The sequence below is a fragment of the Bos javanicus genome, chromosome 27 (genome assembly GCF_032452875.1).
Source record: "Bos javanicus breed banteng chromosome 27, ARS-OSU_banteng_1.0, whole genome shotgun sequence".
Classification (NCBI taxonomy): Eukaryota; Metazoa; Chordata; class Mammalia; order Artiodactyla; family Bovidae; genus Bos; species Bos javanicus.
Window position 1 is genome coordinate 36,888,526 of NC_083894.1, and position 243,793 is coordinate 37,132,318.

A 243,793-nucleotide genomic window follows, 5' to 3' on the forward strand; every position below is an offset into this window, starting at 1 on the left:
AGTCACTCAGGGGCCCAAGCTCAGAAGGGTATTGCACTTAGCATTTAATGTTCTGCATTAGCTGTTTTGAATTTCTTAATAACTTTATATCTTCAAATTTGTGTTCTGTAGGTGAAGTCCTACAAGACAACGGAGCTCGTGGATTGGTGCTCACTCCCCATCCTGTGTCACACCACCTCCCTGCATTCCCGGGACAGTTCTCAACCTCCCACTCCTGGCCGCTCACACCGAGGGCCTCTGCTCTCCATCTCCTGTGACTCTGCACCCCTGTACCCAGTGGGGAGATCCTGGGCACGAGTGCAGCGGGGATGGGCATGCTCACCATGTGTATCAGGGCAAAGCAGTGGCCATCCCAGCACCAGGCTGGCAGCACCTGGACACATTCAGAGAGCAACTTGGCAGCTGTGTGAGCCTCTTGCCCTTCCCTGTCCAGGTACTTAGTGCGTCATGGCACAAAAGTAACCATATTCTAGTTATGCAGGCGGTTGACCTGTGGCTGGGCTGGGTCTGAGGCCTCAAGGGAAGGGGACCTGCCTGGCTTGAGATCCAGGGGTGCTGGCCACTGGTTGGCAGGAGTATAACCTGGCTGCTCTTTGCCTTGTCATCTGTATGGTCTGACTCCCTCTGTGTGTATCCCTGTGCCCAAGAGACTGTGACAGTAAGCAGGAAATAAAGACCACAAGTTAAGAGAGACACCGTGGAAGAAAGGAAAGAGTTCTCCCTGCATGTTGAACTGGGGACCTGCCTTTTCATTTTTCAGTGAGCCCTGTAAATTATGTGCCAAGCCTGCCTGCTCTGACTTTATCCTTATGTCAGGCAGTGATTCCAGCACTCTGATCATCCAAGCCAGAATTCTGGGAATCATCACTGACTTTTCCCCTTTTCCTGTCCCCCTAGGTATTTCTAGTGTCTTCATTTCCAAATGCCACTGACTTAATTCAGATAAGTAAAAGAAATTTGGAATGATCCTGGTTTTGATTAAGCCACCTGTGATACTTATCGCCCATCAGATAGGGAAGAAGGAAGGACTTCCCTGCCTGTCCAGTGGTTAAAACTCCAAACTTTCAATGCAAGGGGCAAGGGTTCGATTCCTGGTCAGAGAACTAAGATCTCATACGCCAGTGGCACAGCCAAAGGGGGAAGAAATAGATAAAGGATAGGGAAGAAAGAGGAAAAGAAACAAGAGCTCATCCTTCATCCTTTCTGTTGTCTGTGTTTGTGGGAATGACATCAGTTGGGAAATAGTAAAAGGCAATATCTGGGCTTCCCTGGTGGCTCAGTGTTAAAGAATTCGCCTGCCAGTGGAGGAGACGTGGGTTCAATCCCTGGTCCGGGAAAATCCCACATTCTGTGAAGCAACTAAGCCCATGTGCCACAACTACTGAGCCTGTGCTCTGGAGCCCAGGAACAGCAACTACTGAAGTCCATGAGGCCTGGAGCCCCTGTGCCATAGCAAGAGAAGCCCCTAACATGAGAAGCCCGAACACCACAGCTAAACAGTAGCCCCCGCAGCTAAAGAGTAGCCTTCACTGCAATTAGAGAAAGCCCTCGTGTAGCAACGAAGACCCAGCACAGCCAAAACAAATAAATAAAGTTATTTTAAAACATTTTTTAAAGAGGTATGGTCTAAAAACACTTGCCTGCCTTACACTTTTATGCCCACACCAGCCCATCGTGAACCCTTGATTCCTTTTTTGTTTCTATTTTAACATGGCCTGCTGGTTACTTCTACCCTGATAAATCAGGAAAGGCCCCTGCCACCCTCTTCTTAATTTCTGCACATCTTCACTTTATTGTATCTTACAGTCCTTGGGGCGAGCACGTGACACGTATTCTGCAGACAGATCCACCGGCGTCTCTGTGGGTAAAAGAAAAGGAGAGAAACAAACAAGGAGGTGAGGGCTTAGCTCCCCTCATGGTTTGTTAGCACAAGATTACCTTCGATGCAGTTTTTCAGCGGAGGAATCACCCAGGGATCAGTTCGGGCAGTGACTTGTATATCAGAGTTCAATGGCAAATTAAAAACTGCCGTGGGTACCTTATGCAGAAAAGGAATTTGACCAAGGAATTAGGTGCTTACAAAATTGTGTGAGGGGTGAGGAAGGCAGGCTTTAAGTAAGACCTTTAGGACTGATTCTCAGGATGACTGTAGAAGTGATCCTGCATACTTTTTGTTGTTCACCTATCAGCTATGTTTGTTTATTTCTTTTTTCTTAAGAGGCTTTATTGGAAGTGAACCTGTATTCTTCCCAAAGCGGGCCCTGTGCATATAACCTAGAAACTCACAAAATGGTGCAATCCAAGAGGTTCAAATCTCCATGTTCACTTCAAGGACACCTGTAAATCTCCCCAGGCCGTCAAGGGCATGTGTATCCCAACGGCCCCGCTCAGGACAGACACTGTTGGCCTGTGGGACAGGTTGATTTCTTTTTTGCAGGACCTTCTTGTGCTTTGCGGGAGGGTTCACAGCATCCCTGACTTCTTCTGCCCACTGGATGTGTGAGAGCACATCCTCAGTCCTGACCATCAAAAAGATCTCCAGGGGATTTCCCCAGTGGTCCAGTGGCTAAGAGTCTACCTTGAGGTGCTGGGGACACCAGCTCAATCCCTGGTCGGGGAAGTAGGATCCCACATGCTGCGGGACAATTAAACCTGTGTGCGGCAACTCCTGAGCCTGTGCACCATGTGGAGAGAATCCCTGCACCGCAACGAAAGACCGAGAATGATGTAATGAAGATCCGGTCTGCTGCGACTAAGACCCCACGAAGCCAAATAAATAAATAAAATACAATACTTTTTAAAAGTCTCCAGATTGCTAAATGCCCCCTGGGTACAGAACGGCCCCTTAGTCAACAGCCACCGCTCTAGCTCATGACAGTCTAACCTCAGTCCAGGGTTCAGGAGCCTGTTGCTGTGCTGTGCTTAATCGCTCAGTTGTATGTGACTCTTTGCAACCCCATGGACTGTAGCCCGCCTGGTTCCTCCATGGAATTCTCCAGGCAAGAACACTGGAGTGTGTGGCCATGCCTCTTCTCCAGGAGATCTTCCCAACCCAGGGACCAAACCCAGGTCGCCCGCATTGCAGGCAGATTCTTTACCATCTGAGCCACCAAGGCAGCCCAAGAATACTGGAATGAATAGGCTATCCCTTCTCCAGGGGATCTTCCCAACTCAGGAATCAAATCAGGGTCTCCTGCCTGACAGGCGGATTCTTTACCAGCTGAGCTACCAGGGAAGCCCCCCAGAAGCTTTTGCCATGTTGTTACTTCCTGGACAAGCTGCCTGGGCCGTGATATGTGGATCAGCAGGATCGCTGCCATCCAGACCAGCCAACGCCCTGGCCCCTCTTCCCACTTACTCAGCTTCACATACTTTTCTCACGTGAAGCCATCTCATGGGTGAAACCCAAAGAATTTCGAGACCCTAAGCTGCCAGGGAGCCTGGGGACAGGCATGCTCAGCCTTCCTGTTTTTGCAGTAGGAGTAGGCACCCTACTTGAAGAAGCTGAAATAAGCCTGGAGAGACTTTATCCACCATCTTCGCCACGACATGCAAACTTTTCGTTCTTGCCAAGCAAGCCAGTAGAGACGCGAATGTTAATCTGTTGAAGTGTTTTATGGTTATGTCCATTATCGGGAAGATGAATTCTGGCACGAGATGTTTTATCACTTATTGTCATCGTCATCAGTCATGTAAACATTAACAGTACTAGCCTGCAATTTCACTGTATGTGTGTGAATTTACCTCTTGTCTCTCCAAGAAGCTGCAAGTTCTTTTTTTTTTTTTGGCAGGATCTTCGTTCCCCGATCAGGGATCAAACCTACCCTCCCTGCAATGGAAGGGAGTCTTGGCCACTGGATGGCCAGGGAAGTCTCTACAAGTCCTTTCAGAGTAGGACTGGGTGCTTCCCAAATGCGAGACCATAGTTATGGGCACACTGTGGATGTTCCGTGAGAATTAGGACAGATTTTTTTTAAAGTAAGTTACCAGAAATCGATTCAGGAGTGCTTCTAACCACTACTGTTCAACCAGAATCTAAGAGGCCCTTTGCTATCTCTCAGGATCATTTCATAATCTAATGTTGAGACAGTAAGGAACCTTTAGCACACCTATTGTTGGCATTGAATCTGAATTGAGAAACCTTAAGAGTGTAAGAGTTTTCTTAAATTTTTCATCTTAAATACATGCTGCTATTACTCCACTTCTACCCACGATGGAGTAACAGGAACCAGAGCTAGCCTTCTGCCTGAAACAACAGCAACACACACACAGAATGTATGACGCTCTGCTTTTCAGGCCACTGGACATCGGGCCGTGGACAGTGATCCCTGAGAGAGGAGAGCTGGACACTCGGTTGCCTTGGGCACTGAGTGAATCCCAGGCCGGCACTGGGAGGAGGAACGTGGGGGAGAGAGAGCCCACGAGAGTCCCTGGTCAGGGAGATGCAGAAGCCCTGCCCCCGGCGGGGGTACAGCCCTCAGGACGGAGACCCCCAGAGGAGAGCGCTACACACAGAGAGCCCGGCGGGCCTTCGTGAGTCTCAGCTGAGTCCCAAGCAGCTGTATTTGGGAGGAAATGATATGCAGCCAGGAAAGCACCATCCAAGAGTGCAAGAGGCGACTGGCCGAGCTCACCCAGGCCCCGCCCAGGGCTGTGGGCACCAACCAGGGCAGGAGCCTGCTGAGTCATGGGCACGGGCTGGAGCCATCAGAAGGGCCTCTGGTGGGAAGGGCGATTAGCCCTCAACGGAGCAGTGCTCGGGACTCTCCTAACAAAGCCTGAAAGGGGAAGTGAAAGTCCCTCAGTCTTGTCCCACTCTTTGCGACCCCATGGACTGTATAGTCCATGGGATTCCCCAGGCCAGAATACTGGAATGGGTAGCCTCTCCCTTCTCCAGGGGATCTTCCCAACCCAGGGATCAAACCCAGGTCTCCCTCATTGCGGGCGGATTCTTTACCAGCTGAGCCACCAGGGAAGTCCAAGAATAATGGAGTGAGTAGCCTATCCCTTCTCCAGCGAATCTTCCCAACCCAGGAATTGAACCAGGGTCTCCTGCATTGCAGGCAGATTCTTTACCAACTGAGCTACCAGGGAAGCCCCAGCAAAGCCTAAAAGCAACGCCCAAAAGGATCGCACTGTTTACAACAAACTTAACTGCCTCCCGGAGCAGAGTCCAAGATATTACAGGATAGCAGAGTACCCAAGGAGGCAAAGTTCGCAGTGTCTGACATTCAGTAAAAAACAAACACCGGTCACGAAAGGATGGAAAATATGACCCATATTAAGGAGATCTACCAATAAATCCAAACAGATGCAGAGCTGACGTGGATGCCCGAATCAGCAGTAATTATATTAATAACTGCATTCCAGACATTCCAAAGTTAAGTAGAGACGTTTGTTGGCCTTCTTTCCTTCTTTGCCTCTTGGATAATTCGGTCCCAAAATCATTAGTGGGGCCAAGAAAGGTAATGTCTGTGTAAGGAGCTGGGGCTGATGCATGTCTGGGGTCAGAGCCCTGGCAGGTAACAAGGACATTCACAGGGTGGAGTCAGTAACTGGAGATTGATTACATGGGGAGGCGGGGATTTATTCAGAAAGTAAATGAATGGAGGAAAATGGAAATCAGCTTCCTCATTGTCAGAAAAGGGAGTTACAAGATGGGAAGGGAGAAAATTGGATGAATTGGAGGTATTGATGAGAACTCAAGTTGGATAATAAAATGAATGTAGATATGGATATACATCTATGTATACGGTCGGACACACACGTGTGTACATATATATAGGAATGTATAATAGGCTTCCCTGGTGGTTCAGACGGTGAAGAATCTGCCTGCAATGTGGGAGAACCAGGTTCGATCCCTGTGTGGGGAAGATCCCCTGGAGAAGGGAATGGTAACCCACTCCAGTATTCTTGCCTGGAGAATTCCATGGACAGAGGAGCCTGGCCGGCTACAGTCCATGGAGTTGCAAAGAGTCAGACAAGACTGAGCAACCAACTCAACGCTTTCATACATAGGGAATACATATATGTATGAACCTATGTATCTGTGCCTACTATGTCACTTCAGTCATGTCTGAATCTTTTGAGACCCCACACACTGTAGCCCACCAGGCTCCTCTGTCCATGGGATTTTGCAGGCAAGAATACTAGAATGGGGTGCCTTGCCCTCCTCCAGGGGGTCTTCCTGACCCAGGGATTGACCCCACATCTCCTAATGCCTCCTGCATTGGCAGGCAGATTATTTACCACTAGCACCACCTGGATATCCACAGACACCCTGACCCAGGGATTGACCCCGCATCTCCTAATGCCTCCTGCATTGGCAGGCAGATTATTTACCACTAGCACCACCTGGATATCCACAGACACATGTATGTGTGCATCCACTGAGAGGGTCTGGGAGCAGCCCCACCCCAGTGTCATGAGATTCTTCTGACTAAAGCTCAAAAAAGTCACACATCCACAGAGGCCAAACCTCAGATCCAGATAGCGCTTGGTAATTTGAGCAAATTTTCTTTGAGGAAAGGCTTCAATCTTTACAAGTCATAAAGACCAAAAAAGCATGCCAATAAACACTACATTTCTATACATGAAAAATGTATTTTATGGACATTAATTTATTTTGTCACATTTAAAAATAATAGAAAAATAAAGTATGTTTTGGGTTAGTCCTGGGGTCCAATTTCAGCTCTAACATTTGCTAAGTCTGTGACCCCAAGGAATCATTAGAACTGAGTCTCAGTTTCCTCAAATGTAAGGTACACACACTTAGCAGTTAGGGTTTTGTGTTTAAGACTGTGTATATTCCCACAGTGTCTGGCATGAGATAAATGCTCAGCACATAAGAGCTGGGAGCACATTGCTTGGAGAAGGCGATGGCACCCCACTCCAGCACTCTTGCCTGGAAAATCCCATGGATGGAGGAGCCTGGTGGGCTGCAGTCCATGGGGTCACTAGGAGTCAGACACGACTGAGCGACATCACTTTCACTTTTCCCTTTCATGCATTGGAGAAGGAAATGGCGACCCACTCCAGTATTCTTCCCTGGAGAATCCCAGGGACGGGGGAGCCTGGTGGGCTGCCATCTATGGGGTCACACAGAATCGGACACGACTGAAGCGACTTAGCAGCAGCAGCAGCAGCACATCATTGGTGAGGCACATAACCTGGGCAGGTTTTTACTATTTCGGTTGAACAGGGAAAGAAAGATGAAGAGGGGCAAAGACACTGGAGCAAAAAGTATCAATTAATTCGGACAACAAATGACTTTTAAGAAGGAACTAGACATGCCCAGAAAGAGGAAGATGTTGCAGACAGTATGGAGGGTAGGAACACAGCTCCAAGGTGGGCAAGAACAGGAGACAACAGGCACGCCATCCCTGGATCTGGTTGACCCAAAGATGCAAGAAGGATGTCAGAGTGATTCAATGCTGAGAACTTCAGTAGAAGCTAGCTTATGCCCAAGAATGTTGGTCATTTCCCTGCAGCAGAGAATCTTGTATCTGTGACTTGTAGCCCAACCAACCATACCACATCCAGATATCCAATCATCGAGGGTACCCTCTGATTTAGAGGAGTCGCCATTGGATCACTCTGTGTTCAAGCCAGCTTCCACTACACGTGGTTTCCCACGTGAGCACAGCTTTTTGTTGCTTGATGAGGAGTATTTAAGAGTGAGGAGCTCTTGCTGACAGGAATGAAAGTTTGGTACACGTAAATTCCCTGGAGCATTTCCCCAGCATCCAATAGACATCCGACATCCCCACAGGCTAAAGTGGGCTCAGGAAACACACTGGGAAAATGGATGATTCCAAAGAAGTTAGTCAAAGTTGCTCAGTCGTGTCTGACTCTTTGAGACCGCATGGACTGCAGCCTGCCAGGCTCCTCTGTCCAGGGAATTCTCCAGGCCAGAATACTGGAGTGGGTAGCCATTCCCTTCTCCCTTCATTCCTTGGGTTGATCTTCCCAATTCAGGGATGGAACCCAGGTCTCCCGCATTACAGGCAGATTCTTTACCATCTGAGTCACCAGGGAAGCCCCCAAAGAGGTGAAAGGAATGGTAATTATTTAATGAGAAATTATTTAATGAGAAAATGCTTAAGTCAATAACCTCCCTCCCACTCAAAAAACTAGGCAAAGAAAGGATAATTGTAAAGAAAATGGATCTCTAAACCACAATCTCAGAGACTGGATTTTTCTCTTCCAGTTTTATTGGGATCGAGTACACACAGCGCTGTAGAAGTTTAAAGACCACAGATCATAATTTGACTCACATACATCATCAAGTGATTATCACAGTAAGTTGGGTGAACATTCATCATCTCAAAGCTGGAATCAAGATTGCCGGGAGAAATATCAATAACCTCAGATATGCAGATGACACCACCCTTAGGGCAGAAAGTGAAGAGGAACTAAAAAGCCTCTTGATGAAGGTGAAAGAGGAGAGTGAAAAAATTGGCTTAAAGCTCAGCATTCAGAAAACGAAGATCATGGCATCTGGTCCCATCACTTCATGGGAAAGAGATGGGGAAACAGTGGAAACAGTGTCAGACTTTATTTTTTGGGCTCCAAAGTCACTGCAGATGGTGACTTCAGCCATGAAATTAAAAGATGCTTACTCCTTGGAAGGAAAGTTATGACCAACCTAGATAGCATATTCAAAAGCAGAGACATTATTTTGCCAACAAAGGTTCGTCTAGTCAAGGCTACGGTTTTTCCAGTGGTCATGTATGGATGTAAGAGTTGTACTGTGAAGAAAGCTGAGCGCTGAAGAATTGATGCTTTTGAACTGTGGTGTTGGAGAAGACTTGAGAGTCCCTTGGACTGCAAGGAGATCCAACCAGTCCATTCTAAAGGAGATCAGTCCTGGGTGTTCTTTGGAGGCAGTGATGCTGAAGCTGAAACTCCAGTACTTTGGCCACCTCATGCGAAGAGTTGACTCATTGGAAAAGACTCTGATGCTGGGAGGGTTTGGGGGCAGGAGGAGAAGGGGCCGACAGAGGATGAGATGGCTGGATGGCATCACCGACTCGATGGTCATGAGTTTGAGTGAACTCCGGGAGTTGGTGATGGGCAGGGAGGCCGGGTGTGCTGCGATTCATGGGGTCACAAAGAGTTGGACACGACTGAGTTACTGAACTGAACTGAACTGATAGATACATAATTAAAGAAATGGAAAACAATTTTTTCTTGTGATGAGAATTTCAGAGATTGGATTTTGACATAACTTTTCTTTGACTTGAATCAGAAGTATTTCCATGCTGTCTCTTACATGGTAGGACTTAATTAAAAGATACTGCAGATCTGGAGGTTTCACCCCTCAAAACAGTGAAGATTGAAAGTTAGCTTTAATGTTTCCTGTAAAAAGGTAGAACTTGTTTCTCCTCCCAGAAGGGTGGGGTGGAGCTGGGAGCTGTTTCTCAACCAGCGTGTCTTGGCACTTGCATTTCCAAGACTGTTTATGACATCCTGTCATCTTGGGTATAGTCCATAATCCATTTTTGCACAGTTCTGCACAGGAGAAGCAGAGCTTGTGGTAACTGTTGTGGAGAGGAAAAAAGAGAACACACAGATTAACTAGGAAAGAAGGTTCTAAGTGGGAGGTGTGGGAACTGGAATTGACCACTAAGAAAAGCAATGGAATCACCTTTCCTAGAAAATGATGAAAATACAGCAAATATTAATCTGTAAAAGGTAATGAGTTTACTAAGATGAGTTCATTAATGCTATGGCAGGCCCCAAGGAAGTGGTAAATAAAGCCGAGTGTTATTTCCCACTGAACTCTGAGACTGTGGGTTGGTCCTTGAGCAGCCTTAAGGCTGGCAGTGGGGAGGAGGGGGCACAGAGCTTCTGGAGAAGTCAAGGAAGGCCTGAGACTCCACAGCGCCGGTCTGGGACTGGGAAGACCACCCAGCCCACCAATAACACAGATATCAAGGGCAAGGAGAGTAGCCACGTGTGAAGGCAGAGAGACCTGGGGGCGTGTGAGAGCTCCGGAGGGCGGCAGGGCCCTGTGGTTCAGAGGACCTGCCCCTCAGGGTGGGTGGTGGGGAGCAGGGACAGAACACTCTGTGCGGCATTGAGGCATCTCAGCCTTGGGGGCAGCGTTGAGAAGTTTGGGCTTATGGATGTGAACCTATGCATTGAGAAGGAGAGTCACCTGTAATATGGTACCCAAGTAAATGTCCCCCTGGATCGCCATCTTCAGAACTAGTACACGTGAACCCTGAGATCGTGGACGCTTAAGCCAGTCTATCTGGGCTCCAGTCCCAGCTCTGAGACTTACCAGCTGTGAACACTCGGGTCCTAAACCCTTATAAGCTCTCAATGTGTTCATTTTCTCACCTGTAAAATGAAGGTACAAAAGTACCGATTTTACAGGATTGTTGGAGATTAAAGGAACTAATCTATGGGAAGTGCTTAGAACCAAGCCTGGCACGCAGAAAGCACACGAGGCAGGTGCTATCGCATACTGGGGAGATTTTGTGGGATTTTGGTTCCTGAAAGAGGAAGATGTTTTGTAGTATTACTGAGGTTTCCTTTCCTTTTGGTGTGTGCTCTGGATGCCTGGGTGCCTGGGAAGAGCTTAGAGAATGAAAGAAAGAAGGGAAACAACCAGGGACCCAGTCGCCCCACTGTGCCAGCTCACAGAGCCACTGTGTCCAGTGGGAGGATCGGGAATCAGGGATCCCCTGGTCCACCAACTCCCCTCTCATCCAGTCTCCCACGTGTCACTGAGCAGAGTTCCCTGTGCTATACAGCAGGACCTTGTTGCCCAGTTTTTATAATGTGCATATAGTAAGAAAATTTTTATTACATTTTGTTCTCGGTTCAAAGCAAAAGTTAGGAGCTTGCGGTGGAGAGTCAAGGTGGTTTTGTTGAAGGATTCCAGGCAGTGAGTGAATTGACCAAGCCTGAGGGGACTTGGGTGGGAGCAAGCTAGAAGGGGTAAGGATGAGACAGAAGAGTCCAGCAAGGCGGTGTTTCCAACAGAGGAGAAAATGACCAATGCTTTGGTGTCGGGAGTAGAGAGGGAAGGACACATACAAGGAACCTTTAGGAATCAGACTGCCTGGATCACACAATAAGGGAGAGAAGACCAAGGAAAAGGCATAAAATTCTCTCTGGCCTCCTGGCAACCCTTTACGCCCACCCCAGTGTGCTTTCTGAGAGCAGACACACTTGATCCTCCCTGACAGGGCCCTGGATTCCATTGCTCGTCTCCAGATGCAGCTCCATCCTGCTGAACAGCACTCCACCTGTGAGCAAGGTCACAGAGGAGTATGCTGCTTCCTGCTCCTGGCAGGGGATTCTGCTGTGTGAGTGGAAAAATAAGCCACGCGGGGACCTGACAAATGGTCTCCCCGTCTTAACCAGGTCCCCGCTTTGCTTCTTATTTCCACTGTAATGGCTGCAGAGTCCAGGAAATTAGGGATTTCTCATCCAACTAGTAACCCTCATGAAGGAAAAACTCCTTCAGAGGCAACTCAAGTCGTGCTTCTGAGAGACGACAGTGGCACGAGGCAGGAAGGTGGGTGGGCCTGTGGGCACGCGCAAGGCCAGGTGCTCTGTTGGCTTCATAGATGTTCTGAAGGGAGCCACCGCAAGCCTCATGGGACTCCACAAAAGCACCTCGACCAGTGCAACCAGGTTCCAACAGGTGTGGCCCCTCCTTACACCTAGAGAACGCTGACATTCCCAGGTAAGGACACATTTGAAACGCCCATGCATGGTGCCTGGTGACTGTGGCCACATACCTTTCAGTCCATCAACTGCCACCTCCGTGGGTTCCCTTCAGCCTTGTTGGGCGACCATCTGCAAGTCCCTTTGAGGACCCTGAACTGCCCCTGAGTGCACTCATTTCAGTACTCAACTGGCACTTCAAAGCACACAATCTTTCCTAACATGGGATCATGGGACCAAATGGCCGCAGATATATTTAGTTAGTGGAAAATAATTTATGACACATACACTGGATGGTAAATGACTGGACTTGGACAGAGGTAGTCTCAGTTTGAAAAAATTTCATTGATTCTATTTCTTTTTCTGGATGGATATGTGGAACCTTGAACTGCCATCACTTCTACGTTCAAACCTCCAGGCACTTGGAAGATCCACTCGGCTCATTGCTTTTGGAAGCTGCTGGAAATTTTTTTTTTTTTTTATTCCACTTAAAGTCCTCTCTCCTCTGACAGGCCCTCCTTCTAGCTGGGTTCGGTAGTGAGGGTGTTCAGCTCATACCTTTAGGGAACACATCTGGGCTACCTCACGATAACTTTAATTTGCTCCTCCTGAGCTCTGTCACCCCCTGACTCCTGGGGCACAATTTCTTTATCAGCCAAGGGCACAAGCTTTACAAGTGCCCCCTAAGGAAAGAGTCTACAGCACGGGTTTATGGAAGACAGTTTTTCCGTGGGCTGGCAGTGGGGAGGATTTCAGGATGATTCAAGAAAATTACATTTATTGTGCACTTTATTTCCATTTTTATTACATCAGCTCCACCTCAGATGATCAGGCATTAGATCCCGGAGGTTGGGGGACCCTGTTCTAGAGCAGCTGATTCAGCCCCACCCCCCACCAATAATTTATCAGCAAAGCTTGGAACACATGAGTTTCAATAGTTTGGGCTCTGCTGGGGACATGCTGATGGGTCTTGAGATTCAGGATGCTAAGCAAGCTTAGCGGTGGGAGTCAAGGACCTCCCCCATGCTCCCCAGAGCTCTCTGGGTGTTTGGGGGTCGTGTACATGATTGTCAAGTACTCCTCAGCACCAAGGCCTCTTCTTCAGCCCAGACCAGGAACCTGTGTATTCCTTTGTGGTCACGGACCTGAAAACTCTGTCTTCTTTCCCATTTTTCAGCAGCTGCCACCTCCACTCTAAACCCAGGGTGTTTTTTCTCCATCCTCGCCTCTCCCTAAGCCTGCTGACCAAGGAGCACAAGATGGCCCGCTTAACTTCAGAACTGCTCCCCGCAAAGGAGCACACAGGACTTTGGGGATCGATTCCTATTTGTGGTGGAGAAAACATGGCGATGTTTCCAAAAAGTTGGAATTTTGTTAATTAGCGTCTCCTGATGCTGGGAGGGATTGGGGGCAGGAGGAGAAGGGGACGACAGAGGATGAGATGGCTGGATGGCATCACTGACTCAATGGACGTGAGTCTGAGTGAACTTCGGGAGTTGGTGATGGACAAGGAGGCCTGGCGTGCTGCGATTCATGGGGTCGCAAAGAGTCAGACATGACTGAGCGACTGAACTGAACTGAACTGATCTGATGCACCTAAGAGCCTTTGGAGCTGGCTAAGGCTTCACCCCACTACGTGGACTCCCTCTTTTTTAAAACATTTATTTTATTACAGTATAGTTGATTGACAATGCTGTTTTCATTTCTGCTGAACAGCAAAGGGATTCAGTTATACATACATACATTCCTTTTTAATACTTTCTTAAAAATTGTTTATTTTGGTTGTGTTGGGTCTTCATCGCTCCACGTGGGCTTTCTCTAGCTGCGGCAAGCAGGGGCTACTCCTCATTGGGGTGCTCGGGCCTCTCTCTGAAACAGCTTCTCTTGTTGCGGACCACAGGCTCTAGGAAAACGGGCTTCAGTAATTTCGGTTTGTGGGCTTTAGAGCGCGACTCACCAGCTGTGGTGTGCGGGCTTAGTGGCTTCGAGGCATGTGGAATCTTCCCAAACAAGGAATGGAACCACTGTCCGCTGCTTTGGCAGGTATATTCTTCTGCCTTGTACCACCAGGGAAGTCCTCCATTTTAAATATTCTTTTCTCTTCTGGTTTATTACAGGTTATTGATAAACTATTGAATATAGTTCCCTGTGCTATACAGTAGAAGCTTGTTTATTTATTCTCTACACAATAGTTTGCATCTGCTAAACTCAAACTCCCCCTTGGTTCTTCCCCACCCCCTTCCCCTGGGCAACCACAAGTTCCTTCTCTGCATCTGTGAGTTTCCGTTTCACAGATAAATTCATTTGTGTCATATTTCAGATTCCACAGATAAGCTACATCATATGGTATTTGTCTTTCTCTGCCTGACCCGTTGCACTTGGTATGATAATCTCTAGATCCATCCAGGTTGCTGCAAATGGCATTATTTCATTCTTTTTCTTATGGCTGAGTACTACTCCACTTTATATGTATCACATCTTCTCTATCCATTCATCTGGACATTTGGGTTTTTTCTATTTTGGCTATTGTAATTAGTGCTACTGTGAGCATGGAGGGGCATATATCTTTTTGAATTAACGTTTTTTTTTCTTTGCATATATACCCAAGAGTGGAAATGTTGGGTCATATGGTTGTTCTACTTTTCATTTTTTGAGGACCCTCCATACTGTTTTCCATAGTGGCTGCACCAATTTACATTCCCATCAACAACATGGGCGGGGGGGGGGGGGTGGTCCCAAAAGTGATTCTTGCTACCCTCTTACTTTCCTCCAACTGTTAGCCCCCATGAGTGCCTCTTAGAAACCCTCTTTCCAACCTCCAAATGTAAGCTGAACATATTGCCTTGCTTCATATGGGAAATTTCCATCTCTAGAATCGTCTCTGCTGGGTGTTTAGTGCTTTGTGGGATATCCTCCCTTCTAAGGACTCACCTCAGACTCTCAGAGGGGAGGATGGTCATTTCTATCACTTCCACTGTTCTCACCTGTGGGAGGCAGAGACCTACTCCCAGCAAAGATGTCCACATCTGTGATGGCTGGTCTGTGTGTCTGCTTAGTTGGACTATATACCCAGTTATTTAATCAAATACTAATCTAGGTTTTGCTTTGAGGGCACTTCATAGATGTAGTTGTCATCTACAATCAGTTGACTTTAAATAAAGGATATGATCCTCAATAATATGGAGGAACTTCAATTGCAAGCCTTAAGAGCAAAAACTGAGGTTTGTGAGAGAAGAACAAATTCTGCAAAAAGAACTACTCAAATCACAAAGTCCAAAGGGCGGCCAAGTCAAATCTGATACAGAAGACTCAAGCCCTAATGTCTAAGGAATCTGAGACAGCATATAGCCATCCTCATGTGAATCACATATTTTTATAAAATTTGTTCTTTTATATTCATTTTAATCAAATATATCATTCATTTATAAAGCATGCATTAGTATTAAATGTTATGATGTTCCAGGGCTGGAACAAGGCCCTGGACAGTAGCTTAGTTGAAGACAGTCCAGAATATGCAGGAATCAAATAGAACTTGGGGGAGAGCAGTGCCCAGTCTCGGGAACTAGAGACTGGCAAGAGCTGTCAGCTGGGCTGAGGCTCAAGGCTGGGCTCCACCTCCAGGAGGCTACCTGGACTGACATGTGCTACAGATGGACTGCCTGTGGACAGATGCAGAGAAACTCGTAATCTCGAGTCCTGCCCTAACCTGCCCCCAGCCCACTCCGACTTCAGGATTAGACACCCAGCTCTCATCCCCTGAAAGGAAAAACTTGCTTTTGAAAGTTTGAGACCTGTTCCAGAAACCTATTGCTGTATAATAAACCACCCCAAATGTACGATGTAAAATAATAACCATTTTATCATGCTTATCGACTGTGTGGCCAGGTATTCAGACAACACAGTACTCCTCCATGTCTGGGACCACAGTGGAGAATTGAAAGGTTGATAGTGACTTGTATGGCTGGAGGCTGGAATCATTTATTCACTTACATGTCTGGCACCTGGGCTGGGAAAATTCAAAGGATGGGTTTAGCATTTAGACTGTCACCTGGGCCCCCTCCACATCACTTGGGTTTATCATAGCGTGAAGGCTGGGTTCCCAGAATGAGTATCCTGAGAGGGCAAGTATGGAGAACAAGGATTCTACAGAGACAGAAGATGCTTGGCCTTGCTAACCTCACCACCGAGGTCAGGAAGCTTCTCTTTCACCTTATTCTGCAGGCCACAGGTGAGTCAAGGAACTCAGTCCACATTCAAGGGGAGACAAACTAGACTCTACGTCTCCTAATGACAATCAGGCTCCCGTGATGGCTCAGACACTAAGGAATCCACCTGCAAGGTAGGAGATCCAGGTTCAATCCCTGGGTCGGGAAGATCCCCTGGAGAAGGGAATGATTACCCACTCCAGTATCCTCGCCTGGAGAATTCCATGGACAGAGGAGCCTGGGGGGGTACCGTCCATGGGATGGCAAAGAGTCAGACACAACTGAGTGACTAACATTTTCTCCTAATGAGACAGTGACACGTCACATTGCAGAAAAGCATATGGGCCCTCAGGTTAATAAAGGATATCCACCAAAACCCCACAACTCACTTTATACTTCAGGGTGAAAGAATGAATATTTCCTCTTTAAGAGCAGGAAGAAGACAGAGATAATCCCTCTCACCGCTTCTATTCAACATTGTAGGAGAAGTGGACAATTAGGCAACAAAAGGAAATAAAAGGTATCCAGTTAGAAAAAACACTGTGAATGTGAATTACACGTGAATTACATCTTAATAAAACTTAATAAAACTGTTGTTCAACAAAGGGGTGTGGTATGAGAATCATCATCGCAGCCTCTTTGGAAGATAGAATCAACACAGAGTCTGAGCAAAGCCGAGCTGCTAGACATGGGTAACCACATGTGCAGGGCATGGAAGGCTTGGGGAAGGTCTGGTTGGCTACAGCACCTGGGCTCTCCAAAATCTGACCTTTGGGTCATTCCAAAGTGCGCCGAGACGGTCATAATTGGCCCGGGAGTGTTTCATGGCCATGGCCAACAACCAAATGCATTCACACCAGAGGCCATTTCAGTGGAGGACTGGGAATGATCGCTGTCCTGCCTAGGGCATGAATTCTCATATCTGTTCTCAGAAATGGACTTGGTCAGCCCCATTTGCTTGCCTGCTATTCCTCTTTCTTTTCTCTTTCTCTCTCTCTCCCTCCCTGCCTCCCCTCTCCCTTCCTTTCTCTCTCTTTCTTTCTTCTTTTTCTGGAGGGCGTGAGGAGGTGTCAAGTGAGTCCTGCAGAATTTGACTGGTCTACACGCAGTGTTCCTAGTCACTGAAGACCTGTTTGAGGTTTAGTTCTCTCCCTGGGGACCCCGCTCTCCAACAGTTCTTCACTCCTCCTAATCTCTACCCTGAATACTTTTATGGTCTTTGAATGTCTGGAAAGAGCCTGCTGCTCTAACATCTGGTTTTTGGTCCTGGGACCTCCTGAAGGCCTCCGGAAAACCAAACACTGAGGTCAGAATCAGGCATCCATGCCCCACCGTGTCTTGTCTTAGGCCAGTGTCTCCTCCAGGAACTACAAATTCCTCCACCTGTCAATTACCAGTTCCTCCTCTCTAACCTCCTGGCTTCCTGTGGGCTTCCGGGGACCCTCTAACTTCAGGACCTCACCTTAACCAACTCTCTGGAGCTTAAATGTACCTGCTACTCACCTACCTCCTCTCAAACCCTCCCTGCAACTGCTTCTTCACTCTTCTGATGGAGGCCAATAGACGCCACACATCTGACCCCTTTCGACTTTGCAACTTAGCCCCAAAGACCATCGACAGGGTCCTGGAACTCCTGTTTCTAGTCTAAGCTGGTCTGGCAGGATCATCACTCTAAGGACCTACAGGCACTTCTGGGTCTGGTGGTGCCTTTCCCTTTAAGACCTACTTCCTACCTGATGGTCAGGACATGACAGCCAAATATGAAAAAGACCTTGCTTTTCCAAAAGCCTGGAGTCCATAGTACCAATTGCCTGATCTTAGTCCATGTGTGCACTTCATCACATCTTTGCCTCCTCTGTGACTGAGCCCAGGTGGCCCCAACCATTTCTGGATATCCATGTCCACAGCCTCCAGTCTCACCCTAGTCCTTGGTTTACTGCTTATAATCTTCTGGCTCAGCCAGTCTGATGAACAGGAGAGATGACCTTCTGCTTGGTCCAGGCCATTTTCCTGTTGATGATCTCCATGTATCAGCCACATGCGCCTTGGCCTCTGAATGCCACTCTGGTGGCTGGAGGTTCAGATAGTCCATGAACTCCTGGCACTCAGACCCTGGCAGCCCTTCAACATCACAGCTACCCTGGGAGGGGAAACTGAAAATCTGATGAAGCAAGTGGGAGACAATGGGAGAACCATACCCTTCAGAGCTCTGCAGGGATTCCTATTTAGCAGGATAGCCTGAGAACATACAGAGCAGGGAACTCCCTTAAGAGCCAAGGAGACCCCTCTCCTCTTCACAAGGTGGCTATAAGAGCCAGAAGTTCCGACCTGTCCTAGCAGAGCCAGCCCGGGGGCAGGCAGCCCACTCTCCATGGTGGAGCCAGCGTGGTGGGTGTCAGCATAGTTCTGTTAGGATTGCATAACTGGGCAGGGTTTCTTACCTGAACTGGCACATCAAAAATTACACTGGTGAGATGTAGGTCTAAGCCAAGTCCTTGAAGGAGAGCCAAAAATCAAGGCACAGGGTTCTAGAAAGGCCTAAGGGTGCCCCGTGTGATAAAACTGCTTAGGGCCCAAAGAAGGAAGGAAGCCTGGTGGAGACTGGCAGTGGCCAAGTGCCCACACACCTGCCCGCTGGCTCCCACACTCCTGGGCTGTTGCTCTGGGCTGAAGCTGCTCCTGGCACGGCTCTCAGGACCCCTGCACCATCCATGGCATTTCTTACAAGCTGTCCAAACAGACATGGAGGCTCCAAGTCATTCCCTATCCAGGGGACGTGGTCAGATTTCAAAGCACACGACCCCCACTGCCCACACCTCCAGCTCAGTGTGACCACCTACCCGGCTAATGGTCATGTGCAGAAAGGGTGCCTTGATACCACTTAGCCTCACAGCAAACAGGCTCAGCCATGTCTCTTAGGCAGAATTCTCTACGGCCGCCATTCCTGGCTCCGCTCTGAATTCACCTGTACCACGGTCCCCTTAACTTCTCCCCAGACCACGTGCCTCCCCCACGGCTGGTTACAGAGTTCTGACTTCTTATAGGGAAGTCGTACTGTGAGTTTCAGGAGGGGGTCAGGCCTCCATCTGCCACTGAAGACCTGGGTAGATGAAGCAGGTCTGGAGAATTCTGTCGCACCATCCCCTGGTCTTCATGGTTGATACAGGAAAAAGCATTGACCCAAACCAGGCCAACCAGTCAAAGACTTGGGACTTTTCCCAGTGCTGTGAAAGAAAAGGTGTTTTCTTTTCTCTGAGATCACAAGCTGAAGGATGAGAAAAACACAGCCTCGCTTTTAGCGGTCTTTGCTTCCAAAAGGAAAGAGCGTGGCTGTGACAGAAATCAACACTGAGGACAGCAAATGAAGGAGATGGAACAGGAGGTGGAGTCCTGAGGACAAGTTTAAGTCTTGGATGAGTTATGCCTGAAGAGAGGTGGCTTCGTCCTTTTTTTTTTTTCTCTTTTGTATTCTTTTTTAAAACAAAACTTTTTAAAAACTGGAGTATAAAGTTGTTTCCCGATGTTCTGTTAATTGCTGCTGGACAGCAAAGTGATTCCATTATACATATATATATATATACATTCTTTTTCTCATTCTTTTCCATTATGGTAATCTCAGGATATTGAATACAGTTCCCTTTGCCATACAGTAGGACCTTGTTGTTCATCCATTAAAGTCATTCTTGATTTCTCTTTCTCTCACACTTATAGCCAATCTTTTGGCAAATATTTCTGGCCTCATCTTCAGTGATATAGAGAATCCAATGCCTTCCACTCTCTACCCAGGCTGCCCTGGTTATTTCTCACCTTAATTACCAAAGTAGGTTTTCACCTGGAATCCCTGCTCCAGCCTGGCCTCCTTCCAACCTCCCTGCCACTCCCAACCAATAAAAGAGGTGGAAACCAAGCAACCAGTTCTTGGAGGCAGGAGGGACCAAGGGAAAGACCCCAACCCTGTGTTAGAGATAACAGAATGTTTCACAAGCAAACCCCAAACATAAAGCACCCCAAGAACACTGAAGATAAAAAGAAATGCAAGTGGCCCAGGGACAGTGAGGTGGGTGGAGGCGTACGGAAGACATAACAGCACCCTCCTTTCATTGGCATTCTTTTTATAGCTTTATTGAGTGTAGCTCATTTAAAGTACACGATTCAACGGTCATCAGTATATTCCCAGAGTTGCGCCAGCATCTAATTTCAGAGTGTTTTCACCTCCCCCCAGAGGAACTCCGTACACATCCCTTCTCATTTCCACTCTCCCTCACCCCAACTCCAGTCTTCCCTCTGTCCCTATGATTTACCTATTCTGGATATTTTGCACAAATGGAATCACCTGATATGTGATCTTTTTTCACGGGCTTCTCTCACTGAGCACGGTGCTCCCGAGGTTCCTTGTGTTCTAGCATGTCAGCACCTGTCCTCTCCTGCCGTGGTGTGGGCGCCGACTTTGTTTATCTCAACAGTTGATGGATATTCGGGTTGTTTCCACTTCTTTGGCTTTTATGAATAATGAATATTCATTTACCAGTTTTGTGTGAACATATGTTTTCACTTCTCTTGACTATATACCTGGGGATGCAATTGCTGGGTCACATGGTTTATTCTATGTTTAACTTAAATAAGGCACAACCGAACTGATTTCCACAGCAGATGGACCATTTCACATTCCCACCAGCCATAGGGAAAGAGCCTCATTTCTCCGCATCCTCACCAACACTTGCTTTGCTTTGTTTTGTATCATCTTCCTAGTGGGTATGAAGTGGTATCTCATTGTGGTTTTGTTTGGCATTTTCCTGTTGACTAATGACACCACTCTTATGGCAGAAAGTGAAGAGGAACTAAAGAGCCTCTCGATGAAAGTGAAAGAGGAGAGTGAAAAAGTTGGCCTAAAGCTCAACACTCAGAAAACTGAATCGTGACATCCGGTCCCATCACTTCATGGGAAATAGATGGGGAAACGGTGGAAACAGACTTTATTTTTGGGGGCTCCAAAATCACTGCAGATGGTGATTGCAGCCATGAAATTAAAAGACTCTTACTCCTTGGAAGGAAAGTTATGACCAACCTAGATAGCATATTCAAAAGCAGAGACATTACTTTGCCAACAAAGGTCCATCTAGTAAAGGCTATGATTTTTCCAGTGGTCATGTATGGATGTGAGAGTTGAACTGTGAACAAAGCTGAGCGCCGAAGAATTGATGCTTTTGAACTGGGTGTTGGAGAAGACTCTTGAGAGTCCCTTGGACTGCAAGGAGATCCAACCAGTCCATTCTAAAGGAAATCAATCCTGGGTGTTCATTGGAAGGACTGATGCTAAAGTTGAAACTCCAATTCTTTGGCCACCTCATGTGAAGAGTTGACTCATTGGAAAAGACCCTGATGCTGGGAGGGATTGGGGGCAGGAGGAGAAGGGGATGACAGAGGATGAGATGGCTGGATGGCATCACCGACTCGATGCACATGAGTTTGAGTGAACTCAGAGAGCTGGTGATGGACAGGGAGGCTTGGCATGGTGTGATTCATGGGGTCGCAGAGTCAGACACGACTGAGCAACTGAACTGAACTGAACGACCTTAAGCATCTTCTCATGTGCTTCTTGGCTGTGCTAAATCGCTTCAGTCATGTCTGACTCTCTGTGACCCTAAGGACCATAACCTTCCAGGTTCCTCTGTCCATGGGATTCTCCAGGCAAGAATACTGGAGTGGGTTGTCATGCCCTCCTCCAGGGGATCTTCCTAGCTTCTTGGCTGTTTGTATGTTTTCTTTGGAGAAGTGTCTATAACAATCCTTAAAACATTTTAAAGATAGGTGTTTGTATTTTTCTTGTTGAATTTAAGTTCATAAATTTGTTGAAGTGTCGGTTCATAAATAGATAAATTTGTTGAATTTTAAGGTCATAAATAAATTTGTTGAATTGTAAGTTCATAAATAAAGGGTCTAGTATCTAAATTCTTTATCTTCTAGATACCAGACCCTTATCTGCCACATGGTTTGCAAATATCTTCTCCCATTTTGTCCACCGCCTTTTACCTTTCTTGATCACATCTTTTTCGTTTGGATGAAGTCCAACATATCTAATTTTACTTTGATTGTTTTTACTTTTGGTGTCACGCCTAAGAAACTATTGCTAATTTCTGGTCATGCAGATTTATACCTTTGTTTCCTTCTAAAAGTGATAGTTTAAGCTCCTACATTAAGACCTTTAATCTTCTTGAAGTAAAATTTTTAACGGTAGTGAAATACACATAAAATTTACCCTTTACCATTTTAAAATGTGCAGTTCAGTGCTGTCAAGTATATTCCGATTGTTTTGCAACCAACCTCCAGAACTCTGTCCCTGGGCAAGACTGAAACTGTATGCCCATTGTGTTAAGTCTCTTCAGTCCTGTCTGACTCTGTGTGACCCCCACAGACTGTGGCCCACCAGGCTCCTCTGTCCATGGGGGTTCTCCAGGCAAGAGCACTGGAGTGGGTTGCCATGGCCTCCTCCGGGGCATCTTCCCGACACAGGGATTAAACCTGTGTCTCTTATGACTCCTGCGTTGGCCGGTGGGTTCTTTACCACCAGCGCCACTTGGGATTCCCATTATGCCCATCAAATAACAACAACTCCACATTCCCTCCTTCCCCTGGCCTCTGAGCAACTGCCATTCTATTGTCCATCTCTGAATTTGACTCCCCTGGATACCTGGTATAAATGGAATCATATAGTAATTTGTCTTTTGTAGCTGGCTTATTTCACTTCCCTTATTACGGGCTTCCCTGGTGGCTCAGCTGGTAAAGAATCCGCCTGCAATGTGGGAGACCTGGGTTCGATCCCTGGGTTGGGAAGATCTCCTGGAGAAGAGAAAGGCTACCCACTCCAGTATTCTGGCCTGGAGAGCTCCATGGACTGTATACTCCGTGGGGTTGCAAAGAGTCGGACACGACTGAGTGCCTTTCACTTCACTATTTCCCTTAGCATAGTGTCCTGCAGGTTCATCCATGTGTTGCCTATGTGAGAATTTCCTTCCTCTTTAAGGCTGAATAGCAGGTCAGTATAAAAATGGACCATATTTTGTTCACCCATCCATCTGCTGATGGGCGTTGTTTCCACCTTTCGACTATGGTGTGAGAAGTGCTGCTATGAGCATGAATGTGCAGGCATCTCTTCAGGTCCTTGATTTCAATTCTTCTGAATATATTCCAATAAGTGGAATTACTGGATCATAAGGTATTTCTACATTTAATTTTTTTAGGAACCGCCATACTATTTTTCATAGTGGCCACACCATTTTATATTCTCACCAGTTGTGCAAAAAAAAAAAAGTTTCAATTTCTCCACAGCCTGCCTAACACATTTTATTTTACTTTATTTATGTAACTGTCTTAATGAGTGTGAGGTGTTAACTCATTGTGGTTGTGATACCCACTCACATGATGTTTAGTGACGCTGAGCTTCATTCATATGCTTGTTGACCATTTGTATGTCATCTTTGGGGAAATTTTCCATTCAGGTCTTTTGTCTATTTTTTAATTGGTGGTGGTGTTGAGTTGTAGAAGTTCTTTATATATTCTAGTTATTAACTCATCACTGATAAGCTACATAATATACTGGGTGACACTTTTTTTCTTGAATAACTTTGTTTCTTCTAAAGTCAATATTTACATTTTTCTTTGTTGGCTTGCTCAGGTTCTTATGTACCCAAATCATTTTTCTTTCACTGTCCGAAAGAATTATACTCCCCTCCTTATTATTTCCCCTTTCGTGATGCCTCTTCTTCCTCCTCCTTCTTCTTTCCTTACTTCCTCCCTCTGCGCCTCTCTTTTTGTCTCTTTCTTTTACTCTTTCTGCTTTCCTTCCCCTCCACCCCTTTTCTTTCTTTCTCTTCCTCTTTGTCTTTTTTCCTATGTAAATTCTAGGCATTTCCTTTTCTACCTGTGAGTTGGTTTCCATTCTTGGGAACTGGGTACCCCAGTGAGTTCTTTCTATTTAGATCCTCAAGCGCTTCAGTACTGGGAAATTTACTAGATTAAAAAAATTTCCTTCTTACCTTTTTCTCTCTTCTCTACAGTATTTCTGTTAGTGAGATGTTAGGCTTCCCACACTGGTCTATTAATTTTTAGAATATTTTCTCTGCTTTTTTTAGTAAGATAAACACTTAAGTCTTATGCACTTAATCAAGAGGTTTCTTATAGAGTGGGTGATTGAAATTAGGGTGTTTATTATAGTAACATGAAAAAATATTAGACAATAAACTGAGAAAACTCATTGTCTAATTGACTGAATGCAAATGTTCATTAGTTCTGTCATATTCTTTCTTATTTAATTGCATTTGTGCTGAAAGGACTAACAGATGGATTGAATAGAAATTAGTGGGTAGTTCAGCAGCGGTGGCAAGAAATGCCCATGGATACCTATTCTGGAGATGAGAGAAGAAGAAAGAGGAGACCTTATGTCTATATGAGGTTGAGGCCCTTTCAGAACTTCTGATGGATGAAAGCCCACCAGGAGGGCAATCTGGGAGTCAGAAACAAGCAGTGACAAGTTAAAACTGAATATGGAGGAAAAAAAGAATAGTCCATTCACGCACACACAACCAGTGTTATTACCATGCTCTGAGAATTTGAGGCTAATACTGGGAAACATTTTATTAGGAAATGCCCACATATTATCCCCAAAGTGTTTTGAATCTTAGGAAAAGACCATTGAAATTATTTTAGACTCTGAACCCTGTCCTGTGATTTTTAAATTTTTTGTTTCATTGAAGTACAGCCGATGCACGATGTTCTGTTAATTTCTGCTGTACAGCAAAGTGATTCAGTTTACATATGTATAGTGTGTTATGTAATATATACATGTAATACGTATATATATAATATATATGTTTTTATAATCTTTTCCATTATAATTTATCTCAGGATATTGACTCTAGTTCCCTGTGCTGTACAGTAGGACCCTGCTTATCCATTCTCTCCATAACAGTTTGCATCCGCGAATCCCAGCCTCCCAGTCCATCCCTCCCCTCCCGTCCCTCCTCCGTGGTAACCACACGTCTGCTCTCTCTGTCTGTAAGTCTGTTTCTGTTTCACAGACAGGTTCGTTTGTCATATTTTAGATCCCACATATAAGTGATAAGTATGGCATTCATCCTTTTCTGACTTATTCACTTAAAATGATAACCTCTAAGTCCATCCATGTCGCTGCAAATGGCATTATTTCATTCTTTTTTATGGCTGAGAAGTATTCTATTGTGTATATATATACCACACCCTCTTTATCTTTTCATTTGTCGATGCCCATCTGTGTTTTTATTATTCATAGTATCCTTATAATCTTAATGGAGGTGATCTTGTTTTGTTTTTTACAGAGGGGGATATGTTTTTGAATGAAATGTTCAAATATATTTTCTCAAATATCAGTCTTATTTTGTTCCTCAGAAACTCAGAGAAAATGGAACTTTCAGATAAGAATCTAATTTTCCCCCAACATCTGACCAGAAAAAAATTTCAAAACATACAGAAAATTGGAATTAAACAATGAACACCCTAATTCCCACAACCTAGGTTCTACAGTCAGAATTTAATTTTTATTGGCTTGAATTCATATTCGCCTAAGCCTCTGAGTGATGTTGCATGGAGCAACAGCTCTGCCATAATCACACGGGAAGTATTCTGTCCCTACTGGTAAGGCCAGTGCCTCATAAGAGCTCTGTACTGCGGCCAATTTCGCGAATGCCTTAAACAAGCCAATACAGGTCAGCTGTCAGCTGGGTGGAGGAGCTTCTGGAGAGTTCTTCCCAGCTTAAGGAAACAAAACTTCAGACTCAAAAAGTCATCTGACTTGCTGCCCAAGACACCTACAGATGTTGGCTGTTGTGAAAAGGTGTTGTCCATGGGCATAAGCTAGGAGCTTCTGGTTGGGTAACAAGGGAGAAAGAGCCACTGCCTTGGGCTAGAAGGTGACAGGATCAGAGGGAAGGTAATGGGGCGACAATCCCCCAACGTGGATTTTCCTAAACATTTTACTCTAAGATCAGAGGCAACTGTCCCTGCGGACGGCACAGGGCTCTCCCCCACGGGCTCTTTCCCACAAATTCACACAACCTTCTCCAGGGTTTCCAGAGCCACGGAAGCCTTTAAAGGGAAAAGGGAACACAATTGTCTGAAATCGAAGGAACACAGTGCCGACGGTCTCTCTGAGTGGGTTCCGACTGCTTTGTGTAATATCACAAGCTATATTTTTTCAGTCATCACAGTCGCTGCATTTTGGCAAAGCCTCACGTGCCCACTCCAGTATTCTTGCCTGGAGAATCCCAGGGACGGAGGAGCCTGGTGGGCTGCCGTCTATGGGGTCGTACAGAGTCGGACACGACTGAGGCGCCTTAGCAGCCGCAGAAGCACCATGTATCTTTGGCTTCTGTCTTCCTCCGGAAGTTCTTCAGTTAAGAACAAGCTCCAAAGCAGAAAGATGGGTGCTCATCAGCGAGCTGCTCCTCGCAGGAAAAACAAATAGCTCTGTGCCTAAGGAAAACCTGTGTCAATACTGCTACCAATCCTATCCTGTAAGAACTGAAGTACAGCCCTCATTGCTAAAGCCCTTGGGGACAGCCCTGAACGCACAGCTTTGAACAGAAGTGAAAGTCCTGGGTGAATATTAAAATAAGAGAGTGGCACTCGAAGTTTTAAATGATGCAAGTCCCTTCCTCTTTTGCCTTTCTTAACACAAGATCAAGGATCTGCAAATATTTTCTGTAGGGACCAAATAGCAAATGTTTGTTTAAAGTTTATCTTACTGAAGTATAGCTGACTTACAATGTTGTTAATTTCTACTGTATAGTGAAGTGATTCAGTTATACTTACACATACATTCTTTTTCATATTTTTTTCATTATGGTTTATAACAGGATATTGAAAATAGTTCCCTGTACTCTACTGTAGGACCTTGTTTATCTGTCCTATATGTAATAGTTTGCATCTGCGAATCTCAAACCCCCAATCCATCCACCTTCCAAACTCCCCCACCCCCTGGTAACTACGAGTCCTTTCTCTGTGTCTGTGAGCCTGTTTCTGTTTCATCAGTTGAGTTTAGTTCAGTTGCTCAGTCGTGTCCGACTCTTTGCGACCTCATGAATCGCAGCACGCCAGGCCTCCCATCACCAACTCCCAGAGTTCATCCAAACTCACGTCCATCGAGTCGGTGATGCCATCCAGCCATCTCATCCTCTGTCGTCCCCTTTTCCTCCTGCCTTCAATCTTTCCCAGCATCAGGGTTTTTTCCAATGAGTCAGTTGTTCGAATCAAATGGCGAAAGTACTGGAGTTTCAGCTTCATCATCAGTCCTTCGAATGAATATTCAGGACAGATTTGCTTTAGGATGGACTGGTTGGATCTCCTTGCAGTCCAAGGGACTCTCAAGAGTCTCTTCCAACACCACAGTTCAAAACCATCAATTCTTCAGCTCTCAGATTTCTTCACAGTCCAACTCTCACATCCACACATGACTACTAGAAAAACCATAGCTTTGACTAGATGGACCTTTGTTGGCAAAGTAATGTCTCTGCCTCTTTAATAAACTGTCTAGGTTGGCCATAACTTTGCTTCCAAGGAGTAAGCATCTTTTAATTTCCTGATAACAGTCATCATCCGCAGTGATTTTGGAACCCCAAAAAAACAAAGTCTGTCGCTGTTTCCACTGTTTCCCCATTTATTTGCCATGAAGTGATGAGACTGGATGCCATGATCTTCGTTTTCTGAATGTTGAGCTTTAAGCCAACTTTTTCACTCTCCACTTTCACTTTCATCAAGAGGCTTTTTAGTTCCTCTTCACTTTCTGCCATAAGGGTGGTGTCATCTGCATATCTGAGGTTATTGATCTTTCTCCTGGAAATCTTGATTCCAGTTTGTGCTTCATCCAGCCCAGCACTTCTCATTATGTACTCTGCATAGAAGTTAAATAAGCAGGGTGACAGTATACAGCATTGATGCACTCCTTTCCTGATCTGGAACCGGTCTGATATTCCATGTCCAGTTCTAACTGTTGCTTCTTGACCCGAATACAGATTTCTTAGGAGGCAGGTGAGGTGGTCTGGTATTCCCATCTCTTGAAGAATTTTCCACAGCTTTTTGTGATCCCCACAGCCAAAGATTTTGATGTAGTCAATAAAACAGAAGTAGATGTTTTTCTGGAACTCTCTTGCTTTTTCAATGATCCAATGGATGTTGGCAATTTGATCTCTGGTTCCTCTGCTTTTTCTAAACCCAGCTTGAATATCTGGAAGTTTATGCTTCACCTACTGTTGAAGCCTGGCTTGGAGAATTTTGAGCATTACTTTGCTAGTGTGTGAGATGGTGCAATTGTGTGGTAGTTTGAGCATTCTTTGGCATTGCCTTTCTTCAGGATTGAAATGAAAACTGACCTTTTCCAGTTCTGTGGCCACTGCTGACTTTTCCAAATTTGCTGGCATATTGAGTGCAGCACATTCACAGCATCATCTTTTAGGATTTTAAATAGCTCCACTGGAATTCTGTCACCTCCACTAGCTTTGTTCATAGTGATGCTTCCTAAGGCTCACTTGACTTCACATTCCAGGATGTCTGACTCTAGGTGAGTGATCACACCATCGTGATTATCTGGGTCATGAAGATCTTTTTTGATAGTTCTTCTGTGTATTCTTGCCACCTCTTCTTAAATATCTTCTGCTTCTGTTAGGTCCATACCATTTCTGTCATACCATAGGCACATACCATAAATTGTGCCCATCTTTGCATGAAAATTTCCCTTGGTATCTCTAATTTTCTTGAAGAGATCTCTAGTCTTTCCCATTCTGTTGTTTTCCTCTATTTCTTTGCACCAATCACTGAAAAATGCTTTCTTATCTCTCCTTGCTATTCTTTGGAACTCTGCATTCAGATGGGTGTATCTTTCCCTTTCTCCTTTGCCTTTCACTTCTCTTCTTTTCATAGCTGTTTGTAAGGCCTCCTCACACAACCATTTTGCCTTGTTGCATTTCTTTTCTTGGGGATGGTCTTGATCACTGCCTCGTGTACAATGTCATAAACCTCCATTCATAGTTCTTCAGGCACTCTATCAGATCTATTCCCTTGAATCTATCTGTATCTTCCACTGTATAGTAGTAAGGGATTTGATTTAAGTCATACCTGAATGGTCTAGTGGTTTTCCCTACTTTCTTCAATTTAAGTCTGAATTTGGCAATAAGGAGTTCATGATCTGAGCCACAGTCAGCTCCTGGTCTTGTTTTTGCTGACTGTACAGAGCTTCTCCATCTTTGGCTGCAAAGAATATAATCAGTCTGATTTCGGTGTTGACCATCTGGTGATGTCCATGTGTAGAGACTTCCCACATGTAGAGACTTCCCATGTGTCGAATCTCTTGTGTTGTTGGAAAAGGGTGTTTTCTATGACCAGTGCATTCTCTTAGCAAAACTGTTAGCCTTTGCCCTGCTTCATTCTGTACTCCAAGGCTAAATTTGCCCGTTACTCCAGGTATTTCTTGACTTCCTACTTTTGCATTCCAGTCCCCGATAATGAAAAGGACATCTTTTGGGGGTGTTAGTTCTAGAAGGTCTTGTAGGTCTTCATAGAACCATTCAGCTTCGGCTTCTTCAGCATTATTGATTGGGGCATAGACTTGGATACTGTGATATTGAATGGTTTGCCTTGGAAACGAACAGAGATCATTCTGTCTTTGAGATGGCATCCGATCTACTGCATTTTAGACTCTTTTGTTGACTATGGTGGCTACTGCCTTTCTTCTAAGGGATTCTTGCCCATATAGATATAATGGTCATCTGAGTTAAATTCACCCATTCCAGTCCATTTTAGTTGGCTGATTCCTAAAATGTCGATGTTCACTCTTGCCATCTCCTGTTTAACCACTTCCAATTTGCCTTGATTCATGGACCATTCCAGTTTCTTATGCAATATTGCTCTTTACAGCATCGGACTTTACTTCCATCACCAGTGACATCCACAACTGGGTGTTGTTTTTGCTTTGGCTCCGTCTCTTCATTCTTTCTGGAGTTATTTCTCCACTGATCTCCAGTAGCATATTGGGCACCTACCAACCTGGGAAGTCCATCCTTCAGTGTCCTGTCTTTATAACTTTTCATACTGTTCATGGGGTTCTCAAGGCAAGAATACTGACGTGGTTTGCCATTTCCTTCTCCAGCGGACCATGTATTCCCTTGTATATATGTACCACATCTTTTTTATCCATTCATCTGTCAATGGACTTTTAGCTTGTTTCCAAGTCTTGGCTCAGCCAGTGAATATTTTAGTCTTTGTGGGCCATACAGTTGATCTTACAAGTTCACAACTCTGCCACAGCAGTACAAAAGCAGCCAGACAATACATAGGGGAATGAGCATGTCTGCATTTCAATTCAACTTTATTTATGAACACCTAAATAAAGGCTATATTAGTTATTCACGAAACACGGGCCTCGCGTTTACTCTGCACAACGGAACTGGAGCATGAGGTAAGATTTCGCAGGCCCATGACACCGTTTACACCTCGCTGTGCTGTGCTCAGTGGCTTCTGTCATGTCCGACTCTTTTCGATGTATGGACCATAGCCTGCCAGGCTCCTCTGTCCATGGGGATTCTCCAGGCAAAATACTGGAGTGGGTTGCTGTGCCCTCCTGCAGGGGATCTTCCCGACCCAGGGATCAAGCCCATATCTCCAGCATCTCCTGCATTGCAGGTAGCTTCTTTACTCATTGAGCCACTTGGGAAGCTCATTTACAGCTTATGTTTCCTCAAATACAGTCTAATTCTTAATAGCTGCTGCTGCTGCTGCTAAGTCCCTTCAGTCGTGTCCGACTCTGTGCGACCCCATAGATGGCAGCCCACCAGGCTCCCCGTCCCTGGGATTCTCCAGGCAAGAATACTAGAGTGGGTTGCCATTTCCTTCTCCAATGCGTGAAAGTAAAAAGTGAAAGTGAAGCCACTCAGTCGTGTCCGACTCTTAGCGACCCCATGGACTGCAGCCTACCAGGCTCCTCCATCCATGGGATTTTCCAGGCAAGAGTACTGGAGTGGGGTGCCATTGCCTTCTCCGTCTTAATAGCTAGAAACCTTTTATTCAATTTGTGAAGTCCTATCCAACAAAGACCTACTGTATAGCATAAGGAACTATACTCAATATTCTGTAATAACCTATAAAGGAAAAGAACTTGAAAAAGAAATACATCTATATTTATAACTGAATATATATATATATGTATATATATATATAACTGAAAGTAACACAACATTGTGCATCAACTATATTTCAATTAAAAAAAAATCTGTGAAGCCACAGGATTAGAGTCACCTTGAGCCTATATTTCTACCATAATTGAGGTTAGGGACATAGGTTTTAGAGTCAGTTAGATGTGAATTCAAATCCAGGCTCTGCAGCTTTCTTAGCTGTGTGATATCAGGTAAATGAAAGAACATTTTCTCATGTTTCTTCACTTGTAAAACGGATAAATGGTTTGTTTGGAAGATTGAAAGAAATAATGCAAATCAAACTCTTAACATGGTGTTCAGTAAGTGCTCATAGATGTTAACTCATTATCATTAATAATGATTTTTATGTTTATCCACATGGAAAAAGCATCCATGTCATAGGGGTTCAATAGTTCATTTCACTGATTTTACACCATTCTGTAATTAGGAAAAATCACCCTAATGTAATTCAATATTTAACTGGGAAGCCTTGAGATTAATTTGATATAACAGATAGATTATACAGTGGGCTCCTGGAAGTGTGCGTTTCAATGTTTTATCACTCTGCCTTTCCGCATCTGTGAATTAATGGTATTTGTTGCCCATGTGTACTGTTTTTTAAATTAATACTTATTAAAACATTTTTTAAAGAAGAGCTCACGCACCTTATAGAGAGCTCCAAATCTCATTAGACAGTGTTCAAATGCAATTTTAAAGTTATTTTTTAAAGTTTATTTCTTTTTTGGGTATTACAAGGTACATAGGACAAAATCCAAAAGGTACAATAGATTATATAGTTTTTTAATTTGAAAAAAAATTATTTTTAATTTTGGCCACGCTGGGAAGCATATTGGAGAAGGCACTGGCGACCCACTCCAGTACTCTTGCCTGGCAACTTCCATGGACAGAGGAGCCTGGTAGGCTGCAGTCCATGGGATCGCTAAAAGTCAGACACGACTGAGTGACTTCACTTTCACTTTTCATTCGTGCATTGGAGAAGGAAATGGCAACCCACTCCAGTGTTCTTGCCTGGAGAATCCCAGGGACGGGGGAGCCTGGTGGGCTGCCATCTATGGGGTCGCACAGAGTTGGACACGACTGAAGCGACTTCACAGCAGCAGAGAAGCATATGGGATGTTAGTTACCTGACCAAGGATGGAACCCAAGTCCCCTGAACTGGAAGCATCAAGTCTTAACCACTAGAGCACCCAGGAGAGAGCCCCCAAAGACTATCCTGTGACAAGGAAGTTTTCATCATCTCCCCACTACATGCTTTTTATCTAGTTGCTCTCCTGAGGGAGATGCAAACACACGCATGTGCACAGCGATGTATGTGCACACGCAGGCACACAGGTCACTCGTGTGGCCGTGCACTTGCTTTATTTCTTAGAGCATATGGGACATTCCCACATCTCTGCAGATGGGGCCGCCCTGTGATTTTGAAGGACCGCCCAACACTTCATCAGAGGCATGTGCCCACATTACCTTTCCAGCCCCCAGGGGACAGAATTCTAGGCTGTCTCCAGTTGTTTGCTGTTTCAAGGGAACGTGCCAGGCTGCCTTGGAACTTTTCATCTGCTCTGCACCATGATTTTGTTGTCCTTTCTTTTCCAGCAGGACTGGGAAGTGATTCTGCAGGGCTTTCCCAGAGGACCCTGGCCTCAGACTTCAGCTCATACTGGTGGAGTTCTGGGCCTTGCCTATGAGTCTCCCGTGCACCTGCCAGCCCACGCCCGTGTGTGTGTGTGTGTGTGGGCGCGCGCGTGTGCCGGCTGTTACCGTGTGTGTGTGTGTGTGTGTGTGCCAGCTGTGTTACCGTGTGTGTGTGCGTGCACGTGTGCCGGCTGTTATTGTGTGTCTGTGTGTGTGTGTGCCGGCTGTTACCGTGTGTCTCCGTGTGTGTATGTGCTGGCTGTATTACCGTGTGTATGTGTGTGCGTGCGTGCGCGCGCGTGCCGGCTGTTACCGTGTGTCTGTGCGTCTGTGCATGTGTGTGCGCGCGCACACTCGCACGTGTCCCCAGCTGACAGCCGCACGCCCGCGTGGGAGGCTGCGGTGCGGGCCCGAGGGGCCGCGGGGTCCCTGCGCGGTTCGAGACCCCCGCGGAGGCTGCAGCCGCGGTCCCCAGCCCTCCCGAGGCCGGGAGGTGTTTCAAGGTGTCTCCCAGAAACAGGCGCAGCCCGGGCCGCCCGCCTCCGGAACAATGGGTCCTTTCAGCCGCCCCGCAGACGGATGGCCCGTCGCCATGACAACCAGCATTGTGGGCCGTCTGAGCGGCCGGGTCCCGGCGCCCCCCGCCCCTCCCCCGGGCCCCGCCGTATGGTGCGTGTGGCGCTGGCAGCTGCTGTCCAAAGAAGGCACCTCTTTGTCTCCAGGGGATGAAAGGCATTTGGTTTTCATCGCCCCCTTTCTCTCCCCCGACCCCGCGCCCCGCGCCCCGACCCCAGAAGGTGCCCCCTGGCCCCCGCCCGGAGCCGAGGTCTCAGTTTCCTCTCGCCTTCGCCCTTCCCGGAGCACTCTGCCTTTACCTCCAACTCTCGGAGTCCCCAGCAGCCCACCCTCGAGTGTGGTGTCCAAACTAGGAGCTCGCTTTGGGCATCCCGGGAGCCTTTCCCAGCTCTGCTCCCTGAGCCCCGGCCCGCGTCGATCGCCCCTCAGATCCAACAGCACCACCTTCCGTAGCCGAGAGCTCATTACCGGGCCGGGCCGGCTGCGCGGATGCTCCGGGAGCAGAGCTGGAAGTCGGCTCTGTCTGTTTGTGGCAACGAAGACTAGTGGGTTAACTGACTCAGGGCTGGCCTTGGAACAGCTGGACGCCTTCTGGTCAGAGAAAAGACCACACAGTAACAATATGACCTCTGTTGTGGTCAGGCTTCTATCTTAAAGGGATTATTAAGCTTTTTTTTTCTTTTTTTCTTAAGTTTTGTATGACTGTTCGTGAATACCTAAATAGGATTTTCTTTATTTTGACTGTGGAGGAACTTTGTGAAAATTAAATTCAAGAATGAGGGAAAAAAAAATTCTTTGGCTGATGGTGTGTTTGAGATTTGGAGTTGGAAGATTATTGTCCCCGGACTTATGATCCCTCCCCGCGACCTTAAAATTGGAACAGATGGTGTTTTCCAGACCTGTCTGCAAAGGAAAAAAAAAGAAAAAGGTTACAGTGATGAGAGAAAAAGCAGGATCGAGAAGGAGGCCAGATACTGGCCTGGAGAAAAATGCAGAAGCTGGGTGGTGATCGCCAGCGTGGAGCGAAAGACAGAGAGCAAAACTGGGGTGTGTGGACGGATTATGGAGATAAAGACACGCTCTAGTAAAGATTCAGTGTGGGTAGGAAAAATAATCAGAGTTTTCATAAAATTTTATCTAATACTCAAAGGGTAGACGCAGTGGAGGGAGACATGTGAGGATAACAGGTTTCAGGTCTCACTGTCCCTTCTGTGTTGTGGTTTTTTTTTTTTTTAATACATTAATGTTTTGGAAAGACGTTAAAAAAAAACCAAACTCTGGGAATGTTAAAAGTATGACAAGTGTAACGGAAAGGAAGTTCAGCAGGTGACTGACAAGAGGTACATTTTTCTTGTCTTTGCTTCCAGTTACCAGCAATTACTTGTGGTAAACAGGAAGCAGCCACGTCTGGCACACAGGAAACAAGTATTTGCAAAGCAAGGGTTTGTTTTTTTTCCTCTGAGAATCATTTTTATCTAAATAACTACCTAGAAAATAATAAGTGTGTTGCTCTGAAAACTTTTCTGTACCCTCCAAGCTCCTTCCCACCCCCTCAACATTGCTGAATAAATTCGATCAAATTTTTGGTGAGAATTGATGCCTATTTCCCCATGATTTCAAATGAGAGTCGTAATAAAGTGTCACAATTTGAAACTCTGGTTATTTAATTTCATGGGTTTTAGAAAGTGTTCAAGATTGTTATTAACAAATGAAAACAATTTTCCTATGGTTATATCTGCTGTCTGATTTATACCAATGAACATCATATTATGAAAATTACACATGGAACTGTGTAGAGATGTGCTCTTCGGAGCTCAGGGGCCACGGGGATTAAAACTGAGGCCAAGTAGAGAGAACTCCAGGGTTCCCCATCCCTATGCCATTCAGAGCAGCTCCGACTTATCAGTTTGCTATGTCAGCTTTCATTTGTCTGAAAGATTTCACTGCTTAAAAAAAAAAAAAAAAGAAAAAGTACCGCTGTCACAAAAGAAGTTTAGAGTTGGAAAGATCTTTGAGATAATTTAGTCCAGTCCTCCCATTTTACAGATCAGGACATTGAGAGCCAAGGAGTTATCTAGGTAACTTGCCCAAGGTCAGGCCCTCTGCTTGTGCCTATTTATGACCCTGTGACCACTTGCTGTTCCTGACCAGTCCTTTCAGACCAGAGCTGGACCACCTGGCCATCGCTTACCGAACCTTCTTGTTCCTATGGCCATGGTTTTTTGTCTTTCCTAATTTTACTCCATCTTGTCGAGATTAAGTCAAAGCTGTCTGTAGAGCTTTCCTGTTTTTTAGGCCTTCCCAAAGGCCTTTGATTCCACGCTTGATTTAAAATATCCACTCTTAGCCATTGACTGTAGCCGCTCTATTCATTCCCAGGGGCTGTGGACAGGCTGTTAGTTGCCTATCCACTATCCAGTCTCTTATCTTCCTTGTAAACAGAATCCCCTGTTGGGGATGAAGGTAGTAATGTGCCCAGAAGAAAACATTCCCAGGACTAGGGGGCCAAGGGGAAAGATACATTAGGAGTTTAGGATTAACAGATACACACTTGTTGTTCAGACACTCAGTCATGTCCAACTCCTTGTGATCCCATGGACTACAGCATGCCAGGCTTCCCCATCCTTCACTGTCTTCCAGAGTTTGCTCAAATTCATGTCCATTGAGTCAGTGATACTATTTAACCAGCTCAACCTCTGCCGCCTTCTCCTTTTGCCTTCAATCTTTCCCAGCATCAGCTCTTTTGCATCAGGTCACCAAAGTATTGGAGCTTCAGCATCAGCCCTTCCAATGAATATTCAAGGTTGATTTCCTTTGAGATTGACTGTTTGGATCTGCTTATAGTCCAAGGGACTCTCAAGAGTCTTCCCCAGCACCACAATTCAAAAGCATCTGTTCTTCAATGCTCAGTCTTCTTTACGGTCTCACATCTGTACATGACTACTGGAAAAACCATACCTATGTGGATCTTTGTTGGCAAAGTGATGTCTCTGCTTTCCAAAACACTGTCGAGGTTTGTCATAGCTTACCTTGCAGGGAGCAAGTGTTTATAATTTCATGGCTGCAGTCACCATCCACAGTGATTTTGGAGCCCAAGAAAATAAAATCTGTCACTGCTTCCACTTTTCCCCCTTCTATTTGCCATGAAGTGATAGGACTGGATGGCATGATCTTAGTTTTTTGAATGTTGAGTTTTAAGCCAGGTTTTTAAGCTTGTTTAAGCCAGATTTTTTTAAGCTTAAAAATTAAAATTTTTAAGCCAGATGGAAAAGGTCAGTTTTCATTCCAATCCCAAAGAAAGGCAATGCCAAAGAATGCTCAAACTACCGCACAACTGCACTCATCTCACACGCTAGTAAAGTAATGCTCAAAATTCTCCAAGCCAGGCTTCAGCAATACATGAACCATGAACTTCCAGATGTTCAAGCTGGTTTTAGAAAAGGCAGAGGAACCAGAGACCAAATTGCCAACATCTGCTGGATCATCGAAAAAGCAAGAGAGTTCCAGAAAAGCATCTATTTCTGCTTTATTGACTATGCCAAAGCCTTTGACTGTGTGGATCACAATAAACTGTGGAAAATTCTGAAAGAGATGGGAATACCAGACCACCTGATCTGCCTCTTGAGAAATCTGTATGCAGGTCAGGAAGCAACAGTTAGAACTGGACATGGAACAACAGACTGGTTCCAAATAGGAAAAGGAGTACGTCAAGGCTGTATATTGTCACCCTGCTTATTTAACTTATATGCAGAGTACATCATGAGAAACGCTGGGCTGGAAGAAACACAAGCTGGAATCAAGATTGCTGGGAGAAATATCAATAACCTCAGATATGCAGATGACACCACCCTTAGGGCAGAAAGTGAAGAGGAACTAAAAAGCCTCTTGATGAAAGTGAAAGTGGAGAGTGAAAAAGTTGGCTTAAAACTCAACACATGTATAGCTGTGGAGGATTCGTTTTGATATTTGGCAAAACTAATACAATTATGTAAAGTTTAAAAATAAAATAAAATTTAAAAAAATAAAAAATAAAGTAAATAACTGAAGATAATTTCAAAAAAAATAAAGCTATTGATACGTAAGTAAAAAAAAAAAAAACAACTCAACATTCAGAAAACAAAGATCATGCCATCTGGTCCCATCACTTCATGGGAAATAGATGGGGAAACAGTGCAAACAGTGTCAGACTTTATTTTTGGGGTTCCAAAATCACTACAGATGGTGACTGCAGCCATGAAATTAAAAGACACTTACTCCTTGGAAGATAAGTTATGACCAACCTAGATAGTATATTGAAAAGCAGAGACATTACTTTGCCAACAAAGGTCCGTCTAGTCAAGGCTATGGTTTTTCCAGTGGTCATGTATGGATGTGAGAGTTGGACTGTGAAGAAAGCTGAGCACTGAAGAATTGATGCTTTTGAACTGTGGTGCTGGAGAAGACTCTTGAGAGTCTCTTGACCTGCAAGGAGATCCAACCAGTCCATTCTGAAGGAAATCAGCCCTGGGATTTCTTTGGAAGGAATGATACTAAAGCTGAAACTCCAGTACTTTGGCCACCTCATGTGAAGAGTTGACTCATTGGAAAAGACTCTGATGCTGGGAGGGATTGGGGGCAGGAGGAGAAGGGGATGACAGAGGATGAGATGGCTGGATGGCATCACTGACTCGATGGACGTGAGTCTGAATGAACTCCCGGAGTTGGTGATGGACAGGGAGGCCTGGCGTGCTGCAATTGATGGGGTCGCAAAGAGTCGGACACGACTGAGCGACTGAACTGAACTGAACTGAACTGAAGCCAGATTCACACCGCTGCTGCTGCTGCTAAGTCACTTCAGTCGTGTCCAACTCTGTGTGACCCCACAGACGGCAGCCCACCAGGCTCCCCTTCCCTGGGATTCTCCAGGCAAGAACACTGGAGTGGGTTGCCATTTCCTTCTCCAGTGCATGAAAGGGAAAAGTGAAAGTGATGTCGCTCAGTCGTGTCGGACTCCTCCCGACCCCATGGACTGCAGCCTACCAGGCTCCTCCATCCACGGGATTTTCCAGGCAAGAGTACTGGAGTGGGGTGCCAAATAGGTAAAAAACAAGACCTACTATATAGCACAGGGAACTATATTTAATATCTTATAATAAACTATAATGAAAAAGAATCTGAAAAAGAATATATACATGTAAATATAATTGAATCATTTTACTCAGGAAACATTGTAAATCAACTATACTTCAATTTTTAAAAATCACAAAAAACTAAAACACAGACACAAACTAAAAAAAAAACAAGCAAAACAGAGCACTCCCAGGACTTTCTTTTTTAAAAAAAAAAAAATATGTATTTGGCTGTGCCAGGTCTTAGCTGCAGTGTGTGAAATCTAGTTCCCTGACTGGGGATTGAACCCTGCATTGGGAGCATGGAGTCTTAGCCACTGGACCATCAGGGAAGGCCCTCCCAGGACTTCTTTTAGCTTAATTCTGAGCAGTAGCCCACTTCAGGAAAAGCTCAATAAAGGAAATTAACTCCAGTGGCTCATGCCCATTTGTTCTTTGTCTTTCCTTCTTTCTACTTGGAATATAGTTTGATGGCTGGAGCCACAGCAACAAGGTTGTGAACATGAAGGTGAAAGCTCAGCCCTAGAAATACTGATAATGGAATACGGCAAGCTAAGAGAAGCCTGAGTCCTTGATGTGGCGTTGCCAATCTAGCCCTGGATCTCGAACCTCTTGTCTTCCCATAATAAGAGAAAAATAAACCCCTATCTTGTTTTGCTATTGCTAAGTCACTTCAGTTGTGTCCAACTCTGTGTGACCCCATAGACAGCAGCCCACCAGGCTCCCCTGTCCCTGGCATTCTCCAGACAAGAACACTGGAGTAGGTTGCCATTTCCTTCTCCAATGCATGAAAGTGAAAAGTGAAAGGGAAGTTGCTCAGTCGTGTCCGACTCTTCACGACCCCATGGACTGCAGCCCACCAGACTCCTCCGTCTGCGGAATTTTCCAGGCAAGAGTACTGGAGTGGGGTGCCATCGCCTTCTCTGCCTATCTTGTTTAAGTTAGTATTATTTGAGTTTTCTGTTATATGAAATTGAACATAATCTCACTGGCTCCCATTTAGAATGAGAACAAAGTAGAAATTCAGTTTTATTAAATGATCCTTTTTTGAAACACTTACTTTTTAAAAGTACTTACCTACACCATCACAGCATAATAATATTGATAATTCATTCACTTACTCATGTAATGAAACAATCTCTCCCCCAACACACACATATACTCTCTACCCACAGGTACTGTATGTGCATGTCTTTTGAACAGATGTTACATCCATGTGCTGTAAGACCTAAAATTTCAAGTGCTGCCTTGACATCTTGGAGCGTCTTCAGACCCAAAGGCCTCTCCAGATACGCTGCCACCAGCAGGAGAGACCGATTCATGAAGGCCACATGCTCACGACTTCTCACCTCCCTAAGGCCCCACATCCAAATGCCATTCCCCTGGGCATTAGGGTTTTACACAGGAGTTTTGAGGGTATGCAAATGTTTAGCCTGTAGCAAGGTGGTAAAGGCATTTGGATTGAAAGCCTCTGGGAGGCACTGAAGGGATCTGAGATGCAAGTAATTATTCACAGTTTGAAGATCTCACTTTTGCTTCTACATAAAAACATGGATTGAAGGGGTGAGTGTGGAACAGTCTGGAGGGGGTTTAGAGTCATTCAGTCCATGGTGGCCTGGATGAGGGAGGATAGAAAACGGATTCCTGATATACTTTAGAGATAGAATCTTTGTGACTTGCTTCTGGATCCAATGAGGATGAGGGTAATGGAAGAATTAAGGGTAATTCGTGTATATTGGTTTGAGTAGTTGAATGGACAGTGATGTCATTTACTAAGATGATGAAAACAGGAGGTGAAGTAGGGCTGGAGGAAGGAACAGATTTGGGAGGGAAACTCAAGAGTTCCTTTTTGCCCTAGTAAGATGTCTGTGAGGCAGGCCCCTAAGTGGAGAAGTCGAGTGGGCAATGGGATGGATACGTGTGTCTGAAAGTCTGTCTGTACCTACAGTCAAGCATACTTCATTCAGGACTTCCCTCGTGGTCCAGTGGTTAAGAATCCACCTTCCAATGCAGGGGACATGTGTTCGATCCCTGATCTTGGAAGATTCCACATGCTGAGGGGCAACTAAGCCCATGAGCCACAACTACTGACCTCAAACCCTAGAACCCACGCTCTTCAACAGGATAAGCCACCCCAGTGAGACGTCCGTATGTGTGCGTGCTGGGTCACTGCAGTTGTGTCCGACTCTTTGTGACCCTGTGGACTGTAGCCCGCTGGGCTCCTCTGTCCATGGGATTCTCCAGACAAGAACACTGGTGTGGGTGCCCAGGCACCGCAACTACTGAGTGGCACGCCCCCTCACCCCCCACTCCCCCACCCCTCACCACCACTGCTCCCACCTCCACCCCACTCACTGCAACTAGAGAAAGCCCATGTCCAGCAGCAAAGACCCAGGGCAGCCAAAAATTAAAAAGAAAAAAAGTTTTGAGAGTACATCATTCAGGGACTTCCCTGGTGGGCCAGGAGTTGAGATTTTGTCTTCCAGCTCAGGGGGTGCAGGTTCGGTCCCTGGTCAGGAAGATAAGATCCCACATGACACACGGCCAAAAAACCAAAACATAAAACAGGAACAATATTGCAATAAATTTCAATGAAGACTTAAAAAATGGTCCACATCAATAAAAGGGAAAAAAAAAGTTAAAAAAAGAAGAGTGCACCATTCAAAGCGGACTCACGCTTATGACATCCTCTAGACCGAGGGTAGGCAGAGAGCGGAGGAAGGGCTCTAACAAGCCGTAGAATGCCCAGGCCCCAGACATGTGAGTGTGGCCCCACGGTTGGGTGTTCCGGGGGTAGCTACGTAGGGAAGGCACTTTCTGGTGCCGCGATTCCTTGCCCCTGGGGAGGGGAATGAGTGGGCCTGCCTGGAGCTGCTGCGAGACGGATGCTGCTTGCCGTCTTCTTGTCACGCAGGGTTTGGGTTTCAGGAACTGGAGAGGGCTTTGCTGGGGCTTCTGAATACGAGGAGTGACAGAGAACCTCTGCCCCCTGGAAGAGGTGCACATCTCGAGACACCCTGATGACATCACAAGATGTGAGGTGGCCTGTTACCCTCTCTACTGCTGCTGCTAAGTCACTTCAGTCGTGTTCGACTCTGTGCGACCCCATAGACGGCGGCCCACCAGGCTTCGCCGTCCCTGGGATTCTCCAGGCAAGAACAGTGGAGTGGATTGCCATTTCCTTCTCCAATGCATGACAGTAAAAAGTGAAAGTGAAGTCGCTCAGTCGTGTCTGACTCTTAGCGACCCCATGGACTGCAACCTACCAGGCTCCTCTGTCCATGAGATTTTCCAGACAAGAGTACTGATGTGGGTTGCCATTGCCTCCTCTGACTCTCTCTGCTCATTTCCCCTTATTCTTCCCAAGTCTAAATTTTTACTTATTTAACTGCACCAGTCTTAGCTGTGGCATTGGGATCTTTTTATTTTAGTTGCAGCACGTGAGATCTTCAGTTGCAGCATGTGAACTCTTAGTTGAGGCACGTGGGATCTAGTTCCCTGCCCAGGGATCAAACCTGGGCCCCTTGCACTGGGAGCACAGAATCTAAGCCACTGGACCACCAGGGAAGTCCCTATTATCCCCAAGGCTTTAGATGAGCTTTGTCTGTGTCCACCTGGTCCCAGCACTGCTGTGGGAAATTAAACAAAAGCTAGTGTGTCTACCCTGAAGAGCTGGGGGCACGGAGCCTCCCAAGCATAGTATGATGGGGACAACAGCCAGCAGTGGGAGCTGCTTAAGGCAGAAATGGGTCTTTTGTTCCAGAGCAGGGGTGCCCGGCTCAAGCTCTCCTCTCCACAAGGACAGGCTCCTTCCACAGCCAGCCTTAAGGAAGCTGGTTTTGATTTTTTTTTTAAGGGAGCTGGTATTTTCTTTGGAGTATCTGCCCATACTTGATTGTAAGGTCCATGAAACCATGCTCTAATTGTCTTTGCCCCATTAGTGTCCAGGCGATAGTAGATCCTCCATAGCTTTTGGGTTCTCAGGTGAATGCATGTACATAAAGCATTGAGTTATATACCTTGTGCTTCTCAAAGAGTCTACAGTTCAGTGATGGGGAGCAGATTCCTACTCAATGCGTGGCTGAGTGTCAAGGTTACAGGACAGAGCTGTGAAACGCTATTTGATCACAGAGGTGGCACATGTGGATGGGAGGAGGAAGTGATGAGTGCCAGGGCATGTACAAACGTCTTTGTCTGTAAACAAGGCCTTTAAGATCTTAAAAATTAGCTGACTAGTCACTCCCAGAGACCCCTGACAGCTGGGACTGACTTTTTTAAACTTCACTGTATTTTTACTAAAAAATTTATTGGAGTATAATTGATTTACAATGTTCTGTGCATTTCAGGTATACAACAAAGTGAATCCATTCTTTCTTCCAAAAAATTATTTATCTATCTGGTTGCATCAGGTCTTAGTTGCAGCATGCAGGCTTAGTTCCCCAACCAGGGATCAAACCCATGTCCTCTGCATTGCAAGGCAGACTCCTAACTGCTGGACCACGAGGGAAGTCCCTGAATCCATTCTTTTTCAGAGTCTTTTCCCCATATAGGTCATTACAGAGTGCTGAGTAGAGTTCCCTGTGCTTTACAGCAGGTTCTTATCAGTCATCTGGGCTTCCCTGATAGCTCAGTTGGTACAGAACCCACCTGCAATGCAAGAGACCCTGGTTTGATTCCTGGGTCAGGAAGATCCCTTGGAGAAGGGAAAGGCTACCCACTCCAGTACTCTGGCCTGGAGAATTCCATGAACTGTATAGTCCATGGGGTCGCAGAACCGAACATGACTGAGCACCTTTCACTATCAGTTATCTATTATACACAGTAGTATGTGTATGTCAGGATATGGTTCACAAGATGGCAGAGTGGTACTCACCCTGACACTTATCTCTTCCTCCTACCACCCACCCATGCCACCACCAATATGCCAGCAAATTTGGAAAACTCATCAGTGGCCACAGGACTGGAAAAGGTCAGTTTTCATTCCAGTCCCAAAGAAAGGCAATACCAAAAGAATGTTCAAACTACTGCCAGATTGCACTCATCTCACACACTAGCAAAATAATCCTCAAAATTCTCCAAGTGAGGCTTCAACAGTATGTGAACCAATAAATCCCAGATGTTCAAGTTGGATTTAGAAAAGGCAGAGGAACAAGAGTTCAAATTGCCAACATCCATTGGATCATCGAAAAAGCAAGAGAGTGCTAGAAAAACATCTATTTCTGCTTTATTGACTACGTGAAAGCCTTTGACTGTGTGGATCACAACAAACTGTGGAAAATCCTTAAAGAGGTGGAAACACCAGACCACCTGACCTGCCTCCTGAGAAATCTGTATGCAGGTCTAGAAGCAATAGTTAGAATTGAACATGGAAAATTACAGACTGGTTCCAAATTGGGAAAGGAGAACGTCAAGGCTGTATACTGTCACTCTGCTTATCTAACTTTTATGCAGAGTACATCATGAGAAACACTGGGCTGGAGGAAGCACAAGCTGGAATCAAGATTGCCAGGAGAAATATCAATAACCTCAGATTGGCAGATGACACTACCTTTATGGCAGAAAGTGAAAGTCTCTCAATTGTGTCTGACTCTTTGCGACCCCATGGACTATACAGTCCATGTAATTCTCTAAGCAAGAATACTGGAGTGGGGAGCCTTTCCCTTCTTCAGGGGATCTTCCCAACCCAGGGATCGGACCCAGGTCTCCCGCACTGCAGGTGGATTCTTTACCAGCTGAGCCACAAGGGAAGCCCAAGAATACTGGAGTGGGATCTTCCTGACCCAGGAATTGAACTGGGGTCTCCTGCATTGCAGGCAGATCCTTTACCCCAACTGAGCTATCAAGGAAACCCTTATGGCATAAAGCAAAGAGGAAGAGCCTCTTTATGCAAGTGAAACAGGAGAGTGAAAAGGCTGGCTTAAAACTCAACATTCAAAAAACTAAGATCATGACATCCGGTCCCATCACTTCATGGCAAATAGATGGGGAAACAATGGAAACAGTGACAGACTTTATTTTCTTGGGCTCCAAAATCACTGCAGATGGTGACTGCAGCCATGAAATTCAAAGACTCTTGCTCCTTGGAAGAAAATCTATGTCCAACCTAGACATCATATTAAAAAGCAGGGACAATACTTTGCTGACAAAGGTCCACCTAGTCAAAGCTATGGTTTTTCCAGTAGTCATGTATGCATGTGAGAGTTGGACTATAAAGAAAGCTAAGCATTGAAGAGTTGATGCTTTTGAACTGTGGTGTTGGAGAAGACTCTCGAGAGTCCCTTGGACTGCAAGGAGATCCAACCAGTCCATCCTAAAGAAAATATGCTTTGGAAGGACTGATACTGAAGCTCCAAACTCCAATACTTTGGCCATCTGATGCAAAGAACTGACTCATTGGAAAAAACCCTGATGCTGGGAAAGACTGAAGGCAGGAGGAGAAGGGGACGCCAGAGGATGAAATAGTTGTATGGCATCACTGACTCGATGGACATGAATTTGAGCAAGCTACAGGAGCTGGTGATGGCCAGGGAAGCCTGGCATCCTGCAGTCCATGGGGTTGCAAAAACTTGGACATGACTGAGCGACTGAACCGAACTGATCTGTATGTCATTCCCAGTCACCTAATTTGTCACTTTCCCTCACATTCTCCCTTTGGAAATCATAAGTTTGATTTCAAGATCTGTGAGTCTATTTCTGTTTTCTAAGTAAATTCATTTGTATCTTTTAAAATTAGATTCCACATATTAGACTTACTCCATTTAGTACAATAATCTCTAGGTCCATTCCTGTTGCTGCAAATGGCATTATTTCATTCTTTTTAATGGCTGAGTAATATTCCATTGTATATATGTGCAACCTCTTTATCTATTCATCTGTTGATGGACATTTAGGTTGCTTCCATATCTTAGCCATTGTAAACAGTGCTTCAATGAACATTAGGGTATGTGTATCTTTTTGAATTATGGTTTTTGTCTGAGTATATGCCCAGGAGTGGGATTGTTGATCATATGGTAGTTCTATATTTAGTTTTTTTAAGCAACCTCCATACTGTTCTCCATAATGGCTGTATCAATTTACATTCTCACCAACAGTGTAGGAGGGTTGGCATTGGTTTTTATGGTATTAATAGAAAATTTCTCAGCAGTGAAAGGAGTTAAACACTAGAATGGTTAATCAGTGGCAGCTTTAGAAAAGCTTTTCCTGGAGATTTTTTTTTAAATCATGAAATAGATTCACTATTGTGGTCTCTCTTAAAACCATTGGAATGTATTATGCAAGCATCCAAAATCCGTGTTGTTTGATTTGACTCAACAAATATTCAGTGTTGGCTTATTTGTGACCCTGGGCATCATTACGACTGAATTCACACCATCTGTTCCTGCCCTCGGAGTGCCTTTCTTCTGAGGATCCCCATCTCAACTAATGACACTTTCATCAACGTGGTTGCCCAGATCAGAAACCTATGGATCATCTTTGATGTCTACTCTCCACACTACTCACTCCCAGTTAGTTTCAACCCGGATCTCTATCCTTTACCTGTCACTGGGATTTGTTCACTTCTCTCCAAATCCCCACCATGGCTGCAGTCACATATCTCTCATGTGGATTACTGCAGTACCTAAATTACCTCCCTGTCCCCAAGCTTGGCCTTGCTTAATTCATCTATATGCATGGTGTCTCTGAAATGAAAGTCTGAAGGCCTTTCACTCTCCCACTTAACGTCCCACAGTGGGCTCTCGGGGTCCCGAGAGGACAGGAGGTGGGCACCTTGAGGCACACGGCTTAGACCTCCCTGCACGCTTGAATCCCAGCTCTGCCACCCATCTCCTTACCTGACCTTATGCAAGTCACTTACACACTCCCTGCAGCTTTCTCAGTTGTAAAAAGGGGATCAGAGCCATGGTTCGTTTTAGGGTAGTTGGGAGGATCAGAGGAAGCTGGGTCTGCCTCTCTTCCATGAACCCTTAATTTGGAGTCCCCGACTCTGGGCCTCTCCTCTTTCTGTGCTCACTCCCTGAATCATCTCAATGGTCCCGTGACTGACTGTCCACATCCTGACAACTCTAAATTTATGTCTCTAGCTCAGACCTCTCTCCCAGACCTTAAACTCATAGATTCTTTCCAACATCTCCATTTGGATGGCTACTAAAGGTGCAAGGTTTTATAACTTAACATGCAAACCATTCTATACAGAATAGGTGGATAACAAGGTCCTACTATATGGAACAGGGAACTATACTCAGTATCCTATGATGAACCATAATGGAAAAGACTATGAAAATGAATGTCTATATATGTATGCTGCTGCTGCTGCTGCTGCTAAGTCGCTTCAGTCGTGTCGGACTCTGGGCGACCCCATAGATGGCAGCCTACCAGGCTCCCCGTCCCTGGGATTCTCCAGGCAAGAACACTGGAGTGGGTTGCCATTTCCTTCTCCAATGTATGCTGCTGAATTGCTTCAATTGCATCTGACTCTGTGTGACCCCATGGACTGCAGCAGCCAGGCTCCTCTGTCCATGTGATTGTCTAGGCAAGAATACTGGAGTGGGTTGCCATTTCCTTCTCCAGGCTACATATGTATAACTGAATCATTTTGCTGTACAGAGGGAATTTACACAACACTGTGAATCAACTGTACTTCAAGAAACTAAATAAAAGCAAACAATTATTACAAAACTCACAGCCACTTGGCTCTTACTTACCCACTAATCTCATTTAGGAAAAAAAAACCTGCACTCTTTATCCCATTCCAACTCAGCTAAAGCTAACTCTCTCGTCTCTAGAGCTTTCCACATGTACTCTTCTCTGCTCTTCCACCTTGATGGAATCCGTCAGTATTTATTTTTCAAGTGTTAGTTTAGATGGATTTCCCTGGCTCTAAGTCTATTCCCTCCACCAGCAATGCCTGCTCCCCACGTGCTCCTAGCTCATCACACCGTTTTTTTCATTTGTTTAAATCTTTCATTTGTTTTTCAATATTTACTTGGCTGTACTGGATCTTAGTTGCAGCACGTGAGATCTTCACAGCATCACACAGGCTCTTTAGTTGTGGCATACAGGCTCCAGAACATGTGTCGTCAGTTGCTTCTTGAGGGCTTTGTTGCTCTACGGCACGTGGGATCCTAGTTCTCAGGGATCGAACCCGCGTCCCCTGCATTGCATGGCAGATTCTTAACCACTGGACCAGCAGGGAAGCCCCACAGCCTTTTGTAATTGCTTCTCATTTGTTTTTCCAGCTAGGCTCTCTGACAAGAGACTGGGCCTGTAATGTTGCTCACTGCACCTTCCCAGGCATGGGGCTTGATACATGGGAGGCTCTTAGCAAACATTAGTTCAGTGAAAGAGTGAGAAACGCCTGCAGCAGTGACAGCAGCTCTGCACGTGAAACATACACGCTGCTTAACGACTGTGTGGAACTGTATCTTGTGCGGCTTCCTAACTAGTAACCATTGCTAACACTTTTCTAATTGAATCCCCACAACTTACTGAGGTAGGTACTATTACTGTCTTTTTTTGAGAAGTAAGCAAGTTGAAGTTTGGAGAAGTTAAGCTACCTTCTCAAGGACATAGCTGATAAATGTTGGAGCAGGATTCAAACCCAGGCACTCTGGCACCAGAGGCCATAACCTAATAGGACTCCTCATCACACAGCCATTTTGAGTTGGGATTTTCTCTCCTGTTTAGTTCAAAATTAGCCAAATATCTGCCCTTAGCAAGTATTGCAAAGAACAACCCACGTCACCTTCAATAAACATTTATCATGGGCCCACGCCAGAAGTTGCCACTCAAAGTGAAAACCAAAGCAGCGGCAGGGCAACTCCCTCCTCGTTCAGATCACAACCATCATCACCACAGTTGACCATCTTATTGAATATATCCAATGTTCAGGCGCCACGGCAAACCCTTTCCACATCCCATCCCGCATAACAAGTAAGTTTTCGTTTAACTGAACTTGAATCTTTTGACTTCCATTGCATGCTTTTCTGGGGAAGCCAAACTTAAATCATCAGAGATCCAATGCAATTTGGAGAAAGAACTGCCCAACCCTCACATTTTCAGATCTGGGAACTGGGACTCTGAAAGGTGAAGGGCCTTGCCCAAGGTCGGGCAGGTGGCGGTTCAGCTAGGGCTGGAAGAGGCCTTCTGGATTCAGCTCCAGAGCTCTGGACACGGCGTTGCACAGCCAATCACATCTCCTTTACTCAAGGTACGTAAGTGAAAAGGCATCACGTTTCTTTTTAAACGCACTTGTTTAAAGGAGACCAGTTATTGCTAGGTAGAGAGCAGTTATTGCTGCTCACGACTTATCATCTATGATATGCTGTTCCGTAAGTCGTGCCCTGGAAGTCACTTTCTCCGCATCCTCTTCCTGGCGTATCCCGCGGTTACGCAGGTGGCTTCGCAGCGCTCTGGGGCCTTTTGTGACTGGGTGACCAGGTGGAGCCGGGCGGGCCGCAGGCGGTTCGCGACAGCCAATCAGGGCTCAGAGCCCCGGAGCGGCACCAATCAGAGGTTAACGGAGCGTGAGCCAGGGCCAATCGGGGGCTCGAGCCCGAGAACAGGGCGAGCGGCGGCCCGCGGTCAATCAGAGCGGAGGACGAGGCCCAATCGGCAGCCTTCAGACGTGGGTCGCGGGCGGGCTGGGGGCGCCCGGGGGCGGGGCCTGTCCGCGCGGCCGCAAGGTGGGCTCCGCGAAGAGCTAGCGGGGTAAGGAGCGCGGACCGCCCAGGTCGGGGTGGGGCTGGGCGCGTGGCGGGGGCGCGGGGTCACGGGATGCGGCCGGAGCGACCCTCGGAGCTGCGTGGTGCTGCGGGGAGATGCGAGGGGCCGCGTCCCGGACTGGGGTGGTGGCCACTCCGGCCGGAGGGGTCGGGGGAGGAGGAGACCGTGTTGCCGTGGAGACGCAGGTGCGCGGATGGGCGACCCTTCTCAGCCTTGGATCGTGCAGCCCGTGGACACCCGGGCTCCAAGCGGCCTCTATCCTCCCCTCGACCCGAGCAAAAATAACCCGCTTTGGCCAGCAGCCTATGCGCCCCCACAGCCTGGCTCCCCGCCGCCCCCTCCCTCCCGCCGGCCTGTCGCGGGCAGAGGGATTAAGCTCGCCCTGCGGCTCTTGGTTAACAGCAGGCCTTTGCAGTTTGACCACCTGGACCAGTTCGCCGAGTTGCCACAGCTGGGGTCCAGCGTGGCCGCCTCGTTCCGGTGACTGGCATTAGAGATGCCGCCGCCTGAGGGACCTGGGGGATCCCCCAGAGGGATTTTTTTTTTAAAGGCATCTAATATAGAGCCTTGTGCTTAACAAGGACTTAAGAGAATGGGGTCTGACCGAGTAAATAAAGACCACAGGACAGCTCCATTCCGTGATCAGCGCTGTCCAGTAGAAATAGGCAGGGACCCATATACTATGTAATTTTACATGTTCTACTAACCACATTAGAATGTTATAGCTTATATTTATGCAGTATATCCAAAATATCAATATTAAATAAATTTATAAGTTAATATTAGTAATTGATTTAATTAATTGATATTAAATTATTGGTAAACTGAAATTTTAAAAAATTCTTTTGTATTGAGTATAGCTAATTAACAATGTTGTGACAGTTTCAGGTGAACAGGGAAGGGTCTCAGCCATACATATACATGTTTCCATTCTCCCCCAAACTCCCCTCCCAACCGGGCTGCCACATAACATTGAGCAGAGTTCTGTGTACTATATAGTAGGTCCTTGTTGGTTATCCATTTTAAATATAGCAGTGTGTACAGTCTCCACCCCAAACTCCCTGTCCTTCCCCCAACCTGTTCCCGCCAACAACCCTAAGTTTATTGTCTAAGTCGGTGAGTCAGTCTTTAAACACAATGCTTTTCCATATAAAGCCTTCAAAATCTGGTGTGTGTCTTCTATTCACATCTCAGTTTGGACTAGCCACGTTTCAGATGCTCAATGGCCCCGTTTGGCCAATGGCTACCAAATGAGATGATGCAAACATAACCATTTCTTATATGTGAGTTGTTGCCACATATAGGGAACACCTCCGTGTTCTTTGAAGCCTTCTTGTATGCAAGGAGATGGTGCTGTGCAAGGAGGCAGCAGAAACATGAGGCAAGGTCTCTTTTTCTCCAGGAGCTCCTAGTCCACTTGAGAAAGTAGACACTCAAAAATTAAGTCGAATTTTAAATGAATATGATTCAGGCAGTATTAAAGATAACTGTACAGTGTATAATTAACTGACAAATGAGATGGCTGTTAATTACCCTTGGGGATCCTAGGGAGGGACACTTCTGACTCCTGCAGTGGTGGAAGATTGAATCTAGTCTTAAAAGATGGGTAGGAAAGCTTGGGCTGCTGGACAGATGTGGAGGGGGCTTTGGTTGACTGCAGTTGACCATAGCTTCTCTTATTTTTTTAGGGCTGAGCATTTGCCGAGGCTTTCAGACTGAAAAAGACTCTCTTCGCTCACTGACAGTCTCCACCATGATTCACAGTCTTTTCTTGATCAACTCCTCTGGGGATATTTTCCTGGAGAAACACTGGAAGAGTGTGGTTAGCCGTTCCGTTTGTGATTACTTTTTCGAGGCACAAGAGCGAGCGACGGAGGCCGAGAACGTCCCTCCGGTTATCCCCACCCCGCACCACTATCTCTTAAGTGTTTACCGTCACAAGATCTTTTTTGTGGCTGTGATCCAGACGGAGGTGCCGCCTCTGTTTGTCATCGAGTTCCTCCACCGGGTGGTGGACACGTTTCAGGTGCGTGAATGTGAGGAGGTTCATCCGTGGACCTTATGAAGTGTCTTTGTAGCTTTGTTTCCATGGTTTTCAGCCTCAGTTAAGGAACTAAAAGGGCTTCCTTGATAGCTCAGTTGGTAAAGAATCTGCCTGCAACACAGGAGGCCCCGGTTCGATTCTTGGGTCGGGAAGATCCCCTGGAGAAGGGATAGGCTACCCACTCTGGTATTCTTGGGCTTCCCTTGTGGCTCAGCTGGTAAAGAATCTGCCTGCAATGCAGGAGACCTGGGTTCAATCCCTGGGTTGGGAAGATGCCCTGGAGAAGGGAGAGGCTCCCCACTCCAGTATTCTGGCCTGGAGAATTCCATGGACTGTTTGGTCCATGGGGTTGCAAAGAGTCGCACATAACTGAGCAGCATTCACTTTAAGGAACTAAAAAAGAAATCACAACTCTGACAGTGCTCACTTCCTCTCCCATCTGATAAGATTCTTGTTTCTGTTTATTGAATGGGTTGTATCTTGAATGACAGACTATACAGTTTTGAACCTGTGGCCTGAGAAAGCCACTCTACTTAGTATGACTGTATGAAGTCATTTCAGTTCTAGAGACTGGAATTGTCCTACGTTTTGTTCACAAAGCTAAGGAGTTTCAGTTTTTTTAAAGGCTTTTGTCAGGTCGGTTTATTTCTCTCCCTTGGTTCTTATCTCATCATAACAAAGATTTGGAATGGCAGGTTAATTATAGCTCAAGCAGGCAGGATTTCTCAGCTCTTGTCTTGTCATAGCAAGGATTTGAAACAACAGACTAGTTTCAGCTCAGTGACAGCTCAATAAGACAGAACTTTTATTAAACTGACAGCAGAGATAGTATACTCCCGAGATGTGGGAACAGACCAACCCCAAAGGAGAGGCTCGATTTTTTTATTTTTATGGCAGACTTGATGTTAACCATTGTTAACAGCATTGCTTTGAGTTGCATCAAAAACTGATGTGTGTGGAAAGATTTATTTTTTTAAACTAGAAGAACCTAAATAATGCTTGTTTCATTCTCCCTGGCAGGCTAATTTGGGAACCCACCCTTCAGCTTGAGTTTGTGCTCATCCACAGCATATGAGTACCAGAGACGGACCTTGTTGCAAGCTTAGGACTTCTGTAAAATTTAAGGGATACATTTTCCGAGATGTAGTTTTCACCTGGAGTTTTTCCTTCAGGAATAGATTTGGAGATCTTGGGGGCACGGGGGGCTGGTCGTACCAGGATGTCAGCACCTGCTACGGGACAGGGTTTCAGGTGGCCTAGACTCTGGATCCAGACAGTGGCATCCTCTCCCTAAAAGATTGCTCCACCTCTCATGGTTGTGGTTATCTGCATAACTCAATGATACATGAGAATCAAGGGTCCTCTGGTTTAACTTCTGTGTCATGTGAAGTCCGGAATTAGTCACATGAATACAGACATTGTGGGATTGGAGAGGAGAAGGAGGACCCAGACCTTCTGATACACATTAAAAAGCAAGTCAAAAAGAGTCCTTTCATTTGCTTTTATAAATACATGTCACATGTTTGGAACAGCTTTCATCTCCAAAGAATGAGCATATGTTTAAGTTTTCCCCCCACAGTCTTTCTGGTAGTACTCTTAGTGGCATATCAGCTCCTTCTCACGGTGAGAACCTGAGAATTATAAACCCCAGGATGTGGAAGAAGCAGAAGAACCCAGCAGTTATGATCTTCAGCTGCTCAAGCCTGGGCCTTGTTAGGATTTCCACACGGGATATTTCACCCCATTAACCGTCGCTCCGTATCTCCATAGTGATGTTATGTAACTTATTACAAGAGAGGAAGTGAAGAAAGTTGTTTAATCTACTTGGAACCACAGAGGAATCGGGGTAAACAGTGAAGTGGCTGCTTTAGAAGGCTGGGACTTCACAGCTTGCCAGTTTGGAAGAATTTGTTAGAAGTCTTTAAATGGACGCATCCTGATTTGAATGTCTTATGTGATGTGTGTTCTCTGGCTTCTGTTCTTTCTCTGGTGCTGGGCTGTGACGGAGGAGCCCCTGCTGTGGAAGTGCACACGCGTTGCTGTAGCACTGTCCCCTTCCAGCTGCTGATTAATAAAATCACATTCTCCCTGATTAGGAAAGCAAGGGAGGTGTTTTTAAAAATTTATTTTATTGATGTATAGTTGATTTGCAGTGTCATGTTAATTTCTGTTGTATAGCAAAGTGATTCAGTTTTATATATATATATGTATGTATATGCACATTTTCCATAGTTTTCCACTATGGTTTATCACAGAATATTGACTATATTATTAGTTCCCTGGGCTACAGTAGGGCCGTGTTGTTTATCCATTCTCCATATAGTAGTTTGTATCTGCTGATCCCAACCTCCCAATCCATCTCTCTCGCACCTCACCTCCCCCTTGGCAACCACAAGTCTGTTCTCTACGTCTGTGAATCTGTTTCTGCTTCGTAGATAAGTTCCTTTGTGCTGTATTTTAGATTCCACATATAAGTGATGGTTTAGTCACTAAGTTGTGTCCGACTCTTGCAACCTCATGGGCTGTAATCTGCCAGGCTCCTCTCTCCATGGGATTCTCCAGGCAAGAATACTGGAGCAGGTTGCGGTTTCCTTCTCCAATAGAAGTGATATACGATATTTGTCTTTCTCTGACTGACTTATTTCACTTAGTATGATAAGGTCTGGGTCTATCCATGTGGCTGCAAATGGCCTTATTCTATTCTTTTTTATGCCCCAGTGGTATTCCATTGTATAGATGCACCACATCTTTATCCGGTCATCTGCTGATGGACACTTAGGTTGCTTCCATGTATCGACCATTGTGGATAGTGCTGCTATAAACATAGGGGTGCGTGTATCTTTTTGAATTACAGTTCTGTTTGGGTATATGCCCAGGAATGGGATTGCTGGATCATATGGTAGTTCTATTTTTACTTTTTAAGGAACCTCCATACTGTTCTCTGTAGTGGCTATACCAATTTTGCATTCTCACTGACAATGTAGGAGGATTCCCTTTTCTCCAATGAGGAGTTTTATTTTTCAAAATGAAATCACTCACGAGAAGGAAATGTGTAGCTTTTTTTCCTCCTCCAATCTTCATTTTTTAAAGAAAAAATCTTTTTGTTTTAGAAACACGTTCCTGACTCCTAGGTGCTCTTGGGTATTGGAATGTGTCTGAGAGTTGACATTGTCCTGATGTAATTCACATTCCTGACTCCTAAGTGCTCTTGGATATTGGAATGTGTCTGAGGGTTGACATCATCCTGACGTAATTTAGGTCACCTCTGGAGTCTGTGTTCAGTTCTGGATGTCATCATTTGAGGAGACTATTAGAAAATTAGGAAAAATCCAAAGAAATGGCAAGAAAGTTAAACAATCTAGAGGCCTTACCGTAGCATGACCAGTAGCAGGACCAAACAGGGAGTTTGGCCCTGAGAAGAACAATTGAAGGCAAATGTTGTCCTGGCCCTCTGATCTCTGTGGGGCTGTTATACAGCCTTGTTCTGTAAGGCATATCTAGGAAGCAGGTTTCAGTTTAGCCAAAGAAAGGACTTTCTAAGGATCAGCACTGCCCATGAATAGAATGGACTTTCTCAAAAGGGGTGCATTTCCCATCAATGGATGAATTTTTGAGGACTGTCTGACCATCTGAACGGCCCAGCAGCAGAAGCACGGACATTGTCAAGAAGGGCACGCCAGGTGCCTACAGGCCTTTCTCTCTGCATCATTTCATCATGGTGCATCACAGTTTACATGGTGCTTTATAGTTTACAAAGCACTTTCATACATGTTCTCATTTAATCCGTCATGCTTAGTTCTTACAACCCTGTGCGTCCATGCATGGTATTATCCAGATTATACTATTAGAGACATCGAGACCTAATTAGTTACCATGAATTAATCTAGTAGGTGACAATTAAGATTATTACCCAGGCCTTCTGATTTGGAATTCAGTGCTTTCCCCACAACCCACATAATTTAGTGTCTAAGTTTAGCCTTTCTTAATAAAGGGACAAAGTGTTATTAGAATCCTAGCATCTTAGAAAAAGGATGATCCAAAGAGATTTTCTGGCGTGCTAGCTCACACCCCTCATTTCATTTCTCTCAGTTCTTTTTTGCTCCATGAATGTTGAGGAATAGCACAACAGTAAGAGTTAAAAATTTGGGGGTCCAGGATATATTGTATCAGATATTATTATTTCACATAGTTCATTCAAATTCATGTTCAAAACCACGTAATAGTCTAGACTCAGTTTTGTATTCTTCATATTAGTTGAAGAAACTAACCCAAAGGGATTAAATGACTCACTTTAGTATATGAAAGAAGTTATTAATGATACTTGCGTTATAATCTAGTCTAGTTTTCTTTCCACCAAACTGGGCTGCCTAAGAGAACCAGGGTTATGCTTCATCCCCTTATTGTAGAAGAAGGTCCCAGAAACGCTGCGTGAACACAGGTGGACATTACTTGATAATCTCTGGGCGCGTTCCTTCACCATCACAGTCTCTTGAGTGATAAATGTATGTATTGTGTCTTCATCAGGATTATTTTGGAGTTTGTTCGGAGCCAGTGATAAAAGACAATGTGGTTGTGGTTTACGAGGTGCTGGAAGAGATGCTGGACAATGGGTTTCCACTGGCTACCGAGTCGAACATCCTCAAAGAACTGATAAAGCCGCCCACCATCCTTCGAACCGTTGTCAACACCATCACAGGTACAGAGGGGCCCCGCGGGAGGCGGCCGCCATCCTGCGTGTGGCTTAGTCCTCTGCTGTGCCTTGTTTTGAGTGCTTGTTTTGGGGATCTCAAATGTCCAGGTGCTTTCATTTCGTTCTTTGTAGTCTTTAGTATAACCTGAAATAAAACTTGTGTGTGTGTAGAAAATATTCTGATTTCAATGACAGAATAAACTGTTCTCCTTTTAAAAGGAATTTTCCCTGGGCTTCCGTTATGGTCCAGTGGTTTTAAATGTGCCTTGCAATGCAAGGGACACCGGTTAGACCCCTGGTCTGGGAAGATTCCACGTGCCATGGAACAACTAAGACCATGCACCAGAACTGCTGTGCCTGCATGCCTAGAGCCTGCGTGCCTAAAGCCTGCGTGGCCTAGAGCCTGCGTGCATAGAGCCTGCGTGCCCTAGAGCCTGCGTGGCCTAGAGCCTGCGTGCCCTAGAGCCTGCGTGGCCTAGAACCTGCGTGCCTAGAGCCTGTGTGGCCTAGAGCCTGCGTGCCCTAGAGCCTGTGTGGCCTAGAGCCTGCGTGCCCTAGAGCCTGCGTGCCTAGAGCCTTCGTGGCCTAGAACCTGCGTGCCTAGAGCCTGCGTGCCCTAGAGCCTGTGTGGCCTAGAGCCTGCGTGCCCTAGAGCCTGCGTGGCCTAGAGCCTGCGTGGCCTAGAGCCTGCGTGCCTCCCCGAGCCTGCGGGCAGAGCCTGCGTGGCCTAGAGCCTGCGTGGCCTAGAGCCTGCGTGCCTAGAGCCTGCGTGGCCTAGAGCCTGCGTGCCCTAGAGCCTGCGTGCCTAGAGCCTGCGTGCCTAGAGCCTGCGTGGCCTAGAGCCTGCGTGCCTAGAGCCTGCGTGGCCGAGAGCCTGCGTGGCCAAGAGCCTGTGCTCTGCAACAGAAGCCATTGCAGCGAGAAGCCCACGCACAGCAAGGAAGGCCCAGCACAGCCGAAAAATAAAATAACCGAATCTTTAATAATCATCAGGTTTCGTCCTGATTATAGAAGCAGCACATGATTATTGTAGAAGGTCAGAAATACAGAAAAGCACAGAGAACATGAAATAAGCTCATAATCACTTTTAACATACAGTGTATATATGTATTTTTATCTTCTTTAGTGAGATGGATAATGTATGGACAGGTGGAATTTTTTAAAACAAGTTAGAATACGGTTTTTACCCATGAAATTTTTATATCAATATGTGGATTACCATCCCTACTGAAACCCAATGCATTATTTAAGCTGCAAGCCATTGGGGAATTTGAGAGACCGAGTTCAGGTTACTTTCAAAACCAAAATAATATGCTATCTGTTTCTCAGGTAACTTTTTTACCTGTATTCTTCCTGAGGAGGCACACCAACTGGGGACAAGTGTTTTAAATGGACTAGTTTACCAAGATGGAATTTGGGAAAACTATAATCTTTATTTTGGAAAACTTCTTCAAGTAAGCATGTAAATAGTGGATGCATAGGAACTTTTAGGGATGTGCTCTCTGGTTATTAGGTGATTGGTTTCATCTAATTACAATATTCATTGTCTCAGGAAGCACCAACGTGGGCGACCAGCTGCCCACTGGGCAGCTGTCCGTGGTACCTTGGCGACGAACGGGGGTGAAATACACCAACAATGAGGCCTATTTTGATGTGATTGAAGAGATTGATGCCATCATTGACAAATCAGGTGGGTGCTTGCAGCCTGTTTACAGAACTGTGAAAATAGAGGCCCCCTTCAGACAGAGCTCGCTAGTTATCAGAATTGTCCCCCATTTAAGGCCATTCATTTAACTTAAGAGTCTACTTTGTGTCAAGCATTGTGTATTAGAACTGGACTGAAATGTCATGATGTAGATGATGTGATCGTACATGTAGGAACTCTAAAGACTCCAGCCTAACACTGTGAGAACTAATAAATGTAATATAGTTGCAGGATACAAAATCAGTATGTTTCTGTACACAAACTTGCACAGCGTTTTGTACACTGACCTTGTACGATGATGTTTCTGTACACAAATAACAAACTATCCAAAAAGGGAACTGAGAAAACAATCCCATTTACAATAGCAACAAAAAGAATAAAATACTTAGGAATAAACTGAACCAAAGAAACTTACACCCTGAAAATTACAAAGCATTGATGGAGGAAATAAAGAGCAAATAAATGGGAAGATGCTATATTTTCATGGATTGGGAGAATCGGTGTTATTAAAATGTTTGAAATATCCAAAGACATCCTCATCAGAATCCCAAATGCTATCCACATTAGTCTCTCAATGGTATTCTTTATAGAAATAGAAAAAACAAAACTCGTATGGAACCACAAAAACCTCAAATCGCCAAAGCAGTCTTGAGCAAGAATAAACCTGGAGACTTCACAATTCTAGATTTCAAAATATATTATAAACTTATGGTAATCAGAACTGTAAGGTGGACTTCCTAGTGGTCCAGCAGTTAAGAATCCACCTGCCAATGCAGGGGACACGGGTTCAGTCTTTAGTCCCGGAAGGTCCCACTTGCTGAGGGGAGCTAAGCCCTCAAGCCACAACTACTGAGCCCCGGTGCCACAAGTACTGAAGCCTGCGTGCCTGGAGCCTGCGCTGCACAACAGGAGAAGCCGCTGTATGAGAAGCCCATGCACCGTAACTGGAGAGAAGCCTCTGCTCGCCACAACTGGAGAAAGCCTGCATGCAGCAGTGAAGACCCAGTGCAGCCAAAACTAAAAACAAATATTAAACAACTGTACGGTAAGGTCATAAAAATAGACATATACACCAGTGAAGCAGAATAGAAGGCTCAGCAATAAATCTGTCAACTGGTCTTCAACAAGCGTGCCAAGAACATGCGATGGGGAAAGGCTAGTCTCTGCAGGGGGTGGTGTTGGAAAAACTGGATGTTCACGTGTAGAAGAATAAAATCACCCTTAATCTCACACCACACACAAAATCCAACTCACAACGTTTTAAGGACCTAAATGTAAGACCTGGCAACCATAAACCTACTAGTAGAAAACAGGAACAGAGCTTCTTGACACTGGTCTGGGCAGTGGTTTTTTTTTTTTTTCAAGATATGATACCAAAGCAAAGGCTTCAAAAGGAAAATTAGACCAATAGGATTGTATCAAAATAAAAGCCTCCATACAAGAAAGGAACCAGTCAGAGGAAACAGACAGCCTGCAAATGAGAGGAAATATATGCAAACCATATATCTGATAAGAGGTTGATATCCAAAATATGTGAGAAACTTATACAATTCAATAGCAAAAAAAAAAAAAAACAGCCAGATAATCTGACTAAAAAAGTGGGCATAGGATCTGAAAGCAGCACTAGTGGTAAAGAGCCTGCCTGCCAATGCAGGAGAGACTTGAGAGATGTGGGTTCAGTCCCTGGGTTGGGTAAAGAGCCTGCCTGCCACTGCAGGAGAGACTTGAGAGATGTGGGTTCAGTCCCTGGGTTGGGTAAAGAGCCTGCCTGCCACTGCAGGAGAGACTTGAGAGATGTGGGCTCAGTCCCTGGGTTGGGAAGACCCCCTGGAGAAGGACGTGGCCACCCACTCCAGTGTTCTTGCCTGGAGAATCCCCATGGACAGAGGAGCCTGGTGGGCTACAGTCCTTGGGGTCGCAAAGAGTTGGACACAAGTGAAGTGACTTGGCAGAGGATCCGAAGAGACATACTTCAGAAAAGCCGTCCGAATGGCCAGCAGGTAAATGAAAAGGTGCTCAGTGTCATCTGGGAAAAGCAAGTCAGAACCACAGTGAGGTATCACTCGCACCTCATATCAAGAAGACAAAAGATGCAGCAGGCGTTGGCAATGATGTGGAGAAAGGGGAACCCTTTGCACTTGCTGGGGGAAATGTAAGTTGGTGCAGCCGCTGTGGAAGCAGTACGGAGGCGCCTCAAGAAACTGAAACTCCCTAATGATCCAGCAGTCCCACTCCTGGGTCTAGATCCAAAGGAAATGGAGTTAGTATCTCAAAGAGGCGTCCGCACCCCTGTGTTCACAGCGGCATTGTTGGCAGCAGCCAAGATGTGGGAACAAACCAAGTGTCTGTTGATGGCTGATGGATAAAGAAGACGTGCGGCAGACACCCTCACACACAGGAACGTTACTCAGCCATATGAAGAAGTAAATCCTACCATCCATGAAAACACCGGTGAACCTGGGGGACGTGATGCTGGGTGAAGGAAGCCGGACACAGAAGGACAAACGTGGCGTGACCGCACATAGAAAAACCTGATATGGACCAGTGCCGGGCTCCCCTTATATGTGGAGTCTGCAGCAGTCAGGTCCGCAGAAGCAGAGTAGAAGGTGGTTACCAGGAGTGGGGAGGATGGGAATGGGGAGAGGTTGGTGAAAGGTGCCAAGCTTCAGTTCTGCACAATGAAGAAGTTGTGGAGATTCACCATGCAGCATGGGGACTACTGCAGTCTACTTTCTTTTCCATGTTATTGAGTGTAATTGAGAAACTTGTAAGGTATTCGGAATGTTCATTATGGTGATTTGATCTACATGTATGTTGTGAAAGGATTCCCCCCCACCCCAGCTAGTTAAATTATCACATGTGTCACCTCACAAGTATATTGTCTACTTGAAATTTACTAAAAGAGAAAATTTTAAGGGCTCTCACCACAAAATCCCAACTAACTGTGTGAGGTAATGGATGTGTTGGTCAGCTTTATCATGGTGATCACTTCACAGGGTGTGTGTGTATTAACACACAGTTTTTATTTGTTGACTATACCTCAACAACGCTGAAGAAAAGCCTTGGGAAAACATGACGTAGAGCCGTGCTGGGCTCACATTTTCAATGGTTTTTATCCTCTCAAGTGAAAAAGTAACAAACTGAACCCTTGTTGATGAGATGTCCTTTTGGAAGTATTTGACTCTCAGTTGTCAGCGCAGACCTGAAGTTTAATCACTAAAATTCAGAGAGTCGTCGTCTTTTCTATCCATTCAGAGAGGTTAACACGACTACAAGTCCTTAGAGTGAGGAAATTTATAGAAAGTTCTCTTCGCATGAGCGAACTCATTTATCCAGCAAGTGCTTACGGAGAATCCATGGTGCTGTAGCTGAGCACCAGGCGGTGGGTGTGTGATAGTGATGAAGACGGGGCCTGTGGCTGCAGGAAGCTTCCTGAAAGTCTAGTGAGGGGGCGAGAAAGGGGAAAAGAGAGGTCCCCTCCCACCCAGACCTAAGTATAAAGCTCAGGCATGCTTCATCAGTAGAATGAGTAGGAGTTAGTACAGGCTGCACGGATCTGGGAGCAAAGCAGGTGCAAACACTCTTAAGAAGAGTGAAACATTGTTGGGAAATTACATAGCTCAGGATGACTGGACTGAGACGCATAAAGAAAGAAAAGTAACTGATGAGGCTTTAAAACCAAGTAGGCACAGCAGCTTTTTGTATTATCCCCAAACTGGAAAGGTCCCAAATGTCCATCAGCAATAGAAAAGATGAACAAGTTTCAGTGTGATCATACCAGGAGAAGAAGAGCAGGAAAACCAGGAAATAGGAGGGGTTAGGAGAAAGGAACACTTGAAAGAAAGAAGTGGTCACAGGAGGCTGCAGGAGAGAGAGCCTGTGAACTGAAGACTGACATGTCAGTTCCATTTGACATCAGAGCTCCTTGGGGGCCTGTGAAGTGAATATACCGTCCATGGAATTCTCCAGGCCAGAATACCAGAGTGGGGCGCCTTTCCCTCCTCCAGGGGATCTTCTCAACCCAGAGATCGAACCCAGACCTCCCACGTTGCAGGCGGATTCCTTACCAGCCGAGCCACAAGGGAAGTCCTTGGTGCCTGCAGGGAGAGCAGTCCCTGATGTGAATTCAGTGTTCCGAACCATTGGTCAAGATAGCGATGTTGTGTGTGATTCTGGCACTAGATTGAGAGCTCCTCCAGGCTAACAGTCTCACCAGTCTTTATCCCTGCTGCTTCATCAGAGTGTCTTGTGCTTGCTGTGCAGTTGATAAAGGTTTGCGAGGACAGGTGGATTGGGTAGATGATTCGGATGGATGGATGGACAGAAGGAAGGAATGAAGAACAGGGGAGGGGAGGAGGAAGGAAGGAAGGAAATGGGATGGGAGAGGAAGAGAACGCTAAGGAGGGAGGAAGGAGTCAAGTTCGTTGGGAAGGACAGAAAGGGTCTCACCTTCTTCCTGTCTCATCCCGTCTCAGGGTCCACCATCACGGCCGAGATCCAGGGGGTGATCGACGCCTGCGTCAAGCTGACCGGCATGCCCGACCTGACACTTTCCTTCATGGTAAAATCCTGGGCCGGAGATCTAATCCTTGGGACATTAGATGCTTCTGGAAAGACAGAGTGGCAGGAGGGGATGGAACTGGAAGGGATGGTCAGGGCCAGCCACAAAGCTCACAGGCGGCCTCGAATGTCCCCGAGTCACAACAGAATGTGTGCGTGTGTTTTCATGAAAGCAGCACCTAAGTTACTTTCCTGAAAGATGCGTGGTTCTAACTCCCACCTGTGGCTGTTGCTTGATGTTACCAGAACCCCAGGCTGCTGGACGATGTCAGCTTCCACCCCTGCGTCCGCTTCAAGCGCTGGGAGTCCGAGCGCATCCTCTCCTTCATCCCCCCAGACGGCAACTTCCGCCTGCTGTCCTACCACGTCAGCGCGCAGAAGTAAGCAGCTCACGAACCTGAGGGCAGAGTGTGTGCGTGTGCGTGTGTGCACGTGTGTGTGTTTGGAAACAGTATCTGCAGCGATGAAGAACTCAGGCTCTGAAGTTACCTAGTAACTAATCAGGTAACCGCGGGTGAGTTGTTTCTCCTTTCCCGTGCCTGTTTTCTTTATCTAGGAAAGCTGAAGTAGTGAAAGTAACATGTAATGAAGTAAGGGGCTTCCCTGGTGGCTCAGTGGGCAAGAATCTACCTGCCAATGCAGGAGACGCAGGTTCAATCCATGGGTCCGGAAGACCCCCCTGGAGAAGGAAATGGCCACCACTCCAGCATTCTTGCCTGGGAAATCCCATGGACAGAGCAGCCTGGCAGGCTACAGCCCACGGGGTCACAAAAGAGTCGGACACGACTGAGCGACTAAACATCAACAGTAAAGTAATAAGTAACTTGAAAATAATAAAGGTGCCTTGTTATGAGGATTAAATAAGAAACTCTAAATAGTGGCTTCCGCACAAAATAAGTGCTCATTACGTTTGCTGCTGTTAGTTTTGTTGTTATTGTGTGCCTAAACAGGAATGTTTTTCCCTCAGATTGGAATCTGAGAACACCTGTATTTCAGTCCCTTTTACCCCAAAAAAGTAGTGAGTGGTACTCTGAAGAACCATACAATTCAGTGACTTTGGGTCTTGAACATTCTCTTTACTATGGACTCTGAGTTCTTTTGGGGGAAGGCATAGAGTAGATGTGGAGAAGGCAATGGCACCTCACTCCAGCACTCTTGCCTGGAAAATCCCAGGGACAGAGGAGCCTGGAAGGCTGCAGTCCATGGGGTCGCTACGAGTTGGACACGACTGAGTGACTTCACTTTCACTTTTCACTTTCATGCATAGGAGAAGGAAATGGCAACCCACTCCAATGTTCTTGCCTGGAGAATCCCAGGGACAGGGAGCCTGGTGGGCTGCCATCTATGGGGTCGCACAGAGTCGGACACGACTGAAGTGACTTAGCAGCAGCAGCAGCATAGAGTAGATGTGTAGATTGAAGAGAGCCTTGGACCTCTCGGCCACTGAGGCCTTCCTGTGGGATTCGGAATAAATAATTTGGGGAAATATCTGAGTGCTTGAGAGCGGAAGCTCTAAAATCAGACTGCCCGTACTTAAGCCCCACCTGCAGTACTGATGATACATGACCTTGGCAAGTTATTGAATGGTTAACCTCGGTTAAGTATAAGGACATCAGTATTAATGACATCAGGACAGAAGCAATGCCTGCCTCATAGTTATGGGGAGGATTAAATGAGTAATCGAGGGAAAACCTGTAGGGTCATGCTGGCCTCAGGAAGTAGTGCTCCACAGATGCCAAGGATGGTTACAACTGTAGTATCAGCCTGCAGTTTCTCTGTCAGATCATGCCGACCCCATCCCTTAGGGGTTTTTGTAAGGATCAAAGTCAAGTTAAAAGCACTCTCACGAATTTGTAAAAGCCCCATGAGGTATGAATGTTACTCTCCCAAGTGCAAATAATTGTCGGTCATGTGCAAAACGTTAAAACACGGAAATGTGATTTCTGTTTGCCATGCCTTTTCCTCAGAGTCCAGTGAGTCTGCTCTTTGGTTTTGTTGATTTCATTCTGAGTCGTTAGAAGAGTTAGTTGACTTACTAATCAACATCTTAGATTTACAGAAAGAAAACGATCACAGCCGTCTAGAGGGTTTTTCTCTGCATACTCTGTAAAACAAGGACGGAGGTGAGGGAGGGAAAGCTGCCAACAGAACAGAAAAAGGAAAAGTGGCCGTTTTTCCGGTACGTTGACGATGTGGGCTTTTTGTCTCCTCTCTTTTCCAGCCTGGTGGCGATTCCAGTGTACGTTAAACATAACATCAGCTTCCGGGACAGTAGCTCACTCGGCCGCTTTGAAATAACGGTGGGGCCTAAGCAGACCATGGGGAAGACCATAGAGGGGGTGACCGTCACCAGCCAGATGCCCAGAGGCGTCCTGAACATGAGCCTCACGCCGTCTCAGGGGACACACACGTTTGACCCAGTCACCAAGGTAGGAGGATACACAGGAGGTTCGAGATGCCCGTGTTTGAAATAGCAGGAGCTCTGCAGCACCCCTTTCTGTCTTGTGGAAAGGCGAGCTTGACGAAAGGGACGTGGTTGAGGACACCGAGATAATTCACAGTAACAAGGAGCATTCTCTTCTGGGGAACCCCCAGGAGGTCATAGGAACACAGGGAGCTCAGGCGTCTCAGGTGTAGTTGCCACCAAAACTTCCTCTTTTCTCTCTCTTTGGAGATGCTGTCTTGGGATGTAGGGAAAATAAATCCCCAGAAGCTCCCAAGTTTGACGGGAACCATGAGTCTCCAGGCCGGAGCTTCCAAACCGGATGAGAACCCCACGATCAACCTGCAGTTTAAGATCCAGCAACTGGCCATTTCTGGTGAGTGACGCCCAGCTCAGGTTTGGGGGTGGGTGGGGGCCCAAGGTGGTGATGTCACAAAGTCCCCCCGGCTGCTCCCTGTCCACAGAGTTGGGTTTTGTTAGCTGATATGTGATCTTTAGTCAGATCTTTCCCAGCCCATTTCTGGAGGAAGTCTGTGACCCTCCCTCCGTACTGGAGATGGCAGTGCTCGTGAGCCGTTGTTGAGTCACCCTGGGGGCGCTGGCTGGGCCACCCCGGGTCTTCAGCACGGGGATGTGTCTGCAATCTCAGCTGGTGAATGAAGAGAATTCCCCACCTTTCCCCCAGTTTCAGAAGATTTCACGTGTGCTGTGATCACGTGGGACGCTTGCTGACCTGAGTTATCAACTATAGTTTACACCCCACCACCCAGGGTGATATCAAGACTTGTTACCTCTCTGCAGGTGTCTACTACGTGCCGGGCACTAACTTAAGCTCTTTTCATCTATTTTCTTATATAATTCTTAGAATGACCCTTTCAGATGGATAGGAGATGACTTCAGCTTTATATGAAGTTCTTGTTTTGTTTACCAATGGATCACATCTAGTTTAAATGATTAGAATTCCTTTAAACGATAAGCTCTTTTCATCTTAAAATGCTTAATAAACTTTAAAGCTCTGAATAGTATAAAATGTTCTTTTCTTAGTCCAGTGAGAATATTTAAGAAGCACTGAAGAATTAATTCATCACTTTTCATCATTAGTTTATTCATTCAGTTATACTTTTATTTGATCATGAATTTCTTAATTTTGTTGTTATGAATTCATATGTTCAACCCCATAACTTTGAGAAAAATCTGGAGTGGTCTTATTTTTTCTTACCCTCGTTTCAGCCTGCATATAACTTTCTGCCCTTTGCACCACAGGGACAGATCTCATTGGCTGGCTTTTTATTGGCGCAGGTTTTTATTTTCAGCCTATGTTCCAGGGGTGAAGAATCTGTCAGCTGTGTTCAAGTGACATAATTAAGTGTAGGTTCCCAGGTAGCGGAATGGTAAAGAATTGGCCTGCAATACAGGAGATGCAGGAGACTCGGGTTCGATCCCGGGGTTGGAAAGATCTCTTGGAGAAGGAAATGGAAACCCACTCCAGTATTCTTGCCTGGAGAATCCCATGGAGAGAGGAGCCTGGCGGGCTATGGTCCAAAGGATCCGTAACATCCCAAAGAGCTGGACACAACTGAGTGACTGAGCACACACACATTTTCCGGAACACGGTTACAACTTTCTCCAGCCCTCGAAGCTCTTTGAGTTGACGTGAATTAACCAGTTATGCTATCTGCTTCTTTGGAATAACGCTTACCTTCCTTCCTTGCAGGCCTTAAAGTGAATCGTCTGGATATGTATGGAGAGAAGTACAAACCCTTCAAGGGCATAAAGTACATGACCAAAGCTGGGAAGTTCCAAGTTCGAACCTGAAGCGAGAATTTCGCAAAGCAGACGGTCACGAACACTTTTTCATTTCTTAACCTGTCTAGAAGTAAAACCCATCAGCCTGGCTCGTAGGTCCGTGACCCCTCTGGACCCACTGGCTCCCGTTTTCCTTAGCCTTCAGCACCGTGGAGCGAATCCAGGGAGACAGGGTTGCCGGGGGGCCGGGGCAGGACCCACCCACCAGCATCTCCAACCCAGTTCTCAGAGCAGAGGCAGCTGGAGGTACCTGACTGCGTGTTGAACTGTTTGTAACTTTGTAACGGGGTTACCCCAGGAAAAGACCAGCGTTTGTTACTTGTTCCGCTGTAATTTTCTTCAGCCAAGGGAAGACTTCTTTGTTTTTGTTTTTTAACCCCAGGGGGAAAAAGAATTAGAGCCGCGCTTGGAAGGAAACGAATGTTAGTAGAGGAGGGCAGGGGGAAGGCATGGAGTGTGTGCACCCCCATTAAAGTGAAGAGAGAGGGGCACCCATCTCCACCCCCAGGAGGGGCTGGAGGAACGGAGTGGAGTGAGTTTCCTTCTGAGCCCTCTGTTTGTATACAAGCGTAAAGATCTGTACTTCTAGAAGCAGCCTGGAAGCTTCTTAAATCGGAGCCCCCTGCTGACATGGAAGCCCCAGCAGGATGAGACTTTTCCCTCAGAGGCTGGGACGCCGCTCCCACCAGCTTGCAGAGCCGCCCTCTCCGGTGAGACGGTGCCCCGCCCGCTCCCTGGGGGGCGGTGGTCTCAAATACCTCTTTCCTTGACCCACCCCTCGCCAAACAGCTCCACTCCTTCACAGAATGGCTGCTCCCGTCGGCCCCAGGGCAGGCTGTGTGTCCTCGTCCACGTCGGTCGGGGGCTCCCTGGGGGCTGGAGCCTGACCTTCCCGTCGGCACGCTTTCCCGCGGTCACTCTCAGCCAGACGCTGACAGGAGCAGCCAGTCCTGGGGGCAGGTCCAGTAACGGCATTTCCTCAGAGTGTCTTCTGTTCTGCACCCCCCTGTATAATCTATTTATTAGCAATATGTTGACCAGTCCATGTTTGTTTTTAAGACCCGCCCCCCCCTCCCCAGATCCCTTCAGTCCTTGAATAAAACCGATGTTGTAGGAAGATGGGTCCTGTTGCGCGTGTGCGGCCCGGTTCAGGAAACACGGCCCTGAAGGTGGTCTGCAGGCCTCCGCAGCCGGAAGCTTTCCATTCAGCTCAGTGTGCCCATCACCCATTCTGATATTTATAGATCAGACAGGTATTTTAAAATTATAGTTTATGATGCGATATTGTACTCTGCTCTGTGCATGGAGAGAAATGAAGACTTTGTGCTCTCCAACCCTACAATTTTTCTCTAATGCCCTGTTTCCAAGTACTTAGGTAGTGGTTTTTATTTTTTTTTTTCCCTATAGTTTTCTCTTCCTACTTCCTGGATTTGTTTTTTTACTGCAGAATAATGCTGCTTTGTGGTTTTGCTCTGGGGTCTGTTGTGCTGTGTCTCATAGCCCATCACTCCAAAATTTGTCCTGGATCCAAGATCCCATTCCTGCGCCTGCCATGGTAGGGAAACGTCTCTGCCTGTACGTTCCAGAACAACGGAAGTACTACTCCTGAGTGCTCTGGAGGATTTCAGGGTTTCCTCGGTCACAGGAGACAACCCATCTTGGTCCCTGAATACCCTTAGGTTTATAAGTCTAGCTGTCTTATTCCCTCCAGGGCAGCTCATCCTAATTTCAAGGGAAGAATTTAAGAAGTAAAGTACTGGGGCTGTGGGGCCCGCAGACCATAGCAGGGGAGCACCCCGCACCGAGCTGCAGACCCTGGGATACCCCCTCACCCCGGTGGTGTGTCAGCATAGGTGGTACCGGGTGCCCCCAGCAAGCCACTCGGTTCCACACTTGTTTAACATGCAGAAGCATCTTCTCTGTTTAAATCTTAATAAAGTTGCGTGTTGCCAGTCCTTCATGTCCTGAGTGTCTTGTTACTAGGACCATGGGCGATGCTCTGCACACATGCCCAGCGGAAGCAGGAAGAAAGAGGAATTCAGGGGATCTCACTGCATCTGCACTTTCCAACCAGCAGACCGAAGCTGTATATATGGTTTGGGTATGTCATCTTGCAGGTCGTGAGAACAAAAGTCCAGATCAATCAAATTATGTTCCCCAGGGTACAGAAGACAAAACCACTGAAGCTGCTGGTGTCTCTTCTAGCGCTTTCCCTGTCCTGGCCTCTCGTGCTTCTTAGGTTGATTAATTCGGACGTGAAGCCAGGTGCAGGGGTCCTGGTTATCCTGATTGCAGTGAAGACTTCCCGGAGTCTCCTGGGATGTGTAGACGAGGGTCCTCTCATGGCCGGGGGACACTAAGAAAAGGACTTCTCTCTGCCTTCCGACCACAAGTTATTGCTACCCCATCCTGTCTGTTTCATTGACTCATCTCCCTGCCTTGGGTCTGGCTGTTTCCTTAGCCTCACAGTGTGACCAGCAAGGTTCATAACACTTGTACTTTCCTCTTTGGCCAGTAGGTGGTGACTCAGTGCCAACATTAATTTTTTCTCTTTAATTGTTAGAAAAAAATTTTTTTTTGAAGGAAACTGAAACTCTTTAAATTTTGCCTCAAGACCCCAAGTTTGTGAGTCTTTGACTTTGGAGGTTAGATGTGGAACCAAAGTTTATGATCCTCTTTCGACAACCTGACCTAAGATGGGAGCTCCAGGGGAATGGTAGTTTCCATCATTTGAGTTTCTCTAGGTCTTTACCCATTAAAGCTGTTTGCATGATTCTATGAGGATCTTTTTTGTTCTTTGGGTTTCTATTAACGTCTTTTATTAACAGCCAGAGATAGTAAAGCAGTACTACTTATTTCCCTATCGCCCTCTCCTTCCCCCGACACGTCCCAGACATTTTATCCTGACTCTCCTAACCCACACCGGGTAGTGACGTGTTGCGCTCTAAGTGTGTTTTAGCCTCATCCACATGCATCTGTCCTGCAGGGCTGGGGGCCCTGCCTGGAGCTCTGTCAGTGGCCTCTGCTGAGCACCTGTCTTCAAACAGCCTGTGGTTTCCAGGGCTTCACTCAGAGGAATGTGGGGGCCTTTTAACTTTGCATTTCCATCAAAGGAGCCCTCCACTGCTTCACTTCATTTCAATAACACAACTGTCCGGAGAAAAGCTCCTTCTGCAACGGGGGAGGGGATGAAACCAGCAGAACTCCGACCAGAGCTGTAGTTACAGGGGTCTTCCTTACCACTGTCTTCCAGCCGTCTTCTCCCCAGAGGGCTAAGGTGCACATTTACCTAAGACAAAACCTGCCCCTTTCACAGGCTGAAGTCAGGAAATCTGTGACTTACTGAACTGGTCCCGGGACCGAGCATTGTCAGATAAATGCCCCCTCCCCACCGCCCACCGCTGGAATCAAGATTCTGGGCTTTAGATTCTCTTTCTTCTGTGAGTTGAAACTATTCTTTTAAGAACTTCTAAGTTGAGCAGTTCTGACCGCCTCTCCAGAGAGAGAGGAGAGAGAACTACGACCACGTTTGCGCCAAGAAACTGTCGGCACATAACCCAACAGCAAGCCTTACATCATCAGGTTTATTCTTAGATCCAGGGTGTCAGTGATAACAAACTGTCAGGCAGCAAGCAGGGGTATGCGTTACATCTCAGGAGCAGAAAGAAAGTCTAAGAGAAGCGGGAAGCAGCATTGCTTAAGTAACATACTTGTGTAGACTGGTCTGGGAGTGAATTCTTTAAAAAAAATTTCTTTATTGGAATATAGTTGATTTACAACGTTGTATTAGTTCCAGGTATACAGCAAAGTGAATCAGTTTTATGTTTACGTATATTCACTCTTATTTTTTTAGATTCTTTTCCCATGTAGGTCAGAGTTTTGAGTAGAGTTCCCTGCATTATACAGCAGTTCTTATTTGTTATCTATTTTGCATATAGCGGTGTGTATACGTCAGTCCCAATCTGTGTCAGCATCTTCTTGACTCATTCCTCTTTTCCCTTGGAGTCCTGTCCAGGGTGTCTTCCTACCTACTCCCCTCCTGTGAATATCTTCCCTGAGCCTCGTTTGGGCCATCGGCTCTAACCCCAAGTGTCTGCGGCTCCCTGCTGCCAAGAGAATTAAGTCCAAAGTTCAGTTTAGCATTCGAAGTGCCATCATTAATTCTAACCTACGTTCTTCTTCATGAACTTCACTTTGGACAAAATATAACTCAATTCCTCCCCACACTCCCCTGCCTTTCTTGCCCTCCAGATCTTTAGATTTTCATGCAGTGGTAGCTCCTTGCCTCAGGAACTACAGTCAGTATCCTGTAATAAACCATCATGGAAAAGAATATGAAAAAAATGTATATATGTGTATAACCGAATCACTTTGCTGTGCAGTAGAAATTAACACGACTTTGTAAATCAACTATTCTTCAATAAAATTTTAAGGAAAATTTTAAAAAGAGTGCCTTTCTCATTCCTCTCCACCAGCCCAAATCTTGCTCAATTTTTGAAAAGCCTACCCAATTCTATTTTTTCCTTAAGTTTCTTTTTTTGGTCTTAGGTACAGCACATGAGATCTTCATTGGCATGTGGGATCTAGTTCCCTGGCCAGGGATTGAACCCAGGCCCCCTGCATTTGGAGCACAGGGTCTTAAACCACTGGACCACCAGGGAAGCTCTGTTCTTAAGATTCTTAAATCCTTCCTGAGCTGAATTTCAGCAAAACTTTCTGTCCACCATTTGCGGTTCATCTCCACCCTGCCTTGTTATTTCTCTGAATCCCCATTTCTCTGTCAAACCAAGAGGTTCTTTCTTCCCTTTTACCTTTTCAGCACCTGGCACAGCACCTCTTCTGAATGTGTGTGTGCGTGCTTAAGTCGCTTCAGTCGTGTCTGACTCTTTGTGACCTTACTGACTGTAGCCCGCCAGGCTCCTCTGTCCACGGGATTTTCGAGGCAAGAACACTGGAGTGGATTGCTCTTTCCTACTCCAAGGGATCTTCCCGACCCAGAGATCAAACTCTCCTCTCATGTCTCCTGCATTGGCAGGTGGGTTCTTTACCACTAGCACCACCTAGGAAGCCAATGAAAGGAAATATTCCCAATGATTCCAAGAATGTGGACGCGAGTAAGGAATAAAAGCTGTGAAGGTACTGTGTGTAACAGAAAGATTCCACTCTGATTGGGGAAAATATGTGAAAAATATATCAGAATTTATTATTCCAGTACGGTATCATACAGGTAGTGGCAACAGAGTACAAACAAAAATGAACTGATATAAATATGCGAGAGCCTAGTTTATCAGTTATTAAAATGATACGTGTCTCCTGGTTCTATCATGAAACATATAAAGAAAGAGAATTACACTATACACAACAGGATTCCCTCCAAGAGCTGCAAAAGGAGAGCCCAACACTTGACTTAAGGGCTGGAGTCGAGGAACGTGGTCTGGCCAGCCAGCCCATCCCTTGGTAGGAGGTTCCTGCTGGGCTTCCTTGGGACTATAAATAGACATTCTATTTCCGGTAGAATAGTCTAACCCTTCTTTCCCGAAGGCTCGAGTTATCTTTGCCTACTGAGACATGCTTTCATCTTTGTGGTCCCCTTTCCAAAGACGCTCGTGTGCATAGAGGAGGAAGCGGGCTTCCGCCCTGGGGAGTGGTTTTCCACGAGGGACTGACGTTTATCCATCTTCCCGTCTGACAGTACAGTTCAGCCCTTAAGCCCTGAAAACTTCCAAAATGGAAAAGTACCTGTGAAACTACACCCTCCCCCCACTTCCGCTGTGTGAAGAAGGCCCTGCCGAGGTGAGTCTTCAGAGGTGGGAGAAGCGGGGTCTCTGTGACGTAGTGGGAAACGGGTGTCCCTGGTCACGGGCGAGTGTTGTCTCGGATCCAGTCCAGGTAGTTAGTCACCTTGGTGTACACGCCCGGGACGTCCTTCCGCCCGCAGCCCAGGCCCCAGCTGATGATGCCGACCAAGGTCATGTGGTTGTCCTTCATACACACCAGGGGGCCGCCCGAGTCACCCTGCAGAAGGGAGAAGAGGTCAGCTGTGTGCAAAAGTGCAGACTCTTTGCGGGGATGTTAGGGTGAATATTTGTAGTGCTGATATGTATTCTACATACCACTAATATGAGGCACTAATATGTATCCTTCAACATGCTCAGTTTCAGGGAGGGAAATTTTACCTCCCCAATCTCGGACCATTACAGAATTCGGTTGTAGTTTTGTTGTAAAGTGGACTTGAGCTCAGACATTGCTGACAAGTGCTCAGTCATGTCCGACTCTTTCCAATCACATGGACGGTAGCCCGCCAGGCTCCTCTGTCCATGGGCTTTTTCCAGGCAAGAATCCTTGAGTGGGTTACCATTTCTTTCTCCAGGGGAACTTCCCAACCCAGGGATCGAGCCCAGGTCTCCTGCGTCTGCTGCACTGGGAGGCAAATTCTTTACCACTAGCGATACCTCATCCCCACCGGGTGGTAAAGCCACCACTAGCTGTGCGGCCCTAGGCCACTGGACTTCAGTATTCTTACCTGAATGATACTAAATAATAATAATCTAAAACAGAAATCATAGTACTTCCCTTATGAGGTTATGGGAATTAACTGGAAGAAAGCTTGAAAAGCTCCTGAGAACAATGTAGGGCATTGAGTAGAACTCCTGGCAATCATTAGCTGTTATTGTCTTATTTAATTGAAATGACTTGTTTTTAACTTGACGCTAGCTGATAGATCATGGTTTCACTTTGCACACAACCTTTTATGACTGTCGAGCTAGGTGGTGGAGGTGCTGAGAAAACCTTTCAAAAAGAGACCAAAGGCTGTCACGTAGGCAAGAGGAGGAGATGCGGGTGTGATCCCCGCATCAGAACTGGGCACTCCTCAGTGGGAGTGCGCAGCCCCACTGCCTCCAGCCACGCCCCCATCCCCCAGCCTCAGTGAGAGCCCGCAGCACAGTGGACGTGAAAACAGCCCCGCGTTGAGGGTTCCTTTGCTCCATTAGGTCCTACCTTACACTGGTCTGTGTCTTACACTCAGAGTTATCATGAAATACAGGTATGTACCAGCTCTGATGGGGACGCCAACCCAGAGACCCTGTAATGGTGTGCTTTCCCAGGGGGAAACCTCATCAGAGGGCTGAATTCAAGTTCCTAAAATTTCTTTCTCACAGATCATCTCTCTCCTATTTCCAGGAAGCTGCCGTTCTTCCCATGCTACCAAGAGACCCCGATTCCCCAGCACCCACATAAACCAAAGCTGTCTTAACTTGTGTGGCTTTATCCATCACTTTGATAGTTGTTTAATTGCCTGGGCTTACAGGAAATCCTGTACCAGGCGGGGGTTCCGGTGCAGACATTGGGGAAATTTACTGCCGTTTAGATGTCTTCAGTTTGGGTGACTTTGATCTTGGCTCCAGTTGCTTTATTCTCTGAGGCTCTCATCTAGATCCCATCCCCCACCCCAGATGAATCACTGCTTTCTGGCTGTAACTTTTTTTTCTTGGTTAGGAACCAGTTGGCTGAGGAACACTTTAGCCCTTGGATGGGGGGGTGCTCAGGAGAAGAGACCCGCCGGCGCTTACCTGGCAGGCATCGTGCAGGTTTGTGTGGTCCCCACCGCTCCGTGTGTCTCCGGCACACAGCATGTTGTTGGTGACGGTCCTGTTAAACAAGTGTTGGGAAGTGCAGCGGCTGGATGGGTACAACCTGACGTGAGCCTCCTTCAGCCGCTCGGAAAAGAACGGAGAAGCTGAAAGAGAACAGGAAGACAGCTTGTGACTTTAGGGAAAGTTATTTAGAAACCTTTTGGAAGGAGAAAGCTGAACTTTGTGATGATAGCTAATACTGATTAATCTTTTACGTGTGTTAAGTTGAATCCTACGAAATTGCCAATATATTACCCTTTTGACCTGCAGAAGGGTGGGCAAACTCTGGCAATTTCATAGAGTTTCACCCAGGGTTTCTCAAGAGCAGCACAAGTGCCATTTGGGGCCAGATAACAGTGAACTCCGGGAGATGGTGATGGGCAGGGAGGCGTGGCGTGCTGCGAGTCATGGGGTCGCAAAGAGTCGGACACGACTGAGTGACTGAACTGAACTGAACTGAACAGGTTTTGCAGGGGCTGCACTGTGTATTGCGGATGTCTGTCAGCATCCCTGGCTTTTGTACATGCGTGCTTAGTCCCTCAGTCATGTCTGACTCTTTGCAACCCCGTGGACTATAGCCACCAAGCCCCTCTGTCCATGGGATTCTCCAGGCAAGAATACTGGAGTGGGTTGCCATGCCCTTCTCCGGGGATCTTCCCGACCCAGGGATCAAACCAGGGTCTTCTGCAATGCAGGTGGATTCTTTACGATCTGAGCCACCAGGAAGCTTCACTGGCTTCTACACACTAAATGTGGGTATAAACTCCATCCTGGGTCGTCACAATAACTGACATTGCCACATGTTGCCTAGCAGGCAAGAGCACCCTAGCTGAGAACCACTGGTTTAACCTAATATCTCATTTAAGCCTCATACAATCTATTCATTCTTACCAATGAGGAAACTGAGGCTTGGAGCAACATGAAATGAAAAATCCACGCCTGGATCACAGGGCTCACCAGGCGCAGGGTGAGGGCTGCTGGGTGGCAGGCAGAGTCTAGGAACCGCACCCTTAACTAAGCTCGCTCCATGTCTTATCGAAACCTCCTTGAAATCTTCAGCCCTTAAAGCTCTCCTGCCACTCAGACCTCTCTCTTGGCCGACTGGGCCATTGGCTGGGAAGGTGGATGGCGGGGCTTCACTTAGCAGGAACTTGCCCAGACTATCATAGTGGCAGAGCCTGCCCCGGGGCTGGACTGGACACTCTCAGGACCGCTCTTTCCTCTCTCTGGTCAGCACCCGCCCCCGACGCTGCCCCCAGACAGACAGGATGGCACAGCGACTTCCTCCCACTCACAGGACTCGTGTTTCCCATAGCCGGACAGCTCGCACTCCGTCCAGTCGGGCAGCTGCAGGCTGGCGTCTGGGAGGCAGATGGTGCGGACAGAGGCACTCTCCCGGGCGCAGGTCAGCGAGTCTGATTTCAGGTGCAGCAGCGCTGGGAGAGGGGGATTGAGGAAGAGAGTGGGGATTTCCGGGGAGAGGAGGGAGGGGCCGGGGGCCTGGGAGGAGGAGGAGGGCAGTGTGGGTCTGGGGGGTCTAACTGGAGCCAGGGAGAGCCGGACATCTTACCGATGTCATTGTCATAAGTGTCATCATCAAATTCCTTGTGGATGATGTATTTTTCTACTTCAAACGTCTGCTCCTCCTCTCCAGGGACCAGCCGGTACGTCCTGCCCAGGAACACCTTGAGATGGTGAGGCGGGTACCTGAATGGAAAAATGGGTGTGAGGATGCTCTTCCATATCGGGCCTGGTCCGAGGCCTTAGCGGGACAGTAGGCCGGCTGGGTGCGCATCCCTACCTCTCCTGGAAGCAGTGGGCAGCCGACAGCACCCAGCAGGAGCTGATCAGGATCCCCCCACACAGAAACCGCTCTCCCGGGGACCGCCTGTTCTTGACGAAGATCGCGGCCTGCCAGGGGTGGGAGGTGATGTCCGCGAAGAGGCCTCCTTTGATGCGGAACTGGGGCCGCTTGTACTGTCTCAGGCCACAGGTGACTGCGGAGGGGAGGACAGAGCGCAGTTTCAGACCTGCGGGCCTGGGCGAGGTCCCCAAGCCCCAGGCCAGTGTCTCGTCTGGGAACCCAGGTTTCCACCCACGGCTGCGCTTCTGCAGCATCTGTACAGAGTGATGGAGCCTCTGCTTCCCTCCTCCCCGCATCCCGGCTGCCATCACTACTAACAAGGCATCTCCAGAGAGCAGCCTGGAGCCCGAGGCCATCCATGAGAAATGGCTGCATCCTTTCCTTTCTCCTCCTGCCCCTCCCATCACCTGCCCAACAGCATCGCCATCCACCACGGCTCCAGCCGGGCAAGCCCCCTCCCCACCCAGGTCCAGCCTTCCTGAAAAGCGGGCCGCTGCGTAGCCTGAACCAGACAGCTTCCCAGATGTGGGAAGCGGCGGAGGACACGGGCAAGAATAATGCTGGGTAAGGGGAGCTGGCCTTACCGCACTGGGGCACATCACAGTACTCCCAGGTCAGCTGGCGGTCCTTCCACACGTGGCACCAAGGCTGGGCGTCCCCATCGGGATTCCTGGGCGTGAGGAGGGATGGTGTCCAATCGCATCACAAGCCAGAGAAGAGGGGAAGGCAGCCCACTGCGGGGCGGGGAGCGGGGAGGAGTGGGGAGCGGGCAGGGGTGGGGGACGACCCTGAGCCCTGGGCTGGGCTCTGCCATAGATCCCCCACCACCACCTAGGAAGTCACTCCTATCTTCTGCATTTTGTTCTCATCTCCCAGCTGTGCTGGGATGTGCTCCCAGATGTCCCTCGGGAGGATGGAGCAGGTGAGGGCAGCCCCTCTTAGCTTGGGATATGGGTCCGACCATAGCAGCCGTTGCCTCCCCCCCACGTGCCTTTCACGTGTGAGTTTCCGCGTCGGCCCCGCCCCGCCCTCCGCGCGGACACGCCCCCGGGGCCCAGGCGGCGCACCTGCAGTGGTTGTGCTTCCCCAGGCCCAGGGCCGGCGCGTTGCTCTTCCAGGCGGTGTAAATCTTGCTGGTTAGGAACACGGAATTCCACGGGAGGCAGGAAGCCCCAGACTTGGTGTGGCTGCGGGTGCCGCGGTACGCCAGCCCGTTTCCAGTGTAGCAGTCCCCATCTTCTTCTGCAACTGGAACGCAGGAAATCCAAACTGAAACACAGCCGCTGAAGTGCCCAAGCAGCAAGTAGGGTTTGCAGCAGGGCCTGAAGCCTGGGGCTGTGGCTTGGGGCTCCCGGGGCGGGGGGGGCCAGCCTGCCGACCTGGGCCTTTCCTCTCCTTCAAATGCTTTTGCTCAGGGTGGTCAGCGGTTCCATCTGGTGCCAGCCCCCCACCCCCATCACTGGGCTGTGTTAAGGGAGACTCTGAGGGATATTCAGGTTCAGGAAAGGCTGCCCAGTTCAGCTAGTGGGGATTGATTAGAGCTGCCTGGAAGGCTGTTAAGGGTTTCCTTGTTTCTACTTGACAGGTTGCTGTCAACCTGGGGTCTTCTGTGGGGGGACATGTGGGCTGGCCCAGTTTTCTCGGATTTTGTCTGCCAGGGCCTTGAAGGATTTATTGGACTTGGGAGGGAAGCAAGAGTATGAACCTTCGGATACTGCGTATTTGCCCCTATATTACCCTCTTTTCTCCGCATTTGAAACTGACACAGGACACTCGCAGGCACCAGTAACCCAGTGAGGAGGGGCCTTTGAGAGCATCAGTACCAGTGAGTCCCAGTTTATGCCAGATCTAGGGGTGGGCAGGATGCTTTAGAGTTACACTGTGCTGTGCTCTGCTTAGTCGCTCAGTCGTGTCCGACTCTGTGCGACCCCATAGACTGTAGCCCACCAGGCTCCTCTGTCCACAGGGATTCTCCAGGCAAGAATACTGGAGTGGGTAGCTCTTCCCTTCTCCAGGATTAAAGTTATTCTGAAGAGCTCTCAAATTCACAAGTCTATCAGCATCACTTTTAGCCTGAATGTGCATTTTTATACATGTATATTTAGAACTTTGAAACATATTTCTACACTTGTGATTAAATAGCATCATTATTTTGGAAAGCACCAGTGAACTCATGGTGGCTTTTTGTAGCTGAGTACTTTTTAAATCTGGGAAATTTTCTCACATTAAAAGTCTTCAGAGACAGAGCGAGATCTTGAGAAATAGGCCAATTAATCAAACAAGAGAGAACTTGCACACTCCCAAAAGGCCTGGAAACCACCGGTAGAGCCCCATCTTCTCTGTCCACAAGGAAACTGAGGGTCAGCGGGGTGCAGAGAGTGGCTCCAGGTCAAACAGCTAGTTAGAGGCCAAGCCTGATGAGGACCTAAGCCTCTTGACTTCCTTCCTCTGATGCCAAAGTGACTGACCAATTCGCTCCTTTGTCTCTTCATTTGCAGAAGGACCATCAGCCTTGTCCTCCAGATCTCCCTTCCCCACCCCACCCACCCTGGGACTCCGTGAGGCCGTAGGGGCCCTGGGGAGGCTGCACTTACCCTTAGCGCAGGCTGGAGTGCTGCAGAACTCAGAGACGTATTTCCCTGCCTTGAAGACGTAGCACCAGGGCTTTGAGTCTTGGTCCGGGTTTCTGAAAAATCAGCCGGGAAGGCCAGGGGAAGTGAACAGTTAACCCTGTTTCTCAGGCCGAGGACGCCTCACTCTCTTCTGGGGAGAGGGTTATTTATGTTTGTTGTACATAGGAGAGTCGGATCGTGTTGGGTGGAGGTATGACTTTGTAATCACCTTTATTGGGAGATTAAAAGTGGTTTACAGAGATGCATATGGCTGCCACGTTGACAAGGGGTGGATTGTGATGATGCGCTCTATGTGTTAACTTGGCTGGGCTATTGCACCCAGTCGTTCGATCAAATGCCAGCCTTGGTGGTGCTGGAAAGGGATGTGTCCATGTGGTTCGTGTATATGGTCAGCTAACTTCATCCAGTCAGCTGAAGGCATATTAAGAGCAAAAGCTGAGAAATTCTGTCTCACACTGCAGTGTCAAGTTGGGTCTGAGTTTCCAGCTTGGGGAGGGGGCTGCCTATAGATTCCAGACGTGCCAGCCCCACGGTCATGAAAGCCAACTCCTTAAAATAAATCTCTTTATGTAGATAGAAATATATTTATATCTCTTTATATAGGTATATATGTATCTATATCTATATATATAGATATATCTTTCTGGAGAGGAAATGGCAGCCCACTCCAGTATTCTTGCCTGGAGAATCCCATGGACAGAGGAGCCGGGTAGGCTACAGTCCAAGGGGTCACAAGAGTCTGACACGACTTAGCAAGTGAACCACCACGAGCATGTATATCTTTGTTTCTGTATATGTGTACCTCCTGTGGGTTCCGCTCCTCTGGAAACCCTGACACAGGTCTTTGCGTGACTGCCCCAGCTTCTCACCAGAGGAAACCCTCCTGGGGGCGAGGAGGCTGTCTCACCTGCAGTAGTTGTGGTTCCCAAGGCCCAGCCTGATGGCGTTGGGCCTGCGCCCGCTGTACGGCTTCATGGCCAGGCCGCTGCTGTTCCAGTTGGCGCACTCAGCCCCGCTCTCTGCCGTGCTCCACGTGCCTCTGTAGGCGACACCCTGGTCCTTATAGCACGTGGCGGTAGCATCTGATGGGAAGTGGGACACACGACACATCCCACGTGAGCCCCTTTTTCATTTAGTTTCCACAGGGGCTCAGCGCCACCTCTGTCATCCCTGCAGAGGCAGCGCCAGGCTCCAGACTCAATCCCGGGGCTCTGACCACCCTCAGGTGATCCCACCCCACCCCGACCCTTCCATCATCACACCACACTTTGCTCTCCTTTCTGCATCATTTTGCAGGTAGGATTTCCCCTGGTAGGTCCTCATCTCATAGACACCCGCCCACCACTCACCTATTTCACAGAGCTTCCCCATGAACCCTTCTGGGCACTGGCAGACAAAGTCTGAAGAATAGAGGGCCTGCCGACATGTCCCCCCATTGAAACACCAAGGTTCACTGCAACCTGCCAAGTAGAAGCAAGAGAACCCCAAATTACTCTCCAGGCACCCCAAGAATACATGAATCAAAGTTGAAGAGAGGGCACCCTCCCCACAGGCGCAATTCTGAGCACTTTACAGAAACCAAACTCATTGACTCTTCACAGCCGACCCCACAGTCTATACAACTGTTCTCCCATTTTACAGATGAGCAAACTGAGGCCCTGTTAGAGGGCTGGGCGGGCTGGGGACCATGGACACGCACTTCTGACGGGCACCGAGTGGCACTGGGCCCGGCCGCCGTCGCACCAGCAGTGCTCCACTTGGTTGCCCCTGAGCAGGGGTCGCAGCCAGGAGTCGTGTTGGCGGTACGTCATCTGCGTTTTTCCATCTCTGCAGGTCACTGTAACGACAGACAGGCCGGCCTCTTTAGGGCCCCACTCACCCCACACTGACGCTTCCCCTCTTCGTCCTGCTCAGTCTCAGGAAAATCCATCCTTTATTCCTTCCTTGCTCTCAGCAGAAGACAACAAATATCCCATATTTTGTCACCAAAGACCCCTTTCATTTAAAATTAAAAAAAAAACCACTTTCAAATCCAGCTTATTAGGGGGATGTGCCAATATTATTTTCCATATGACTATGTGACCTTTACATTTAATTTCCCATGAAAATCAGTTATTTTCTTGAAATAAGTAATAAAATATAATGGCGTATTTCTACTGTCTCCTTATGTTAGTTTCACTGAAACATGAAACCCACTTGTGAAAAACAATTAAGAAAGAGCTCTTTAATTGTTTTTCCTCTGATGGGACCTTATTTTGAAAGAATTTATTCATCAAGACACATTTATTAAGTAATACTCTAATTTTTCATTTTAATTCATCAAAAAAGAGGCACATGTATGCAATTGCCTACAAGAACTTTTGATTCACATGAGTATTTTCACACTGAGATGATGCAATTCTGGCCCCAAACAAAGAAAAGTGATATTTTAATCTATGCAGAAAATGTGCTACTTCAGTTAGTATTTCTGATATAATGAAAATAGTTGAAAGAGTCCCATTAATAGGTGTTCCCTTTTTCTCTCTCTGTTTGCAAATCAGAATGCCAGCTCAAAAAGTCTATAACTTTTAGTGGATTGAAGAAGTGACATGGGCTCATGGTCAGTGGCACTGCCATTCTTTCAGCAGGCCCGTTGGCGCCAAGATAGGAGGGCAGGAAAGGCTGAGCTGTCTATGCCAAAGGCAGTGAGAGTTAAGCCGTGACTCACTCTGGGGAAGCTTCCACCTTAAGCGGGTGTTGCAGAGCCTTCCAGACCCAAGGGAAGTAGGTCCTGAGGGAGGAGGGGTAATTTGGGACCTGCAGTTCTTCATATCAGGTTCAAGACACTCGGGCCTAAGCATCTTTTATTCTTGGGATCCTAGTGGGAATGGTGCATGCAGTTTTAGTCTCAACTCTAGACATGGCCTTACAGAGAAGATCTTCCCACAGCACTGCCGTGAAATAAAGAAACCCAGGTTGGTCATCTCTGAATTACCAACCAAAGCAACGAAGGCACAGAGAAGTTAGTTAACAGAGATGCTGCATGGATTCTGGGGGGGAAGGGGATCACAGCCCAGGGAAAGACCCTGGAGGACCCTGCGGCCTGGGGGCTGTGTGACCCTGGGCAAGTCACTCAGGCTCTCTGGGCTCCATTCTCAACTGTGTAACTGGTCTTTGGGCCACTGGGTTCCCAGCAGTGTGTGACTCCCTGACATCCTGGCACCTTGCCAGCATACCTGTTCCTGTGTGAGTGATAAGAGAGGACACAGGCATCTCTCCAGACTCTGACTTTCATGGAGCTTGAGTAAGCAGGTCACGTGGAAGAAAATCCCCGCTGGAGCCTCAGGCACCCTGACCCTGACCCTGCGTCTGTGGACCACCCTCCACCCCAGCGACATCTCACCTTTGTACGATCTGGCGCCTCTCCTGAGTCGTCTGTAGGTTTCCTGCTAAGAAACCAGGGGCGGAGGAAGGGTTAGCGCATGCAGGTGTCTGAAGAATCAAGGTGGTCAAACCAGAAGACCGCCACCAACCCACCTGTCCAGAGCACTCCTCTCAAGTACCTGGTCCAGGTGCACTGTGCACACCTGTCTTCCCTCTGATCCTTCTTCCCTTTCTAGCCTAGTCCTGTCCAGAAGGACTTTCTCAGTGGTGAAAGGTTTAATACCCGCGCCGTGCAATACGGCAGCCGCTGGTCACACGTGATGACTGAGCACTCCTATGTCATGTAACTGAAGTGAGTTTAAGTTTCATTTCATTTTAATTAATTGTAGATGAAAATAGCCACCCGTGGGTTAGTGGGGATGTGTGCCGTCACGCCATCTCCTCTGTGTCCCCGTCTCTAAAATCCTGCTGTGTGGGCATCGCTCACTTGGCCTGAATCGTGGGCTTGGCCTGAATGATGCTCTTAGCTGCTGGGGATCTTTGGAGAGCACGTCCTAACTAGATGGTAAGCAATACACAGGCAGCTTGCTCACAGCGCCTGCACTTTTATAAAAACTTCACAGATTCTGACTTCCCAGGTGGCTCAGTGGATAAGAATCCACCTGCCAAGGCAGGTTCGATCCCTGGTCTGGGAAGATCCCCCGTGCCACGGAGCAACCAAGCACATCCACCACCACTACCGAGCCTGTGCTCTAGAGCCCGGGAGCTACAGGTACTGAAGGCTGCACGCTCTAGGGCCCGAGACCCACAACTTACGAGCGTCTGTGTTGCACCTGCTGAAGCCGGTGCGCCTAGAGCCCATGCTCCGCAACAAGAGATGCCATCGCCTTGAGAAGCCCATGCACCACAACAGAGTAGCCTCTGCTCTCCAAAACTAGAGAAAGCCCCGGTGCAGCAGCAAAGACCCAGCACGGCCAAAAAAAACTTGTAAAAAAAAAAAAAATACTTTATGGGTTCATTCAAGCAAATCCTTTGAAAACAGCTCCAAAGAAACCACCGAGCAGCGGAGCTTACTCGAGCCAGAATGATGCGCAGGGTTCCCGCCTGAAGCCTGGATCTCAAGCCTTGTCCACCGAGGGGAGTGTGTCCCAGTGTGTTCCAGCACAGACACGAGGGCACACCTACCTGGCTGGGCGACGTGAAGACAGCTCCACAGAGCAGCAGCACGCACAGGAACTCTGTCTTCATTGCGTTCATCATTTCCTCTGAGCGTTCCGCAAATTCTGGAAGAAGAGGGGGAAATAAGCGTGAGACGTGAGAGGTCCCCGCGGGCAGCAGAGCTCAGAAGCCAGTTGGTCCTCCCCGCGTTGGCTCCCAGGGCAGGAGAGGCCGCGGCCAGCGTCTGGGAGATGGTGTTTTTGTTCTCATATATATATATTTGTGGTTAAATACACAGAACACAAATATTTTCCGTTTTAACCACTTCTGAGTGGAAGTTCAGCGGCATTAAGTTCACTCACATTCTTGTGCAACCATGACCACCATCCAACTCCAAACATTCATCTTCCCAGACTGAAGCTCTGTACCCTGAAAACCCCAAATCCCTGCTCCCCTGGAAACCACCATCCTGCCTACTCTTTCCATGAATCCGACTACTCCAGGTGCCTCATGTAAACAGACTTCTACTATATCTGTCCTTTTGCGTCTGACATTTCACTGGGCGTGATGATCTCAGGTCCGTCCGAGCTATAACATGGGTTAGACTTTCCTTCATTTTTAAGGCTGGATAATATCCCACTGAGTAAATGGACCACATCTTGCTTATCCATGCATCTAGCGATGGACACGGGTTGCCGGAAGATGGCTTTGTTCAGACATGTCTGTGGGCTGAAGGCTGACACCACCTCTGGCACTGGCTGCAACCCACTTTCCCTTGAAGTGAGCTCCTGCCCTGCAGTTGACTAGATGGACCCACAGCAATGTCCGCTCTCTGACTTTTTTAGAGGAAATCATAGGAGATCTGGGGTTGGCATATCTCAGAGCCAGCTCTCCTCAGATGGCCTGAGCCCAGTCCTGGAGGACTTCCATATCTCCTTGTCCAACAAAGGGAAGTCTCCTCCACCACTGCCTCCCTGCTCCATCGGGAAGCCGGCCTTCTTTAGTAGGCCCTCCTTTAGGCCCTATGAAGTGCAGTTTTGCAGAGAGGAGGGGCGGCATCTGGTTTGGGTGTTCAAAGTCAAATCTTCCTGGCCCCACGTCCCTGGTTCCATCTGCCTGGTCCTAGCTAGGGCTCCGGCCCTCAGCTGCTCACAGTGGGTTAGTCGGTTGGGGTGTTATTTTGTGGTCTGGCAGCCTCACTCGCTCCCTCGTCGGCAAGGATTAAACCAGGGCTCTTCTTCTTCCCTTGACTCATTTCCCCTCAGTCACAACAACTCTGCTCCCACCCCTCCCACTCCCTTCATCCCAAGCATCCGAAAGGCCCGCTTGGTTCGGAGCACCCAGGACTTGGACCCCGGCGCTGGCTCGGGCTCCTTTCTGTTAGAGATGCTGTCCTCTCACATGGCCACAAGCCCCCTTCAGAGCAAGGATGAGAAAACACGGAGCAGGAGGCTGGTGGGAGCCGATCTGTGCCCCAGTGACCTCCTGGGGCTACTGGTGACAGGCAAAGCGCGCACAGAGCTGTGGGAGGAGGAGGGGGACGGAACTGTCCGGGAAGATTCCTCGGGCTCAGAGCGCGTCTTGCCAACCAGCGCGCCCCTCCCTCTCTACGCAAGAAATAGAAAGAAGCCAGGATCTGGGTCTTTGTTCCAGTTTGGCCTGTCCCCGGGGGAGGCCCTTCCCGGGCAGGGCAGGGTGTTCTCAGGGGCTGGGGAGTGGGGTGGGACCTTTTCTCACCCAGAGCAGGAAGCCTGCTGGCATGTGCTGGTCCCAGGCAGCTTCAGAAGGAAGACCTAGGGGTTGAGGGCATCCGAACAGGACCCGGAGTGGGGAGTCTTCAGATCACAGGCCATCACCCCTGACTTTGGTGCTCAGCATTCCTCCAGTTTCCCCTTTCTCAAAATTTCCCCAGTTATCCCAGTACTTTGAATCTTTAAAAATAGCTCTTCATAAACACATTCCCCCTCTCTCTTCCTGCTGTTAATCATGTTTCACATTGTAGGTGTCCCAGCTTTATTATCTCAGCCAAGCCTTGGGATGGGGAGAGGTCTGCCTGCCCAGGGCTCTTGGCAGAAATTCTGAATGAAGCAATGAACCAGCCTGTGACTGGGGAACCTGGCTTCTCTTCCTCTTGTCTGACAATAAGCCAGGGCTTCCAGCAAGTCCGTTCCCCCTAGATGGGGGGCTTGTCTTTTCTCTGGATGCCCGTCATCAAGTGACTGTCATTTCAAGAATTCAAGGTCCTTCTTGAATGGAGCACATTCAAGGGGCACGTGAATGGGCCCTACATGAAGCAGAAGTCTAGATGCTGGAAAATTGCAAAGTGACAAGTGGAGCATTAAGACCTTTGCATTCACTGGACAGATGGGGGGAGGGGCCCCCTGGGCAGGGAGTGGGCTGATAGGGGGAGGGATGCACTTAGGCCTGAGGGTAAAGGACCCAACAGCTGCAGCGCCTCAGACCCTTTTGCAACTGAAGACTCAGCAGAAGGGGCGTATTTTTGTCTTCTGCTCTGGGACAGTCGGAGCCTGTCTGTCTTCTGTCAGTCCTTGTCTTCCTCTGCTTCTCTGGCCTTGCGAGGCCTGGAGCTGACCCAGTGCCAAAGAGCCTCACACAGACCATGTGACATTCCATCCTTGCTGCACAGAAGCGATGGGAACAGCTGGACGGGCCGAGTAGGGCGAGAGGATGACAAAGAGATGAGTCATCCTGCCTACCGTCAGCGCCTGCCCGAGACAAGGGAGCGAGACAAGGAGGCAAAGCGAGTCCTGGTGTTGCCTTTGTGGGGAGGGAGGTGCAGAGGTCTGGGGGCAGCGTCTGGACAAAGAGCGAGTGACCCCAGAAATTCAGGAAGCACTCAGGACCCTGGGGAGTTGTGGACCTCAACCCTAGACCACAAGTTCCCACCAAAGGGAGAGGCGCCCTGTGCCCATGTGAGACTGGAAGGAGGGAAGATTTGAGAAATAAAGCACAAGAAACCTCTTGCAGGCTCATTTTGTAAATCCAAAACTTGTCATCTTTTTGGTGTGTTCCTTTTCTTTTACTGTATTTAATAGTTTCCCAGAATCAAAGAACTAAAAGAGCAAAGAAAGGGCTTCCCTGGGGGTCCAGTGGTTAAAATTTTGCCTTCCAATGCCAGAAGTGTGAGTTCGATCCCTGGTCGGGGAACTAAGATTCCCACATGCCTCGTAGCCAAAAAGCCAAAACATATTGTGACCAATTCAGTAAAGACCTTAAAAATGGCCCACATCCAAAAAAGAAAAGAGCAAGGAAGGAAAGGAGGGAGGGAGGAAAGACAAGAAAAAGAAAACCACAAGGACGGGGATGGCTGGCTTTTGTGGGACTAGAATCCCTGAGTCACCAGCAGCATCACTGTCGGGGTTGGGCATGTATGGAATGATTCTAAGACCGCTGGTCCCCAAGGTCCCAAGGCCCCAGCCCTGGCAGGCCCACCTTGGCACACAAAGTCAATTTTTGCAGATTTGCAAATGGCTCCGCAGACAGACCTCTGGAGACACAGAGCTGGGCAAGTTGACAAAGAATCTCTGCAGGTTAGAAACATCAGGACATGTGGGAAGCAAAGTGTGGCCTGGATTCGCAGGCTGTGCCCAAGGGCGTCCTTGTGGAGGACCAGCCTGCAATCTCTGCCTCCAGGGTGCCCCCTCCTCTGCTGCCACCTCCCCATCTGTACAGAAGCCATGCAGGGCCCTTCTTGGCTGCAGAGACAAAGTGACTCTGTTCTCTGGCCTCTGAACAGCCGTGAGTGATGACTGTTCCGGAGGAGAACAATGGTCTGGTCACCAGGGAGGAGGGCTGGTCTCCAGGAGCCAAAGGTGCCTTTGTGGCTGGGAAACTGATCTCGCCAGCCAGAAGCGCAGGACTCCTTTCTGCAGTGGTGGCAGGGGGAGTGCTGATTGATGCGCCCTGGAGTCTGGCTGGGGCGAGGCCATGGGAACCGCAGCAGGACAGCCGGGGGAAGGGCCTGGGGGGTGCAGTGGAGGGCTGTCTGCAGGGTCTCTCACTGCCCGGCGCATGACCTATTCCCACCACCTGCTCCCGAAAGGCCTGCTCTCGGGAAAAGCATAGACACTCTCCTTCGCATATGGTTTGACTGTATCAAAAGGAATGTGCTGGCACTTCCCTGGGGGTCCAATGGTTAGGATTCTGGGCTTCCCCTGCAGGGGGCATGGGTTCGATCCCTGGTGGAGGAACTAAGATTCACACGCTGTTTGCCATGGCCAAAAAAAAAAAAAAAAAAATTAATATGTTGCCCTTCCAAAAAGCATCTTTGTTTTGAAACATCAAATCTGCTCCCAGGGATGCAAAATCAAGTGGGCTAGACTCTCAAGGCTTCCTCCAGGGCTGATGTCTTGCGATTTCTGCTGTTCTGAGTATGCAAGTGCTGTGTGATCTGTGAAACACTTACCCGTGGGGATGAGAGCTTTCATGTAAACACTCAACCACATCCCATAACGTGACCTACGGTAAAGATCTGGGACCAACCAATCAAGTTCTATGCTTCTAGGTACAAACAGTACATTTCCTGGGATGTTAAAGCTGCTTCTCTTGGCAGCAAAAACAAAGCAGAAACACTGAGCCAGCTGGAGGACCATGGAAATTACAAGGGAAAGATAAAGTTCAGTTGATATGGCTATTGAATTTTTGCAAGCGTAAAAGGCTGGCTCACTTAATCTTTGGCAAAGAGGAGCCTTGGTTTGTTATTACTTCGTAAAGCCTCTCTCTCTGGAAATCTGAGTAAGAGAAAATCAGTCTCCAAGAACACTAATACTCCAAAATGACTCACAGCTTTAAGACAAACATAGCCCTGCCTCCCCCCACCCAACCACTCTGCCCCGGACGGATGCCAACAGATTAGAAAAGAGATGGTCAGAACTCCCTGAAACAGCAAAGGCCCATCACTGAGTCAGGACAAGAGATGTGGTGAGATGGGAGGAGGAGGCAGGCTTTGGAAATTGGGGCTGAACTCCCACAGAAAAGCGCACCTGTGTCTGTGCCAGTGTCAGAGCCCGGGGCCGGAGCCGTTAGCTCTATGGGTAATGGCTATATTCCCATCTTCCTCCTACATGGGTCCTCCTTTTTATAGGGCTTCCCTGGTGGCTCAGATGGTAAAGAATCTACCTGCAATGTGGGAGACCCAGGTTCGATCCCTGAGTTGGGAAGATCCCCTGGAGAAGGAAATGGCAACCCACTCCAGTATTCTTGCCTGGAGAATCCCATGGACAGAGGAGCCTGGTGGGCTGTAGCTCTTTCCTTCTCCCAAAAAGTCAGACACGACTGAGAGACTAACACTTTTTTTAAGAGTTTATGCTCTCAGAATAGAAACCATTTTCCAAAACTGCCATCACAGAAGCAATTCTTAGCTCTTCCCCAGAGATTGTAATACTAAGTGAACTCAAAGACTGGTATCATATGATATCACTCATATGTGGAATCTAATTTTTTAAATTATATAAATGAACTTATTTATAATATAGAAATGCACTCACAGATTTTGAAAGCCAACTTCTTTACCAAAAGGGACATGGGAGGTGGGGCGGGGGGTGTAAATTGGGAGCTTGGGATTAGCATATACTCACTACTATATATAAAATAGATAACTAATAAGGAAGCTACGGTAAAGCATAGGGAACTCTACTCAATATTCTGTAATAACCTATATGTGAAAAGAATCTGAAAAAGAATGAAGGTATGTATAACTGAACCATTATAGCTACAGTTATAGTTATAACTATGACAAACATAACATTGTAAATCCACTATACACCAATTAAAAAACAATTTTAAAGGTAATTTCCTGTGTGCTAAAGCTTATTTTCTCTCTTTCTGAACAGAATTCTTTATACCTAAGGGACAAGAGAGGAATCTTTCTTATCTAATTGGATCAGTCCCAATGAGGTAAATAGAATAAAACCCTCTCCTGGCACCTCCCACCCACTCCCACATCTCCACTTCATTACTCAGGATGGAATTGTCTGCAAAGCATCTTTAAAATATAGATATATGTCTACATACGTGCTAAGCCATTTCAGTCGTGTCTGACTCTGCGACCCCACGGACTGTAGCCCACCAGGCTCCTCTGTCCACGGATTTCTCCAGGCAAGATTACTGGGGTGGGTTGCCATGCTCTCCTCCAGGGGATCTTCACGACTCAGGGATCTAACCCGTGTTTCATGTTTCTTGCCTTGGCAGGTGGATTCTTTACCACTAGCGCCAGCTGGGAAGCCCCCATAGGCACATGACCTGTGTCTAAGTTTTATACGACATTGACCTACTCAAAACAATCTATCCTGAGCATTGTCGTCACCGAACTTCTCCACCCTCTGCCAGGTAACCCTGCTTATCTGGACGGACTCAGGGAGTGCAGTTGTGGATCTGGGAAAAAAGAAGCCCATCCTGCCTCCTCCTCCAGTAAAAGCAAGAGAAGCTTAGATCCTTGTGACGAAAATGCAAAGTGCAGCTGGCAAAGCTAACCCTGTGAGTCAGGGCAAGGAGATATGATCTCTGAGTGAATCTCAGCAAACCTGCAATTGCACGTTAATCTAAGAGAGAGTTTGTTCTGCAGTGAGGCAGTTTCTGGTGTTCCCTCCACGCCCTAAAGCAAACATCACCACCAGTAATGAAATACGCCATCACCCGGTAATTCTGCAGTCTCCCTTCCAGATTTCAACACACTTGAATCAGGAAAAGACGATCGGAGACGTTCATCATATCACCCTACGCGGAATCTGTCTGCCTTTTATGAGACTCACGTGACAGAGACGTGATAGCACAGTTTTGAGAAATGCGTCTGGATGAACGCCATTTACTCATCGGGTCCTGGAGTGCTGACGCGGGTCAGGCATCCACTAAATCATTTAAGTCAATATTATCTCTTGTTTAATGGATGAGAGAATCGAACTTCAAAAAAAATGCAATGAACCTGCTCTCACGCAACACATCTAAAGGGAGGCGTCGGGACTCAGGGCAACCAGCTCTATAGGACAACCCCCTCGTCGCTCTTTCCATGACTCTTACTGGGTCCTGATGCTGGACTGTCGTGTTCTGAATGTGCTCAGAGTTGTTGATGGAGAAGGGTGGCAATCTGAATGCAAGGAGCGTAGTCCCTCCAACCTCCTCTTACCGGCTATGTGTGTTCCCGGTTTTCTAGTGGTCCAGTCCTTTCCACCAGCTGGATAGTGCTAGCGATTAGGACAGAAGCAGGTAAAGCCCCTTTGTACAGCTGATACACAGCACAGTTAACTGTACTTACTGCTAGGAGTGCCCTTAGAAGGAAGGCCAAAGTTTACAGCCTCTCCCTGGAACAGGGACTAGAAAGGAAGCCAAGTTCTATGGGGTTATCATCGAGTTCAAGTGTTAATACCAAATCCCGCCTCCTAGATCATCTGAACATCTTGTGATGACCTGTACCCAGATTCCTGATGACTGAAATCAAGTTTCCTGCCCTTCTTCTTTACGCACAGATCAGTATTAACAGGAGCCTGTACTTCCCGGATCACAGGGTAGTGTCTTTTATCCTATTTTCAATCTTTTTGTGTTGTTTTGTTTGCCTTTCCCAGGCCTATTTATGCCACCCACTCCAGGGCTATTAAGGACTCTCAGAGGAAGCTGGACTTCACGGCCAAGGCAGCCAGAAGCCTCGATGCTGATAAGGGCCATCTGATGCAGACCACACGTGTGTTTGAGAACCAGGGACATGAGGCAAGAAAAGGAGGAAACCAGGGCTTCTCAGAAAACAAAACAAAGCCAAAGCCCCTCTTTCCCCCAGCTTATGTGGCAGGCCTAGGCTCTTACTGCCAAATAAAGTGAGTTCCTCTTTCCCGTCAACAGGACGACCTGTGAATAGCCAGCAAAGGCCAGAGGCTGGCGGGCTTTCTGTTTCAGAGTATTCCTAGTCGGTTGCTGGGTTTCGCTTCCTACCAAGCCCTCTCCCCACACCTTCAAGGAACTGCCCCTGCAAACATCTCTAACCAGAGGGCTTGGGGGCAATCCTCCTGGTATCCATCAGATCTCTCATCCCATCCGCCTCAACCGGAAGCCCCGGCTCTCTGGTCTGCTCCTTCCTGAATTCATAGGCGGTGACTTATTCTGTAGCACCACCAAGCAAGAGCGCCAACCATGCCCCAGGCGTGAATCTGCGATATAAAGACACAGAAGCTCCATCCTCAACACCGCAGAGCCTAGGACTTCCCTGGCGGCCCAGTGGATAAGAATCCACTGCCGACGCAGGGGATGTGAAGTTTGATCCCTGGTCCAGAAACTAAGATCCCACATGCCCTGGAGCAACTAAGGCCCTGAGTCACGACTACTAAGCCCTTGCTCTGGAGCCCATAAGCTGCAACTGCTGATGCCCGCGTGCCCTGGAGCCCATGCTCCACAATGAGAGAAGCCACCACAGTGAGAAGCCCATGCCCTGCGACAAGGAGGAGCCCTTGCTCATCGCAACTAGAGAAAGCCCGAGCGAGGCAACCAAGACCCAGCGCAACCAAAAATAAAATAAATAAATAAAATTATAAAAACCTCATAGCCTCGGGAGGGGACAGACAAATAGCTAGCCAACCCTGGCTCGGTGCCACCAGCGCTGTGCTGTGCGGAGGTGGGGTAGGAGGTGGAGGTGACCGGGCACAGGAAGAAGGGGTCCTACCGGGATGTGAAGGAGGAGATGGAGCTCACTCCTGATGAGGTGGGGGTTGGTCAGCTCTCTGGAATGGATGCTATGCAGTCTGTTTATCAAACCAAAGGGGGAGCAAGCCAAGCTCTGGAGGGGTGTCACTGACAAAGCCCTAAAATGGGACCATTGTTTAGGGTCCCACAGCAGCTAGCAGCCAGAGCCCCTAAACTTTCAGCACAAATACCTTTCCTTGTGCAAAGGAGTATGAGTCACACACCCCAGGCTCTCCCTTTGAGGAGGGCGCCCCTAGGAGGCCGTCCCTAGGAGGAAGTGTGGCTTGAAAAGCCCAAGAGTTCTAAGGATGTAGGCGCCTCGGAGGAGAAGGTCACCTTGGATTCCCTAATGTCTAGCTGAAACTCCAATACTTTGGCCACCTGATGCGAAGAGCTGACTCATTTGAAAAGACCCTGATGCTGGGAAAGATTGAGTGCAGGAGGAGAAGGGGACGACAGAGGATGAGATGATTGGATGGCATCACCAACTCAATGGACATGGGTTTGGGTGGACTCCGGGAGTTGGTGATGGACAGGGAGGCCTGGCGTGCTGCGGTTCATGGGGTCACAAAGAGTCGGACACAACTGAGCGACTGAACTGAACTGAAGTTAAAGGAATGTTTACCACCATGTAATAAGCAGAATAAGACTTCCCTGGTGGCTCAGATAGTAAAGCATCTGCCTACAATGAGGGAGACCCGGGTTTGATCCCTGGGTCCAGAAGATCCCCCGGAGAAGGAAATGGCACCCTACTCCAATATTCTTGCCTGGAAAATCCCATGGATGGAGGACCCTAGCAGGCTACAGTCCACGGGGTTGAAAAGAGTCGGACACAGCTGAGCGACTTCACTTTTACTTTCAATAAGCAGAAAAGGATCTCAGTGCCAAGGCTTCCCAGGATCTGGGTTTAGCCTGATACTGAAGTAGGCTTTCAGCGTCTCCAAGCACAATCAGGTCTTAGAGGTCAAGTCCCAAACAAACCTCTCCAAGCCACTGTGGAGCACCGCGTAGCTATCCTGTGCAGCTCAGCTGGACTTGTGGCCCAGACTCACCCTCCAGATCACGGCTGTTGGCATGGATGGTGTGGGCAGCTGCTAAAGACCCCCCAGTTGTACCAGTTCCCCAGGAAGAACTGCCGCTATCACTTTCTGGAGAATCATGATCAAAACCAGAACTTGCCTGGGTTGTACCTTCAAAAGTGTTTATAAAATGCCTGCTGTGGGCCCAGCACCTGGCTCCTTTCCACTTTGTCCTAAGTCTCAACTTTCAGGCGATCAAGAGGTTTGTTTATCTATCCCTCTATGCCCTTCTATAGAAGTCTTTTTCGCAGGCGGGAAAGTGGAATATAAAATGCACGAAGTATGACTAAGAAAATGTGCTCTCCTTAATATGTAAGTAGACACTTAGGCCAATAGCAGGAGACCCTGTGCCTGGACTTGGGGGTTGGACTAGGGCAGATGGTTAGAAGATTCTTTCTAGCTCGAACTTTCTGTGAGTCTGAATCCTCCTCACCTTTTAATCTGGCTGCACTGGAGACCCAGCCCTTGGTTTTGGGAGCTGGTTGGCTAGGATGAGCTTTACCGCCTCGAACTAGGGACACAGTTTTTCTCTGTGCAAAGAGAACAGGCCAAAGAAGGAACGAACAGAGTATTCTGATCATTCGTTGTCCACTCTGGCTATCTTATCAGAACAAGGCGGAAAATCACTCATAGGAAATACGGATTTTCTCTGAGACTGCATATGCCCGGGAGTCATTGAAACTGAACACTTCAACTCAAGACACAAATGCTCCCTCCTCCCTCTCCCAGATAATCAGTATTCAGAGAGGCACATGGATTTTGAGTTTTGACTGGAACTAAGCCTACTACTGGGCTTCCCAGGTGGCTCTAGCGGTAAAGAACCTACCTGCCAATGCAGGAGACATAAGAGATGCTGGTTTGATCCCTGGGTGGGGAAGATCCCCTGGAGGAGGGCGTGGCAATCCATTCCAGTATTCTTGCCTGGAGACTCCCATGTACAGAGGAGCCTGGCAGGCTACAGTCCATGGGGTCCCAAAGAGCCAGACACGACTGAGGCGACTTAGCACACACAGCAAGCCTACTATTCATTCCGTGAGCCATGTTGTCCCCTCGGCCTCTGATCCAAGATAGCCTGCCCTCCCTCTGGAAGCTTTGGAAGTTTAAAGCCAACTGTGTTCCTCTCAAACGACAGTCTAGCCCAACCCTCACATGCTGTAAAACCCCAGGCGGGACCAGAAGAACAACACCTGGAGGTGAAGTAGAGACAGGCCCCACCTGGGCAGTGACTTCCCAGATGGCCTGTGGTCCTGGCCACCCACTCCCAAAAAGCCTTTCGTGGCGATGACGGCTTCAAGCCACACCGCCAGGAGTCTGATTGGGTTGCTCTTTACAATCGTTTGAAATGTACTGATCACCAGCTCTGCTCACCAACATGCTAGGTCCCCAGGTCCCCGAGTCCTGCCTCCACGAGCGAAAACTAATCACGGGACCATTTCTGTTCCTCCAGAAGCAGGAACTGTCCCGGGCCAGTGCAGAAACCACAGAGAGCAGCCTCACTGGGAGAATCTGATCTGACGGTTTATAAAATAAACCGAGCGTCCGCACAGAGCCTGGACCATTCGGGCAGAGAGCAAGCTCTCGCTTGCTCGTGACAAGAGCCGGCGATTGCAGGCTGGCGTCTCTGAGAACGTTTTAGGTGCAATCAGTTGATGGGTAGGATAGAGCTCTTCCTATTTCAGTTATTTGTGGCATCTCTGCTGGCGCCAGGTCTGGCTCTGCTCTCACGGGAAGCACTTAGCCGGCAGCTCCTCTGACCGTTATCTATGTCTTCTGCCCCCAGGCAAGACTTGCTAGGAAGCCCTTCTGAGGAAACTCCACTTAGCGGCTGTATTTCAGAATTTCTTCATGGGCCTGCACACACACACACACACACACACACACACACACGCGCGCGCGTAATGTTTTTTCTGTCATCCACCAGCTGCGGGAGCCACCACTGTGTCTACATCAGTGACCGCCACCACACGGCTTTGGGCTTGAGCGTGTCATCAGTTACCTGAGAGTGCCTTGCTTCCCTCCCTCCCTCCCTCTCTGGCAGGTTAAGAAAATAAAGATAATAACAGTGAAAGCCTAGAAAGCCCGATACAGTTCCTGTAGAGAGCTTAGGGAAGAGAAGACTGTGTGCTATTTCCCTCTGTAATTGGAAAAGTCCTCAAAGAGCCCTCCCCTCGAATCCTGGGCAAAACGCCAGAGGACAAAACTCGGCCTCCGAGGCTTCGCTCTGCCGGTTTCCTCCCTTCCTCTCACCCAGCACTTCCCACCTGGTGAATCCTCTGTGGGCAAGTCGTTCCCTGCCCAGCCCCGCCTCAGTTTCCCCGTGGGCTCACACCCCCCGGGATCCTCTGGGCTCTGACCCCATCAGCCCGTCTCCCGTTTCTTGCCCGTGAGTCGTGAGCGGGGCCCACCATCTACTCAGAGCGGGTCTGGATCATCCTTTTCACTTTCCCCTGTGTGAGCAGATATTTCTGCTTCAGGAGACACATCCCTAGTGCCCTCTCTCTTGCCCTGACCACCGCTGCCCCCCGCAAACGCTTCAGCCCATCCCTGTGGGATGCACGTTCAAAAAGAAACCGCCCTCCAGACATGGATTCTAGAGAACCCCACTTTTGGCCTGAGTGACGGAGTCAGCCCCCTCGGTGTCAACGTTCCTTCAGTGGCTCAGAAAGACTTTGAAGAGAGAGAAGAGGAGCCAGGGACAGAAAGGCACGGAGTACAACCTACCGCGAGCCCGAGCCTTCCCTCCTCCAGAGGCGTTGTCTTCGGCGCCAGGCTCTGCAAGACCTTGGCTGGCTCTCCCTGCAGGGCTCCAGCCTCCTTTAAATTTCAAGGCAGGGGGTGGGGTCGCTGGCCCTGGGTGGGCGGGCTTCGCTGCGGCAGGAGGATGCCCAGTGGACACTGGGACCCGCAGGAGCCAAGCTGGGGCGGGCCTCTTTTCATTAAGAGGGGGAGGAATTTCCCCCGTGGAAGCAGCCCAGCCCATCCTGGCTCTGGGCCAGGCTGATTATTCATGGTCCTGATGTCATCAACGAATCACAGGAATTTGGGAGTTGGATGTTGGAGGGGAACCTGAAGAACCATCTTCCTTTCAAACCCTAGTCTCAACCTCCTTAAAGGGATCCTGAGGATCCGTTAGCTCTAAGCCCTAGCGCAGGCGAGAGAGGCTTTTACAATTCTAAACAAAGACATACGGAGTGGATAGGGTTCTTCCGGAATCTCCAGCAGTCACTCTACCCCTCTGGACAAAGGAGATTGAAACAGTGGGCCAGGCAGGCCAGCCGCCCAGCGGGCTGGAACGCCTGGGGCTGGGGTGGAAGGTTAGCCGAGGTAGTCAGGTCCCACCTGCACAGCTGCCGAGCCCCAGCCTGGAGTGAGCCACTCCTAGCTCCACCACCCCGGGGCAAAATCATTTCACTTCTTTATAAAGTGACCCTTGATCACAGAGGTCTTCTCAGCTCCAGAGATCTCTCGTTGGCCTGGGGGAATACAGGCGGGGGTGCTGAGTTGATGCTCTGACTCCACAGGGCGGCCTATGCTGGAAACTCCATCCCTCCCCGCCCACCCCGACACTGGGAAGTGTTTTAGTGTACTGGAGTTTGCTCTTAATCGTAAATGCTCCGTAGGATTTGGTAACCCCCTGCAGAGGACTCATAAGTCAGGGCCCAGGGCCGAGCTATGTAGGGAAAGGCAGACGCTTGAATCAGCTGTACCGGGCATGAGGGATGTGACCTCAGTCAAGTTTTTCAATGATGCTGAGCTTTCACGTCTGAGGTCATGTATGGATTAGAGAGAGACAAAGCAGGCGAGATCCCTGGCACGTCACAGGGTGCAGTCGGTGGCATCTGTTATGTCGATGTCGAGAGGAGACCAGGCACCATGAGGGTGAGAGAGGAGGAGGAGGAAGGGCGCTGAGAGGATGCTGGGGGCTGGCTGAGGAGAGTGGGAGGGACGACCGGCCAGGTGTCCTGTATTCTAATCCTAAACACGCTCGTGTTTATCAAGCGATGAGAGCTGATTCGGGATTTGGAAAATAATGCTAGCATGGCCAACGTCGAATCAGTTTTCTACATTTTAATCAAACCAGAGCCCTGCCAACAGGGCCGTTGCAGGCAAGGGGCAGCGGGGGACCAAGTCAGGCACATCCTGGTGGAGCCAGGCAAGCTGCGGACCAGCATCAGACAAGCCACAGCGGGCCGGGGCAGGGGGTGGGGAGTGCCTCGAGATAGTCTACTTTGCCAGAATGGGGCTTGGAGGGTTTGGGGGTTTTGGGCATTTTGGTTCAGCAGGGGTAGGGGTGGTAGTAACAGGACTTTAATCTGGGCTCCTGCAGAGGATGAACAATCACATAGAGACCGCAATCTGAGTACGGGCTCTGAAAGCCTAGGCAGAGACCCTACCGCGGAGGGCGTGAGGGGCAGGATGTGACTGAACAGGAGGGTAGAGAGATCCTCCCCGCACCCCAGCCCAGCCCCCTTCCCATCAGGGTGCCTGCAATTCCATCCATAGAAATGTGATCCCTTGGTACATATATACAATGGGATATTGGCCATAAAAAAGAATGAAATAATGCCATTTGCAGCAATGTGGGTAGACCGAGAGACGGTCTTATTAAGTGAAATAAGTGAGACTGAGAAAGAAAAATACCCATATGATAGCACTTATATGTGGAATCAAAAAAAAAAAAGAATACAAATGAACTTATTTATAAAACAGAAATAGACTCACAGATTTTGAAAACAAACCTATGGTTACCAAGGGGGAAACGTGGCGGGGGACAGATTAGGAGCATGGGATTGACATACACACACCGCTATATGTAAAATAGATAAAACAAGGACCTACTCTATAGTACAGGGACCTCTACTCAGTATTCTATAATGACCTATGTGGGAAAGTAGGCTGAAAAAGAACAGATATACGTATGTGTATAACTGAATCACTTTGCTGTGCACCTGAAACTAACTCAACACTGTAAATCAACTATGCACGCTTGCTAAGTCACTTCAGTCATGTCCTACTCTTTGTTATCCTATGGACTGCAGCCCACCAGGCTCCTCTGTTCCTTGGGATTTCCCAGGCAAGAATACTAGAGCGAGTTGCCATGCCCTCCTCCAGGGAATCTTCCCCATCCAGGCGTTGAACCCGTATCTCTTAGTCTACTGCATTGGCAGGTGGGTTCTTTACCATTAGCACCACCTGGGGGAAGCCCAAATACTCTAATATAAAATAAAAATTTAAAAAGAGAAACATGATCCCTTAGGTTTTCAGGCCCCAGTTAAAATAATATTTGATCAGTTAAACTTCAAAGTGGTCTCTGGTGAGGAGGAGCTGTCTGCTGGACTTGGGCTGGCCTGGTGTCCTGAGGCAGACTTAGCACCAGGGATTGAGAGGGGAGAGTTTTCCGGTCACCAGCAGGTGCCCCAAGCTTTGTGCCCCGAAACACAATCCAGTGACTCATACCCATAAACACCCTGGTCCTAAGAATGGATCTTTGTGTTCCTACTCAGTATGAGAGTGCCTTTCTCTTTCCTGAACTCTGGGGAAGGCTAACAGTGAGGAGGTGGGAGTCGAGACTCTGCTCTGATGACAATGGGAGCCTTGATTTTTTAGTCACAAGATGACTGCAGGGAAAAAAAGGGAAATTAAAATTAATCTTGGTGAAATCACATCCTGGGAAAATTGTATCAAAAGTTTTTGCTTTCAAGGAAGAGAAATAAAACTCAGGCACAGATAACACGAAGACCAAGTGGGCTCAGGGAACAGGAAGGAAACATTTCTACAGAATTCCTACAAGGCTGTCCAGCTGATGCTGTTTCTGCAGCAGCCCCTCCCCTGCAAATGGTGAGTCACCAGCCCTGACCCCTTATCACCCAAGATGGGCTCGAGAACAGGGACTTCGCTGAGACCCCAATTGGCTGAGTAAGAAATGACATGATGTCTGGAAACTCAGAGAGAAATGGACAAGAGGCTTATGACAAGATGGCATGGCACCAGAAAGCAGAAATGTTGTGTACGTTCTCAGAAGGTTTAATTTGGGTAGCCATCTGGTTTTTCAGGGATGGGATAAAAATCACAGTGGATCTGACACGGTGTCATTAGACATGTGCCCTCCATGCCTTCATCCAGACCACGGTCTCCCGCTGGCCTGCTGTTCCAGTGACTTGCCAAACAGGACAGGCCCAGCGTCCAGGAAGTGCCCTGAAAAATGGCTGTTTGTGTACAAATCATACACCAGGGTGTATTCAAGTGCTGTGACCCACTCTCACAACTTTTCTGTAAGTTGGAAATTATTTCAAAATAATACCGCATATCGCCACACTAAATGTAAGATAATAATACAGGAAGAGACAGAGATATTGGTAAACTCCATTTTCTGCTTAATTTTTCTGTAAATAAAACTTTTATTAAAATGTTGATTATTTCTAGAAATATTTACTTGAAAATTCAAAAGGTGGCCATTTCTGATACAGAATGGCATAACAATATTATATTTACATATGCACATTTGACAGATTGTGAACAATAAATTTTACCTCTAATGTTATTTTCTAAATCGGTTTTAAATATGGCAAGACTATATCTTATTTAAAGAGATAGACCTAAGCTTGTTTTATAAGGTGATTTCAGTTGATGTGCAATCATCTCTAACATTTGAATATTTTTTTCAAATGACACCAAGAATCCAGGTTTTGGGGGCAGAGATTAACTGGTCTGTGAAATGAACCCACCACAATCTACTTACACACATGTCCCTCATACCTAATCCGGCTTCCCAGGTGGCACAGTGGTTAAGAATCCACCTGCCAGTCCAGGAGACCCGGGTTCCATCCCTGCATCAGGAAGATCCCCTGGAGAAGGAAATAGCAACCCACTCCAGTATTCTTGTCTCAAGAATTGGACAGAGGAGGCTGATGGGCTATAGTCCATGGGGTAGCAAAGAATAGGGCATGATAGAGTGACTGAGCATGCATGCCTATCAATCAGTATCTATAAGGATTCTATCAGCATCTTGGGATTGGGTGTCTGTGGTCCATTAAGTTTAGGTACATGAGCCTCAGAAGTGGCCATCGGAGTCGCTGTCGAGGTGATGCCGGGGTGGGATGAGGGAGGTGAGGCCGGGGGTGAGGGATGACGTCGTACTGTATCCAGAGTCACCCAACGTGGCGGCCTCATCAGAAGCATATACTTGAGTTGTTTCCTTTCAGTCTTTCTGGTCATTTCCCTTTTGTTTTCAAATAACAACAGCAGTTATCACCAAATTAAGCGGCTATAGAACCACCCAAAGCTGACTCCTCTGGGTCAAGTCCTGGCTGTGACAGTCGCTCAGAGAACATCAAAGCCCACCGCACCTCCCATGACTTCACCCAACACCGTTGGGTGGGCGAGGCTGTTCTGGGCACCAGGTCACCGAGGGGGAACTGTACGTGTCCCGGGCGACAGGATCACCCAGTTTCCGCTGGACCCCCTCCAGCTGCAGCATCCCAGGCTCCCTGCCCACGGCCTCTTCCTGAGTGGAGCATTTTTGCCCAGTGAATCTCCTCTGGTGTGGCCTCCACAGTGCCCATCTCCTCCACCCCAGGGAAGTGATGTGTTTTCTACGGGATGCGCTCTTAACTCATCCTGACTGACTGTGCATTTCTTTCCCCTCTGAGGGGTTTGCACCAATCCGAACAAATCTGACATCAGATTTTTTCCAGCTCCCCTTTATCTGAGGGGCACAGGGTTTCCTGTTTGACTCTAGATTGATGGCTTTAATCCCATGCCGAATGTCACTTGTCCTATCTCACTGTGTGGTTCAGGAATGGCCCAGGCCACAGCTTTTATTAGAAATGGAGGGAAGCTGCCAGAACACAGAGCACTGAACACCCACTTGTTGACCTGAGTAATCTGACTCACCGTCCAATGTGAAAGAAAGATCTTTGTGGGCACGGACCCATCTACCTGTCACCACATCATGACAGCCACAGGTCAAGGGCACAGATCCACCCATTCTCAAGGTCCTACTTGATATGTTTAGGATAGAGAGAAACTACTTTGGAAAGTGAAGAAGTAACTGGGTTATAATCATCCATCAGCAACTGAATTGGGGCTTCCCTGGTGGCACTTCCCTGATAGCTCAGTTGGTAAAGAATCCACATGCAATGCAGGAGACCCCAGTTCTATTTCTGGGTCAGGAAGATGCCCTGGAGAAAGGATAGGCTACTCACTCCAGTACTCTTGGGCTTTTCCTGTGGCTCAGCCAGTAAAGAATCTGCCTGCAATGCAGGAGACCTGGGTTCGATTCCTGGGTGGGGAAGATCCCTTGGAAAAGGGAAAGGCTACCCACTCTAGTATTCTGGCCTGGAGAATTTCATGGACTGGATAGTCCATGGTGTCACAAAGAGTCATTCACAACTGAGTGACTTTCACAGGTGGCGCTAGTGGTAAAGAGTCCGCCTGCCAATGCAGGAGACATAAGAGATTCAGGGTTCAATCCCTGGGTTGGGAAGACCCCCTGGAGGAGGGCAGAGCAGCCCACTCCAGTATTCTTGCTGGAGAATCCCATGGACAGAGGACTCTGGCGGGCTACAGTCTACAGGGTCTCAAAGAGTCGGATATGACTGAAGCAACTTAGCACACAAAAGGAATGAAATAATGCCGTTTGCTGCAATGTGAATGGACCTAGAGGTTATCATACTAAGTGAAGGAAGTCAGACAGAGAAAGACAAAGGATGTATGTTATCACTTAGATATGAAATCTGAAATATGACACAGACGAACTGATCTATGAAATATAACAGAACCAGACCTAACAAAGCAGAAGATGTTAAGAAGGCGTGGTAAGAATACACAGAACTGTACAAAAAAGATCTTCACGACCCAGATAATCACAATGAGATGATCACCTAGAGCCAGACATCCTGGAATGTGAAGTCAAGTGGGCCTTAGGAAACATCACTACGAACAAAGATATTGGAGGTGATGGAATTCCAGTTGAGCTATTTCAAATCCTGAAAGATGATGCTGTGAAAGTGCTGCTCTCAATATGCCAGCAAATTTGGAAAACACAGCAGTGACCACAGGACTGGAAAAGGTCGGTTTTGATCCCAGTCCCTAAGGAAGGCAATGCCAAAGAATGCTCAAATTACCGCATAATTGCACTCATCTCACACGCTGGTAAAGTAATGCTCAAAATTTTCCAAGTCAACATTCAACAATACATGAGCTGTGAACTCCAGATGCTCAAGCTGGTTTTAGAAAAGGCAGGGGAACCAGAGATCAAATTGCCAACATCCGTTCGATCATGGAAAAAGCAAGAGAGTTTCAGAAAAACATCTATTTCTGCTTTATTGACTATGCCAAAGCCTTTGGCTGTGTGGATCACAATAAACTGTGGAAAATTCTGAAAGAGATGGGAATACCAGACCACCTGACCTGCGTCTTGAGAAATCTGTATGCAGATCAGGAAGCAACAGTTAGAACTGGACATGGAACAACAGACTGGTTCCAAATAGGAAAGGGAGTACGTCAAGGCTATATATTGTCACCCTGTTTATTTAACTTTTATGTAGAGTACATCACGAGAAACGCTGGGCTGGAAGAAGCACAAGCTGGAATCAAGATTACTGGGAGAAATATCAATAACCTCAGATATGCAGATGACACCACCCTTATGGCAGAAAGTGAAGAGGAACTAAAGAGCCTCTTGATGAAAGTGAAAAAGGAGAGTGAAAAAGTTGGCTTAAAGCTCAACATTCAGAAAACTGAGATCATGGCATCCGGCCCCATCACTTCATGGCAAATAGATGGGAAAACAGTGGCTGACTTTATTTTGGGGGGCTCCAAAATCACTGCAGATGGTGATTGCAGCCATGAAATTAAAAGACGCTTACTCCTTGGCAGGAAAGTTATGACCAACCTAGACAGCATATTAAAAAGCAGAGACATTACTTTGCCAACGAAGGTCTGTCTAGTCAAAGCTGTGGTTTTTCCAGTTGTCATGTATGGATGTGAGAGTTGGACTATAAAGAAAGCTGAGCACCAAAGAATTGATGCTTTTGAACTGTGGTGTTGGAGAAGACTCTTGAGAGTCTCTTGGACTGCAAGGAGATCCAACCAGTCCATCCTAAAGATCAGTCCTGAGTGTTCATTGGAAGGACTGATGTTGAAGCTGAAACTCCAATATTTTGGCCATCTGATGTGAAGAACTGACTCATTGGAAAAGACCCTGATGCTTGGAAAGATTGAAGGCGGGAGAAGAAGGGGATGACAGAGGATGAGAAGGTTGGATGACATCAGTAACTCAATGGACATGAGTTTGAGTAAACTCTGGGAGTTGGTGATGGACAGGGAGGCCTGATGTGCTGCAGTCCATGGGGTCGCAAAGAGTCGGACACAACTGAGCAACTGAACTGAACTGAACTGAACTGATGAAATATAAAGACTCATAGACACAGAGAACAGACTGGTGGTTGCCAAGAGGAAGGAGGTAGGGAAGGGATGGGTTGGGAATTTGGGATTCGTAGATGCAAACTATTGTGTAGAAAATGGATAAACAAAAGGGTCCTAGTGTACAGCCCAGGGAACTCTATTCAGTATCCTGTGATAAACCATCATGGAAAAGAACATAGAAAAAGTGTACATATATGTATAACTGAATTGCTTTACTGTACAGCAGAAATTAACACACCACTGTGCATCAACTATATGTTTACAAAAAAATAAAAATAAAGAATATAAAATTTATAAAAGGGAAATGATCAGGTTACAAAGCATTTTGATGCCAACTTTTAAACAACACTTTCCCCACAGGGTTCCCAGCAGAGAAGAGGTTATAAGCTGACGATCTGAGAGGCGACTGCTCTGAAATAATATTTGCAAGCAAGGGAGTCAGGAAATCCCTCTGGAGGAAGTGTTGACAGATCAGGTCCAAGCCTGGATTTAGAATAAAGAGTATTTCTAGCATATTCATGGGCGTTGTGGTAATAAGCCATTGGTCCCAGGCTGGCAGAGGGCAAAGGGGTCAGGGGTCGGGTGGGTGGTGCTGAAGGGCAGAGGCAATTCAAGAACCCTTGCTCCTTGAAGAGCAAGGGAGGCGGGGATCAGGGACAGCTCAGGGCAGCATGAGGCTGGGAGGGAAGACACCTTCCCTGCCCTTAACCTCGCTGCGGCATGAAAGGAGATCTGAGTCTGAAGGGTGAAGCTTCTCCTGCAGGGTGGTGCTGACCGTGTGGTCCCCACGGCACTGTCCGAGGCTGTGGTACCCAAGGATGCTGAGTTCTTGGAGAAGAGATAGAGGGGAAGAGGGCTCAATCAGGGCTCAAGCCAAATGCTTCCGGGGTGAGCCCGCCTTGCAGACACTACGTGATTACGTTAATAACTAATTTCACGCAGTGCGTGCTCTCTCACAAAGCTTTTAGGTACACGCTCACTGCTGTCCACAAAGGTGGCCGCTTAGGAGCAAGACGCAGATGGTGTTGGACACAATTCCCGGAGCAGCAGACAGAGGCCCAGAGAGGACCCGCCTGTGACCACAGAATTGCTCACGGTACCGGAGGGAGCCCGTTGAGGTTCCCCGAAATAGAAGCTGGGCTCAGCCGCAACAGCACGGAGCAGAGGGCTCCAGTCACCTGTCAGCCAGCAAGCCAAGAGCCCACAGCAGCCGCTGGCAGGCAGCAACTGCAGCAAGGATTAAGTTTGATGTTTTTGTCTGTCTTGCTCCCAGCAGAAGCCACATGGCATCAGAAGCCAACTGTCACGGCGTGCTGGCCAGAGGGGCGCCTTTGTGGTGGGCCACGTGGCCCCTGGAGCCAGTGCCTCCGGGCGTTCTCCATATCCTCAAGGCGGAGCCTCCCAGCTGGCCTCTGTCACCCCAGAAAGTTCCTGAAACTTGTGTGTCCTATTTCCTCCTGTTCGGGTCCCGCGGGGATGGGAAGAGAAGACCCCGTCCCTGCATCCTGTGACATCCCATCCCTCCTCTTCGGCATCTCAGCTCCTGGGAATCCCCCACCCCCAGGGTGGGGGAGGAGGGCGTGGGCACCAAAAAGCTGGGAGCTGCTGCACAGGCTGTGCCCTCCCCACCTGCCCCCACCCTGCTGGGCTTGGACCGGTCACTCTTTTTCCATCCCCAGAGATGCCAAAGGCGTGCCCTTGCCAGAGTCGTTACACTTGGCCCTGTGGACTGACCTCCCACTGCACCGGGAGTCCGGCTTTGGTGGTGATGGCAGCGGGGATGGGCACCCCCAAACGATGCTCTGCCAGCCCAGGATGGGGGGTTAGGAAGTTGTGCTTCTGTTGCGGGGGGTTGGTGGGGGGTGGTAGTCCTGCCAGGGGCTTTCCCCCCGAGAGAGGCAACAGGAGGCAGGTGGGACGGAAGGGCACGTATCTGGAATATATCCGCCCACAGGCTCTCTGACTGCCTGTATTAGCATGGACACGGTCCAGAGGTCAGACTAACTAAGCTCCTGGTCATTCGTCTCCAGGCCGCTTTTCTCATCTGCTAATTGGGAATGAAATCCAGTCCTTCATAAAGGATACAGATGGGAACGGAGGTGGGGGCAGGGCAGGGCTGCCTGTATGTCCCCACCTGGCAGCTCCTGGATCTTTCTCAGACCATCCTGGGGCCACCCAGCTGTGTGGGCAGGGTGCGGGAGGATGGCCCAGGGGGTGGAGGGTTGGAGAGACTAACACGCACCGTTCTCTTCAGCACTCTGCACGTCCTAAACAGGAAGTGGTGCCCAAGTGCCGAATTCCTAGAAGTGATTCAAAGTAAAGCAATAAACAAAAAATGCATCAGGTCCTATCCGGTGAGTATCCAGCCGGGGCTGGACAGAAAGCTAAACACAACTATTGATGGATGCGCTCACGCCCTGCCATGCCGAAGGGACAGTGCGTTTTCATCGAGTCTAAACTTCCTGGGTTGCAACAGAGACAGTCTGAATTCCCAGGGAGAGTATAAACAGCCACGTCTTACACGACGCTCCACGGGCAGGCCCTTGACATGTGCCCTGGGAGGGGGAGGCTGGGATCGCGCCCATTTTGCAGATGAGGAAACAGAGGCTCCGAGAGCTGAATGTCACATGACTGCTGCTGCTGCTGCTGCTAAGTCGCTTCCGTTGTGTCTGACTCTGTGTGACCTCATAGACAGCAGCCCACCAGGCTCCCCTATCCCTGGGATTCTCCAGGCAAGAATACTGGAGTGGGGTGCCATTTCCTTCTCCAATGCATGAAGGTGAAAACGGAAAGTGAAGTCGTTCAGTCATGTCTGACTCTTTGCGACCCCATGGACCACAGCCTACCAGGCTCCTCCGTCCATGGGATTTCCAGGCAAGAGTACTGGAGTGGGTGCCATCGCCTTCTCCAGGTCACATGACTAGTAAACGACAAGCCAGCATGTAGTCCAGCCTGACTCGAGTCCCTTGTGCAGCTACTCTGCAACTTAGCCCAGCAAAGACTCTTCCAGAAAGGGCATCGGGGAGGGGGCCTTGGGGCCTTGAGCTACCTGAAGCCCTGACAGAAGGCAGGACTCGGCTGTGTGCTGGGGAGGTCTGGCCCCTGCTTGGACTTCAGGACAGAGGGGATTTATTAACAAGGGAGCTGGTAAGCTGGCCTACCGGGTTGCAGGCCCTGGTTTCTGCTCACCGTCTGTCCCCTTCTCTCTGCGTGATGGGGCCTCTAAGGTGGCGCTCCCTGTCTCCAGGGGACATGGACAGGGCAGTTCTCACAGCCCGTCACCACAGAACCAGCCTGGGGATCGGCCCAGCCTGGGTCGTGGGCCCGTCACTGTGGCCTGGGGAGTGGGCCCTGTGAGCAAAAGAAGCACAGAGGGTGCAGGAAGATAGAAGCAGAGGGTGCAGGCCGCCTCGGGGAACACACACCGTCTCCATCTCCCTGGGACCCTGGTACTGCAGTCCCATGCCCCAGAAGGGACGCCTGTATTCCCAAACCAAAGGGGGAACAAATCTGAGTTGCAGAATTACGGAGCTGGAAGCAGCCCCAGATTCCCTTGACTTAGCCCACGCGCTGCACTTCTGTGTCCCTGGACCAGCAGGGGCAGCACTGGGTCCCTGTGGCACCAGCACCACCCAGGGCTCTCTCCAGGACACCATGAAATCCACCTTGCTGCTCCAAAGAAATGACTCAGACCAAGTCAAATACAACTACCCCGTGAAGGTGCTGCTCCTCTGGAGGAAGGCTCAGTTCTGACCCTCCAGGGAAAGAGGAACAGACAGCTGCTGGAAGCTTCCCGCCTAAAACCACCACCAGTTCACGACACACTGATGCTGTCTCCGGGCTTCCCTCTTTACAGAATCTGACTGTGGACTCCCCTCAGATGGAGGCAGGCGCGCACAGCGTCTGCCTGGCTTCCCCACAGTCCACCTGTCCCGGGACTCTGTCTTGCAGTCCCAGGGTGTCCTTGGGGGCATCCTCAGAAGCACTGGCCGAGATGCAGCTTTTCGTCCTCCACAAAAGCTACTTTGGGTCACCATTTCATTCAGATATGCTTACTGGGGTCCCGGGGGCCTCATGGCAATCAAACAAATCCTGTGCCTGTATGTTCGAGCCCCTCAATGGGTCCCTACTCCACCTGGGGATGGGGAAGTCAGAGACATGGATTCTTCTGTTTATGTGCTCCTGATTCACCTCTCTGAGGTCAGCTGGAATTTTGCTACATGCTGGGCAGGGCCGGGTGACCCTCACCCTGCCCTCAGGGAGCTGGCAATTTAGAGAGAGGAGATGGGGATGTACCTGAGGTGTTCCTGGTAGATTTCCATGCAATGTGCCCCACAATCCAGGGCCATAGCATCCCCATGTTGATTGCACAGTCCCATCACAGCAGCACAAAGCAGCCACGTGCCAGCACGTGAGTGCAGCCGTGCTGTGATACAGCCGTATGCACCCAGCCGGTGGCAAGCTGGATACAGCCCATGGGCTGGCATTTGCCCCTCCTGCCCCCGAGGGTGGTGCCCGGGCTACAGGTGACCTCCTGGCATGGCCAGATTCAGAGGGGGCAGCCTGGCTGGAAAGGGAGACACACGGCCGAGCAAAGGCCCTGTGGTCAGCACCCCACAGGATGTTCAGGCTGCTACCAGCCAGTAATGTGGTTAGACTTGGGGGAACGGGAGTGGGAGGCTGGAGAAGCTGAGGGCAGCCTGAGGGGCTCTGTCCTCAGGGCCAAGGGGAAGAGGAAGAACGGGCTCGAGGCATCTGTGGTCAGCCCTCTTCCAGACGCTTTACATCCACAACCCCAGTTTCACTCTCCCAGAACCCAGTGAGGTCGGTATCATTATTTGGTTTATTTTTTGGTTGCACTGGGTCTTTGTTGCGTTGCACGGGTTTTCTCTTTGTAGCTTTGCACAGGTAAACTTGCATAGGCAAGCTTGCACTTTGCACGGGCAAGTGGGGGTTCCTCTCCTTGTGGTGCGTGAGCTTCTCATTTCGGTGGCTCCTCTGGTTGCAGCTCTCGGACTCTAGGTGCACTGCCCCAGTACTGTGGCTCACAGGCTTAACTGTTCCATGACAGGCGGGATCTTTCTGGAGCAGGGATCAAACCCATGTGCCCTGCATGAGCAGGTGGACTCCTATTCACTGTGCCACCAGGGAAGTCCGAGGTCGGCACTATTAATCCCATTTTGTGATGGAACCCTTGTCCAAAGGTCACCGCCTGGCTGAATGGCCAGTGTGTTTGGCGCCAGACCCTGGCTGTCTCCCCGCTGCCCCTGGAAAACCCCAGCCCTGAGACTCCCCTCCCTCCCTCATCCCAGCACTGTGGCCTCCCCTGTCAGCGGGGAGAGAATGCCAGGATCTCTCAGAGTTGGAAGAAAGTCAAACCGTGGGTGATGCAGTGTGGCGGGGGTGCAGATCTTGAGAAGGGGCACTGACCCATCACCCCATTAGTCAGACTGGAGTCTCCCACATGGCTGGCGGGGAGCCAGGGGAGCCCCATGGGGAGGGCGTGCCTCTGTGGCTGCCGTTTCCTGCTCTGTGGCATTACCCTGGCCGGGGCCCACCTGGAGCCCATGCTAGGCAGCAGGCGTCACAGAGTCACAGAGGTCACAGAGTGAGAGGAATTCCAGAGATTCCGGCTCAGTGCCTCCCTGCCCAGCTCTGCCCTGGGTCCCGTCTTCACGGTAGCTTAGCTGCTGGATGCTCCAGTTCTTTGAGCCCAGGCTCTGATATCGAGAGTCATTTGCAGGAATTCTGTCTTCCATATCGGCCAGGCATTTGGTGGGTACTCAGCGGACCCTTGATGAATTAAGTAATAATTGACATCGAAGTGTATCATTTATCCAAATAGCTTTCAGTCCATTCTTCACATCATCTCCACACCAAGACCGCAGAGGCCACTTGACAGAGGGTCGTCCTTGACACGGGTCTGGTTCCTGGTTATTCATGATGTGAACTTGGATTGGAGCCCCAGGCCCCTCCCTGGACCTGCTAAATCAGAACCTTTATTCTAACAAGATCCCTGGGTGATTCATATGCACATTGAAGTTTGAGAAACCCCAGGAATATGATTGTGCAACTGTACCCAGAAGTGGTCACTAATCCCATCTTGATTCTTGGTTTTTCTTTTTTTTGCCTGTGCTGGATCTTTATCTTTGCTGCGTGGGCTCATCTCTAGTTGTGAGCAGCAGTGGGTGGGCTTCTCATTGCGGTGGATCATCTTGTCGCGGAGCATGGGCTCTAGGCGCTTGGGTTCCATAGTTGCAGCTCCCAGGCTCTAGAGTGCAGGCTCAGCAGTCATGGTGTACCAGCTTAGCTGCATGTGGGATCTTCCCAGACCAGGAACTGAACCTCTGTCTCCTGCATTCTCAGGGAGATTCTTTGCCACCAGGGAAGGCCCCCATTTCGATTCTTAAATCACCTCTAAAGAGATAGTTTTTATATATTCTGAATGCAGCTAGACGCTGAGTCCAGAAAAATGGTCACCCACCCCACCCCCCGGGGCTCTTCCGCTTCCCAGTCCTGTCAATTGCGTGCCCTGCCCCATCCCTGCTTCTGGTGGTAACAGTGGCTGACAGCGATAGAAGTTCAATAGGTAAGAAGGAAGTGAGAGCAGAGAAATTTTAAAGTGACACACTTGAGAGTCAGAGCCAAATACCTTAGCTCTGAATTCCCATCTTACATCTGTCTCATGTCCCATTTCTTCATTCCTTTGCCCAGCCTTTAGAGGGTGAGAGTGAGGGCAAGGTGATTTTTCCAAGGTCCTGTGGTTATTAAAGTGGTGAAGGGGCGTCCCTGGTGGCTCCGTGGTAAAGAATCCACCTGCCCAGTGCAGGAGATACGGGTTTGATTCTTGGTCCAGGAAGATTCCACATACCCCAGAGCAACTAAGCCCGTGCACCACAACTGCTTGGCCTGTGCTCTAGAGCCTGGGAGCTGCAGCTACTGAAGCCTGCACGCCCTAGAGCCTGTGCGGTAGCAAGAGAAGTTACCGCAATGAGAAGCCCACACACAGCAACAAGGAGTAGCCCCTGTTTGTTGAAACTAGAAAAAAGCTGGCGCACAGCAACAGAGACACAATGCAACCAAAAATAAATAAATGCATTCATTTAAAAAATAAAGTGGTGAGGGAGGGAGCAAGGGGCTATGGATCCCCTGGGATCAGCACGGTCCCTGGAAAGATGATAGAAACCCCACTGCCCCCGGGTCCCCATCCCCTCGATCCCCGATGCACAGAGACAGGTCTCTGCGTTGTTGTCTGGGCAGGCGCTGCCTTTCTCCACGGCCACTGACTGGGGCAGAGGAAACTATACCAACTTCAGAATCAACAGACTTGTTTTGAATCTTAGTTCCACAATCTGCAAGCAGCGTGGCTTTGGGCAAAATACATGCTCTCTGAGCCTTTTCTTCATTTGTAAACCAGGGGCAGGGTCCACGCTGCAGACTGGCTATGAGGCTGAGAGAGGGAATGTCCCCCAGGCCTGCACCCAACCTGGCACTTATTGAATGCCCCCAAATTAGCTGCTAGCATTTCTCAGAGAGTTGTTCCCTGTCAGCGCCCAGCAATGCCTTCTTCATATGATCTCCTGGCTCCACAACATTCACTGGCTCCCTGCTACCCACAGCAGAATGTCCAGATCCCTTAGAAAAGGCCTCCCCCATTTAGTCCCCACCTCACCTTTCCAGCCTTGTGTCCTTCTTATTCTTTAAATGGAGGTATGCCAAGAAAAGGGCTTCCGACCACCAAGAAAAGTTGGTGCTTATGTTAAAGAACCAACCTGCCAATGCAAGAGACACAAGAGACACGGGTTCAATCCCTGGGTTGGGAAAGAACCCAAGAGAACCCTGGAGAAGGAAATGGCAAGCCACTCCAGTATTCTTGCCTGGAGAATCCCAAGGACAGAGGAACCGGGTGGGTTACAGTCCATAGGTTCACAAAGAGTCAGACACAACTAAAGTGACTTAGCATGCACACACATGTGCACATGCCAAGAAATCTGATTTTCTTATTTTTAACTTATACAAGTATTATTTCTTCTAAAATAAATAGTTTGGTTCAATAGTTGGTCAGGAGTGCTGGTTGATTATCAGAATTAAGCCACTTAAATTTATATCTTCTCATATGCCTACTACAAATTTTGGATGCTTTTATTTATTAACAAAGAATATTAACTATTTCAAAAGACCTGTGCCTTCTTTTTCTGTTAAGATAATCTTGAGGTTATGACTGTTATGAGTATATTTAAAGTTTAACCTAAATTCCATGTTCTATAGCTGACTATCTAGGTGAAGTTGGCCTTTCCCCCTGTTCTAATAGATCCTCTCACGATATTGCAACATAGTTGACTTCATTCTGTTCATTGTTTAAGAGTTGTTCATTTAGTTACAGGATTTTTGGACCCATAAAATTTTGTGTGTTTAGTTCTGGTTAATTTTTTATGCTGAAGATATAAGTGTTGATCTTGTCTCACTTTTATGATGACTTCAATGGTTTGCCATTTTCTTACAGCACTTGCTTAAAATCCCCAGTGTTGTTTCCCTTCTTTAAGTGAGCATGAATGCTTTAAGAAATGTGAAACATAGTTTAATTAAACTTAGGGAAGAACTAGGGTGAGCTCAGGGTAATCAGGTTCCCCCCAAGCCAACCCCAAGTCTGCTTAGGTTGAGCTACAGTTGATTCATCCACGCACACCTTTCAGTCTGCTTACCATGTTCGTGCCCATCTCCTCCCTGCATTCCAATAAAGTACAGCCTATTATGAATTAAGGATTTTTCATTGAGGTTGGGTATGATTGCTTCATAGATTGTTTTATTAATTTTTAAACCCTCTTTTGAGCTTCTCTGATGGCTCTGTGGTAAAGAATCCACCTGCAATGCAAGAGATGTAGGAGACATGGGTTTGATCCCTGGGTTGGGACGATCCCCCTGGAGGAGGAAATCACAACCCGCTCCAATATTCTTGCTGGAAAATTCCATGGACAGAGGAGCCTAGTGGGCTACAATCCACGGGGTCACAAACAGCTGGACGTGACTGAAGTGACTTAGCACAGCATACAAACCCTCTTTTGGACTATTTAACCTTGGAGACATTCACAAATGACATACTCTCTAACCCAGAGAATGTAGCTCCTTTGTTCTTAACCCAGATGCTGTCCCTTTTCCTGACAGTTTTATGTCTATCTTTGTGCTTCCTCTTCTACTCAGTCAAGGCTTTGCTGATCTCAAGGGTGAGGAAGCTGAGGTTTGTAGGAGAATATCAGTTATAAAACAGATTCTCAGAGAGATACGACCACCAAGTATTATATGACTTTTAAGGCATTACTACCAATCCCCTGGCAAAAAAAAAAAAAAATACCTTGTTTGTGTTAGTTTAGGATGAAGCTCCAGTACTCAAGCCACTTGATACCAAGGGCTGATTCACTGGAAAAGACTCTGACGCTGGGAAAGATTGAGGGCAAGAGGAGAAGGGGGCAACAGAGGATAAATGGTTGGATGGCATCACTGACTCAGTGGACATGAGATTGAGCAAACTCCAGGGGATAGTGAAGGACAGGGAAGCCTGGCGTGCTGCAGTCCACAGGGTCGCAAAGAGTCAGACATGACTGAGCGATTGAATAACAAGGATGAAGCATGGTAAAGTACCTAATTCTTATCAGGATCTGGACTTATATATTTCTCTAAACATCACTTTCTAAAATTCAGCGATTTGCAGGACTTCCTTGGTGGTCTGGTGTCTAAAACCTCACGCTCCCAATGCAGGGGGCCTGGGTTCAATCCCTGACTGCAGCTAAAACCTGGCACAGTCAAATAAATACATATTAAAAATAAAATAAAAATCACCAATTTGCAACCTCACATATAATCATTCATTCAGTCAACGATCATCCACAGATGCTCAAACCATTAGGTGAGAGACTGTTCCATTCAGTTCAGTCGCTCAGTCATGGTTAGTGAACAGCATATGTTTATGGCACCACAGGTTCACTGTGAATGGCAAAGAGAAAATGTGCCTTTGCAGTGGGGTGGTCTGGTGGTCACCCCTTTGATCAGTGATCAAAATTAGCCGGGACTGACAGTGAGTGCCTCCTAGTGGGGTGCAAAGAGTAGCCAACACCCCCCACGAACGATGGTCCAAAATGTCTTCTCTTCACCTCCCAAGGCTGCAAACCTAATTTCTGGTTCAGAAAAAGGATACAGAGAAGGGAGGAAAAGTTCAGTGACAGGAACAGGCAAATTAGATAAATCTGGGCAAATCCAGACTGTGGGACATTCCAAAGATGACTGTCATACCGCCATTATAAAGTCAAGGTCACTGAGGGGGGAAAAAAAGGGTGGAGGATACTTCTGGACTGACTGAAGAGCATTCATGAGCAATTCCAAGGCAATGAAAGCTATAAAAACATTCTGAGCACAATTCAGGAAATTTGAATATGGATGCTCTTAAGGAAAGACTACCAGTTTTTTTAGGTGTTGTAATAGAACTGTGGTTAGGTAGGAGATTACCCTTGTTCTTAGAAGACTCTTGATGGAATATTTAGGGATGACCCATCCTCCTGTTGTGTAAGCAACTTAGTTTCAAATGACACAGCGAAGCATAAATATAAATGATATAGCTGTACATCTATTGATCAGCCTCTCTACCCAGAGAGACAGAGAGATTGAGAGAAAAAGAGAGAGTACGCGGATATGACAAAATGTTACCAGTTGTTTCATCTGGGTGGAAGGTATAAGGATTTTCACTGTACCATTCTTTCAACTTTTCTGTATATTGGAAACCTACCCCATCCTAACTGGGAAAAAGGGAAAAAATAAAGTATCTTCATTTTTATTTCAGCTGGAGCTCTATACAATTCAGTTGAATTTGTATTTCTTCTTCAAGGATTCAATTCTTCAGTGAATATTTCTTCTGAATATTTGTTGAAAAGATTGCTACTGAAGCTGAAGCTCTAATATTTTGGCCACCTGATGCGAAGAACTGACTCATTGGAAAAGACCCTGATGCTGGGAAAGATTGAAGGCAGGAGAAGGGGACAACAGAGGATGAGATGGTTGGATGGCATCACTGACTCAGTGGACATGAGTTTGAGCAAGCTCCAGGAGATGGTGAAGGACAGGGAGATCTGGCGTGCTGCAGTCCATGGGGTCACAAGGAGTTGGACATGACTGAGCAACTGAACTGATATTGATTCTTTCAACTTTTCTGTATGTTGGAAACCCACCCCACCTCAGTTGGAAAAAAGGGAAAAAATAAAGTATCTCCATTCTTATTTTAGCTGGAGCTCTCCACAGTTCAGTTGAATTTGAATTTTACTTTCCAATTCTTAGATGTGCTTTATGCTGGGAAATGCTGGTTTGGGTCAACTATATGAGCCCAATTGCTATGGTGAAATATGCCATTCTAAGGACAGCTTAGTCAAACCATCCTTTATTGTTTGATAACTTAAAACTATCTATTGATCATTTGGTTCCACGGGGATGTGGTCAAACAAGACGAGATGAGCTGCCTCACAGTGTTCTTGGCACTTCGGCCTTTCAGTTTTCTGAACTGGAGCCCCTGCCCCTCGGTTTGCTGGCACATGCAATTCTGCTGACCCCCAACAAGGAAGCCAGACCCCACCTTTGGGTTTATGGGCCTCTGAAACCACCTGGGTGTTCTCGTTGCCCAGATATAATGTAAGCAAGATCCACTCAGCAAGCGTTATGTGCTGTGTCCATATTGAAGCATAAGATCAGGTAATTTACATCCATGTCGAACCAAGGTGAAAATTCTATAGGCTACATTAATCACTTTAACGTTATCTATACCTAAAATTTAGTCTTATAATAAAGGGTTTTAGGGCTTCCTTGGTGGCTCAGGGGTGAAGAATCTGCCTGCCAATGCAGGTGACATGGTTTCCACCCCTGGTCCGGGAAGATCTCTCCATGGAGCGACTGGGTCAGTGCGCCATGACTACTGAGTCCGTGCTCTAGAACCCCGGAGCTGCAACTCCTGAAGCCCATGTGCCCTAGAGCCTTGCTCCACAGCGAGAGAAAAGCTGGAGCAACTGCGAAGACCCAGCACGGCCAAAAAATTAATAAATAAATAGATAATTCTTAAAAATATAGGATAATAGCTATTGCTATTGTATATATTACTATTACTTTAGAGGTTCAAACAAGATGTTAAAAATAACAGGACTAAGTAATTCAGGAAGTTTTGCAGTGGCTTCCCTCATAGCTCAGTTGGTAAAGAATTCGCCTGCAATGCAGGAGACCCTGGTTCGATTCTTGGGTCGGGAAGACCTGCTGGAGAAGGGATAGGCTACCCATACCAGTGTTCTTGGGCTTCCCTGGTGGCTCAGCTGGTAAAGAATCCACCTGCAATGCGGGAGACCTGGGTTCTACCCCTTGGTTGGGAAGATTCCCCTGGAGAAGGGAAAGGTTACCCACTCCAGTATTCTGGCCTGGAGAAGTCAATGGACTGGATAGTCCATGGGGTTGCAAAGAGTTGGACACGACTGAGTGACTTTCACTTTCACTTTCGTATTTATTTCTAGGTTATGCTTACCTACCTCATGTACCTTTGTGCCCATGTATGGATACTTATTACACATATTTTTGATAAAATATTTTGATAAAATATTTATTTTGTGTCTTATAAACATTAAGAAAATAGCATTCATAGACCGCCCGTTATAAACTCTTAGACTATATTTAGGTTTTTTCATCATATCTGGATTGTAGCATCTCTCTCATTTAACAAGATACCATGTGATCTGAGTGATGTCAAGCTGCAGCCTTACAATTTATAACCTTTTCTATGTGTATGTTACATTAAATGTTGCTGCTGCTGCTAAGTCGCTTCAGTCGTGTTCGACTCTGTGCGACAACATAGACAGCAGCCCACCAGGCTCCCCCGTCCCTGGGATTCTCCAGGCAAGAACACTGGAGTGGGTTGCCATTTCCTTCTCCAGTGCATGAAAGTGAAAAGTGAAAGCGAAGTCGCTCAGTTGTGTCCAAATCTTAGCGACCCCATGGACTGCAGCCCACCAGGCTCCCCTGTCCATGGGATTCTCCAGGCAAGAGGACTGGAGTGGGGTGCCATTGCCTTCTCCACATTAAATGTTAGGGTTACATTAAAACAAAATAAGAGACACCCAACTGAAGAAATCATGGTTATGCATGACTATGGACCAGTTAGTCACGAGCTCACATCATGATGCCTTATCTAAGAGGAATGAAGGGCAATTTTAGATTGCATGACCTTGAAGGAGGGACCAGCCATATCTCAGCTTAGAAACTGCTTTGAACAACAGGTCTTCACAGGATCTTCACCAACAGGGTTGCTGGTTTCTCATGAGTTGGCTGATCAAGGAAAGAATGTAGAGATGATATAAATGGGATAAGGTTACAGACAGTATGTGATATGGAAAATGTAATGCACCTTGTCTTTTAACTATGCTAATGAACCGAGCAGTAGTGAAGTGTTAATATTCATTTCTGAATGAATGGTGGATGTGCGGTTGTCTATTGTTTTCTCTACTTTCCTGAAGGTGGAAATGTTTCACAATTTATAATTTTAAAAAGTATGAGAAAAAGCATTCAACTAAAGTGAGTCTTTAAAAAAGAAAAACTGGAAAAAACTAAAGTTGTTAAAGATGACACATTAAAAAGAAAGGATGAGACTAGGCTTCCTGCCTCACCAATATCTGTTCATCCTTAAAGCTTTGATGAATAGAATTATGAATCAAATTGCCTTATAAAAAAGCGTGTATTCCTTGTAATGGATTTTTAAATACATTGGCTTAATTCCAGTTGGCGTATTACTACTGTTAATAAGCAGAAAGTTGAAAAAGCAACAATTTTTCAAATGTTTCAAATAGACTTTATTTTAGAGCAGTTTTAAGTTCAAAGCAAAACTGAGCAGAATATGGGAAGTTTCCACGTACCCCAGCCACTTTCCACCATCAACAAGCACGTTTGTTACAACTGATGAACCAACATGGGTCCATTATTAGCGCTCAAAGCCTGTTGTTTACATTAGGGCTCTGCTGGCATTGTAGAACACTTTCTACGGATTTGGAAAACTATATCCACCAGTATAATATTGTACACAGTCATTTCACGGCCTGAAAACCTCTGTGTTCCCCTATTCACTCATTCCTCCCCCTAACCCCTGCCAACCACTAATCTTTTTACCATCTCCATAGATTTTCCTTTTCCAAAATGTTATGTAGTTGGAATTGTATAGTATGTGGCTTTTTTTTTTACATTGGCTTCTTCTGCTTAAGAATACACACATTTTAGGTTCCTGCTTGTCTTTTTATGACTTGATGGTGCATTTCTTTTTATTGCTGAATAAATTTCCAGGCTTGAATGTACCACAGGTGAATTATCCATCACCCATGGAAGGAGATCTCTGCTTCCCAATTTCGGCAATTCTGAATAAAGCGCCTATGAACATCCGTGTGCAGGGTTTTGTGTCGACATAAGTTTTCAGCTCATTTTGAGTAAATACTAAGGAGAATGGTTGTTGAGTCTAACGGTAAGAGAATGTTTTGTGTTGTAAGAATTTGCCAAACTGTCTTCTCAAGTAGCCGCACCGTTTTCCATCCCCACCAGTGATGAAGGAAATACGTCCTGATGCTCCAGACGCTCACCTGCATTTGATGATGTCAGAGCTCTGTGTTTGGGCTGTTCTAACAGGTGTGCAGTGGCGTCTCATGGTTGAAATGCGTAATTCCTTCATGACATAGGATGTAGAGCATCTTTCCTTACGTGTTTGCCATCTGTTGTTGTTGTTCGGAGAAGGCAATGGCACCCTACTCCAGTACTCTTGCCTGGAAAATCCCATGGATGGAGGAGCCTGGTGGGCTGCGGTCCATGGAGTCTCGAAGAGTTGGACTCGACTGAGCGACTTCACTTTCACTTTTCACTTTCATGCACTGGAGAAGGAAATGGCAACCCACCCCAGTGTTCTTGCCTGGAGAATCCCAGGGATGGGGGAGCCTGCTGGGCTGCCGTCTATGGGGTCGCACAGAGTTGGACACGACTGAAGCGACTTAGCAGCAGCAGCAGCAGCAGCAGCAGTTGTTGTTGATCAGTCGCTAAATTGTGTCCAACTCTTTGTGACCCCACGGACTACAGCACACCAGGCTTCCGTGTCCTTCACTGTTTCCTGGAGTTTGCACAAATGCATGTCCTTTGAGTCAGTTATCTTCCTTTTAAACAAATTTAAGTACTCTCAATTGGTATTATTAATACTCTTAGCAGATCAAAGGTTGAAAAGCAACAATTTTTAAATCTAATGTTTTCACGGAACTTAGATTACCATCTGGTCTGATAAACACAGTGTTTTGTTTTGTTTACTCTAAGAGCCATTGGACTCAGATTAGTGTAAACAAATCCTGTTCCTGCTCTTGTCCTGGGATGAAGTAGGGCTATTACTGGTGGAAAACTTCTGCTGTCGGAGGCCATCATGACAGACCCAAATGGGGGTGATTTCTCAGGTCCTTTAAGTACGCCTAAAAAGGAGGCCAAGTCGGGTTGATTATAATAAGTAATTAAAGGCTTATGAAGTAGAGTTAAATGTAAGTTTTTCAAAACCTGATTGAAAGCTGAATTTTCAATACAATTGCAGAGAACTGTTTGGAGGGATGCTGTGTCTGTAATTGTTTGACTATATCATTAAGCAGTTAATAACATGACATGACTTCTGTGTTTTCTCACGCAATAAAAACTTTGAAAATAGAGGATGTCCCCGGTGGCCCAGTGGCTAAGATTCCACCCTCCCAGTGCTGGGGGTGCAGGTTCAATCCCTGATCAGGAAATCAGATCCTACATGACACAGGTAAGAGTTCCACCTTAAAACTAAAGATCCTACAGGCCACAACTAGAAAAAAAAAAATCCTGTGTGCCGTAATTAAGACCCAATGCAGCCAAACAAATTTTTTTTAAAAAGCTTGAAAACACTGTAAGGCATAAGAATTACAGTGATCATAAATCAGGATAGATGTTTTGAGTAATTGATTAATTTTTGAGTAAAAAGTGCATTAATATTTGAAAATTTCAGAATTGGACAAGTTCTTAAAAGGCAGGAGGAATAAAGATTACTGAAATATAATCAAATTTAACATTTATGAAGAGCCTAAATATTTGCATTGTTGGTGAATGTGGATTTGAAATGGAAAGTCATCTGACCTGCATGAGCACGTGTGAAACTAAGAAAAGCAGTTAAAAAGGCACGTGTTGGTCGCAGCACTATTTACAAGAGCCAGGACATAGAAACAACCTAAATGGCCATCAACAAAGGGATGGGCAAAGAAGACGTGCTACATAGACGCAGTGCACTGCCATTCAGCCATTAGAAAAGAATGAACGAATGCCATCTGCAGCAATATGGGCGGGCCTAGAGTCTGTCATGCAGAGTGAAGTAAGTCAGAAAGAGAAAAGCAAATATCACATATTAAGGAATATAAGTGGAAAAATTGGTATAGGTGATCTTATCTACAAAGCAGAAATAGAGACACAGACATGGAGAACAAATATATGGATACCAAGGGGGTAAAGGGGGGTGAGATGAATGGGGAGACTGGGGTTGATGTATACACACTGCAGTGTAGAAAGTAGATAACTGATGAGAACCTACAGTATAGCCCAGGTGACCTAAGTAGGAAGGAAATCCAAAAAAGGGGGGATGTATGTATACATACGGGTTTCCCAGGTGGCTCCAGTAGTTAAGAATTCGACTGCCAGTGCAGGAGACATAAGAGACACGGGTTCAGTTCCTGGGTTTTCAGGAAGATCCCCTGGAGGAGGGCATGGCAACCCCCTCCAGTATTCTTGCCTGGAGAATCCCATGGACAGAGGAGCCTGGAGGGCTACAGTGCACAAGGTTGCACAGAGTCAGACATGACTGAAGTGACTTAGCACGCATGCACGTGTATGTAGAGCTGACTCACTTTGCTACATAAGAGAAACTAACAGAACATTGTAAAGCAACTACACTCCAGTAAAAATTTTAAAAAAAATGGCATATGGAAGAGCTATTTGAATATTGATATATCTTGTGCAAACGTGTGAATAACACAGGAAAAGTGACCATCAGGTTTATTATTGCTAAAGTTTTAATATATTAGTAATTTTTAATTTGGAAGATTACCAAGTTTTTGGCTTCTGAAACAAACAAAAAAATCATCTAAAATCTTTTTATGAAACACTGTTCTATAAAGTAACAAAAATTAGACATTCTTAAAATTTTTCTTAGTAAATGAGAGATTCTCCATGTAGAATCACAATTCAAGGTTTAATTTAAATTGTATTTATAGTACTTGAACCCAAGAACAATTATAGGATTAAGTTATAAGAGTAAAAGAGAGATTACAGATAAATTTATGTGGGCATGTTAATATACAAAAGATAGTTTAGTGCAGTTAAAATGATAAATACATATGCTACATTATATTATAATGACTGCATACTTAGAAAGCACTGTCATTACTGAATCTGGACTGATCCATAAAACAGTAATGCTTGATTAAAAGAAAGAATCATTAGTTACAGGTTTTCCCCCAATTAGATAAATAAATGGGGGAAAGTTAGACTTGTTAAGTTAGCTTACAGTAATGTTTATGATCCTCACACAAATAAATAGCACTCTATGAATTTCCTTGTGATTTGAATTACCAATTAAATAATATAGCTGTTAAATCATGAGCGATTATAAGAGGTTCTGCCCCTATAAACCTTCATATGCTTGAATTAGTGCTGCTGTTATTGCTGCTGATTCAGAGGCCATTTGTGATTTTTTTAAAAAGTCTTCTTAAAAATATATCCCCAAAGGGCAGGATTTTAATTTTTAACGGGTAGGTTCTGCCACTCTGGGAAGGTAGAATGAACAGGTTTTCTGTATTCTTCCTGCTAAATACAACTGGAAACCCTGGACATTACACATAAAACACACTTAAGAAGCATCTGGAAGGTGGAGAGAAGGCAGACGGTCTGGGAGGCCTCAAGTCCCAGGCAGTGGCGGTGAGTTCTCTGGGTTTTCTTTTGCCTCGTCTATTTCCCAGACTTGAAGCTGGAGGAGGGAGCCACCTGGAAACACCAGTAGGTGCCACCCAAAAGAAAAAAACAAAACAAAACCCTCAAGGAAAGCCTGCTCCTACTACCAAAGGAGCAGGGGAAAGGCAGCCTATCTCCTAAATGAGACAGACAGCTTAAAGACAGTACTCTACCCTAGCCAGACAGCACAGAAAAGCTGTGGACCCACAGTCACTCACACCAGCCATGGCTGAGATGGTGCTTGGACCTCCACCCTCCCCTGGCTGGAACCGGAGGCCCCTGCCTCCCTCCTGGGGGCTGTCAGAGGAGCAGAGAGAAGAACCAAAACTTTCTCCATTGCCCAGCGTTGACAAGGTCACCCCCATGATGTGTGTCACGGAGAGCACATGGGGAGCTGGAACCTCCACCCACCCCCCAAGCAGTAATGACCCCACCCTTAGGGATCAACGCTGGCAAAGTGAGGAAACTGGACTCCTCCCCTCCTGGCTGTAGCTTGCATCCCTGGTGGCTCAGACGGTAAAGTGTCGTCCTGCAACGCGGGAGACCTGGGTTCGATCCCTGAGTTGGGAAGATCCCCTAGAGAAGGAAATGGCAACCCACTCCAGTATTCTTACCTGGAAAATCCCACGGATGGAGGAGCCTAGTAGGCTACAGTCCATGGGGTCACAGAGCATCGGACACGAGTGAGTGACTTCACTTTCACTTTCCTCCTGGCTGTACTGAGACAACGCTGTTGGCTGTCTTGGCCCCCCATCCAGCTGTGCTAACCAAACTATAGAGACAGAGTCTGGAGGAAATAGAACAATGGCTTCACCTTTGCCTGGCAGAGGGGAATCCACCGTAGGCTAACACCTCAAGAACTATGGCCCCTCCCCCCCCCCCGCCCCCGTCTCTGGGGAATAGGGAGAGGTTTTATATTTCAATAAAGGTCTTGCATTTTTTTGTCTTTGCAAGGTTTCAAAACTGCCAGAACTGGTTTCAGGCAATGTAGCGACCGGGTCCGTTAACCCTAAAGTTATTGCCTGTGACCTTCTTTCAGAAATGCAGAAACCTACAAGAGAGCGTAGGGACAGAAGACTGCCAGGTACAGAGTACAATTCTCATGGGTCTGAGAGTAATTCTAATAGCTTTGTGAAGGACACGTCCTGCTTACAAGTGTAAGTTGGTACACTTACACTTTTCGTGTTTGTTGGAAATAACAGGCAAAGAATAACCAGGGTTGTTAAACACTTGCCGGCCTGTTTGGCTGGTATGTGCCAAAGGCTGTTCATTCATTTCTGCTGCCCACACCTGCCCCTCCAGAGCGGGGTCAGAGGCAGCTCATTAAAACACAAGATTTGAAAAAGATCCAGAACCTCCTAACATGATACCCCAAATCACTCCTTATGCCAAGAACCAGGAAGGTCTCAAACAGTCAATATATTGAGTAAAAAAATGACCATCTATAGGTGTCAAGATGGAGTTGACAGAGATGTCAGAATTATGTGATGATGATTTTAGAGCCCCTGTCATAAAAATGCTTCAGTGAATGATTACAAACACACTCGAAACAAATGAAAAAAAGAAATAGAAAGTTAATATGGAAATCTAACCTCATGTGCTTATAAGTGATGTTGGTAAAAGCCCTGCTGTTAATACTGGAGGGGAAGAGAGGGAGCCCGGGAGGCAGTGGAGGTCGTGGGATTCCAGCTCAGATCGCTCCGTGGTGTACTTACATCTCAGTGGACAGGCCTGCTAATATGACAAACCAAGAGCATCTGTTTAAAGTAGGGGCAGTTTGGGGACTTCTCTGGTGATCTTTTCCTGGTGGCTCAGATGGTAAAGAATCAGCTTGCAATGCAGCAAGTTTGATTGCTGGGTCAGCAAGATCCCTTGGAGTAGGGACGTGCAACCACTCCAGTATTCTTGTCTGGAGAATCCTATGGACAGAGGAGCCTAGCGGGCTACAGTCCGTGGGATTGTAAAGAGTCAGACCCGACTAATTGATTAGCACTAAGCCTGGTGATCTAGTGGTTAAGACTCCACACTTGCACTGCAGTGAATGTGGGCTGGGTTCCTGGTCAGGGAACTGAGATCCTGTGTGATACATGGTACGGCCAAAATTTTTAATTTTTAAAATTAAAGTAGGGGCAGTTTAGAGTATCAACCCTGAGGTTGGAATAAACATTTCTAATATTTTGAATAGAACCAATATTGCAAGTGTTAGAAGCTGTTATCGACAAGACTCATCTGACAGCGGCACTCGGCACCAAAAATACTAGAAGAATCGGAGAGTTTCAGGAAGGCAGTCAGTCCTGGCAAGAACCCCAAGGTTATAACTGCAGGCAAGCTCCATGGTGGACTGCTGTTCAGAGCATTAAAATAAGAATAAACAATCCTGATCTTTTGGTTAATCATTTCAAGAGCGTCTGTAGTTGGACACATAATATTTGAGCTTTTAGACTTATATGCGGTCTCGAATTTTGCTTATACTTGAGAACTTCGACTATAAATAGAAACTTAGCTGAGCTCTGATGGTGCAGGACACCAAAGGCTTCCAGCTTTATTAGCAGTAACTCCACGAGGGGGATACAGATATGTTTTCAAGGCTGGACACCCTCTTGTCTATATAAACTCCAAAACCGGTTTCCTATTATTTGGGGGGATAACTACTTGCAGTAATCATAATTTGGTTCCACCTGTGATACATGAAGACGTTTCATTAAAAGTATCATTTTATTTGGGCATTTGTCCTGCGTGGGGGTTTCCCAACAAAAATGTGGAAATCCAGGCCACCATGTGTATCATATCTGTGGGGTCATTTTATTTGAATGGATTATTTAATTAAACCTTCACATTTTTCTAGTTTGATCCCTGATTTGGGCAAGAAGCTAGTAAAAACAGAGTCCATTCTGTTTCCTGCTTAGAACACAAGGGTGTCTGTGTCCTTGGCCGTCCCAGTGCTCTGGCTGCTGGACACGTGACTGGACAGGCTGTGCCTCTAACACACGCGGCTCTGCAGATGATGTTTTGAGCAAGCAGGCCTGATTTAAGTGTGCCAAGTTCCTTTTGCTTCTCTTAATCTTCTTTACCTCACTCCCGTGTTGAAATAGCAATGATTGGAGAAGTCATTCACAGCTAATTATATGTGTGAAGTTGTCATCTATCAGTGGATTATCCAGCAACACTGGGCTGCTCCTGTAATTGGTCCAAGAACTGGAAGGCAGGAAACACCATGGAACTCTTTCCTAGATTGTATCAGGCTGGACTGTGCATCAATTCTGTCCCTGTGCTCCATTTAAAAAAAAAATTTTTTTTTAATAAATAAAATAATTTAAATAAATAATATATATTTTATTTATATTATTTATTTGGCTGCACCCCGTACTTATTGCAGCATGAGAACTCTTAGTTGCATTATATGAACTCTGAGCTGTGGCATGTGCTGGTCTGCTCAGTCATGGCCGACTCTTTGCAACCCCGTGGACTGTAGCCTGCCAGTCCTCTGTCCATGGACTTTTCCAGACAAGGATACTGGAGTAGGTTGCCATTTCCTTCCCCAAGTTGTGGCATGGGGGGTCTAATTCCCTGAACAGGGATTGAAGCCAGGCCCCCTGCATTGGGAGTTGGAGACAGTCACTGGACCACCAGGGAATTCCCTCTGTGCTCTATTATTATTATTATTACCATATTGAGGAATGTCTTTTACTGCATTTGAGACTCTGACTTGAGAATGTGTTGTTGCCAAAATGATTTATCTCAGAATTCCAAGATAATAATAATTTATATTTCTATATGACTTCAAAGCAGAGTTTGTATGCATTGATATTTCTCAGGTCATCCTCGTGCTAACCTGGTGAAGGAGAGAGCATTCTTGACTTTATCAGTTATGTCAGGCCTCAGCTGTGAGGCCCTGTCCTGAGCCTCCAGGCTCAGGGAAGCAGTGAAGACGGGACTGGCTGCTCACAGACCACACTCCTGTGGCAAAAGCAAGCCGATTTTGCATGTCATTCTGCTTTCAAAGACCATGCCCTTGCTTTTCCTGGCCAAGGGCGGAGTGTTGGAGGACTGCTGTGTTTCCCCAGCTGGCCACTTGTTTGTAGAGAAAGTGAAAGTCACTCAGTCGTGTCTGACTATTTGCGACCCCATGGACTCAACAGTCCATGGAATTCTCCAGGCCAGAACACTGGAGTGGGTAGACTTTCCCTTCTCTAGGAGATCTTCCTGACCCAGATATCGAACCCAAGTCTCCCACATTGCAGGCGGATTCTTACCAGCTGAACTATAAGGCAAGCCCAAGCATACTGGAGTGGGTAGCCTATCCCTTCTCCAGGGAATCTTCCCAACGCAGGAATGAAACCGGAGTCTCTTGCATTGCAGGCGGGTTCTTTACCAACCAAGCCATAAAGGAAGCCCCATGGTTGTAGGGAAGTGGTTCTCAAACTGGTGGGCTTAGGAACCGTCTGAGCTCATCCAAGGCAGGTTCCTGGGCTCCTTTCCTAGAGTCCGATTCCATAGGTTGCGTGTGAGGCCTAGGAATTTGAACTTTTAAGAAACTGATGGTCTCTGAGGCACACTTTTGAGCAACAGTGTAGATCCTTCCTACGCTGGAGGAGAACTAGCATGAATTTTTTTTATAAAAAACTTTTTATTCTGCATTGGGTTATAGCCAATTAACAATGTTGTGATAATTTTAGGTGGAAGAGTGAAAGGACTCAGCCATACATATACATGTATCTCTTCTCCAAACTCCCCTCCCATCCAGGCTGCCCCATAACATTGAACAGAGTTCTCTATGCCATATAGTAGGTCCTTGTTGGTTCTCCATTTTAATTATAGCTGTGTGAACACGTCCATCTCAAGCTTCCTCTCTATTTCTGTCCCCTGGCAACCCTAAGTTTGCTTTCTAAGTCTGTGAGTCTGTTTCTGTTTTGTAAGAAAGTTCATCTGATGAATTTTTAAACATTTTTTAAATTGTGGTAAATACACATTTATATAAAATTTACCATCTTAACCATTTTTAAGAGGTATAATATTCACATTATTACGCAACCATCACCAACATACATCTCCAAATCTCTTGCCATCTTGCGAAACTGAAACTCTATACCCATTAAACATTACTAACAATGCTAAACAATAACTCCCCATTCCCTCCCCCAGTCTCCGGGAACTGCTAGTCTACTTTCAGTTGCTATGAGTTTGACTATCTAGGTACGTCATATAAGTGGAATCATACACTGTCTTTTTCATGATCGGCATATTTCAGTCTGGCTTAGTGTTCTCAAGGTGCATCCATGCTGTGGCATCTGTCAGAATCTCCAACCTTTTAAGGAATGAATAGTATTGCATGGTGTGTAGACCACATTTTGTTCACCCATCAATGGACAATGGGGTTGCTTCCAACTTCCAGCTATTGTAAATAATGATACCTCTTCGAGTCCCTGCTTTCAATGATTCTGGGTTTGTACCCAGAGTGGGATTGCTGAATCATATGGGAGCTCTACTTTTAATTTTTTGAGAAACTCCGTACTGTTTTTCACAGCGGGTCCATCATTTTACAGTCTCATCAACAGTGTACAAGCGGACTCATTTTCTTACATCCTCTCCACCTGTTGTTTTCTGGTTTTGTTTGCTGGTATCCTAATGGATGTGAGGTGGTATCTCATTGTGGGTATGATTTGAATTTCCCTAATAATGTTGAGCATATTTTCATGTGCTTCTACGTCACTTGTATATCTTCTTTGGAGACAAAGGATTTCTTCAAAACCCTCTGCTCATAAGGGTTTTGTTGATGAGTTGTAAGAGTTATCCATATATTCTGGATTAGATAGATGTTGCAAATATTTTCTTCCATGCCATGAGTTGTCTTTGCATTCTATTGATTATGTCTTTTGATGCACAGAATTTTAACTCTTTGAGGTCAAATTTACCTGTTTTTTATTGTTGCTGCTTGTTTTGCTTATGTCATAACCAAATCCAAAGTTGTGAACCTTTTCCTCTATGCTTTCTTCCAAGAGTTTTAATGACCAGGTAAAAACTGTTATAGCTTGGCTGGAAAGTTCTGCTTCATCTGCCTTATTCACCAGACATTGTGCCTTCAGATGTCCATTTGTTTGGGTCCTTAAAAATTCTCTTAATGGAAAAAATTTCTGTTCCCTGAGAGACTTTAAAAGGCATCTGGAACAGTTCTTTGCTCAAGAAGGTAAAAAGTTTTGGGAAGATGGAATTCTGAAGTTGCCTAAAAATTGGCAGAAGGTAGTGGAGAATCCCAGGGATGGGGGACCCTGGTGGGCTGCCGTCTATGGGGTCGTACAGAGTCGGGCATGACTGAAGCGACTTAGCAGCAGCAGCAGCAGTGGAACAAAACAGTGGATACATTGTTCAATAAAGCTCTTGGCGAAAGTGAAAAATGTGTCTTTTATTTTTATTTAAAAACTAAAAGAACTTTTGACCAATCCAAAACACCTCCACCAACAGGGTGCACGAGGGTGCCCTCCCCTCCACATCCTTACCCTCCCCCTCATGCCTGTTCTAACAGGTGTGAGGTGATGTCTCACATGGTTTTGACTTACATTTCCCTGCTGATTAGTGATGCTGGGCATGCTTCCATGTATCTGTTGGCTGTGCCATACACCTTTGGGAAAATGTCTATTTAGGTTCCCTGCCCATTTTAATTGGATTACTTGGGGTTTATTCTTGCTCTATGACCCGTTTTTAGTTCATGTTTGTAGCATACGGCATAAATTAAGGGTCCGGGTTCCTTCATTTTCATGTGGATATCCAATTTTCCCAGCGCTTTTTGTTGAAAAGTCTGTCCTTTCTCTAGACAGGCTTTTGAATCAGTGAGACCTGGGTTCAGGTACTGGATTCAGAGACTGATTCCCCCACTGACTAGTCCAGAGATACACGGGGAACCCTCAGGAAATGCAAATGGACTTTCCCTCTGAAGGGAAGTCAGAGGGATACCAAGGCTGTGGTTTGCCTGTTGGCTGTGCCAAGGTCTGTGTGTCCTTCCCCAGACAGACGGCACATCTGGAATAAGGGGGACCATTTGGAAAGCTCTAGCCTAAAGGGGCTTTTAGGCCCTTTGTTTAGGAATCACACTGATAATGCTTCTGTACAAGTTAGGGTCACCCCCCTTTCCAATCAGTACCCCCAAGAAAAGTGGGAGCATCGCGATTGGTCGATGCCATGGGTCTACTCTTTCTGACTTAAGGAGGACAACCAAACAGGTCCGGACACGTTACCCCCCCGCCCCCACCAGTATCGCAGATGGACTGTGCTCACAATGGCCCAGCCACGGGTCACTAGCCATCTGTCACAGCGCCCAGGGAGCCACCTGGCTCTGCGTGGAGAAGTCTTTGGCTGGTTGAGAATGATATGGGCAGGTAGAGAGCTGTGAGGGCTTCGTCTGGACCCCACGGGGCACCCATGTGACAACAAAGTAAATGAAGACTGACCCCATGTGTCTAGGGGCCCATTGTTGTTTAGTTGCTAAGTTACATCTGACTCTTTGTGACCCCATGGACTGTAGCCAGCCAGGCTCCTCTGTCCATGGGATTCTCCAGGCAAGAATACTGGACTGGGTTGCCATGCCTTCCTCCAGGGGATCTTCCTGGCTCAGGGATCAAACCTGCGTCTCCTGCATTGCAAGGGCATGCTTTACCACTAAAGCCCTCTAGGAGCTCCTAATTACATCTTATCGTGATCACAGGAGAGGGAGGGACCCCCAGGCTCAGAGGAGAAAGGTAGCCCTGAGCCCACCAGACACCAGATCCACCATCTGGAGAAGCCTGTAAAACACAAACACTTTGGAGAGCCAGTTGGCAATAACTGACACAGACCTATTTCCTTTTCTTTCATTTCATTTATTTATTGGCATCTGGTCCCATCACTTCATGGCAAACAGATATGAAAACAGTGGAAACAGTGACTGACTATTTTTGGGGCTCCAAAATCACTGCAGATGGTGATTGCAGCCATGAAATTAAAAGACGCTTACTCCTTGGAAGGAAAGTTATGACCAACCTAGATAGCATATTGAAAAGCAGAGATATTACTTTGTCAACAGAGGTCCATTTAGTCAAGGCTATGGTTTTTCCAGTAGTCATGTATGGATGTGAGAGTTGGACTATAAAGAAAGCTGAGTGCCAAAGAATTGATGCTTTTGAACTGTGGTGTTGGAGAAGACTCTTGAGAGTCCCTTGGACTGCAAGGAGATCCAACCAGTCCATCCTAAAGGAGATCAGTCCTGGATGTTCACTGGAAGGACTGATGTTAAAGCTGAAACTCCAATATTTTGGCCACCTGATGCGAAGAGCTGACTCATTTGAAAAGACCCTAATGTTGGGAAAGATTGAAGGCAGGAGGAGAAGGGGATGACAGAGGATGAGATGGTTTGATGGCATCACAGACTCAATGGACATGAGTTTGGGTAAACTCTAGGAGTTGGTGATGGACAGGGAGGCCTGGCGTGCTTCGGTTCATGGGATTGCAAAGAGTCGGACACGACTGAGTGACTGAACTGAACTGAACTATTGACCTGTGGCCGCACTGGGTCTTCGCTGCTTTTGCGTGGGCTTTCTCTAGTGGCAGTGAGTGGGGGCTGCTCTCTCTCTAGCTGTGGTGTGCGAGCTTCTCATTGTAGCGGCTTCTCTTGCTGTGGAGCCCTGGCTCCACAGGGTGCAGGGCAGTGTGGCGGGCTCAGTATCTGCAGCCTGGGGCTCCACAGCTCAGGCTCAGCAGTTGTGGCTCACAGGCTTAGTTGCTCCGCAGCATGTGGCATCTTCCCACTCCAGGGATTGAACCCAAGTCCCCTGCCTTGGCAGGTGGATTCTCACCCACTGGGAAGTCCCCAGACATGTTTTCAAGACAGAGTATTCAGTGGAAAAACATTGCAGAAGAGTTTGTCTCTGTGAGTTGCCCTGTGTGAGTTTCACTTTCTGAACTGTATACTTCTGTTTTGTTCAGCACGGATCAGGCCTGGGGTGATGCTCACTAAACCATAACTCTGTGTATCAGGAAACATCTAGATAGAAACCTTCTTGATCTTGGTGCAGAAAACCACAGGAAAGCCAGTGGAAAACAGTTTCTTCAGCAGCTTTGCTGCCCTTTGACTGTCCCTACACAGCAATTTCAAGTTTCCTGTCTAAGGAAGGTGAACTGGTTTCTTAGACTGTTGATACCACCGTTGCCTTGCTGGCCATTTTCCCAGGCAGCCATTCAGTGAATTTCAGATGCTGGTAAAGAAGAAGGCTGTTCTCTAGGAAGTGCTGATCTTTACCCCGGAGTCCAAACTTATTACTCCTTTCATCTCTGGTTTGCGCACCCTTGTCATATGCAATTAGCTTCTAAGAGAATGGGTGTGCCTCTTTTTAAGAGGTCTGAATATCTGCTCCAAATGAGAGTTACAAAAAGGTCAATGAAGGAGAAAATTTTACAGTTGCAAGAGGACTCTGCTTTGCTAGATCTCTGAAGTTTCTTTCAACAGAGAACTACTATGGTTCATTTTAAAAAGGATTTACTTTGTAAAAATTGGCTAATTGCAAACTTGCAGAAACATCTTATCACCCAGAGCAAGGAATATTTCTATTAATTGGGAGTATCTAAGATGAACTTCAAGAACTCTGTCCCAGGAAAAAGCCAATGACTTTTTGGCTCTTATGAGCCTTCGTACGACTTCAGAACCTACTAAGCCCTTCTTTAAGGTCACACATTAAAAAACAAAGTTCAGGAGAGCAATAGACAGTTTGGAGTGGGTGCAGGTGTTCTAGTAACTTATCTCCAGCCTGGAGCAAGAGGCCTCTTGTCTATTCCATTTCCTCATTAGCAATGACGGGAGAAATATTTTTCTCTCTGTTATTTTGAGATTTAAATAAGATCATCTATCATCTTCCAGATAGACAGTATGAAGCTGCCATCATTAAAATAGTTCCCACATACACAGAGAATAAAAGAGAGCTAATGAGAGAAAATAGAGCTCAGAAACAGAGTCAAAACAAAAGAGATGAAGTTTCTGATAAAGGTGATCTTCAATGCAATGTGGAGAAAGATTGATTTTCTAATAAATGGCTGGAACTAGCCTCCTGGGGCAGTGGGAAAATAGTGATAAATTGCTACCTCATTCTTTCCACGTAACAAAATTCTAAATAAACTATTAAACCTAAAAAAGAAGACCACAGGGCTTCCCTGGTGGTCCAGTGGTTAAGAGTCCACCTGCCAATGAGGGGACATGGGTTTGAACCCTGGTCTGAGAAGTTTCCACATGTTGAGGGGCAACTAAGCCCCTCTCGTGCTTTGGAACAAGAGAAGCCACTGCAATGAGAAATCCTCGCACCGCAACGAAGAATAGTCCCTGCTCTCTGTAACTAGAGAAAGTTTGCACACAGCAACGAAGACCCAGCACAGCCAAAAATGAGTAAATAAATAATTTTTAAAAAGAAACCACAAAAGTACAAAGAGAAAACTCGAATGAGGTTTATAGGTAATTTTGTAGTGGGGAGGGTTTGTCTAATCAGAATATAAAGCCTAGAAGCCTCAAAAAGTCAATAAATTTGCTATTGGAAATTAAAAAAAAATCATACTCAGAAGTGTCAGAAAATAAATTGGGAAAAAATTTATGAAAAGGTTAATGTCTTTATTTACAAGGAAGGTCTATATCAATAAGAATAAAGAGAATGTGTGTTTATGGGAAAAGGATTTGACCAGGCAATATGAAATGCAAGTGGCTAATAAACCAATGAAAGATTGTCAATATCACTTGTAACACAAGAAATCCACTTCAAATCATAATCAAATTGACAAAATTTAAAATTTTTTATAGTATTCAGAGTTAGAAAGATTCAGATTAATAGACACTCCATTACTGATGTAATTTTTTTCAAAGAATAATTAAGAACACCTGTCACATTTTTTAACAATGTATTTTTTTGGAGTATAGTTGATTTGCAATGTTGTATTAATTCCACTGTACAGCAAAGTGATTCAGTAATACATACATATGTATTGTTTTCCGTATTCCCTACCACATTTTTGAACCCATAAACCTGATTGAGCATTTCACCGCTAGAAATCTTCTCTACAGGTATATTCCCAAATGTAAACCGAGAATATTCACAGCAGCACACTTTTGTAATCACTAAAATTAACACTACAAATGTTCATAAAGAGGTGACTGGTTAGAAATCATGCTACATACATACAACAGAATCATATCCTGTTGATAAATCAATTAGGTGAAAATGTATATGCTGCCAGCTCCCTAATCTTCGCTTCCAAATATCATTTTCCATTAAAAGGAACCTGGCCTTCTTGGAGAAAACGCTGATTCCAGGACGGTGGCATAGACAGTGTGAGAAAACTCTGGAGCATTTTGGTGCCAAAATGTTTCCAGAATCTAAGGAAGGGCTCGGAGAATGATAGGAACTAACCAAAAGGACACAGGAGCCCAGTTGAGGTGGCTTTCTCTGGCCAGCTGAGATAATTTAAGCATCAAAATTAATTTTAAAAAATAGCTTAAATTGTTTTAATTTATAAAAATAATAACACTGGATTACAATCCATTGAATAAGATAAGAATGCAAAAGCTTAAACTAATGTAAACAAAACAGACACACAGATACATGGTGGAAAGAGGAAAGCTCTTCTTTACAGTAGAATGCCAGCTAAAAAATCAAGTTCTTTGCAGTAGAATACAAGAATGGGAATGGCAGAGTTAGAACATCCTCAGTGGATGGGAAGCAAATGGATGGAAATCTGAGGAGTTGGATTTCTTACACAAACTACACCTTAATTGCAAAGGGAAAATAGTAAGTTTACAAGTGGAGAAATCTGACAGAAACCACCTAAACCAAGGGATCAAAGTTAAAGGCACCGAGAACAAGGGGGATACAATGACGTCACACCACCCCCAAGATACCCTGATGTACCATCAAGTTATGACATCACGTCAGGTGAGCCCCTGATGAGGTGCATTCTGCAAAATGGCTGGTGTGCACTCTTTCAAAACCTTTAGGTTCAGGAAGACAAAGCAAGGCTGAGGAATTTTTCAGATTGGAGGAGACTAAGGAGATAGGACAATGAAATGCAATGTGTGACCCTGGTTAAATCCTAGATGTGGGGTGGAGGGGGGTAGGAACAAGCCATAAAGAACATAACAGGAAGAGCTGAGGAATTTAGGCATGGACTGTCAATCGGGTAACAGCTACGTTTAAATGCTAAATCTCCTGATAGTGACAACTGGACTGTGGTTATGGTAAAGAAGGTCCTGCCCTTGGCAAATACACACTGGGGTAACTTGGGCTAAGAGGTAGACGGTCTCTGACGTCATCCAAAATGGCTCAGAAGAGTAATAAGTAGAGGGGTAGATAGGTAGAATAAAGGGGTGAAACACTGGTCATCGTGAATCTGGCTCGTGGGTGTACAGGGCTCCTTCTACAGTTCTTGCAGGTTTTCTGAAAATCTGAAACTATATCCAAATTAATACATATGCTGCCATGGAGAGAGTTCCAAGACTTACGCAGCAAAAAAGGGAAGGTCCAGAGCCTTGTGTGTATGCTGCTGTTTCAGACAATGTATCCCTCCCCCTACAAAGGACACACAGCAAATGGTGACGTGACGGCTTTTGGGGGCAAAGACCAGGAATTAAGATCTGGAGAGAGAATTTTTTACTTTTCGTTTACTTCGTTTCTTCCTGTTTGAATTTTTCCTTCCGTCCGGTAGAAGATGTGAATTCACTTCCTTTTCTTTCTCCACTTAAAATGCAAGCGCCCCTGCAAGTGGTCCCCCTCACGGAAAAGGGCATGAAGTGGTGCCAGAGGCCCAGGGGAGAGAGAAGCTGGGTGAGATGTCTTCGGAGACAGAGAGGCCCCAGCCCAGAAGAGACAGGAAGCAGGTGGGGATTCCAAGATTCGCTTTACCTATTTGGAGATCAGCCTTTGGAGAAAAGGCAGGCAGGTGGGGCAGACAGCACCCCCCCACCAGGGGACGTGCTGACAGCACCCTGGGCTCAGGATGGGTTGGAGTCTGACAGTTGAATTGCAACACAGAGCAGGCCTTTAATTCAAGTTCCCATCTCTGGCCATGTGGCCCCCTTCTCCCCCTGGAGTGGCCTTTCCCTCTTCTCTCTGTTCCTCATTCCTGGGCTCAACATTGAGCCCGCCTCCCTTTCTAGGATGGCTCAGCCAGGCCTAAAGCCGCTGCCCCGGGCCCCCTTCCCAGTGTGTCTGCTTGGCCATCACCAGCCTCTGACTCTTCGGCAGAAGAATCCCAGCTCAATCCAGCAGCCTGGCCACACCTCAGCAGTTCTCTAGAAATGGTAGATTAGAAGTTACATGATCATGGGCCAAACTGCGTAACTGCAGTGACGACGGCATCAGTGCTGGCCAGGGGCTGGGCTGGGGGTGGGGCAGGTTGGACTGCAAGGGGGCCCAGGGGAGGCAGACTCTGGGTGATGGAGATGTTCTACCAGGTGATTCACAGGAGAGCCGCTAGGCTACACGCAGTGGCAAAACAACGCCTTCAGTGAAAATGGGTACATTTGATAGTATGTCAACAATACCTCTATAAACCTAATTTTTTTTACAGATTTTCTTTGATATGGATCATTTTTAAAGTCATTATGGAATGTGTTACAATACTGCTTCTGTTTTATGTTTTTTGACCACAAGGCAGGTGGGATTTTACCTCCCCGGACCAGGGATCAGTCTGCACCCCCTGCATTGGAAGGTGAAGGCTTAAACCATCAGACCACCAGGGAAGTCCCTAAGCCTAATTTTTTTAATGCTCAAAATGAAGGAGAGAGTTTGTCTAGTGTTCAAGTGATCTGACAGCCGCTGGGAATGAAATGAGTAGGGTCTACAATTTTTTTCTCCTAAGAACCATCCCTCTGGGTTCTGCCCACTACACAGACCCACCCACCAGATCAGCATGAACTGATCCAGACTGGTAGATAGCAGTAGTAGCAGCAAGGATGGGGGGAAATTTTTTTTTATTTAGGGGACTTCCCTGGTGGCTCAGTAGATGAGAATCTGCCCGCCAATGCAGGGGACACAGGTTCCATCCTGGTCCAGGAAGATTCCACATGCCGAGGAGCACCTAAGCCAAGGCACGACTACTGAGTCCGTGCTGCAGAGGCAGGGAGGTGTAACCTGAGGCCTGTTTGCTGCGACTACTGAAGTCTGAGTGCCTAGAGCCTGTGCTCCATGACAAGAGAAGCTACGGCAAGAAGAAGCCTGGACACAATCACCAGAGACTCGTCCCTGGTCTCTGCAACTAAAGAAAGCCCTCAAAGCACCAGAAGACCCAGCACAGCCAAAAAAAAAATTTTTTTTAATTCTTTAAGGCCCAAAATGGTCTGTCGGTGTTTCTGTCTTCTAAGGGAAGGCAGAATTCCTATCAAATCATTATAGACCCCTTTTTCTTAGAGGGTGGTGGCTCTCTAGGGTCTGAGAAGGAAATTAGACAGTGCCAACATCATTGCAGTCCAGGATTTTTGGTACTGAAGGGGAGAGGACTCCAAGGGATGATGACGGGTCTGGAGAGGGGCTGGTAAACTGAGGGCAGTGGCTGGACAGCAGGTGGGCAGGGACAGCGGCAGAGAGGACCCGCTCCAGGCCCCAGCCTAGGATTCTGGGATCTGAATCCAAGTTCAGAAGCGATGCCGGCCGCCCCAGGGCCTCTGGCCCTGTTGGGGACCAAACTGAGCAGGGGGGGCGGCGGGAGGTGGGATTGTGGCCGAGGAGAGCGGGCTGCTCTGCCTGAGATGTGGGAGGAATATGGTTCTTTGTCCAGGAGCAGGAGGCTTGGAACTGGGCAGCCAGGGCAAGTGGGGGCTGGGACCAGAGTGGGCGGGGTGGGGACCAGGGTGGGGGACTGGGGCGGGGGTGTCAGTGGGGGATCTGGGCCAGGTGGGAAAGGGATTGCTGAAGAGAAGGTGTCTGACATTTATTTCACATTGCCTGTGGGGCTGGGATGCAAGTCCTCCATCTCTGTGAACCTTTGGCAGAGTCTATAAGTAAGGTCCATCTGCGAATGATCACTTGGATGCATTGGAGCAGAAGGCCTGGGTGGAGCACAGGATACACAAACCCAGGGTGGCGAAAGGATTAATTGAAACTGATGAAACTCCTCTAAGGCGGAAATAATGACCGAGCGGGTACCGTGGAGCCTTCCTGTTTGCTGTTATTGCGCCTTGGGCAGCAGTTGATGCGTGGACAGCGGGGCACAGAGCAGGCAGGCAGGATGCTGGCAGTGTTGGGAGAGGGGACCATCCCTGCATGCAGCCATCGGCACCAGGCCTGGCGGCCACCAGCCCAACCCTGGCCCACCATCCTGGGCCACTGCGGTGACGGTCACAGAGAAGAGCAACGCCCTCCTTCAAGCAGCCGGGGGAAATGCTGCAGCCTCTGGCCAGGCTGATTTGCAAAGGCCCTGGTCAGCGGCACTGGGAACCTCAGGGACAGCACAGGGGCTCGTGGCTCTTTGCCTCCAGCCCTGCTGCCTGGAGGAGGAGAAGAGAGTGAAAGCAAAGACAGAAGAATCCGAGGGGTCCGATGATGACCTGGACTTGCATCTTTTTGATTAAGTATCTTTCGTAACGTGAGTCAGTAAAAAGCTAAAATTTTCTTTAAGAAAAAAACATTAGAGATCACAGCTCTTGGGGACTAGAAGAGAGAATATGGAGACAAAACAGCTGACAATGGTAAAGAGGAAGAGTGACTTAGAAAGGACAGTTAAGAATTGAGCAAAAGCAGGAGCTCAGAAGCAGAGGAGCCTGCGGAACATACTACCCGTCTCACCTAGCATCACACGCCGCCTCTGGCATCAAATTCCTGGAGAGACAGGACAGCTGAAGGGAAACAGGGCTTTTCACTGTAAGTGGGGGTGGGCTGGAGCCCACTCCACCTGAATCACCAAGGAGAAGGATCTCACTTGCATTCTGGATTATTGCATTTTAAAAAGAACAGTATTAATAGCCACTGTTCAAAGAGGTCCTAATAAGAACCAAGCTCTGTATTAGGCACTTTATATATATTATCTCACTTAAACCATACAACCTCAAGGAGTAGGTTTTATTAGCCCCTAATTTATTTGTTTAATTTTATTGAAATATAGTTGATTTTAAAAGTTGTGCTAATTTCTGCTATGTAGCAAACTGATTCAGTTATATACATATATATATATATATATATATATATATATATATATATATATTCTTTTTCATGTTCTTTGCCATTATGGTTTATCACAGGACATGGAGTGTAGTTCCTTGAGCTATACATAGGACCTTGTTGTTTGTCCAGTCTCTATACAATAGTTTGCATCTGTTAATCCCAAACTTCCACTTCATACCTCCCTACCTCCTTCTTCCTTAACAACCAACAGCCTGTTCTCTGTGTCTGCGTTTCCATTTCATACATATATTCATTTATGTCATATTTTAGATTCCACATTTAAGTGAAATCGTATGGAATAACAGACTGGTTCCAAATAGGAAAAGGAGTACGTCAAGGCTGTATATTGTCACCCTGCTTATTTAACTTATATGCAGAGTACATCATGAGAAATGCTGGGCTGGAAGAAACACAAGCTGGAATCAAGATTTCTGGGAGAAATATCAATAACCTCAGATATTCAGATGACACCACCCTTATGGCAGAAAGTGAAGAGAAACTAAAAAGCCTCTTGATGAAGGTGAAAGTGGAGAGTGAAAAAGTTGGCTTAAACCTCAACATTCAGAAAACAAAGATCATGGCATCTGGTCCCATCACTTCATGGGAAATAGATGGGGAAACAGTGGAAACAGTGTCAGACTTTATTTTTTGGGTTCCAAAATCACTGCAGATGGTGACTGCAGCCATGAAATTAAAAGACGCTTACTCCTTGGAAGAAAAGTTATGACCAACCTACATAGCATATTGAAAAGCAGAGACATTACTTTGCCAACAAAGGTCCATCTAGTCAAGGCTATGGTTTTTCCAGTGGTCATGTATGGATGTGAGAGTTGGACTGTGAACAAAGCTGAGCACTGAAGAATTGATGCTTTTGAACTATGGTGCTGGAGAAGACTCTTGAGAGTGCCTTGGACTGCAAGGAGATCCAACCAGTCCATTCTGAAGGAGATCAGCCCTGGGATTTCTTTGGAGGGAATGATGCTGAAGCTGAAACTCCAGTACTTTGGCCACATCATGCAAAGAGTTGACTCATCGGAAAAGACTCTGATGCTGGGAGGGATTGGGGGCAGGAGGAGAAGGGGACGACAGAGGATGAGATGGCTGGATGGCATCACTGACTCGATGGACGTGAGTCTGAGTGAACTCCGGGAGTTGGTGATGGGCAGGGAGGCCTGATGTGCTGCAATTCATGGGGGTCACAAAGAGTTGGACACGACTGAGAGACTGAACTGAACTGAACTGAACTGATATGGTATTTGTCTTTATCCGACTTATTTGGCTTAGTATGATGATCTCTAGGTCCATTCATGTTGATGCAAATGGCATTATTTCATTCTTTTTTATGGCACAGTAGTATTCCATTGTATATATGTACCACATCTTTACCTGTTTATCTGTCAATGGACATTTAGGTTGCTTCCATGTCCTGATTACTGTAAATAGTGCTGCAATGAACATAGGGGTACATGTATCTTTTTAAATTACGGTTTTCTCCAGATAGAGTCCCAGGAGTAGGATTGCAGGATCATATGGTAACTCTATTTTTAGTTTTTTGAAAGCCCTCTATAGCTGTTGCATTAATTTACATTTCCACCAACTCTGTAAGAAGGTTCCCTTTTTTCCACAGCCTCTCCAGCATCTGTTATTTGTAGACTTTTTAATGATTACTAGCCCCCACTTTAGAGATTGTGGTTTTCATTCTGTCTGCCCTCTGATGGATGAGGATAAGAGGCTTGTGCAAGCTTCCTGATGTGGGGACTGGCTATGGGGGAAACTGGGTCTTGCTCTGGTGGGCAGGGCCATGCTGGGTAAATCTTTAATCCAATTTTCTGCTGATGGGTTAGGCTGTGCTCCCTCCCTGTATTTTGGCCTGAGGGGCCCAGTCCTAGGAGCTCCAGTCTCTATAGTGGGCTATAGGTTCTATAGGATGATTTCCCTGGTGGCTCAGATGGTAGTAAAAGTGTTTGCCTACAATGTGGGAAACCAGGTTGGATCCCTGGGTTGGGAAGACCCCCTGGAGAAGGAAATGGCAACCCACTCCAGTACTCTTGCCTGGAAAATTCCATGGATGGAGGAGCCTGGTAGGCTAGGTAGGCTACAGTCCATGGGGTCACAAAGAGTTGGGCATGACTGAGTGACTTCGCTTTCACTTTCTATGGGATAATGGCAACCTCCTCCAAAAGGACTTATACCATCATGCTGCACCTCCCCAGACTGCTGCTGTTTGTGACCCTGACCCCGTCGCAGGCCACTGTTGACCCAGGCTTCCGCCAGAGACTCCCAAACACTCACAGGAGAGTCAGGCTCAGTCTTTTGGGGGGTCAGTGCTCCTTGCTCTTGGGTGCTGGTGCACACAAGGTTTTGTTTGTGCCCTCCAAGAGTCTGTGTTTTCCCAGTCCTAGGGAAATTCTGTAATAAAATCCTGCTGACCTTCAAAGTCAGATTCCCTGGGGATTCCCAGTCCTTCTACCAGATCGTCAGGTTAGGACGTCTGTTGTGGGGCCTCAAACTTTCGCAACAGCTCGAAAACTTCTTTGATATAATTGTGGATTGCCCACCCGGCAGCTCTGTAGTGGGGCTAATGTCAACCTAGAGGACTTAAGCCACATGCCACGCCTTCCAGGTCTGCGGCAGCCAGAGCCCCTGCCCCAGAGGGGGCCACTGCTGACCCGTGCCTCCGTAGGAGACTGTCCAACACATGAGTTTCAGCAAACTCTGAGAGATAGTGAAGGACAGGGAAGCCTGGCCTGCTGCAGTCCAAGGGGTTGCAAAGAGTCAGACGTGACTGAGCAATTTAGCAACAACAGCAATTTAGAGATAAGAAAAGTAAAGCTCAGTGAGGTCCAGTAAACTGCCTCTTCACAAAACCAAAAAAATACAGAGACAGGGTTACAATCACATCTCCGACTCCAGAGACCACTTCTAATCAAATGTTGAAGGGTACAGTGCAGTATCACCAGCCTGCCTTGGCCAATTCCCCATTCATTCAGTACATTTTTTATTGAGCACCTATGATGTTCCAGACACTGGGAATGCAGCAGTGAACCACATCTCTGCCCCCATGGAGTACAGGTTAAGACCTCAGAACTAAGGTGTACAGAGAAACATCCTACCAGGAAGAACACACACACCCACATTCACAGTTTCCCCACCACCGCGGCCAAGGGATGGGCCTCTGCTTCCTCTTTCATTTCAATTTACTGGAATAAAAACCTATGCATGTAAAAATGGAGGGAGCTTACAAACTGATTTCCTCCCCAAGTATCGTCCCTCCAAGAAGGGTGACTCAGGGCCCCTAATCCCAGCTCTGTCTGTTTCACCCAAGCTTTGAGGCACGATGGCCAGCTGGCCCGGGTCTCATTCACAGAAGACAAAGTTGACTGCACGTTCTTCCCTTCCTCACTGCAGCCGGCTCTGTGCTAAGGATGGACCCAAGTTCATTCTCACCGTCAGTCTCTGTCAGCCCACCCTCGCCTCTCACCGTCTTCCCTAGAAGAAAGGCAGATGTTTTCACGCCCTCCAACTAAACACGTTTTCCAACCTTTGTGACAAGAGAATTTTTGTTTGTTGCAGGAACGGGTCCTGACTTGCAGAGTCCTCTCCCTGCAAGGCTGGGATAAAACAAACTTGGAACTATAACGAAAGAATTGTTGAAATCACTGAACCAGAGCTGACTCCGGGGCTGGGGGCCTGGGGAATTCCTCCGTCTCCCCAGGGGTCTGTTTTATCGTCTTCCTATCTTTCAATCTGACTTTTTTTTTTTTTTTTACTATGTATGAGTCAGCTTCCAGATTGCTCAGAAAACAGTCCTTTCCTTACTCAAAGGAGGTCAGTTCTGCTTGGTTCTCAAAGATGGAGCAAGAGGATAGTTCTCTTTGACTTACCCTCTGAAGAAGATTTTTATTTTAAAATAACCCCCTCGGAAACGGTATCCTTATCAGCAGTGCTGTACGGCCTCTACAGCAGAACAAATTAGCACTGGACTCTGTATGGCTTGGTCCCCATCTCTCATCACGGTAACTCTCAGGGAGTCGCATGCCTCCAGTAAGATTCCAGATACCTCTGACGGGAGATGGAGCCCCTGGTACAGTGGTACCCAGGGTTGTGCCAGGCACTCAGGCTGCTCAGTGCTTCTGGATTATCCAAAATAGCATATTCAGACTCAAAACAGGAAGAAAAAGAAAGATTTTTTCTCTGCATCTGAACATAATTTTGTGTAAACAATCAGCTCACTCATCTCTGCTGCTGCTGCTAAGTCGCTTCAATCATGTCCGACTCTGTGTGACCCCAGAGACAGCAGCCCATGAGGCTTCCCTGTCCCTGGGATTCTCCAGGCAAGAACACTGGAGTGGGGTGCCATTTCCTTCTCCAATGCATGAAAGGGAAAAGTGAAAGTGAAGTCGCTCAGTCTTGTCCGACTCCTAGAGACCCCATGGACTGCAGCCTACCAGGCTCCTCTGTCCATGGGATTTGCCAGGCAAGAGGACTGGAGTGGGTTGCCATTGCCTTCTCCGCACTCATCTCTAGAAGAGGATAAAGAAAAGATGTAGGCAGTGAGTACATCTTATGTGGAGGGAATAAGGAGTTTAACAAGATGAACATCTTGGGATGTGATAAAACCCAGAGACTCCTTCCTGGGCTGTCATTATTATTTTTTTTAACCCAGCAATATGTGACTTATCAGAGAGATTTATATTCAGTTGAAAATAGTTATTTTGAGCTGAGTAAATGAAAATGCTTAAATTACGGTGGCACAGAATGAACTTTTAGCATATCAATGGATGTCTCATTAAGTTTCTCAGGGACAGTGATTTTCTGAGGACAGGATTAAAAGGAAATCTTTTGTGATGTCGCACAGAAAACAGACTCTACATAGGGCCCAGCAACCATAGGAGTTCAAATTTTACTTATGAAAATAAATTTATTTTTAAAATTGATTTATTAAAGAAACATATTGCACTGAAAACATGTCAGGCACTATTCTAAGTGTTTTACAACTATTTACTCATGTTCCTTTCTCTTTCTGCTTTGAGGTCAAGTGTGGTGTTTAGTAGAGGCTATAGCTTAAATGAAGAAACTCTGAGCATCCTGGCACATCTGCGTCAACCCTGGTCGCACTGACCCCTCTGCTTGTGTTGATGTCTGTTCCTAAGCGTTAACTTCAGACTCAGGCTGTGTTCAGGTCAGAGTTCCTCTGTCAGGCACGGCTTTTAACATCTCATCATCTGTCCTTCATAACAAGCTCCCCAGCCCCTCCCATCTCTGACTTGTGCCCTCTGTTGCTTTCAGGCTGAACCACATAAAACTGCTAATCTTTGTTGCTGACGTTTCAACTGGTTTCATTTCATTTTTAAAAAATGATAATTTCATGCAATTCAACCTTATGCTGTCTACATTTTTAAAAATCGAGGTACAGTTGATCTGGGGGCTTCCCAGTGGCTCAGCAGTGAAGAATCTTCCTGCAATGCAGGAGCCACGGGAAACGTAGGTTTGATCCCTGGCTCTGAAAGATGCCCTGGAGGAGGGCATGGCAATCCACTCCAGTATTCTTGCCTGGAGAATCCCACGGACAGAGGAGCCTGGTGGGGTACAGGCCATGGGGGCACAAAGAGTCAGACATGACAGAAGCAACTTAGCACCAAGCACCATAGTTGATTTACAATATTAGTTTCAGGTACACAACATAGTGATTCAAGACTTTTACAGCTTATCCCCTAGCTCAGTTGGTGAAGAATCCACCTGTACGGCAGGAGACCCTGGTTTGATTCCTGGGTCAGGAAGATCCACTGGAGAAAGGATAGGCTACCCACTCCGGTATTCTTGAGCTTCCCTTTGTGGCTCAGCTGGTAAAGAATCTTCGGGCAATGTGGGAGACCTAGATTCGATCCCTGGGTTGGGAAGATCCCCTGGAGAAGGGAAAGGCTACCCACTCCAGTATTCTGGCCTGGAGAATTCCATGGACTGTATAGTCCACGGGGTCACTGAGAGTCGGACATGACTGAGTGACTTTCACTTTTTTCATAGTTATTACAAAATATTAGATATATTCCCCATGCTATACAGTGTATCCTCATAACTTATTTATCCTCTACATAGTAGTTTGTTAATTCTACCCCTATCATGTCCCTCCCGTCTTCCTCCTTCCTACTGCTAAACACGAGTTGTTCTCTGTATCTGTGATTCTGCTGTTTTTTTGTTATATTCACTAGTTTGTTGTATTTTTTTAGATTCCTCATATAAGTGATATACTCTATTTGCCTTTCTCTGATGTATTTCACTAAGCATAACGCTCTCCAAGTGCATCCATCAATGTTGCCTACATTTTAAAGAGCAACGGGCTGCTTAGAGTGGTCGAGTAACTTGAAGTATCTAAAGTCTTTAGGTACCTGAGTACCTAAAGTCCCAGAGGTAGTCAACAGCAGTACCTGGATTTAAAATCCTTCTGAACTTACTAGTTTGCTACTTTTAGCTATGTATTAAAACCTTGCACTCAAAAACAGCTGCTGGGGTTTGAACATCAGATCATTATTCACTTAAAAGCCTGTGACTTTGAGATGAAGACTTTCTCTCTGGGCTTCAGTCTTCTCATCTGTAAAATGGAGATAATAATAATACAGTACTGTTCAATTTGTAGGGTGGCCTTGAGGACTGGATGAGGAAACCTAAGTACAGATTTAGTGTTGGGCACTTACAAAGGTTGGTCTAGTCAAGACTATCGGAGAAGGCAATGGCACCCCACTCCAGTCCTCTTGTCTGGCAAATCCCATGGACCGAGGAGCCTGGTAGGCTACAGTCCATAGGGTTGCTAGGAGATGGACATGGCTGAGCGACTTCACTTTCACTTTTCACTTTCATGTATTGGAGAAGGAAATGGCAACCCACTCCAGTGTTCTTGCCTGGAGAATCCCAGGGACAGGGGATCCTGGTGGGCCACCGTCTCTGGGGTTGCACAGAGTCAGACAGGACTGAAGTGACTTAGCAGTAGCAGCAGCAGCAGTCAAGACTATGGTTTTTCCAGTAGTCATGTATGGATGTGAGAGTTGGACCATAAAGAAAGCTGAGCACTGAAGAATTGATGCTTTTGAACTGTGGTGTTGGAGAAGACTCTTGAGAGTCCCTTGGACTGCAAGGAGATCCAACCAGTTCATCCTAAAGGAGATCAGTCCTGAATATTCATTGGAAGGACTGATGGTTGAAGCTGAAGCTCCAATACTTTGGCCACCTGATGTGAAGAACTGACTCACTGGAAAAGACCCAGATGCTGGGAAAGATTGAAGGCAGGAGGAGAAGGGGATGACAGAGGATGAGATGGGTGGATGGCATCACTGACTCGATGGAAGTGAGTTTGAGCAAGCTCCGGGAATTGGTGATGAACAGGGAAGTCTAGCGTCCTGCAGTACATGGGGTCACAGAGTTGGACACGACTGAACTGAACTGACTTATTAAGCACTCTATCACTCTGTAAAGTGAGCTATTATCTTCAGATTGCCTTTGATACTTTATCCCTGCTTGAGTAATAATACACACACACACACAATCTTTGTCTGCTAATATGTTGCCCCCTAACTGAGAAACTCAATAATAAACTCAAATCATGATGCCAAGGAGGTAGGAGATGAAGGATTAACAGGCTGAGAGCTAGTCTCACAATTTCCGCCCGTTACTGGGGCTGAACCTGTAGTTTCGAGTTACAGTATTAGATTCTCTCCGCTTCTTCTTAATTTTTTTTTAAGGGGGAAGAGGAGGTTGTCACGCCTAGGGACTACAGGTGTGATTTATCATTCTCGATCTGAGCCCAGGAGTTTCCAGACCAGGTGAGGGATTACAGCCGGAAAAGTTAGAGGCCCAGGGTAATTCTTGTAAACCGTCCCTAAATCCATCCTGGGGGGGAGCGGGGAGCGGGGTGGGGGGGGAGGAGCGGGAAATTCCCCTACTTCAAAGTCTAGGAAGCCTGGTCAGGCTGAACCCGGGGCGGGGGTGGGGGGCAGGTGAGGAAATCCCCATCTTCCCCGTCTCAGAAAGCGCTCAGGTAGAAGTCGCACGTCTAAAGCGCACGGGGCCGTTTTCCCCAGGGTTGGTCACAGGGCGAGGGGGGGCGGTGGGGAAGTCTGGGCCGGCGGCCCCTTTAAGGCCGCGACCCACGTGCCCCGTGACGTCAGAGCAGGAAGTGTTTGAGGAAGTGGCGCCTGTCTGGCGGCTCTGAGGGCCCCGCGCGTTCATGTCTTCGGGGCGGCGTCCGCGCCCCGCCGCCAGGTGAGTGCCTCGGGCGGGCGCCCCCGGTGTCACCCGCCCCCCCGTCTCCGAGGCTCCCAGAGACGCGCGTGACCGGCTCCGAGTCCGGGGCTTCCCGGGCGGGGAGGGCTGGGAGGCCCCGGCGGGGTGGTGCCGGGCGGGGGCCCGGGACGCGGCGGTGATTCGTCGGGGCCACGGGGGGCTGAGCCGGGAGGCGCCCGAGCGGGGGCGCAGCCCGGGGATCCCCTGGCAGGTCCTGGGCGCGGGGGCGTTCTGTCCTGGGCGGGACCCCCACGCCACCCCCTGCTGCTTCCATACAGCTTCGGGGTGGGGTGGGTGGGGGGCTGCGAAAGACAGGACTTTGCTCCCCAAACGAAAACCAGACCCAGCCACCTGCTTTTATGTACGGAGATGAAAAATCAGTTCCGATTTTTCTTTCCCATCGAAGCGCTGTGGCATCTCTTAACCTTGTCCATCTTCCCACTTTTCCTTAACCATCACCTTTTGTCCCCCCCCCCCCCCGTCCCCCACATTGCTTGCAGCGTTAGCAGGACTTCAGTATGAGCTGGTCACCTTCCCTGCCAACCCAGACATGTGGGGCCTGGGAAATGAAAGAGCGTCTTGGGACAGGGGGATTTGGGAACGTCATCCGATGGCACAATCAGGTAGGCTCTGTGCTGCTGGGAGGACCCGGGGGCGGGGGAGGGGCTGGCAGGGTTAGAGGGTGCAGACTAAGTCTCACCCCCCACCCACCCTGTGAATGGGGCTCACCTTGGCCCTGGATGGGCTTCTTGGGAGAGAAAGGGCCTGGGAAGGCAGCCTCAGGTCCCCTAAGCTGACTCTAGGTTAGTGGTCTCCAAGCTTTACTGACTATGTCACCTAAATAAATAGTAAAAAAAAAAAAAAAAAAAAAGCTTTCAACTTCAAATATATATTTTAAAAATTACATATCTTTGCTAACCTAATATTATCACCTACTAATATATTGTGTAGTTGACTCATTGGAAAAGACTGGGATGCTGGGAGGGATTGGGGGCAGGAGGAGAAGGGGATGACAGAGGATGAGATGGCTGGATGGCATCACTGACTTGATGGACATGAGTTTGGGTGAACGCCGGGAGCTGGTAATGGACAGGGAGGCCTGGCGTGCTGCAGTTCAGGGGGTCTTGAAGAGTCGGACGTGACTGAACTGAACTGAACTGAATGTATTAGATGTTATGAAACATGCAAACATGTTTTCACACTTTAGAAAAATCTGAAGTGTGAAAATAATAAAACATTTTTAAATGTTTTAAAAGTTAATTTAAAAAGCATTTTAAATACTTACCAGTTCTGGTGTCTTCCCAGTGTTGTTTGCAATATCTCACAGCGAGAATTATACAGAGGCACACGAAAATGAGAATTATCGTTGAGGATGGTGGGTGAACATGCGCGTTTCAAGTAATTTTTATAATTTTGAATTCTTTGGGCTGATTTTACATCTCATAGATCCTCATTGTTCTCTTAATGTCTTTGACACATGAATTTTTCACCCCACAAGCATTACGGCTTCCATATTCCTGTTTGTCCGTGCACTGAAATTCTCCACAAGAATCTCTTTAAGCCACTCATCCATTTTATGAGAGTCCTTTTATTAAAATCCTGGAATGCAAAGTCAAGTGGGCCTTAGGAAGCATCACTACGAACAAAGCTAGTGGAGGTGATGGAATTCCAGTTGAGCTAAAAGAAGATGCTGTGAAAGTGCTGCACTCAATATGCCAGCAAATTTGGAAAACTCAGCAGTGGCCACAGGGCTGGGAAAAGTCACTTTTCATTCCAATCCCAAAGAAAGGCAATGCCAAAAAATATTCAAACTACTGCAGAACTACACTCATCTCACACGCTAGCAAAATAATGCTCAAAATCCTCCAAGTCAGGCTTCAACAGTACGTGAACCATGAACTTGCAGATGTTCAAGCTGGATTTAGAAAAGGCAGAGGAACCTGAGATCAAATTGCCAACATCCATTGGATCATGGAAAAAGCAAGAGAATTCCAGAAAAACATCTACTTCTGCTTTATTGACTATGCCAAAGCCTTTGACTGTGTGGATCACAATAAACTGTGGAAAATTCTGAAAGAGATGGGAATACCAGACCACCTGACCTGCCTCCTGAGAAATCTGTGTGCAGATCAGGAAGCAACAGTTAGAACTGGACATGGAACAGCAGACTAGTTCCGAATTCGGAAGGGAGTACGTCAAGGCTGTATATTGTCACCCTGCTTATTTAACTTATATGCAGAGTACATCATGAGAAACGCTGGGCTGGATGAATCACAAGCTGGAATCAAGATTGCTGGGAGAAATAGCAATAACCTCAGATATGCAAATGACACCACCTTTATGGCAGAAGAACTAAAAAGAAGAACTAAAAAGCCTGTTGATGAAAGTGAGAGAAGAGAGTGAAAAAGTTGCCCTAAAGCCCAGCATTCAGAAAATGAAGATCATGGCATCTGTCCCATCACTTCATGGCAAATAGATGAGGAAACAGCAGAAACAGTGTCAGACTTTATTTTGGGGGGCTTCAAAATCACTGCAGATGGTAACTGCAGCCATGATATTAAAAGATGCTTGCTCCTTGGAAGAAAAGTTATGACCAACCTAGATAGCATATTCAAAAGCAGAGACATTACTTTGCCAACAAAGGTCCGTCTAGTCAAAGCTATGGTTTTTCCAGTAGCCAGGTATGGATATGAGAGTTGGACCATAAAGAAAGCTGAGCGCCAAAGAACTGATGTTTTTGGACTGGGTGTTGGAGAAGACTCTTCAGAGTCCCTTGGACTTCAAGGAGATCCAACCAGTCCATCCTAAAGGAGATCAGTCCTGAATGTTCATTGGAAGGACCGATCCTGAAGCTGAAATTCCAATACTTTGGCCACCTGATGCGAAGAACTGACTCATTGGAAAAGACCCTTATGCTGGGAAAGATTGAAGGCAGGAGGACAAGGGGATACCAGAGGATGAGATGGTTGGATGGCATCACCGACTCAATGGACATGACTTTGAGTAAACTCTGGGAGTTGGTGATGGACAGGGAACCCTGGCATGCTGCAGTCCATGGGGTTGCAAAGAGTTGGGCACGACTGAGTGGCTGAACTGAACGTATTAAAATTGGATGATACTGTCCGTAATTCTATGTAAGTGGGGCGCTCGGAGCCTCCGGCTTGTCCCCACCAGCTCCTGTCCGCCCCTGATGGTGGAAACCCCATTGTCCTCGGGATCCCCCGAGTGTTAGAAGTGGCGCGCGACCTGACAGATCCTCTGAGCATGGTGCTGCACGGTTAATAGCAGGAAAGCTTCATTTCCTGTGTGTTTTTTTTGGATTCCTGTTTTGAGTAACCCCTGCCTATACCCAGTTTGGAGATCTCTGCTCAGGGGAACCCTCACTTACCCTATAGCTAATACTAGCTTCTTGACCCAAAATTCAGACACACTGAAGCCCTTGAGGGAAGGTACCCACTTTTTAATGAAGGGCCTCCAGCATCTTTCTGGACTTGAAGAGATGGTGGATTCCCAGGAGCCTGGCTGCAGCCAGCAGGGAGAGTCATCCCGGCCTCCGGCCAGTCACAGCAGAGATCATCTCAGACCCCCAGCCTCCCCTATCAGCTGGAAGACGTGGAGCTCTGAATGGGTGGAGCAGCTCCCAGTGAGTGGAGCAACCCCTGGAGGAGCGTGGGGGCCAGAGGACAGTCCTGCAGGTGGTAGTTACTCAAAGTCACCCGGGAAACTCTTGATTCCAGCAAACCCCGTGGCTAGGGTGCAAGCGGGGTGCAACAGAGCCCTGGCATCAGGACGGAAGAGCTAGCTCCTTCCCCAGTTCAGTTCAGTCACTCAGTCGTGTCCGACTCTTTGTGACCCCATGGACTGCAGCACACCGGGCCTCCCTGTCCATCACCAACTCCCGGAGCTCAGCTCCTTGCTCAGCCCCACACAGACCTGGGCCGGGGCCTTCACAGTCTCGGCTCCAGCCCGCATCCCGCTGCAGCCACATCTCAGCTTCCTTGAGAGAGAGTTCTGTCAGGATGGGCCACTGTCTGCTGTCTCCACCCCCGGGGGCCCCTATGTGCTCTCTGGGCTTGGGATACAGTTGTCAGATGGAGGCTGTTTTTGGCTTTCTAGCTGTGAGCCCGAGAGAGAGAGAATGTGTGTGTTTGTGTCTTCTATTTCAAGTTTCTTCTCCTGTTCAAAAACCTTATTTAACAAAAAAGCCGAAAGCCAAGCTCTCCTTCTGCCATCTGGGGCCCCTGCCCTCCCTGCCTCTGCCCTCTGGGCTCCAGCAGGTCAGTCAGCGAGGCCCACCCGGTGGAGTCTGGGGTCAGTTCTCCCTGAGCTCCTCAGCCTCCCTCACAGCCCGTGTGTCTGCGGAGGAGGGCTCTCGTCAGCCCGGACCCTGTCTGCCTTTGGGCCTCTTCCAGTTCCCTCACGGAAACTCTATGTTGTGTGTGTATTGGGTGCCCAAGAGTCAGCCACTGTTTGATGAAGGCCTTTTTGGAAAAAGGAAAGCACCGCTAATCAAGTATTATAAACGTAAGCTCCCAACTATGGTCATCACAGCCTAGGAGAGGGACCCCAGGGCGCTGAGACCTTACACTGGGGGTCTGGAAGGCTGCCCCGGGGGGCATCGCCAGGCAGGAGGAACAAGGAACCTGAGGGTTGGTGGGCGCTGGCCAGGTGGGGAGGGTGGGAAGAGGGTCCAGGCTGAGGGGCAGCCTGTTCAGAGCCCCTGCCAAGGGTGGGCCTTGGCCAGCGGGTGTGAGCGAGTGGGCTGACAGGGAAGCTGGGTGCAAGGGAAGCTAATGTGCAGAAGGTGGGCGCTGCTGCCGGGAGCCCTGCTTTGGGTGGGGGGGACCCATGGGAAGGGGCCCAGGCAGTGCTGGGCGGGGCAGTCAGCTCTCCCCAAAGACGTCCTGATGTCTACAGGGTAACAACTCCCACCTGGCTTATTTCAAACCACTGGCGGCTTGACCACCTTTCTCACCAAATTCCTGGATATTAGCCATCAGCTCTTGGGGTGTGGTACTGGGACCCCGCTGGCCCTGCCTCATCCACTGGAGAGACCAGTTATGAGGTTTCTGGAGTACTCCAGGCGTGAGACTGGACGGGGCTGATGGTTGTGGAGGCGGGCAGATTTAAGAGCTGTTTTCACGGTGACAAGCGGCAGGAGGTAGGGGTGGGGTGGACCTGAGGGGCTGGGGGGAGGCATCCAGTGTTCGCTGGTGTGTGGTGAGCACTTGGCCGTGACCTGGCTTAGTCCAGGAAGTGGTCCAGGTCCCCCCGGGCTACTCCCCCCTTTCAGGGAAATCCCTGGGCTGCTCTGGGTACGCAGGGGAGGGTCTTTCATCAGCGTCCACGATCAGAACATGAGCGGTGTGTTCTCTGGGAGACCCCCTTGCGTTCCGAGCCTCTGGAGGAAGGCACCCAGGAGAGAGGGGTGGCTATGTAACTCCAGTCGGGCAGAGTCACGGATTCTACTGGACGTGACAGCCATGCATGTTTTCCTAACACTCCACGTGCCTTGTCCATAAGAGAGAATACTTCTGCTTCCTCAGAGGAGGAGTCACATGAGAGAGCCCAAGCATCGGCACCCTCATTCGGATGAAAGACACCTAATGATCAGACCCACGTTTGTGGAAAAAGCACTGCACGCCCGCATGGGTGAGACATTTCACCTGCTTTGTCTCCAGTCTGCACGGCAGCCCCCAGCAGGAGTACTGTTGTTCTTACTCCCATTTCGTACGTATCCAAGGAAACTGAATTGTAGGGAGGTTAACCCCTTCCCAGAGAGGCTGAGCTAGTAGGTAAAGGAGCCGGAATCTTCTGGACCTGTTCCTCTTTGAATCCCAGCCTCACGCCTCGTCCACTGGCTTGTGGCTTCTCCAAGGTGGGGATCCAAGGTCAGGGACACTCCCGGGAAAGCTCAGTTTTGTCCACCATCAGTCTAAACTGTTTTGAAGCACTATAGTGAAAACCCCCACTTTGGAAGACAAAATATGTAGGTCTTCCTTGCTAAGCAGAGACACCAAAAATGAGTATCTCCGAGGGAGGAAGGGCAGTGGAACAAATGACCCCACCCGCCTCCCTGAGTGTTTTTTGCTTTTCTTACCAAGCGTGGGCTTCGACAGTCCCTGCTGTGTGGATACTCTCTTAAATCTTCAGCTCAAGTACTGTCTAGAAGGGCTGGCATTTTCAATAGGATGTTTTGTTAGACACAAAGGGAGAAGGAGAAGATGAGGTGACCTCAGTGACCTCAGCTGCAACCCCTTCCAGGATTGAAAGCTTGCATCACACAGACCCGGGCTTGGGTCCCAGCTATGGTGTGGGCAGCTTTGGGGCTTTGCGCCACAGCCTCCCACGTGGATTTGGAAGAAGCTAACCTCACCAGATGGTCAACACCGAAATCAGATTGATTATATTCTTTGCAGCCAAAGATGGAGAAGCTCTATACAGTCAACAAAAACAAGACCAGGAGCTGACTGTGGCTCAGATCATGAACTCCTTATTACCAAATTCAGACTTAAATTGAAGAAAGTAGGGAAAACCACTAGACCATTCGGGTATGACCTAAATCAAATCCCTTATGATTATACAGTGGAAGTGAGGAATAGATTTAAGGGCCTAGATCTGATAGGTAGAGTGCCTGATGAACTATGGAATGAGGTTCGTGACATTGTACAGGAGACAGGGATCAAGACCATCCCCATGGAAAAGAAATGCAAAAAAGCAAAATGGCTGTCTGGGGAGGCCTTACATATAGCTGTGAAAAGAAGAGAAGGGAAAAGCAAAGGAGAAAAGGAAAGATATAAGCATCTGAATGCAGAGTTCCAAAGAATAGCAAGGAGAGATAAGAAAGCCTTCCTCGGTGATCAATGCAAAGAAATAGAGGAAAACAACAGAATGGGAAAGACTAGAGATCTCTTCAAGAAAATTAGAGATACCAAAGGAACATTTCATGCAAAGATGGGCTCGATAAAGGACAGAAATGGTATGGACCTAACAGAAGCAGAAGATACCAAGAAGAGGTGGCAAGAATACACAGAAGAACTGTACAAAAAAGATCTTCACGTCCTAGATAATCACGATGGTGTGATCACTGACCTAGAGCCAGACATCCTGGAATGTGAACTCAAGTGGGCCTTAGAAAGCATCACTACAAACAAAGCTAGTGGAGGTGATGGAATTCCAGTTGAGCTCTTTCAAATACTGAAAGATGATGCTGTGAAAGTGCTGCACTCAATATGCCAGCAAATTTGGAAAACTCAGCAGTGGCCACAGGACTGGAAAAGGTCAGTTTTCATTCCGATCCCAAAGAAAGGCAATGCCAAAGAATGCTCAAACTACTGCACAATTGTACTCATCTCACATGCTAGTAAAGTAATGCTCAAAATTCTCCAAGCCAGGCTTCAGCAATATGTGAACCGTGAACTTCCTGATGTTCAAGCTGGTTTTAGAAAAGGCAGAGGAACCTGAGATCAAATTGCCAACATCCGCTGGATCATGGAAAAAGCAAGAGAGTTCCAGAAAAACATCTATTTCTGCTTTATTGACTATGCCAAAGCCTTTGGCTGTGTGGATCACAATAAACTGTGGAAAATTCTGAAAGAGATGGGAATACCAGACCACCTGACCTGCCTCTTAAGAAAACTGTATGCAGGTCAGGAAGCAACAGTTAGAACTGGACATGGAACAACAGACTGGTTCCAAATAGGAAAAGGAGTACGTCAAGGCTGTATATTGTCACCCTGTTTATTTAACTTATATGCAGAGTACATCCTGAGAAATGCTGGACTGGAAGAAACACAAGCTGGAATCAAGATTACTGGGAGAAATATCAATAACCTCAGATATGCAGATGACACACCCTTATGGCAGAAAGTGAAGAAGAACTAAAAAGCCTCTTGATGAAAGTGAAAGTGGAGAGTGAAAACGTTGGCTTAAAGCTCAACATTCAGAAAATGAAGATCATAGCTCCGGTCCGATCACTTCATGGGAAATAGATGGGGAAACAGTGGAAACAGTGTCAGACTTTATTTTTTTGGGCTCCAAAATCACTGCAGATGGTGCCTGCAGCCATGAAATTAAAAGATGCTTACTCCTTGGAAGGAAAGTTATGTCCAACCTAGATAGCATATTCAGAAGCAGAGACATTACTTTGCCAACAAAGGTCCATCTAGTCAAGGCTATGGTTTTTCCTGTGGTCATGTATGGATGTGAGAGTTGGACTGTGAAGAAGGCTGTGTGCCGAAGAATTGATGCTTTTGAACTGTGGTGTTGAAGAAGACTCTTGAGAGTCCCTTGGACTGCAAGGAGATCCAACCAGTCCATTCTGAAGGAGATCAGCCCTGGGATTTCTTTGGAAGGAACGATGCTGAAGCTGAAACTCCAGTACTTTGGCCATCTCATTCGAAGAGTTGACTCACTGGAAAAGACTCTGATGCTGGGAGGGATTGGGGGCAGGAGGAGAAGGGGACGACAGAGGATGAGATGGCTGGATGGCGTCACTGACTCGATGGACATGAGTCTGAGTGAACTCCAGGAATTGGTGATGGACAGGGAGGCCTGGCATGCTGCGATTCATGGGGTTGCAAAGAGTCGGACCCGACCGAGCGACTGAACTGAACTGAAGATACTGATCCCTTCTGCTGTCAGTCTGTCTGGGCTGAAAGCCTCCAGAGCGCCTTGCAGATATAAGCACTGGCATCCTGGATCTTGGACGAGTGAGACGCCCCAGGGCGCCTTGCTAATGTCACATCCTCCGTGCTGTGATGGAGAAGGCTGGAAAGTGCTGCCTGATCCCTGTGGACACACTGGTCACCGCTCGAGAAGTAGGGCCAGCTCTCCCTGTCCCCTCACTGGACGACACTACACTCGCTGTAACCTGTCTGTGTGTCTTCAAATCTTACAGGCTTTGAGCCCTGGAATGAGCCATCAGGGGACCATCTTTTTGATGATCCTGACTTACTATACTCACGCTCTAGTCAAGGAAGTGAAATGACTACTCAGGAATATATCAAATAGGTGTAAATACGAGCACCAGATCGTGCAGAAATCATCATGGCTCCTGTTCAGCGAGGGTGTCATCGCCAGGTGTGATGGGTGCCTTATCCATACCGCTTCCTGCATGCTCAGGCATGATAGGAGGATCATCAGGCAGGATTTGATGGGAGGTGGGGTATTCCTGCCTGGAGAATCCCGTGGGCAGAGGAGCCTGGCAGGCCACAGTTCATGGGGTCACGCAGAGCTGGACGTACCTGAAGGTCCTTGGCACAGAGCGCGGGTTGCACGGAGTATTAGGGGGCAGGGGTGGCAGGTGGCTTGGGGAGAGGAAGTAGGAACATGCTCCAAGCCCCCGAGGGCCCCACACTCCGTCTCATTTGACCGACAGCACCAGAAAGGGTATGGTCACCCCCACCTTGTGGATAAAGACCCAGAGGCTTAGGTGATGAGCTCGAGGTCACACATTCACCAGGTGAGGCGTGAGGGATCACCGGTGATCTGACCTGCTTCCTCCCGAGCTCCTGTGGGTGGGTCTGGAGGCGAAGGGAGTGGGCGGGGTCAGCCAGCTGACCTCAGCCTTCTGACTCTGGGCCCTCCTTCCAGAAACACTCATCTGGGAGGGAGGATCCGAGAAGGAACACGGAAGGTGTTTCCAGCCCCCCTCTTAGACCACAGAGGCCTGTTGAGTGGTTGCTTTGGTAACAGGAGGTGACTTCATGACCAGAGGGTGTGGACAGACCCCTTGGCTTCCTGTTCGTGGCCCTCCAGCCATTAGAAAAAGGCTACCAGGGAGGCCAGCGGCTCCTTCAGAGGCTGGCCTTCAGCTCGCTTCTGCTGTAGTGCCATCCAGGGGTCCCAGGAGTCTGGGGGAGCCTGTCCCCGCAAGCTGCCCCCACTTTGGAGTACACTCACCTTTGTTCGCAAAAGGCAAAAAGATCGCAGAGACCTGAAGGACCTTCGTAATCAGCTGCCTTCAATGGAGACACCATCCTAGGCCCCTTTCTCCATTTTCTCCAGATACACCGCTTTTAAATTTTGTCCCAACTTCCTAGGAGTTGGGTACTGAGATGGTTTGGGCCAAGTCTGGGATTCCAGAGAACTGAGCCGAGACTGGGAGGTTCCAGGCCAAATAGAGTCAGTCATCCATGCCCTGGTGTGTCATTGCAGCTTGGGGACAGACACCCCCAGAGTTTAAAAACCATCTTCACAGTCTGTTCATGATTAATTGAATTTTGCTTTCCAGAGAAAGTATGTGTTTAGCTACAGAAAGTCCTTCTACCTGGGTTTCTGTTTCAAGTGAAAGATTAATCGTGGAAAGACGGGAATGTTTTAGAGTGCTTCCTAGAGGGTCGCAGGGTAAGAGGTGTCTGTGTGGGACCCTCAGGCTTGGGAAGGCAGGGTTTCCCCTGGCACCGCAGGACCAGGCTGAGCTGCCCACTCAGTGTTGGGGCCTGTGTCCACTTAACCCCATGGTGTGTTCTGTGTTCGCATCACAAAATTCACTCTATAGGTTGAGTTTGACTGTTCATCAGTCTTTAACATCAGTCTTCAGTATCAGGGTCTATTAGTGGATTCTGGGATGCGCCAGGTGACGGCTGTGTGTGAGTTCTGGTGTTTGTGTTGGGCAGGACATTACAGCTATCTGCAATCACCCAGTGTATATGCAGATGGATTCTATAAAACATTTCCTAAGGCACGTAACATCTACCCTTTGGGTTTGACTTATCTGTCATTTTTTTTTTTTTAAGATTCATTTATTTTCTTACTTATTTTGGCTGTGCTGTGTCTTTGGTGCTGCTCGGCCTTTTCTCGTTGCAGCAAGTACGGGCTGCTCTTCATTGCGGTGCCTGGGCTTCTCGTTGCAGTAGCTTTTCTTGTTGCAGAGCACAGGCTCTGGGCACGTGGGCTTCAGTAATTGCGCCTCGTGGGCTCTAGAGCACGGGCTCAGTAGTTGCGGTGCACTGGCTTAGTTGCTCCACAGCATGTGGGATCTTGTGGGACCAGGGATCAAACCTGGTGTCCCCTACATTGCAAGGCAGATCCTTAACCACTGGTCCACCAGAGAAGCCCTGTCCGTCATCTTCATGAAGGAAGCGTACTGTTTATGCTCAGGAGAATAGTGACCCCCTCCCCAAATGTCTGCGTCCTAACCCCCTGAGCCTGTGAAGGTTAGGTTGCGCTGCAGAGGGAATCAACGTTGCTCATCAGCTGACCTTAGTTGGGAAGCTCATCCTGGACCACCTGGGTGGGCCCAGTGTAACCACAGGGGTCACGGAAAGTGACGAGGGAGACTGGAGAGTCGGTGTCAGCAGTGCACCCGCAGAGGCTGCGCTGGTCACTGCTGGCCTGGAGCTGGAGGAAGGGGCCGTGGGCCACAGGTTGCAGGCAGACCCTAGTTTCTAGGGTGGACATGAAGGGCATTCTTCTCTAGGGCCTCTGAAGAGGACATGGCCTGCCAACAGCTTGATTTCAGTCCCGTGAGACCCTCGCCAGACTTCTGAACTGCCAGAACCATCGGGAAGTAAATTGGTGTTGTTTTAAGCCAGCGAGCTGGTGGCAGTTTCTTGTAGCAGTGATAGAAAACGAATGCACTGTCGTGTATATTAAATTAGGTGCAGATTTTTAAACTCGAGGAGACGTTCTGCAGTAACAAACCACGAGTTGCAGTATCTTCTACTGAATGGTTGCTTAAAACAACCGTCCGTCTCAACATCACGTGCTCAGCGGACACTCCCAGCGGCCTGACCTCCCTCTGCAGTGTGGCCATCCATCTCATTGCTGGAGCTTGGGTTTCTGCGCGATCCCGCCCACCTGCAAACAAGCTTCTAGACACGTATTGGAATGGCTGTTGGTGGAGTTACCAGAGAACTGAGCAAAAAAACGAGTCTGAACCCTAACGGGAAGTGAAACTTGAAAGCAGATTCGAATCACTTTGAGAGCAGGGGATTTGGGAAGTTCACCACGCAGAGGGTGGAAAGTCTCGTGCAATGTAACGCAGTCTGGTTGTTCATCAATGAAACAAATCGTGGCTTCTGGACACACACCCTAACTCTTGAGCAGTGCTAGCTGGACGTCCATCCAAGGTCGCTCGTCCAGCTGTCCTGGTGGGTTCAAGAGCAGCAGAACTGCCAGTTTTTGAAAGAGGTCAGCTCTTCTTCAAGGGCACCTCCGAATCCTGGCCAGAGGTCGGGGTTCTAACCGCGCAGCAAGTGGACAGAGTGGCGGAGCCTGGCCGTCAGCAGCTGCTGCCGTGGGCGGTGCCGGGCAGCGTGGCTCGGAGCAGCCTGGGCTGCCAGAGGTGAGCCTTCGAAATACTGCTGGGCGGGGGCCATCACAAAACGGCACATCTTGTACGATCCTCTTTATGTGAAGTATCCAGACGGCTAAATCTGTAGAGGCAGCGTGTAGATGAGTGCTTGTCTAGGCCTGGGGGTGGAGATTTCTTTGGGAGGTGATGAGTATGTTCTCTTTTAAAATAATTAACTAATTAGTCCCTTGGACTGCGAGGAGATCCAACCAGTCCATCCTAAAGTAAATCAGTCCTGAATGTTCACTGAAAGGACTGATGCTAAAGCTGAAGCTCCAATACTTTGGCCACCTGATGCGAAGAACTGACTCATTGGAAAAGACCCTGATGCTGGGAAAGATTGAAGGCTGGAGGAGAAGGGGACGACAGAAGATGAGATGGTTGGATGGCATCACCAACTCAATGGACATGAGTTTGAGTAAATTCCAGGAGTTGGTGATGGACAGGGAGGCCTGGCGTGCTGCAGTCCTTGGGGTCACAGAGTCAGACACGACTGAGTGACTGAACTGAAATGAAGATGCTCTGGGTCTTAGCTGCGGGACTGAGATCTTCAGTCTTGGTGTGGTGTGCGGGACCTTTAATTGCAGCATGTAAAGCTGTTAGTTGCGGCATGTGGGGTCTAGACCCCCCGACCGGGGTTCGAACCTTGGCACCCCCACACCACGAGCACCGAGTCCCTGCCCCTGGAGCACCAGGGAGGCCCTGGTGAGCGCGCCCTAAAACGGACTGTGGCTTTGGCCACGTTACTCTGAATGTACCCCGGACCATCAGTGTGTGTGCCTTCCATGGCTGAGTTGAATGGCGTGTGAATGATATCTCAGAGCTATTGAAAGAAAAAAAAAAGCATATAAGGTGACTGTGTGACCGAGGCTTAATGACAGCCGTGTGGGGACTTGATAGAAGCCACTTGGGAGAGTGCCCTGGGTGGGGCTGCTGGAAGTATCTGCTTCTGGCCTTGGAGCTGTCACAGTCAAAGGATGCTTCCACCTCATTCCTGAAGCTTTCATTCATGAATGTCGATTTTAGGGACGGGTCTGCTGACCAGCGAGTAATGCGTCCCAGGGGACACTGTCTGTTTCTTGTCTGCGTGCGTGTGTGCTAAGTCGCTTCAGTTGTGTCCAACTCTCTGCGACCCTGTGCGCAGCAGCCCGCCAGCCTCCTCTGTCCGAGTTATTTCCCAGGCGAGAACGCCGGAGTGGGTTGCCATCTCCTCCTCCAGGGGATCTTCCCCACCCAGGAATCGAACCCAAGTCTCTTCCATCTCCTGCATTGGTAGGTGGGTTCTTTATCACTAGCGCCACCTGGGGAGCCCTGATTCCCATTGTCCTTTTCCTCCCGGGTGGGCCCTTGATCTGCAGGGATCGTGGCTGGATTGGTGGACCTGTGACTCGATGCGTGTCTGCTGCCCTGAGGAAGCATGTGTCCCTGGGGGCCTTGCCACAACCTCGACATGCATCCGTTGAGTCCCAGTTTGGACCGAATGAATTTCTGCACTTATAAGACTTAGGATTTCTCGTAACACACATTTTCATAAACAGAAAAAATGGTCCAGTGGGGCCTCTAGGACACCCATCTTTCGTTTGGGCCCCAGTGGAATTTTGGTACCATTCTGAAGCCTTTTCTTGCTGGATTTCTCCTCTGCCTGCCCTGCAGGTCAGGGCTAGTCCCAGGGCATGTGGGCTCTTAAGGGGGCTCTCACTGCAGGGGCTTGGGGGCCTGGGAAGGGGCGGCTGAGCGCTGACCTCGGTGCTGCCTGGACACCCGGGGGGAGGGAAGAGTTAATCCTCGGGACCCAGGCTGTCTGTCGTTCACAAGAATTGTAGCAATTCCCTCATTCCCATTCATGAAGCTTCCATGGAGAGCACTATGTCAGATATCGCATTAGAGGTTAAACTCCTAAGGATGGACAGGCCTATAGTGTAACAGAGAAAAGAGAAAGTAACCCTGTGACCCTGCAGAAAATAAGTCTTTGGTGAGTAAGTGCTGGGAAGGAGTGCCCTGTTGAGACAGGAGGGCAGGAGCCCCTGCCGTGGGGGACACCCAGGCCTTGTCCCGGAGCAGAGACCAGAGGGCACAGGCTGGGCCAGTGGTCTGACCCTGACTGGGCATTGGAGGCCCGAGGTGGAGTCGCAGGAGGAGGATGGAAAGGTGGGTTAGAGCCCAGCTTCAGAGAGTTTTAAATGCCAGCGGCGCCTGCGTGGGTCTGCCATCAGGAGTGTTGCCCAATGTCTGCTAAGGGCTGGACGCTGCCAGGGGCTCAGCCTTGAGGCACCCCTGAAAGGCAGGTGGATGTCAGTGTTCCCACTTTACAGATAGAGAAACCAAGCCAGAGCCCGTGGTCCACCCAGCATCACAGAGCTGGGAAATGGCTGTGTTGGGATTTGAATCAGCCTGTGTTCCATCTCCTATACTGTGCTTGCCGTCTCTCTGGAGAGAGAGACCCCCCCAGTGAGAGAAACATGAAACCTGGAGCCAGGGCGTTAACTGTTAGGCTGAAGCACAGGGAAGTGCCTTTTGCTTGGGTCCAAGATCAAGTCCGGTGGTACCAGGGTTCAAGGAATGAGGGTTCTCTTGGGCAGAAGTGTTCCAAAGAGGTCTCAAGGGGGAGGTGGGGACAGAGCAAGGCCTGGGTGCAGATGTGGGGTGGATAGAGATGACCAGGGGGCAGGGCCGGGAGGTGGGCTGGAAGGGACTTGGGGCCATCCGTTAAGGGGCACGCTGCCGGCCTTGGGGGCCTGGAGCTGAGCGCGGGCTGTGTTCTGGGCCCGGAGGCGACAGCTGTGGGTTTGACCCTTGGCTGTCTCTAATCCTGTGCGTCCTCTGCAGGAGACGGGCGAGCAGATCGCCATCAAGCAGTGCCGGCAAGAGCTCAGTCCCCGGAACCGCGAGCGCTGGTGCCTGGAGATCCAGATCATGAGGAGGTGAGGGCCTGGGCGCCAGCAACCCTGGGGTGGGGGACCTCAGGGCTCAGGGGATGCTACAGTGACTCTGGAGGAGGGCCTCAGGATCTGGAGCCGCAGCCCAGCTCTCTGGAAAGAGGCGTGAGGCCCAGCGCTGATACCCTGATAGAGGTGTCAGGGCCCCAGCCAGACTGTCCAGGCCGGTGGCCGCCGGGGCAGCGGCAGTGACAGCCCACGCCCCGGCCCCGCCAAGGGTTCTGAGTGGGCTTCCTTTGTTATATGATATAAAGCAGCCATTACGCTGAGTTTTCTGTCAGGAAAGATCCTTTTTCCCCAGTGTTTCCACTTCTGAGCTGGTAGGTGAGTGTCCCTGCTGTGAACCTTTTGGCAGAGTCTGTTCCTCCAGGGGGCCGGGCTGGGGGAGCTGGGGGGCTGCCCTCCCAGCTGGGAAGGCGCGGAGGAGTTACAGCCCAGCAGGGGCTCCCTCCCGACCCCGGGGAAGTGGGTGTCTTCTTGTGAGATGTGAGCACGTGCACATACACCGCACACTCTACAAGCAGACACACCTTCACACACATGACACACACACATGCCACATGCACAGACATGCCACAAACACACCATCCACACTCCACAGACACAAACCACATACAGACACCCCACACGCACAGACACACACACACCACACGAGCAGACACAGACACACCACACACACGCCATACAGACATACACACATGCCACAAACACACCACCCACACTCCACAGACACAAAGCACATACAGACACCCCACACGCACCCCACATGCACACGCACACACACCACACGAGCAGACACAGACACACCACACACACATGCCATACAGACACACACACATGCCACAAACACACACCACCCACACACACCACATACACATACCACACACACCATGAACACACCAACACTCTACACACACACCATGAACACACCAACACTCCACACACAGATACACACCACACATATGACACACACTGTATACACCGCACACATACACCACACACAAACACACTGCCCACACTCTACACTCAGACACACCCCCCACACCCCACACACATAACACACATGCCACATGCACAGACACACCACCCACACTCCACATACAGACACACAAACCACACACAGACACCCCACACACACCCCACACGCACACACACCACACAAGCAGACACAGACACACCACACACACGCTATACACACACACACACCACAAACACACCACCCACACTCCACATACAGACACACAAACCACACACAGATATCTCACACACACTCCACATGCACACGCACACACACACCACAAACACACCACACGAGCAAACACAGACACACCACACACACATGCCATACAGACATACACACACGCCACAAACCACCCACACTCCACATATAGACAACACCCCCCACACACCACTACACACACCACACACACATGCCATCCACACACACACCACGAACACACCAACACTCCACACACAGACACACCCCCCACACACACACCCCGTCCCCACGCAGTGGCGTGCCGTCCGCAGTCCCTCCGCTTTCTCTGCTTTAGAACAGTTGGGGAGCGCGGGGGGCGTGCCGTGGGGCCTCTGAGGAGAACCAAGCTCCCCGGGCCCTCGCGTGGCCAGGGCTCACGGCGCAGACCGAGCGCTGCCGTGCCCTCGCCCCTGCACCTCCAGGCCCCGGCACCTCGAGGCTCTGGGGAGCAGGGGTGAGCCTGGTGTCTGCCCCCTCACCCGTTCCGCATCCCCCCTAGGCTGAACCACCCCAATGTGGTGGCCGCCCGGGACGTCCCTGAAGGCATGCAGAGCCTGGCTCCCAACGACCTGCCCCTGCTGGCCATGGAGTACTGCCAGGGCGGGGACCTGCGCAAGGTGAGGCTGCGGGGCCTGGGGCGGGGCCCGGGGCGGGGGGTGCCTGCGCGGGGGCAAGGGGAGGCTGCGGGTGGCCCTGAGTCGGGGCCCGGGGTGGGGGTGCCTGCGCGGGGGCAAGGGGAGGCTGCGGGTGGCCCTGAGTCGGGGCCCGGGGTGGGGGTGCCTGCGCGGGGGCAAGGGGAGGCTGCGGGGCCTGGGGCGGGGCCTGGGGCAGGGGGGGTGTGCCTGCGCGGGGGCAAGGGGAGGCTGCGGGTGGCCCTGAGCGGGGACGCCCTAGAGGGGCAAGGTGAGGCTGCAGGGCCTGGGGCAGGGGGCACTCATGGGGGACACGGAGGTCGGGGGGGGGGGGGCTTGCTGTGCACTCTCTGGCTGTCCCTCGAGTGATGAGGGAACACCACCCGGTCATGTCCGGGGCAGGGCTGGACCAGCCCCAGACAGACCTTCCTCCCCCAGCACGGCTGTGTCAGCCCTTTGGTGCCCCGTGGCCACCATCCCTGTGAGCACAGCTTCTCCCAGCCATGGCTGCCCGGGGTCACAGAGCGGGGCAGGAAGGGACTGACTCGGCTCTGGCCAGGCGGGCCGGGGACCCAGAGCCGCCACTGACACAGCTTCTGGGCTGTGCTCCCTGCCTGCCTTCCCGCCATGTCCTCACGTCTCTGTATCAGAACATGGGCTGCGGGGTGGGTCCTGGGGGCCCTGTGTGTCCCATCTCGGAAATGGTACCACGACCTGCTCTTACTCATAGCCTGGTGAGCAGCCCTGCGATGCAGGGGAAACAGATGGGATCCCGAGTAAAGGGGGGCACCTCCTGGCCCAGAGGGGCTGGGTGGGGGGCTGGGCCGCCACAGCCGCAGCGGCAGAGCCTGGGGCTCACCTGCGGGTTCCAGCCGTGGGCCCCGCTTCGTCTGTGAGGACAGAAGTGTGAAGACAGAGCACGAAGACCGTGCAGGCTCTGGGCAGAAGGCGGCTTTATATTGCAGAGAGCTTGCCTCTCCGTCCATGTCCCCCGACTCCTCCCCCCAGAAGAAGGTGCAGGGTGGCGGGCAGGACAGCCAGCAGGTGCCTTGTGCCCCCTCGGCCATTCCCAGAGCCAGCGCCGCCTGCTTTCCCGCTGCTCTCCTGGCCCCTGCCACTGTCCCTCTCCAGAGGGACTTTCCATGAGGCCCATGTGCCCGAGTGGCCGTCTCCCGCCCGAGGGGTGGCCCGTCTGGGGTTGTCAGGGCAGGATATGAGCACAGTTGCTGGCACGGCCCACGAGCAGGGACTGATAACAGAGGCGAAACAGGGACTCAACAGAACTTCCATTTTCCTCTTTTATTTTCCTAACCTTTGACAGCCACTGGATTACTAACTGCAGCTATTTAGGGAGATAAAGCCATGTTCCTGTAGCCAAGAGGATACTCCTTGGCGGGCAGCGTGGGCGGTAGGTGGGAGGCAACCAGCTTACGTCAGCGGAGGACCTCCAACGTCATCTCATGGGCAGCGGGGAGCCAGGCCGCTGGGGAAGAGAGTGATACAGACTGGGGCGTGATTGACCCGGCCAGGGGTGCCGGGTGGTGCGGCAGAGGTAGGGTGGCGCCCCACAGGGCCTGCATCCACGTGGTCACCAGGGGAGATCAGGGAGGGGGGGCACTGCTGCCCCGGCGCCCGGGGTCCGTCATCTCAGTTCCAAGTGGAGTGGCCTGTCTTTCCCCGCTCCTGAATGTTCAAAATTCACACTCCTGGGTGGGGAGACATGCTTGGCCAATGCGTGCTGCTGCTGCTAAGTCATTTCAGTCGTGTCCGACTCTGCGACCCCATAGACGGCAGCCCACCAGGCTCCCCGTCCCTGGGATTCTCCAGGCAAGAACACTGGAGTGGGTTGCCATTTACTTCTCCAGTGCATGAAAGTGAAAAGTGAAAGTGAAGTCGCTCAGTCGTTTCTGACTCTTAGCAACCCCATGGACTGCAGCCTACCAGGCTCCTCTGTCCATGGGATTTTCCAGGCAAGAGTACTGGAGTGGAGTGCCATTGCCTTCTCAGTGGCCAATGCGTGAGTGAATCTAAAAGCCAGAGCTGATTAGAGGAGTGAGGCGTGTGTGCCCGATATGGGAACAGCTCATGGACACGCGTGGGGGTGGGGGTTACTTCGCATCGGTGCCCCTCTTGTCGGGAAATTGCTTTCTGAAGTCGAGGCTGGCTTCTCGCAGCAGACTGAGACCCTCGATAGGCCACCAGGGCCAGGAGGGCCTGAGCCTCAGGTGGACTCGCGTCCTGGGGCAGCTCCTTCCTGCGGCAGCCTTAGGGGTGGACAGACGCCTGGACCCCTTCGGTCCGGCATCTCACCCGTGAGCTGGGAAGGCCGCCGATGCTGGCCTCAGAGGAGGGCAGGGTGGGATGCAGTGAGATGGGGCAGGAAGGCTCCAGGGAGCACATCCACGTAGCTCTCCATCCGCAAAGCACTCAAGGGCCGTGTGGGCTCTGGGTGCAAGCTAGCTTTGTACCTCCATCCACACCCCCTCACTCCTCCCTAGGGAAGAAGGTGCACAGATTTGGGGCAGCTTTGGGGCTTGGGGGGCAGGACAGCCAGGTGGCACTGTGTCCACGCTCAGCCGTCCCTGGACCCAGCGTCACGTGCTTCCTGTTGCTCTCCTGGCTCCGTCGTGGTGCCGGCCCGTGGTGAGTGCTTGCCACGTGGCCCCTGCTGTCATCCCCACACAGGGCAAGGGGAAGGGGTCGGAAGGAGGGATTCAGTGGGTCCCCAGGGCTCTTGGGAGCAGTGGATCAGCAGTGGCTGAGCTCCGGCTGCGCCCATTTCCCCAGGACTGTGGCTCAGGTGAGGCTCCGAGAACGGCTTCAGGGTCGCACACGTGAGCACCTCCGGGAGCTCGCAGGTCTCTTTCCTCCATCCCTGCCCGGGCCCCGCCCCAGCCAGTCCTGCCGCCCGGCGGCCTGCCCGCCCAGGACCCGGGGAGCACTCAGACGGCCTCGGCTGGCGGAGGACCCTGGTGGACAGTGCATTGGTGGCTGGTGACCGCTCTCCTGACGCCTCTCCCCCCTTCTCAACAGTACCTGAACCAGTTTGAGAACTGCTGTGGCCTGCGGGAAGGAGCCATCCTCACCTTGCTGAGCGACATTGGTAAACCCCAGCCCCAGATGTCTGGCCGTGCCCGCCAGGGAGGGGCCTTGCGGGGGCAGAGGGGAGGTGACAGGTCCGCCGGTCTCTGCGGAGGTGGGTTGGCAGGGACAGACGGTGGCGGGGGCTGGTGATGGGTCGGTCGACAGGGCCTAGTCAGGCGGGCGCTGAACTCAGATAGATTTCCCTTCCTTCCGGACTAAGTCGTGTGCACAGAAGAGCGAGTTTCCTTTCCCATTAAAGAGCTCCACTCCCAGCTTTCCCGTAACAGCCAGTGATGGAGTTGGTTGTCCTTTGAATGCATCTCATCCCTTGGCAGTGAATTTTTCCACTTCCTCGTTGGTAGTTTTCTTGCTGGCCAAAGCCATAGGAAAAAACGGTGCTCCTTTAAACCCTGTTTAACCCTTGGCGTCCTCTGAGGAGGGTGTTGACGGCCCTCTGAGAAGGCCTGGCTGGCCTGAGCAGCAGGAGCCCGACCTCAGCGTGCAGGGCTCAGATACCACCTCCCCGGCCCTGGCACCTGCTCTTTTGGGGGCAAATCTGCAAGGTTGATGGTGCAAGGTGACAGTCCGAGATCGAGAGTTGAGAGGTACCCAGGGTTCGTCACTCAACGTTTGCCCCCAGTTTGGGGAACGACACTATTTTCACCCCTCGCCCACCGCGCCCTCTCGGAAGCTGTGTGTTTTTTCTTTTGGTATGTTCAGACTTTCTGTTTAGGAAAATACCAAGCATATAGGAAAGTTGGAAGGGCAGTGCAGTGAAGCCCACAGGCTCGTCACCCAGGTTCACCAGTCACTGCCACCTCGCCCCGTCTGGAAAGCCGCTTTGCGGATGCTTGGCCTGGGGGGGTGGGGGGCTTGCAGTGCCTAGGCTTTGGCCTTGCCCCTGCCGCCTCTTCACTCTGGGCCAGAAGGAAGTGAGGGGGAATGGAGTGATGACGTGCTTACGGTTAGGATCCGAGCAGTGGGACGTGGAAAATTCCGTCTGTCCTGTGGATGGGGTTCACAGTGAGGACAGGATGACGTGGCACCAGTCGGGGGTTTCTTTTCCAGCTCTGTTGAGGCGTAGTTGACGTTGGACACGTGTGAGTTTCAGATGTGCAGCGTCAGGACGCTGCAGCCGTTTCACGAGACCTGAGTGTGCGTCCATCACCAGCCAGGCTGCTTCAGAGAGGGAGGCGCCCTCTCTGATTCCCTAGAGAGTCCAGTCCTTCAGCCAGTATCCCACCTGCTCCCCGGACCCCTGCCCCACGCTGGCCCATCCGTGCTGTGCTTGGACGTTCACCTGTCTTCTGCGCCGGTGGCCACATCACAGTTCATTCTCTTGAGTCGAAGGCAGGTTAGAAGGTTGGAGCATGATCTTTTGCTCTTTGTGGACAGCTTTTGTTTCTGGTTAGAGCTTCAAGTCTTTTCTGTATGTTATTTCTTCAAATGTGTTTTCACTTAGTAGGTTGTTTGTGCATTCAGGAAATTGTTGTTACGATAGTCTCTGAGTGATTGTCTCAGGCACACAAAACTGTCTACTCCCTCATGTACCTTTAGCATCCTCCAGTGACCCTTACGATATTTACGGAGCCTCTGCGGGTCTCGTTTTTGGTGTGGCCACATGTGTCCAGGTACCACTGCCTCCTGTGGTAGCTTTCTCTTATGTATTCGAAGTGTGTGTGTGTGTAAGTTACACGTAAGTCAGAATAGTGAGGACAGGTAAGCCCCGGGGAAGCTTAAGTGGCTCCATTCTCCTGTCTGTGGATGAGTATCAAAGGTCGTTAGGTCGCTGGTTCCCTGACTTCCTCTCTGTGGCCCCAAGTTGGAAATAATGAGGCTTTCTTTGAAGTGCTGGTCTGCTAGAATTAAACTCACAAAGGCCAAGACTTTGTCAACGCTGTGTCTCCCACATCTGGAACAGTAGTACCTTGCGTAGCAGCTGCTTTATACATACTTGTCAGTGAATGAAATAAATCCCAAAGGAAATTAGAAGAAGGACCTACTTTTTATTTAAAAGAACAGCTGTTCACATAAGATTAAATGAGCCATCGGGGGTCAGATAGCAGCTCTTGCCGCCTGTTAGCAGCGTGGCCTTCGGCACATTGCTTATTTCCTTTAATGGATCTGTGTTGAGCTGTGCCGGGTCTCCATTGCCGCACTCGGGCTTCCTCTAGCTGCGGCGAGTCAGGACTGTTCCCCGTTGCGGTCCGTGGGCTTTCCACTGCAGCATCTTCACTTGTTGCGGAGCACAGGCTCTCGTGTGGACAGGCTTCAGTGGCTGCGGCACTCAGGCTCAGTAACTGTGGCTCACAGGCTTCGTTGCCCTGAGGCTTGTGGGATCAAACCCAGGTCCCCTGGATTGGCCGGCAGACTCTTAAGCACTAGGCCATCAGGGAGTCCCCTGTTACTTCTTAAGGGTAGCAGCTTTATTTGCTGAGAGACGGACACATGGCTCGCCTTGTGAGAACCGTCAGGAGGTAGGGCAGTTGCCATGTGCTGGTCCCTCCTGTCCTGCCCCCGGCCCCCCAGCCTCCCCTTTTGGAAAACCTCCGCTGTCCTCAGTTGGGCTGTGACCCAGGGCTGAGGTCCGGTGAGCCAGGCGGGTGGCCGTCTTCCGGGATGTCCCTCCCCGGAAGTGGCCGACCTTGCTCAGACCACCGCCCTTGCCGCCTCCTGGATGCCGTCCGGCCACCTGGCTGGGGGGTTGCTGATAAGCTCAGATTGTCCTTTCAGTCCCTTTTCTGATTTGTGTACGAGATTCATAAAGTTTATTTCTCTTGCACAATGTCGTCACGGAGCCCAAGTTCAAAGGGTTTCTGGGAGTTCCTCCCACATAACTCTTTTGTATTCTGGAACGTTTCCTGAGCCTGTTTTGTTCCAGTTAGTCCCAAGGGCCGACCCACGTCCCTCTGTGGAGCTGCCCTGCTGGCCCCTGCCAGGCTGACCGCAGATATGGCCAGAGCCCACCCCTGCCCCGGGGTGGGTACGTGGCCCTCTCTGGAGGACTCCTTGTTCTTCTTGTTCAGTCTCTCAGTCGTGTTCAACTCTTTGTGACCCCATGGACTGCAGTACGCCAGTCTCTTCTGTCCTTCAGTATCTCCCAGATTTTGCTCAGATTCATGTCCACTGAGTGGGTAATACTATCTAACCACCTCATCCTCTGCCAGCCCCTTCTCATTTGACCTTCAGTCTTTCCCAGCATCAAGGTCTTTTCAAATGAGTCAGTTCTTTGTATCAAGTGGCCAAAGGATTGGAGTTTCAGCTTCAACATCAGTCCTTCCAGTGAACACTCAGGATTGATCTTTAGGATGGACTGGTTGGATCTCCTTGCAGTCCAAGGGACTCTCAAGAGTCTTCTCCAACACCACAGTTCAAAAGCATCAATTCTTTGGTGCTCAGCCTCCTATACAGTCCAGCTCTCACATCCGTACATGACTACTGGAAACACCATAGCTCTGACTGGCCGGTGACCCCTACTTAGCTTTAACCTCTCCGGTGCCACTTGTCTCCCAGAGATGCCCACACAGAGCAGCATCAGGATGATAGACACAGGCATTTCCCAGGGAGCTTCATGTTGCCCGAGAAGATCTTGCAGAATGCACATGAGCAAGTGAGCAGACGCCCAGGAAGCCTGTGGGTGAGCCATTTCCTGCGCCAGGACAGGCGAGCCTGTTAGAACATTGCGCTTATGCTGCTGAGAGGTCTGGAGACAGGTGCTGAGGCAGCTGGAAGTGATCTGTCTTCCACATAAAGCGACCTTAAAATAGCTCAAGGAAGTTGTAACTCAGTGGACTCATTATCCTCTGGAAAACATTGCCATATGTTTCCTTCTGCCGGCTGACAGCAAACTCCTGCTTGCTCTGGAGGCCCGGGTCTCTGCTGCCTCGGGTGGGGACTGCCCACGCCCAGGCCAGCCGGATGGGACAGTAAGCGATCCCTGGGCCCTCCTGGACCTTGGCTCTGCACCGATCTTGGTTCTCCGGGCGGCCGGGGAGTGGTGGTGACCCACTGCCCTGTCCTTGAGCCTCCAGGGCCCCTGCTTGCTGTCCCGTCTGTGCTTTGCTCTCTGAGTCACTGTCTCTGTTCCCGTCGAAGCGTCTCCAAGCAGATGTCCAGTCTGTCCACCTCACAGGACAGGGAGGGTTCCAGAGGGAGCGCAGGGCTTTCGGGACTCAGAGCCCTGGCTTTCTGCTCTGTTTCCTTGCATTGTGGCTTTTCTTGCTTGTTCTGTTGAATACCTACGTTCTGACTGCACTGCTGATTGTCATGAAAGGTGACTACCGCATCTCAGAAATTCAGATTATTTGTATATAGAGTACCTGGAAAATTGTAAGTAACCAGGTTTAACAAACATAATCAGAATGAAAGAGCTGCTCTCAGACCTGGCCTTCCCCACTCCCCCAGCTCTGCCTCCTCATTCAGGGGCCTTTCCTCTCTAGAAAACCAAGGTGACTTTCTGGGCCTGCGTGTCCTCAGCTTGAAATGAGCACATGGACTGGGTGAGCCCCAGGGTCCCTTCTAACTCTGAGTATTGCATCGTCACTGTTTGGTTTTGGTTTTCAGAAAGGCCGCCCAGAATGTCTCTGACGTTCGCTGTGCTGCCCCAGCCTGACGGCTCCCCGGGGTCCCCTGGCCTCTCCCTTCCTGCATCCTCTTCTTGGAGCTTCGTCTCGATGCTGTCTGTCTGTCTGTCTGTTCTTTCCCCCACCTGTGTGTCCCTCTCTGCACCTGGTGACCGCCCGCTGCTTCCAGTATCCGTGTGCTGGGTCTTTCTCATGACATCTCAATCCAACTGCATCTTCTCCCAAGTCTGTTTTCAACCCTGACCTCCATCCTCAGCTCCGAATCCACGTCTCCATGGTGCTTCTCCCTAAGTCACTTCCAAGGTGAAGTCCTCGACGTCTTCCTTAAACCCGATCCCTTCCTGAAGTCCTCTGTCTCATCCCTGGCCCCGTCTTCTGCCAGTCACCCGGACATGGGTGCCGACTTTGAATCTCGTCTCTTCTCAGGATCTGCCCCTCTTCCCACCCCGCGCCCCCGCCCCCTGTTTGAAGTCTCCAGTCTTTTCCTTCGTGTGTACACCCTGCTTTCCCTTCCTGTGCCCACTGCCTCCACTCATTCAGAGTCGTTCTAGCACCTCACTGTCCTGGGCGCCCATTCCCACTGACTGATCACTCCCTTGTGCTTCTGAGAGGACACGTCCGTCCCCGTCCCCCGCTAGGTCGAGGCCAAAGCTCATAGCCTCCCGTCTCTCCTGATTCGCTGCAGCCCATTTCAAAACCCGCCCTTCAGTCCCCTCGTGAGCCTCTGTCCATGCACAGCTTTCAGAATGCTGCGCCGGCCCCTCCCCTGGCCTGCCCCTCTGTGGGTACCGCCCTGGCCCAGCGAGCACAGCGGGCCTCCCTCTCGGATTCTGCTGCCCTCGTGGCCTCCTCCACCCAGTACTCTTGTTGCATGACCTCTGCCTGTCCTCGACAGTAAGGACTGACCCTGGGTTTGAGGCCTGTAGACCAGATTCAGTTCAGTTCAGTTCCATTCAGTCTCTCAGTCATGTCTGACTCTCTGTGACCCCACGGGCTGCAGCACGCCAGGCCTCCCTGTCCATCACCAACTCCCCAAGCTTACTTAAACTCATGTCCATCGAGTCGGTGATGCCATCCGACCATCTCATCCTCTCTTGTCCCCTTCTCCTCCCGCCTTCAATGTTTCCCAGCGTCAGGGTCTTTTCCAAGGAGTCAGTTCTTTGTGTCAGGTGGCCAAAGTATTGGAGTTTCAGCTTCAGCATCAGTCCTTCCAATGAATATTCAGGACTGATTTCCTTAGGATTCCTTTAGGATATGAGCCATGCCGTGTAGACCAGATTATTTGCGCAGTAAATGACGGAAATGGTTCGATCCAGCGGCACATTTTCGACAGCTGCAGCCACACAGAAGACACTTGTTCAGGACGGCAGGATGAAGAGAGGGTGACTCTGCGCTTCCCTCTCAGCGCTGGCAACACCGCCCTGCCACCTCGCTCGTGAGTCACAGGCTCTCCTTTAGCCAAGAACCCGTTAGAGGGACTGGATCTTTCTCCACACCTCCGCACTTGGCCTACCAGCCCGTCTTGCTTGGAAAGCCCAGTGACATCAGAGCGACTGGCACTTAGTAGGCTCACAGCCAACTTTTACTGAGTGAACAGATGTCCTCTTGCCCTTCTCCGTCATGGTGACTTAAACCACCGACTGGTGACTGTCTCTTCTGTCTCTTCTAACCTGTGTGTCAGCTTGCTGGTCTGTGATTTTTAAGTCTTATGACTGTTTAATTTATTTATTTGTTTGTTTTTGGCTGCGCAGGGTCTGTTGCTGTATGCAGGCTTTTCTCCAGTTGCAGCGAGTTGCGCTCCTCTGCAGTGGGGTGCGTGGGCTTGTCACTGCGGGGGCTTCTCTTGTTGCAGAGTGTGGCCTCTAGTAGCTGTGGCTCACGGGCTCGGTTGCTCCACAGCACGTGGAATCTTCCTGGACCAGGGATCGACCCTGTGTCCCCTGTACTGGCAAGCGGATTCTTTAACCGCTGGACCACCTGGAGCGTCCCTGGTCCATCGATCTTTGCATTTCCTCCCCGTGGCGTGTATCCCGAGCAAGTGTACCCTCAGGAGAGCTCAGTGGTCCCTTTCAGCTCAGGGTGTGGTCAGTAGGCTTCGTGGACAGTCCTCACACAGCCGCTTCTCTGCATGGGAGTCTAGCTGGTCCTGTCTGTTCCCTCATCTCTGGAGCGTGGTTTGGGATTCTGGCTCATCAGTGAGAACTCCGGAGCGGCACAGTCTGCAGTTGTATGTCCGTGTCTCCCTCACGAGCCGGCGGGAAGCTGGAGTCCAAGACCTGGGTGCCGCTCCTGCCAAGGCCCCAGGAGGCCGCGGTGCTTGATGCAGACCCCCCGGGGCAGCGTCTGTCTGAGGAGGCGCCGCTGCATGAGGTAAAGTCCACACAGAGTGCCACTCGGCACCTCTTTCCTGTCACGGGACCGTGGGAGTGTGCAGCCTGCAGGCTCTCATGCTTGTGGGCCACTTTTCCAGTTTTATGCGCTTGCAGTATCTCTGTTGTTAGGGGCTTTGACTTTTAAGAAAGTTTCAGACACACAGGTATTTCTTTTTTCCATCTCAAATTCTCATGTTCCATCTAATTTAAGTCAAATTAAGTTCTCTCGCCTTGAGAAAATTCTGATTCATGACACCAGCCCCCCGCTGTGGTCCCGTTCTGTTAAATAAGGCATAGTCAGACCGAACTGAGCCTCTCAGGGACTGATCCTGGAAGGGGCGCTGCCACCGAGCCCTTGCCCGTCAGCGTTTTGACCATTTCACTCAGTGTAAGAAACCGTGTGTTACAACATACACAGGATTGTCAATATGCGTATATAGTGTGCGTGTGTGTACAGTAATAGCGTGTGTACGTATGCAGTGTGTGTATATCACACACACACTATATATAGGACTGTCTAATTCCAGGTTTGATTAGGTTGACAAAAAGTGTTGAAAACGAGGGACTTCCTGAAATGAGAGCTCAGATGTGTTACGAGCAGTGGCTTCAGCATAAGCAGAGCCCGCTGTTAACAGGGTCACCGGCTGGGTCACCGGCTTGGCCTCCGTCTTCCTAAAGACCCGGGCACAGCTCTCGAGCGTCGTGGCACTGAGCTGTGCCCTCCATCTGATGTGAGCGCTCTGCCTCCCAGGGGCTTCTCAGGGCACCTCCCCGCTCGTCCTCCCCCACGTCACTCTCAGTGGGACATTCACGTCTACGTCACAGGCCTTGCCTTAGCCTGGGCGTTCCTACTTGTTCAAACTACAGTGAGTCTCAACGTTCACGTACCCTGGCCTTGGACAAACGGAGCCCCGCCTTTGTGTTAGAACCCCTGACGCTCATGTCACACAGCCGCACGGGCCCTGGGGACTCGGGGGCTGAGCAGACACACCCCATCCTCCCCGCAGGTGCTCCCCGCTGGCGTGAGTTCACGTGAGGGGAGGCCGTGTCCCCGTGTGCAGGGTCGTGCCCAGACGGTTATCAGAGCCTGTTTTCACACTGCGCTTTGACCCTAGTAAAAGTCAATAAAACCAAAATGAAACTGCTGGTGAGAATCACCGGGCTTTTTTTTTTTGCCACGCCCCATGGTACGTGCGATCTCAGTTCCCCGACCAGGGATGGACCCGCACCCCCTGCAGTGGACAGGCATCTGAACCGTGGCCATGATGGCCAGGGAAGTCCCCCAGCAGACAAGGTGGGTGGCATATGGGGTGTACCCTCTGAGAGCAGTGGGCATGTTGCTTCATCTGGACGTTTGTTGGGCCTAAGCCAATCTGCTGTGCCCAGTTGTGAAAGCAAAGAAGAGGGAACAAGTGTGAAATGTTGAAACTCTACGGTCAAAGGCTGGATTTAAGGGCAGACTCAGTGAGAGGTTTTGCGATTTCACCTAATGTGTGGCTGGAATGCCCCCGAGAAGGTGGAAGTTGGGTGTTTAACTGTCAGGGGTTTCCCTGTGTTTTCAGAAAACACTCAGCACGAAGTCTTCACACAGCATGTCTGGCCCCTTGGGCTCTGCGAAGGGTGTCTCCTCCCCCTTGGGGTGCACCCCTTCCCTGCTACGCCCTGGCCCAGACCCTTTAGTAAACTTTTCTTAGTGTGGTTATCGCTTTTGCTTTTGACCTTTTTTTGCCTCTAATAAAAAAAAAAAGAGGTTCACGCCATTACAACATGGACATCCCTCTGAGTCAGGTAATATAAGCGTAGATAATTTTTAATAATTGCCAGTTATACTGTGGATTTCCCGTGATTCCTTTAGCCTTTCCGTGATGGGTGACTTTTCATTCGTCTCTAATGACCTCACTTGACACCGCGCAGTCCGCACCCGGGTTTGTGGATTTCCCGTGATCCCTTTAGCCCTTCCGTGATGGGTGACTTTTCATTCGTCTCTAATGACCTCCCTTGACACCGCGCAGTCCGCACCCGGGTTTGTAGGTGATGCTGCTGTTGGCTTTGTAAGCTGGATTGCCAGAGGCAGAAGCAAAGGGTCAGACGATACGTACGTCTTAAAATGGAATAGCTTTTGCCATGTTTCTTTCCCCCAATTGCACAGCAGTTATTACTCCTTCCAGCGATGTAGGGAGTGCCTTTCACATCTCATCTGAAATTCCTTCTGCTTGAAGAAGTGAAAAGGCATGTTGTTCCCTTCACGCGTGCTTTGTGGACGGCCAGTGAGCCTGAGCGACTTCGTACGCAACCGCGTAATTGCTTGCGGTCCGTGTTTCATTTCTACTATAAGCTCCCCTTTCATGTGTTCTTTGCCAGTTTTTCTACTGGTTTGCTTTCTTTCTTTGTTATTAGAATGGTCTTTTCTTTAGTAAATCACTAATTGCTTAGTTCTATTGATAGTAGATAATAATATTTTTAAATGTGCCTAAGCTCGGAAAATAAAAACATGGTCATTTTCTCTTGAACCCCATCCTCACTCTTTATCCTTAATCCTTCTGGCCTGAATCTAAAATCCTGGGAAGCACCTGTCTAACCCACTTCTTTGGGTTTTTTTATGTTCCTTTAAAGTAAAAAAAAAAAAATGCTTTTTTTTTTAATTTAGAAAAGTAACATAACATTATGATTCTGAAAATAGTAGTGTCGCTTCCCTAACACCTGCATTGCTTTCTTACTGGCTTGTAGGAGTTTTTGTCTGTAGATGCATGTTTTTGGCATATGTGTTACAGATATTTTTTTCCCCCTTTTTTGGTCTTTTGCTCTTTGTATAGTATCTTTTGCCATAAATTTTTCTTTCTTTCTTTTTAAGTGAAGTGTAGTTGATTTACAATATTTCAAGTGTACAGCAAAGTGATTCGGTTATAGATATGTGTGTGTGTATGTAGTTTTCATTCTTTTCCATTATAGTTTATTATAAGCTATTGAATATAGTTCTGTGTGCTATACAGTAGGTCCTTGTTGATTATTTTATGTTCTGTAGTGGGTGTTTATTCATCTCAGACTCCTAATTTATCCCTCCCGCTTCTTCCCCTTTGGTGACGGTTAAGTTTGTTTTCCGCCTCTGTGAGTCTGTTTCTGTTGGTGTGTAAGTTCATTTGTATCATTTTCTTTTAGATTCCACAGGTAAGTGATACCATGTGATATTCATCTTTGTCTGCCTGGTTTGTTTCACTTACTGTGATAATCTCAGGGTCCATCCATGTGGCTGCAAGGCATTGTTGCGTTCTTTTTCATGGCTGAGTGATACTCCATCGTGCGTGTACCATATCTTCTTCATCATTCATCTGTTGATGGATGTTTAGGTCGCTTCCGTGTTTGGCTGTTGTAAATAGCACTTCAGTGAATGCAGTGGTGCATGTATCTTTTTGAATTAGAGTTTTATTAGAGATAGTAATATACGATTCATCTGGTAACTTTATTTTTAGCTGTTTAAGGACCCTCAGTACTCTTTTCTCTAGTTGCCACAAACTTTTAAAACCTCTTTGTGTTATTTGTTTAGCTTTTTTTTAATGCCATATAGTTTTCCTCCCATGACGCTTTTTTTTTTTTTTTTGCTAAATTTATCCTGTGGTACTTTAGAATTTTTGCTGTTAGTGTGAATGGGATTTTTTTTTCCTTTCAACTGGATCTATGACAGGGCAAAAACTGTTGATTTGTATCTACTTGTTTTGCTTGCAGACAACTTACTACATTTTCCCCAGTTTTTAGTCTATTGAGTCTTCTACGCTTAGAGTCAGATCATTTCCAGATAAAGATCATTTTATCTCTTTCTAATACTTCTTGTTTCTTTCATCTGTGGTACATCCAGGTTGTTATGACTTCTGTTAAAACCTCTCTTAGGGGTAAAAGCCACATCCTGATGGTCTGAGCCTTGGCCGTCCTGGCTCACGTGGTCACGTTTGTTCTTCACAGCAGAGGCTGCAGTAGCGAGTGAGCTGGCTGGTGCGGGCTGCTTCCTTGTCAGCTAGAGTCTGAGCGCTTTAAAGTTGGGAACCACGTCCTCCCTTATTTCACGGCCCTCAGAGCCCAGCAGAGGACGGGGCACATGGCAGACGCACGCTGGACCGGCAGATGTATTGAAGGCGCCCCCCATTCTCCCCTTCTAGGCACCCTACCCCGCTTCCTCCCTGGAGGCAGCTCTGCCCTGCATCCTCTGCATCCGATGACCAAGTGCTGTCTGCCCAGAGGGCCCGTCTCCCTTGCCCACCCTGCAGAATTTACTTTTCGAGCCTCTAGACCAGAGAAGGTCCCCGTCTCAAAGTTAATCAGCACCTCCTGGAGGGCTTGATAGAGAGCAGACTGCCGGGTCCCCCCCCAGTTTCTGATTCACTCCACCTGGGGCGGGACCCGAGGGTTTGGCGTTTCTGTGTACCAAGTCTGATGCTGCTGGACTGGGCTGTGCTGTTTGAGAACCGCTGCTCGAAACGGGAGGTGGTGACCTCGTGGATGGAAGGCTCGGAGTTCTTTACCCGAACCAGGCAGATTCTGGTGCTGGCCCAAGTAATGCTCACGTAGCCAGGTCTCCCTCCCTTCACTGGCTGGGCGTCTGTGGGCCTGTCCCCCACCGCCCCCGCTGTGAGCCCCTGCACGGAGTCGGGGTGTGTGTCCGGGACACGCAATAACCATCTTTCACTGGGAAGGCAATGCCGAGTAAAAGGCATCGTCCAGGCTTAACGGGAACTCACTCCCCTTTCCACCCTCTCAGCCTCTGCACTTCGATACCTTCATGAGAACAGAATCATCCATCGGGATCTGAAGCCAGAAAACATTGTCCTGCAGCAAGGGGAGCAGAGAGTGAGTGACCCTGCGGGCCAGCCTCGGGGAGGGGCGGGGGAGCGTGGGCTGAGCAGCTGGGGGCAGGCAGCGGGGGCGAGGAATGCACTTTGCGTGCCTGCTTACGTTTGGGTTTCCTTGCTCATGCGTTTGCTTTGATTCTCTGGGACTGCTCTTTGAATCGAAACAAAATCCAGCACCAAGTTCTGGCTCGCAAGTTGACGCCAGTTTGAACAGACCACATTGTTAACCATCCCAAGATGCAGGAATCTGATAAGAAAAATAGTGTTTGTCTTCCACCTGCCACGCCCTCCAGCCTTGGGGCCTCGCACTTCTTGGAAACAGATGTTTTTTGTTTTCCGTTTGTTTGGGAGCCTCAGCTTTTGAAGCTCACAGAGAACCCAGCTCGTGGCCGAAAGGATGTATTTGGAGCTGGCCCGGTCCAGCCTGCAGTTTCCCCAGAGCTCTCAGGGGCCCCCCCGCTCAGGTGTGGGATCACCTCCCCGCAGGGCTGGGCCATGTTTGTTCAGCTGGGTGGCGAGCAGGGCTCAGACGAGTGGAATGCAGCCGCTCAGCCGTGGGCCGTCTGATCTCTCCCCCGCGGCTTCCGTCAGCGTAACCCACGCCCATCCTGGCCCTCACCTCTGTCCCTGTTCACACCCATTCCCGGCAGTCTATCGGAGGTTGGAGAATTTAAGGTGTTTACTGAGAAGGAAGCCCACCTGGTCCTTCACGTCACGGCAAGTCCAGGGTTCGCAGTCCCGAATTCGGGGTGCGTGGTCACCGAATTCTGGCCTTCCTCCAGCAGGTGTTCGCCAGGCAAGGGGGGACACGCGCCTGGCGTTTCTACGTTGTTTCTTTTGCCTGAACCTACCTCGTCTAGGGCATTCTCCTGCCTATTTGGCGGTCCTTCGGCGCTTGGGGTCTTAGGACTGGGAATCCAGAGATACACCCTCTGTGCCAGCAGAGGTGCTCAGGATTCTTGAAGGACAGCGGACTCCGGAGCCCTCAGATGTCTCCCCCTCCTTGATTTTTCTTCCAGTTAATACACAAAATTATTGACCTGGGATATGCCAAGGAGCTGGACCAGGGCAGCCTCTGCACGTCCTTCGTGGGGACCCTGCAGTACCTGGTAAGAGGCGGGTTCCCAGGTCTGCGCATCAGCCTCTCTCTGGAGGCCATGGCCGCAGGGCTCTGCTTCCTCCCTCACCTTCTGCCGTCTGAGCTTGCCGGCTCTCTGGATGACTCCTGGAGGCACAGGAAACACTGGTGTGTGAGGTCAGACTCCTCGTCCTCCCAGAGGCCCAGGCGGGGCGCAGTCATCCTCTCATGTCTAAAGGGCTTTGCTCCTGGGCTGCGCGCGTCCCGTGACCCCCCATGCTGCGGTGTTCTAGCCCAGAGAGTTTAAACCAGGCTCCCGCTGCTCCAAAGGGCTCTCCGTTCCCATGCCACATCTCGAGGGCCACGAGCAGAGGGCTGGCTTCCAGCTCCCACCCTTTCTTCTTCTTATTTGGTCTGAATGTTGTGGCTCTATTTGAGTCCCCCATTCATCAAAGAAATACTGACCACCTGTAGTTTTTCCTTTTTATGTTTTTTTTTTTTTGTGGGGGGAAGCCACATTGCACATGCATATATTTAAGGCTTTTTTAAAAAAATTATTCATTTTAATTGGAGGATAATTGCTTTACAATAGTGTGATGGTTTTTGCCGCACATCAGTATGAATCAGCCACAGGCATACATGTGTGCGCCCACATCCTGAGTCCCCCGCCACCTGCTGGCCTCCCCACCTCATCCTTCCAGGTCGTCACAGGGCGCTGGCTCTGGGTGCCCTGCTTCATACATCAAACTTGCACTTAAATGTATTTCTTTCTTATACCAAGAAAGCCACTTTTCTTGGAACCCAGTGCTTCCCAAACCTGTTTTTCCTGGAAGCTCTTCCTCACGTCCTGCAGACAAGCTGCAAGCGTCGTTTTAGAGTTTAGGAAGAAGGTGGACGAGGCCCCGGTACACAGATGATGAAGCGGTTGGACTTGTGATAAGGACTGCGAAGGGAGAGCGCGGGATGTTGTGACACGTTAGGGGGACCCGGTGCTGGGCCTGCACGTCCAGGTACTGGGGGTGCGAAGAGGGAGCTCCAGGCAGTGGGGCAGCAGGAGGCGCCCAGAAGGCACGGCCGGAACCAGAGAAGGAGGAGGCCATCTTGGGTTGAGGCTGGAGAGGGAGGCGGGGGACAGGTCATTCAGAGCCTCGCTGGCTGCGTTAGAGACTCCAGACTTGATCCTGAAACCTCTGGAGGGATGGTGAAGGGTCTTGGGCGTGAGAAGAGTCAGGTTTACCTTCAGAAGAGACCACACTTGGCACAATGTGGAGGGTGAGCTGCAGGCAGCAGGCGAGTGGTATGGAGGCCGTTGGGGCGGGCTAGTCTGAGCCGGTGGGCAGCGTCAGGATGTGGAGGACGGCTCAAGAAGTGCCTGAGAGAGGGGCCTCCCTGGGGAGGTTAGGACTCCGCGCTTTCACCGCCAAGAGCCAGAGTTTGATCCCTGGTCAGGGAACTAAGATCCCACAAGCCATGCAGTGCGGCAAAAACAAAACAAAACACCAGCAAACAAACAAATAACAAAAAAAACAAGAAAGGCCGGAACAGGTTCAGCAGGACTTAGTGGTAGATTGCATGTAAGTGATGACCAGGAAATGTGGACTGAATAACGGAGTCTGCGGTTTATAAAAGAAAAATGAAAGAAAGTTGAAAGCCCCTGGGCTCCGTGAGCTTAAATAGCCTACTTGGGTCTTACATAAAAAAGAGAAGGTCCTTGTGAGTGCATCCACACTCCCATTAACCCCCGCTGGGCAGTGGACGCTGTCCTTTCATCCCCTGCTCTGGTGGGTAGAGGTTTCAGGGTGGGGACCTGGGGCTGTGACTCAGTACCTGTGCCCATGGAGCGGGGTCCTGAGGGTCCTGCCCTGTGTCCTCTGGACCCCTTGTCGGCTCAGTGCCAGTGAATGCGGGGCCTGAGCTCTGACCATTCGCAGGGCCAAAACTTCTGTCCAGAACCAGACACAGAGGCCGACCTGACCGTCCCACGCGTTTCGTCTTGGCTTGTGGTCCTTCGTGTCCTGCCTGCCCCCAGCCTGGGCTCAGTCCTGCCTGCACGCCTCAGGGTCCTTTCCGGAACGTCTGCCCTCAGGCACCCTGAGCCGGCCCCGCCCCGCCTGTGCTGGGAAGCTTCCTGTCACCCTAGCCTGACTGCTTGGGCAGCTGGCCTTCCCTGCTCGACTGTGACATTCTGTCCCATCGTGAACCGCGTTAGGGGGTTGGCCGGCATTCGTTGCATACGCTGTGCCTGGGTTTGTGTGGCCTGGATCACTTCCCTTTGTGGCCCTGCACGGCGCCCGGGAGAAGGGTGCACAGCACACCAAAACCCCCCTGCCCCTGCCGCAGGCCCTTCTTTCAGCCCTGGGATGGGATGAGATCAGAGAGTCTAGATTCTACCCTCCGATTCGTGGCCACCTCTTCCCTCAGAGCGGGGTCCAGGGAGCGTGGGGCAGGCCAGGGTGCTGGGCACCCCCCCATGGTGGCCCCTCAGCGTGGGGTCCGGGGAGCGTGGGGCAGGCCAGGGTGCCGGGCACCCCCCCATGGTGGCCCCTCAGCGCGGGGTCCGGGGAGCGTGGGGCAGGCCAGGGTGCCGGGCGCCTCCGGGAAGCGTGGGGCAGGGCAGGGTGCTGGGTGCTCCCCCGTGGTGGCCCCTCAGCGCGGGCTCAGCTCAGGTGTGTGCCCCCCGTCCCCGCAGGCCCCCGAGCTGCTGGAGCAGCAGAAGTACACGGTGACCGTGGACTACTGGAGCTTCGGCACCTTGGCCTTCGAGTGCATCACCGGCTTCCGGCCTTTCCTGCCCAACTGGCAGCCCGTGCAGTGGTGAGTGAGCCCCGGGCCCGCCCCCCGGGAGGGTGTCCCCTGCCTTTGCCAGATGCCGCCTCCCCTTCCCGGTCTCGTGGGGCGCCCCAGTCCGGGCCTGAGACCCCTGTGACCTGTGACCCCAAGGAAGTCCTGTTGGGACCTGGCGTGAGCACAGCCTGAGCTCCAAGAGCCCTGGATTCTGAACCTTAACAGCCCAAATCCCATCCTGTAAATGACTGCTCTGTGCAGGGCAGGAAGCCAGTGTGTTTACAGAGTGTGTGTGTGTGTGTGTGTGTGTGTGTGGTAAACAAGCAAAGGGCACGTTCACAGGACAAATAACGGGACGTATGTACATGGAAGTTTATTGTGGACAAATATTACTGCACCTCAGTACAAATTTTTTTTTACATACGGCAGTATACACGCTTCAGGGCTGTTCTCTCATATCATCCCACCCTTGCCTTCTCCCACGTAGTCCAATGGTCTGTTCTTCACATCTGTGTTTCTTTTGGTGCTTTGCATATAGAATCATTGTTACCATCATTGTAAATTCCATTTATATGCATTAATATACTGTATTGGTAAAAGAATGAAACTAGAACACTTTCTAACACTGTACACAAAAATAAAGTGGATTAAAGATCTAAACGAAAGACCAGAAACTATGAAATTTGGATTTAAAAGCATCAGACAGTGGACCTGGTACACTGCCGAAAAGATATTTTCTAATAAGGAATATGATCAAGGTTTTAAAAACGACTCTGTATTTTTAAACTTTTCTTCTAATTGTAATACTAATATGTGGTTCATTATATACATAAAAGTTAATCATTACTGAAATGCATCATTTAAAAGTTCATGTTCCCTTGAACCCATTAGGGTTCATTCACGGTGATTCCTTGAGGGACCACACACTGAAACGATAGGACCATTGTCCAGGATTTTTTATCTCCAGTTTTAGTGTTTGGAGCAGTGCTAAGTTCTCGGGGTTCATCCTTCAGAAAGCAGAAGAGGGAAAAGTCATCCCACGCCACCTGCTTGGTATCCGCCCCCCGCCCCCCCACGCACGCCTGGCACTGTTGGCTTTGGGCCCACCTCAGGGCTGTTTTGTACATCCACAAGTGACCGGCATGTATCTGCCCGCTGGCTCATTTGTGGATTTCACCCCTTCTCGCCTCTTGATGACATCGCAGGCACGCTGCCCTGTGAGTACTTGTCCAGGGTTTTTACACTGAGAATTTCCTCCCGCCGCCACTAACATTCCTCCGTCTCCAGACTCTTCTCCTGTGTGCCTGTGTTTGTTCAAAAAACAAAGTAGGTTACCATACGTGCTCTCACAGAACCTGCCTTTCACACTTAACTCAAATAGCTCAGGGAAATCCTGGTCTATCCACAGGTATTTCCCTGGGTTAAGTTCCTAGAAATGGGATCAACATACCAGATTGTGCACGTGTTCAAGGTTTTTGGTTTGTACTAACAACGTGCTCCACAGAAAGTTTGTATGAATAACATTTCCACCAGGAACATGCAAAGGTCCTCTCCCCCTGCCCCCTTTGTGGGGCAGCACTGGCCGTTTCTCAGTGTCTTCCTGGGAGTACCAAAAACACAGACTTTCTCAAAGGACACAGGTACTTACATCATGAGAATGTTTATTTGCAGGACCAAGACATAGCCTTTGAAATCGGTTCAAGAAGAGTAGCTTTCTGTGACGCAGTCCAGTTCTGTCACCGTTTACACACCAAACACAGGAAAGGATGACCCAGGCTCGGTCTCCATGCCCGAGGGGCCTGCTGATGTGGCGGAGGGCGCCCTCCCGTGGGGACTGACGTTAGCACAAGCAGCGCCCTGAGCTGGGCTCTGTGGCACTGACTTAGCTCCTTGCGTTAACAGTCACACTGCATCATGCGACCGTCATGACAGTCACTTTAAACTGTCTATACATGCATTGTGTTTTTAACTCACCAAGGGACGACTGCAGTTCTGTTCAAATGTTGAGCGTTTCCATTATTTATAGCAAGGTGAATCAGAAGCCATCAGAACTAGAGGAAATGCCATTTGAAACCATCCCTGATGGCCCGGCTGTCTGCAGAGCCAGCCTCCCTCACGTTGCTGGGAGGCCAGGTGACCACTTCCAAGCACGCATCTCTGAAACCCGAGAGTTTGTGAGACGTGCCTGTCTGGTCTGCCTGTAATGCCTTAGGCAACTTTAACAATTTCAGTCTCATCTCAAACGGCAGGTAGATAGTAATTTCAGAACAAATGCAATTTGAGCTTTATTATTCTATCATAAAGCTGCTTTGAAGGACCAGTCTTGAAAATACATTTTAGAATCAGCCTAAGCAGTGAGCGTTTCACTCGGCATCCTTTCATTTATCTGTGTGATTTCCCGTGGACAGACTTGAGTTTCTATCAGAGTACCATCCCACTGTGTGTCATGACAGCCTGATTCCAGCAGGCAGATTCAAGCCACACCCTGGCTCTTCCAGGCTCCGTGTTCTCCACGTGGCTCAGTTTACCCCCCCTGCCAATGAGACTTCAGGCTAAAGCATTTTCCAACTGAATCTTCAGTGTCTTTCTGGAAAGGAAGGACGTGGACATTCAGATGGAGTAGGAGGAGCACCTGTCCTTGGCTCCAAGTCCCTGGTTCTGTCTTTCTCTAGTGTGTGACCTTGGGCAGGTCATTTCCTGACCTGGTGAGGGTGGGGGGTGGGGAACTGAAAACTGCCTACCCCACAGAGGTCTCGGGTGGAGAAGGCTGCATTCACTGTCAGCTCTTGATTCTCTGTGAAGCGTCGCAGAGAACATGTGAAGCCAGTTTAAAATCTTTTTTCTTAAACACTACTTCAGATACATCTAAAGGGTCTCCTAGTTGGAAAACGTTAGTGCTTCACTTGCCTTTAGAAGTCAGGCATAGCCATTGCATTTAGAGGGAAGTGCGTGGTGTGTGCAGATGGCACGTGAAGGAACCGTGGTGCAGATGTCCTGTCTTCATTCTCTGTGTTAGATGGAAAGTAAAAGAACAAGCCAGATGGGCCGGGGTGCGGTCAGGAGACAGCGGTACAAGCCCGCAGGTTCCTGACTCTCACCGGGCAGTACCGATGCCCTTAACCTCCCAAAGAAGCATCCCAGCGGGTTGCTGGGCCTCACGAGTGGTTCAATAGCCCCCAGGGGGATCCTCTCTGGTTGTCAAATGGAAGGTCACCCATGTAAGGGGCTGTTGGGCACCCGCTTACATCAGGGTCACTGCACGCAGCGTGACGGTACACGCAGCGTGAAGGCTACACGCAGCGTGACAGTCCCCCCACGTCCACAGGCACTCCAAAGTCCGGCAGAAGAGCGAGATGGACATCGTGGTGAGCGAGGACCTGAACGGGGCCGTGAAGTTCTCCAGCTCGCTGCCGCACCCCAACAACCTCAACAGGTACGCCCCCGGCCTCTCTTCCTCCTCCTCTGCGGCCTGTCCTTCCTTTCTAAAGACGGGGGTTGGGGCCGACGTCCCCGGCAGCTCTGACCCCAGGTCCTGCCATCGTCCATCTCGGTCTTAGCACGCCGTCCCCACCCCACCCGTCTGGAGTCACCTCCTGGGTTCCCAGCACCGCTTGTCGCCCTCCTCAGCCGTGGTGGCTCTGCCTTGCAGGCGTTTGGTCTGGCAGAGGGCTTACCTCCTGGTCAGCTGTAAGCCTCTGAAGGGTAGGGAATTGCCCCTTATGCTCTTTGCCCGTCCTTCTGCAGCCTGGCACTGTGTTACTGCCAATAAATAAACCTTTGCATTTGAACAGCATAGCAGTCTGGTCTCAGAACCAGAATATGAGCCGTCAGGTCATCTTACCAGAACCGGGAGATGGTTCAGGAGACAGCAGCCAGCAGCCCCATGTCGAGGCACGAGGCTCAGTTTCCATGAGTCTGTGGAGGATGGGGAGGGGGGTCCCCTGTGGAGGAGCTGAGCTGGAACTTCCTGGAAGGATCTGGACCAATAGGCAGGGCAGGTTGATGAAGAGGAAGGCTCTTCAAGGGGAAAAGACTTGGGGGCGGCCAGGGAGAGGCAGCGGGTGGTGATGTTGGCCTCTGGAGGGCTTCTGTTGGGGGGCAGGGAGGGGTGCTGGGGGTGCCCAGCAGTGCGGCGTGAACTCCTCAGACGCTTTCCAGGGAGCGACTGACAACATGGATCGAACCGGCGGTGTGGGGCCAGATCGTTGGGCAGTGCTCCTGATGGGGGACGGGGCTGCTCAGCACCTGGAAAGCTGCCTGGAGGGTCTCGCATGGCCCTCTGCCCAGAGGCCCCCGACGGGAGGGTGTTTGTGCAGATCCGATGGCGGGGGTGGGGGGGAGAGGTCGAGCCCCCGAGCGATTCATTTTGTTAAGGGAAGGCTCACCCTTCCTCAGGGTGGTTCAGCCTCAGGGACCACTTTGGCCCCGTCTCGCGATGGTCACATGGGGCGTGAGAAGCGTGTGTGCTCTTCGGTCCCCATGTGCGCCGGGAAGCTGGTGCTGGGCCTCATGCACGTGCACGCACACATGTGGGATGGGAAGCTGGTGCTGGGCCTCGCACACGTGCGCAGGTGCACACACACACCCCCGCCCCCTCAGCGTCCTGGCCCAGCGGCTGGAGAAGTGGCTGCAGCTGATGCTGATGTGGCACCCGCGCCAGAGGGGCACGGACCCCGTCTACGGGCCCAACGGCTGCTTCAAGGCCCTGGACGACATCTTGAACTTGAAGGTGAGCCTGCGCCCAGTCTGCCCCAGGCCATGGGCCCCCTGACCCCTGTGAGGGTGTGATGGGACCCTTGCTGACTGATGGGTCGTGAGGCCGTCGCCGGGGACCCACAGGAAGGGAAAGATTCTGGCATGCGGACCCCAGGCGGGGCCTCTGAGAAGCCGGGCCAGCAGGAAGGCGTCCCCATTGAGCCATGTCTCCTGTGACCCTCCCGTGACCCCCCGGGTTTTTGCAGCTGCTTCATGTCCTGAACATGGTCACGGGCACCCTGCACACCTACCCCGTGACCGAGGACGAGAGCCTGCAGAGCCTGAAGGCCCGCATCCGCCAGGACACAGGCATCCTCGAGGAGGACCAGGAGCTGCTGCAGGAGGCAGGGCTGGCCCTGATCCCCGACAAGCCTGCTGCCCAGTGCCTCTCGGACGGCAAGGTGAGCCCGGCCTCCTGCAGGCGGCAGGTGGCCCGTCTGCCACACCACTGGGCAGGCGCCTGCCCGTTCTGAGGTGGGAACGCGAGATCCCGCGGGCTTGGTAGGAGACACGGATCGCCCCACGCTTTAGCTGTACCTTCCAGACCACTGGGAGTGCCTTTTGCCCTTACTGCCAAAGCGACGCTTCATTCTTCCACGTCAGCCGAAACTGTTTTTGACCCCCCTGTCATGTGCGGTGCCTTGCTGACCACCGCACAAAATGAGCTGCAGATTTAACACAGGGGAAGAGGCACTGGACAGTAAAGGAGATGGCAGGCATCTGAGTTACGCGGTAAAGACAGAGGATAGAGCAGGAGGTACTGCGGTAGATGAGGTGTGCATCAGGTAATAAGCGTAAAGGGAGCAGCCGAGGGCAGTAGAGGCCAGAGGCGCTGGGAGAGGCCTGGTGGGCACCTGGCGCGTCCTGGCCGAGCATGCTCTGTAGTCTCCCGTTTCTTGGGGGACGGTGTGGTGGGGGCCGCGAGACCTTATTTTGCCTCTGGTCCCTTTGCAGCTGAACGAGGGCCGCACGCTGGACATGGACCTCGTTTTCCTCTTTGACAACAGCAGGGTCACCTATGAAAGCCAGGTCTCCCCACAGCCCCAGCCTGAAAGCGTCAGCTGCATCTGTAAGCACGGCCTATTCTTTTAAAAAGACGATCACTTATAGCTCTTGGGACAAAGCTAGGGGGAGAGCCCTGGCCCAAGCGAGGGGTCCCCCCAGGCAGGCGCGTCCACCCGGTCCTCAGACAGCTGTCTTCAGTCGCACATGTGAGGGGCAGCCCTGCCGGAGGCAGGACAGGACATCTTCAGTTATTTCAACCTCATCTAAACAAAGGACAGAGAAGATGGCCCACAGGCTGTTGACCTTGAATCGCAAAACCATCTTATTTGTGAAGTTGTCTTTGTACGTTAGGAATTGATACATGCACAAGATAGCAAAAGGTACGATAGAATAACACGGTGAAGAGTAAGCCCTCCATGTCCCCAGTTTCCCAGGGAAAACTGCCACCAGACTCCTGAGTCTTCCTTCCAACGTGTTCTGTGTATCTGTAAATTTGGACGTGTGTGTACCCCGGGGCGCAAATGTGAGCAACAGGAAGCAGGCTCAACACCCAAGGCGGTTGTGTAATAGCCGAGCCGTTACAGAGCCAGAGGGCTCCAGGGGTGGGATGCTGTCGTCCACCGCAGGCACTGCGCCCTGACGGTCGCCTGTGTTTCCGTTCAGTGCAAGAGCCCAAGAGGAACCTCCCGTTCTTCCAGCTGCGGAAGGTGTGGGGCCAAGTCTGGCACAGCATCCAGGCCCTGAAGGAAGACTGCAGCCGCCTGCAGCAGGGCCAGCGCGCGGCCATGTAGGTGCCCAGCTGCAGGACGCCGCGTACCGAGTGCCCAGTGCCTGGCCGTGGGGCGGGGGCCGAGGCGGGGGCCCAGGGTCAGCCACCGTCGGGAGGGGCAGGAGGGAAGACGCTGCTCTGGAAGGGCGGGAAGCCGTCGATGGGCGGGATGGAGGGAGGGCCTGTTATACCCAGCAGGCACATGTGGTCAGTGCACGGGCCAGGGGTGTGGACAGGGCGGGGGGGCAGCCGGCTAGAGGGCTGGCCTGGCTCCATTGCGGGTAGGCCACCCTGCCGGGCCAGGCTGACTCCTTCCCCAGGTTGTGGCCGGTCTGGGTTCCTTTGCGTGGCACTTCACCTAATTCTAGTTTCGAAGCAGAGCCTCACCCATCGCCACGGGCCAGGAAATTGTCGTGATGGATATAAGTGGCTGCTCTTGTTATGATTATACTAATTACAGCAGGGGCCTGCCAAGGTGTTGGAGGCCACTTTTATTATTGTCCAGGAAGTGGTACCTGGATCCCAAACATGCCCACGGTGTGTCTCTCGGGGGCCCCTGCAGGATGAATCTGCTGCGGAACAACAGCTGTCTGTCCAAGATGAAGAACTCCATGGCCTCCATGTCTCAGCAGCTCAAGGCCAAGCTGGACTTCTTTAAGACCAGTATCCAGATTGACCTGGAGAAGTACAGGGAGCAGACGGAGTTTGGGATCAGTGAGTGTGTCCTTAGCAATCAGTCTGGAGAGACCATTAAACTCTTCTTTCTCAAGTATTTTTTTTTTGGTCCTCTTATAATGGAGTTCCTTTTTACTTTCTTGGTTTTGGGGTGTTTTCATTTTATTTTTAACTATTGTTTTCACCTCCGTGTTTTTCCTCCAGCGTCGGACAAGCTGCTGCTAGCCTGGAGGGAGATGGAGCAGGCCGTGGAGCTCTGCGGACGGGTAGGAGGCTCCCTGGGGTCCCCAGCCTGGCCAAGGGCACCCTCTTCCCTGCCATCTTTCCCCTTTCTCACTGAGTGCTCGGTCCAGCTTCTGTGTCAAAAATCACATTTTCCTCTCCAGGCTCTCTGCCCTCAGCTAGCACTTGCTGGAAGGTAGGGGGTGCCAGGCAGAGGTCCCCAGTGTGTCTGGTCCAGGAGCCACACAGATCTGAGTCAGGCTTACGACGTGACACGTCCCGGGGAGTGCAGACCTCTTCCCGCGAGAAGGGCCTTTGCATAAAGGAGCAGCACTCCGCCATGTCAGAAGTTGCCCTGACTTCCTCCTCGGGACACTGAGCCTGTAGGAAGGAACGGGTCTGAAGGGGCAAGTCTGAGGGCTGTGAGTCAGATGCCGCTGAAGTGTTGATCGTGAGGCCAGGCAGGGAGGCGGGGTGCCCCGGTGGACCTTGCTCAGGGGGAAGCCTGGGCCCCAAGGCCTTTTCCTGGACTTTTCCACCATCTATCTGCCCAGTGAACTCGGGCAGGGAGCCTCCCCTCCGTGTCGAAGTGTCTGTTTCTATAAATCGGTGCCGATGCCCCTCGTTCGAGGTGGGTGACCCCTTGTTCGGGCGCAGGGACGTGAGCCACCACGCCACCCCACCGCTCCCCCCGATCTCTGTCCTCGTGGGCGTAACCCTTGAGATCAAGGACGAATTAGGAGAGGGGAGTGTGCCCCAGCTCGTCTCCACACCGGGGCCAGGCTGGGTCCTCTTGGGCCCCGTCGCATCTCACCCCAGTTTCCGGTGGGGGAGACTGCAGCTTGGGGCCAGGGTGACCTGCCCCAGGGCCACAGAGCTGGCGGGTGGCAGGCCCAGATCCCAGCCGCAGACTCCCAAGGCCGTGTCCCTTCTAGCCGGGCAGCTGAAGGTCCGTGGTGAGGCTCAGGTGTCCCTGGCCGAGTCCGTCGGGGCTCAGTCTCAGCGCAGCACTGTCTCCAGGAGAACGAGGTGAAGCACTTGGTGGAGCGGATGATGGCCCTGCAGACAGACATCGTGGACCTGCAGCGCAGCCCCATGGGCCGGAAGCAGGGCGGGACGCTGGATGATCTGTGAGTGTGTGTGTGTGTCTATGCGCGGGCGGGCGGGTGGGCTGTTCAAGCGCAGTTCCCCTGGAGCACGCCCTCCCGTGCAGCCTGGTCCTGGGGAGGGCCTCTCGGCACGTCTAGAAGCTGGGCCCGGGCAAACCTCCGTCCCTCTGAGCCTCATCTGATACAGAAGAGCTGTCTGACCTCACAGTTGTGGGGACCAGTTCAGATAACGCCCCGAGCCATGGTTCGTGAACTCCAAAGCATCAGGTTAGATGCCTGGCTGCCCAGCATATCCCAACCTGGGTGTGGCCTGAGAAGCAGGAAGTAGGAAGGGAAGGAGTCGGGTAAGTCTTAGAAGGTGGCACCTTGACTCTTCATTTGAGTCATGATCAGGACTTGGCCTCGGCTACAGGGACCCTCCCTGGGCAGAGCAGCCCCTCCTGCATTCTGGGAGCAGACAGGGGCGCCAGGAGAGCCTCCCTGGGGCTCAGCCAGGCCTCTGATGCTTCTGCCAGGACTCTTAGGACCGGAGGCTCCAGTCTTTGAAATGTGATTATCTGTAGCCTATATTTTGTCAAGTTATTCAGTGTTTTATTTTACTCTGGTTTTCAAACAAAAGTCAACCCCTGGAAACGTCAGCCTGTCTCACTGTGTTCAGGCCCTGGGGAGGGCATGTCTGCTCCTGGCTTGAGTTTCAGAGGCCATGTTTTCTGAACTCAGGACCCGCACCTCTGAATTGCAGGGGCCAGGTTGGTGGGGAACGCTGAGGGACAGAGGAGGCTTCTGTCCTGAGGACTCTCAGGAAGTCTTGACTGTGAGCTTTGAGTTGGCATTTCGACAGTGAGCCGGGTCTTCCTTTGTCATGGGTTTTGCCAGTGACATCCCCAGGGAGCGTGCTTGCCTCCGGCCAGGACATACTGCCCGCCCAGCTTCCAGAAGGCGGTGATGCTGCTGGCAGGGCTCGGGCACTGCCCGCCCAGCGTCCAGAAGGCGGTGATGCTGCTGGCAGGGCTCGGGCGCTGACGGAGCCTCTGCCTTGTGTGTTTCAGGGAAGAGCAGGCGCGGGAGCTTTACCGCAGGCTGAGGGAGAAGCCCAGAGGTGAGTGGGCCCCCGCCCGGGTCCCCCGCTGCCCGGGTACCAGGCTGGTCCCCCCACAGACCATGCGTCTCCGTCCCGCTTTGCAGACCAGCGGACTGATGGTGACAGTCAGGAAATGGTGCGGCTGCTCCTCCAGGCAATCCAAGGCTTTGAGAAGAAAGTGCGAGTGATTTATACGCAGCTCAGGTATCAGGCCGCTGTCCCCTCAGAGGGTGGAGCGAGGAGAGGCCCCGTCCCCTCCCCTGGGCCCCGGAGGAGCTCCCACCCGCAGTGGCCGAGCGGAGTCATCCCCGCTGGGGCCTCGTCCTGCTCCCCCCAAACCGGGCGGGCTGGAGCTCATCGCACTTGGTCTTCACAGTAAGACCGTGGTCTGCAAGCAGAAGGCCCTGGAGCTGCTGCCCAAGGTGGAGGAGGTGGTCAGCCTGATGAGCGAGGACGAGAAGATGGTGGTGCGGCTGCAGGAGAAGCGGCAGAAGGAGCTCTGGAACCTCCTGAAGATTGCGTGTGTGAGTGAGCCCGGGCGGGCCCGTCCTGGAGACGGCAGGGTCGGTGTCCACGCATCAGCTGGGCCGGGCCCCCTCGGGAGGCTCAAGGGGAGAATCCCTCCTCGCCGCTTCTCAGACGCCACTGGCTCCAGCACTCCTTGGCTTGAGGCAGCATCAGTTCAGTCTCTGCCTCTGACTCAGTGTGGCCCTCTTCTCTACGTCTCTCTCTCTTTTTAAAATTGGTTTCTTGTTGGCGGCACTGGGTCTCTGTTGCTGCAGTCAAGCTTTCTCTAGTTGCCGTGAGTGGGGGATGCTCTCGAGTTGGCGATGTGCAGGCTTCTCACTGAGACGGCTTCTCTGGTTGTAGAGCACAGGCTCCAGGGTGCTTGGGCTTAGCCACTCTGCCACACGTAGAATCTTCCTGGACCAGGGATCGAACCCGTGTCCCTTGCGTAGGGAGGTGGACTATCATCTGCTGTACCACCAAAGAAATCCTTTTCTGTGTCGAGTGTGTAAAAACACTTGTCCCTGGGTTTAGGTCCCACCCAGATAATCCAGAGTGTTCTCATCACAGTATCTTTAGCTACATCTGCAAAGATGCTTTTTCCAAATGAGGTCACACCCCGGGTTCCTGGAGACCTGCGTGCAGCCCCCGAGGGGCGTGCCTGCTGGGCCCTGAGCCAGGCCTGTGCAGTGCAGCGCTCGGCCCGCTCTGCGTGTGCCCACCATCCCAGTGTAGCTGTGATCCCACTGAGTGCTGCTCAGAGAGAAACCGCAGCACAGAAGAGAGCCCAGGACAGAAACTGGAGAAGAGCCGAGAAAAGCTTGGAATCGAGCTGGCAGGCGGCGGGAAGGCTGAGGAGGCTGATGGCAGAGCCACTCGGCCACAGGCCGGGGAGGCCCGCTGCTCCAGGTGCGCCGGCTGCCGCAGCCCAGGAAACACCTCGGCCTCTTGCTCCCCATGTGGCGCAAGTCACGGGAAGTCACCTAGGACCTCCGTGTGTTTCTCTTCTCCTTGGGAAGAGTAAACGCGCCTTCCTTCTCATTTCCTTGTAAGGGTTTGTTAAGCAATCCAGCTAATGAAAGAGAAGCCTCAGGGCCTTCCCTGGCGGTCCAGTGGTAGAGAATCCACCTTCCAACACGGGCCGAGGGTTTGTTCACTGGTCAGGACACTTAAGATCCCACGTGCCACGGGGCAACTCAGCCCTCAGGCCACAACTAGAGAAGCCTATGACTGCAATCAAGAGCCTGCAGAGCCAAAAAAACACAGAATTAAATGGCCAATGGTTGATTTAAAAAACAAGAAATAGAATCCTCAAATCTCTCTGTATTTAGAACCCCCAGAATTTAAAATTAAATGGCCAGTGGTTGATTTTTTTAAAAAAGAAATAGAACTCTCAAATCTTTCTGTATTTAGAACCCCCAAAATTTAAAATTAAATGGCCAATGGTTGATTAAAAAAAAAAGAAATAGAACCCTCAGATCTCTCTGTATTTAGAACCCTCAATCAAAAAGTTACACCTGCAGATGCAGAAGCAGTTTCTAAGCCGAAATGCAAACCATGAGACGGCAATGTTGCCTGATTTCTGCAGGAAGAGCATGTGTCTCGTGGCCAGGTGTCTTCACGAGAAAACACCCTGCCATGAAAGCAGAATTTCAGTCATCCCTCTGCCCCCAGACCACTGACTCTCTTTCCGGTTTTGCCCTTTAGAGCAAGGTCCGGGGTCCCGTCAGCGGAAGCCCGGACAGCATGAACGCCTCCCGCCTGAGTCACCCCTGCCAGCTGATGTCACAGCCCTGCACGGCTCCCGACAGCTTGCCCGAGGCCGCCGAGAAGAGGTCAGTCCTCATCCACGGCGCCCAGTACCGAAGTCCGGGGCGCATCGGGAAGTTGTGGGCACAGAAGCGTGGGTCTCTTGGTGGCGGCCAGCGTCTCCCATCAGTGGCGCTGTGCGCGCCCCTTGGTGTCTGTCCCCCGTGCCGGGCGCTGTGGGCGTGGATGTGGTGTGTTGCTCACAACGCTGCTTGTGACCTGCCCAGCCAGGCGTCCTTACCTGAGGCCGAGTTGCTCTCACTGGATGGGAACCTTCCGTCCAGTGCTGGCCAGTCCTGTGCCGTCCCCTCATCCGTCCCTCGCTATTTGCTCACAGAAGCAGGTCCCCGAGGGTGTTTGCTGGTCACCGCGCCCCAGCCACGCACTGCTGGTCCCTCCTGTGGCCCCTCCTCCCCCCACCCCCCGTTCACCCCTCCCTGCCTGCTGCGTACTCCCCTGCTGCAGAGCTGGGAGTGCAGCCTCAGAGCCCTTCCCGTGAGGCTTTCCCTCTCTGCTTCCAGCCCAGTGCTGCCCCCAGGCCCTCTCTGGTCAAATCCGTCTTCATGGGAGACCGTTTTGATTGAGTTATTCTTCCGGATATTCAGGGACCAGCCATGGCAGCCAGCTGCCTCGGGGCCAAGGCTGAGCCTTTTCCAGCCTCCAAGCGTTCTCTCCAGGCTCACCCCTGCTCCCAGGAAGCTCCTGGCTCTGCCCGGGGGTCTTGGAGCCTGGTCCAGACCAGCAGCATCAGTGGGTTCTGGGCTCTCACTGGACATGCGGTTCGGGATCGGCAGCCCTGGGTAACCAGGCCGGGCCAACCCACCTGCATCCTGGAGCCCCGGGTCCTCGGCTCTGCTGAAGCCCTCCCCGGAGTGTCTTCCCTCCACCCCAGTCCTGCCTCCCACCCTCTCTGCGGCCCGGACACATACGCACAGATCGCTGTCTTCTGAGACACCTGTGCGGTTTTTTTGTTTCTGGTTCAGCCTCACACCCATTTCTTCAGAGCCTTCCCTTGCTGGGCCCCAGGCACTGGAGATAGTGAAAATTGATTCCTAAGGGCAGATCTACAGACTAGAGAGGAGACTTGATTGCTGAGGGAGAGGAATGACTGACACCGGGTACAGGGTTTCCCCTTGGGTGATGAAAACGGTCAAGGACTAGACCTCTGCGGTGGTTGCACAGCGCCGTAAGTGCACCAGAAGGGTGTAGTCGTGCACCTTAAACAGGTGAATTTTATGGTTTGTGAATATATCTCAGTAAAGCTGTTTTCAAGAAGTCCTGTTCCTGTACTTAGGGAGTTTGTAACCTGTACTGTTTTGGGGTTTTTTGTTTTTTTTTTTTCTCTTCTCTATTTCTCTTTTTGGCCTCTTGGCTTGCAGAATGTATTTCCCTAAGCAGATACTGAACCTGGGCCCTCGGCAGTGAAAGTGCAGAGTCCTAACCACTGGACCACCAGAGAATTCCCCATGTCGGATTCTTAATTCTCTCCCCAACTTCCAGTTAACTCCTTGAGGGTGGTAACCAGGTCCGGGGCCTCTGGGGCCTGGGCAGTGGCCGCCGGTGTATGAGTCTGGGCTCTGCTCCTCTCACCAGCGCCCCCTTTGCGGTGAGAGGAGGAACTGCAGGCCCTTTCTGTTGGGTTTGTCCTGTTCCTCCACGAGATCCTCAAAGCTCTAGGAAAGGTGTCCTGGGGGCTCAGGCTGCCGTCTGTCTGCCCACCTGGAGCCGAGGTTAGAACAGGACAGATGGCTTGCTTTGGTCTCGCCTTTCTCAGCCATGGCCTGTTCTCGGGACGTGTGCATTTCTTATTGTAGAGAAGGTGGGACGTGTGCATTTCTCATCATAGGAAAGGCAAGAGCGCAGCAGATGAATCAGTTCCTAGAACACGCCGCTCCCAGTCTCAGAGAGCTGAGGACACCTGGGGAAGTCTCGTGGTCTGTACGCCTTTGTCAGTTTCAAAAACTGTGAAACAGGTGATCTGGGAGAGATTTTCAGATGGTGGCAGTTTAGAGAGAGCCTAAGAAATCTCTTCGGCTCTGAGCTTTCTTATTAGGCCAGACCTCTGCTTTCTCATGTTGTGAATGGCGATGCTCACGGCTGGGTTCGAGCTTCCGTAACAGCACTCAAGAAGAACAGATGAAATCTCGAGGCAGTGTCGTGTATTTTAAGACACTCAGAATATTCGTTCAATTTTTAAAGTCTTTCCAGAAGCCCTTTAGCATATTTGTACACAGTAATATATTACTTTTGAAAAAGTATGTTCACACTGACCGCATTCTAATAGTCCAGTTGTTTTCTTCAGTGAGGACCTGGTGGCTGAAGCTCACACCCTGTGCACCCAGCTGGAGAACACCCTGCAGGACACCATGAAGGAGCAGGACCAGAGTTTGAGGGTAATGGCCCACGGGGACCCCCGCTGCTCCACACCTTTTCTTTTCTGCAGCAAACGAGGAGAAGCTGAGAGAGAGGTGACGCCCTGCCGCCTTGATCTCAGTGTACACTTGCGATTTTCTGGTACAACCTTCTTATTCATCATGATGACAGGGCTGACGACTGTTGAACGAGCACAGGTACCTTACGTGCTCTATCTCCTCTCATCCGCACTGCACATGGTCCTTATGAGGCCGGTAGCATCCCTGTGGGAAGGCTTCTCTCCCGCTCTTCCCTTCTGTGCAGTTGCTGGGCATGCACGTCAGAGGTGCGGTGCTGGGCTCCAGGGACAAAGCCGTCACCACCCCCTCTCTCAGGGACTCAGAGCTTAGGGACTCAGCAAGCCTAGCTCTAGGGAAGCTGATCTAAAGAAAAATGAGTCCAGATGCAGAGACATCGAGGCAAAGCTGAACTTGCCGCCGCTGCTGCTGCTGCTGCTGCTGCTAAGTCGATTCAGTCGTGTCCGACTCTGTGCGACCCCATAGACTGTGGCCCACCAGGCTCCCCGTCCCTGGGATTCTCCAGGCAAGAACACTGGAGTGGGTTGCCATTTCCTTCTCCAGTGCGTGAAAGTGAAAAGTGAAAGTGAAGTCGTTCAGTCGTGTCTGACTCTTAGCAACCCCATGGACTGCAGCCTACAGGCTCCTCCGTCCATGGGATTTTCCAGGCAAGAGTACTGGAGTGGGTTGCTGAGACGATGCTTATTCGTTCACTTGGGTCTTTTAATGGCCATTTCCTGCCAATACAGTCCCGTGATAGTGTTTCCGGAACTTCTCGGTTTGGGGAAGGATCGGAGAGGTCACTGCCAATGGTAATCACCTCTTATTTCTTCAAGTGTCCTTCTCCGGTTTGGGGCTTTCTGTGTCTCCTTCTTGCTGCTCTTCCTCCTCTGGGCCCTGTATGATTTGATCCTTGCACTGCCTATTTGCTTCTGCCAAAGGAAGTCTGGCCAGGCGGTTCCACCTGGTTAGCCTGGAGGTGGAGAGCTGAGACGAGCCCTGGGCACCTGGGCATGCAGTGAGCATAGGTCAGTGCTGTGAGCTGCAGGAATAACACTTAAATCGCCTGGCCAGAGTCTGAGGGGCTCCACGCCCATCTGAAGATAAGCTCCTGCACGATCTTGAAGACGTAGCTCCGGCTCTGGGGTCCCTTGCAGAAACTTGACTGTCAGTTAAAGGCTCTAGCCTTCCTTCTAAATTGCGCTGGTTGCCTCCCAAAGAAGAAAACCAGGTACCTGGGTGGCCACGGGGTTGTTAATGAGCCCGTTGACTTTCAGTCTCTAGACTGGAGCTGGTTGCAGTCGGAGGAGGAGGAACAGCAGAGCCTGGAGCGGGCCTCGTGACGGTGGGCGGCCCTGGCCCTGATGGGCCGCCTGGCCCGAGGCCCCAGCATCATCGCGCCGGCATCCTCGGCACCCAGACAGGGATCGCGCTCCTCCAGCAGCCGTTACGGTCACCGTGGACCGAAGGCATGGCCCTCCATGGGCATAGCCAGCAGCTCGTCCACTTGCTGGATTTCCTCCGCTGCAGAGGCCCAGAGGACGTGGATGCGGGGGGGCGGCATGTAGGAGATGTCACCTGGGCCACCGCTGCCCCCGTGAGGGGAAAGGAGTGCTCCAGGCTCAGTGGCTGCACCCAACTGGCTCCCAGGACGCAGTCTGAGTGGCGCTCTGTGCCAGCTGTCTCCTCCTGACCCCTCCTGCTCTCCAAAGGAGGTCTGTGTGTGTAGCTCGAGTTTCTGGATCCAGCTTCTCTTGAGCAGACCTCGAAACCCCGGACCCCACCCTGCCCCATCCTCCTTTCTCCTCTGATCTCACTGCTGCTAACATTCGTCCTTCCACCTGCAACCTGCAGCCAGGCTGCGGTCCTTCCATCCAGCCTGACTGTCTGGAGCCAGGAGGGAACAGCATCTCCCTTCCTCCGGGTCCCAAAGAGTCCTGGGAGCGAGCTGCCTTGGAGAAGAAGGAAAGACGGAAAGAGTGTCTGTCACCCACGAGCCTGCTGACCCCCTGTGCCCACAGCCCTGCCCTGTGTGCGGCCATGGGGGCACGGGAGAGGTCCCGCCCCTCGTATCCTCTCACGGTATTATTTAGTGAATGTATTTAAAAAACAGATTCTCTATTTTGCAACATGACTCAGACCCCACTGTCTATTTTTATAATACCTCTGGTTAGGACTTAACAAACTCAAAAACCCAACTGCAATGGAACGTTTGATGAAATCGAACGGTGCTAGAGCCCGTGCTGCCTCTCTGCCGTCTCACAAAAGCTTCTCTGTGTAACAGAAGGACAGCACGGTGAGCTTGGATGATCCCAGGCAGGCAAGTTTGGTTGGAGAAGAAAGCCAGACGAGAAGTTTCACAGAGTGCCTTCCGTGGAGGCGGTACCGTGGGTTCCATGTACAGGAAGTTTGGGGAACAACGGTTCATGCTTTAAGTGCCTCTTAGAAATTCACATTATGCACTGGTTTACTGAAGGAAGGAAAGTCCCTTGATAATAAACTGGGTTAATTCTGCCTAAATCCGCTGTTTCCCCAACTCACTTGACAATGACACCTTTTATTTTTCTCTCGTGTGCATGTAATATTGATGAACGGCCCAAAGAACTGGAGAGTGATAAAGCATGATTTAGAAAACACTGGTGAGGAACACAGTGGGAATTTAGACCTGAATGGTAGGCTGGGGTGGGGTCAGATTAGGGAGGGAATGAGTGTTGAGCTAAGAGTCAGGGGCCAATTTTAATGGCAGCTGGAAGTCACTGAAGAATTTTGAGTAAAGAAACATCACCAAAGTTCATGCTTCAAAAGAGTAACAGGGATTTCCCTGGTGGTGCAGTGGTTAAGAATCCGCCTTCCAATGCAGGAGACATGAGTTCAATCCCTGGTCGAGGAACTAAGATCCCAAATGCCAGGGGGCAGCTAAGCCCACACACCACAACTAGACTGGCATGCAGCAACTAAGACCCAATGCAGCCAAATAAATAGAAATTTTTAAATTAAAAAATGATAAAAGAGTAATATAACTAGAAAGTGCTAATGGGTTGAAAAAAATGAAAACCCTGGAGGTTGGACTTCCAGAAAGTGGAGCAGATGCACCTCCCCACCTCCTAGTGCAGCTGAGACCCTTGGACGTTATTTATAAACGAAGAAGATTCTGAAAGATAGAAGGATGCAGAGCAGCGGGGACCTTGGCCCTGAGTGGTAACACGCGGTGAGTTCCCAATTCCTCTTGCTCCTGCGTCCCTGGCGGGTGCTGGAGACACCAGCCGATGACGCCAGCAGAGACGCTGCTCTCCAACTCTGTCAGGTTCCTAGGTCTGCTGTAACAAATCACCACAAACTTCATGGCTTAACACACATCTATTCTCACAGGTCTGGAGGCTGGAAGTCTGAAATCAAGTCCTCCAAAGTCTCTACGGGTGATTCTGTTACTTGCTTCCTCCAGCTTCTGGTGAATCCAGGAGATCCTTGACTTGTGGCCGCTTCTCTGCCTCTGTGGTCGTATTGCCACCACTTTTCTGTCTCTCAAATCAAATGTGCCTTTTAGAAAATCAAATGTGCCTTGTGATCAAATTCAAGGCTGATCTGGATAAGTGTCTCTTTTCAAGACCCTTATCTTACATTTTGCAATATAAGGCAATATTTATAGATTCTGGGGATTGGGATGTGGACATTTCTTCCTGGGGGCCACCATTGAGCCCATATAGCCCCTCCACAAAATTCATGGTATAAAGAATGACTTAGAAAAGAGAAGAGCAAAATAAAAGCAAGCAGAATGAACAAAGCAATAAAGGTCAGAGCAGAAATCAAAGACATTGACAAATAGGAAAACAATACGATCAATAAATGAGCTGATTTTTGATATGTTCAAAGACGGAAGACACAAATCATCAATATTAGGAATGAAACAATGAAATTACTGATGTTGCAAATACCAAAAGAATAGTACAGGAATACTATGAACAACTATGCGTATAAATATAACTTAGAATAAATGAACCAATTACTTGAAAAACGCAATCTACCACAACTCGTCAAATTTGAAATAATATGAATAGCAATATAGCTATGAAATAAATTGAATTTATAATTTAAAAACCCCTGAAAAAGATCTCTGGCCCCAATGGTTACATTGGAAAGTTCTACCAATGAAAGAATTAACACTTATTCTGCACTATCTCTTCCAGAAAATAGAATTCAGAGGAAGTATACCTACCTCCCAATTCACTTTATGAAGGCATTAACATGGTACCAAAGTAGACAAAAACAGTACAGAAAATGAAAACACACAAAGATGCAAAAATCCTTAGCAGAATAATAATGAAAAATCAGCAGTGTTATAACCCATGACCAAGTGTGGGTTTTTTTCATGGATATGAAGCTAGTTCAATATTTGGAAATCCATCAGTGTAATCACACAGAGGCTAAAGAAGAAATATCACACGATCATATCAATTGATGCGGAAAATCTCAGGACAGTATTCAATACCCATTCAAGATAAAAGTCTCAGAAAAATAGAACTAGAAGGAAACGTCAACTGAATAAGTAGCATCTACAAAAAAACCAACAACTACTGCTTTACTTAATGGTGAAAGACTGTTTTCCCCTTCCAATTCAAATAAAGCAGGGATATCCTCTCTCACTTCTGTTATTTAACATAATACTAGAGGTGTTAGCACAATAAGGCAAGAGAAGGAAATAAAAGACATAGGGATTGGAAATGATGAGATAAAACTGGCCTTATTTGCAGATGGCATATGTTATTTTTCGGTGGCTCAGTTGTATCCAACTCTTTGCAACCCCATGGACTGCAGCATTCCAGGCTTCCCTGCCCTTCAGTGTCTCCTGGATCTTGCTCAAACCCATGTCCATTGAGTTGGTGATACCATCCAACCATCTTATCCTCTGTCGTCCCCTTCTCCTCCTGCCCCCAATCCTTCCCAGCATCAGGGTCTTTTCCAATGAGTCAACTCTTCACATCAGGTGGCCAAAGTATTGGAGTTTAAGCTTTAGCATCAGCCTTCCAATGAACACCCAGGACTGATCTCCTTTAGGATGGACTGATTGGATCTCCTTGCAGTCCAAGGGACTCTCAAGAGTCTTCTCCAATACCACAGTTCAAAAGCATCCATTCTTCGGCGCTCAGCTTTCTTCACAGTCCAACTCTCACATCCATACATGACCACAGGACAAACCATAGCCTTGACTAGACGGACCTTTGTTGGCAAAGTAATGTCTCTGCTTTTCAATATGCTACCTAGGTTGGTCATAACTTTTCTTCCAAGGAGTAAGCGTCTTTTAATTTCATGGCTGCAGTCACCATCTGCAGTGAATTTGGAGCCCCCCAAAATAAAGTCTGACACTGTTTCCAATGGAATACTGTAAAAAAGAATGGAATTTTGCCACTTGCAGCAACATGGTTGCCCTTGGAAGACATTATGCTAAGTGAAATAAGTCAGAGAAAAATACAGCATGATATGACTTGTATGTGGAATGTAAAAAGTACAACAAACCTGTGACTGTAACAAGAAAGAAATAGGCTCACAGATATAGAGAACAAACTAGTGGCTATAATGGGGAAAGGGAAGCGGGGAGGGACAGCATACGGTGTCATACACACGACCGGTATAAGACAGGCATGTAATGTACACACAGGGAATGTAGCCCTCATTTTGTAATAACTATAAATGCAGTGTAACCTTTAACATTGTATAAAAATAATAATAATAGATCCAAAGAACCTCCCTCCCCCCCAAAAACAAACTAGGTGTAAACCTAACAAAACATGTGTAGGACTTGCATGCCAAAAACTGTAAAAGTGAGAATGAAGGAATCCAAAGGACTAAATAAATGAAATATTACTGAGAAATATCATGTTCATGGATTGGATGACCTAGTGATTTTAAGTATCACTTCTCCCCACATTAATAATCAGGCTGAACAATTTCTATAAAAATCCAAGCAAGTATAGGCAAGATCATTCTAAAATTTACTTGGAGCTTAGGAGCTAAATTGTGAAAGAGAAGAGTGAACTGGAAGTAATGACACTACCCAGTTTCAAGACATTATAGTCAAGAGTGTGTGATGTTAGATAAATAGATGCACCATAGATCAATTGAGTAGAATAGAGGGCTGAGAAATAGCCCCACACAAGTACAACCAGCTGATTTTTGACAAAGGTGCAAAAGTAACTCAATGGAGAAAGGACAGTCTTTTGTTTTTTTAGCCATACCACATGCCTTGCAGGATCTTAGTTCCCCGGCCAGGGATTGAGCCCCAGGCCACAACAGTGAGGGTCAAGTCCTAACCCCTGGATCACCAGGGAATCCTGAAGGATAGTCTTTTTAACAAATAGTTGGATTTCCATTAGCAAAAAAAAAAAAAAAAGATCATAGAGTTAAGTATAAAATGTAAAACTATAAAACTGATAAGAAAAATACATAAAATTTTCAGGGTGTAGAGCTTGGTGAAGTTTTCAGGCATTATTTCAAAACTATGGTCCATAAAATTTTAAAAATAAAGTAGACTCCATCAAAATTGATAACTTTTTCTCTGTGAAAGATACTTAAGGGAATGAAAAGCTATAGACTTGGAGAAAATATTTGCAAACCATGTAGTTCACAAAGGATTCCTCTAGAATATATAAAGAATTCTCAAAGTATCTTTTAAAATTAACAATCTCATTAGAAAATGGACAAAAGCCATGGAGAGACATTTCACAAAAAACAAATATATATATATACACACACACACACACACACACGAATGGCAGTCATGTAAATAGATGTTCATTATAACTGGTTACTGCTGCCACTGCTGCTAAGTCACTTCAGTCGTGTCCAACTCTGTGCGACCCCATAGATGGCAGCCCACCAGGCTCCCCCGTCCCTGGGATTCTCCAGGCAAGAACACTGGAGTGGGTTGCCATTTCCTCCTCCAAAGCATGAAAGTGAAAGGTGAAAGTGAAGTTGCTCAGTCGTGTCTGACTCTCAGCGACCCCATGGACTGAAGCCTACCAGGCTCCTCCATCCATGGGATTGTCCAGGCAAGAGTACTAGAGTGGGTGCCATTGCCTTCTCTGAACTGGTCACTAGAGAAATGCAAGTTAAAATGATTCATGATCAGACATTATCACTTATCAAAATGGCTAACTTTAAAAATTGTGACAATATGAAGTGAACCCATGGGAAACAGAGTCACTCATCCATTGCATGTAAATCAGTGCTCTGGCATGGTTTGGCAGTTTCTTAGGAAAAACTAAATGGATACTATATGACTCAGCAATCAATCATATTCCTGGCATTTACCCTAGAGAAATGAAATCTTAGGTCCACACAGAAGGGTGTTCATTGCAGGTTTATTTTTAATGGCTAACAACTGGAAACAACACTTCCTACAACAGGTGATTAGTTAAACCTATGATACAGCTTGGAGATCTCAGGAATAAAAATGCACGAACTATTGGTACGGGCGACAATTTGGATGAATCTCAAGGACGTTATTTCCAGTGAAAAAAACAGCTGGTCTCAAACGGTCACACAACTGTGTAGTTCCATTTATAGTATCTTTCTCAGAATGACTGTTACGAAATGGAGAATACAAGGAAATCAGTGATTTCCTGGAATTAGGAATGTTGGAGGGTGGATATTTAAGTGTAATCCAAAGGAGATGCTTATGTTGTAGTAGAACTCTGTATCTTGATTCTGGTGTGTGCGTGCAGGCATGCCTAGTCACTTCAGTCGTGTCTGATTCTTTGCGACCGCATGGACTGTAGCCTGCCAGACTGCTCTGTCCGTGGGATTCTCCAGGCAAGAAAACTGGAGTGGGGTGCAATTCCCTCCTCCAGGGGGGCTTCCTGACCCAGGGATTGAACCTGGGTCTCCCACATTGCAGGTGGATTCTTTACTGTCTGAGCCACCAGGAAAACCCATGAATACTGGAGTGGAGTGACATGCCTTCTTCCAGGGGATCTTCCGAATCCAGGGATTGAACCCAGGTCTCCCACACTGCAGGCAGATTCTTTACCCTCTGAGCCACCAGGGAAGCCCCAGTGGTTATATAGATCTGTATGTGATACCGTGACGTAGAGCTACACACACACATTCACTCAGTGTCAGTTCCCTGGTTTTGAGAATGGCACCCCACTCCAGTACTCTTGCCTGGAAAATCCCATGGATGGAGGAGCCTGGTAGGCTGCAGTCCACGGGGTTGCAAAGAGTCGGACACGACTGAGCGACTTCACTTTCACTTTTCACTTTCATGCACTGGAGAAGGAAATGGCAACCCACTCCAGTGTTCTTGCCTGGAGAATCCCAGGGACGGGGGAGCCTGGTGGGCTGCTGTCTATGGGGTCCCACAGAGTCAGACACAACTGAAGTGACTTAGCAGCAGCAGGTGGATCTTGCGTGAGATCTTTCTATAGTGTATTTGCAACTTCTTGCAAATCTTGTAATTGTTTGAAACTTTCCATGGGTCTATAGTTATTTTAAAATTAAAAAGTTTAACAGCAAAAGATCCCTGGAGGTGGAAGCCCAGTTTTGTGGATAGATGTTGGTGAGGGGGGAGTTTGGGGAGAAGAGGCAGAGATGGTAATGATGGAAAAGGAAAGATTGTGAGTGATGTGGACATTTAGGACTATGTTCTAAGTACATGCAAGAAGTGCTTAGCAACATGGATGAGCCTAGATATGCTAATACTAAATGAAATAAGTCAGAGAAAGACAGATACTCTGTATTGTTGTTTATATGTGGAATCTAACAACCAAGTGAACAAATGTATGTAACAAAACAGAAACAGACTGAAAGATACAGAGAACGAACTAGTGATTACCAGAAGGGAGGGATATGATAGGGATAGGGGATTAAAAGGTACAAACTATTATGTATAAAATAAGCTACAAGGAGCTATTGTACAGCACAGGGAATATAGCCATTATTCTGTAATCCCCTTAAATAAAACTTAATCTTTAAAAACTGTGATTCACTATGTTGTCCACTTGTAACTAGTATAATATCGTAAGCCAACTATACTTCAAAAAAAAAGTGCTCATTATGACCATAATTCCACATTTTCTTTCAAAGTAACCACCAAATTCTTATGGGTTGTAAGAACAGAGGATGGCCAAAAAAAGGCAAGACCATTTGTCAATGAAATACAAGCCAAAGGACCGTCAGTCACATGTGCCAGGCAACGCAATTGAAGGTGAGAGAGACTGCCAGGTCCCTCCGAAGAGCTGAAAAAATTCAAAGCAACAAGAGCTGGTGTGACTCATCCATTGGTCATAGGGGATTAGCATTATGATATTGTGCCATTTGGTTGATGGCATTTTTTTCCTTAGTGGTATTGGGTTGGCCAAAAGGTCCGTTCAGTCTTTTTCTGTAAGATGGCTGTAGTAGAGGAGCCTGGTGGGCTGCCGTCTATGGGGTCGTGAAGAGTCGGACGTGACTGAGCGACTTCACTTTCACTTTTCACTTCCATGCACTGGAGAAGGAAATGGCAACCCACTCCAGTGTTCTTGCCTGGAGAATCCCAGGGACGGGGGAGCCTGCTGGGCTGCCGTCTCTGGGGTCGCACAGAGGCGGACACGACTGAAGCGATGCAGCAGCACAGCAGCAGCAGCAGCACTTAGTTGTCTTTAACTTCATTCAAAATAATTTTGTTACGTCATACTGTGACAGCTGTCACATCATCACGCATTAAAAAAAACTTACCACGATTGCTGAATTTTCATGTGGCCATTTAAATATTGAAGATGGAAGAAAAAAGGAACATTTTCAACATATGATGCTTTATTGTTTAAAGGTAAAAATGCATCTGAAACACAAGCAGTTTGTGCAGTGTATAGAGAATGGGCTCTGACTGATCGAACTTGTTAAAAGTGGTTTGTGAAGTTCTGTGCTGGAGGTTTCTCACGGGATGATGCTCCACAGTTGGGTAGACCAGTTGAAATTTATAGCAATCAAATCGAGATATTAATTGAGAACAATCAATATTATACCACACTCGAGACAGGCAGCATGCTCAAAATAGCCAAATCAAGTCCTGATCATCATTCGTACCAGCTTGGTTCTGTTCATCGCTTTGATGTTTGGGTTCCACGTAAGTGAAGCAAGGAGAACCTGCTTGACCATTTTTCCACCTGTGATTCTCTACTTAAAAGTAACAGAAATATTCCATTTTTAAAACAAGTTGTGATGGGCGATGAAAAGTGGATACTGCACAGTAATGTGGATAGAAGGGATCCGGGGTCCCTTCCTCTTCATCTACATCTCTCTGCATCGGTGGCCTCATCAGAGAGGGCTCCCCTGGCCAGCCTCTCTGCCTGGTACCCACTCCCTGCCCCACCTCCCAGGGCTGCCCTGGAGGTCTTTGTCTTCTTTGTTTTATGCTACTTACTACCATCGGATATATTTATTTGTCCCTCCACCCGCCCCCCCGCCCCGCCCCGCCTAAAAATGTCCACAAAGAACGGGATTAACAGATACACAGTACCCTATATAAAATATATAAACAACAACTCCTGTCATATAGCCTCCCCGATGGCTCAGTGGGTAAAGAATCCACCTGCAATGCCAGAGACACAGGAGATGTGGGGTTTAGTCCCTGGGTTAGGAAGATCGCTTGGTGTAGGAAATACCCACTTCAGTATTCTCGCCTAGGAAATTCCATGGACAGAGGAGCTTGGAGGGCCACAGTCCATAGGGTCAAAAAGAGTCAAACACAACTGAGCGACTAAGCACACACACACGGAATTATGTTCAATATCTTGTAATAATCTATAATGGAAAGGAATTTTAAAAGAATGTTTATATAAATGTATAGATTTTTTACAGTATATATTTGATTATATTTTAAAGAATGTATATATATTTAAAAAGTATTTGATTATTTATATTTTCAAAGAATGTATGTATAGATATATTTTTAATATTTATTTATTGGGCTGCATCGTCTTAGTTGCAGCACTCGGGCTTAGTTGCTCTGTGGCATATGGGATCTTAATTCCTGGCCCAGGGATCAAACCAGTGTCCCTGTATTACAAGGCAGATTCTTAACCACTGGACTACCAGGGAAGTCCCCAAATGTGTGTGTGTGTGTGTGTGTGTGTGTGTGTGTATACACATTTTAAAAGAATGTGTGTGTATATATATATATATATTTCATTATATGTATATATACACATGTGTATATAACCAAATCACTTTGCTGGTACCTGAAACTAACAAAATATTGTAAATAAACTTCAATTAAAAAAAAAAAAAAAACTCGGTCTGTCCATTGCCATATACCCAGACTCCAGAGCAGTGCCTGGCCCTTAATAGGTATTCATAGCCTCGAGGTGCCAGGGCCCTCCCTTTTGAGACTCCCTCCATGCCCTATCCCACCCTTCTAGGTCATCACAGAGTGCCAGGCTGGGACACATGGCGTTTAAAAGGGCGTTTAAAACCGGACAAGGTGGAAAAGCCAGTTAGAGGATCAAGACCGCAGGCACTTTCCCAAGAAGGTGGTTGATGGGTGGAGGGGAAGCCGGGAACCAGCACAGACATACAAAACCGCTAAGGAGCGGTGAGTAAGGCAGAACAAAGAAGAAGGAAAACCCACAGCACGGACTAACTTAGAAGCCAGTAAAGACAAACTACAGCAAGAAGACAGTGACCTGGTGGGTCAAATGCTACTGGTTGGTCCAAGAAGATAAGGTTGGTCCCGAGTACTGATTATTTTCCTAGGGTTTTCTGAAACTGATTAAAAAAAAAAATATATATATATCATATATATATGATATATATACACACACACACACACACACACAAACAGTGATCTCACAAGTTCCCAAACTTGTAACTTTCATCATTTAGAGGTGAATACAAGCTTTTTTTCATGAGAAATAACCATCCTTCATAGTAAAATAATAGGAATAAAATCTGGAATAGAGATTGCATAGGAAAAAGGAGAATAGAGACTACCTAAATGTTCTCAAGGGACTTAAGGTGTTGAGAAGCTTAGAATAAAGTTTAAAGGCCAAGGATAAGCTGCTGCTGCTGTTGCTGCTAAGTCGCTTCAGTCGCTCCAACTCTGTGCGACCCCGTAGACGGCAGCCCACTAGGCTCCCCTGTCCCTGGGATTCTCCAGGCAAGAACACTGGAGTGGGTTGCCATTTCCTTCTCCAATGCATGAAAGTGAAAAGTGAAAGTGAAGTTGCTCAGTTGTCTGACTCTTCTCGACCCCATGGACTGCGGCCTACCAGGCTCCCGTCCATAGGATTTCCCAGGCAAGAGTACTGGAGTGAAGGTTACCATTGCCTCTCCTTCATTGATGTTAATTATTTTCTAGTCTCCTTTTATACATTTCTCAGATTTTGCTACAGTGTTGATGTATCATTTTGTTAAGTTTTTAATTTATACAGAGAGCAATTGCCTGGCATTGACCGCTGAGTATGAACCTCAGGAGTTACTCTTGTAAATAAAATATTGCTGATGTCACATTTTCACTTCTCAAGCAGACTTGGCAGTTGCATTGCTCATTAGCTAGGTTAAGGGATTGTCAGTGGTTTTTTTCACTTTGGCCCTTAGCACAAATGTGTTACTTGGTCAGTCCTGTCTGACTCTTTGTGACCCCATGGATGCAGCCCACCAGGCTCCTCTGTCCATAGGACTCTCCGGGCAAGAATACTGGAGTAGGTTACCATTTCCTTCTCCACCTAGCACAAATGGAGGGGAATAAAACAAAATATCCTTGGACACTGGTTGGCATATCTGCTAAACAGTCTGGTGTGGGAGGCTGTCCTGGGATCCGTGGGTTTTGTTCCCGGCTCCCGCAGGAGGCTTACCGGAAGCCCTCTGTAACGCGGGCTCACACAAGCATCGGACAGTAAGTCTGACGCTGGTGTTGCCCCTACTCACACGTAAAGCACGGGATGCATTCGGTAACTCATCATTATACACAGATGGTGTGTATCCTACCCCATCATCTTACATAATCCCATCATCTGAAGTTTTGACTTAAGAATCAAAACCCGACTTCCCCTCCTAGGGGGAGGATTGCAGAGAAAGGTACCGGGAAGACAGGTCCAACGCCTTACGTCAGGAATCCTGGCCTTCTCAGAGAAACCCCACTGGCTTATAATCCCGAGGCACCCAGAACCCCACCTCCACACTGAAGCTCCCCTCGGGCTTCCTCCTCCTGGTCCCGAGCACTCCAGGTTCCTTTTACTGGCTCGCCGTGCAAGCCCCGCCCCTGGCCCCACTCCTAACCACGCCCCCACCCACAGGGCTCGGAGGAAGCCTCTAGTCCCGCCCTGGCACCGCCCCCAGGTCGTGACGTCACTCAGGCGCCGCGCGACGCGCCCCCTGTCAGAGGCGGCCATTGTTCAGCCGGTCGCGGTGGCTTTGCCGCCGCTGGGCTGGTCCTGCCCGCCTCGGCGAGTCCCGGCGTCTCCTCAGAGCTGGGACAGGGGGCTGTCCTGGGCGGTGAGCTCTCCGTGGTCCTCGGGCGCAGGCCGCCATGAGCAAACGGAAGGCGCCGCAGGAGACTCTCAACGGGGGCATCACCGACATGCTCACAGGTTAGTCCGGCGGGCGCCGCCGTCTTTCTCCTTTGCTGCCTTCCCGCCGCCTTCCCTTCCTTCCCTGCCGTCCTGACAGCCCAGGAGGAGTCGGCCGCTCGCAGCGCGGGGTCTTCGGTGCCGGCCTTCGCTCCGCCGCCGGTGTCCGGTTGTCAGCGCTGCTGGGGACCCTCGAGTCGCGCTTGGGCTGCCTTGACCTGGTGTGCCCGCGGGGGATCACTGGTGCTTAAGAGGTTGTTAACGCCTCCTTCCAGGAAACTCGGTTCTTGTTTACTCGTGGCTCTTGTTCACCCGGACCTCTTGTTCCCTTTTCAGAACTCGCAAACTTTGAGAAGAACGTGAACCAGGCTATCCACAAATACAATGCCTACAGGTGGGACGGTGCAAGCGTTGTCTGGTAGCATGCGTTCTGGAATGTGTGGCAGTTGACGGGGCTGAGGGTCCCCGTGGATATTTGAACCATCTGCAGGAGGAGAAAAAAAAAGCAAGAACTGAGGGTATTGACTTTGGTGGCACCTTCCTGCGATATTTCTGGGAGAATTGGCAGAGCTCTTTAGGATCCGTTTTGATTGGTTCCCAGTTCTGATTGAAAATAGGTTAATAGGTACTTTTCCCCATCAACAAATGTAAATTACTGAAAATGCAGTTTGATTTCAAGCCCTAATGAAAGACAGTGAGGCCTGTGTTGTGAAATGGATGTGGACCAAGGGAATGTTTCCATCTGGTTGGTCAGTGGGTGTTCTGTCGCCTTTTGGATCCCATCCTTGTCCATTTCACCAGGGCCCTTATCCCGGCCATTAATGCCCCATCCATCTGCCTCTGCACCCTTAACCGGGAAGCGTGTCCAGTCCCTCAACTCTTAAGAGCAACAAAGCAGTCTTCTTCATTTTCCTCAGCCCTTGAGCCAGCACCTTTCTCCTTTCTCCACTTTACAGTTAACCTTGAAGAATCTGTGTTCCTTGTCTGGTTTTCTGCATCCCCAGCCATTCTTTATCTCATTGCACTGTGATTTCCTTCCTGCCGTTTCTCTGAAAGCCTCTCACCCACATCGCATCTTACTGAACTCTCAGTGACGTTCACCTTGACTTCCACAATGGCACAACTTTCTGTTCTTTCTTACCTTTTAATGCCCTTTGCCCTTTTGTCTCACTTCTGTAGTTGGCAGTCTTAGCGTTCTTGGCTTTGCATACCAGTCTGTAACTCCAGATCTGTGCTCACAGAAGTTTTCTCCAGGTTTTCAAGCCTATGTTACCTTTGTCTCTTTCCTTTCGAAACTAAACTCATCTTCCTTCTTTCCTTCCCACTCAACATAACTAAAAACTGTTTACACTTCCTTTCTTTACCTCTTGTGAATTTCTAGGTAAAGTAATTGTACTGTAGTCCACACATTTGATGATCTGAAAATTAGATATCCAGCCCTATATTCTGTTTAAGTCTTAGCAGGTTCAGAGAGGAGGTGTTTGGTCTTGAAGGAGCCCAAAGTGAAAGATAAGTGAGATAAGTGAGAGAAAGAACAATCTAGAGAAAGGAAACAAAATGAGCCATGGCGTTGAGACATGAGGGGTATTTCATTTTCTAGGGAGTCAGTAATTCAGTTTCTTTACGGGATGTAGTCTGAGTGGGAAATAAGTCTGGAAAAGCAGGTGATGCCTTACACCCCTGAAGGCTCCTCCCCACCCCTCAGTTCCCATACATGTTTCTTTTGATGTGGCCAAAGTATTCTCTGGAAAAATAGTTACCTGATCTTGTCATTCTCCCACATTAAATAATTAAACATTTTCTCTTTCCTTTGATAAAGCCCCAAAGTGTCATGCATACAAAAGGCCTTTCATGATTTAACCCTTCTTCCCTTTCAGGCTTTGTGTCATAGTGCCAATTATGTGGAACTACTTATCTTTGCTGAAACAATTTCATCCACAGATTGCACTCAACCTACCTTTCCAGACTCATTATCAGTAATATGCTAATAGAGAAATCAGAAGAAATCTAGGTCTAAAGGTTACATGTGCTAGAATAGAATGAAAAACGAAGGTCCAAAGACTATCCAGTACTTACGCTTCACACTTAGAAGTGCTGCTCTGTACGGGCATCAGTGCTTATCTATATTTAGCATTGAAATTATAGGTAGACAGGATACCGTCAGTGAGCTCCCAGGGTGGACCCAGTCTGTCACCACATTACTGAACAGGGTACGTGTAGAGATGGCAAGGATCACAAGTCAGTGCTTTAAGTGGAACTGAAACGAGAGCGATGAAAAAACAACTGGTACCTGGACACGGGAATACAGCTTTAAGCCATGAATTTTAAAATAACCCTCCATAAGCCAGTTTAGTATGTATTACTAGTATTCGGTATGTATTAGTATGTAATACGAATATTAGTTTGAATATTACTGGCTGCACACTTTTTATGAAAGATTATTATGAACAGTTTCTAAAAACTAGCTATTTTAAGGGCTTCCCTGGTGGCTCAGCTGGTAAAGACATCACCTGCTATGCGGGAGACCTGGGTTCGATCCCTGGGTTGGGAAAATCCCCTGGAGAAGGGAAAGGCTACCCACTCCAGTTTTCTGGCCTGGAGAATTCCATGGACTGTATAGTCCATGGGGTTGCAAAGAGTGGGACACAATTGAGTGACTTTCATTTCGCTTCACTTCTGGTGGCTCAGACGGTAAAGAATCTGCCTGCAATGTGGGATACCGGGGTTCGATACCTGGGTTGAGAAGATCCCCTGGAACAGGGCATGGCAACCCACTCTAGTATTCTTGCCTGGAGAATCCCCATGGACAGAGGAGCCTGGCGGACTGCAGTCCATGGGGTCACAAAGAGTTGGACACAACTGAGTGACTTAGCACATGGCGTATAAATGTATATATGTATGTATAGAGTCAGACACGACTGAGCAACTAAGCACAGGACAGCACAGCTATTTTTTTAAAAAGGCTCAATGATATTTTCCATTTAATCCCCAAAAGGAAAGCCTACTGGTTTCCTAAATCACCCTAGTTTTACATATACGATTAAATTTGTGTTATTCTCAAATGCGAGGATCTTCAGGATACTTCTAAAAGTTAGAGATGTGGATGATCTGTCAGCTCATTGAGTTTTTTAAGTTTTGCACAGATGTGGGAAATTAGTTATCTTGGTGAAAGTTTAAGCTGCTTATTTGCTTGTATGTGTAAGAAAAATTAACTGCCTCACTGGATTTCTAATTGGTTTTCCTTTTTTTTTTTCCCCTTGTAGAAAAGCAGCATCTGTGATAGCAAAGTACCCACACAAAATAAAGAGTGGAGCGGAAGCTAAGAAACTGGTAAGTTTAGTGAGCAAGTTGATCGAAGAGTTCACACATGTACCAGTTTGGTGGTTTCCCACAAAATGAAATTTGCCTCTGAAACTGCCCTTGACCCAAACAGGCAAATTACAGTGCTTTCTTGGAATAATATTAATGCTATCTCAAGCATACTTTTCCAAGCTCCGGGTATGTTTATTGGAGGAGGGTGTGGGTTAAAAAGTTTCTTTAATATATGTAATTACAATTTTCTTTTACTTTGCCATGTATATGTGTGTTCATTTTCACATTGATTTTCAGCTTGAGAGTTAGTCCTTAAGAAGAGTGTGGTGACAGATTGGTACTAGCACATCTGCTCATTCGCTATTCCTTCTGATGCCCACGTATAGGGATTTCTGTGAGTTAGAGTTACTGTTCCCAAGGAGATCTTACTTACTACTAATAAGCTCATGATTAAGCCCCTTTGCATAGTATGGCATTTAGCCCAGTTCTCTGTAATTTCCATGAAACCTTGTAAGCTGGTAGTGTCACAGTTTCTAGAGGTTTACCTGCATCTCTTGGTAATTTGCATTAACATCGCTAACAATATCTTAGGGAAGTCTTATAAAAGATTGTAAATCTTATAAAAGATTGTAAATTCCTCAGGATTAAGGACCATATCTTATGCATTTGTTGTTAAAAATGCCAAACTGACATGACTTTTTGAGAAGTCAAGGTTCTGATAGTTGCCACCTTCTTTTATTCTTTACCTGCCTGTGTAGGTCTCACGAAAGCCCTCTGGAATTTAGGTATTAGTATCTGACTGTCCTTGATTTTCTCATGAGAGCCTGTAGCGTGTGACCGATAACTGCTCTTTTATTTTCACTTGTCAGAGTTATAACCTTAGCATCAATCTTACCCGTCTTATGACTGACAGATCCGCAGTGATTACGTGTCACGTGTCCACCTTTTGTTTATTACTCACAAGTTGTGCTCGGGGTTTTTAAATCCCTGTGCCATTAACAGTTCTCAACTTCAGTAAACCAGACAGACTAGCCTAACACGTTTTAAATACCTTGGACTTTAATTCCGAGTTTCTCTCTTGGACTGACCCAGTTTTACCACTTGTGCTTCCCTTCTATCACCTTGAATTTCTTTCTTTATGGTAATTGCAGATAGCCTGCTCATTTGTTAGAGGCAAACTTTTCACAAGTTCTGATACATCTCATCCCAAATCTGAGCTCATGATATATCTCTAACAAAAATGTAGAAATACCCAAAATTCCTTTTGCATAAGACTGGATTTTCACTGTTAATTTAAAAAGCACAGACCTACTCTCTGGCACATGTGAGTGCTTCTCAGTAACCTAGAAACCTGAAATTTCCAGAATGAGAGTTTTGCCTTTTGTTCCTTAATGTTTGGTTTAGAAAGTAACTTAGGCCAAAATTGCTTCAGATCTATGTGTATCTTTTGCTTTAGGAGATGAGAAACGCTAGCAGTTTCCCCTTTTTGTTCTACTTCTTTTATTTACTCCTACCTATGTTTGCTATTTTCAGAGCTTGACTATGCGTTCAGTGGTCTTTGGACATTTATTTAAACGTTAAATCAATTAAGAATATAGAAGGGTGAACTTCAGGCTAAGAGACAGTAGGAAATAACTGGCACATGTTATAATTGTTGAACACAACTAAAAAGGACCAATAAACATGAAGAAAAGTTCAACTTCACTAGTACATCAAAGTTGCAAATTCAATTATATAGTGCCCACCAAATTATCAAATACAGTGTGGACAAATGTGGGGAGAAAGATACTCATTTATTGCTGATTGAAGTGTTGGTTATTTATAGCTTTTCTGAAGGATGTTGAGGCAGAATGTTGGCAAAATGTGTGTGTGTGTGTGTGTGTGTGTGTGTTTTGTCCCAGCAGTTCCACTTTGAGCAGTTCATCCTGAGGAAACCAGTAGAGAGAGATTTATACAAGGATTCACTAGCTCATACATTTTGAGCATCTGTATGCCAGGTATTCATCCGGGTGCTAGAGATAAAGCAGTGAAAAGATAGAATTTCTGCTGTCTTAGAGCTTATATTCTAGAGCAGTGCTGTGCAGTATATATTTACTGAACGTGAGTCACATTGAGCTAATGAGCTCTCATTGCTGTTGAGTCGCTAAAGTCGTGTCCAACTCTTTGTGACCCCATGGACTGTAGCCCACCAGGCTCCTTTCTCCATGGAATTTTCCAGGCGAGAATACTGGAGTAGGTTGCCATTTCCTTCTCTAGTGGATCTTCCCAACCCAGGAATTGAACTTGCAACTCCTGCATTGGCAGGCAGATTCTTTACCACTGTGCCACCAGGGAAGCCCAGTGAGCTCTTAAAATGTGGCTAATGTGACTGAGGAATTTATGATTTTGATTAATGTAAACTTAAGTAGTCACATGGAGCTGGTCACTGTCACATTGGCCTGTGCAGTTCACTGCATTGGTTCTCAAAGTGTGGTACCCAGACCAGCAGCCTCTGCATTGCCTGGGAACTTGTTAGAAATGCAGTCTGTTGCATTAGAAACTCTAGGGCAGGACATGGCATGCTGTGTTTTAACACGTTCCCCAGGTGGTGCTGGGGTATGCAGAAGCTTGAGAAAGCTTCCTCTGTTCCAAAGGAAGTCCACAACAGCATTGTTATAATATCAGAAATTGGAACCATCCAAATGTTCTCCTATAGGGCATTTTTAAGTAAAGTATCATACGTTCGTAGAGTGAAACACTACGAAGTCATTAAAGTGGTTGTAGTTATATTTATTTATTGGTACATGAATTTGTTCATGATGTAGTTTTAAGTCAAAGCACTTTACAAAGCAGTATGATTCTATTTTTGTAAGAAAAAAGTAGGTATATATACACACATATATATATACACTTGTAAATATACATACACAGGTAACTTTGCGTGTCTATATATGTGTATGTGTATATACTGACTGCAAAAAAGTCAGTATATAGCAGATGTTAAGTGGCAAGATTATAGTTTATTTTAATTTTCAGAGTGATGAAATTAACAAATGACGCTAATATTTTTCTTTATTCAGCTCTGTAGTTTCTAATTTTTCTATGACAAAAGTTAATTTTTTAAAAAGAAAGTCATTTAAAATTGTCTTAATAGGGCTTTTCATTTGGCAGTCATTTAAGCATTTTGTCTTTGGGAGAATATATATATTTTTTTACTGGTGCTCAATTACCTGTGTCCTTTGGAAAATGATCATGTAATGGTCATTGGTTTTTCATTTCTCATTTTTTACTTTATCTTCTAGGGATTTGGTAAGCATTATATTTATGTGACTTTTGTATTTTTTATTTTCTATGTAGCCTGGAGTAGGAACAAAAATTGCTGAAAAAATTGATGAGTTTTTAGCTACTGGAAAATTGCGTAAACTGGAAAAGGTAAAATTTTTACTCATTTGTTTATTTGATAATTATGACAGCTATCATGTAGCACCATTGCAGAGTAGGTGATATCATCCCCCTCCATGAGACTCCGTAGGTTAAGGAAGGAGCAGTTTATGGCTCTCTAAGTGTCCTGTATTTTAACTTTTAAATATTGCTCCTCTAAAATGTTCACTTATTTTATGTGACATTTAAGAGACTGTTACCCTCTGTAAAAGGATTATTTCTTTATTTTCATTACCAGTTAGAAGGGAGATTATAAACTTAAACTAAGCGATTGTTATCTTTTAGAGTTTTTAATCCTTAAATCCTCCCAAGCATTTTTTATGGTTTTATTTTATTCTGATGATAGTAATTGTATCACTTCTGGACTTTTATGAATAAGCCTTTAAAAAATATTGGATGAATGAGAAATGAGCCATCTTCGTCTGCTTCCTTACTCACTTGTAACCACTGAGGTTGTACATGAATACTTCTGCACGGGTTATCCAGGCAAATGTAATGGCCCTTAATAAGTCTCTAAGCAGACTAGTGTATTTCTAGTAAGATCGTTTGAGTCTTCAAAGCATTCCTAAATCATTGTTAGACTTTTTTTTTCCCTTAAAGATTCGGCAGGATGATACGAGTTCATCCATCAATTTCCTGACTCGAGTTAGTGGCATTGGGTAAGAATTCTTTTTTAAGCAGATACAGTCATAGGGTTGGTTTAATTTTTTGTGTGTCAGCTGAACTAAAGAAGTTGCTGTTTCCCTTTAAAACCTGTGCCTCGCCACCTCTGTGCCTCTGCCCACGTACTTCGCTCTTCCATACTTTACATGTTTGAAACTGGTTCTTCAGTTGCTGCCTTGACTCTAGGAGTGCCATTCAAGACCTGTCAGCTCCCTGATGAATCCAGTTTGAGTCCCCAGCCAGAAATACTCTTTCCTTCCTCTGAGCTCCGTTAGCACTTGTTCTGTGGGCATATTATCACTCCCTCCAAATTATGTCTCTTCTGCCTCTCTGGTTATATTTATCTTAAACATTTAAAATGCCTTTTTTTTTTTTTTCCTGTAGCACAGTGCATATGAGTTTCAAACAAGCAGTCAAGTATTTCTTAATGGAGGCACCTTTATCTTAAATTTGATACTCAATAGAGTAAAGATTGACACCAAAATGTTAACACTTTACTTAATTATTGTCATGATGGATTGAGGCATAGGTATATGATGATTGTTTCTTAATGGCAGCATTTTCCATAAAAGTTCATTTAAAATATATTAAATTCCTAAACCTAGTATATAGAAAAGGAGCATAACTCTTTGGGGCCCCAAAACAATTAACAGTATAAAATGTTAGCATTTGTTTTACAGAGTGTCTGTTACATTGTTCTTTTTCCAGGCAAGAAAGCTGAGTACAGAAACTGAGGTAGCTGTGGCAGGGTCAGAATCAGGGCCCAGGTCTCCGAGCTTTCAATTCAGATTTATTATTTCTGTGCCGTGTTGCCTTCCTGATATGAATATCAGGTTCTGTACCACACAGTTTCTGTACCAAGGCTCTTTGTCATTAAAATCTCAGTTTATTTATCATCTGAGAGGCCTTCCCTCATCACCCAATCTAAAGAAGACCAGCTATTCTGTCATAGTACCCTGTTCTAATTCATCTACCTGGTATTTTCTTTGTTTATATATCTCTTTATTGTCTCTGTCTACCTACTGGAGTGTCAATAGGTAAGAGCAGGGCCCTTACTTGTCTTATTCCTGCAGTAGTTTCAGCACCTAGAGGAGTATCTGACCCATAATAAGCCCTTATTAAATCTCATTTGCAAGAATGAATAGTTTTCAAGGGCCTGTATGTCTGGTTTATGAGTAAAGTAGATAGGTGTCATGACACCTAGCTGCTTGGATGTCTTTTTCATGTCTAAGTTCATGACTATCTTCCTAGATTAAGGCTTCAAGGATTTGAACATTACCAAAGTAACCACTTTGGGCTTTTGGGCTTCCCTGGTAGCTCAGCTGGTAAAGAATCTGCCTGCAGTGCAGGAGACTCCAATTCAATTCCTGGTTTGGGAAGATCCCCTGGAGAAGGATAGGCTACCCACTCCAGTATTCTTGGGCTTCCCTGGTGGCTCAGCTGGTAAAAAATCTGCCTGCAATGTGGGAGACCTGGGTTTGATCCCTGGGTTGGGAAGATCCCCTGGAGAAGGGAATGGCTACCCACTCCAGTATTCTGACCTGGAGGATTCCACAGACTGTATAGTCTATGGGGTCGCCAAGAGTCGGACACGACTGAGCGACTTTCACAAAGTAACCACACAATAGTTAGCAGGTCTTTTTTAGCTCACCAGTAACTTTTATGTTTGACAAGAGACGATATCACTGGTTATTTGTTATAAGGATCCTGAGTTTCACTTGATATTGAGATGATGTTTTTCTTTCTTTGTAGTCCATCTGCTGCAAGGAAGTTTGTAGATGAAGGAATTAAGACATTAGAAGGTGAGTCTGTACAGTTGGTCTCTACTTTCAGGTCAGATATGGTCCTGAAGGACCAGTGATGCTCTAACAAACTGAAACTTGGAAAAAAAAAAACCTTTCTCAATTAGTAGATACAAATGATGTGCATGCTCAATCCTCAGTCCTGTCTGACTCTGCAACCTCATGAACTGCAGCCTGCCAGGTTCCTCTGTCCATGGAATTTTCCAGGCAAGAATACTGGAGTAGGTTGTCATTTCCTACTGCAGGGAGATATGAATGATAAGATTTTCTTTTTAACTATACAGTAGAGAATAGATGTAAAATGTAGTTTGTATTCCCATTTTAACTGTGTTTTGTTCTATAATTCAGAAGAAAATCAAGAAGAGCAAGGGGTGGCGTCTTGATTTAAAGATACTAACTTCACTTGCAGATTTTTAGATGATTTAAATTGCTTTTTTTTAAAATAAAATTTTAGACCATGGAAATCCTGTACATTCAGCCTAAAAACCAAGTCATGTATATTGAGAAAAATTCTGTTAAGAGGCTTGTAATTCTTATTGAAGGAATTTTTGCTTTCAAAGAAGTGATAAAAATAGAAGTCAAGTAATTGTAAAACATTTTCCTTAAACCTAATATAGCAATCTTTTAAGCATAATCTATCTCTTCATGCTTTCAAGGGTATGTACTATATTGATTCATTACAGTCCATCTCTGGCATTTGGGGATAAATATTTGTGGGCTCAACTATTTATAAGCAACCCTAATGATTAGGTGGACAGAGATTTTGGAGACTGACCTGGGATTGCATCCAGTTTCCACCAGTTTCTTAGAATAGATGACTGTGATGCTCCAGGTTCTCAGCTACAAGATAGTTTTGTAGTATCTCATGTGATTTAATGCAGTAATGTCTATAAAAACTTAGTAAAGTGCTTGATCCCTAAAAATAATAACTGACTCTCAAAAGGTATGACTAATCAGTCATACTATTAAGTTGAGAATTTGTGTGAATCTCACAGCTAAGAGTGAACTTGTTCTATATCTGCATCTCATGGAGGGTTAGTGCTTTTCTGCGTGTGGCATATATCATTTATCTGAGTAAAATATTGGTTAAGGAGGCCAAGAGTTTGTTCCTCAGAGGTATTCAGTTGCATCACTTGGGAGTGTCAAGGATCTATAGTGATGGTTTTAGATTACTTCACTGTTCACAGATACATAATGTAATAGCTGTTGGATCTCTCTATATAACAAACTCTATTTCTGTTGCATTTTCAATCATATACTTGGATTTTGTGTGCACAAAGCTATGATAAATATTCCATGCTCAATGTGTCATAAAGGTGCTTATCTTCCTCCATTTTATATCTCCAGAGAGAATTTGTGAACATCAGGTGACCATTTTGTTGTTGTTGTTCAGTTGGTAAAGCTGTGTTGGACTCTGTGACCTCATGTGTTGTAGCCCCCTGGGCTCCTCTGTCCTTGGGATTTTCCAGGCGAGAATACTGAAGTGGGTAACCGTTTTCTTCTCCAGGGGATCTTCCTGACTCAAGGGTTGAACCTGTGTTTCCTGCATTGGCGATCAGATTCTTTACCACTGAGCCCCTAGGAAAGCCCAGGGGCAACCATAGGCATTGCTTCTGAATCATACTTATCCTCTCATTTCTTTAATAAGGCTCCTGCCTGTGCTCATACCCATGAAGGGACCATCCAGATGGATCTGAGTCACTTTCAGTTTAAGACATGACAGTTTTTCTGATTAAAAAATGACAGTGATACCACTCCTTTCAACAGAATTTTTAGCACAGTGGCTGCACAAATCAGTACACAAAGAGTATTAATTCACTGAAAGAGTGAATGAACAAATGAACAGTATGAATGAACTTCTGTGGCTGCTGTTAATTATAAATTAAGCAATATAAGTCCTTAGAAGGGTGGTGGCCACCACTGGTGGCTCAGTGGTAAAGATCCCACCTGCCAGTGCAGGAGACATGGGTTCAACTCCTGGTCCAGGAAGATTTCCTGGAGGAAGAAATGGCAACCCACTCCAGTATTCTTGCCAGGAATACCCCATGAACAAAGGAGCCTTTCAAGCTATACTCCATGGGGTTGAAAAGAGTTGGACCCAACTTAGCGACTGGACAACAATAGAAGGTCCTTACAAGGCTGCTTTTTGCTGTACTCAGTGAAAGTTTGTGTAATCTTGATATGTTTTATGTACTGTTTTATATAACTATAACTGAAATTCTGACTCAGTAAATAAAAATGATTATGAAATCAACTGTCAGGTTTTACTACATTGACTTGAAGTCACCTTTATCGAGTCTTTAGTATCTGAAAGTTGTTTTCATTGTCTTTTCAAAGTCATTCCAGTGTTTCTCTAGGTAGCCCTTTGAAGAAAGGATCACTGAATTTAGCATTTTTCCCCAAAAAATTGGAAAATGTTTTTTTTCCCAGAAATTAGCACCTTAACTTTATTTATCTTCTATACAGATCTCAGAAAAAATGAAGATAAATTGAACCATCATCAACGAATTGGGCTAAAGTAAGATAGCAAATTTTCTTTCGACACTTGAAGTGTAAAAGTAAAAAAATTTATAGCCATTCTTCTGTACTCCTTAAGTCTTCAGACTTAGCTAAACACAAATCATTTTACTGTTCAGAAACATTAAGGTTGTTGCATACTCCTGTAGAAGGTATCCTTGTATTCACACGTGGTGTGTGTGTGTGTGTGTGTGTGTGTGTGTGGTTCCCTCATTCCCTTGACTTTGGCTGAGAACTTCCTCTTAAAATACACAGAATGGAGGGTGTCAGTCAGTCAGGGTGTTTATTTCTTGCATACATTGTTGAAAGTACTGCACTCTGCGTGAAGTTAGGGTACAGACAGGTTCAGTGTAGCTCTCAAGAATTTTAGTCTGCCTGAGAAGATGGGCCATGACTGTGAAACACTTTAAGTTTTTAAAAAAGGAATAGGAAAAAAAAACCCAAACACCTAAATAACAGAATGGGAATAACTAGTAGACATGTCATCTGTCAGCATGGGTAATTTCTTTGTCAGGTGTGAAATACAGAACCCCCTCCTTTCTAACTATTTATAGCATGTAGTACATTAGCCATATCTACCCTAAGCTTGTATCTGCTCTGATCTTGTCTTGTTGGCCATTCAGTCCTAATAACTTTCTGAACTTGCCTGATGATGGCTTAGCACAATATTTGAAAATTTATCCTGACCTTCCAAAACTTCAAATCAGTGAGACATCAGGATGATGCGGTTCCCATTCTCCTTGCACGTACATAGTAAATGGACACCTTCTGAAGAACTTGCTTGTTGTGAGAATTGGTTTTGAACAGTTTATTTATCATTCTTGGATGTTACTTAATACTAAGATAATGCTCAGTGGTAAAGAATCTGCCTGCCAGTGCAGAAGATGTGGATTTGATCCCTGGTCTGGAAAGGTCTCCTGGAGAAGGAGTTGGTAACCCACTCAGTTGGATTGCCAACTCAGTCAGTTATTTTTGCCTGGAAAATCCCATGGACAGACGAGCCTGGGGTCCATGGGGTTGCAAAGAGTCGGACACAGCTTAGTGACTGAACAACAACAATGTTTTAATAACGTTATTGAAATATCATTTCATATACCATATACTTTACCCACATAAAGGTATACAAGTCAGTGAGTTTTTTAAGTATATTCCCAGAGTTGTACAACCATCACTATAGTCAATCCCCAGAAGAGCCCAAACCATTAGTGGTCACTCTCCATTTCTCTCTAGCTGCCCTTCCTTCCCCCAGCCCCTGGCAACCACTGTTCTATTTTCTGTGTCTATAGATTTGGCTATTCTGGATATTTCATGTAAATGAAATAATATAATATTTGGCCTTTTGTGACTAACTTTCACTTAGCATAATGTCTCAGTTCATCCATATTGTAGGATCATATTTTAAAATATTTATACAAGTATTTTGGATTTAAAAGCAGTAAATTGCAATCCCTGAATTTGCCGGTAGGGAGCAGTCTAACTTGAATCCATACTAACTTAAATATATGTATTTACTCTTGAAATGTGAAGTTTATTTAAAATGAATTTGAATGGAATATCTGCAATATCAGTTAGTGTGACACTTAAGGATTTTGATCCAAGTTAAGGAGTAAACCTTTCCTCACACTGCCTCTCCCCACCCCCCACAATTTTACTGTTAATGAATTTTCATCTTGATTTTTTAAATATTTGCTTGTATAAAGATGCTCGATAAAGTAAACAGTTTAATGTTAAGATTTAAATTTTACAAAAAAATCTTTTGTCTACTTATTCTGTCTTTAAAGATATTTTGAGGACTTTGAGAAAAGAATTCCTCGTGAAGAAATGTTACAAATGCAAGTAAGAGTGCCCTGAATTATATTTTTTAATTAGAATTTAGAATTTCACTTGGTGAAAAGCCATTTTTAGAATACTAACTTAATTTTTCTTCTATTAGGATATTGTACTAAGTGAAGTTAAAAAAGTGGATTCTGAATACATTGCTACAGTCTGTGGCAGTTTCAGAAGAGGTAACATACTTCCTAATCTTAGGTTATTCATGCCTTGATGTTAAAATTGGCTAATGTATACAAAAAACATGGATTAAAAAGATGTAACTTGTTTTACTTCATAGATTTGCTAAGACCTCATAGTATTAGCTAAGTTTATTTGTGTATAAATGGGAATATATGAGTAAATGAGAGGAAGTTCATGCTGATTTTATGATAGGGTGGGTTTTTTCCTGCTGTTTTGGTTTCTGGGCCGCGTTGGGTCTTCATGGCTGCACGTGGCCTTCGATAGTTGCAGCGAGTGGCAGCCCCTCCCGGTGGCAAGCAGGCTTCTTGTCGCGGTGGTTTCTCTTGTCCCAGCGCACGGGTTCTAGGCGTGCAGACTCAGTGGTTGTAGCACACGGCTAAGTTGTTCCATGACCTGTGGGATCTTCCCAGACAGGGATCAAACCCATGTCCCTTGCATTGGCAGGCGAACTCTTAACCACTGGACCACTGGGGAAGTCCAGCATGGGCTTTTTTGATGACCAATTTTAATAAAATTTATAACATAATTTTATTATAATATTATAAAGAACCTGCCTGCCAGTGCAAGAGACATAAGAAACATGGTTTTGATCCCTGGGTCAGGAAGATCCCCTGGAGGAGGGCATGGCAATCCACTCCAGTATTCGTGCCTGGAGAATCCCATGGACAGAGAAGGGCAGGCTACATACAGTCCATAGGGTCACAAGGAGTCAGACACAACTGAAGTGACTTTGCACTCACATAACATAATTTTAGGTGTATTAAGTACTAGTAGTTGTTGTCTGGCCAGATGCTAGTGAAGCTTTGGGTAGGTTTTTGCTTCTTGTTTTACTTCAGTTTTCAAAGTTTTCTATAATGAATCAAAGTTTAATGTCTCAGGAACACCAGTTTAAAACCAGTTCTCAAAACAACCAGGTTCTTTAGATCTTGATTTACTATGTGAATATGAGCAAAGTAAGAACCACTCAATCCAAAATTTTGGAAGAGTAACCTGAAATTTAAAATTGTTATTTTTGATCAGTTGTGTCTAACTCATTGTGACCCCATGGACTGCAGCACATCAGGCTTCCCTGTCCTTCACCATCTCCTGGAGCTTGTTCAAACTCACATCCTTTGAATTCGGTGATACCATCCAACTATCTCATTCTCTGTCATCCCCTTCTCCTCCTGCCTTCAATCTTTCCCAGCATCAGGATCTTTTCTAATGAGTCCGCTCTTTGCATCAGGTGGCCAAAGTATTGGAGCTTCAGCATCAGTCTTTCCAATGAATATTCAGGACTAATTTCCTTTAGGATTGACTGGTTTGATCTCCTTGCAGTCCAAGGGACCCTCAAGAGTCTTTCGGACACCATGTTTCAAAAGCATCAATTCTTTGGTGCTCAGCCTTCTTTATGATCCAACCTAGTTTACCCCTATTATCTTACAAAGTTGAAATTGAAAAACTTTATATAAACTTTGGAATAGATGTCTGACTAAATCCATGGCCACCTCTAGAGTTTTGGTTAGGAAGTGGTAATAGACTGTCAGGAATTCTCTGGGCAGCTGCTCAGATAGTCTAGTATTCTTATCTATGATGCCGTAATAGTAATGGTTACCAGTATTCTTTAAATGAATGCATTCGTAAGAATTGAAGTGAATTTTCTGATTAATACAGAGTTATATTGTTTGTTTGAGAGTCTTAGAAATTTATTTGTATTTTTAAAGCTATATTTATTGTTATCATTATTGAGTAATTTCTTAGCTGCATTTTTAATAACATAACTAATTGTATACAATGCATATCTAATGTCATTTACTGTTGTTATCTGAGATTCTGGTGTTTACATCAATAAACCTGAATACTTGGACAGAAAGTTGAAGTTTTTTAACTAATTCTGAATGTGAAACACAGTGAAATAGAAAGTTAGGCAGTAAGAATGTCTATGTGTCGTCACCTCAGTTCAATATCTGCCTCACTGATACGTTTACGAGGGGAGCTCCATGCATGTTTTTTGCTGTTACAGGTGCAGAGTCCAGTGGTGACATGGATGTCCTTCTCACCCATCCAAGCTTTACCTCTGAGTCAGCCAAACAGGTACCTCTGAACTTATAGGCAAAGGTGATCAGTCTTACACAGCAATGAATATCATTTTCTAAGAGACAGTTGGGTATTTTCAGAACGAGTTTTTGTTTTAATCTTTCTGAAAGTCAGTTGAATCATTTTGTACTGATTGAATTCTGTGAAAGGCAAAAAGTAAATTGTTGAAAGGAATGCATGTTGTTTTTCCACAGAGAACTGACAGAACAGCCTGAGATTTGAAAGAGATGAGATTTAGTAAGATACTGCCAGAATCATTTATTGCCTAGCATAGATACTTTAGAAATATCCAGTATAATGTTCAGGCTTTAACATAGAAATATTTTGCTATTAAAAATATTGTATTAAGAAACTTTACCTCTATTAGAAGACCCATGAAGGCAAATGTTTTTTATTTTGAAATATATACCTTTTAAATGGAGAAGGCAATGGCACCCCACTCCAGTACTCTTGCCTGGAAAATCCCATGGGCAGAGGAGCCTGGTGGGCTGCAGTCCTTGGGGTCGCTAAGAGTCGGACACGACTGAGCGACTTCACTTTCTCTTTTCACTTTCATGCATTGGAGAAGGAAATGGCAAACCACTCCAGTGTTCTTGCCTGGAGAATCCCAGGGACGGGGAGGCCTGATGGGCTGCCGTCTATGGGGTCACACAGAGTCGGACACGACTGCAGTGGCTTAGCATAGCATAGCATAGCATACCTTTTAAAGATAAGCAGGTAATTTTTTTTATGAAACAGGTAAAGACAAATGATGTCTGTTTGGAGGTGTCATGGTATTCATGAAAAGCAGTGGTTTCATTTGATAAGGTGAATTTTCTGTTAGAAGAAAAATTAGAGCATAGGAAAACTAGGCATTTATGCAGAGAGCATCAGAAAACTCATGTTAAAAATGCTTTCTTGCTCTAACAGAGTAATTGCTTTTTTTTTTTCTTACCCCTGATTATGATTCTATAGCCCAAACTGTTACATCGTGTTGTGGAGCAGTTACAAAAGGTCCGTTTCATTACAGACACTCTGTCAAAGGGTGAAACAAAGTTCATGGTGAGTACTTGCTTGACTTAACACATTTGAAAAACAAGTGTGGTGACCTCGAGGTAGCTTAGTGTCCATCAGTAAATAGGACATTCTGGACCTTGGAGGGGATATATTCTCTAATCTGAGAATATTTTAGTAAAGAGTTTGTTCAGAATTCCCCACTTGTAAATAATCTGTGCCATTGGAATAGGTGGTGGTGGTTTTTGTTCAGTCACTAAGTTGTGACTCTCTGAAGCCCTGTGGTCTGCAGCACACCAGGCTTCCCTGTCCTTCGGTATCTCCCGTATTTTGCTCAAAATCATGTCCATTGAGTCACTGATACCATCCAACCATCTCATCCTCTGTCACCCTCTTCTCCTCCTGCCTTCAATCTTTCCCAGCATCAGGGTGTTTTCTAGTGAGTCGGCTCTTCGCATCAGGTGGCCAAAGCATTGGAACTTCAGCTTCAACATAAGTCCTTTCAAAGAGTATTCAGGGTTGATTTCCTTTAGGATTGACTGGTTGAATCTCCTTGCTGTCCAGGGGATTTTCAAGAGTCTTCTCCAGCACCACAGTTAGAAAGCATCAGTTCTTCAGTGCTCAGCCTTCTTTATGGTCCAATTCTCAAATCCGTACATGGCTACTGGAAAAAACCATAACTTTAACTATACGGACCTTTGTCAGCAAAGTAATGTCTTAGCTTTTAATATAGTATCTAGGTTTGTCATAGCTTTTTCTTCCAAGGAGCAAGCATCTTTTAATTTCATGGCTGCAGTCACCATCCACAGTGATTTTGGAGCCCAAGAAAATAGTATCTGCCACTGTTTCCACTTTTTTCTCATCTATTTGCCATGAAGTGATGGGACCAGATGCCATGATCTTAGTTTTTTGAATATTGATTCTTAAGCCAGCTTTTTCACTCTCTTCTTTTACCCTCATCAAGATAATGGGATAGGTAATTAGGCATAATCTGCTCTTTTTAAAATATCCATAATGACTTTGACACATTATATTTTTTTCCCTAAAATAGCAAATACTCTTTGACTCAGAATGTATTAATAAGTGAGATTAGAATTGTCTGAAGAGTATTATCTGTGACAGCACGAAAGAAAGAAGGCATCAGAGTCAGTGATGGAACGTCCAGGGGAAGAGCCATGCAGTGTGAGATGGTAGGTAAGGGAGCAGCACCTGCAGAGCATCACTGAGAAACCCGCTGCTACGGACCATTGAAGTCCTGTGGTCTTCCTGGGGAATTAAGACTCAAGGACTCAAGACAAATGGCCAGTGGATCAAAAACAGATTAATAAATGGTCCTGTGTAGAAACTGGAGGCAGGGAGAAATCCTAGGGCTAAGGCAACAAACCGCCTTCGTCTGCTGCTCCCTTAAATATAGCATGCGGACCCTGTCTTCTCCATGCTCCCTTTTTTGTGAGCTGTGCAACTGAAAGGAAAGAGCCTGTACTTCTGGAGTGTGGATTAGGCTAAAATTAGCAAGAGTCTCAGCATGTAGATTTGACAGCTTAGCTGAAAGTAGAAGATGGTTGAGACAGAAAATTGAAATGCCACGGCATTTAGAAACTAGGCCGAGGTTGCCAGGGCCTGGGCAGGGTGGCAGGGAGGTGGGAGGGAGTGCCCAGTGGGGACAGCGTCAGCTGCAGGTGATGATACAGTTCTGCAGATGAGTGGTGGTGATGGCTACACTGTGTGAGTTGCTCTGTGCTGTTGAACTACATGCTTAAAAATGGTCCATCTTGTGTAATTTAATCACATGTGCAGAAAACGTCATTAAGTTCAGCATGGTGATTTTAATGGGCTGTGAGAGTATATTGTCTAAGTTGGCCACACTTTATCAATATTTTCAAAAGAACTTTGGGAAAGGTAAAAATAAAAATCGCCATCAGTTTTAGGGAATTAAATTTTTATTGATTCTCCTGAGTCTGTCAGGTTTTGAGCTTTTAACTCTGTGTCCAAAAATGTATGCACCCAAGATATTAATTAAAAATAGGGTTTGTATGTGCCCTATGAACATTCTTTGGAATTTGGCTTGTCTTTAATTCCCTCAAAATGAATGTGCACAAACTTTATATTTAAAGAACATTCAGTCAGATAAAATTCTAAAAATAATAAGTGCTGGACAAGTTTGGGGTTTTTTGTTTTGTTTTTGAGTAGTAAGAAAGTGTCCTGGTATGCCTGCGCATATTTGGGGACTCTTGTGGCCTAACCGGCTTCCCACAGTAGTCATGTTTGTGAAAGGCAGTGAGCTGTCTCCTGGGGGACTGCACCAGCTGCTTTCAGAATTAGCCACCAGGAAGGTGTTTATTCAATAAAAAAAGCAGAAGCATTTTTTTACAGTCTGAACAGCATTCTGCTGTGCCCAAAGAGACCCAGAGGGCAGACCAGCAGAGGCTGTAGTACTCCGGCTAGCAAGAATACAAGGACAGATTATCAGCTGCTGGGCTGGGTGTAAACTGCAAAAAGAGGTGGGCAGCCAAGTTCACGAATGCTGAGAGTTGCTGACGATAGTGGAATTCCTAGTAGCTTCTCAAAGAGAATCCTTTGCTAGGAAGGTCATGGGCAGCCAAAGGCTGCAGAGTCAGCCAGGTCAGCCTTTACAGAACCTGTGCTGTGGGAGAGGCAGGGCCACTCACCCATCCTGGGTACGGGCTTGGTGGGAATCTTGGCTGTCTCTTGCCTTCCCAACCTCATATATATCTGGCAGCACATGTACAGATCTTGCTAGAAAGGGAATCTTCCCAAACCGATTCCCAGAAGAAAACAGGCTGAGAAATAAGAAAGCAGGTTTTTTTTTGTTTGTTTGCTTTTAAAGTATAGAAGACTTTAATGACCGTAAGATCAAGAGACTAAGGCCTTTTTGTTGTGACATAAGCATCCGTCTAAGTGGGTTTGTGTATTAAGTTCAGGCACTGTCATATGCTTCATGTATTTACTGAAGCTTAGAAAAGGCCGTGTGTGAGCCTGCTGTCTTGACCTTTGTCGTTCATATTTGTTAGGATGAGAAGCACTCCAGGTCAACTCTGAACTCGTTTTGTTTTGGAGGCAGTAAGAAGTGGCAGAGCCGGGGGTGGGGTGGGGTGGGCGTGCTGCGTGTGGTGAGTGGGTCTGGGTACGGGGTGAACGGCCTGAGCGCCACTGCCAGTTCTTTGTGCGATGTTGGCAAGTTGCTTTACTCCTGTAAGGCTTTAATTTTCTTATCTATAAAATGGTATCCTTGCCCTCTGTCAAAGGACTCTCATGCAGGTTAGATTTAGGCCATATACGTGGAAACTTTGAAGCGTCTGTACAAATATCTTTTGAAGATATGGAATCTTTGAAGAGTTGTGCAGAGTGTTATACTAGGATAACATATAATAATAATATAAAAATAGTGTGTTTCTGTTTGGAAATAGATCGGTGAGAGGAAGGCAGTAGTCTAGAAGGTATAAAATTGGGGAACAGAAGAAGGGACGGACAGAGAGAGGGTGGTGCTGTGAAAGAACAAAATGGGGAGAGGGGTATCAGTCAGATGAGAGGCTGTATTCAGTCAGTTCACCAAATGTGGTGTTTAGCATCGCAGCGTCCTAGGCTCTGCCCCAGGAGCATGGGACAGATGAGTGAATTTAAGTGGCGCTTTTATTTGAGGGGTGTGGAAGGGATTGCTTGTCAACAGTGAATATATTAAGTAGGTAAGTTGCATGGTAGGTTAAGATAGTGTGTGCTCAGTCACTTCAGTCGTGTCAGACTCTTTGCAACCCTGTGGACTGTAGCCTACCAGGCCCCTCTCTCCACGGGATTCTTCAGGCAAGAATACTGGAGTGGGTTGCCCTGTCCTCCAGGGGATCTTCCCGACCCAGGAATCAAACCCAGGTCTCTTACATCTCCTGCATTGGCAGGCAGGTTCTTTACCACTAGTATCATCTAGGGAGTTCAGGAGAAGGTATTAAATAGGATGGCCTTACTGAGATGACACCCGGGGAGAGGCTTGAGGTGAGGGAGTTAGCCCAGCAGATCTCTGCGGGGAGAGACAGCAGGCAGGAGTCAGGGCAGTGACTCTGGGCACAGAACATTAGTGAAGATCACCAAAGAAGCTTTAAGATCTCTGGGTTTCTGAAAGGAAATTGGCTGCAAAATGAATTCAGCTTATAAAGTAGAATAAACTCCACTCTATATCAATCCAGTTGATTTCAGAATATCTTGTTGTTATAATCGCTGACTAAATAGTTTGAAAGATACAACCTTCTCTGTGTTTTTAAAGTTATCTTTAAAACATGAATTCCTTTAAACTAATAGTAATCAAACCTTAGGAAAGTCAGGGTTATTCAGATCTTCTTGTGGACTCATGGTCTTTAGTTAATTCAACTGTTCTTCCTGTGAATATAATAACATTTGGAAGAAAAACCAATTTCCTCTGCATTTAGATACCTTTTTATATAGATGAGTACCACTCATATTTTAGCGTTTTTGTGCAGGTTTGGCCTCAGAAGATGATTTTCTGTGATCACAGTGAGGATTTCAGGGGACACTAGGAGAAACCTAGGCCACACTAGAGGAATGGAAGAGGCTTTATTTCAGTCAGTCAGCATGAAACTACCTCATTGAAATGCCAAACAAAACTAATCCACTCACGCTAATAAAGAATTTATAGTGATACAGAGAAACCTTTAACACCAGCACTTCAGAAAAAGTGCAGGAAATAAAATTTAGCCTTGAGGAAAGGAACAAAGCCATTAGATGAAATCCTGTTCCTGATGTGACAGACAGCAAGATCATTGCCCAATTCCTCAAAGCTCCATATCTGCAAGGTAATTCCATCTGAAGGTTGAGTTGTAACTTGTTAGTGCCTGAGAAGGTAGGTTTCATATTTGAAGATAAACAGGATTCGTTAATCTCTCAGCCAGAGGAGTTGCTAAAGAAAATAACCATTTTAGATTTTGATGTTTATGTGTTGCTGAGTGAAATGTATGACTTTTAGTGACATGTGAACCAGCTCGACTGCCCTTCAGAACCGGAAGCTTGTAACTTGTGTATTTTTCTCAGAATGTGGCGTTTGAAGCTTTAAATTTGAAAAATGGCGATGTTTTTCTTTTTTACATATTTTACATATGGGTTGTTGCCCAGCCCACAAACTTCCCCCATTTTTCTGGAAAAGGAAACGATAACAAAACAGACCTTGATAATTGTTGTTTAAAAACTACCAAAGTATAATGAAAACTCCCCTATAGAGAAAGAATAAAGCGGTCCTCTATCTTTTAGGTTTTTCCTTAATTGTACTCTCTCTGTCTTCTCTAATTTCTGGAAGATACCTCCAACTTCCAGTTCTTCTATAATATTTTTTATTTTGATTTAAATCCTTTCCTAGAGTTTTCTTTTTCTGTAGCATTCTGTCCTTGTATCATGGATAAATATCTGTAATCTGAGAAGATTACTGATAGCTTTTGTGTGTGTTTTCGTCTCCCTGAATAATCATTGTTTCTTCCAAGTTGCTTTTTTCTGTTTGTTCTGGTCTGTCTTTCGTGCTTTCCTTGATTATTTTCCTGTTTAGAGTCACAAAAAGCCAGATGAACCATCATCTGCTGTTTCCTTTGGTTCTTTAGTAATCGTGAAGGATTACAGTACAAAGCGGGTGATAATATGTAGAGCACAGAGAAGTTAAGTTACAGGTTTTCACAGTTCTAAAACCACCTCCGTTTAAAGCGAAAGTAACTTCACACTTAACAATATTTGATTAGAATTAAGCCTGAAGTGTTTTTAAAAAATCTTTTAAACATTATTTTAAATATCCATTTTAGGGTGTTTGCCAGCTTCCCAGTAAAAACGATGAAAAGGAATATCCACACAGGAGAATTGATATCAGGTATTGCTCAAAATTTGTTGCTCACCTATTAACTTCTTTCTTTTCTCCTTTCCCCCCCTCCCTCTCTATATCTTGGAATTTGCATAAATACCCAGGATCCCTTTTCATTCTGCAGTCCCATGCTACTGCTAAGTCATTTCAGTCATGTCCAACTCTTTGTGGCCCTGTGGACTGTAGCCTGCCAGGCTTCTCTGTCCAGGGGATTCTCCAGGCAAGAATACTGGAGTGGGTTGCCGTTTCCTTCTCCAGGGGATCTTCCGGACCCCGTTTCTTACTTCCCCTGCATTGGCAGGTGGATTCTTCACCACTAGCACCCCCTGGGAAGCCCCTGAAGTGCCATTCTTGCAATAGACAGTTTGGCCTGAAAGTATGTAAAGAGTAACACTATCCACAGAATCTGCTTTATCATCTCTGGATTTGCCTCTTGATAAGGTGCCTTCCACAGCATGAGGTGGATCCTGCTGGGGAAGGTGGTCCTGAGACCATCTTTGGGTTTGTCCACACCCCATGCAGAGTGTAGTTTACTGAAGCCTGAACTAACTGCACGGTTGAGGTCATTTGAATGGTCCTAGTGATGGTGGCCTCTTTAGGTTATTGGACTGCACAGGCTTGTGTTGTGCCTTACTGATTATGAGTCCTGTTTTTGCTAAGTTTGAAATGCATAGTAAAGGATTGCTCAATTGTTTATTTTGTTTAGGTTGATACCCAAGGATCAGTATTACTGCGGTGTCCTCTATTTCACTGGGAGTGATATTTTCAATAAGAATATGAGAGCTCATGCCCTAGAAAAAGGCTTCACAATCAATGAATACACAATCCGTCCCCTGGGTGTCACTGGTGAGTATTTGTGTCTGCATCGGAGATAATCCCAGTCATCTGGATATTTTGGTTTAGCAACTTTGGTTTTTCTAAGAGCCTTTAAGTAACCATGGTAGTTAATTGTAGATTCTTTAGAATTGTTAGTCCCTCAGGCAACAAAGAAAGCTTTGCTCCATAGGTGTTCCCAGGCCCTCAGCTCTAGTTGACAAGATTTCTGTGTTAGAATGGATTAAATTCTTTCTACTTCCATGGTTAGTAAAAAAAGAAAAAACTCTTATTGATCTAAAGGATTTTTGTTTTCTTAAATGTACCTCCAAGATTTCTGAAAAACTCAGGTGTTACTCCTTTCCGTGTCAGGCCAAACTTGGTAGCTTTGACTCCAAACTTTCAAAGTTTAAAGAGTAAGAATTGCTTAGTCTGTTTTATGGATCTTGTTAACATTTCACAGTATATTTATTATGTGGTCTACTGTGATCTACTAGGAGAGTGAAGATTTCGTCTTTTTGTCCTAAAACTGTAAAGTAGGGCCGTGCTTCTCACGTGTCAGTGGGTGTACAGACCACGTGGGACCCTCCCTAAATGCAGGTTTCACTTCAGTGGGCTTTGCGGACTGCTGCACTGCTAGTCCAGGGGCTGTGCTGAGTTACAGAGGAGCTCAATGGGGTCTTTTCTCTGGCACAGTGGAGATCCAGTAGAGAGGAGAGCCATGGATTAGGGTCACTTCAAAGGGCCAGAGTTGAGGTATTCAGGTTCGTCGTGTAGCGCTGGTGATAACGTGTGTGGCAAAGCGTGACCAGAAGCTCTTGAGGGAGGTCTTTTTAAGTCCCTTATGGACTATTTTCTTTTCCCTCTGAAAGCAAGTCCTATTGAGCTCTCCATCCTGACCCCTCTGTAACTGAGCTCCAGAACTAGCTCACGAGGAAGGTCTTTTGTCCCTCCTTGCAGGCGTTGCCGGGGAGCCCCTGCCCGTGGACAGTGAGAAGGACATCTTCGACTACATCCAGTGGAAATACCGTGAGCCCAAGGACCGAAGCGAGTGAGGCCCATCCTCCCCGGCACAGCCCAATCAGAGTCTTAATTTATTTCTTAAGCTTTGCTATGTAAGGGTCTGTGGTGTTTTTAAGTAACTATTTCTTCTTCATGCCGTAGCCTGCACTATAGTCAATAAAACCTCTTGTATGATTATCAGCTGTGATCTAGTTCTTACTTTATTAGCAAACGTTTAAATTTATATATTCTGTTCATGACTGCACTTTACTAAGGGTCAGTAGAGAGAATTAAGAGATGAGATGATAACAAATCTTAAATGGGGATTTTTATTTTCTCATTTCCTGCCCTTATGTTATAAACTACATTACCTCATTACCTTTCCTCCTGTTTACTGATTATAAATTAGTTAAGGTGCACCCAGGGGCCAGCCTCTGGAAGAGGGTTCAGGCTTTTTTAGAGATTAGAGAACTTCATAAATTTAACTTTTTTCTTTGCTTGACCCATATTTGATTTTGTTATAAATACTTATAAACTAAAGAACAGATGTGTGGTTTATCTCTTAAATGAAATCGGTAGCAATTGATTGTAATCCACCAGAAAGAACTTCCCTAATTAAGTTCATTCCGGTCACTCAGTCGTGTCTGACTCTCTCAGACCCGTGGACGGCAGCGCACCAGGCTGCCCCGTCCTTCACTGTTTCCCGGAGCTTGCGCAAACTCACGTCCATTGCGTCGGTGACGCCATCCAACCATCTCGTCCTCTGTCACCCCCTTCTCCTGCCTTTAATCTTTCCCTGCATCAGGGTCTTTTCCAACATGCACCCATTTGTATCAAATATGACCATTTAAACTTCAAATAGACAAGATTTCACTTTTTTCCCCTTGTTTTCCTCCAGTGTAACTTTTGAGTACAGATGGTCAGGCACTCCTTGAAAGCCCAAGCTTTGAAATACAGAAATTATATCAATACAGAAATATGAAAAGTTCTTAAGTAGTAAGGCTATTGAGAACAAAGTAATGGAAAGGTGCTTTGGAACTTGCAGTGGGTTATACCAACATAGGCTATTAGCTTTTCAATCTTATGTCTTTATTAACCAAGTTTCTGTTGTTGTAGCGAGACGGCATTTCCCTTCCAAGAAATGAAGGATTATGAACAGTAGGGGTTTTAAGGAAAATTTCCCTGGTAAGCTAATTTAACAACAGATAAACTGTCACTCTGCCTCCCCGCCCAATTCCCGTCAGGTATCAGAACTTCACCAGAAAGTACTTAAAAGATTTATTTGAACTAACTGAATCACTAGATGAACCTAAATTTGTTCTAGAATCATGTCCACTTTTCTGCGGAAACAGACAAAAAGCCAAACTAGTTTCTATTCATCACAAGACAGCTTCTCCAGCTCAGTTTGTTTCACTGACTACAAGATTGGATTTTAAGATGTGTAGATGGGAAGATGGGAAGATGTGTGAGCGCATGCCTGAGACTTCTGCTGGATTAGACCTGCAGCCGTTAGGCCTTCTGGCACACGTGCAACTGTGTGTGTTCTGGATCTTGAGCCGCCTGACTCTGACACACTAGCCCGGGCGCACAGTGACAGCGCTGGAAGATATCCACAACATGCGTGTTGTTGTGACCCCTCCTGGAGCAGACGTGTCCCTCCAGGAGCACCGGTTTACAGATTTTGGTCCGATAATGATGAGCGCAGCAAAGTCCAGGCCCGCAGTTGAAATCTCTGAGACATCTTTCTCCCCTATGTCCTGTAACAAGATTGACACAGGCTTTAGTGATAAGCGGGTGGCTTGTGGGGGTGTGACTGGGGTGAGGCAAGGCAGGGAGGACAAGCTGGCAAAGTAAGGCTGGAGCAGCATGCCCGGCTCCAAGGCTGAGCGCAGCAGTGAAACGGACAGCTCTCCCGAGCAGAAGATACTGCCTGAGAAGGCTGAGAGCAGGAGGAGAAGAGGGCAGCAGAAGATGAGATGGTTGGGTGGCATCACTGATTCAATGGACGTGAACTTGGGCAAACTCCGGGAGATGGTGAGGGACAGGGAAGCCTGGCGTGCTGCAGTCCATGGGATCGAGAAAGAGTCAGACGTGACTTGGCGACTGGACAACAACCAAGTTAAAACATCTGTCAGAGAAAGATGGAATTTCCTGTCTTGAGACAAAGTAAGTATCACCCATCAGTGTTTTATTAAGGGGATGTGTACTGACATGGTAAGAGACCACTGCTTACGCGGGGACCAGTTAACCTAAAGACACCACCAGGAGCAGCCAGTTCACCCTCAAACATTCCAGCTGCTTTCTGTCAAACGTTGGATTTTAAGATTCCAGTTGTTTAAAAAGCTTCTTAGTGAAGTTTGTATTTTGTTTGAGAATGAAAAGTTACTTCATCTGTGTTCATCTCTTTCGTATTTTTTTTTTAAACAAGTTTATTGGCTTATATTTGTTGGATGTATTTTTTTTAATTGGGGTATGTGTGTGTTAGTTGCTCAGTCACGTCTGACTTCATGACCCCATGGACTGTACAGCCCGCCAGGCTCCTCTGTCCATGGGATCTTCCAGGCAAGGATACTAGAGTGGGTTGCCATCTCCTATTCCAAGGGATCTTCTTGACCCAGGGATCAAACCCACATTTCCTGCATTGGCAGGCACATTCTCTACCACTGAGCCACCCATGTATATATGGGAGCCTATATATATATATATATATATATATATATATATATGTACACACACTCATATTTAGAATGCTGCTCTTACTCTTCCTGGGTTGTGGCTTTGTAGTATTTGAATTCCCCTGCATTGGGTGCTCGATTGTCTCTTCTGTGTCTATGTCGTCTTCGTCGTCCGTCCCCTTCTCCGGCCCTTTGGCTGCCTCTTCCACTGGAGTACAGAAATCTGAGAGACAAGCGGGCGGGGTTAGAGGCCGAGAGCCACGGGCAGGCGCATCCTCAGGCTGCCAGAGAGTTTGGCAGGGCCTCTGCCTTCAGTCTCTGTGTAACTGTCTAGGTTTCTGGGACACGTGCGCTAAATATTTATATCTCACATAAGGCAAAGAAAGGGGGTTAAGTAACTGAATCAAAGCAGAAACAGTGATTCCAACTTGCACCGTTTCTTTAAAATCATCTCCACATTGCTGGCAAGAGTTGTTGCCAGAAAAGGAACTATTTTGCTGCATCGAAAAGAGGCAGCTGGGGAGATTTGCTTCAAGAATGACTTCAGGAAGCCTTTAGAGAGTGCCTGTCATGGGACATCGTCGTCCAAGAGACCCAGGTGCTGTCTCCGCCTTGTTGGAGCACAGCAGTCCTGTCAAGCTCCGGGCCGACTCACTGTTCATGCAGAGCGTCCCCGGGCAGCACATGGTAGAAAGCTGGCACCGCCTCCGTGGTCCACGGCAGGTGGCACAGAACGGTTTCTCATCATAACGTTGGAGGCAGAATTTTCTAGCACTGCAGTCCTTGTCAGACACGCACTGTGAACCCTGTGAAGGGACATTTGTTCACAGGGCTAGAGAATCCAGTGAGATGTAAGCAGACTTTACTGCAGGCAGGAGGTGGAGGAAGCCGAATGCTGAGGCCCTTGAAATGTTGCTGCAAGCCTCTAGCAGCATCTTCATTTTTTTCCACTAGAGTTGGTTTTCTCCCACGAAGGGGAGAGCAAATCACGAACAAAGAGACCTATGTGCTGCAAAGGTTATTTGTGTTTGAAAAATTGTCCTACTTTTAAACCCAGAATTTAATTTTTATGTTCTTTGTGAAAATGGAAGAAAATGTTTTCCCATGTGTCGTAGAGATGGTTATGAGATTTTTTAAAAAATATATTTATTTGTTTATTTGGCTGCACCAGGCCTTAGTTGTCGCTGTGGGATCTAGTTCCCTGATGAGGACTCGAACCCAGGCCCCCTGCCTTGAGAGTGCAGAGTCCCAGCCACTGGACCACCAGGGAAGTCTCTGTTTACAAGATTCTTGCTCTGTGGCTAGAAGCCCTCGACACTGTGCTACAGTTTAATGAGATGGAAGGTTGGTGTTTGTGGCAGCTCTATCTAGCTGACCTTTTGACTCCCATCAGTCACCGTTGGCCAAGTAGCCCTCGGGGGACCTCACCCGAGTCACTTGATTCTTAGGGATGCCTCATTTGCAGAGCAGCAGATTCCAAAGACCGGCTTTTCTCATCTACAACTGATGCTTTTTCAAACAGATATGAAAATTTCCTATAAAACAGTTCTGTGAAGTGAGACGGTGACAAGCCAGTGATCCTTGCCACATAGCATTGAACTAATAACTCCCGTATTCCCTGACTGCGTGGCCTTAGTTAAATCCCTTAGCGTCTCTGAGTTGCATTTTCATCATCCGTCGTTAGGAGGCGTGACAACTATCTGAAGCTATAAGGAAGCAAGGTATTATGTATCAGAGGCCTGGCACGTGGCACAGCCTTCTCGGTGTTCACTTCCTCTCTGATTTATAGGCGAATTGAGAGCTCAGTGCCCTGAAAAGCCACTAGGCTTCTTGGGTGAGTTAATGCTAAGGTGACTGGATTCTCCCAGGAGGCCTTCAATCCAGCTGATAGCCTTTCCAGCTCCCAGGCTAGTTGAGATGAACCATTTCAGACCCCGATCCGAGTGATGCTTCATGCAAACCCGGCACCCAGCCCTCCTCCCTTGCGGGGTGTTACCTTCTGGGCCCTTTGTGCACCACTAGAGTTCTTGATGTAGTTGGAATCCAGAACTAGGGCTCCCAGGGGGGCGCACAGCCAGCCGAGCCCCAGCAGGACCACCACCACCATCCTCGACCCTCAGACCTCCCTTCGTCCTCCTTGAAGCTGGGCAGCTCTGCACCCGCAGTGGAGCTTTGGCCGAGATGGAAACTCAGCAAGTTGCTGGGAACTGCTTTTTCTGAAAGAGAAGGGAGGAAGGTGTGTGAAATGCGATAAGCGAGGTCTGATCCGCAGGTTCCCTCTTGAACTATTTATAGATGCGTCCTCTCCTTTCTCCCTGCTCCCTCCTCCTTCATTTCCTTCCTTCTTACCCCACACAGGCTAGAACAAATCCCTGCAATCTGTTTGATCAATAGTTCAAAACGAGGACTCATTCGAGGTGGGAACAAGAGACAGGACTGCAGCCGCTGCTCCTCCAGGGGTTGAATCCCTCTTAATTACGGCCTATCAAAGTCAGTTCAAAGGGCCAGCAGAGGAGCAGGATGTCTGTATCAAAGGCAAACTCTAATAATCACCAGCATTTCCTACCTCCCATAATCCTGTGGGGGAGGAGGGAGTCCACTCTAAGATCTGTTTTCACAGCTAATTGTGCTCCCAAGAAAGAATGGCTCCTATTAGCCAATGTGCTACGCGGGATGCCAAAAACTAACGAGTTACAAACGTACTGAGACATTTTAAACTATGCTCAGGTAGTGAAGACTATGCTCAGGTAGAAACGAGGGACGATGCCTCTGATTAGCTCTGGCGTCCAGATGTAAAGAACCCAACAGCTTAAGAGCTGTGAATGTAACAGCACCTGTTCGGGCTAAATGTCAACTGGAAAATAATTCTCCTTAAGATGAAAATGGAACTGTTTGAAGTTAGGATTATTTAATTAGGAAAATAATGAGATTTATGAAAATTGTCCTTTTAATGAGAACCCCAGAGAGCCCATTGTATGTATAGATTTACACAACTTGATAGGAAGTTTGGGTGCATTTTATTGAGCAGTGGATTTAACTTGTGTTGTATGATGGTGAATTGACTGAAGCAGAACAGTCTCCAATATAGCAGATTTCAGAGGGAATTTTATGCATTTTCAATTTTCCTAATTTAAATTTTTATAACTTCTGCTTCATCCCCTTTTGTCTGTTTTTTTTTTTTTTCCAGTCAAACTGTTACCTAAGTCAAATAATTTAGACATGCACTTATCTTCCTGGTAGCTCAGACGGTAAAGAATCTGCCTGCAATGCAGGAGACCGGGTTCAATCCCTGGGTCAGAAAGATCCCCTGGAGAAGGGAACGGCAACCCACTCCAGTATTCTTTCCTGGAGAATTTCATGGACTGAGTAGCCTGGCCGGCTATAGTCCATGGGGTCGAAAAGAGTTGGACATGACTGAGTGACCAACACTTTGTCACTGCCTAAGTACTTTAAGGGTAGAACAGTCTGAATTTGGATCTAAAAATCCCTTTACTGTTGGCTTTGTTCTCAGGGTAAATTCATCCCAGTACCTGGGATGTAAGGTGCCCTTTAAAATCTAACGACGTGTTTTCTGTATGCCATCAATGTCATTCTTAGTATCACTGGGTCTTCTTCCAGAACCAACTGACCTCAGTTGTCAAGATGAACCTGGATATTCTGTGCCAGGGGACCATTCTCAGCCTCAAAGGCTGCCCAGCGCCCCAGTGGCTGGGGCAGGCGACTTGAGGCTCTGTTACTTGGCTCTCTTCCTGGTGTTGGGATGTCTGCCTCCGTTGTGTGGAGTGAGGAGCTATTTTTTCTGCAAGGACTACTTTTTTCATGTAAACCAACATCAAACACCCTTTGATTGTAGGATATGCCTGGTGACTAGATGTATTACAGAATTTATTTTGAAGTTGGACAATTATGACCAAATATAAAGGAGAAAGCCCCAGGGTTTGTTCCTTGCTGGGTTTCTCTGCTTCCTGTTACCTAACTGAAGAGAGAATCTTAGGGCAGCAGAAGCCTCTGGCAAAACAGACAGACAAAAAGGACTGGCACAAATATTCACTGAGAACTTTGTATGCAGCAGAACCTATGATTAGGTGTTGGTAATAAAAGCTAAAAATGGTCCTTGCCCGTGAGGAGTTAATGTCCAGAAGACAAATATGTAGAGAGAATTTCTATATATTATGACAAACACTAACAAAAAGGCAGAAATGTGGGGCTGGAGGATCACAGAGGAGGTCGTGATTAGCCCTCTGGAGGAGGGATTATTTGAGCTGGGTTTTGTGGGTAGAGTAGGAGTTCTCTAGGTTAAGAAGCAGGGGATGATCTCGCCTCAGGCTCAGACAGTGAAGTGTGTACAGGGGCAGGAAGGCACATATCAGTTCTAGAGAATCTGTGTGACTGGGGCAGGTGGTGGGGAGACCAGAGAAGGCTAGATTGTGGAGAACTGATAACAGGCAAAGGGAACCAGAAGACGTTATTTCATAAGCAGGAGAAAGTCACTGGGGATATTTGATCTTTAAAATGACAGGATCTAATTTAAAATCCTTTTTAGGAGCGCAGTGCTGGCAGCGGTGTGGAGCCAGGGTTACAGTGGGTGAAAGTGAATGCGGGGCCAATGAAGAGGAGGTGGAGGAGGCGAAGAAGAAGGCCAGTGTGCTGGGGCGACGCGCTGACAGTGAGGACCACCGAGGATGGGATTCTGTGCGTGGATCTCCATCGCCTGATGTGAATGAAACGGAGGAGTTCAGGTCACCCTGACATTTCTAATTCTGTGCGCAGGTGGATGGTTATGGCTTCCCAGGTGGCGCTAGGGGTAAAGAAGCCACCTGTCAAAGCAGGAGACCTAAGAGAAGTGGGTTCCATCCCTGGGTTGGGAAGCTCCCCTGGAGAAGGGCATGGCAACACACTCCAGTAATCTTGCCTGGAGATTCTCACAGTCAGAGGAGCCTGGGGGGCTACAGTCCATGGGGTCGCAAAGAGTCAGACACACTGAAGCAATCAAGCCCACGCACAGATGGTCATGCACTGTAGATGGAATTCGGGTTGGAAAGGGGGTTGGGGGTGGTGGGACAGAGGCCAGGAGCACCGTGATCCAAGTCATCAAGGCTTTGCTGGGTATCCAACGTGGAGACAGAAGATTAGCCCTTGTGTCCTCCGGGAGTGCCGCTCCCACAGACGAGAGGACGTGAGGATTCAGACATACCAGACGCAGGAGGCTGCAAACTGGCAACAAGACTGAAAAGCAGGCTTCTCCTCTCTGTCTCTGTCTGACTTTCTCTCAGCCTTGCAAGACTGAGAGCTTCAGAGTCAGGTGGACCTGATGGGAGCATCACACAGGCCTTCCCTGGAGCCCCTGACTCCTGGATGCATCCATCTGCCCACCATAGTGTTTATAAAACTCTATTGTGATTGGACACTGGTTTGTCTCTACAACGAGGGACAAAGGTATCATCTTTGTTTCCTCATGCTTTGAAGGCCTGGCACGTAATAGAAGCTCCATACGTTGTTTTATGTGACGGAAGACTGCATAAATAAATGCATTTACTGTGACTTTGAACAAGACACTCCACCTTTCTGGGCTGCATCTCCACAACCGTAAAGTGGCATGACTCCCCGGAAGTCCTACTTCGGAGGGTTCAGGGCATAACTATCTGTAGTGGGCCTGGTGCAGTAACTGGCACTCAGACGCTCTATCCCAGGCCATCCTCACGTAAACCTCAGGACCCAGCACACCACACGGCCCTTCCTCGGCAGCGCTCAGCAGAAGTTTGTGTAATACAATGGTGGTTGTTGTTATTCAGTAGTTCGGTCGTGTCCTACTCTTCTCGACCCCACGGACTGTAGCACGCCAGGCTTCCCCATCCCTCACCATCTCCGGGAGCTTGCCCAAGTTCATGTCCATTGAATCGGTGATGCCATCCCACCATCTCATCTTCTGTCGCCCTCTTCTCCTTCTGCCTTCAATGTAATCCTAGGCACCAAAGAAAAATCCACCCCCCCCACCAACTGTTATTTCTAGGTCTCCCAAAGGCCAGAGCGACTTTGAGGACATAAATACTAGAGTCTCCCTGGAAGATGACCTGGGGTATTTCCAGATCTGCAGAGGCTGCTTGCGGATAGCAATCAGGGTTCCTCAGCCAGGATGCCCAGTGGCTGCGCTCACCGCCCTCAGGCTGATCTCAGTCCTTGCGGCTTAGAGATTATGGAGCAGTCGGAAGTGGATGCCAGGGAGGAGCAGAGGGGAGAGGAAGGTTTCAGAAGTGTTTCTGCTGAAAAGGAATTGATGCTTTTGAACTGTGGTGTTGGAGAAGACTTGTGAGAGTCCCTTGGATTGCAAGGAGATCCAACCAGTCCATCCTAAAGGAGATCAGTCCTGAATGTTCAATGGAAGGACTGATGCTGAAGCTGAAGCTCCATTACTTTGGCCACCTGATGGCAAGAGCCAACTCATTGGAAAAGACCCTGATTCTGGGAAAGATTGAAGACAGGAGGAGAAGGGGACGACAGAGGATGAGATGGTTGGATGGCATCACTGACTCAATGGACGTGAGTTTGGGTAAACTCAAATGGTGAAGGACAGGGAGGCCTGGTGTGCTTCGGTCCATGGGGTCGCAAAGAGTCGGACATGACTGAGCAACTGAACAGCAACAGTAGGTCAGGGCCCCTGAGTTCCCAGACGCAGATGGCAGAGCACTGCAGAGCCCACTCCCCACGCTGGGAGCCTGGCCCCTCACGTGAGGACGCCCTCACATGCTCTCCTGCCCCTGGACGCCCCTGCCAAGGACTGTGGGCCAACAGACAACCCGAGCTGGTCCTCCTCATGCCTCAGGGAGCTCCTGGCCCAAAGGAAGGGTGGGATTAGGGAGTATCGACTGAGCTCAGAGGAAATTAAAATTCTAGAAAAGAAATTCCACCCCCCCCACCCCGGTTCAGCAAGGAGGGAGATGCCACCCCCGTGGATGATTCCCAGCCCGGGCAGTGGGGTGCAGGCTGGTGTGTAGGAGCTGACACCTGTGCCCTCCAGTGACAGCTGCTGTAGTTCACGTCAAAGACAGCACTGTGATTTATATTCACTTCGGAAAGCGAAGTTTTGTTATGGCTCCCGTGTCAAAGCCAGTTTGATTTCCATACATTCTGCTTCTCTTAAAAGAAAATCAAAGGAACTGAAACGAGCAGG

The 243,793-nt window shown here is 47.9% G+C and overlaps 5 protein-coding genes, 3 long non-coding RNA genes and 1 other non-coding gene across 13 annotated transcripts; 4 read left to right on the top strand and 5 right to left on the bottom strand.

Moving 5' to 3' along the window:
* Window positions 1-48,900: 48,900 nt before the first annotated feature.
* Window positions 48,901-68,364, top strand: AP3M2 (adaptor related protein complex 3 subunit mu 2). 2 transcript variants are annotated; one of them, XM_061404589.1, is made up of 9 exons: window positions 48,901-49,346; window positions 50,850-51,187; window positions 55,730-55,901; window positions 57,448-57,585; window positions 62,076-62,161; window positions 62,407-62,540; window positions 64,382-64,589; window positions 64,835-64,979; window positions 66,318-68,364. In XM_061404589.1, exons 2-9 carry the CDS (start codon window positions 50,915-50,917, stop codon window positions 66,416-66,418), a joined length of 1,257 nt encoding a protein of 418 aa, XP_061260573.1. In that variant the 5' UTR covers window positions 48,901-49,346; window positions 50,850-50,914; the 3' UTR covers window positions 66,419-68,364. The 2 variants fall into 2 exon arrangements, with proteins under 2 accessions (XP_061260573.1, XP_061260572.1); XM_061404588.1 differs by having other exon boundaries at window positions 48,901-49,146.
* Window positions 68,365-70,996: 2,632 nt separating this feature from the next.
* On the bottom strand, window positions 70,997-71,070 carry TRNAW-CCA (transfer RNA tryptophan (anticodon CCA)). Its single transcript has one exon. It is a non-coding gene; the product is annotated as a tRNA-Trp (tRNA).
* Window positions 71,071-71,587: 517 nt separating this feature from the next.
* Window positions 71,588-95,739, bottom strand: PLAT (plasminogen activator, tissue type). The gene is made up of 14 exons (XM_061404587.1): window positions 95,544-95,739; window positions 83,089-83,186; window positions 81,923-81,965; window positions 80,240-80,377; window positions 79,890-80,000; window positions 79,448-79,622; window positions 78,502-78,593; window positions 76,975-77,155; window positions 76,492-76,577; window positions 75,845-76,040; window positions 75,614-75,750; window positions 75,339-75,479; window positions 73,981-74,147; window positions 71,588-72,424 (listed from the first exon to the last, which is right to left on the bottom strand). The coding sequence occupies exons 2-14, from the start codon at window positions 83,161-83,163 to the stop codon at window positions 72,266-72,268; spliced, it is 1,701 nt and encodes a 566-aa protein (XP_061260571.1). The 5' UTR covers window positions 83,164-83,186; window positions 95,544-95,739; the 3' UTR covers window positions 71,588-72,265.
* LOC133240047 (uncharacterized) lies at window positions 76,040-80,690 on the top strand. Its single transcript, XR_009734082.1, has 2 exons — window positions 76,040-76,471; window positions 78,406-80,690. It is a non-coding gene; the product is annotated as an uncharacterized LOC133240047 (long non-coding RNA).
* Window positions 95,740-117,073: 21,334 nt separating the features above from the next.
* LOC133240048 (uncharacterized) lies at window positions 117,074-122,181 on the bottom strand. Its single transcript, XR_009734083.1, has 3 exons — window positions 121,901-122,181; window positions 119,936-120,103; window positions 117,074-118,747 (listed from the first exon to the last, which is right to left on the bottom strand). It is a non-coding gene; the product is annotated as an uncharacterized LOC133240048 (long non-coding RNA).
* A 23,319-nt stretch (window positions 122,182-145,500) lies between these two features.
* Window positions 145,501-198,458, top strand: IKBKB (inhibitor of nuclear factor kappa B kinase subunit beta). 3 transcript variants are annotated; one of them, XM_061404593.1, is made up of 22 exons: window positions 145,509-145,693; window positions 146,215-146,337; window positions 160,839-160,933; window positions 162,706-162,823; window positions 165,872-165,941; window positions 177,625-177,713; window positions 178,735-178,824; window positions 181,483-181,607; window positions 184,903-185,010; window positions 186,177-186,306; window positions 186,539-186,733; window positions 187,287-187,401; window positions 188,001-188,124; window positions 188,669-188,820; window positions 188,986-189,047; window positions 190,024-190,133; window positions 191,162-191,211; window positions 191,298-191,397; window positions 191,570-191,717; window positions 193,408-193,535; window positions 195,812-195,902; window positions 197,216-198,458. In XM_061404593.1, the coding sequence occupies exons 2-22, from the start codon at window positions 146,233-146,235 to the stop codon at window positions 197,279-197,281; spliced, it is 2,271 nt and encodes a 756-aa protein (XP_061260577.1). In that variant the 5' UTR covers window positions 145,509-145,693; window positions 146,215-146,232; the 3' UTR covers window positions 197,282-198,458. The 3 variants fall into 3 exon arrangements, with proteins under 3 accessions (XP_061260574.1, XP_061260577.1, XP_061260575.1); XM_061404590.1 differs by having other exon boundaries at window positions 145,501-145,693; window positions 195,812-198,458; XM_061404591.1 differs by lacking the exons at window positions 145,509-145,693; window positions 146,215-146,337 and adding an exon at window positions 158,023-159,288 and having other exon boundaries at window positions 195,812-198,458.
* A 5,376-nt stretch (window positions 198,459-203,834) lies between these two features.
* Window positions 203,835-209,297, bottom strand: LOC133240057 (uncharacterized). The gene is made up of 2 exons (XR_009734085.1): window positions 209,082-209,297; window positions 203,835-206,084 (listed from the first exon to the last, which is right to left on the bottom strand). It is a non-coding gene; the product is annotated as an uncharacterized LOC133240057 (long non-coding RNA).
* Window positions 209,262-234,148, top strand: POLB (DNA polymerase beta). 2 transcript variants are annotated; one of them, XM_061404600.1, is made up of 14 exons: window positions 209,262-209,497; window positions 209,813-209,870; window positions 212,740-212,806; window positions 216,125-216,199; window positions 216,809-216,867; window positions 218,624-218,673; window positions 221,140-221,191; window positions 222,972-223,026; window positions 223,124-223,196; window positions 225,206-225,276; window positions 226,234-226,320; window positions 232,080-232,144; window positions 232,842-232,981; window positions 233,909-234,148. In XM_061404600.1, the coding sequence occupies exons 1-14, from the start codon at window positions 209,437-209,439 to the stop codon at window positions 234,001-234,003; spliced, it is 1,008 nt and encodes a 335-aa protein (XP_061260584.1). In that variant the 5' UTR covers window positions 209,262-209,436; the 3' UTR covers window positions 234,004-234,148. The 2 variants fall into 2 exon arrangements, with proteins under 2 accessions (XP_061260584.1, XP_061260585.1); XM_061404601.1 differs by lacking the exons at window positions 221,140-221,191; window positions 222,972-223,026; window positions 223,124-223,196 and having other exon boundaries at window positions 209,341-209,497.
* An 804-nt stretch (window positions 234,149-234,952) lies between these two features.
* On the bottom strand, window positions 234,953-238,986 carry DKK4 (dickkopf WNT signaling pathway inhibitor 4). The gene is made up of 4 exons (XM_061404604.1): window positions 238,622-238,986; window positions 237,281-237,431; window positions 236,711-236,848; window positions 234,953-235,707 (listed from the first exon to the last, which is right to left on the bottom strand). Exons 1-4 carry the CDS (start codon window positions 238,730-238,732, stop codon window positions 235,460-235,462), a joined length of 648 nt encoding a protein of 215 aa, XP_061260588.1. The 5' UTR covers window positions 238,733-238,986; the 3' UTR covers window positions 234,953-235,459.
* Between the last annotated feature and the right edge of the window lie 4,807 nt (window positions 238,987-243,793).

What these genes read in the sequence shown, in the direction of transcription:
- AP3M2 (XM_061404589.1), top strand. Translation starts at nt 50,915, where the DNA reads ATGATTCACAGTCTTTTCTTGATCAACTCCTCTGGGGATATTTTCCTG. An exon ending in ACCTGACACTTTCCTTCATG is followed by an intron (nt 62,162 to 62,406) that starts GTAAAATCCTGG and finishes TGATGTTACCAG; the next exon opens with AACCCCAGGCTGCTGGACGA. An exon ending in CGTTTGACCCAGTCACCAAG is followed by an intron (nt 64,590 to 64,834) that starts GTAGGAGGATAC and finishes CTCTCTTTGGAG; the next exon opens with ATGCTGTCTTGGGATGTAGG.
- PLAT (XM_061404587.1), bottom strand. Translation starts at nt 83,163, where the DNA reads ATGATGAACGCAATGAAGACAGAGTTCCTGTGCGTGCTGCTGCTCTGT. An exon ending in CTGTGATGTGCCCCAGTGCG is followed by an intron (nt 76,041 to 76,491) that starts GTAAGGCCAGCT and finishes TCCCCTCCGCAG; the next exon opens with TCACCTGTGGCCTGAGACAG. An exon ending in GCCCACTGCTTCCAGGAGAG is followed by an intron (nt 75,751 to 75,844) that starts GTAGGGATGCGC and finishes TTTTCCATTCAG; the next exon opens with GTACCCGCCTCACCATCTCA.
- IKBKB (XM_061404590.1), top strand. Translation starts at nt 146,233, where the DNA reads ATGAGCTGGTCACCTTCCCTGCCAACCCAGACATGTGGGGCCTGGGAA. An exon ending in CCGTGGAGCTCTGCGGACGG is followed by an intron (nt 189,048 to 190,023) that starts GTAGGAGGCTCC and finishes CACTGTCTCCAG; the next exon opens with GAGAACGAGGTGAAGCACTT. An exon ending in ACCTCCTGAAGATTGCGTGT is followed by an intron (nt 191,718 to 193,407) that starts GTGAGTGAGCCC and finishes TTTGCCCTTTAG; the next exon opens with AGCAAGGTCCGGGGTCCCGT.
- POLB (XM_061404600.1), top strand. Translation starts at nt 209,437, where the DNA reads ATGAGCAAACGGAAGGCGCCGCAGGAGACTCTCAACGGGGGCATCACC. An exon ending in AATTGCGTAAACTGGAAAAG is followed by an intron (nt 216,200 to 216,808) that starts GTAAAATTTTTA and finishes TTTCCCTTAAAG; the next exon opens with ATTCGGCAGGATGATACGAG. An exon ending in AGGAATTAAGACATTAGAAG is followed by an intron (nt 218,674 to 221,139) that starts GTGAGTCTGTAC and finishes TCTTCTATACAG; the next exon opens with ATCTCAGAAAAAATGAAGAT.
- DKK4 (XM_061404604.1), bottom strand. Translation starts at nt 238,732, where the DNA reads ATGGTGGTGGTGGTCCTGCTGGGGCTCGGCTGGCTGTGCGCCCCCCTG. An exon ending in GTGCACAAAGGGCCCAGAAG is followed by an intron (nt 237,432 to 238,621) that starts GTAACACCCCGC and finishes GTCCCTTCACAG; the next exon opens with GGTTCACAGTGCGTGTCTGA. An exon ending in GGGGACGCTCTGCATGAACA is followed by an intron (nt 236,849 to 237,280) that starts GTGAGTCGGCCC and finishes CTTGTCTCTCAG; the next exon opens with ATTTCTGTACTCCAGTGGAA.